Source organism: Astatotilapia calliptera, chromosome 9 (genome assembly GCF_900246225.1).
Source record: "Astatotilapia calliptera chromosome 9, fAstCal1.2, whole genome shotgun sequence".
NCBI classification, from domain to species: Eukaryota; Metazoa; Chordata; class Actinopteri; order Cichliformes; family Cichlidae; genus Astatotilapia; species Astatotilapia calliptera.
This window is the reverse complement of record NC_039310.1, coordinates 34,518,576-34,797,072: the sequence shown is the minus strand read 5'-3', so window position 1 is coordinate 34,797,072 and position 278,497 is coordinate 34,518,576. Positions and strand designations below refer to the sequence as shown.

Genomic DNA, 278,497 nt, shown 5'->3' with positions numbered 1-278,497 from the left:
GTGTCTGCACTTGTATGGTTTCTCTCCTGTGTGGACGCGTTTGTGTCTTTTAAGCTCACCTGCAGAGGTGTAGGATGACCCACACTGATCACAGAGATGCTTTTTGACCCCACTGTGAAAGAGTTCGTGTCGTTTTAAGTCACGTTTTGTGGGGAAGCCTTTCCCACATTCTTTGCAGTAGTTCATTTTGTCTCCAGTGTGTCTACGTTGATGTAGTTTTAGGGCATTTGAATGACTGAAAGTTTTTCCACAAAGGTCACAACGAAAGTCTTTCCCACCACCACAGCGACGACAGGGTTGAGAACTGGATCCATCTGTGTCGCTCTGCTTCTAAACAAAGACACAAAGACAGTGTAAGTCAGTCCTTCAACATTTTCATCCTGAACGTCGCCTGAAATAAAGAGCATCTCTGCAGACGTCCAATTACATTTTACTCCTTCAGTTAACAGTTTACTGGGCTATACAAACACACACTGTGGTACCACACCCTTGTGAGCATCAGTTGAACAGTATTGTATCTAACCAGATTCTTACTCTCGGTGGCATTACCTTGGCCTCCAGTAACACTGTGGGGAACTTTGGACTCATTTTGGACCAGGACAAATTCTGTCGCCTCTTTGGTGACATCTGCTGTTCACAATATGTAGAGCAGCTTGAATCTACAAATTATGAAGTGCTTCCTTGTAATTACCCACGCTGCAGAGCTCAGTCCCGTCGACTGAGTTTTATAGAGTGGGCAATTATAAGGAAACACTTCAGTAACTTCCAGTAACGCTGTGAGGAACCTTGGAGTCATTTTGACCAGGACATGTCCTTCAATGCACATTAAACAATTCATTATTATCAGGAAGTCCTAAAAACTCACTGAAAAGCCTTCAGTTAATCCGAAATGCTGCAGCAAGAGTCCTGACAGGGACTAGAAAGAGAGAGCATATTTCTCCTTCATTGGCTTCCCTTCATTGGCTTCCTGTTTAATCCAGAATTGAATTCAAAATCCGGTCTTGAATAATCAGGCCCAATCTTATTTTAATGACCTTGTAGTACCATATCACCCTGTTAGAGCACTTTGCTCTCGCACTGCAGCCTTACTTGTTGTTCCTACAGTATTTAAAAGTAGAATGGGAGGCAGATCGTTCGGTTTCAGGCCCCTCTTCTGTGTAACCAACTTCCAGTTTGGATTCAGGAGACAGACACAGTGTCTACTTTTAAGATTAGGCTTCAAACTTTCCTTTTTGCTAAAGCATATAGTTAGGGCTGGACCAGGTGACCCTGAATCCTCCCTTAGTTATGCTGCAATAGACATAGGCTGCCGGGGGATTCCCATGATGCATTGAGTTTTTCCTTTCCAGTCACCTTTCTCACTCACTATGTATTAACAGACCTCTCTGCATTGAATCATATCTGTTATTAACCTCTGTCTCTCTTCCACAGCATGTCTTTTATCCTGTCTTCCTTCTCTCACCCCAACCGGTCGCAGCAGATGGCCGCCCCTCCCTGAGCCTGGTTCTGCCGGAGGTTTCTTCCTGTTAAAAGGGAGTTTTTCCTTCCCACAGTCGTCAAAGTGCTTGCACATAGAGGGTCATATGATTGTTGGGCTTTTCTCTGTATGTACTATTGTAGGGCAGGGGTCGGCAACCGTAGGCACGTGTGCCACAGTTGGCACACGAAGGGTTAACTGATGGCACGACCAATGCTGGACTGGCCATCGGGCATTTGCTCGGTGGCCCGGTGACTTTTTTTCCCCTTTGTAACGGTATAAACAATGAAAGGTGGTGGATTGGCCAGATGCTGTAAAAATAACTCAGTTGTTTGGTGGTGGCTGTGGCGGAGCTTCCTCAGATTCAGTAAAATTAGCAAGTGGTGGAGGCCAGCGGGTGGATGAGGGAAAGGGGAGGCAGGAGGAGGAGACACCCGAGGCGGCCGCCGGTCCGAGTGTCAGGTGACCTGAACTTCAGGTAAGAAGTTATGACCTGCAGTCTATCTGGGTCAGATATAAACCAAGTTTAGGTGGAGTTTATTTTCGTTGTGCTGACTTTTTACAGTCAGTTACAATAACTCGTACTGCGTGCTAGCTAGCATGACGGAGTTCCTATACAGCTGGGTGGGTGCTTTGATGTTAGTGATACCATAGTGAACTGTATTTTATTCATAAGGTTAGTTAGTAGAGTTGCCTGTAAAAAGACGAATCGTCCCTCATTCAGAGAAATTATTACGCGTTTCGTATTAAGGTGAAAAGGAACAGAGTTTGTCCCGAACTTCAGCTAGAAAGAAAAAAAGACACAAAGATTGATTTATTCTGTCTTTACGCTGCACAGCTGCCTCTTCTTCTCTCATTCTCTCCCTCCCTCTCCTGTTGCTACTGATCAATGATCAGCTGATCAGCTTTCCTCTCTTGTTTGTTTATCGCCCACTTTGCGCCAGAGAGGGGAAACCAGCGGATGTCGCGCTAAACAACAGCAGCACGTTTAAGCTCGATCAGCTGTTGTTAGAATTTATTTAATATTACTTTCTAGTATCAGCTAATGTTTGCAGGAGCCACAGCTGTAAAAGCTGCTGGTCATGATGTCGGTTTGGATATGTGGTGAGAGGGAAACATGAAGATGAAACCAGGAGATGTCCTTACTGAATCATCAGAGCTGAACAGGTGATGGAGAAACAGGTTTACCTTTTAGGTGACATGAATGAGTTGAAGTTATGAACTGTTTCTGAGAGACAAATAACACCAGGATCCTTTTCTAAGTAACTGACAGCTGGTAACTGTGCAGGGGCGGGTCTAGCAAAGTTTTGCCAGGGGGGCCAGGTGGGGCATTAACAGGGAAAGGGGGGCACAAAGAAATATTTTCTTATTCTCATTTAAAATGTCTGGCTGTTATTAAATAATTATCTGAAGCTTACAACCAAAGTTTTTATCTGACATGAAATGTATAGAAGCAGCTGGAATCCATAGATGTGCGTGTTCACGGAGCTTGCATTGTCACCTGCTGGACACTACCTGACAAGTTTAACTGTCTTCAGAACATTGCAGAGGCCTTGTTGACAGTATTTGGTTCTACATATCTGTGTGAGCAGATTTTCTCTCACATGAAGAGTGTCCTCACGTAGCCGTCTGAATGCTGGACACTGGGAGACCTGTGTCTCCGAGTGGGAGACCAGAGATCACATTAGCATGTGTATCTCTGTATTAACAAACATGCCATATTGGCCCAGTTTATTTTTCTTATCATTGTTGTGAGGAGACCATAAATAGCATTTGTATTTTCTGTATTTGCTGTTGTGGAGTTCTTGTTATGGATAAAAAGTGTCTTTTTTTTTGTTTCAAAATAGCTGCTAACTATTCGCTGATAGCTGTCAACATCTGTGAACAAATATAATTCTATAAAGTTGTTCTATGTAGTGTGTAACTGTTAATATAGAGCGTTATTAAATTTATTGCTAATACAATCATATGGCACACTGACTTCTGAGGAAATTTTAAATGGCACTGGCCATCAGAAAGGTTGCCTAAATCTGTTGTAGGGTCTACCTTACAATATAAAGTACCTTGAGGCAACTACTGTTGTGATTTGGCGCTATATAAATAAAACTGAATTGAATACCATGAAACTACGTGAATTTTAAATAACACCATATCAGTTTTCAGCACTTTCAGTTTAGTTTTTTAGGATCATTTAAACAAAAATGATAACTAAAATGAAAATCTGAATAATCACACAACACCGTCTCTCCATTCTGTAGAACTCTGCTTATTAAATTGTGTTAGCAACATGCTAACACGGTTTAATGAGCAGAGTTGTTCCAAACAGTCAGGCTAAAATGACACGATAAAAATATAAAAACATACCTCACAGTAACTGCACTTGTAGAGTCTCTTTCTGGTGTGGATCTGTTGGTGTAGTCTCAGGTAATGTGGAGCTTTAAAAGTCTTCTCACACAGATCACACTTATAAGGTAGTTCCTCAGAGTGGGTAAACATGTGACGTTGTAACTTTGCGTCTGTTGTAAACTCTTTGCCACACTGTTGACAGCTGTACACATCATGTCCGGTGTGAATGCGTAGGTGTGTATTTCGGCTCTGTTTCAGGCTGAAAGATTTTCCACAAATGTCACAGCTGTATGCTTTAATTCCAGAGTGGGTAACTAGATGACTCTGTAAGTGGCCACTTTGAGTAAAAGCTCTGCCACACTGATCACAGCTGTACGCTTTAACTCCACTGTGGATGACTTGGTGTTTTTTTAGACCATTCTTCCGAGAAAAAGTGTGTCCACACTCGTCACAGCTGAACGGTCTCTCTCCAGTGTGGATGACCTGATGGTTTTCTAGTGAAGCCTTCCTAAGAAAATCCTTCCCACACTCGTCACAGCTGTACGCTTTAACTCCACTGTGGACGAGTTGGTGTTTTTTTAGACTACCCTTCCAGGAAAAACTCTTTCCACACTCGTCACAGCTGTATGGTTTAACTCCACTATGGAAGAGCTGGTGTGCTTTTAAGCTTCCAAACCGGGTAAAAGACTTTCCACAGTCATCACAGCTGAACGGTCTCTCTCCAGTGTGGATGAGTTGGTGGGTTTTTAGTGAATCCTTCCTAGTAAAATCTTTCCCACACTCATCACAGCTGTACGCTTTAACTCCACTGTGGATGAGTTGGTGTTTTTTTAGACTATCCTTCCAGGAAAAAGTCTGTCCACACTCGTCACAGCTGAACGGTCTCTCTCCAGTGTGGATGAGTTGGTGGGTTTTTAGACTATCCTTCCAGGAAAAAGTGTGTCCACACTCGTCACAGCTGAACGGTCTCTCTCCAGTGTGGATGACCTGATGGTTTTCTAGTGAAGCCTTCCTAAGAAAATCCTTCCCACACTCGTCACAGCTGTACGCTTTAACTCCACTGTGGACGAGTTGGTGTTTTTTTAGACTACCCTTCCAGGAAAAACTCTTTCCACACTCGTCACAGCTGTATGGTTTAACTCCACTATGGAAGAGCTGGTGTGCTTTTAAGCTTCCAAACCGGGTAAAAGACTTTCCACAGTCATCACAGCTGAACGGTCTCTCTCCAGTGTGGATGAGTTGGTGGGTTTTTAGTGAATCCTTCCTAGTAAAATCTTTCCCACACTCATCACAGCTGTACGCTTTAACTCCACTGTGGATGAGTTGGTGTTTTTTTAGACTATCCTTCCAGGAAAAAGTCTGTCCACACTCGTCACAGCTGAACGGTCTCTCTCCAGTGTGGATGAGTTGGTGGGTTTTTAGTGAATCCTTCTTAGTAAAATCTTTCCCACACTCATCACAGGTGTATTTCTTCTCCCCCTTTGTTCTGTGAGGTTTGTCGGCCTCCTGAGAGCGCTGACTTCTCGCTCCATGTTGGTCCTGCAGTGACAGAGATACAAACACAGGCAGTGAGTGAAATGTAGGGCTGGGCATCATCACTGATTTCGATTCAGGGAAATTTTGCCTCAGACAGTCAGAAATATTAGAATTCTGATCACTATGTACTTATCAGTACATATCTGTATTTTATATTTCTAAAATGAAAGCTGACATGTGTGAGACTTCATCAGAGGTGTAAGCAGCACAGCAGATGCCTTTGTGTCAAAGTAACTGAGGATAAAACAGAAAAACATGAAGGAGAATTTTCTGGCCTGGGTTTAAAAATATTCTGCAGTGGATCAAACACGAAAGAAAACCATTAATCAACATATGAACATTACCTGATGCTGCTGAAGTGAAGCAGAGCAAAGTTACAGAGGTTTTATTACAGACACGGCTAAACGTTTTGCATAATTTAAAAAAGTTTACATTTGTTCTGTATTGAACAGCAGAAATTAGGCTTTGTTGCTCGAAGTGAAAAAACAAAAAACAGCACCCGACAGAGCGGTAAACAATGGAGAGAGAGAATTCTGCTGGTTTAATAAATTTTATTTTGGAGAGAGACAAAACCGGCAGCTTCAGAATCTAGCGCCGAAAAAGACGTAAACACAAAGAGCGGACCGGCGAACGCATCAGAATCAGTGAGCTGCCGGCTTTCAGCCCCGATGGCACGGACGTCTTTGTTTACGTCTTTGTGCAGAATCCGTGCACCTGCTCTCATTTACTGTTTTAGCCGTTTGGTGGTTGTTGAAATTTTCTGAGGTTTAACCTGAGATTGTAGCGTTTTCAGGATTTTAATCAATTGATATCATGTTATCCAAGCTACAATCAATTTTAATTGATAAAACCCTCCCCGATTGAAATGCAGTCGTGAAACAAACTGTCATTACTTGAAGCTTTTCAACAGTCCTCTTTGGTGACATCTGCTGGTCAAAATATGAAGAGCAGCTTGAATCTACAAATTATAATGAAGCGCTTCATTATGTTTAGTATCATGTGACAGTTCTGTCTGATATCAGGCTACTGTTGTGTTGCTTTGCACATGTATTTTCTGTGTGATTGAAAAGGTTTTGAAATTTCATTAATAAATAATTTTGATGAATATCCTTATTTAAACATGTGCTGTGGTGTGGTTTCTCTTTGCTTGTGACTTCTTGATGTTTGTAAACATAATAGATGTAAAATAAAAAAAAACATAGTACATAATAAAATACAACACAGTCATATAACAGGTTGGGAGGATGAGAGTTTTAGACGTGACTGATTATTTGGTGAAACTGTGATATTTTCCTCACCTCCTGTGTTGAGCTCATTGTTTCCTCTGTAGTGACTCAGCTGAACCCAGATGGCTGAAAATGTTCCTCTGCTGCTCCGTCAGACTCTTCTCCTCCTGCTGATCAGCTGGGACACAAAACAGATCTTTGTAAGGCTCCACACTGCACTGAAGAGTCAAAGTGTCTCATATGTTCATCTGACAACACAAAGTACAAATTTCACTCTGATTGCTTGTAGAAATCTTGTGAGACGTGTTGTGCTGCAAAGTGTCTCATATGTGTCCTGTTTATTTTCTGCGCTTTTGGTCACTCAGACCACATCACTTTCTCCAGAGATCAACTGCTAAACATCAGGCAGTCGCCTCACTATAGTTCTTATCCATTTTTCACAAACCCGGAAAGTTTTTTGGAGATTTTAGTTGGAGGCGCAGCAGCTCTCTGTGGCTCCTGGAGAAGATGTAGACAGGGCAGTCGCGCTGGTGCGCTGGTGAAACTACGTCGGCGAGGATTCCGCACGGCACTCCCCTCCATTCACCTCACGAATCTCCGCTCTCTTCCAAACAAAGTCGATGAACTACTGCTCTTAAAGCGGACTAACAAGGGCTTTGCACGCTCTGCTGCCCTCTGCTTCACTGAAACCTGGCTCGGTGAGCGAGTCCCAGACACTGTCTTAAATCTACCGGGCTTCCAACTTCACCGGACGGACCGCGAAACAGAGCTCTCAAGGAAAACAAAGGGTGGTGGAGTCTGCTTCTACATTAATGAAGGTTGGTGTACTGATGTCACAGTGTTACAGAAACACTGCAGCCCACACTTGGAAAGTTTTTTCATCAACTGTAAACCTTTTTATTCACCGCGGGAGTTGTCTTCCTTCATGCTGGTCGGAGTTTACATCCCTCCACAGGCCAACGCGAACAACGCACTGTGCAAGCTGGCTGACCAGATTACTACCCTGGAGAGGAAATTCCCGGATTCCTTTACAATTATTCTTGGGGATTTTAACAGAGCAAACCTAAACTACGAACTCCCTAAATACAGACAGCATACTGTATAAACTGCCCCATCAAGGACAACATCATACTGGATCACTGTTACACCACTCTAAAAGATGCCTATCGCTCTGTGCCCCGGGCAGCTTTGGGACATTCTGATCACTGCATGGTCCATTTTATTCCAGTTTATAGGCAAAAACTCAAACGTGCGAAAACTGAAGAAGTGGACTAACGCAGCAAAGCAGGAACTGCAGGACTGTTTTGACTCCACTAATTGGACTGTTTTTGAAGCTGCATCTGAGAACCTAGATAAGCTCACGGACACTGTGACATCATACATCAGTTTCTGTGAAGACGTGTGTGTGCGCCACAAAGACCTTTTGCACATACAACAACAATAAACCATGGTTCACTGCTAAACTCCAACATCTTCGTAAGGCCAAGGAGGACGCCTACAGAAGTGGTGACAGGGCCCTGTACAAGCAAGCTAGGAACACACTGACCAAGGAGATCAAAGCAGCTAAAAGGATCTACTCCCAGAAGCTGGAAGAACGGCTCTCAGTCAACGACCCAGCGTCAATGTGGAGGGGCCTGCAGGAAATCACCAGACGCCCCCCACCCACTATTGAAGGAAACAAAGACCTGGCCAACGAGTTAAATACTTTCTACTGCAGGTTTGAGACGGACAGACTCCCACGCCCCACCCTCCCCAGGGACATTGCTTCAGACATTGACCCCCAACACACCTTCCACCTCTCCCCCCCTTCACCCTCCCCAATCCAGACCCAACGACCACCCCCACCCTCCCCAATCCAGACCCAACGACCACCACCACCCTCTCCAATCCAGACTCAACCACCTCCACCACACCTCTCACCCCCCTTTCCTCCTCCCTGAAACTCAGAATACACACTCAGGATGTGAGCCGACTATTCCAGAAACAGAAGCGCAGGAAAGCCCCCGGACCAGACGGTGTCTCACCCTCCTTTCTCAAAACCTGTGCTGAACAGCTGGCTCCCATCTTTACTCGCATCTTCAACACATCCCTGGAGCTGTGTGAAGTTCCCTCCTGCTTCAAACGCTCCACCATCATCCCTGTTCCCAAGAAACCCACCATCACAGGACTGAATGACTACAGACCTGTCGCCTTGACGTCTGTGGTCATGAAATCATTTGAACGACTAGTGTTAGCCCATCTGAAAGACATTACAGACCACCAGCTGGACCCTCTGCAGTTTGCCTACCAGGCAAACAGGTTGGTGGATGATGCAGTGAACATGGGGCTGCATTACATCCTGCAACACCTCGACCACCCGGGAACTTATGCCAGGGTCCTGTTGCCAGGGTCCTGTTTGTGGACTTTAGTTCGGCTTTTAACACCATTGTGCCTGAACTTCTCTCCTCCAAACTCTCCCAGCTCAGCGTGTCTCCAGCTACCTGTCAGTGGATCACCAGCTTCCTGACAGACAGAAAGCAGCAAGTGAGGCTGGGGGAGATCACCTCTGAAACTCGGTCCCTCAGTATTGGTGCCCTCAAGGATGTGTCCTCTCACCACTACTGTTCTCCCTCTACACTAACGACTGCACCTCCAAGAACTCGGCTGTCAAACTCCTAAAGTTTGCAGATGACACCACTGTCATTGGCCTCATTCAGGATGGTGATGAGTCTGCATACCGGCAGGAAGTTGAGCGGCTGGTACTCTGGTGCAGTCAGCACAATCTGGAGCTGAACACTCTTAAAACTGTAGAGATGACAGTGGACTTCAGGAGACATCCCTCAACTCTGCTCCCCCTCACCATATCAGACAGCCCTGTGTCAACTGCGAAGATCTTCAAGTTCCTGGGTACAACCATCTCCCAGGACCTGAAGTGGGAGACCAACATCAACTCCATCCTCAAAAAGACCCAGCAGAGGATGTACTTCCTGAGACAACTGGGGAAGTACAGTCTTCCACAGGAGCTGCTGATCCAGTTCTACACTGCGGTCATTGAGTCTGTCCTGTGCTCCTCCATCACAGTCTGGTATGGAGCAGCCACTAAACAGGACAGGAGCAGACTGCAGCGGACTGTACGGGCAGCAGAAAGGATCATCAGCGCCCCCCTGCCCTCCATCCAGGATCTGTACCTCTCAAGAACCAGGAAACGGGCAGGGAAAAATCATCACAGACCCCTCACACCCTGGACACAGACTTTTTGATCTGCTGCCCTCTGGCAGACGGTACAGAAGCCTGCAGACCAGGACCACCCGACATAGGAACAGTTTCTTTCCCCTCGCCATCTCCCTCCTAAACAGTTGACCTGTCACACTGCTCCCACTGCCAGACTGCAACTGCACCTTATGTACATTCTGCAGTATTCATTCCACCTCACTTCATTTCTGTATTTTATGTATATAAGTTTAGATTAGTTATTTATAGTTTGTTTACACAGCTTTGTGTATGTATGTGTGATTTACATTGCTGTGCTTGAGAGCCTCCATCTACCGGAACCAAATTCCTTGTATGTGTCTGCACATATACTTGGCCAATAAACACGATTCTGATTCTGATGTTCATCTGACAACACAAAGTACAAATTTCACTCTGATTGGTTGTAGAAATCTTGTGAGACTAGACATGGAGAAGCTGCATTCAGCTTTTATGCTCCATATATCTGGAACAAACTCCCAGAAAGCCTCAGACCAGCTGAAACACTCAGTTTATTTAAATCCAAGTTGCAGACTCACCTGTTCTCAGCTGCATTTGAATAAAGCACCAAATCTGCACGGTTTTACTTTTAAGCTTAAATTTCAAAACCTACATTTTAACTACTGATTTTATGTACTGCCCCCCCCCCCCCCTTTTTAAATCATGCTTTTTATTTTTTTGTTTTTTAATGTCTCTGAAAAGCACTTTGAATCAACTTGCTGTTGAATGGTGCTATATAAATAAACTTGCCTTGCCTATAGAAAGAAAACTGAACAGACCATCTGAATTCACTTGATGCTAAACATTCATTTCATAGAATAGTTTTTGTTGACATCTTCTTGTGCATCACTTTACAGCAGTCAGACTCATTAAAATGAGACTTTGTAGGAGTTCACTTCCTCTCATGTGTTCATCCACAGCAGCTGGACAATAAAGTTTATTGTGACCCTGATACTGCAGCAGATCGCTCTCATCCATTTCCTGTTATCACTTCAAATAGAAATCAGGCTGTAGAGTGTCAAACTCTGGCCCGCGCGCCAAATTTGGCCCGCAGCCCAATTACATTTGGCCCGCAAAACCATAGGCTTTGGAGCGTGATGTCATGGTAGGGGGCGTGGTCATGATTTTTCGTTGAGCTGCCATCTTAGTAGGCGAAACAAATGGCTACAGGAGTGAAAGCACACGGAAACATCAGCTATGGCTTGTACTTGCTGTGTTGTCAGTTGCAATGTTAGATCCCAAGATCGGGAAGGGAATAACCTGGAAAATGGGCTCTTTTTATCGTTTCCCCTCCTGGAAGCAACGTGAGGAATCTCACGTATCTGATGTAACCAAACGAAGACATCAAGCTTGGATAGTAGTGATGGGACGTTCTGTATCGAGGCTTCGGAGCGTGTGTCGAGTAATGGAGGGGGCGTTTCCGCGAAGCGCGTATCGAGGCTTGCTTCATTTATGGGAGGAGCTGAAAATGATGACGTCCGAAGCCTCGCTGCCCGGCTGTACCACGTGACTGGTTCATGAAGCGGTTCGAACTTTGCCGCAAATAATCATTTTCCATACTGCCAGCATAAATATACACAGTATACTGCCATCACTACAATATACATGTTTTACACACTCCTTTTGTTGTTGACATTTACAGGCTGTGTGCAAAATGCCACACTCTTCAAATTCATGCCAGCTATTATTTTTACGTCCAGTAGGTGTCCTGCTAGAGCAAATGAAGCTTCATGAAGCTTCGCGTTGGGGTGAACCAATTGGATGAAAAGCTTCAGTGCTTCATGGGGCTTCATCTGCCCATCACTATTGGATAGCAGTGGTGAGACGAGCTGATATCGAGTTCTCTGCCATCGTTTTTTGTTGGTGTGCTCTCCACATTTTCATTCCGGTAATTTCTAAAGAAATTCATATTGCTCTTTATAGGCTTTTCGACGGCCCGAACACGGACACACTGTCGGAGCTTAGCGATTCTGATGTGTCGGCTCCGCTCTGTGTTTACGTCTTTTTTGCGCTGATTCTGAGCTGCAGGTTTTGTCTCTCTCCAACCAAGATTCACCGAGCCAGCAGCAAAGGAGCAGCAAACTGCGCTTCACATTTAATCAATGTCGTCATGAATTCCCTCTGACTTTTGCTGTTTTGCTTCCACCACGATAAAAATCACACTTCCTGCACAGCTCTCTCTCTGATGAAGTCTCACATGTATCAGTACTGATAAATGATCAGAATTATAATATTTCTGACTGTCTGAGGCTAAATTGAATCGAATCAAGTCTTTGAGAACCGGAATCGAATGGATTATAGAAATCAGTGATGATACCCAGCCCTAGTGAGCAGCCTAGGCCTGAGAGAAGTGGATGTAGCTGTGGGTAATAAGAAAAGATGAAAAGAACTATTGATAACTTTTTTGTTAAGTTAAGGCCTGATCCTTCTGAAATTCATAGCCAGTGCTCGGAAAAAGCACAGTGTATCCAGGAAACACATTATATGCTGCAATAAATGCACTGCCCAAGTGTCCCCTCTCCCCACTGCCTTTCAGCAGCAGACAGCAGCAAACAGGTCGTCAGAGGAGCCGAAATGATGATTAAGTTTAACATTTTCTACAATATTGACAAAGCACTTTAAGCACAAGTTTGTTAGTTAATAATTTAGAAATGAATATTGTCTGTATGGACTCCCCCCCCAAAGAAAGTGCACATGTAAAACTGCGGTGTTAAGCGATGCGGTTGAAAAATTTGAGTGCGCCTAACTTTTGTGCCGGTGTTGTGCCCAAAAGTGATTGTCTGCCAGAAAGTGATTGCCGTCCGCGGGAGCGCGCGCAGCTGCTTAAAGCTGCAGCGCCCGGATTACTTCCGTTGCCAGCTACTTCCGTGCAACTGATATAACGTGGGGGGAAAAAAAACCCCAAACACATTTATGCCTTTGTTATTAGGCAAAGGTATGCATTTATGGAGCTTTAATTTTTAAAGTTAGGCGTACCGGTGCGCCCATGTCAAAAAGTTAGTCTAGAGCCCTGCTCACAGTAAAGTTAGCTCGGTGCTTACCTTTAGATGAGCCCACAAACCGAGAGAAACTCCGTGATGAAGCTTTGGCTACGTTCACACGTACACGGGTATTTTGAAAACGGAGATTTCAAAATACTCACAGTCACAGTGTGATGCCAAAATAGGACCACACCTTTGACGCTGCGTTTTTCACGTTTTCCTCGTGCACACGTAAACACAAAAACTGACTTTTCGAAAGTATCCACCCTGGCAGGCGTTTTTCAGTGTCCGAAAACGCCGTTTACGTGTGGACGAAAGGTGCAAACTAGTGATGGGACGTTCTGTATCGAGGCTTCGGAGCGTGTGTCGAGTAATGGAGGGGGCGTTTCCGCGATGCGCGTATCGAGGCTTGCTTCATTTATGGGAGGAGCTAAAAATGATGACGTCCGAAGCCTCGCTGCCCGGCTGTACCACGTGACTGGTTCATGAAGTGGTTCGAATTTCGCCGCGAGATATGACAGCGATATAAACCCTCAGACTTCATTCAAAAATGTGGGTGTTTGATGGAGAGTTGCGGTTAGTGAGAGTTTGGAGACCGTATGGAGGTTTATGAGAGTGAGGAGAGAAAGTCAGGAGAGAATGGAGCCAGCTAAGAAGAGGAGGATGTCCTCCCCTGTGTGGGAACATTTTGATCTTATTCCTCCCAACAAGGTATGTAAATTTCTACAGAAGATGTATTTTCATGATACTGATGGTGCAATACAATTTATGTTAAGCTGTCTGTACTTTTGTACAAGGTGAATTGTTTGCTATGTGCCAGGGAGCTGGGATATAACAACACCTCATCCATGCTTAGGCACTACAGAGCTTTGCATGAGAATAAGGGGAACACCGATTATGGAGCAAGACCAGGTGAGCCATCAAATGCAATGATAATATAGGATGCAGTAATGTTACTAAATGATATAACAATATTATACAACTGTTATAAGTTACGTGTGTGATATTTATATTTGTGCTTTGTCTTTATTGTCTTTCCTCAGGAGAACAATCTCAAATAGATGAAGACCTGGTCAGCATGGTGATTGAGGACTCCCAGCCATTTAGCATTGTGGAGGACAAAGGATTTAAAAGATTTGTTAAATCATTAAATCCCAGCTATGTTCTCCCCACTAAAAAGGTCATAAAAGCAGTGAAAATTTAGTTTTTACAGAATAAAATGTGAACAGGCAGTGTGTAGCTGTCCATACCTCAACGTTACAAAAGCACAACCACTGTCCACACCCCAACCACACCTCACCTCACAGTAAATGATCACTTCCATTTCAAGCATTTCCAAATAATCATTTTCCATACTGCCAGTATAAATATACACAGTATACTGCCATCACTACAATATACATGTTTTACACACTCCTTTTGTTGTTGACATTTACAGGCTGTGTGCAAAATGCCACACTCTTCAAATTCATGCCAGCTATTATTTTTACGTCCAGTAGGTGTCCTGCTAGAGCAAATGAAGCTTCATGAAGCTTCGCGTTGGGGTGAACCAATTGGATGAAAAGCTTCAGTGCTTCATGGGGCTTCATCTGCCCATCACTAGTCTAGAGCCCTGCTCACAGTAAAGTTAGCTCGGTGCTTACCTTTAGATGAGCCCACAAACCGAGAGAAACTCCGTGATGAAGCTTTGGCTACGTCCACACGTACACGGGTATTTTGAAAACGGAGATTTCAAAATAGTCAAAACGGACTTTTCGAAAGTATCCACCCTGGCAGGCGTTTTTCAGTGTCCGAAAACGCCGTTTACGTGTGGACGAAAGGTGCAAACGCATAGAAAAATCTGCGTTTTCAAAAATACCCAGGAAACAGATGCGGGAAACGTTGGTAGTGGTATAGTTTGTAGTGATGGTCCGCTTGAAGCTGAAGTTCCGGTGCCTGTGTCAAAAAAATCAACACACTGCTTCAGAAGCTCTGTATCGAAGCTTGATTCGTTTGGCCAGAGTCACGTGATCAGTGACGTCCGAAGCTTTGTTTAGAACGTGACTGCTTCGGTGTCTCATTCAATGCTTTATAAGGAAGTGAATAATTCGCAGGATTTGTGGTGTTTTGATGGTGACAGGTAGCAAACCACTGATATTTCTACTGAGAGACATGGAGCCAGCGAGGAAGAGAGGAGGTTCTGTTGTGTGGGAGTATTTTGAGTAGATTTTGGTCATTCGGTGGGTTTTCCAGCTTTGTGTTCTGGCTGTTTGCTTTTGTTTTGTGCGTGTTTATTTTATCTGAAAACGGGAAAAACTCAAAATGTCAAAAATCTGTTTTTCATAATATAAATATCATCAAATATCTTTAGAAAAACTTCCATTTGACTCGTTACATTTAATGTTAAAATATATATTTTATTTTTCAATTAATCTTAAAATGTTAGTCGGCCAAATGTGCAGCAATTTAATGTATTTATTCTCTTTAGCTGAGTTTGTGGGGCCCAGGTAGACTGTATAACTGCATCTCTACCAGTTTCTCTGCACTCCAGCCTCTTCTGTTCCACGTGAAGGGATTTTCCTTAATGCAGGAGAAATTATCTCCACGAAAAGGAACAGTTTCAGCCATCGCACAGTGGAACAAATTCTCTTCTTAAATAAAAATGAAAAAGGGTTACCTTAAATGCATCATGTTTTTAGTTTGCAAGTTCATAAGCATTTTCCATTTCACAATCAATTCTACCCGCAGGTCAGAAATATGTCTGGGAAAATTTCCCTAATATAATATAAATACACCCGTCTTGCGATTAATTTCACAAGTGCATGGAGACAAGACCTCACAGCAGAAGCATACTCCATAATGTGTTGTACAGTATTATATGTATATTATATGTAACGTCGTGTTTTCCAATTATTGTATTTACCAACATCAAGAAGTGAAAAGCAAAGAAAGACCACACAATGGTGCGTGTTTAAACAAGGAAAATTTGCTGGTCGAAATTATTCATTACACAAATAAACCACATTTTTTAACCCCAAAAAATACACGTTCAAAGCAACACAACGGTGGCCCAATATCAGAGAAAATTCCACTCTGTAGAGTGAGTGGGCAATCATAATGAAGCAGTTGGTTTTATTTTGTGGATTCAAGCTGCTCTTCATATTTTTGGCCACCAGATGTCACCAGAGAGGACTATGTTGAAAAGCTTCGAGTAATAAACCGTTTTTCAATACAAGCTTCAGAAAGCTTCATTTGGCCATCACTAATAGTTTGTTTTGCTCCTCTGAGTTCACTACTTTACTCGCTGTGGATGAAAAATTGATATGATTATTAGTGTTAGTAGGACAGAGATTAAGAGCAGAATACGGCACAAAATGAAGGAACGCTGGCAAAAGCAATGGGAGGAAGAGAGGAAAGGGTGATGGTTTTACAAAATCCAAAGGAAAGTGGGAGACATGAGAAGTACAGGAAGAAACAGGAGACTGTTATATCTCGACTTAGATTCGGACACACTGGTTTTAATACCACATTACTTTTAATAGGAAAACACTGTACAGTGGAGTGTGACTGCAGTAGGGAACAGGAAATAATGTTTTATTGCATTGTCAGAAGTATGATATTGAAAGAAGACAACTAATCAAAATGCTGGCCGATATGAGAGTAAAACTGGACTTGATTTATTTATTTTGCATGAGCTCTATAAGTAAAAGCTACTTTTCCAGCTATCCAAAAACATGCATCTCAACTGGAAACTCAAAGTCACCCACTGAAAACTGACTTAGTTTGAAAATAAAAGAGACCATTTAAAGATTCAACCAATGCTGATATTTGAATCTATCCAAAACATGTCTAGTTAATGATAAAGGACTGAACAGGTCTCCTTTTTGTTTTTGCTTCTTGATTAAAAAAAAGGACAAATATACTTGCCTACATATGCTATTCTACATGCTTTTAAACCGTTTAAAATTACAATTCATAGTTTTATATGTGAATTATATAATGTTAAATTACTATTAAACAAATGACTGACTAAGTATTTCAGACTTTAGTTTACTTCAGCCATATATCATATAAATCAGGTATCATACAAAAGTAAAAAATAGCTTCAAATACAGTCATGACAATAAAAGAATATGACTTTAAGGACTTAACAACATTACTTCAGTTATAGTACACCAACATCAGATAGGGGGCTGGGATGTTTTATTCTAAACATGAACTACTGTTACAGCAACAGACATGGACTACATGCCCCACACAACAAACACATGCCTGCTCCTCTCGTTAGCTGAAATGAACTGCTGGCATATTTGTTTTACATCTATACTGTCCAGTCTCTCCTGGTGGACATGGCATCACATTATTCATGGTTACATACAATTTTAGACTAATGTGGACCAAGCCTAGCACCTACTTGGCAACCTTGAGACCTCAGAATTAGGGAGACATTCAAATGGGCTGGGGGGATATACATGTACATATATATACAAAAAACTTGAATCTTACAGTGTTTATTTATAAAATAAGATAAAATAAGTTAAATGTCACCGTTATTACCGGAAACAGGCCGGGGGTGTCCAAATTCAGAGGCTGCGCCCACCTGAGGACCCGGCCTTTGTGGTCTAAGTGGGCCGGGTCCTCCGAAAGCCAGGTAGACCGGAAATGAACGACTGTGAAATTGGACGGTCTAGCCTTCAGAATTACGTCACCTGCCGTCTGCTCCTTGCTGTCTAAAATATAACCAGACGCTGGCGTAGATGGTCGAATAAACTGCTGTTTTCACACAGCAGTTTATTCAGCTGTGTGAAAACCTGGGAAAAATCCTCCCGAGAGATTAATAAAGTTTTATTTAATTTAATTTAATCTAATAACTTTAATCTCAGCCAAAACGATTTACTCACCAACAAATAAAACACAACTAAAGCACTGAAAAAGGCCAAACAATAACACGTTTAAGTTATTTGACGTTTACACAGCTACATTCTCGCCTGAAAATGTGTTAAAAGTTTATTTTGCGACCCAGAAAGAGAAATAAGAGTAATATTAAAACTAAGTAGCTGCAGTAATAGTAGCCATTGTTGGAAACTGGAATTGGCGGGCCGGTCTGGGATATGGTTTTCAGTTTTGTTGTCCGGGTGAAAAATCAGGAGAAATTGGGGGGAGAATGGTCGCCCCGGGAGATTTTCGGGAGGGGCACTGAAATTCGGGATTTCTCTGAAAAATCGTGAGTGTTGGCATGTATGGCCAAGCATAGCTTGTAACGTTATTGTGACGGACACAATATATGAGTGAACTTGACTTTAAGTGACTTACAGGTTTCTTTGAAAACCCAATTTCTTATATCCAGGTTCTTCCTTTGCGCTGCCATCCTCCTCTCCTCCTGGCAGCGCAGGTTTGTTTGCCGCTGCTGAAACTAAACAGAGCTCCCTTATGAAAGGCTCATCCAATCACATTGGCCATATTTGTCACATGACGTAGGACTCCAGTAGAGAACGTAATTTAACTCTTTCTGCACCGCTCGCTGAATGAGACGCTGACAGATCTTTTTTTTTTCTTACCATCGGGTTTGTTTTTCTTTACTCGAAGAGATCAAATTATTGGTGGGGACAATTCAATAATTGCTGGTGGGGACATGTCCCTTCCGTCCATGCCAAATCTACGCCCTTGGTTCTCCATCATCAAAGTAGATGGAGCTTGGAAAGAAAGCGAATGGACTTCTTTAGGTTTCATGAAGATGTTGCATCTCTCACCCCACTGTTGGCAGTCACCCATCTCCAATGCAGTTTTGAGATGGGTGACTTTGAAAGCTCAGAGCAGGCGGCAGACCAGCATGCACAAGCGCAAACAATGTGCGGTAAATGCGGGAAGCTTGCACCAGCCTGTAGGCTGTACGGAAAGTCAGAGAGGGACATCATTCTTCTTCTGCTCTTCTGCGGCAGTTGCCAGCTTAAATTTTGGTGTTTTGTCACCACCTGCTTGTCTTCACAGCTCACAGAGTAGTTGAGCGCTCACCGTTTATTTTTTATTATTATTATTATTTTCACATCTATTCAAAAAAGGCTGAAAGTGGAGTCCTGCACAGCAAAATCTCCAGTGTTAAATTAACACTGTGTTACGGCCGAGACCGTTTTAGACGAGGGACAGGACTCAAATGCAGGACGCCGAACAGCACGTAAGTAGATTTTAAGAATAATGTTTAATGACTTCACAAATATTCATAAACAAAAGGTGAGTTAGACAAGTACGACGTTCCACCACTGAATCTAAGTAACAATCTGGTCCGGGTCAGAGGGGACAGCTATTCCGGGAACTGGACTGGAAAGCGAGTCACATTAGATCCAGGAAAAGGTCGGGGTCACTGTAACAGAGTGCAGATGTTCAGATACGGATAAGGAGACATATGAATATGTTGTTGGTTCAGAATCCTCCTTCGTACTGCGTACTTGCCACAGGTGGTCGGAGATGATGTAGAGGGGTGAGTAGTCCGGGTGTGTAATCCAAAAACTCCTGGCGTGGAGGCAGAGAGGCAGGTAGGTGATTCGAGTAATAGCCTGTGGGACTGCCAGATGGTCCAATATCCAAGTAGGAGCTCTTTGGCAGGGATTGGCAGTTAGGTGTAGCTAAGAGAGAGGCGCACAAAAAACAAACATACAGTGAGGCAAGGTGATTCACAAAATACATAGGAAATCATGGTGGTGGCCTGCACTGACTGATGTTAGCAGAGAATCTGGCGAAGAGAGCTTGAGTACGCTGGCCTTATGAGTCCCCGGCTAAATTACCCACAGGTGTAAGCGATCAGCAAAAACACTGAAGCCCCTCCCAGGGGTGGAGACGCCAGCTCGGAGGGAGACACAGTGGCACACACCCGGACCATGACACACCGGAGATTTTGCTGTGTGGCACTGCAGAAATCCCCCTGCACAAAAATATTAAAACACACACTACACACACTTGTACTTCTGTATTTTTAACTAGGGTTTCTCCTGCTTGTGCATCACCTTCCTCCCTCAAAATGCATCACTGCATTTAATCCTGCTTGTTCAAATTCAAATTCAAATTCAAATTTTATTTGTCACGTACACAGTCATACACAGTACGATATGTAGTGAAATGCTTGGACAACTGCTCGTGACCTAAAGAAAACAAAAAAGGAAAAGGCTATGAATAAGAAAGGAAATAAATATGAAACATTAAAAAGGGTAAATTTAACTAGGAAGGAATAAAATATAAATTAAGGTTAAAAATGAAATAACTGTACAACACAAATTAGAATGAAGGGTAAATTTAACTGGGAAGAATAAGATAAAATATATAAATTAAAGTTGAAAATAAAATAACTGTACAACAAAATACACAATACACAATATAGAACTATATAAGAATGTATGAAGAAATCTAAATATAAATAAATATATACACAATAACAGCAGCTGTACAAGTATTAACCGGAAATGAAGAATATAGTGACCAGTGTTGTGCAAAACCAAAGTCCAGAAAGTCCAGTGTGTGTGTAAGAACCATATGTGTGGGTCAGTACTGTGTGGTGGTGTGATTGAGAGACCGTATCGCCTGCGGGAAGAAGCTCCTCCTCAGTCTCTCTGTGTTGGTCTTCAGGGAGCGGAATCGCTTTCCTGACCTCAGCAGAGAGAACAGTCTGTTGTTGGGATGGCTGAGGTCCTTCACGATCTTCCTGGCCTTTGTCCAGTACCGCCTGCTGTAGATTGAGTGCAGGTCAGGGAGCTCGGAGCGGATGGTGCGCTCAGCTGACCGCACAACCCTCTGTAGAGCTCGTCTGTCCTGCATGGTGCTGTTCCCGAACCAGGTTAAGATGTTTCCCATCAGGATGCTCTCTATGGTGCACGAGTAAAAGTTCCTGAGCACCTTGGAGGGCAGTTGGAAGTCTCTCAAGCGTCTGAGGTGGTAGAGACGCTGTCGGGCCTTTTTCACCACGGTGTTGATGTGACAGGACCATGACAGGTCCTGCGTGATGTGAACTCCGAGGTATTTGAAGCTGTCCACTCTCTCCACTGGGCACTCGTTGATGACGGGGGTCTGGTAGTTCCTCTCCTGCTTAGTGCTGAAGTCCACTATCAGCTCCTTTGTCTTACTGACGTTTAGAAGGAGGTTGTTCCTCTGGCACCAGTTCTCCAGATTCCTAATCTCCTTCAGGTAGGCCGTCTCGTTGTTATCAGAGATCAGGCCCACCACGACGGTGTCGTCAGCAAACTTGATGATGGTGGTGGAGCTGGTAGTGGCCACACAGTGGTGTTCTGTCTTTAACTTTGAAACCACTTCCCTTTTATTTTCACAAGCCATATGATACATGGAAATCCAAACAGTTATCATGACTGACATGAGTTTTTAATAACTGCATATTGTATGCCAAAAACATTAAAGTAATCAGTTCATTAGTGATTCTATTATATATATACTGTAGGGTATTTACCTCAAGCTTTGATGTTGTAATTAAAATTAAATTGAGCACTTGATAAGAACCATATTTGACATTTATAAGATACTGAGCAGTAAGTACCAGAGTCAAAACTGCACGTAAGCTAATTTTGTGTATATTTTATTATTTATAGGATCAATAAAAACCTTTTTTTGTACTTTTATCTCCTCATGCAGCAAAACAAACTCAAATTTTAAAACAACAAAGACATTTATAGGACATTTCACATGAGTAAACTAGAACAGAAATGGCGCAGCACCGACTCCACTGACAAGAATCAGGAGGTTCTGACAGAATTCTGCTGCTATTTATTGCACAGTTTAAGTAAAATCAGAAGACCTAATACATAAATAAATAAATAACAACAATTCAAAGGAAGTCTCTGCAAATGCTGGCTGCCAGCTTCAGACAGGTGTGTTTTTTCACCTCCATTATTCAATGGGAGACATGGATATTTCAAAATCTGTTAAGTTCTGACAGGCAGTTAGCAAACACATACAACTTCAGCTCATTACAAAGATAAAAGGTTCCACCTAGTGGAGAAAATACATATTGCTGTAACAATAAAGCTTTAGCACTAATTGTTACACTTCATATCCTTTATTACAAACAACTGTTTTTAGAATACTTACAGAATTAAGCGCTGCTATATGAACATGTACATGCTGCTAAAAGGTTTTGTTAAAGCAACATTTAGACAAGCCGCAAGTTAAGTGTTCATACACAGCTAGCAAAGCTTAACTGGTTGTGCTTTTGCCAAAACCAGAGACAACAAAAATGCATGCAGTCAATTTAATCCATGAAACGAAATAAAAAGTATGTACTAGGTTAACCAACTATATCTGCTGAGGTTCTGGAATCTCAAAGGCTTTAAGCACAAATATTTAAAATTAGGTACACTAGAATAAAGATGTGAAACACCAGTTTTTTGCAGGAAAAAAGTTTCTTGTTGTTAATTTTAAGTAATGTGTAAGTAAATTCAGAGAATGCATGAGTAACTTTAAGTGTGGCATAATTTTAGGTATTTTATCAGGATGGAGACAAATTTTACTCTGAGTAATTTTGATTTCTTGGTATGTAGCTTATAAATGTATAAGGTGACTATAAACATCTGATTATGTAAAACAAAGCCTCAGATTAGCATACAGTCTACATATTCATTTCTTTGAAGCATCCAGTACAACACGGTGTAAATGCAGCTGTTATCAGGAAGTAACTAGTTTACGGGGTAAATTTCATTGTCTGTACTTCTCGATCAAATCCTCAAAGCAAACATCACATCTGTAGTCTTTTTATTTACTTGATAATCCTAACAGTCCTGGTACTTTTCTAATACTTAGCTGAATACTTTAAAAGTTTAACAATACTTGCTTGCACCAGACAGCACGTCTGAGGTCATAACTGATCTGATGGACTTTCTCGCAGTAACACTAAACAGGAGATTAAAGCTGAATTCTGTGAAGCCTGATCTTAAACTTTGAAAGTTTGACCCAATGGTCTGGCAGTTTTGTCACAGCAGTGTGTGCAGTATTCATGTGTTGGTGTGTTTTTAGAGCACACGGCACTCTGAATGTTTTTCCACAAAGGTCAGCACAATAATGCTTACATCTGCAGTTTGCATTATTATTATTCAGTTCATGTGCGGTTACGGTGTTAACGTCATTTTAACGAGATTAACGCTAACAGCACTATTTTTTACATGATAAAAACTACCAAAGAACTTTCCACTCTGAGCACAACTTAAAGGTTTAATTCCAGCTTAGATAAGCTTATGCAAATTTAAGATGCTAATCTGACCAAAGGACTTGCAACATTGATGGCAGTTGAAAGGTTTCACTCCAGCGTGGATGATCTGATGTTCTCCTCATTTGGCACAGCTACATCTTTCACCACGGCTGTCTTCCTCTGCTTATCCACCACTACTATGTACATTCACAGCATAAGAGGCCATCCAGGTGGGTCTCTTTACATTGCTTTCATGTCCTTTTACGTCAACACCTTGCAGTCTAGTGGTCATAGCCAGAACACCAACACTTCTTATTAGCCTGCACCCACGTGCACTTCTGACCTGTAGTCAGTTGACTGAAGTAGGTGCACTGAAACAGATAGTGCTCAGAGTTGGAGCGGTACGAACAATACACCTGTCACTCCTCTGACTTGCTGCTTGACGGTGAAGGGAACTCTGGTGCGATGTCGTGTTCTGGCGCATCAGAAACTGCTTGTCAAATAGAATTTACTACAGCACAGAGTAGGAGCGTCAAAGCCAGAATGTGGTGTGAAGAAAAGGGGAGGCATAGATGCTCTGTATGTTTTGTTGTTCCCTGCATGTTTGATGAAAAAAGATGTCAAAGTACCAACTCCATCTGATGTCCCTTGATTTCCTCACTGTTTACAATCCAGTACAGTACAGTGAGCTTAGTAGAAAAGTCTTACAGATCCATTTCTTGGATGGTATTTGTTTGGTGATGGTTAATCCTCCTGCACTCTGCTTTATAATCCAACTGCAAATCCTTAGTATAATCCCATCTTCCAGGTGTGTCTGCTCTGCACAGAGTTCGGAGGAAGGACGATTGAATCTTCTCAAAACACTGATTATTGGATTATCTCCATGGATCCCTATCACTCACCCTCCCTGTATGAGCAAGTCTGAACATGCCAGTATACGTGCTGTGAGACTTACACTTCTTTTCAGTATTCACCACATGTTGAATATTCAAAATCAATGCAGAATTAGTTCTCAGTCATACAATATATCTATTACAACTTAACCCCATTTCTTCAAGTGGCTTTTCCTTCTGCAAGCCACCAATGCAAATAAGAATGTGTTCTTCAGCCTAATTAAATAACGGCTACACAGGCACGCTCACTGACTCACAAGAGGTATTTCTGCAACTTTATAACACAAGTACTACTACCACCAAATATTACTGTTTTGAAGGGAAGAGACTAAAATGTAACTGGGACATTTTGGAGCATGAAGAGCTTCTAGGAAAAATACTTGTTATATATATGCTGTATATGCAGATTCTTACATTTGAACTTTATTACTCACTGCAAGCCCAGAAACACTACCTCATCAGATCTAACTGTGATATTAGCTGACACCCTTTACAGGAGATTTCATCTGAACTCTGTGGAGCCTGATCTCAAGGCTTTTAAGTCCGTCCCTGCAACCAGAAGAGGAGATTTTCATCTCTTCGGATTCACTGTGACCAAATGATGGGAGTGATTTCAGCCCTGTATGATCATGTTGATGTTTGCACAGAGCAGATAATGAAGTGAATGTTTTTGCACATTGGTCACACTGAAACTGTTTATTTACAGCGTGGGATCGTTTGTGTCTGGAGTATGAACTGAGATTCTTGAAGCTTTTGTCACACTGGTCACAGCTGTAGTTTCCTTCAGTGTGTGTCTGTTCATGAAGTATACGGCTATTTGAATGAGAGAAGCTTTTGTCACAGTATGTGCACTTGTATGGTTTCTCTCCTGTGTGGACTCGTTTATGTACTTTAAGGTAACCTGCAGTGGTGAAGGATGACCCACACTGGTCACACACGTGCTTTTTAACCCCACTGTGAATGACTTCATGTCGTTTTAATTCACTTGGTTTGGGGAAGCCTCTCCCACATTCTTTGCAGTAGTTCAACTTTTGTCCAGTATGTCCACGTTGATGTATTTTTAGATTCCTTTGATGATAGAAAGTTTTTCCACAAAGGTCACAATGAAATACTTTCCCACCACCACAGTGATGACAGGGTTGAGAACTGGATCCATCTGTGTCGCTCTGCTTCTAAACAAAGACACAAAGAGAGTGTAAGTCAGTCCTTCAACATTTTTATCCTGAATGTCACTTAAAAAAAAGAAAGAAAGAAAAGAGTCCCTACATCATTTTTATGGTTTCAATTATAACATTTAGGTTATGTTACAGATCACTACCAAAACTGGAGACTCCTCAGCTTCCTGGCACTGTTACCCTCATTCACTGGCGATGCCACCGGGGTCAACAGAACAACTGAACTTTCAAGCAAATTGCCCAATCCTATACCATGATAATAACAATATAATAATACAGTGGTACCACAACAAGTAACAGTAATTCCACAATAACATCACTCTAATACTGACACAATTCTGCAGCAATACAGCAATAAGGCCACTGTAATGAAAAGTTTAAAGTAAATCTGAGTGCAAAAATAGATCTGACTGCTGGGTCCACCTGACAAGAAGGACAGGAATATGGTACTGTTGAAATCCTACTACACATACAGACACATAAATTCAATCCATTGCATCCTTAAACAATAGTCTATATTACCGGCAACAAGTCAGACTCACTCCCGATGGGTGTTGGACTCGCTGCCCTTTGTCACAAATTCTACCAGTAGTAATAGTAGACATAACGATGACCAGTACTACAAAATGCAATTTTTATTTCAAAAAATGTAAGCAAATTCACAACTGAAACTAAATTGGATGACTCAACCAGTGTCCCATTGAAATGTAGTAGAATTACTAACATGCAAACACAATTGAATAAGCCGAGTTGTTCCAAACAGTCAGGCTAAAATGACAAGATAACAATATAAATACATACCTCACAGTAACTGCACTTGTAGAGTCTCTTTCTGGTGTGGATCTGTTGGTGTTCTTTCAGGGAATGTGGATATTTAAAAGCCTTCTCACACAGGTCACATTTATAGGATCTCTCTTCGGTGTGGGTAATTTTGTGGATTTGTAAGTTTGCATATGTTGTAAACCATTTGTCACACTGATCACAGCAGTACACATCCTCTCCAGTGTGAATGCGTTGGTGTTTATTTCGGCGTCCAAGGTTGTTAAAGGTTTTCCCACAAAAGTCACAGCTGTACGCCTTAATTCCAGAGTGGGAAACTTGATGAGTCTGTAAGGCATCGTTGCGAGTATAAGATTTACCGCACTGATCACACTTGTAAGCCTTAACTCCACTGTGGATGAGTTGGTGATTTTTTAGCCCACTCTTCTGTCTAAAAGGTTTTCCACACAAGTCACAGCTGAATGGTTTCTCTCCAGTGTGGATGAGCGTATGACTATTTAGGTTATTCTTTAGAGTAAAACACTTTCCACACAGGTTACACTTGAATGGTTTAACTCCACTGTGAATGCGTTTGTGTGTCTTTAAGGTATTCCTCAAACTAAAAGATTTTCCACACAAGTCACAGCTGAACGGTCTCTCTCCAGTGTGGATGACTTGATGTCTTCTTAGGTTAGACTTTACAGTAAAATCCTTCCCACACTCCTCACAGCTGTATGTTTTCTCTCTCTTTCTTCTGTGAGGTTTGTCGGCTTCCTGAGAGCGCTGACTTCTCGCTCCATGTTGGTCCTGCAGTGACAGAGATACAAACAGAGGCAGTGAGTGAAATGCAGTCGTGGAACAAACCGAAACTTCAAACTAGTTTTAAACCTGAAGGTTGAAACAAAATCAAGGCTGTCAAAAACAATGTTTACAGTAAGGCAAGGTTCAGTACAGATGAGAATTCAAGCAGAAATTCTGTGAACTATTTGAATATCTTTCAGAGATTGTCATGGTCATATATCAAATCAAATCAAATCACTTTTATTGTCACATCACATGTGCAGGTACACTGGTACAGTACATGTGAGTGAAATTCTTGTGTGCGAGCTTTACAAGCAACAGAGGTGTGCAAAGTACAATAAAATAAGAACAAGCAAAATATAAGAATGGCTAAATCTGAGAGTTATATGAATAAATATATGTACAATATAAGAGTGTATGCATATTACTGAATGTGTATACTAAATATGTATGTCTATGTGTGTGTATACATATTTTACAAATTAAATAGAGTAAAACAATAAAATATATAAAATATACAGTGGTTGGTAGTTGACATGTGCAAAACAAGTGGCATTTATATACAGTGTGGAGTGCATAATGTTGAAGTTCCAGTAGTGAAGGTGAGGTGTCTATGAAGTGTTCAGCAGTCTGATGGCCTGATGGAAAAAGCTGTCTCTCAGTCTGCTGGTACGGGACCGGATGCTGCAGAACCTCCTTCCTGATGGAAGCAGTCTGAACAGTTTATGGCTGGGGTGACTGGAGTCCTTGATGATCCTCCCCGCTTTCCTCAGGCAGCGCTTCCTGTAGATGTCCTGGAGGGAGGGAAGCTCACCTCCGATTATCCGTTCAGAGCACCGCACTACTCTCTGGAGAGCTTTGCGGTTGTAGGTGGTGCTGTTGTCATACCAGGTGGTGATGCATCCAGTGAGGATGCTCTCAATGTGGGCGACCATGGCTCAGGGGGTTGGGAAGCGTATCTGTCGCCGGTTCAATCCCCGGGCTCTCCGTCCTGGTCGTTGTGTCCTTGGGCAAGACACTTTACCCTACCGCCTACTGGTGTTGGCCAGAGGGGCCGATGGCGCGATATGGCAGCCTCACTTCTGTCAGTCTGCCCCAGGGCAGCTGTGGCTACAACCGTAGCTTGTGTGTGAATGTGAGAGTGAATGAATAGTGGCATTGTAAAGCGCTTTGGGTGCCTTGAAAAGCGCTATATAAATCCAGTCCATTATTAATGGCACAGTGATAGAAGGTCCTGAGGATGCGGGGGCTCATGCCGAATCTTTTCAGTCTCCTGAGAAAGAAGAGGCGCTGCTGCACCTTCTTCACTGTTTTGTTTGTGTGTACTGACCACGTAAGATCCTCAGCCAGATGTACACCAAGGAAGCAGAAGCTGCTCACTCTCTCCACAGCAGCGCCGTTGATGGTGATGGGGGTGTGTACTTCTCTGCACCTCCGGAAGTCCACTATCAACTCCTTTGTCTTTGCGACGTTGAGGGTGAGATGGTTGTCTTGACACCAGTGGGTCAGGGCGCTGACCTCCTCCCTGTAAGCCGTCTCATCACCGTTGGTGATAAGACCCACCACTGTAGTGTCGTCCGCAAACTTCACAATGATGTTGGAGTTGTTAGTGGCCGTGCAGTCGTAGGTGTAGAGTGAGTACAGGAGAGGGCTCAGTACACACCCCTGTGGTGCACCAGTGTTCAGTGTGACGGGGGATGAGTTGATGCTGCCCAGTCTGACCACTTGGCGTCTGTCAGACAGGAAGCTAAGGATCCAGCTGCAGAGGGAGCTGCTCAGTCCTAGATCCTGCAGTTTCCTGTCCAGCTTCGAGGGAACGATGGTATATCAGGATTGTGATGCATTAGATGAGCCCAGTGAAATATAGAGCATTCCCAGAGTATTTTAATTTAACAAAACACCAGCACTTGGTGTCCCTGTATCAATTTACTCACGCAGATTTGACTGCAGGTGCCATGTAACTACAGCAACAACTGTGACTGGCCTCTCTAGTACAGTTAATTCACGGTCTCAATATAAGAAATGTTAATCTCGGCATCAATAAAAGGACACATTCGTTGAGAAAAGTACTGAACACACGGGAATGTCCAAAGAAGACAAATATCGTTTCTCCTAAAAATAATGGCCACAACAAACAGGATACAGGAGGGGGATAAAACACCAGGACAGCCACAAACATAAATGCTGGCAACGACGTAGACTGCTTATGTAGAGCTTATAATTTAACATACGAAGATTGACCACATAAGTCTAAGTCAGCCAACACTCTGTCATGTTGGAAATAACTCTTTATTTTTCAGTATATTTTTCAGTAAGCAGATAGTGACAAACATGTCTGCTGCGCCCAAACTTTAAAGAGCCACTTTACATCATTTCTGCCAATAAACAACAAAGCAGTCTCTCCATGGTATTTCTCATTCAACGGACAGAGAGCACAAAGACGACTGCCACCAGCTGCAGTGAGTCTGTTGACCCACAGAAAAGTGAGATACTTTCCATGTGGAGGGGCGTGGCCTGCAGTGCCGTGCAGGGAAGGCAGACGCACCTGCACGGCATCCGTAATCACGCCCGCCGACTTAAATATTGTACTGGGTCATGTGGTTGTGGTAATGTTGAGCTGGCAGCGGAAGAGCTGCAGCTCTGTGTGCATTGTGAACAGCAACCATGTGTGTGCTAATAAAGAATGCTGTAAAGCATGGTAATGTCACCGGGTCTGCACGGCAGACCCAGGACTGGGCCAGCAGAGGGAGGGGCCGGTGCAAATGGTGGCCGACCTGGTGTCACCAGTGACTTCAACATGATCTCCTTTTATCTAAATTACATATGAGCAGAAATGCAGGACAAGAGAGCCATACTTAAAAAATGCTTTAAAAATTATTGTTTAATTGATTGATGTTTTTGTTCCCGTTTCTTAGTCTGATCTTTTTTCTTGTTTTAATTTCAGAGATTCTCTATGTGTGAATATACTGAGGTTGAGAAAGAATAACAACACTAAGCCTGATGTTACCTGAGACCGTAATAAAACCAACAGCAGCCGATAAAGTGCACATAGTTATAGCACTGTAGCTTAGCAGTGATATTGTGCTGACCTTTTGTGTTGAACTCATTGTTTCCTCTGTAGTGGCCGACCTGAGTACAGGTGGGTGAAAATGTTCTTCTGCTGCTCCGTCAGACTCTTCTCCTCCTGCTGAACAGCTGGGACACAAAACAGATCTTTGTTAGGCAACCATCCTTGAAAAAAAAAAGAACCTACGCAAATTAACATTAAGAAGATTGACTTGTTCCAGCAGCTGCAGGGTGGTTTCTGCAGGCTGAAGAACAGCAGTCACTGCAGGAATTAACATCTGCACATTGATTGTCTATTAGAGGAACAAAGTGAATGCAGACACACACAGACTCTCTCCAAACCCGCAGAATAAAAGCTGTCCAGCTCTGTGTGTCCATCAAAATGTTTTTTACAAATCCTGCTGGAATCAATGTTGTTACAGCTGCAGTCAAAGCAAGATGGAAATATTTGAGAAGGAAATGTTTAATCCAATCAAACCAAAAGTCTTAACAGGTAAACACAGAATAACTGCAGTTTGGTTCCCCATTATAGCTTCAGAATTGACGTTTGTGACAGCAGGTGCACAAACAAGCTGATCAATTTATCCCTACCAAGTTAAAACAAACTATTCTAAAATAATTAAAGAGTGAGGATGTCAAAGTTATTGAGAGAAAATAAATTTCTCTTCCCATTCCTCTTTAAGTAAAAGAAGCAAACTTCAAAAGTCATATATGAGATCTGCCCAACTGATCACACAACTGAAGTGTAATCTGGACGTGAACGAATGTGTATTTTGTGAAAACAAACCTGAAAGCCTGACTCACTCCTGGCTGCAGTCCAGTGGGATTCAGTTACCACGCTTAATGACCTCGTGAAAACCAGCCTATTATTTTACGTGTTTAGTAGCCATATACATGTAGAAACGTGTCTGTACAGCAATACCACATAACCTGTGCTATATTTTATAATCTAAGCATCTAAGTCTTTAAAAGGAATAAAAAAAAGAGATGAGAGTGTTTATGATAACACATTTCTCCTACTTGCCTCCACACAATGAGCCGTACATAACGATGTAGATGCGCAGACCTTTTTAGAGTCGACCTTTAAAAAGAGCTGCAGTGATCGCGGTCAGCGCTCCTTTTGTCTCCTCCGCTCCTCAGTTTGTTCTCCTTCAGCGTGTAAACCATAAACGGCAGGAGACCTGCAGCAGTGAGCAGCGTCCAGCTTCCGAAGCGTGGATCGGGACACCCAGGTCACGTGACCAGGACTTAAACCTTTGGCGTAATCAAGTCAAAATGATGGAGCTATATAAATATATAAATATATTTGAACGGCTACTGTCACATGACAGAAAGCGAGAGACAAAGAGTGGTGAGCTCCATTGACTCCCATCAGCAGAGAGAGGGGGAGAGAGCCACACACTGCGCTGTAAATTCATTCAAATCTCTCAATAAACGCGCCTCTGCTTTTAAACAACACAGGATGAAATCTTCAGCTCGGGCTCCATCCGCTCTTTTTTTCTACTTTCACCTGAAAAGAAATTGCCGAATCGTTTGACGTCATTGTCACGCTAACCCGTTACCCACGCGCTGCGCAGCCGTGACGATATGCGCTTCCGGTGTGAATATCTCATAAACAAATCCACAGCAGAGTGAAGTACAGGAAGGTTTCCTCGTGTTCAGAGGCTGCTGAGCAGAGGAGGATTTAAAGATGTGTCAGAATTATCTAGGCCAGCGTCTGGCTTTTATTGGCAGTGTGTAGAACAAACCCGATGACACGAACTGACAGAAAGCTAAAAGTCAACCAAACACATGCAACGTTGCAAAACCAGCTGTAAACCTGTGTGCTTATCACAGTAAACACAGCATCCTTTCTCTGTGTGTTTCGCATCATAAACTGACTTCTAAATAGATTTATTCTGAGCAACACAAACAATAAAAGATGGAATATTTTGCTGAAGCACAAAGTTTTCTGTCTTTAACCGTCTCAGTATTTTTCTTTCCTTGTTTTGCGGGATTTCTCCAAAACGTGTAGACCGCAGCTACTGACAGTCTGGTATAATAAGTAGTTTGTTGGGGTTGTGCAGGGCTCGTCTGCGTCACTCAGCAGCATCCATCAACATGTAATGGTAGCCGAAATGGCCAGTAGGTGTCAATGCGGGGATGGGTTTCTGATTATTTCAGACGGGTCGGATGTTGCAGTGTTTCACGCTTTGCACATTCAGGATCTACCCAAAACTAACCGAACTGACATTAAAGTTTGCTCAGTTCTTACCCTACAACCCACAAACCGAGAGAAGGGGTGAAGCTGGAAGCAGGGAGCAGAAACCCACGTGGTTATCTGTAGACCCATCCCATTTCCGGCGTATTCCACCGGACACGAAGCCAATAGCGCAGACAGAGGAGCACGAGAGTTGAGGGCAAGCACCCGAAAGAAGTCCCTCCTATCTCCTTTTCCTGATCACTTTACCTTAACACGGATGAAAAACGTCATGACGTGAAGGAAAGATGCGAAGATAGATAGATAGATAGATAGATAGATAGATAGATAGATAGATAGATAGATAGATAGATAGATAGATAGATAGATAGATAGATAGATAGATAGATAGATAGATAGATAGATAGATAGATAGATAGAGCCTCGCTACATGCTTCCTAACCGCGGCGGGGGATTGTCTGACCGGCTGGAGCGGCATCTAATAACCGACTCGCAAAATAAAGCAAAATAAAAACAAACCAACAAACACGAAAACACCAGACATTATGATACAGACTTATAATTTACACCGATGTTTTTTTTTAAATTCTATACACGTTAAGTGAGCGCGAGAGCCCTCGGTGCGCTTGCTTGTTGCTGAAGTCAAAGTAAACTTTATTGTCATCTCCGCTACATACAGAGAAACGAGATGACGAGGCTCCAGTTACAACAATGCAAGTAAACAAACAATAAATATAAGAAGAGTAAGAAAATAAATATACACATTAGGACTCGGGGTAAAGGATCAATAACAATTTAAAATGTATAATTTACAGTTTGATGATTTAAAGTCTCACACACAACCTGTTGAAGGGGGAGGGAGACCCGCTGCTTCCAGATAGAGTACATTTCATTCATAATGTTGTAAATGTAAGTCCATTATGTATTCATGATTTGCTCCTGGATTGTGCGAAGTCCCAGAAATAAACCTTAGACAAAGTGAATCTGTGAACTAAGGTGTAGGTCTGTTAGGTTATGTTGTGGTGATCCTCGTGTTGGGGGATTTGTGTTCATACTGGAGTGCAAAATTAAAACCAATGGAAGATGGAAAACCACCAACTTCCCACTACGATGAATCAAGGTTTGACCACATTGTTTTTGGAGCCAAATAAGGACCTCTTAATGATTGATAATTGAAGACCAAATAGTTTATTGATGATTTATATGATGATTATAAAATATTTGCTCTAATTTTAGCTAACAGACTTAAGATGGTTGTTGACTCATTATTTATGAAACACAATCTGGCTTTATGCCCAAAAGACATATAACAATATCAGATTGGTTTTAGATATTCTGGATTATTCTGACCTAATAAATAGCAGTGGTTTCATATTATTTTTAGAGTTCTACAAGGCCTTCGACACGGTGAAGCATGAATTTATATTTCAAGCTCTAGATAGATATGGTTTTGGTACTTACTTTCTACGTTGATTAAAGCATTATAACAATAACAGCAGTGTCAAATTAACAAACAGTACTTCACCCAGATTTAACATACAAAGAGGGAAAAGACGAGGCTGTCCCAAAACAGGTCCCTGTACCTGTTTTAGTTAATTGCCCAACTATTGTTTAACCATATGAAGTCAAGCAATGTAAAAGGTATATCGCTAATTGGCAAAGATTTACACATAACACAGGTAGCTGATGACACTACATTATTCCTAAAAGATGAGTATCAAATTTCTATTGCTATTGAAACAATCTCCACATTTCTTAAAGTTTCTGGATTGTACTTGAATATTCCTAAATGTGAACTTATGGCAATAAAAGAATGTTCAAAAACAGCTTTGTGTAACCTTCCAATAAAACAAGAAGTTTGTTATTTAGGTATTTGAATAACCAAAAACCAGGAAAGAAGAATTGATCAAAATTATATCTAATTCTAGTGAAACTCAAACACAGATTTACTCTGTGGCTCTTAAGAGATTTATCATTAAAAGGCAGAGTATTAAAAACTAAAGCAGATGGCATCTCTCATCCTACATACGCTGCATTGGCATTGCACCTTGATAATAAACTCATAAAAGAGGTTGGTAAGTTACTTTTCAACTTTATTTGGAAAAATAGGACACACTACATTTAAAAAAACAGTTCTTATGAACTCCTGTGTCAACGGAGGACTTAATATGTTAGATTTTAACACTCTAAATAACACATTCAAAATAAATTGGTTAAAAAAAATCTAATTACTAATCCTACATCCATTTAGATACTATATCATGTTTTCTAAGTTAGGTGGCACTGATTTTTTCCTTACTTGTAATTTTAATATTCATAAAATCCCCATAAAAACCTCTGTTTTTCATCGCCAAGCTTTTTTTTTTTTTTAACATGGACTCTTATATAGAAGCAGAACTTTAGTCCACACAGTTATTATATGTAGAATAACAAGGATATCTTATATAAAAGAAAATCTCTCTTCTTAGGGAGTTGGTTTAGGAATAATATTGTTTTAGTCGACCAATTATTCAATTCCAATGGTATGCTTTTTTCCTATAAAACATTTTGTCTATATTTAATAATTTAGCTGTAAATCGTGATGATTATACAAAAACATTTGGCTCAAAACCATCACAGGTTTGTATGCTTTTTAAGAATAAACCTAATATCACTTCATTCCACAGGCCGTTGGCATCTTTATTATAAACTTTCGTTGGAAGATGTGCTTTTCTAAGAATTCTAAAAACAACAACAAATCTATCAGATCTTTATTTCAGGATAGTATAACCACAGAACCGTATGTAATTTTTTTTCTGGAACCGGTTGCCTGTCGATATTATGTGGAACGAAGTTTGGAAGACGAAGTTTTTAATTACCAACAAAGTTAAAGACATTTATTATAAATTAATACACAGAATTTACCCATCTAAAGATTATCTTCACAGCAAATTCAAATTAGACATTGATGCAAACTGCAGATTTTGTCAAAAGTGCAAGGAATCTACTATGCAGCTTTTTTGGTTTTGTAACCTTGTGCAAGACTTTTGGCCGAGATTATGTGTTTTTATCTCAGAAAATGTATTTAAAGGATTTGTACTGTTTTGGCACTATGTATTATTTGGTCTACAAAAACACCAAAGACATTTCAACATTGACAACAACAGATGTGTGATTAACTTGTTAATCTTAATGGCTAAATGTCATATTCACAAATCCAAACGTTTTGGAAGACATCCCTCTTTTTATGTATTTTCCTATGAGCTTGTGCAATATCTTAATTCAACTGAGAACTCTACTAACCCAAAAGCTATAAAAACTATGGTTGTGTGTAAAAAAAAAAAGAAGATCCTTCGATCACTTTACTCTTTGCTTTGATCAGTTAAACTTTTCCCCCTAGCAGGTTTCCCCTGTAGGTTCTGAATAATGTTTATTTGTTTGTTTATTGTATACATTTTTTGGTAAGCATAACACCTTTAGTATAGTACTGTTTAACTCTAGTTTGTATTGTACTGATGTTTAAATAAAGGTTTGTAAAAAAAAAAGAAGAAGAAGCAGCAGGGGGAGGAGACGAAGAAGAAGGAGGAGTGTGCGTACTGTGCTCTTTGCTGTGTCTTTCCGCCGTTTTAAAAATGGGCACTTTTTGAAGAACCCGCATCAAAGTATTGTGGAGAAGCGTCGTGTTAAATCTAATTGATGAACGGCAATTTGTCAGGTATGTATCGCAGCTGCGAAGACGAACGTACGTTCTCCTGCTAGGTTACAGCTGGTAGGAAGGTGCGTTCAGTGTCTCTTTGTAATTTTAAGTTTCCATATCAAACGAGATGAAAACAGTTATTTCTGGATGCGCAATTGTTCGCTGAGTTTGGTAAAAATCTGTTTTTGTAAACCACGTGATGATTTAAGTCATTTAATCTTTACAGAACATGTGAGCGAGGCTAAAAGAGTAATTTTTTTATGTTTAGTAAACTGACGTTTCTAAATGTAACTGCTTTTATTTCATTAGTTCTGACGAGGACAGCTGAGTGATGTTGTTGGTGAGCTTGGATTAAATCATCTCTAAACAAAGAACTTGTCCTCGTGGTGACTGACTTGGGGAGTGGAGGTCAGTGAGCCCATTGTCTCTGCTGGTCCGACTCCAACTACAAAGCCGGCCCGCTCGCCCCCTCCTGAGTCTGAGAGGAGATCCAGAGTAAGTCAGTTATAACTACACTGGTTGCTTAACTTCATCATTTTCTACAGGGTCTCTCTCTCTTAGCTCACTTTGGTTTGATTTCTGCCTTCTGTTTAGCCTCTCTGTTTGTCTGCCTCAGTACTTTAATGTTTTAAGAATAAGAATAGGAATAACTTTATTTATCCCGAGGGAAATTCTTTTGTCATGTACATGCTCCAAGCAGCAGGAGAGACAGACTTACTTTTATCATTTCAGTTAAACTCTTTGTTTCCCTTCATATGAAGGTGATGTCTGTGGAGTGATCTATGTGGAGATTGTGGGAAATACACATGTTGCAGTATTTCAATAAGTGTCAATAAATCAAGAAGCAAAATAATATTTAAACTAAAAAACATTAAAAGAAGTGTTTTGCTTGTAACTGCATAAGTTCCTGCACAGGGGCGGTTAGAACAGGATGTACTCAGGATGTGGCATACACGATCACGGGCCTCATAACGAACAACAGGAAACAGCTGGGGGTGAAAGGGTCTCGAAACTGCATTCTAAGTGTTGTAAAAAGCAGATGCAGCTAACTGTCGCTGATGCATGATATGTAACTTGCTCATGCATCTCGGGTGTGTACAACCCTTTAAATAAAGAAGTTCTCGTGCTTCCTCTTTTTCTCAGGGTTCCTGGGCTGTTGACCTGGTATTTTCAGTTCTTGTTCATTGTTTATCCTCTGCATGTTCTACTTCCTGTTTTATTGTGTTAGCCTTACTCTGTGCATTATGTTCTAGCTCCCTTCCCATTTATCATTAGTTCATTATGCTCAGCTGTTCTCTCACCTGTCTCTAGTCGCTCATTTTTCAGCCTGTGTATTTATGTTCCTCAGTTCCACCAGTCCAGTGTCGTGTCATTGATGTTATGTTGTCGTTCCCGTCTGTGTTCAGTTATTTAGCCAGCCACTCAGTCTTTCAGTCAGCTAGTCAGTCTTGCCGTTGCTGCTTTGTCCATTCACTCGCACCAATAAATCCTCTTTGTTCTGCACCATGAGTCCTGCGTTTGGGTCGTCTCTTCCACGCCTCCACACATCTGTGAGATCTACCCGACTACACTGAGGGTGGTATCGTGTACGTCTCCCACATATGTGCTTAATACATAATTGTTGTGTACTGGACCTGATCTGAGTATTGGTTGTTTGTTCTCAGCCCAACATAAAACAATCGGGACAAGAGGCTCAGCATGACCTCATTAAAAATCCACTTTTCTTCTTTCATATTCTTTCTGACGTCTTTTCTTGTGTAAGCTGCTAACTCTTGTGATGGAGATTTCTTTATTTTATGTGTTGATCATATGTTTTGACAAAATGACTTTAGTAATATCTATAGTACATTTTGTGTGGCTTTGTTCTACATATAGGAAAACATCAAATATGTATTTCACAGGTTATTCCACACACAGATGGGTATTGTGAGTGAGTTGGACTGAAACTCCCAGGCACCATGAGACATTAGGCAGATAGTGAGACTCCTTCTCCTTATCTCCAGGGAGGAGGTGTTGAGATGAAAATATTTGAAGTGCCTCAATTCTATGCTGTATATGAACTAAAATGCCATATAAGCATATAGTGTAATATTAAGTGGCCCTGAAAAATAAAGACATTAGACTACGTGTCCTTGGGGGGTAGAATGCTGTAGACCAGCGGTCACCAACCTTTTTTGCACCACGGACCGGTTTATGCCCGACAATATTTTCACAGACCGGCCTTTAAGGTGTTGCAGATAAATACAACACAGTACTATTTAGATACAGAAACGTTTATATAATTATTTAGCCTTGTTGCACAAACATGCCTGCATAACTTAATAAATATAGAATTTGAAAAGTAACAAATGGTATCTAAAAAGATACACTAGCTACTAGATACATGTTCTGAAGAGTTTTGGCAAATAACCATTTGACATGTGCGTCTCACCTGCTCTTGTTCCATCTCTGTTCTGTCCTCATTCTCCTCTCCATCTCTCTCTCTGTTCCTCTCTCTCCCTCTTTGTGCTGACAATCAAGCCAAACACCAACATCATCAAATATACAGTTGAAACCAGATATTTATATACCCTTAAGATTAAAAAAAAAGATTTTTTTAATTGTAACATCAAATCAGACTAAATGTTTATTTTTATAGATCGATAAATATAAAAAAACATATTTGTTAACTTTAAGAGTAAAGAGAGAAACTATCTGTATTTCTTAATTGCAAATGGCACCAAATTGTATTCAAAATTGAGCCACACTTATGGAGCTCCACAATTATTTTCCTGGTGTTTTGGTTGACATCTCTTGATTTTCCCATGTCAAAGAAACAGGATCTGTGTTTTGCCTTATATGGATCCACAGGTGTGCCACCAATTTACTCACATGGACTCTACGAACCAATCAGAAGCTTCTTCAGCTCAGAATAGAATCGTCTGGAGTTTTCTTATTAATTAACAATAAACTTAGTGCATATGTACTCCTAAATTTGATGAAAGTGATAAAAAACAGAAAGCTCTGTCTCTCTTTATTCTGACATTTAACTAATTTAAAATATATTTCAATATTTATTTATCTAAAACAAAACAAGTTTACTCTAAATTGATTTTTAACAGTAAAAAAATGTTTTTATGTTTTCTCCCTAAAGTGTATCTAAATATCTGGCTTTAACTAGAGATGGACCGATCCGATATTACGTATCGGTATCGGTCCGATACTGACCTAAATTACTGGATCGGATATCGGAGAAAAATAAAAAATGTAATCCGATGCATTAAATATCACGAAAGCACCTCACAAAACTTGCAACACGCCGTAACTCACCTCAGAACGTTAGCACGTCGGAGCAGTATGCATCACGTGATAGAGCGGCTGTGGCATGCGGGACCTGTCGGTGGTCTGGATAGCATGTGGAGCTTAGCTAGCAACCCGGCATTTCATCTCTACGACAAAGTTATGTAAAGCAAGTGTGTAAGTCCATCTCTGAATGTTTGTAAAGCATTCCCACGTTAAGCTTAATAACCGATATATGGAGCGACTGCCTCTTCTCTCTCTCACCCTCTCTTGCTGCTACTTCAATCATGAAACTGCTTAATGATCAGCTGATCGGCTTTTCTGTCGCGAGTCCGTCTCTCTTGTTTGTTTTTGGCCCACTTTGCACCAGAAAGAGGAAACCAGCGGCTGAACAACAGCAGCACGTTTAAGCTTGATAAGCTGTTGTTAGAATTTATTTAATATTACTTTCTACACCAGGATCTTTTTCTACGTAGCTGACGCTGGTAACTGTCCAGGGGCGGATCTAGCAAAGTTTAGCCAGGGGGGCCGATAGGGCATGAACAGGGAAAAGGGGGCACAAAGACATACTTTTATTTCTGATTCTCATTTAAAATGTCTAGCTTTTAATAAATAATTATCTGACACCCAAAGTTTTATTCTGATGTAAAATATATAGAAGTCCAATACTGTATATAGTAACTATTAATTCTAATATATATACCCTAGTAAGCTATAGTGCTTTTTCCTTTGGGAAGGTACCATCTGTGCAGTCTGCAGTTCTGTTGAAGAAAGATGTTGAATCTATTTAATATTTCTTGAAAAATAATTTATTTCTGTGCATTTTTTTCACACTGCATCAAATTAAGGTTGATTACGTCGATTAAGCATCATGAGGTGGAGCGTGAGGGGTGGTTCCCTATTTTTTAATTTATTTATTTTTGTTGTTGCTGGGAGTTGGAACCCTATTAGTTAGGTTGCTTAATATTTACGCTAAGTACTCTTTAAAATACCAGAATAGGGAGGATGGTGTAGGTTTAAGTTTATTAGATTGATCAGTATTGCTGAACTATGAAATATTTTTTTTGCATACAGGTATAACAGAATAGCTTTAGTGTAGTTGTTGTTTTAAACTTGATTATGAACTTATACAAAATGCAGCAAGATATTAAAAAAACAGTTTTATTGATTAAAAAATACTATATTGGATTCATATCGGTATCGGCAGATATCCAAATTTATGATATCGGTATCGGTATCGGACATAAAAAAGTGGTATCGTGCCATCTCTAGTTTTAACTGTGAATATACTGCTGTGTATTGAAATTCCTCTTGTTTGGCATAGAATTATATTGAACAACATACACAGCATAATCAATAAGATAACATCTACCTAAGTTTTTTTCTTTGAAAGACGCCCCTTATGTCCATTGTTGTGTTCATCCGTACATAACTAAAAACGATTTAGAGTTATTTATTTAGCCGTGGAGGGTAACAACTAAAAATATGGAATAAACACACATGTAAGCTAAGACTCTCTAAAAAGAAAAACAGCATTGTTGTTCTGCTTTTCATTTTGCCATTTGTTGATTCACTCGAAGAGTGAGAAGCGTAATATGGGCCAAGTAATCAGTTTGATATCAATCTTTGGTGATACACCGTCATATTTACATTATTTGTACAATACGAGTGATTTGCTTTGGTACCTGGTTAAACTTAAGCTTTGCTCTGTCTGCAGCAAACTTGCAGGCAGCAGCTTCTCCCCCCTCGCTCACATGCGTAACTGCTGTCCTCAGCTAGTACCTGAGCTCGGGTCCTACCAAAATTAGGGGGAATTTACGACGGTGTGCAATGTGCTTCGAATGTTGTGTGTTGTTTTTGACAAGACCAAGAAAAAAGTCAGTCGAGACCAAGACCACGTAAAAGTTGTCTCAAGACGTCCAACTCTACTGGTACCTAAAAAAAAAAGAAGATTTATACATGACGCACGTGAAAAGACCTAGGAAAACCGAGTTGACAATAAAAACGATAACAAAATAATGCTGAAAACCGATAAATGAGCTCACTTCAAATATTTACCACAGCATAGCGTCCCCAGGCACCTGAGACGTTTGGCAGATGGTGAAACTGTTTATCTTTGTGAGGTAAGAGGGGGCACTTGTGGATGAGCTGAAGGTATAGACCTGATGTCACTGTTTGGGTTCTTTGTCATTACAGGAGAAAGAAGTGAAAGCAGGCCGAAACCTCAGCACATGGATGACATCAGCCAAAAACATCCAGCACCAGAAAGTAAAGATGAGCCAGCGGCGATCCCTGTGGAAAAGACTTTTCCTGCTATGAAGCAGCTCAGAAGACGCAAGTGCGCCAACAGGGAGGAGAGAAGCTTGAGCTGTGATCTGTGTGGAAAGACCTTTACTCAGATTGGTAGCTTAAAATCACATCAGCTGATCCACACCGGTGGGAAACCATTCAGCTGTGATCAGTGTGGAAAGTCTTTTACTCAGATTGGTCACTTGAAATCACATCAATTGATCCACACCGGTGTGAAACCATTTAGCTGTGAGCAGTGTGGGAAGTCTTTTACTCAAATTGGTAGCTTGAAATCACATCAGCTAATCCACACCGGTGTGAAACCATTCAGCTGTGATCAGTGTGAAAAGTCTTTTACTCAGATTGGTAGCTTAAAATCACATCAGCGGATCCACACCGGTGTGAAACCATTTAGCTGTGATCAGTGTGGAAAGTCTTTTACTCAGATTGGTAACTTGAAATCACATCAGCGGATCCACACCGGTGTGAAACCATTCAGCTGTGATCAGTGTGGAAAGACCTTTACTCAGATTTGTAACATGAAATCACATCAGTTGATCCACGCCGATGTGAAACCATTCAGCTGTCATCAGTGTGGAAAGACCTTTACTCATAGATCCAGCTTAAAAGAACATCAGGTTGTCCACAGCAAAGTTAAACCATTCAGCTGTGATCAGTGTGGGAAGACCTTTGCTCTGAGATGCATCTTAAAACAACATCAGGTCGTCCACACTGAATTTAAAGCTTTCAACTGTGATCAGTGTGGAAAGTCTTTTACTCAGATTGGTAGCTTGAAATCACATCAGCTGATCCATACCGGTGTGAAACCATTCAGCTGTGATCAGTGTGGAAAGTCTTTTACTCATATGTGTAACTTGAAATCACATCAGCTGATCCATACCGGTGTGAAACCATTTAGCTGTGATCAGTGTGGAAAGTCTTTTACACAGGTTAGTAGCTTGAAATCACATCAGCTGATCCATACCGGTGTGAAACCATTCAGCTGTGATCAGTGTGGAAAGTCTTTTACTCAGATTGGTAACTTGAAATCACATCAGCTGATCCACACGGGGGTGAAACCATTCAGCTGTGATCAGTGTGGAAAGTCTTTTACTCAGATTGGTAGCTTGAAATCACATCAGCGGATCCACACCGGTGTGAAACCATTCAGCTGTGATCAGTGTGGGAAGACCTTTACTCATAGATCCAGCTTAAAAACACATCAGGTCGTCCACACTGAATTTAAAGCTTTCAACTGTGATCAGTGTGGAAAGTCTTTTACTCAAAAAGGTCACTTAGAGAGACATTATATGATCCATGTTGGAGTTAAATCATTTATCTGTGATCAGTGTGGAAAGTCTTTTACTGGGATTGATAGGTTAAAAATGCATCAGCGCATCCACAGTGGAGAGAAACCTTTCAGCCGTGACTAGTGCGGAAAATCTTTTACTGGCATTTGTCACTTAAAATCACATCAGCTCATCCACTCTGGTACTAAAAAATTTGTATGTGGTCACTGTGGAAAGGCTTAAACTCAAAAGAAGGGCTTAAAATCACATCGGCTCATCCAGTATGGAGTTAAATCATTTGTATGTGGTCAGTGTGGAAAGTCTTTCATCCGTAACAAAAGTCTATTGAGGCATCAAAAGACCCACAAAGTGTCCTCCTGTGAGAAAAGGGGCAGACCAATGGGACATTACCCTGACAGGGTTCATTTGAACACAGTGGGAGAAACAGGAGTTTGAACAAAAGTTCTTCTGGATGCTGCGTCAAACTTAAAAAGCTTGAGATCAGGCCTCACAGAATCGCAGCTTGTGTTCCATTTTGTTTCATGCATTTAATTGACTGGTGCATCTTTGTTGTCTTATATTTTGGCAAAAGTTTAGCAAGTTAAACTTCACTGGCTGTGTCCACAAACAGCATACAGACTTAACATTATTCCCATCTTCTGATAACAAGAAAAGGCTAAATGTCAGAACAGTTCACCTTCTGGGTCAAACTATCAGATCCGTTACTGTTTATTTGGCCATTCATCGTGAGGTAATTATCAGTGTCACTGCTGTGCCACTTCTGTTGCAGCTTACCAATGTGCAATGTGTTTTCATTGGTCCCTGTTGTCTTACAGGATGTGAGTCTGTTTTGATTCATGAAGAGACAAACCATGTTTTTTTTTTTTTTATGTTGCACTGAAAATATTATTACTGTAAGTCGTAAATGTCTGTCATTTAACCAGGCAATATGTAAACACATTTACTTTATCCTATGAATAAAATGAATTAAGATGTAACGCATCTTTCTTATTGTCTGAAAAATTGCAGCCTGCGGTCCCAGCTGACTGTAACTTAGGTGTGGTGCCACCTTCTGGCAACACCATGGAGAATGTTTGTGGACCGTTTTGACCTTTTGATTCTTGTGTCTGGTCTTTTTGTGGGTCCCTATTCGCTTTAACAGCATCTCCAAGGATTTCAAACACAGATTCCTGCATCCTCAGGACATGTGGATTTGCTGAGGACACAATTTCTTTGAAGGAAGTACAGGAGATTAAAAGGATTTAATATAAAACACAGTAAAGATAAGGTTTATAGGGTATAATCAACGTAACGTTACAGGAAAAAAGTAGGCACAATTGAAAAGACAGAAATTATTATAGTATATAGAGACTAGTTGGACAATGTAGAAGAAGCAATTGAAGTGAAAGAGAAGAAGATTGTTGGGTCTGTGTTTCCACAAGCTCCACTAGTCTAGGGACTTATTCATCATGAGGAAAACAAGACAGTCAGCGATCGATCGATTTGCTTGCAAAGGAGGCCTCATCGGTATCTACCACAAAATGACCCCAAATCCGGCCTCCGCTTGCTGCCTTTTATTGCAAAAGCGCCTCCCACCGTAAACCCGCCAAATGGTTCTAAAACAAGACACTATGTGTCTGTATGTGTAAACATCTGTATGCATGTGCAAGAACGTGTGTGTGTGTGTGTGTGTGTGTGTGTGTGTGTGTGTGTGTATCCATGACTTCCTGCTCACCAAAAGGATCATAAAAGCAGGAAACAACATCACAAGGAACAGATCTTCCAGAGAGAGTGCATCTGCAATAAAACCTCCCCCAGCACAGAGTGGGTGGAGACGTGGTCAGGATCAAAGGACTGGCTTGATCCTATAGATTGAACTAAGACCTAACAAATTTAAGAAACACAATGACAACATTCAACAATTAGACTTAACAAAGATATACAGTGGGGCAAAAAAGTATTTAGTCAGCCACCGATTGTGCAAGTTCCCCCACTTAAAATGATGACAGAGGTCAGTAATTTGCACCAGAGGTACACTTCAACTGTGAGAGACAGAATGTGAAAAAAAAAATCCATGAATCCACATGGTAGGATTTGTAAAAAATTTATTCGTAAATTAGGGTGGAAAATAAGTGATTGGTGGTAATTGGTGGCAACAGTAGCAAGGCTGTTCATGCGGCCTCCCGCAGGTCCAGCAGCAGCAGCAAAACAGTTCAGGCAGCCTGCCACGGGTCCAGCAGCAGTGAAACAGTCTAGGCGGCCTGCTATGAGACCAGTGGCAGCAACGTTGCAGCTCAGGCAGTGACAACATAACGGCTCTGGTGGCTCTCAACAGCTCCTTAGCTGTTGGCCTGGAAAGTGGCCGGTGATTATGGGTCTTGGCTGATGGCTGGTGTTTTGCTGATAGACTTGGAAGCAGCGGTGCAGACCGTGCTGGATGAGGACGCGGCCAATCTCAAAGCATACTTTTCTGTCTACAGTTTTGGTGAAAGTTGTCTACTTGCAGGCCCACCTTGATTTTAACAAGATCTCGGAAAAATTCCAATATATTTTTAAATCACTAAATTGCACTGAGACTGCACTTTTAAGGATTTTTAATTATATTCTTTTAACTTTGGAATCCGGCAGCTGTCATGTATTTAATATATATTGCCCCTGTTGCCCTGGCAACAGACTTTAGAAAGGAGAAGTAAAGAAAAGAGGAAGTTCAGTGCAGAGCTGCACTGGAAATCTGACACAAAGAAAGAGGAACTGAGTAAACTGAGGGTGTGTGTGTGACATAGCCAAACTAGACACATACAGATTCATCTTGTGATTTTTTTCAGAGCTGTGGGTGCATGAGAGCGCCTAACAGCTTCCCATTCCCGGGAATGCAAAATAAAGATCACTTTTTGAGTTAGACCACTTTGAGCCCGCCAAAAGAATGCAAGGAACCAAATTTAATACAGCCCTGCTGCCCTTTTATTGTTGGTCCTGTCAGCAGCTTTTGACACGGTCAACCATGACATCCTGTAATCACAGCTAGAATTTCATCCTGGACTAAAAGGATGTGCCCTCCAGTGGTTTCTGCCCTACTTGTCAGGAAGGTCTTTTTACATTAATATTGGCCTGGGGGAGATATAGGAGAGGTGGAGGAAGATCTCAGCCTTGGTGTCTATTGTCTTGTGTAGTCTGGAAGATGAGTTGATGACAGGTTGGGTGCAGTTTTCTCTGTGGTGGGGTCAGGTGGGCTGTCCCGGACTCTGTGGGGCCGGGCGGCGCTGCTGGGCCCAGGGAGGCATCCCCCTGGTGGGTTGCAGAGTATGGTATCCATACTCTGCAACCCACCAGGGGGATGCCTACCGGGTTCAGCGGAGGTGCTGGGCCCAGGGAGGGGCCACTTGCCCCTTCCTTCACTCCCCATCTCCAGCTGCCTCCCTCTTCTCGCTCCACCACAATCACCCACACATGCAGGGCCTTGGGGTAAAGGTGTGTCACCAGGGTGCATCCCCCCCCTTCTGTCCCCTTCCGGCTGCCTGTGTCTCAATTTTATCCCACAACTTAGACATTCACATTACTCACACTCTCATAACACATACATATAGGATCTTGGGGGTGGGCACGCTACACGGCATCCAGAAGACCATCAGGGTGTACACCTCACCTCTTGCCCACCTGTCAACTTTAAATACACATAGACATTGAGGGCTATCAGGAGGGGCTATGCGCTTACCTGCTGCTCTCTGGCAGGTAGCTCAATGCCCTCCTGGGTTTAAATGCACCTTAGAACACACATGCATCAACACTACGTATGAGTGGGCAGAGAGAGATTTGGAGTCTTCTCACACCCCCGTTCTCTGCAACCTGCTGGAGCGGGGGGGCTAGGAGGATGAGTTGGCCGTCCAATTGGGGTCTGGAGTGTGGGGCCTCCCTGCAGCTGCGGAGTCGGGGCGGTCTGCTTCTCTGCTTAAACCCCAGGGAAGAGGGTGTCACCACCTGTGCCTGGGTGCAGTTTCCACCTCCAAGGCAAGAGTACCTAGACCTGGGGTATAGAGTACGCTTGGGGAGTGTGATTGTGTGTAATGTGTCTATTTATGTCTGTCTCCACGTTGGGTGAGTGTTGAGTAATCGCGTATGAGAGCATGAGGGTGGGAATGGATGTTTGTATCTGTGTGTGCCTGTATGTCTGTGTCGATATGTCAGGTCGGATATCAGATGCCACCTGTCTAGGAACATCTCAGGCCCTCCATGGTTTGGAGGCCTATCTCCCCCCACCACTTCCCCTGCCGGTGGAAGATCCCCTCAGACATCAGTGCATTGGTGGTTCTTTGTGTCCGGGGATGGGCGTCCAGGTACACACCGGCTCACTCCTGGTGGCTGCTTGTCGGGTCCTGGAGCCTGGGGCTTTTCTTTCACCCAATCATGTCTGTCCCGTGTGTAGCAAGTGAAAATAAAATAAAATAAACAATAAAAGCAAAGGTGAATCAAATACACCAATACGGCAAGGTGGGATGGTCCATTTGGTAAAGTAAATCTGTTGGGCATCTTCCTTTGCCTTTAGACAATAATTCTGATGGCAAAAGAACCAAACAGGACAGGCAGGGAAAAAAAGCAAAATATATGGGCCCCTAGCTCTAAAATAGCACCTCTTAAATATGTTGTACCTCCAGGCTCTTTTTTGGGTCCTGCCCTGTTTGCACTGTATTTGTTGTCATTGGGTTCCAACTTTTCGCGTTACAACATTTTATTCCACTGCTTTGCTGATGATTTCTAGATTTATCTGCCTTTAAAAGCAGGGTCACACCGTCCACAGCTTTTATTACGCTGCCTTGATGACATCAAACAGTGGATGTCTATAAAATTTCTACAGCTAAACCAAAACAAAACTGAAGTTATCATTGTCGGCAACATTGTCAATAATCACATCAATAGCACTCTGCCCCCTTTCCTCCAACTATAAGACACACATAAAAAACCTACCTTGTCTACCTCGATGTTTTTTTTTTAAATTGAATAAGCAGGTGAGTACAGTAGTCCAGTCCTGCTTCTTTCAGTTAAGACAGCTAGCCAAGGTAACACCGTACCTCCCCGCGAATGTCTTCGAACGTGTCATTCACCTTTTCCTTACTTGCAGATTGGACTACTGCAATTCATTGTATTTTGGTCTCAACCAGGCCTCCATTCATCGTCTTCTGATGGTCCAAAATGCAGGTACTCACCTGCTAACTGGTACCAAACAGAGAGAGCATATAAACCCACTTTTATTTTACCTACACTGGCTTCCTGTCTCCTACAGGATCCAACTAAAACTTTTACTTTTTGTTTTTAAGTCACTCAACGCCAAAGTCCCCTCTGACCTGTCTGAGCTCCTTTGTGTTTATGCTCCAGGAAAAACCATGTGTAGTCACTCAAGGTTAATGCTGCACATCCCACAGACTAATCTCAAATCTCTGCCATCTCTGTGGCAGGTCCCAGACTTTAGAATAGTCTTCTCTTAGATGTTAGATCTTCACAAACACTTGATGAATTTAAATCACTACTAAAGAAACAGTTTTATGCCCTGGCTTTTAACACACGGTCCCCCCCCCCCCCCCCCCCCCTCTTTTGGTGGTCCTCATCGGGTCCTCGTACTCTGGGGTCTCTGGATGTCTGGGGCCTGGATCTCCTCCATACCTGCTTCATGCCTTGGGGGACGGGGCTATGGCTCCCCACACTCCCTAGCAGATCGTTACATGGAGAAACCTTTGGAATACAAGCATGCTGATCCACACAGGTGTGCACACAGGTGTACACACGGGTGTTCACTAGTTTATTGTGATGGTGCTGCATTTATCATGTTGCCCTTTTTTTTTTTGTTTTCTCTTCTGTTTTTTTTTTCTCCATACAGGTGATCCAGGTGTTTTGTTTGTTTTTCTTTCTTTCTTCCCCCCCTTCTCACCATCTCTTCTCCCCTTTGGTTTTCTTTCTCTCCCTCTCTTTCTTTCATTCTTTCTCCCTGTCCTATCCCCCAGTCATGTCTGTCCCGTTTGTAGCAACCGAAAATAAAATAAATACATAATTATAATAAAGGTCAATCAAATGGACCAATATGGCAAGGCCATGATGATCCACTTGGTAAAATAAATCCGCTTGGCATCTTTCTTGGCCTTAAGACAACAATTCTGATGGGTAAAGATCCAAATGGGACAACAACAACAACAACAACAAAAAGAATCTTCTAAATAACTCATGAAAGAATAAAGTTACGTTGAAACCAAAGGAAAAAAAAGTTTATGGACATTGAGAAGAGGGTTGAGAATAATGAAATGCTTACACAGAAATGTGACGAATACATTTCTGAAGTTGAACGCTACAACCGCTTTTCCTTTTCTGCCAGCAGAAAAGGAAAAGCTTCCCAAGATCTTAGACATTGCTCATCGAGTGGGGAAACCTAAACAAAATTACCGGAAACCCTTAGGGATCATCATCCAGTTCATGGATTGAAAGCTGCCAAGAACAATCCTTTCCTTCAAAATAATCATCTGCGGTTCACTGAAAACCTGATGAGAGAGGACAAAGAAAACAGACTGAAGCTGTGGCCCATTATAAAGAAAGCACGTGAAGAAGGGAAATCTGCTTACTTTGTTCAAGCAATGTAAAAGGCATATCGCTAATAGGCAAAGATTTACTCATAACACAGTTAGCGGATGAAACTACATTATTCCTAAAAGATGAGTATCAAATTTCTATTGCTATTGAAACAATCTCAACATTTCTTAAAGTTTCTGGATTGTACTTGAATATTCCTAAATGTGAACTTATGGCAATAAAAGAATGTTCAAAAACAGCTTTGTGTAACCTTCCAATAAAACAAGAAGTTCGTTATTTAGGTATTTGAATAACCAAAAACCAGGAAAGAAGAATTGATCAAAATTCTATCTTATTCTAGTGAAACTCAAACACAGATTTACTCAGTGGCTCTTAAGAGATTTATCATTAAAAGGCAGAGTATTAAAAACTAAAGCAGATGCATCTGCTTTAGTTTGCATCTCTCGTCTTATTATGCTGCATTGGCATTTTACCTTGATAATAAAATCATAAAAGAGGTTGATAAGTTACTTTTCAACTTTACTTGGAAAAATAGGACACACTACATTAAAAAAACAGTTCTTATGAACTCCTGTGTCAATGGAGGACTTACTGTGTTAGATTCTGACACTTGTGGGATTATAATATTACCTTATGCCATGTTAGACCCCTAATTAAAGATTGTGAATTATTATGTAGCTTTAGTTTGCATTATTCTCCTGAATTAGAAGAAGCTGATAACTATTACATTTGTTAAACCGATTTGCATTACATTAGACTGCTGATTTATTGTGAATGAATGATATTGTTTTATGATGTATTATACTGCTGAGTTATAAGAAATACTGTTCGCAGAAAGTCATCGCCTTATTTGTCTGATTAGAAGAGAACAGAATATACTGGAGTTTTCTGCCCCATCTCAGCAGGAGCAGATAAACAGGGAGCCAAGGTCGTAGCTTAGGCGCTGTGTGAGAGAAAACATGTGAATGTTTAGGCTTTTATGATAAGGTGGGGGCCACTAGAGGCTATAAGAGTTTGATCAATGCTCCACCATTTTGAGATCTGATGCTGTCTGCGTACGGTGTCCATCTCCCACGCGTGTGATCATTAAAATCATCGTTTGACTCAACCCGGCCGGACCAGTGTTGTTATTTTGGTTTTCCTCTTGTATCCATCCCCAATATTTGAATCCATAACACACTCTTAATAACACATTCAAAATAAATTGGTTAAAAAAATCGAATTACTAATTCTACATCCATTTGGAATACTATATATACCTATGTACATGTTTTCTAAGTTAGGTGGCACTGATTTTTTCCTTACTTGTAATTTTAATATTCATAAAATCCCCATAAAAACCTCTGTTTTTCATCGCCAAGCTTTTTTTTTTTTTAACATGGACTCTTATATAGAAGCAGAACTTTAGTCCACACAGTTATTATATGTAGAATAACAAGGATATCTTATATAAAAGAAAATCTCTCTTCTTAGGGAGTTGGTTTAGGAATAATATTGTTTTAGTCGACCAATTATTCAATTCCAATGGTATGCTTTTTTCCTATAAAACATTTTGTCTATATTTAATAATTTAGCTGTAAATCGTGATGATTATACAAAAACATTTGGCTCAAAACCATCACAGGTTTGTATGCTTTTTAAGAATAAACCTAACATCACTTCATTCCACAGGCCGTTGGCATCTTTATTATAAACTTTCGTTGGAAGATGTGCTTTTCTAAGAATTCTAAAAACAACAACAAATCTATCAGATCTTTATTTCAGGATAGTATAACCACAGAATCGTATGTAATTTTTTTTCTGGAACCGGTTGCCTGTCGATATTATGTGGAACGAAGTTTGGAAGACGAAGTTTTTAATTACCAACAAAGGTAAAGACATTTATTATAAATTAATACACAGAATTTACCCATCTAAAGATTATCTTCACAGCAAATTCAAATTAGACATTGATGCAAACTGCAGATTTTGTCAAAAGTGCAAGGAATCTACTATGCAGCTTTTTTGGTTTTGTAACCTTGTGCAAGACTTTTGGCCGAGATTATGTGTTTTTATCTCAGAAAATGTATTTAAAGGATTTGTACTGTTTTGGAACTATGTATTATTTGGTCTACAAAAACACCAAAGACATTTCAACATTGACAACAACAGATGTGTGATTAACTTGTTAATCTTAATGGCTAAATGTCATATTCACAAATCCAAACGTTTTGGAAGACATCCCTCTTTTTATGTATTTTCCTATGAGCTTGTGCAATATCTTAATTCAATTAAGAACTCTACTAACCCAAAAGCTATAAAAACTATGGTTGTGTGTAAAAAAAATGAAGATCCTTCAATCACTTTACTCTTTGCTTTAATCAGTTAAACTTTTCCCCCTAGCAGGTTCCCCCTGTAGGTTCTGAATAATGTTTATTTGTTTGTTTATTGTATACATTTTTTGGTAAGCATAACACCTATAATATAGTACTGTTTAACTCTAGTTTGTATTGTACTGATGTTTAAATAAAGGTTTGTAAAAAAAAAGAAAAGAAGAAGAAGCAGCAGGGGGAGGAGACGAAGAAGAAGGAGGAGTGTGCGTACTGTGCTCTTTGCTGTGTCTTTCCGCCGTTTTAAAAATGGGCACTTTTTGAAGAACCCGCATCAAAGTATTGTGGAGAAGCGTCGTGTTAAATCTAATTGATGAACGGCAATTTGTCAGGTATGTATCGCAGCTGCGAAGACGAACGTACGTTCTCCTGCTAGGTTACAGCTGGTAGGAAGGTGCGTTCAGTGTGTCTTTGTAATTTTAAGTTTCCATGTCAAACGAGATGAAACAGTTATTTCTGGATGCGCACTTATTTGCTGAGATTAACAATGTGTTTTTGTAAACCACGTGATGATTTAAGTCATTTAATCTTTACAGAACATGTGAGCGAGGCTAATAGAGCAATATTTTTATGTTTAGTAAACTGACGTTTCTAAATGTAACTGCTTTTATTTTATTAGTTCTGACGAGGACAGCTGAATGATGTTGTTGGTGAGCTTGGATTAAATCATCTCTAAACAAAGAACTTGTCCTCGTGGTGACTGACTTGGGGAGTGGAGGTCAGTGAGCCCATTGTCTCTGCTGGTCCGACTCCAACTACAAAGCCGGCCCGCTCGCCCCCTCCTGAGTCTGAGAGGAGATCCAGAGTAAGTCAGTTATAACTACACTGGTTGCTTAACTTTATCGTTTTCTACAGAGTCTGTCTCTTAGCTCACTTTGGTTTGATTTCTGCCTTCTGTTTAGCCTCTCTGTTTGTCTGCCTCAGTACATTAATGTTTTATCATTTGAGTTACACTCTTTGTTTCCCTTCATATGAAGGTGATGTCTGTGGAGTGATCATGACCTCGTTAATAATCCTCTGTTTTCCTTTTCCACTTCTCTTTCATATTCTTTCTGTTCTTGTGTAAGCTGCTAACTCTTGTGATGGACATTTCTTTATTTTATGTGTTGATCATATGTTTTGACAATATCACTTTAGTAATATCTATAGTACATTTTTTGTGACTTTGTTCTACATATAGGAAAACATCAAATATGTTATTCCACACACAGATGGGTATTGTGAGTGAGTTAGACTGACACTCCCAGGCACCATGAGACATTAGGCAGATAGTGAGACTCCTTATCTCCAGGGAGGAGGTGTTGAGATGAAAATATTTGAAGTGCCTCAATTCTATGCTGTATATTAACTAAAATGCCATATAACCATATAGTGTAGTATTAAGTGGACATGGCCCTGAAAAATAAAGACATTAGACTACGTGTCCTTGGGGGGTAGAAAGCTGTAGACTCTCGCCCACGCTTGCCTGTGAAAAACTAGATAACAGGGGACCATCTTCTAGTGGAGATGCATTATAACTCACCTGTGCATTATAATAAAAGGTGTTGATTGCAGCTGACAGTGTCTGCAGACTTTGATAACTGTGACACCCTCGTGGTTAATCAGAGGCAAATCTGAGCCAGTGTGGATTTGGTTGTACAGCTCTCACACATACAACCTGAACTGCACATTGTAAGTGTGATGTTCTTCAGATTTGAACAAAGTAAAAACTAAAAAACTTTGAAGTCACACAAGCCAAAATTTTATTCACAATGTTGAACTTTTACTACTTTTATCACCAAAATGAGCTCACTTCAAATGTTTACCACAGCATAGCGTCCCCAGGCACCTGAGACGTTTGGCAGATGGTGAAACTGTTTATCTTTGTGAGGTAAGAGGGGGCACTTGTGGATGAGCTGAAGGTATAGACCTGATGTCACTGTTTGGGTTCTTTGTCATTACAGGAGAAAGAAGTGAAAGCAGGCCCAAACCTGAGCACATGGATGACATCAACCAAAAACATCCAGCACCAGAAAGTAAAGATGAGCCAGCGGCGATTCCTGTGGAAAAGACTTTTCCTGCTATGAAGCAGCTCAGAAGACGCAAGCGCGCCAACGGGGAGGACAGAAGCTTGAGCTGTGATCAGTGTGGAAAGACCTTTACTCATAGATGGAGCTTAAAAACACATCAGGTCGTCCACACTGGATTTAAAGCTTTCAACTGTGATCAGTGTGAAAAGTCTTTTACTCAGAAAGGTCACTTAAGGAGACATTATATGATCCATGTTGGAGGTAAATCATTTGTCTGTGATCAGTGTGGAAAGTCTTTTACGGATAGAGATCACTTAGAGAGACATCAGGGCATCCACAGTGAAGTTAAACCTTTCACCTGTGATCAGTGTGGAAATTCTTTTACTGAGATTGATAGGTTAAAAAGACATCAGCTCATCCACAGTGGAGAGAAACCATTCAGTTGTGATCTGTGTGGAAAGTCATTTACTCAGATAGGCAATTTAAAAGTACATCAGCTCATCCACAGTGGAGATAAACCTCTCACCTGTGATCAGTGTGGAAAGGCTTTTGCTTACGTTAGTAACTTAAAAAGACATCAGCTTATCCACAGTGGAGCTAAACCCTTCAGCTGTGAGCAGTGTGGAAAGTCTTTTACTCACATTGCTGCCTTGAAATCACATCAGCTTATCCACTCTGGTACTAAACAATTTGTATGTGGTGACTGTGGAAAGGCTTATATTGAGATCGAAAGGTTAAAAGCACATCAGCTCATCCACTCTGGAGTTACATCATTTAAATGTGGTCAATGTGGAAAGGCTTTTACTCACATGACTGGCTTAAAATCACATCAGCTGATCCACTCTGGTGCTAAACAATTTGTATGTGGTCAGTGTGGAAAGGCTTTTACTCACATGACTGGCTTAAAATCACATCAGCTGATCCACTCTGGTGCTAAACAATTTGTATGTGGTCAGTGTGGAAAGGCTTTTACTCACATGACTAGCTTAAAATCACATCAGCTCACCCACTCTGGAGTTAAATCATTTGTATGTGGTCACTGTGGAAAGTCTTTCATCCATAAAACAAATCTATTGAGGCATCAGAAAACCCACAAAGTGTCCTCCTCTGAGAAAAGTGGAAGACCAATGGGACATTACTAGGGCTGCCACAAATGATTATTTTGATAGTCGACTAGTCACCGATTATTTTTGCAATTAGTCGACTAATCAGATCATGCATCCATTGGACGTAAAATGTACAGCATGCATCTGCTCTTATATAACTATCATGAGCTTACAGCTTTAAGTGTTTAAGGTCTGTGCTAACTAAGAATAGAGACAAGGTGATAGTTTATTAAATTTTAATGAAATGTGCAGATTGTTTCGGTGAAGTTTAATAAACTCCTTGCTAGGGATGGGTACCTGTATCCGGTGCCATGACGGCACCAGTTCTGACATAAACGGTAGTAACCAGACCGAAAAGAAGCGCACATTTCGGTGCTTTATTTCGGTGCTTTTATTTTCCTGAGATGTCATACACTTTAGATTCTAGCCAATCATTTTACGTTTCTGAGGATAGTAGGCGGGTCCAGGTACGTACGTTCTTTTAGAGCAGGGCTACAGATTAAAAATGCCCAAGGCAAAGCGGTGAAAAGTCTGGCTGTACTTCACAGCAAAATATGCAAACTCAGCAGCCTGCAACAAGTGCTTTAAGGTGATACTTTGATACTGTCAAAGGAGGTAACACCTCGAATCCGATGAAACACCTGGCGACGCATAGCGTTTTTTTTTAAAGCCGAAAAATGCGCCGTATTTGAGAGCTTGCTGCGAGACCTCACACCGAGCACATCTACTGCGGGTGTGGTGCCTGTTATCAGACCCGGAGTTAGCAACATCCCCCAAAAACCCGAAGAGGGGAGTCCTGGCCCCTAGCCCTGCCAGTGTAGCAGAAATGATGACGGATGATGATGCAGCAGCAGCCGTGCTTCTCTGCATGAGTAGCTTAATGTTGTTCCTGTGTAATTTACGTTGAGTAGGCTAACCACATTATTACATTAATGCAGGTAAGGTGAACTAGCAAACATCATCATAGCTACATGCGGCTGTCTTCTTGTTTGATGGCAGATACTCCCTTCACCCTGGCCAAAAAGGCTAAAATGAACAAAGAAAAAGTGGAAAACAGTTAAACATGAGAGGTTTTTGGACCAATTTTGTGTTCTCCATTCTTTAAGCACCGGCACCGTTTCAAAAGTACCAGTTTGGCACCGGTATCGGATAAAACTTAAACGATACCCATCCCTACTCCTTGCTATCTAAAATATAACAGGACACCGGAGTATATTCTCGAGCATCTCACATTTCTGATAATCAGCTGTCTGCTTGATGTTTATTCAGCTGTGTAAAAACTATAACTTTAATCTCAGCCAAACCGATTTACTCAGGAACAAATAAAATACTGAAAAAAAGCCGAACAGTAACATTTTTAAGTTATCTAAGTGACTTATATATCATGTTTAACCTGAGTAGCAAAAGATGGCGGTGGGTTTGGAAACCATTTGCCGGGAGTCCGGTGTTCTCACCGGCTCCAGGGAGCCTGTAACCCCGGCTAGCTATCGAAGTCTCCGAAAACGTCGGAGCACTTTCAAAAAAATGTGGTGTCTTGATAAAGTGAGCAGATATTTGAAGTTTACACAGCTACATTCTCGCCTGAAAATATGTTAAACATTTACTTTGTGACCCAGAAAGAATGATAAGAATAAAACTGACTAGCTGCTGCCATTGTTGGAAACTGAGCTGGGCCACGCTATGAATTCTGGGACACAGCTTCTTCTTCTTCGGGGTTTAATGGCAGCTGTCATCCTTCTTCATGCAGTGCTGCCATCTTCTGTTTCAGTCCGTTATTACACTCTTAAATCCTACTACTTATTCCTGCGTCTTTTGGGATCTTACAAAGCTTCAAATGACGCGTTGAATATTAAATTAGTCGTTGGCGATTTTGATAGTCGACGTAATCGTGACTAGTCGACTAATCGTGGCAGACCAATGGGACATTACCCTGACGGGGTTCATTTGAACACAGTGGGAGAAACAGGGGTCTGAACAAAAGTTCTTCTGGATGCTGCGTCAAACTTAAAAAGCTTGAGATCAGGCTTCACAGAATTCAGCTTGTGTTCCAAGTTTAGCAAGTTACACTTCACTGGCTGTGTCCACAAACAGCATACAGAGCAAACATTACTCCCATCATCTGATCACAAGAAAAACAAAATGTCAGAACAGTTCACCTTCTGGGTCAAACTATCAGACCTGTTACTGTTTATTTTAGGAGTCCCCAATCCCAGTCCACGAGGGCCGGTGTCCCTGCAGGTTTTAGATCTCACTCTGGGTCAACACACCTGAATCACATGATTACTTCATTACCAGGCTTCTGGACAACGTCAAGACATGTTGAAGGGGATAATTTAACATTTTTAAATCATCTATGACGGATCAAGGACACCTCTAAACCCTGCAGGGACACCGGCCCTCGTGGACTGGGATTGGGGACCCCGTGTTTATTTGGCTATTCATCGTGAGGTAATTATCAGTGTGAGTGCACTTCTGTTGTAACTCACATGAAATGTGTTTTAAATGGGCTCTATTGTCTTACAATATTGTGTGAGTCTGTTTTGCTCCACAAAGACACAACCCCTCCTGCAATTTTTAATGTTACAGTAAAAAAAAAAAAGGTAAATTGATAAATTTGTGTCATTTTGAAACAGGCAGTATGTGGAAAACTAAATATTTTCTTACCCATGTGTAAAGTTTTCAGTGGTCTGTGTTTTCTTACAGGATGTGAGTGTGTTTTGCTCCATGAAGAGACAAACCTACATTTTTTTATGTTGCAATAAAAATATTCTTATTGTAAGTCATAAATGTGTGTCATTTATGATAAAACTGACTTGCTGTCCCTTTGTTCCCGTGTACCTAAGTAATTGTGGGTAATATCTTGATGCATGCTCAATCATCCAGGTAAGGAAATCCCAGAAGTTGATTCTGTTCATCTGGACGTAGCGTTTTCAGTGGGACAAACATTTCGTCACTCATCCCAGATACTTCTTCAGTCTCAGCTGACTGCAGGTTTCTCCAATCTTATAAACACTACATTTGCATTGCAAAGAAAAGCGTCTGGACTTCTTTAAGTTAAGTCATCAGGGGGTCCTTTTGTCCCTCTGTGGGGGGTCACTCCCACTAGGTTTATATCTGGGACTCTCCACCATTTGACCTTAGAACTGAAGAAGCTTCTCGGATGAGAGGTGAAACATCTTCAAGTAACTTAAAGAAGTCCAGACGCTTTTCTTTGCAAGCTCCTTTGACTACGATGACCTGGATGACTGAGAACCTTCACAGACACACTACATTTGCATAATGAATGAACCCCCCAGCAGGCCTGAAGGTGCCTGGTTTGGGGGGGGGGGGATTTCCAGGACAAAGGACTCAAAACAATATCAGAGCCTTAGTCCAAACAATTAAAAAACCCGGTTGCACCTCCAGCAGCAGCGGCACACAGTCCAACAAGCCAAGTTCTTGTGGCCAACTTGGTTGGTGGCAAATCCGGCAAGACCATTCAGGCGGCCTCCCATGGGTCCAGTGGCACCAAAACAGTCTAGGCGGCCTGTGATGAGACCAGTGGCAGCAGCATTGCGGCTCAGGCAGCTTGCCCCGGGTCCAGTGACAATGGTGTTACAGATCAACCGGCCTGCCCTGGGTCCAGTGGCAGTGATGACATAATGGCTCCGGTGGCTCTCAACAGCTCCTTAGCTGTTGGCCTGGAAAGTGGCCAGTGATTATTGGTCTTGGCTGATGGCTGGTGTTTCGCTGCTGGACTCGGAAGCAGCGGTGCAGTCGGTGCTGGATGAGGAAGCGGGTGTGCAGGTGTGGCAGGTATGGACAGCTCGCAGACCCCCGGTGCTCAAACCTCCGACTCAGGCAGAGTGGGACCATCCAGTGCGCAGATCCTCTGCGCTCAAACTTCCACCTCAGGTTGAGCGGGCACCTCTAGTGTGCAGACCCATGTAGCTCAAACCCCCAGATTGGGTTGAATGGCCCTCTCTGGCGCACAGACCCTCGGCCCTTAAACCTCTAGTTTGGGCTAAGCAGCCCATCTGGCACGCAGACCCCCAGAGCTCAAACCTCCAGCTCTGGCTGAGCAGACCCCTCTGGCTCGCAGACCCTTGACCCTTAAACCTCCAGCTCAGGCTGAGCGCTAATGCTAAGCTCCATTCCCAATCTGGATAGTTATCATCTGGTTATGTCTGGGGATTACAACCTGGTAATGGATTCTGTTTGGGATCGCTCTTCCCAATCTTTACTAAGACCTGTTATGTGACGGCTGTGTGCAGGCAGGAAAAAGACCCAAGGTGCAGACTCCGAAGACAGATGTGGCCCCTACTTACTGAGTGCTATTACAGACTGTAAATATGATCCAATCGTCATTTCTGATCATGCCCGGTTACAGAGGTGGGTCAAGTATCCAAAAATTGTACTCAAGTAAGAGTAGCATTACTTTGAAATATTATTACTCACGTAAAAGTGAAAAGTAGTCTTCAAAAAAGTTACTCGAGTAAGAGTAAAGTACTTGGTGAAAAGACTACTCAAGTAGCGAGTAACTGTTTGAAATGTCCAATTTATTTTATAAATGCTATCAGACAAACAAAAATAAATAAATATACAAATTTTAGTATTTCCAAAAGGAATATATGTAAAAACATCAACAAAATAAGGCACAACAATTCTAATTTCCAGATTTTCACAACATTTTTCAAACAAGCTTTTTTCACCAATACCTACAGTAAATAATATAAATATATAAACAGTGCAAACAATTTCCAGTGACAAGATTTGCTGTAAACTTTATATTCATGTTTGCTCCAAATGCCACAGCAGCCTCAGAGAAAACAGAACGAGGCATCTTCAGCATATGTACATACAAGCCAGCTCAGTTTACCATAAATTGTATGGGTGTGAATCTATTTCTGCATATTTAGCAAAAATGTGCCATTTCTTCACTCAGTGAGGTGATGGTTAAGCTTCAGCAGCAGTTTGCTCTCAAGGTTCTTTCTGTGAAGCTGTGACTGTTTAGCAGTGAACAGGAGTCCTGCATGACTGAGAAGTCCTTCACAAGCTCCTGATGCAGGAAGAGCTGTGTTGACTTTGATCGACAGCTTCTTGATGTGAGGAACGCCATGCAATAGATCCACACCTCCAGTGAATGGACATGAAAGGTACCGCTCCAGCCCTGCTTCTGGCTTTCCTGACCCCATGGATCTATCATCTTAGTCGGTTAGGCTGCTGTTTGCGCTGGCATCATCCAGCTTTGTGTCTAGGTGATGTCTGATGAAGTTGAGACCTGTGGAAAGATGTATGGTTTTCAAAAGAATTGGGTCTCTTCATTATAGTGCTGTATACACTGCAAAGCTGCGGATGTTTGGCAAGAAGATTTGATCACACTGGAGATGTTTTTTTACTAACTCTTGTAGAAAAACAAAATCTTGTCGTTCATATCCCGCACAAACAGTTTGCAGTGAATTCCAGATTAAGTTTAAAATAAGAACGCGTGCAAGGCGAAGCAGTGCTAGCCAATAGATCCTCCTGTTGGGCTGTTACTCTGGGAAAAGACGAGAAAGACGGTGATGGAAGCGTGACTGGAGCTGCGATGTAGCCTATATAATATTTATATTGTACGAACGTGATAATTCTGTATATTGTAATAATGTGATATTATATTGTTAAAAAACATGAAAGGTATATTGTTAAACAATATACTTTTCACTTTTCTTTTGCCTGGGTGGCAGCTCTACGCTTCCGTATCCGAGGCTTTTCAATGTGGCCTCACAAAGTTATCACGACTACAACAACCATGAAAAGAGTTGGATGGACATTGCTGCTCAATCACAGCTGCCTGGTCAGTGTTTTTCATTAGTAATTTAGCAAAGTTGACAGTGGTGGTGTGTGTCTGTGTGAGTGAGTGAAAGACAGAGAGGGAGAGGGAGAGATTGATTTTGTAGGATAAGCATTAGAGCTGGGCGATAGAACAATAACGAAATGTATTGCGAAATAACTTTTTCTCGATAGAAAAATTAAACTATTGCGATAGGCCTCATCTCTCTTGGACTCTTAAAAAAAAAGAGAACAGCCAATCCAAATTAAGTAGCGCAGAGAAGCGCTAATTCGTCATTTGGCTTTTGTCAGACTAAATTTTTAAAAGAACCAAGAGAGGCACTGAAAAGGATCTGCAACGGTGAGCTGTTTTGATTTGGGAGGATTTTCAAGCGGACCAACAGGGAAAGCCTCGCTTCCTTACTGCTGCAATTATTGGGTGCAGGTTCCTAGAAACTCAGTTTGGGTATTCTAGTGGGTGTTCTTCTTCGTCTAAAGGCGTAAATATGATGTGGGGAACATGAACAGAAGCAGTGACTGCAGCACTGCATGGCAGATTTTAATCCCTACAGCATGTTATGTCACCAGAAAGCAAAACCTTTCCTGTGATTTCTGGTAGATTTGGTTTTTTTGTTTGTTTGTTGGTTTTAGTACCAGGCTGATTTTGCCAGATAGGTTAGGGTTGTTTTCTTTTTGTAAGAGAAACACAGGTTTATTTTTTATATATATTTAGACATGTCCTGAACAAGGCCTAATATGTTTTGTTTGTAACGGTGCACTTAGGGGGAAAAAACCTGCCAGGTATCATCCCTCTGGGGGTGATATTTTGTGTGTTGATGATGTAAAAGCAGGCCTGCAAGATCGGGAGTAAAAGTGTTATAAAATACTTTAATTGAGAGCAAATATAAGGTGAGCTTCTCTAGATTACAATGGGCTTCCTAGTTCTGATGAGTTGACTCATGGGAGAGACCACGTGTCAAACGGAGGGATTCTAGGTTTAAACAATGTTTTCTATGTTTTCCATGAGTTTTTTCATGGTGTTTTTGTCCATGGCTTTTTACCGTGATTTGTGGGATTAACCGTTCATGTACAGGTATTAAACCTCTACAGGGGGGTTAAGTCCATGTTCAGATAAGGTTTTGATGATCTATAAGTAAACTTCACTGAACTGAAAGGAAAATGTGGTTTGAAGCCTCGCTTCTGTCAGTCTGCCCATGACTGTAGCTGCCTCCACCAGTGTGTGAATGTGAGAGTGAATGAATAGTGGCATTGTAAAGCGCTTTGAGGGTCTCGAAAAGTGCTATATAAATGCAATTCATTATTATTATTATTATTATGGTTGACGTGTTTTCTAAATGGTTAGAAGTTTTTCCTCCTAGTGAAGAGATACAGGTGCAGCAGCCAGAGTATTGCTGGAAGAAATCATCCCAAGGGTGGAATCTCCTGACTGAGTCTGGGTGCTGATCAGAAGTCTTCAGAGACCCAGCAAGAACAGGGACCATTCATAACAGAGCTGACAGCCCAGGCAGTGGTTAAGGTCAAAGGTCATGCAGTTTGGGGCCCTACTAGTCATCATGAGAAGATTCCAGAACCACAGCAATAACCATAAAGCTGCGTTGGAACGAGAGGGTGAGGGCTGAAAAGAGCCCCCTCCTCCAACAAGAGCGTGCTGAGCTCCAACTCAGCGACTGCAGAGTGAGACTCTGTGGCACCCAAGAGGGATCTGCGAATGAATGCTTATCACACCTGCTTAAAACAGCCAATCAGTTTCCCTGGAAAGCTTAGTATGTTTTTAAGTTACGGAGGTTGTTGTTGTGACGTTAATAATCATTTTATAAATGATATGCATTTACATGATTCTCCGAACATCACAAACTCTGTTAGAGTCCTGAGCATGAGTAAAAGTGATTGGAGTAATTATAGCATGCAAGTTTTACAGCAACTTGTGTGCATTTTGTAGGGTAGGTAGACTGATTATCTAGCATGTCAGTTCCTGATGCGTAAGTGCATTAGGCCCTCATTGTCTGAGTAAACATAGTGTGGGATTATAATATGAGCTTATGACATGTTATACCCCTAATTAAAGATTGTGAAATCATTATGTAGTTTTAGTTTGTAGTATTCTCCTGAATTAGAAGAAGGTGATAACTATTACAGTTATTAAACTGATTTGTATTACGTTAGACTGCTGATTCAGTGTGAATGAATGATATTGTTTATGATGCATTATACTGCTGAGTTATAAGAAACACGGTTTTCAGAGAGTCAGGACCTTGCTTTTTCTCATAGTGGAGGAGACAGAGAGCACATTCCACGGGAGACTACACCCCCACCGTTGTTGAAGGCAGACAAAATACGGAGCCAAGGCCATAAGTCAGGCTCGCTAGGAGTTAGAAAGAATGTGAATGTTTAGGTTTTTATGACTAGGTGGGGGCCACTAGAGGCTATAAGAGTTTGAGTAACCCTCCACCAGTTTGAGATTTGCTGTGACCCTCTTCATGCATGTCTCCCCATCTGGATGGTTTATGCTCGTAAAGTGTTCAATTGTATGTAATAAAAGATTGTTGATTGAGCATTTGTACACCGAATATTGTCCATCCTTCAGCCCAAAGATCGAAAGAATTGGGAGAATTTAACAATAGTAACAACAGTTGTGAGTTCTTTTGACATGTGTACTCAATTTTGACACATGTGACACCGTAAAGATTGGATTTTTGGTTTATCCCATTTCATTGAGGGATTTTGATCGGCCTCAAACATGCTGGAAGCACTAAAGAAGGAAGTCGTTCTTCCAGAGTTGTGGTTGTTTTGGTTTCCCCAATCACTGATGTGGGCACAGTAAAGATAATTGTAAATGCCTTGGAGAGGGTTCACACCTTTTAAACGGGCTGATGGCCCTACAATAGTAAAGAGTACAGTACGCTGCATAGACAGAGAGGAAAGATCTATAATTCTGTTGCAAAAAATCAATCCCTAATAACACTGGGGAAGAGGGTCTTTTACAGAAACAGTTAATAAATTGGGAGATTTAATGATAAAATAGGAAATATATCACACACCTAAAAACTTCCTTATTTTAACAACGGGTTCTTATGAGAGAGCCGCTTGATGTAACTAAGACATATAACCTGTCTATTTCATACATTCGAGAACAGTGGGAGAATGATTTGGGTGCTGTGGTGGCAGATTTCTTTTCTCATGTATTTATCACACATTTAATCATATCACATTAGTTATAGTAATATCACTTTCTCACTTTACCATAGTAAGAGCACTCCTGTCACTAGTTTACATGCATGTGGAAAGTTAACACAGTGAGGCCATTGTAATGGGAGACATTAAACAGATAGTGAGACTCCTTCTGCTTATCAGGGATGTAAATCCTTAGGTGACAGCCAAGCAGAAAACAAGGTCATAATTCTCTCTGTGAGGGAGGAGGTATAGCCCCCTGTGAGAGGGGCCAACATGTGAGGTTGTGGAATGTTCATTGTCTGTGTGGGCGGTGGCCACAATCCGGAGGTGGTCCTGGTGTTTCACTGGGATGCTCTCTCCACATCGCAATGTGTTTATTAAACCCACTTCAAATCAAGCTTGCTGGGTGTGTTGCAGGTTATTGTTAAATTTTCCACGACAGTGCCCAGCTGTCTGACAAAGAGTGAGATATGGCTCTTACCAGGGTCCATTCGTCTTCTATATGTTCAAGACACTCCCTAATACAATTCAAAGTGTTACACAGGTTACATTTTTCAAAAGTTAAACTAGCAAAAATATTTCCGAACATAGACATAGACCCATCGTGTGATAGATGCAAACAGACTCCAGCTACTTCCCTTCATATGTTTTGGTCCTGTCCGAAAATTGCTCTTTTCTGGTCATCATTTTTTGAAGTCATCTCTAAAGCCTATGCCTATAACATATCGCCTCCCCCTTGGTGACAATTTTTGGTTGTTTCTCTGGTATTGTGACTTCTGTTCCCCCTGCCCATTTACAGAGGGTCATTGCCTTTTTGTCATTATTAGCGAGACGCCTGATTTTATTTAAATGGAAGTCTACTACTGCTCCATCACACCACCGCTGGATAACGGATGTTATGCAAAATGTCAAACTGGAAAAAATCAGATGTACTCTGAACGGATCCATCGGCAAATTCCACACAACGTGGAACCCTCTGTTAACATACGTCAACAATTTATCCGGTCTGGAACTGGAATCTTCAGTGTTTTTGTTTGCCCTAGAACAGTCCTGTAAAAACAATAGAGAGGTGCACCCCCCCCTTTCTTTTTTTTTTGCTGTTGTTGCTGTGCTTTTTGTTTGTTTTTTTGTTTGTTTGTTTTTGCTTGTTTGTTTGTTTAGTGTTTTTGTTCCCTTTTCCTGTCTTGGTATTATCTGTATTTATGATCTGTGGGATTGTTGTTTTGTGGTTTTCTGTAAAATGATGCCCTTTATGTAAAATGATGCCCTTTAATGCCCTTCTAAAGAAGGGCATCAAAAAAGCCAAACACCATTACAAAAAGAAGGTAGAAGAACATTTCTCCAACTCCAACCCCCGACGCATGTGGCAAGGACTCCAGACCATCACAGACTACAGGACCACCAAACCTTCCCCCGCATCCACTGATGTCTCCTTCCTCAATGAGCTCAACAACTTTTATGCTCGTTTTGAGCGAGGGAACCCCACAACCACAACCAAAGCAGACATGACGCCAGATCACCAACCTCTGACTCTCTCCCCCACCGATGTAGGAGCGGTGCTGAGCAGGATCAATGTCCACAAGGCTGCAGGTCCTGATGGCATCCCCGGGCGTGTTCTCAGAGCGTGTTCTGGGGAGCTTGCAGGAGTGCTCACAGACATATTCAATCTGTCCTTGGCCCACGCTGTGGTACCGGCCTGCTTCAAATCCACCTCCATCGTCCCGATACCCAAAAACTCCAACCCATCTTGCCTCAATGACTACCGCCCAGTAGCACTCACCCCCATCATCACTAAGTGCTTAGAGCGACTGGTCCTAGCACACTTCAAATCCTGTCTCCCCCCCACCCTGGACCCCCACCAATTCGCATACCGCCAGAACAGGAGCACAGAGGATGCAGTCTCCATCGCACTGCACTCTGTCCTCTCACACCTGGACAACAACAACACCTACGCCAGAATGCTGTTTATAGACTTTAGTTCAGCGTTCAATACAATCCACCCCTCACAACTCATCAGGAAACTGACAGACCTGGGCATCAGTTCCCTCATCTGCAAATGGTTACTGGACTTCCTGACCAACCGCCCCCAACATGTCCGGCTGGATAACCGCTGCTCATCTACAATCACGATGAACACCGGTGTACCACAAGGCTGTGTGATGAGCCCTTTCCTCTACTCCCTCTTCACCCACGACTGCAGACCGGCTGATGGTTCCAACACCATCATTAAGTTTGCAGATGACACCACGGTGATTGGCCTCATCAGTGACAACGATGAGGCCGCCTACAGGGAGGAGGTGGATCGTCTGGCTGAGTGGTGCGACACAAACAACCTGCTGCTTAACACCGAGAAGACCAAGGAGCTCATCGTGGACTACAGGAGGAATGCTGACCCACATCCACCCATCCACATTAAGGAGACAGCTGTGGAGCGTGTGAGCAGCTTCAAGTTCCTGGGAGTCCACATCTCCGAGGATCTCACCTGGACGACCAACTGCTCCAAGCTGGTCAAGAAGGCTCGCCAGCGCCTCTTCTTCTTGAGGACTCTGAGGAAGAACCACCTGTCCTCAGACATCCTGGTGAACTTCTATCGCTGCACCATCGAGAGCATCCTGACCAACTGTATAACAGTCTGGTACGGGAACTGCTCTGCCTCGGACCAGAAGGCGTTGCAGAGGGTCGTGAAAACTGCCCAGCGCATCGCCGGAGCACCACTTCCTGCCATAAAAGACATCTACAGGAAGCGGTGTCTGAAAAGGGCTGGGAAAATCATCAGAGACCCCAGTCACCCATCACATGGACTCTTCACCCCCCCCCTGCCCTCTGGGAGGCGCCACAGGAGCCTTCGGACTAAGACCACCAGGTACCGGAACAGCTTCTTCCCCACAGCTGTCAGACTCCTGAACTCTGCCTCCTGACATCTGACCCACGTTAAACTCATGGACTGAACATACACAGACCCACAATGGACAACTGTACCCTCAAACACAATAATAACATGGACTGAACCACCACTCACAACCACTAGCACTTTATATAGCCTCTGTAGAAACTATCCACACCCTCACTTATCTTAACTGCACTACTGTATAGCTCTGTGTAAATAATCATTCTGTACATTCGATAATCTTTAATCCTACAACCGTTTACAACTTGCATAGTTCCCATTTCTGTATAGCTGTATATCTCAGATTCTGTAAAGTTATTTATTTCATATTCTGTATAGTTTTTCATATTTATATCCTGTTCATAGCCTGTACATAGCTTGTACTCACTACAGCCTGTACATACTTATAGTTATAGAATATTCACAACATACTTCATACCGTGTACATTATAACATACCATAATAGACCCATTTCTGTAATATACTTACATATCTATACTATTGCTAATATATATTGTAATATATCTATATCATGGCTAAAGCACTTCTGGATGGATGCAAACTGCATTTCGTTGCCCTGTACCTGTGCATGTGCAATGACAATAAAGTTGAATTGTATTCTATTCTAAAATAATAAGAATGCTATGTATGATAATTGGGAAACTACAAGTGTTAAAAAAAAGAATTACTACTACATTGAAAGCTGTTATAGTACGCCTTAAACTCATAGACATTTGGAGATTCAAATATGCTCATTCCAAAACGTTTACTTAGTGCAACAATTCTAACTCGAGACATTCAAGGATAGACTTTTGGTTAGTTTGTGTCATGGTTCTGGGTCAGTGACCCAGTGTTTTTGATTTTGTACTCTTATTTTTGATAGTATGAATGATAACTGTTTGTGTTTTTGGTTTCCCAGTGTTTATTCTGTGCTCCCTTTGTTTTCTGTCGTCCCTGCCTGTATATCCCCTCTAGTGTAGTCAGGTCTCTGCGTTAAGCCTGCGTCTCTGAGTCTGTGTCTTTGCGTGTGTGTTTCCCGTTTTATTTTGAAGGTCCGTGTCTGATCTCAGTGTGTTCAGATTACGCTTCCTTGTCTCGTCAGTTCTGATTTCTCCCAGCTGTGCCCTCCTTCTGTGTCTCACACACTTCCCAGTGTATTTAAACCCTGTGTTTCTCTGAGTCAGTGTCACGTCGTTCCTCGTGCTGTGTGGAACTCCCTGTGTCTCCCTGAGTGTTTAGTTTGTCATTTTCCAGTTCAGTTTAGTTTGCTTTTGCTTTTGTATGCTTTTCCCGGCCAGCAAATAAAGCTGTGGTTTTGAGTTCATCCCTCGTGTCTAAGAGCCTGCATTTTGGGTCCAATTCCTGTCTGCCACACAGCGATTCATGACAGAGAAAGATGATGTGAAAAAGGATCTTAAAGAACTGATCTCAAACTATTGATCTAGAGCTCGAGAAAAATTAAAGTTTGCAAATAACTGGGAATTATTAAAATTTGAAATTGACAAATATTTAAGGAAGGTTGGCAGCCTTAACATGAAATCGAAAAGATTAGAGGAAGAAAATACAATCTCTCAAATTGACACTAATTGAAGAGGATAAACTGAACCTTGCTAAATTACAAGATAAATTAGATGGCTTATACTCAGACAAAGCAAAAGGAGCTTTTATCAGATCCAGATCTTGAAGAAGGTGAGTGCAATTCCTATTATTTCTTCAGCTTAGAAAAGAAACACTCAAGCATAATATTAGCAAATTAATGATAAATGTGGTTATAACAGAGGATTACAGATTAATCTCTAAACTCTGTAGTCATTTCTATAAGGAATTTTTAGCTGTACATTTTCTCAGGAAGCTTCAGATCACCTCTTATAATTGCTGAATGTTAAATCTGTCAGCCAAGAAGATTCTATATTATGTGATCTACCCGTCTCATTAGAAGAAGTCACAGATGCAATTGGGCTATTAAAAATAATACATCTCCAGGCACAGATGATCATACTGCAGAATTATATAAAACTTTTTCTGAAGAGTTCTCTTCCTTTCTTCTTGAGGTTTTTGCTGAAAGCATATGAAACCACCAACTTCCCACTACGATGAATCAAGGTTTGACCACATTGTTTCTGAAGCAAAATAAGGACCTCTTAATGATTGATAATTGCGGACCAAATAGCTTATTAAACAATAATTAAAGAATACTTGCTCTAATTTTAGCTAACAGACTTAAGATGGTTGTTGACTCGGTTAATGATGAAAGACAATCTGGGTTTATGCCCAAAAGACATATAACAATATCAGATTGGTTTTAGATATTCTGGATTATTCTGATAAATAGCAGTGGTTTCATATTATTTTTAGAGTTCTACAAGGCCTTCAATACGGTGAAGCATGAATTTATATTTCAAGCTCTAGATAGATATGGTTTTGGTACTTACTTTCTACGGTGATTAAAACATTATAACAATAACAGCAGTATCAAATTAACAAACAGTACTTCACCCAGATTTAACATACAAAGAGGGAAAAGACGAGGCTGTCCCAAAACAGGTCCCTGTACCTGTTTTAGTTAATTGCCCAACTATTGTTCCTTCCAATAAAACAAGAAGTTCGTTATTTCGGTATTGTAATAACCAAAAACCAGGAAAGAAGAATTGATCAAATTTCTTATCTAATTCTAGTGAAACTCAAACACAGATTTACTCTGTGGCTCTTAAGAGATTTATCATTAAAAGGCAGAGTATTAAAAACTAAAGCAGAAGGTATCTCTCATCTTACATACACTGCATTGGCATTGCACCTTGATAATAAACTCATAAAAGAGGTTGATAAGTTACTTTTCAACTTTATTTGGAAAAATAGGACACACTACATTTAAAAAAACAGTTCTTATGAACTCCTGTGTCAATGGAGGACTTAATGTGTTCGATTTTAACACTCTAAATAACACATTCAAAATAAATTGGTTAAAAAATATAATTACAAATCCTACATCCATTTGGATACTATACCTATGTACATGTTTTCTAAGGAAGGTGTCCTTACTTATAATTTTAATATTGATAAAATCCCTATATAAATCTCTGCATTTCATCGCCAAGCTTTTTTAGCATGGACTCTTATTTACAAACATGGTCTACACAAACACCAAAACCACAACAGATGTGTGATTAACTTGTTAATCTTAATGGTTAAATTTCATATTCACAAATCCAAATGTTTAGGAAGACATCCCTCTTTTTATGTTTTTTTTCCCACGAGCTTGTGCAATACCTTTAATATAGTGCTGTTTAATTCTATTTTGTATAATGATGTTTAAATAAAGGTTTGTAAAAAAAAAGAAGAAGAAGAAGACAAAGAAGGAGGAGTGTGCGTACTGTGCTCTTTGCTGTGTCTTTCCGCCATTTTAAAAATGGGCACTTTTTGAAGAACCCGCATCAAAGTATTGTGGAGAAGCGTCGTGTTAAATCTAATTGATGAACGGCTTTTTGTGAGGTATGTGTTGCAGCTGCGAAGACGAACGTACGTTCTCCTGTTAGGTTACAGCTGGTAGGAAGGTGCGTTCAGTGTGTCTTTGTAATTTTAAGTTTCCATGTCAAACGAGATAAAACAGTTATTTCTGGATGCGCACTTGTTCGCTGAGTTTGGTAAAAATGTGTTTTTGTAAACCACTGACGTTTCTAAATGTTACTGCTTTTATTTCATTAGTTCTGACGAGGACAGCTGAGTGATGTTGTTGGTGAGCTTGGATTAAATCATCTCTAAAAAAAGAACTTGTCCTCGTGGTGACTGACTTGGGGAGTGGAGGTCAGTGAGCCCATTGTCTCTGCTGGTCCGACTCCAACTACAAAGCCGGCCCGCTCGCCCCCTCCTGAGTCTGAGAGGAGATCCAGAGTAAGTCAGTTATAACTACACTGGTTGCTTAACTTCATCATTTTCTACAGGGTCTCTCTCTCTTAGCTCACTTTGATTTGATTTCTGCCTTCTGTTTAGCCTCTCTGTCTGCCTCAGTACATTAATGTTTTATCATTTGAGATAAACTCTCTGTTTCCGTTCATATGAAGGTGATGTCTGTGGATATTGTGGGAAATATACATGTAGCAGTATTTCAGTAAGTGTCAGTCAGTCAAGAAGCAAAAGAATATTTAAACTAAAACACATTAAAAGAAGTGTTTTGCTTGTAACTGCATAAGTTCCTGCACAGGGGCGGTTAGAACAGGATGTACTCAGGATGTGGCATACACGATCACGGGCCTCATAACGATCAACAGGAAACAGCTGGGGGTGAAAGGGTCTCGAAACGGCATTCTAAGTGTTGTAAAAAGGAACTTACTCATGCATCTTTAGCGTGTACAACCCTATAAAATAAAGAAGTTCTTGTCCTTCCTCTATGAGATCTACCAGACTACACTGAGGGTGGTATCGTGTACGTCTCCCACATATGTGCTTAATACATAATTGTTGTGTACTGGACCTGATCTGAGTATTGGTTGTTTGTTCTCAGCCCAACATAAAACAATCGGGACAAGAGGCTCAGCATGACCTCATTAAAAATCCACTTTTCTTCTTTCATATTCTTTCTGACGTCTTTTCTTGTGTAAGCTGCTAACTCTTGTGATGGAGATTTCTTTATTTTATGTGTTGATCATATGTTTTGACAAAATGACTTTAGTAGTATCTATAGTACATTTTTTGTGACTTTGTTCTACATATAGGAAAACATCAAATATGTATTTCACAGGTTATTCCACACACAGATGGGTATTGTGAGTGAGTTGGACTGACACTCCCAGGCACCATGAGACATTAGGCAGATAGTGAGACTCCTTATCTCCAGGGAGGAGGTGTTGAGATGAAATTATTTGAAGTGCCTCAATTCTATGCTGTATATTAACTAAAATGCCATATAACCGTATAGTGTAGTATTAAGTGGACATGGCCCTGAAAAATAAAGGCATTAGACTACGTGTCCTTGGGGGGTAGAAAGCTGTAGACTCTCGCCCACGCTTGCCTGTGAAAAACTAGATAACAGGGGACCATCTTCTAGTGGAGATGCATTATAACTCACCTGTGCATTATAATAAAAGGTGTTGATTGCAGCTGACAGTGTCTGCAGACTTTGATAACTGTGACACCCTCGTGGTTAATCAGAGGGAAATCTGAGTCAGTGTGGATTTGGTTGTACAGCTCTCACACATACAACCTGAACTGCACATTGTAAGTGTGATGTTCTTCAAATTTGAACAAAGTAAAAACTAAAAAACTTTGAAGTCACACAAGCCAAAATTTTATTCACAATGTTGAACTTTTACTACTTTTATCGCCAAAATGAGCTCACTTCAAATGTTTACCACAGCATAGCGTCCCCAGGCACCTGAGACGTTTGGCAGATGGTGAAACTGTTTATCTTTGTGAGGTAAGAGGGGGCACTTGTGGATGAGCTGAAGGTATAGACCTGATGTCACTGTTTGGGTTCTTTGTCATTACAGGAGAAAGAAGTGAAAGCAGGCCCAAACCTCAGCACATGGATGACATCAACCAAAAACATCCAGCACCAGCAAGTAAAGATGAGCCAGCGGCGATCCCTGTGGAAAAGACTTTTCCTGCTATGAAGCAGCCCAGAAGACGCAAGCGCGCCAACAGGGAGGAGAGAAGCTTGAGCTGTGATCAGTGTGGAAAGGCTTTTACTCGGAGTAACGACTTAAAAACACATCAGCTCATCCACAGTGGAGAGAAACCATTCAGCTGCGATCTGTGTGAGAAGACCTTTACTAAGAGATGGAACTTAAAAACACATCAGCTGATCCACAGTGGAGAGAAACCATTCAGCTGCGATCTGTGTGAGAAGACCTTTGCTCTGAGATGGAGCTTAAAATCACATCAGCTGATCCACAGTGAAGTTAAACCATTCAGCTGTGATCAGTGTGGGAAGACCTTTACTCAGAGATGCAGCTTAAAAACACATCAGCTGATCCACACCGGTGTGAAACCATTCAGTTGTGATCAGTGTGGAAAAACCTTTACTCTAAGATGCAGCTTAAAAAAACATCAGCTAATCCACACCGGTGTGAAACCATTCAGCTGTGATCAGTGTGGAAAAACCTTTACTCAGATTTTTCACTTGAAATCACATCAGCTGAGCCACACCGGTTTGAAACCATTCAGCTGTGATCAGTGTGGAAAGACCTTTACTAAGAGATGGAACTTAAAAACACATCAGCTGATCCACAGTGGAGAGAAACCATTCAGCTGCGATCTGTGTGAGAAGACCTTTGCTCTGAGATGGAGCTTAAAACAACATCAAGTCGTCCACACGAAATTTAAAGCTTTCAACTGTGATCTGTGTGGGATGTCTTTTACTAGGAAAGCTTACTTTAAATCACATCAGCTGATCCACACCGGTGTGAAACCATTCACCTGTGGTGAGTGCGGAAAGTCTTTTATTAAGAATTACCGCTTAAAAGCACATCAGCTCATCCACAGTGAAGTTAAACCATTCAGCTGTGATCAGTGTGGAAAGACCTTTACTCAGAAAGGTGACTTAAAGAGACATTATATGATCCATGTTGGAGGTAAATCATTTGTCTGTGATCAGTGTGGAAAGTCTTTTCAGGATAGAGATCACTTAGAGAGACATCAGGGCGTCCACAGTGAAGTTAAACCTTTCAGCTCTTATCTGTGTGGAAATTCTTTTACTGGGATTAGTAGGTTAAAAATGCATCAGCTCATCCACTCTGGAGTTAAATCATTTGTATGTGGTGACTGTGGAAAGGCTTTTACTCGTATGACTGGCTTAAAATCACATCAGCGCACCCACTCTGGAGTTAAATCATTTGTATGTGGTGACTGTGGAAAGGCTTTTACTCGTATGACTGGCTTAAAATCACATCAGCGCACCCACTGTGGAGTTAAATCATTTGTATGTGATCAGTGTGGAAAGTCTTTCATCCATTACAAAAGTCTATTGAGCCATCAAAAGACCCACAAAGTGTCCTCCTGTGAGAAAAGTGGCAGACCAATGGGACATTACCCTGACGGGGTTCATTTGAACACAGTGGGAGAAACGGGGGTTCTGAACAAAAGTTCTTCTGGATGCTGCGTCAAACTTAAAAAGCTTGAGATCAGGCTTCACAGAATTCAGCTTTAATTTCCTGAGAAAGTCAGAGCTTCACTGTCTTTGTAGATCTAGTGAAAACATGAAAGGGTGCAAAAAGAGGCACTGTGGTACTGCATGATGAAGTCAGAAGTGACAGAGAAGTATGTGAGCGTGGTTCAGGACATGTTTGTGTGGTAGCAGTGACTACCACACATACTTGGGTTGAAGGTGGGGGCAGGATTACATCAATTCTGAGCCCCTTCTTCCTTTTTCAAAGAGAGGGCAATACTCAGGAAAGGATGATGACAATAGAGCTGCAAGACAGGATGGAAAGAAAAAGAGTTTAAGAGAAGATCATGAATGTTGTGAAGTGATCGAGCCGCGATTACAAAATCTTAGCTTATGGAGTTAGTTATCCCAACACAAGTTTAGCAAGTTACACTTCACTGGCTGTGTCCACAAACAGCATGCAGAGCAAACATTACTCCCATCATCTGATCACAAGAAAAGCAAAATGTCAGAAGAGTTCACCTTCTGGGTCAAACTGTCAGACCTGTTACTGTTTATTTGGCTGTTCATTGTGAGGTAATTATCAGTGTCAGTGCTGCGCCACTTCTGTTGTAACTCACAGGAAATGTGTTTTAAATGGGCTCTATTGTCTTACAATATTGTGTGAGTCTGTTTTGCTCCAGAAGGACACAACCATTCCTGCAATTTTTAATGTTACAGTAAAAAAAAGTAAATTCATAAATTTGTGTCATTTTAAACAGGCAGTATGTGGAAAATTACACGTGGGTAAGAATATATTTAATGTTTTCAGTGGTCTGTTTTCTTACAGGATGTGAGTGTGTTTTGCTCCATGAAGACACAAACCTTCATTTTTTGTTATGTTGCAGTAAAAATATTTTTATTGTAAGTCATATATTTTCGTCATTTTATCCAGGCAGTATGTAAAAGATTAACTGAATCCTATGAAAAATAAAATGTAGAAAGATGTGACGTATCTTTCAGGTTTTTTTTTCTGAATAATTACACACTGCTTAAAATTAATTGCAGTATAATTATTTGTTTATTTCTTCCTCTGTAAGAAACTGACTTGCTGTCCCTTTGTTCCCGTGTACCTAAGTAATTGTGGGTAATATCTAGATGCACGCTCAATCATCCAGGTAAGGAAATCCCAGAAGTTGATTCTGTTCATCTGGACGTAGCGTTTTCAGTGGGACAAACGTTTCGTAACTCATCCCAGAGACTTCTTCAGTCTCAGCTGACTGCAGGTTTCTCCAATCTTATAAACACTTGCATAATTTTTGCATAATGAATGAACAATGGGCTGTGAGGTCAGTTCCTTGATCATTAGCATGCAAAGTGTCATGAACACTGATCACTAAATCCACTATTGGAGTGTACATTGTCTGCTCCATTTCTAGCTGAATGCATCACATTTACTTCTTCACATTTTGTACCAGAAGACTTACCAGCCTTTAGAAGACAGTGGTCCCGAACCAGAAATGGTAAAGTCGCTGTGTATAAGAGCAAGGATATTATATAGGGTCTATCTGACAATATAAATGGTACTTGATTAAATATTAACAGCAGTACTAAGTAGCAGCCTGACCATTGATTCAGATTGAATACATAATTTTCTCTGGGAGCAGGCCTGTCGTCTGGAACATGCTTTATATTTACAGCATGGAGGGCATCCGGGTGGGTCTTTATAAATTGCTTGCAAGTAGTCTTAAGATGACACTTTGCAGATCCCAGTGCCAACACTTCTCATAAGCCTTCACCCTTGTGTACTTCTGCTCTGTGCTCACTTGAAAAGTTGTTTCAGATATCAGAATACTTTATTAATCCTGAAGGAAATTAGGGTTACAGCAGGCTAATGGCGCATGCGCACTTACAAAGGAACCTTCTGACCAACTTTACACAAACATCACATTGAGGAGACATGTCAGAAAGGTAGGCTGATAGGAAAAAAAAAACAACAAAAATACATAACATGAGGTAAGAGGAGGAGAAAAAAACTCCACTCAGACTGAGCTCCTAGTGGGAGAACAGTTTGATAACAGAAAAAACACCTCAGCACAAAAAGCACATGACTATCAATACACCATAGAAACACAAGACAAGCAACAGGGGAGGGTAAAGGGTAAGAGAGCCGCTGTAGACAGCGCATCCGATCCTGCAGTGTGTCTGCGCTGGTCCAGTCGACTGCCATCTTCCCCGGTAGGGCACAAGCATCGAAGGCATTTGGAAAGGGAGGGGGGATGAGTGTGTGCATATCAGTGTATGTGTGTGTGTGTGTGTGTGTCCAGAGTTCAGCTGAGACAGTGTCCTTCGCCCTGCCAGGCTAAGTAAACAGTCTTCCAGCCAACCCAGGTGGCCTTGCATGGAATGGGGGGAACAGTCTAAACGCAGTCGTTATCAGGGTGTTTTGTTCAGCTCCAGCCTTGAGGCTGCAGCTGGAGCCGAAGGGGTCTCCGCATGAAGTGATGGTGGTTTTTACTTTAGTGCGAACAACTCATATGAATTTCAAAGCTGTTCTAACAGTCCAACACTAGTCTCTCAATTTCCCGTTGGAGAGCCGTGAGCTTTCTATGATGTTATCCAAACTTACATTCTGTGATGTTGTCATTCTTGTGGTCAAAGAGCAAGTTCTGAGAACTAACGACCGCAGTGCACTTCCCCAAGATGTAATCGAATTTGCGCTCAAAGGTGTTGTTCGAGCTAGCCCCTCCAGATGTAATCCAGTTTTTCACTCAGAGATCTTATTCTGAGTATTGACGGCAGCCGTGTGTTCTCCAAGATCTTCTCCGTGCTGCACTCAATGAGCCCATTTTGAGAAACTCACGCCTCGTCCCATCATTTCAATCCCAGCGGGCAGCCTTGTGGGGGTTTGAACAGCCGGTTCCGCTTCCTTAATTCTTCGATAAGCCAGCTCCGATCAGCAAGAACCCTGTTATCATGGTTCCAAATAGGTAGATATCTTCAGCAGTCAGGCTCACTCGAGCCCGGACTTCTCGTTGAGAAGGGGTGTCAATTGCATTCAGAGACCAGTTGATCAAATCCATAATTCATCTTTTAGAACAGACTGTGAGAGAGTGTTCCAAGGAAAAGTAAGTAAAAACACAAGAGAAGACAAGGACATAAGAAGCTAAGCAGGGAAGATAAGGGCAGGAGAGGAGAAAAGTGCGACCGCCTTCGCTGAGAGCCAAAAGAGAGAGAAAAAAAAGCTAGTGGTCAGTCTTGGAGCAGTACAGTACAACAAAACAAACAAACAAAAAATATGCCTAGCGGACATAAGCCCAAAGATCCTGACTTTCTCTACATTTTTTAGGGCAGCATTCCCCAACCTTTTTTGCACCAGGGACAACTCAGACAATATTTTCAGGGACCGGCCTTTAAGATAAATACAACAAAATAAAACGATACAAAGACGAAAACTGTGGTATTTTGTAAATATAATAATAAACGCGAATTCAGCTGTGTAATTGTGTAACTTTATTAGCAGCGTCCTCCTGAAATGCGCCAACAACATTGAGAGTAACATCCTCCTCTCTGCTTCTTTATGCTCTCTGATCGCTATGTTAACGCTTAAATAGTTCTTTCAAAATAAGACACATGACTACAACATGGGAAAAGACCCAGGGAAACAGACTTAACGATAAAAACCCTGAAAACCATACACTTCACACCAGAGCCTTTTCTCTGAGTCTCACTTTATAAGCTAATTGTTCTAACAATAGCTTCCTCAAAAGTGCAAGTTTAGATGAAAGAACTTTGTGGTTGAATGTTTTTAACATTCAAACATATAGTTTTGTATGTTTGAATGTTAAAAACAGCATCAACACAGCCACTTTATCCAGTAAACTTTAAAATTGAAGTTCATTGAAGTCTCCCAGCAGGACAACAGAGTCTCCACAGAGCACCTTCCAGCACCCCACCCAGGGACTCTAAGAAGGCTGGGTACTCTGAACTACCACTCGGCGCACAAGCGCAGATGACAGTCAGGACCCGATCCCCAACCCTAAGGCGCAGAGAACAAACCCTCTCATCCACCGGGAAGAACCCCAACGTACAGGCAGCAAGCCAAGGGGATATTAGAATACCCACTCCAGCCCGCTGCCTTTCACCAGGGGCTACTTCAGACTGAGACAGAGTCCAGCCCCTCTCCAGGAGACTGGTTCTAGAGCCCAAGCCATCCGTAGAGGTGAGAAAAACTATATCTAGCTGGTACCTCTCAACCTCATGCACTAACTCAGGCTCTTTCTCCATGTCCCAATTGCCAGTCTTAGTAGCCAGGGATCGGTCTGCCAGGGCATCCGCTCCTGGCTGCCGCCCGGCATACAATGCGCCCTACCCCTATCGTACCACCCGCGGGATGTGCCATAGGGGTCGAGATCGCGGAAACAAGCGCCAGAAATGAGCTTCCTCCGAAGGGTGGCTTGCCTCTCCCTTAAAGATAAAGTGAGAAGTTCAGCCATCCGGGAGGGGCTCAGAGTAGACTCGCTGCTCCTCCACATCGAAAGGAGCCAGCTGAGGTGGTTCGGGCATCTGACAAGGATGCTCCTGGGCACCTCCTGGGTGAGGTGTTCCAGGCATGTCCCACCGGGAGGAGACCCCGGGGCAGACCCAGGACACGCTGGAGAGATTATCTCTCGGCTTGCCTGGGAACGTCTTGGTGTTCCCCCAGACAAGCTAAAGCAGGTGACTGGGGAGAGGAAGGTCTGGGCTTCTCTGCTTAGGCTGCTGCCACCGTGACCCGGCCCCGGATAAAGCAGAAGAAAATGGATGGAAAGCAGTTCTGTTTTTTCCCTGCATTATATACATATATACCGTATTTTCACGCCCATAAGGCGCACTTAAAAGTCTTAGATTTTCTTTAAAAAGTACGGCGCGCCCTATAGCGCAGTGCGCCCTGTGTGTTGTAAGGAGGACATAGTAGAGAACACCATGAGAACGCTAAAGGGTGAAGTGTGGGCGTTGATCGTATATACCGGACAATCGCACATACCTGTCTAAAAGGACAGGTATGTGCATTATGTGGAACATCGTTGTTTTAACAACCCTGAAAATGGCAAAGAGACACGCTTATGAAGCACAGTTTAAACTGAAGGCCATCAGCTACGCGGAGGAACATGGAAATCGAGCAGCGGCGAGAGAATTTAAGATTAACGAATCGATGGTTCGCAAATGGAGGAAGCTAGAAAACAAGCTCCGGCAGGTCAAGAAAACGCAGCTGAGTTTCCGCGGACATAAGGCGAGGTGGCCCGAGTTGGAGGAAAGACTTGAGCGTTGGATCATCGAGCAAAGAACGAGCGGGAGAGGCGTTTCGACGGTCACCATTCGGCTAAAAGCGGTTTCACTAGCTGAAGAGATGAACATTGAACATTTCCAAGGAGGTCCGTCTTGGTGCTTTCGTTTTATGAAACGGTGCCATTTTTCCATCCGGACCAGGACTACGGTAGCGCAGCAACTTCCAGCGGATTATAAGGAAAAGCTGGCCATCTTCCGCTCCTACTGCAGCAAACACATCGGCGACAAAAACATCCAGCCCAGCCACATCACTAACATGGACGAGGTCCCGCTCACTTTTGACATCCCGGTGAGTCACACTGTGGAGAAGAAGGGGACCAGCACGGTAGCGATACGCACAACGGGGTATGAAAAGTCTTCTTTCACTGTTGTGCTTGGCTGCCATGCTAATGGACAGAAACTGCCGCCTATGGTGATTTTTAAGCGAAAGACTTTGCCTAAAGAGAAGTTTCCAGCAGGAATCATCATTAAGGCAAATGAAAAGGGCTGGATGGATGAGGAAATGATGAAAAAGTGGCTGAGGGAGGTGTATGTAAGGAGACCAGGTGGTTTTTTCCACGCATCACCATCGCTCTTAATCTGTGACTCTATGCGTGCCCATCTCACAGCCGATGTGAAAAAACTAGTGAAACAAATGAACTGTGAGCTTGCTGTCATTCCGGGAGGCCTGACAAAGGAACTCCAACCGCTGTACATCGGTGTGAACCGCCCGTTCACGAGCGGCCTGGGAGCGATGGATGACCGATGGAGACCACAGTTTCACCAAGAGTGGAAGGCAGCGCCGGGCGAGTTACGCCACAATTTGCCAATGGATTGTAGATGCTTGGGCTAACATGTCTGCTGGCACTGTTGTTCGAGCTTTCACAAAAGCCGGCATCATTTCCGAGGAGCCGCACGGCACGGAAAGTGACTCTGACAGTGAAGAAAGTGAACCTGGCATGTTTGATGGAGATTTAGCGCAGCTGTTCAATTCAGACACAGAGGATGAGGACTTCGATGGGTTTGATTGATGATAAAAATGTGAGTACCAAACTTTGTTTTGCTCCTGCTTTATTTTTAAATATGCACACTTGTATGCTTGTGTGTTGTTGATGATGACGATTACTGGTAATAAAAATGTGAGTACCGAACTCAGGTTTGCTCCCGCTTTATTTTTAAATACGCACACGGTACTTGTATGCGCCCTATAATCCAGTGCGCCTTATGTGTGTGTTAAATACAGTAAGGGCACACATAACTGAGACTGCGCCTTTTAGTACAGTGCGTCTTATGGTCGTGAAAATACGGTAATAATGTAGCATATGAGGTGTTGAAATGTTCTACAAATGGAGAACTGGGCCCAATTTGATTTAGTTACTTACCTCACAGCGGCTGCAGTTGATCGCTCTCTTTCCCTACGAGAAGCCTGGGTTCGAGCCCGACTATCCTGAAGGGACATTTCCTGCCGTATACACAATAGATGGTTGGGCCAAATGCCGCGTCATGTGCCTGGTGGGACTGTCAGTTGAGGACATCTGAGATATTGACCTATAAGGAACTGTTACACCCCAGCCCAGGGGAAACTGGCGTGCAACACAAGGAAAAAATTTTAAAAAAGGAAAATGTCCCCACACTCCCTGCTCTCAAGGAAGACGAACCAAAAAACAACGGTCACGGAGTTTGCAACAACCAGTCAGTTTATTAAGTCCCAAAAGGTAGCGGGTGTCAGGATGAGCATGGCCAAAACAACAAACAACACTCTAGAAATGAAATGCAGCTGGTTTACCTACACGGGAAACCCCAAAAGAAAAGTACAGGTTTCTTACCTGCCTCCCTAACCAAAAACAGGAGAAAAGGTTCCCAAAGAAAAATGGCTTCTCACCCCTACAGCTACCGAGTCAAAAAACAAAATTGACACAGGACACAATTATGCGACCCTCTGGTGTGGCAGACCAAAAAACACATCAGAGGTGGGCAACTCCAGGCCTCGAGGGCCGGTGTCCTGCAGGTTTTAGATGTGTCCTTGATTCAACACAGCTGATTTAAATGACTAAATTACCTCCTCAACATGTCTTGAGGTTCTCCAGAGGCCTGGTAATGAACTAATCATTTTATTCAGGTGTGTTGATCCAGGGTGAGATCTACAACCTGTAGGACACTGGCCCTCGAGGCCTGGAGTTGCCCACCCCTGACCTAAACCCTTCTTGTAACGGATATTAATGTTAAAGTAAAGACCAGCTCATGAGGCGTTGGTTGCTGTTCTGCATCGGGGGGGGGTTATGGTCGGAAAATACAATGGTTGGTAGAGGATTGGACCCAAGGTACACTTCGAAATGCTGCAAGGCTAAAGCCTAATTTTCAATCGTGCTGTAATGTAGCTGGTGTTTTATACATTTTTTGAAAAGAAACAGATGGGATGGTCAACGTCATCTTCATCCTAATTGACCAAAATTAGCATTATCACACTAAAGAAAATCCCTTTGACAATTTGGCAGTACAAGTTATTGACGGACTTCTATCTGTCAATAACTTGTACTGCCTGAGATATTCATTAGAAACTTTTACTCAAGCTAACTTCCCTTTGTTTCTACTGCTCTCCATAACTGATAATCTTTGGCAAATTCTCAAATAGTTCCATACAGAAATGTAATCAGTTTTTGCCAAAGGATACAAAATTCAATCTTAATTAAGCATTCATGTGTATGAGCAGTGCATGTAGAGTGATCAAATTAATATGTTGCATACCAGCATTCACTGATACATGTAACACTGTCTACTGGACACTTAGTTACAATTAGTATTGCTTTCCCTCAAATCCCTCGTCAGCCAGAAGTGACTGGTCACAAAACACGAGCTACAGCTGATTCCCAAAGGGAGGACATGAAAATTCCTAGACACTCTGGGCTGGCTGTGTCTGCAGGTCTCGCCGCAAGAAACTGATAAGAGATTCGTCCTTTGGCAGCAATTACGGCTGATGAAAATTGCTTAAATATTACTACAAATAGCAGTGGAATTTTCTCGAAAGCTCAACATTATTCCCAACATACTGGATGTCAGTGTGGGCCTTGGGAGATGCAGGTCATTCAGATTGGCACCTTGGTGGCTGAATAAGCATTTGTCATTGTGGTATACCATATGGTGAGGCATGTACCAAACTCACCATCAGTGCGAGCAGGTGTTTCAGTTTGACCAGAAGGTAATCTGTTCTGACATTCTGCTTCTCTCTGTGATCAGATGATGGGAATAATGTTTAGTTTTTAAGATTACATGGATGTTTGCACAGAACAGATAACACCATTCATATAGTCAACATATTTTACATAATATTAACATGACAATATTAACATCCACTTTGTTCTGCGTGCATAGATTTTAACCCATGTTGCACCAGTGGCCTTTTAATTATGAGTTTTATTTAGACTTTTAGTAAATAGCCATGCAATTCATGAAACAAGAATCAGGAGGTTCTGGTAGAATTCTGTTGCTTTTTAATTGGACGGTTTGACTAAACTTAGAAAACATACAAAATTAATAACAGTTCAAAGGAAATCTTTCTACATGCTGGCTGCCAGCTTCAGACAGGCGTGTGAAATGCATATACTATTATTATATATTGTACATATATTTATTAGTTTCAGATGTAGCCATTCTTGTATTTTGTTTGTTTACATTATTGTATTTTGCACAACTCTGTTGCTTGTGAAGCTCGCACACAAGAATTTCACTCACATGTGCTGTACCAATGTACCTGCACATGTGATGTGTCAATAAAAGTGATTTGACTTGATTTTCCATGTCTTTTGTGAACATTTCAAACTGTGTAGCTCTAACAGGCGGTTGGCTAACACATACAGCACCACCTCATTACAACGATGAGAGGTTCCAGTGGAAAAAATACATACTGCAATAACAATAAAGCAACAGCACTTTTTCCAGTTGTTACACTTATATCTTTCATTACAAGCAATTCATGTTAGAATACTTACGGAATTAAGCACTGCTACTTTTAACATGGACATCATACTAAAAAGTGTTGCTTAGGTAACAAACAGGCAATTCACAGGATAAGTGTTCATATGGAGAGCCTTCAGTTTTCAGGCCCCTCTTCTGTGAAACCAGTTTCCAGTTTGAATTCAGGAGACAGACGCTATTTCTACTTTCAAGATTAGGCTTAAAACTTTCCTTTTTGCTAAAGCATATAGTTAGGGCTGGACCAAGTGACCCTGAATCCTCCCTTAGTTATGCTGCAATAGGTGTAGGCTGCCGGGGATTCCTTTCCGGGAGTTTTTCCTTTCCAGTCACCTTTCTCGCTCACTCTGTGTTAATAGACCTCTCTGCATGGAATCAAATCTGTTATTAATCTCTGTCTCTCTTCCACAGCATGTCTTTATCCTGTTTTTCTTCTTTGCCCCAACCAGATGGCCCCGCCCCTCCCTGAGCCTGGTTCTGCTGGAGGTTTCTTCCTGTGAAAAGGGAGTTTTTCCTTCCCCCTTCGCCAAAGTGCTTGTTCATAGGGGGTCATATGATTGTTGGGTTTTTTTCTGTATCTACTGTACAATATAAAGCGCCTTGAGGCAACTTTTGTTGTGATTTGGCGCTATATAAATAAAATTGAATTGAATTGAATATGCAACACTTATGAGGTCATAACTGATCTAATGGACTTCCACACAGTAACACTGAACAGGAGATTAAAGCTGAATTCTGTAAAGCCTGATTAAGATTGACCCAGCAGAAGAGCATTGGTTCAGATCCCTCGTGTTTCTAGCTGTGTTCAAATGAACTTTGTCAGGATAATGTCCCATTAGTCTGCCACTTTTGTCACAGCAGGACACTTTGTAGATTTGCTGATGCCTCAATAGGTTTGTGTTACGGATGAAAGACTTCACACTGCTCATATTTCAGTGGATTAACTTTAGTGTGGATGAGCTGATGATTTTTTAGATGATGAAACCTAGCACAAGACTTTCCACACTAAGCACAGTTGAAAGGTTTAACTCCAGTATGAATGAGCTGATGTCGTTTTAAGTTGCAACTCTGAGTAAAAGATTTTCCACATTGATTACAGATAAATGATTTAACTCCACTGTGGATGAGTTGATGTCTTTTTAAGTGACCAATAAAAGTAAAAGACTTTCCACACTGATCACAAACAAATGCTTTAACGCCACTGTGGATGAGCTCATGTTGTTTTAAGTCTCTTTTCTGATTAAAAGACTTTCCACACTGATCACAGTTGAATGCCTTGACACCAGTATGAATGACCCGATGTGCTTTTAAGTAACCAAGCCGTGCAAACGACTTTCCACAGTGATCACAGCTGAAATGTTTAGCTCCTGGGTGGATGACCTCATGGACTTTTAAGCTGTAACTGTGAGCAAAAGCCTTTCCACACTGACCACAAACAAATGGTTTAACTCCACTGTGGATAACCTGATGCGTTTTTAAGTGACCAATCAGAGTAAATGACTTTCCACACTGATCACAACTGAAAGGTTTAACTCCACTGTGGGTGAGCAGATGGACTTTTAAGCTGTAACTGTGAGCAAAAGCTTTTCCACACTGACCACAAACAAATGCTTTAACTCCACTATGGATAACCTGATGCGATTTTAAGTGACCAATCTGAGTAAAAGACTTTCCACACTGATCACAGCTGAATGCTTTGACCCCAGCATGGATGAGCTGATGTGTTTTTATGTGGCCAATCTGAGTAAAACCCTTTCCACACTGACCACAAACAAATGATTTAACTCCAGCATGGATGACTTCATGTCTTTTTAAGTGACCAATCTGAGTAAAAGCTTTTCCACACTGACCACAAACAAATGATTTAACACCAGCATGCGTGACTTCATGTCTTTTTAAGTTACCAATCTGAGTAAAAGCTTTTCCACACTGACTACAAACAAATGATTTAACACCAGCATGCGTGACTTCATGTCTTTTTAAGTACCTTTTCTGAGTAAAGGACTTTCCACACTGATTGCAGCTGAATTCTTTAACTCCACTGTGGATGAGCTGATGTGTTTTTAAGTCGCTTTTCTGAGTAAAAGACTTTCCACATTGATCACAGCTGAATGCCTTGGCACCAGTATGAATGACCTGATGTGCTTTTAAGTGATCAAGGCGATTAAAAGACTTTCCACACTGATCACAGCTGAATGCTTTGACTCCAGCATGGATGAGCTGATGTACTTTTAAGTTGCTACTCAGAGTAAAAGACTTTCCACACTGATCACAGCGGAACGCCTTGACACCAGTATGAATGAGCTGATGTCTTTTTAAGTTGCTACTCAGAGTAAAAGACTTTCCACATTGATCACAGCTGAATGCCTTAATACCAGTATGAATGAGCTGATGAGTTTTTAAGGGACCAAGTCGATTAAAAGACTTTCCACACTGATCACAGCTGAATGCTTTGACTCCAGTATGGATGAGCTGATGTACTTTTAAGCTGCTACTCCGAGTGAAAGACTTTCCACATTGATCACAGGTAAAGCTTCTGTTCCCACTATCGATGCACTGGCGTCTTCTGGGCTGCTTCATAGTGGTCAAAGGGACAACAACTGGATCTGTGCTTGCCGGCGTTGGCTGTTTTTTGCTGATGTCCTCAATGTGTTGAGGTTTTGGCCTGCTTTCCCACATCTCTCCTATAATGACAAAGAAATAAAACAGAAAACCAAATGCAGTTATGGTAAGAAGTAACCCATAAACTGTACAGATGTACACATGGCATTCTTAGAACCTTATTCAGATCAAAAGCATCCTCATAAATAAAATATCAATTTCAGAATTTTTAAAAAATATTTGTACTTCGCATTGCTTCTTAATACTTCTCCTTTAATGGTTTTTGTCTATTTCTACTACTATTTACACTGTAGATATATAGTGAAGATTAAAGATTCAAAGGGTTTATTGTCATATGTACAAGAAGAAAAAGCATTTCTCTGTGCAATGAAATTCTTTCTTTGCTGCCACACACACATGCCGGTTAAGTTAAGGGTTGAAAGAAAGTATGTATATATACACAAATGACACCACATAAAATATAAATAATACAAATAAATAAGTGAAGATAAAATTTAAATCTGAGATAGAAAATAAACCCCCACGTATAAGCTTAAAAACACTACAAAAGACCAAGGATAAAGGAGGATTAGAACTACCTAACTTTCAGCACTACTTCTTAGCCAACAGGCTTCAGTTTACCTCAGGATGGCTAAAACATACCCTCTTAGATGAACCTTTGCTAGATGTAGAACAAGCACTTTGCAATAATCTAGAGCTTATCAGCTCAAACATCCAACGACATGAATGCTTCAAAAGCGTCAACATCGGCTCTTCTCTGACAGCGTGGTGGGAGTTTCTAAAATTGACGGCGTCTTCATTAATCCCATGCAAACGTACACCTATCTGGAACAACCCTGACATATTACAAAACAATAATATGATAAACTTTTCAGATTGGAGTGATAAAGGAATCAAATATTTAGAACATATACTAGAAGGAACAGAATTTATTTCATTTGACAGACTAGTTACACAATATGGGATCAACAAGAAAAGATTTTTAGAATATCAACAAATTAAATCCATAGTAAAAAAGAAATTTAAACCAGGTCAAGTTGAACTACAAACACCACCAAGTGTGGTTCAATTTCTTACTCTTAAAACCCCCAAATTACTATCCAAAATATACAGAATGCTTTCTAAAATAGATGAATCAATATCACTTCCTATTGCAAAATGGGAAGCGGATTTATCAGTTAACTTAGACCAAAACTTCTGGTCTCAGATTTGCTTAAAAACCTTTCATCTAATTAGAAATCCCAGTCTTCAATTAATTCAATACAAAATATTACATAGAGTGCACTATACAGGTCATCGGATGTTCAAGATGGGCTTTACGTCTACCAACAACTGCTCACACTGTCAAACCAAAACACCGGACATTTATATCCACGCTCTTTGGTTCTGTCCACCAGTTCAGAAGTTTTGGTGCGAGATATGTGAAGACTTATCAAAGTGTCTGAAATGTAACATTCCAACTTCCCCCTTAGTGTGTTTGTTGGGCAGCTTAGATAATGTCACTTCAGATAAGAATATAGCCCATATGGTTTTCACTGCCCTATGCATAGCCAAGAAAACAGTCCTCATGAACTGGAAAAATAAAAATAATCTTAATTCTAACCAATATAGAAATTATCTATTAAAAATGGTAAATGGCCCGCATTTGTATAGCGCTTTAGTCAGTCCCTAAGGACCCCAAAGCGCTTTACACTACATTCAGTCATTCACCCATTCACACACTGGCAATGGCAAGCTACAGTGGGGCAAAAAAGTATTTAGTCAGCCACCGATTGTGCAAGTTCCCCCACTTAAAATGATAACAGAGGTCAGTAATTTGCACCAGAGGTACACTTCAACTGTGAGAGACAGAATGTGAAAAAAAAATCCATGAATTCACATGGTAGGATTTGTAAAGAATTTATCCGTAAATCAGGGTGGAAAATAAGTATTTGGTCACCTCAAACAAGGAAAATCTCTGGCTCTCACAGACCTGTAACGTCCTCTGTAAGAAGCTTTTCTGTCCCCCACTCGTTACCTGTATGAATGGCACCTGTTTGAACTCATCATCTGTATAAAAGACACCTGTCCACAGCCTCAAACAGTCAGACTCCAAACTCCGCCATGGCCAAGACCAAAAAGCTGTCGAAGGACACCAGGAAAAGTATTGTAGACTTGCACCAGACTTGGAAGAGTGAATCTACAATAGGCAAGCAGCTTGGTGTGAAAAAATCAACTGTGGAAGCAATCATCAGAAAATGGAAGACATACAAGACCACTGATAATCTCCCTCGATCTGGGGCTCCACGCAAGATCTCATCCCGTGGGGTCAAAATGATCATGAGAACGGTGAGCAAAGATCCCAGAACCACACGGGGGGACCTGGTGAATGACCTGCAGAGAGCTGGGACCAAAGTAACAAAGGTCACCATCAGTAACACACTACAACGGCAGGGAATCAAATCCCGCAGTGCCAGACGTGTTCCGCTGCTGAAGCCAGTGCATGTCCAGGCCCGTCTGAAGTTTGCCAGAGAGCACATGGATGATACAGCAGAGGATTGGGAGAATGTCATGTGGTCAGATGAAACCAAAGTAGAACTTTTTGGTATAAACTCAACTCGTCGTGTTTGGAGGAAGAAGAATACTGAGTTGCATCCCAAGAACACCATACCTACTGTGAAGCATGGGGGTGGAAACATCATGCTATGGGGCTGTTTTTATGCCAAGGGGACAGGACGACTGATCCGTGTTAATGACAGAATGAATGGGGCCATGTATCGTGAGATTTTGAGCCAAAACCTCCTTCCATCAGTGAGAACTTTGAAGATGAAACGAGGCTGGGTCTTCCAACATGACAATGATCCACAACACACCGCCCAGGCAACAAAGGAGTGGCTCCGTAAGAAGCATTTGAAAGTCCTGGAGTGGCCTAGCCAGTCTCCAGACCTCAACCCCATAGAAAATCTGTGGCGGGAGTTGAAAGTCCGTGTTGCTCGGCGACAGCCCCAAAACATCACTGCTCTCGAGAAGATCTGCATGGAGGAATGGGCCAAAATACCAGCTACTGTGTGTGCAAACCTGGTAAAGACCTATAGTAAACGTTTGACCTCTGTTATTGCCAACAAAGGTTATGTTACAAAGTATTGAGTTGTATTTTTGTTATTGACCAAATACTTATTTTCCACCCTGATTTACGAATAAATTCTTTACAAATCCTACCATGTGGATTCATGGATTTTTTTTTTTCCACATTCTGTCTCTCACAGTTGAAGTGTACCTCTGGTGCAAATTACTGACCTCTGTCATCATTTTAGGTGGGGGAACTTGCACAATCGGTGGCTGACTAAATATTTTTTTGCCCCACTGTACATTGTAGGCACAGCTGCCCTGGGGCGCACTGACAGAGGCGAGGCTGCCGGACACTGGCGCCACCGGGCCCTCTGACCACCACCAGTAGGCAAACAAGGTTAGTATGCAGCCAGGAGGCAGCCTGGGATCGAACCACCGACCTTCTGATTAGTGGCTGACCTGCTCTGCCACCTGAGCTACAGCCATCGAGATTACATTAGTCTCGATACAGCCTCTGCCACCACATCAGATCAATTGCTCTGGGCTCCTTTGATTAGCTCCATCACCTAGTGGGGGTGGGGGGGGGGTCATAGTTTTGTCCCACCTTCGCTGTTGTGATTGGTGTGGGGGTAGGGACACGCTTAGGGCGTCGGGGGATTCCCCAGGAGCATCTTCCTTGGGGGGGCTCAACCCGGGATAGCAGTCATGGCCTATTAGGGGCTCTGTTGGCTCTTAGGTGACTGTTTCCTCGTGGCTGCGTGCAGCGGGGCTAGGGGAGGGTCGACACTGCTGTTCTGGGCCCCGGTCCGGATGGGCCTTCTCACACCCCCGTTCTCTGCGACCTGCTGGAGCGGGGGGGCCAGGAGGAGGAGTTGGCCGTCCGACTGGGGTCTGGAGTGTGGGGCCTCCCTGCTGCTGCGGAGTCGGGGTGGTCTGCTTCTCCCCACCGCAGGGAAAAGGGTAACACCACCTGGGTCTGGGTGCAGTTTCCCCCTCCAGGGGCAAGGGTACCTAGACCCGGTTCTTAGAGTACGCTTGGGGAGTGTGATTGTGTGTACAGCGTCTCTTTATGTCTGTCTCCACGTTGGTTGAGTGTGGAGTAAGTGCATATGAGAGCATGAGGGTGGGAATGGATGTTTGCATCTGTGTGTGCCTGTATGTCTTGTCTATATGTCAGGTTGGGTATCAGACGCCACCTCTCTGAGGACATCTCAGGCCCTCAAAGGTAAGGAGGCCTATCTCCCCGCACCACTTCCCCTGCCAGTGGCAGATGCCCTCAGACATCGGTGCATTGGTGGTTCTTTGTGTCCGGGGATGGGCGCCCAGGTACACACCGACTCACTCCTTGGTGGCTGCTTATCGGGGCCTGGGGCTCGCTTGGGCCACTTTGGGGGTGGGGTGCCCTCAGCCTCTCAGCCTGGGACTCGGTTACTCTGTCTTATCAGTGCTGAGGGTGAGGTTGTTGTCCTCATACCATGACACCAGACAGGCCACCTCTCTCCTACAAGCCGTCATTCCACATATTGATTATAACGTGGAATGACGTTGAGATGTTCAATGATTTGGTGCAAATTATGGGAAAAGTAGGAGTTAAATGAGTTTAGAATAAACCTGCAATGATACTTGTCTCTGTGATGCTGAATACTTTATTACACTTATGAGTTGTAGTTGGTTGCAAATGTGAAGTTGTTTTAACCTAAAGACTTTGTCTTCTAGGATACAGGCTCTGGGTGGAGCTGGGAGTTAAACAAGCTAAACATTTAATTACTGACTAATGTTTTTACACAGGGTTACAGGTTGGAGTGAAGCTGCTCCAAGTGGGAAACCCTGGAGATTGTTGCACAGTCTCCCTAAAACATTCTTTTACATGTCTCATTGGGGAGTTGACACATGGCGAGAGCCGTGTGGCACAAGAGGAGTGTCATTTTTTTTAATTTGCATATGTCGTGAGGTGCCATGACGAGAAGGAGTGACTGAGGGGATCGTCCACAACGTGGAAGCTGAGGCCAGGAGAGAGGCTTCAGGAGGATCAGAGATCACCTTCAGCACAGCAGACATCGCGCAGAGAGCTGTGCTACTGGGCTTCTAGGAGATCATCAAGAGGAGTCTTTGCACAGCAGACAACTATAAGGAGTGGAAGAGTTTTGACGTTGAAGTTGAGGAAGACAACTAAGGTGTACGACGTGCTCTGCCTTAAATCGTCCGGGGCATTGGAACATGAGAACCTGAGGGATGAAGGGAGGGTGCCAAGCTCCAAAAGTGACAGCGCAGAGGAGGTCCAGCGATGGACTTGTGGTTCTGTGAAAAGCACAAATGCCAGGTGACTGTGAAATAACTAACAGCACTTTTTCCACAAGTGAAGCCAGTGACTTACTATCCTAAAAGATTAGACCTAGTTGCTTGTGCTTTACCTCCATGCGTGAGATCAGTATATGCAGCGGCTCAAACTGTACAATGTTCCGGGAAATAGTTTTATTTCACCCTTTGACACTGTTAGTTCCACACGAGGTGGATGTTTTACTACTGCATGCTAAAATGACCTTTCTGTAAGCTACAAGACACTTGTCTCTAATGTCACTATTACTCTCACAACCACACAATCATAAAATGGGGCACAATTCTGAATCCGTCAACCCTTTTGCCAATGAAAGAAGAGGGCACTGCTCATGAGTGTAGAGAGCACGTGGAGGAGGAGTGTAAGCCCAGGGATGACGTAATAGATGTGCCACTCGTTGAGGGAAAGGTTTGGTTTGTTGATGGTTTGAGCTTTACAACAGCAGAAGGACAGGCTAAAACAGGTTTTTACTGTAGTAGATAGTGAGAAAGTTATCTGTGCAGGACAACTAGCATGTTTCATATCTGCTTAAGCAGCAGAGATAGTAGCTTTAACGGAAGCGTGTAAAGCTGCAGAGAGACAATATACACTGATGGCCAATATGCAGTTGCTACATTACATTTCTTTGAAGTGCAGTGGGTGAGACGAGATGTGACAGCCTCTACAGGGAAGCCTGTAGAACACGCCAAACTCCTGCAAAATCTGCTGGAAGCAATAATATTGCCCAGTAGAATTGCCATTTGTAAATGTGTACACACATGTGAGGGAAAGATCCAGTTGCATTAGGGAATGCTTTTGCAGATAAGATCACAAGAGAGGCAGCTTTCGGAGCACATGGTGTTCACATTTTAGCGGTGCAACACCAACAGATGTTGCCTATTATACGAGATGTACTGGCAGACATGCAGGCCCACTCACCTACTGCAGAAAAACAGTTTGGCTCACAAAAGCAGCGAGCTTGCAGGATGGTGTTTATTGTCTATGTAATAACCCAATACTGCCTCAGAATTTGTATGACCGCTGCGATTTTGAACCATGGGCCGTGCCATGTCTCGACAGGAGGGATGATGGCAGCAGTAGAGCAACATTTTCATAATCTAGGATTTAATACTTAAAAAAAAAAAATTTAAAAAAAATTAGGGCTGAACGATATATCGCATTTGCGATAATATCGCGACATGATCAAGTGCAACTTTCTAACCGCAAAGGCTGCGATTATACTGCGATTATATTATACAATTCATGGGCTGCATCCTCCTGAGGCCGCATTTGTAGACCGATTACGTCACAGCGACGCGCCGAAGGCTGTCCAAATTACTACCATATCCCAGCATTCATAGCGCGGCCCAGCCAAACTCCAGTGTCCAGCAATGGCGGCCGCTACTAAGTTTTAAAATTACTCATACTAATCTTTCTGGGGCACAAAATAAACTTTTAACATATTTTCAGGCGAGAAAGTAGTTGTGTAAACATCGAATATCTGCTCGGTTTATCAAGATATCCCATATTTGCAAAAGTGCTTCGACGTTTTCAGAGGCGTCTGCTACCCACCAGCTCGACAGCTAGCCGGGAGCTCGAGGGTTACTGATGCGGCCGAGAACGGCACAACTCCCGGCACATCATTTTCAGATCACCGCGGAGTTTCGCTGCTCGGGTTAAACATAATATATAAGTCACTTAGACAACCTAAAAATGTTATTGTTGGGCTTTTTTCAGTGTTTTGTTTGTTCGTGAGTAAATCGGTTTGGCTGAGATTAAAGTTATTAGATTAGATAAAATAAAACTTTATTAATCCCCCGGGTGGGTTCCTCCTTGGTTTTCACACAGCTGACTAAACGTCAAACAGAAAACTTATTAAACAGAAGTATGAGACAGTCGAGAATTTACACCAGTGTCTGGTTATATTTTAGATAGCAAGAAGCAGACGGCCGAGTTTATTAAACTCCACCGAGACAGCGGTGACGCTAATCAGAACTAGCCTTCTGATTAGCTAATCAGAAGGCTAGTTCTGATTAGCTAATCAGAAGGCTAGTTCTGATTAGCTAATCAGAACTAGACCGTCCAATTTCACGCCTTTAAACTTTAAAGGCGTGTTTGTTTGTGTGTTTATACAATTGCTATTATGTTTGCACTTTATGTGTAATGTTACTGACTGCAGAGATCAGTAAGATGTTTGTAAGCTAAAAATAAACTATTGTGTATGTTCAAATATACTGTTGTGATTGAAGAAGTAAAATAAAAATGTCAGTCATCAATTCATGCATCACCTCATGTCATCATAACAGAGGTCTGTCTTCCAGGAAAGAACAGTTTAAAATTAATGTAATATAGTATTGGCCAAACTATATGATGTATTGCTTGTCTTTGTTTAATAATACAGAAGACAAAGACCTTAAAAAATAATCGCATATCGCATCGCAATCGCAATATTGGGGCAAAAAAAATCGCAATTAGATTATTTTCCATAATCGTTCAGCCCTAAAAAAAAAAAATTGCAGGTCATGTATGATATGTTGCAAGAACAATTCTCGGGGTAATTTGAGACCTAAGAGAGGGAAATTCCCCAGACCCAGTCACCCATTTCAAGTTATTCACATGGACTTTATAGAGCTGTCTAACTGTAATAACTATAAGTACTGTTTTGTGATAGTGTGCCCTTTTTCAAAGTGGGTAGAAATCGTCCCAACTAGGGAAGCAGATGCCATTTCGGTTGCCAAAGCCATATGTAAGAATATCATCCGGGACACGGGATTCCGGAGACCATTTATAGTAATAATGGTCCACACTTTGTAAATGAAGTGATTGGATTAATGGCACAGCATCTAGGGATAACACTAAAACATCATTGTTCATATCACCCACAAAGTGCAGGGTTGGTAGAGAGAACTAATGGCACAGTAAAGCTAAGACTTAGGAAAACAATGGAAGAGAAAGGCAGGACATGGTTAGACTGTATAGAATTAGTTAAGATGTACATGAGGATTACTCCAACAGAGAACGGTCTGACGCTTTGGGATTATATATGGTAGACCATTTAGAGGTTTAGTCTTCTGTAGTGATGATAGAAAAGCAGAAGAGAGAACACATTAGCAGATTGGATGCTTAAAATGTTTAAAAGTAAAGAAGTCATGAGAACAAATCATCTGCCAGATGATTCTGTTTCTCTGCAGGAGCAGAGTCTGAAGTCTGGAGATTAGATGCTCATTAAGGCCATGGAGAGGAAGTGCTGGCCCAGTCCACGGCGGGAAGGTCCCTATCAGGTGCTGCTGACGACGCCCACAGCAGTGAAGATTGCTGAGATAAACACTTGGATACATCAAGTGCACTGCAAGAAGGTAACACACTTCCTGGCCGACTCTGGGTAATGGTGAAAAGGCCAGCGGTACAAAGGGGGGAGTATATCTCTAGGACCTCTCGTCTCAATCCTGGTGAAGAAACCAATGGATCCAGAACCCAACTTAGAATGGCTAAGGAATGTGCTGTGCACCTTCTTGAGCCTGTTAGCCCTGAGTGGGTTGACAGGAGCGCACTGGGACAGAGCAAACCACACCCAGTACCCGCATGGGTTTTCAACCAACTGCTGGTGGCAGTTGAACACAACCGCTCACATAAACAACGAGACCAATGGTTATGCTTGTGATGCCACTGTCTACACATTCTTCTGGACTGTGGCCATATAGCCACAGAGAGCGAGACAGTTTGTTTGCTTGCCTTAGCAACACATCCAGGAGTAAACGTACTTGGAACACTGCCAAATTTTCAACTCCTCTGAACCTGAATGGATGGTTGATTCACCAGTAGCCGGGAAGGTGAACTGCTCTGGTAAGACAGACCTGCTGGCCTGACTCCAAGTATCTGACTCACTGCAGGACATTGAACAGCTAAACAAACTGGAAGCAGGCCAGTTACCCATGTGTATGAAGGGCAATGGATTAGTCCAAGTTGGAGATTTACCATGGAATTTGTGCAACATCACCCATTCTTTTTGTCCTCTGCAAGAAGGGGTGTAAACAGAAAAGAGTTTTGTCTACATTTACATCATGAACACTTCTCTAAGCTGGTTGAGGTTTTGAGCCAAGAAGATCAAAACAGCTTGATCTAATTTCCTTCTAAAAATCTTTTTCTGCAGAGACAACAGGAAAGGAGAAGTGTTGTAAATGCAGATAATTCACCAGTTGACTCTAACCCCCACAGGATGCCTACAGTGAGAAGATTTGGGGGGTTGATAGGAGTCATAAAAAGGAGTGTTGACCAGGCTGCAGCTTTGAAGTTAGCTGAAAGCAACATGGACCAAACAATAAAATCAACTGATGTGTGTGAATGCCTATGTCTGTATACAGTTGGATTGTAGTGACATATGATTTTTGAGAATGTTGATTCTTCTTGTTTGATTGTTGACATCCAGTTGTTTACTTGCAAGTTGTAGTTTACTGTGTATGAGATCAATGAGAAGCAGGTTAACTGCTTAAAAGAATTAAGTGTGATGTTTTGCTGCAATAGGAGGTGAATGACATGACAGAAGCCTGTGTATAAATGACGCCTGCGCTGAAAATGTCAAGCAACTGGTGCATGGCTGAGAATATACTACACAGGAATAATTTGGAGCATACAAATAACAAAACAGGAGGGAAATGTTAAAGTGAATTGTTAAATGTTGTCATTTTTATATTTACCATCTCTACATTGTTTCAACTCTGTGATGAAAGGAATAGAGATGGAAAATGTGACGTCATTCAGGGGTAAAACCGCAAAGGATTCTGGGAACTTGTGGCAAGAGGTACAAGCGCACGCAGGCTTTCAATTGAAATCAGTTACACTGTGATAAAAAGAAACACAAAAAAATGGCAAGAAGCTGCTGTATTATTAACTGCAATAGCCGGTCCCATGACAGCCACGGGAAGCCGACCGGTAAAGAGATCGGTTGTTATCGGATTACGTCGTTGAAGAGAAATTGTTCGAGCCATGTTTCCGAAGTAACAAAGAGGCGACTGGATTGCAGCCATTCAAAGACCAAATATAACGTCCCAGAACACTCCAGCTCACAGGTTAGTCTGCTATAAGCATTCCCACAAAGGTCAGTCTGCTGTTGTAGTTAATGCGTCATTTTTCATAACATAATTGGTGATATAGGTTACAAGCAAGTCTGGCGCTGAACAGAAATTGTCGCGCTATGCTCCTTTGTTTATTGTGCATAAATAGTGAATTGTCCTGACACAATATTGCGTTTCGCTTCTGTTATTACCATGGTACATTGACAAAAACATATACTTTTATTCACAGGATAAAACAGTTGTTTTCTATCACTAATTGCCCAGTACGATTACAGCATACAATATTATTGTCACTGCTACATTTCTGTGATGCGTACCAGAAATTATTTCCACTACTAATTAATTACCGTTGAGCTTAGGGCTGAACGATTATGGAAAATAATCTAATTGCGATTTTTTTGCCCCAATATTGCGATTGCGATGCGATTATTTTTTAAGGTCTTTGTCTTCTGTATTATTAAACAAAGACAAGCAATACATCATATAGTATGGCCAATACTATATTACATTAATTTTAAACTGTTCTTTCCTGGAAGACAGACCTCTGTTATGATGACATGAGGTGATGCATGAATTGATGACTGACATTTTTATTTTACTTCTTCAATCACAACAGTATATTTGAACATACACAATAGTTTATTTTTGGCTTACAAACATCTGAGCATAAAGTGCTGACAAGGAACCCTGGTGTAAACATTAAAATGAAAGTCAGTACAATGTGCAGATTGCAGAAATATACATAAAAAAAATCAGTGGCTTTACCACACTCAGTTTTTCGACATCTGTGAACTACTAGACAGTCATTCAATTAAAAAATAATATTAAATAAATAAAACTAATAAATAAAAAATACACACATCTTACTGATCTCTGCAGTCAGTAACATTACACATAAAGTGCAAACATAATAGCAATTGTATAAACACACACACAAACACGCCTTTAAAATTTAAAGGCGTGAAATTGGACGGTCTAGCCTTCTGATTAGCGTCACCGCTGTCTCGGTGGAGTTTAATAAACTCGGCCGTCTGCTTCTTGCTATCTAAAATATAACCAGACACTGGTGTAAATTCTCGACTGTCTCATACTTCTGTTTAATAAGTTTTCTGTTTGACGTTTAGTCAGCTGTGTGAAAACCAAGGAGGAACCCACCCTGGGGATTAATAAAGTTTTATTTTATCTAATCTAATAACTTTAATCTCAGCCAAACCGATTTACTCACGAACAAACAAAACACTGAAAAAAGCCCAACAATAACATTTTTAGGTTGTCTAAGTGACTTATATATTACGTTTAACCCGAGCAGCGAAACTCCGCGGTGATCTGAAAATGATGTGCCGGGAGTTGTGCCGTTCTCGGCCGCATCAGTAACCCTCGAGCTCCCGGCTAGCTGTCGAGCTGGTGGGTAGCAGACGCCTCTGAAAACGTCGAAGCACTTTTGCAAATATGGGATATCTTGATAAACGGAGCAGATATTTGATGTTTACACAACTACTTTCTCGCCTGAAAATATGTTAAAAGTTTATTTTGTGACCCAGAAAGATTAGTATGAGTAATTTTAAAACTTAGTAGCGGCCGCCATTGCTGGAAACTGGAGTTTGGCTGTGCCGCGCTATGAATTCTGGGATATGGTAGTAATTTGGACAGCCTTCGGCGCGTCGCTGTGACGTAATCGGTCTACAAATGCGGCCTCAGGAGGATGCAGCCCATGAATTTGGACATGTCCAGAGTATAATCGCAGCCTTTGCGGTTAGAAAATTTCACTTGATCATGTCGCGATATTATCGCAAATGCGATATATCGTTCAGCCCTAGTTGAGCTCAAAGGTCCCATTAATAAACTGTTAACGAATGTGTATTTATGAAGACGATTTGTGAGACTGGTAAACTTATGATATGTACGATGGTCTTTCGTTCTACACGGTGCATTTCAAGGTCCTGTACCCATCCGTCGGTAAACTGTACCTGGGCTTGTTGCAGTGACCCGAAGTTACTAAACTTCACGAGTGTATGCACTCACTCCAAGAACGTATGATTATAAATATGAGCGTGGTGAAAGTTGGGCAGCACGCTAACGTCCTTTGTCCACTCTGTGTGCTCGTACGGGTCTAACCCTTTCACTCCTTTGATTTTTTCCTCGTATCTCTTCTTTGACTTTTCATCAAGTCTGTCTTTGTACAGACCGGCATTGTTCTCCTTTGTTTTGTACATACCTTTTTGGGGGCAAAGAAAAGCCAAGAAGGTATTGGAACGGGAGAATGAACGTTTTGCGGTGCTGCAAATGCTTGCGTTTGATGTGGTACTTGGATTGTTTTGCCACGAGTTCCCAGCATGCAATGCGCGAAAGTCACGTGGTCTGTCGATCTCTATACCTATTTTTCTCTAAACAATTTGAAATTTAGGCCCTGAAATACTCTGCAAGAAACCAAGAGGGTCTCCCACTCGGCAGGCCCTATTCTCCATTTCACCGAGTTAAAACAAATATGTCGTGGGCATTTAATTAGAAGAAACAGTAATAGTGTTTCACCCAGAGTTTTGGGCTTTCACAGCAAAACCTCACAGACGTCAGTGTTGTAGTTCACTCCGACTGGAGGTCCAAATGATTTCAGTGAATCCAAACTAAGAAATAAAATCAGAACAATCACATGTGAACACCATCCACCTTCAACCCACTATGAGCCTTCATATGAGACTAAATCACATAAACTACCTCTGAAAAACCATTGGATCTATTTGTACACATGTCGTATGGAGTCGTATTCCCCTCGTGTTATCACACAGCAACTAAAGCAGCTAGCAGCATGCTAAGATAACTAGCTAAAGGCTAGCGCCAGCTTAATCACGTGTTCAGTCACATATGCTGTGATGTGATGTACCCATAAAAGTGATTTGAGATTGGTTACCTGTGCAGGAGAAAAGACCAAAGACTAGTGATGTGTCCTGTGTGTCGACGCTTCGATACCTGTGTCGGGTAATCTCGGCGAGTTTTTGTGAAACGCGTATCGAGGCTCGCTTTGATTACGTATGCAGTGACGTTCGAGGCCTCGCGGGCAGTCCGTACCATGTGACTGATTCAGGAACTGGCTCGCCGGTTCGCGCCAGATTCGAAATAAAGTGGGCAGCAAAACACAGCTGATTTCCCATCACACTGTGTTGTTGAACAGATTACGTACGTGTTACATAGTTACTTGAGCATTTATTGTTCGATGGAACCAGCAAGGAAGAGATTTTTTTTTAAATCTCATCTCTTCTAATAAAGTATGCACACAGTAATAAATATCACGAATGATTAGTACCATAATATAAATAAACAACACCACATATCCTATAATCTGATTTCTGTCTTTTTTTTAAAAAGTGAAGCGCCACACACTAGTTTGTGTCATTATCCAGATGTACATAAGCATGATTACAGTTACTAGGGGTGGGTTTTGATTATCGATTAAAATCGATACTTGGATAAAGTCATATCGATTCATTAAAATCCTGAATCATTTTTTTAAAATATAAATTCATTTTGCCCGAAATGCCAGAATCTCAGGTTAAACCTCACAAAATTTCAACAACCACCAAACAGCTAAAGCAGTAAATGAGAGCAGGAACACGGATTCTGCACAAAGACGTAAACACAAAGCACGGAGCCTCCGACGGATCTCTCTCCAAACAATATTGAGCGAACCAGCAGCAAAAGAAGATCCAAACTACGCTTCACATAAACATCGTCATGAATTCACTCTGACTTTTGCTGTTTTGTTTCCACCACAATAAAATCACACTTCATGCACAGCTCTCTCTCTCTGTGTACTTCAAGAACAGTTTCCAGTCTAAAAATCTGTTTTCTGCATTATTCGCTTATTTGTTACGCACAATTCTACCGTTGTTTACAGGCTGTCGGCCGCTACTTTTTCCTTTTACTTAATTCCGAAAAGAAAAGCTAATTTCTGCCGTTCAATACTGAAGAAATTTAAAGTTTTTAAAATTATGCAAAATTACAAAACGCTTAGTTGTGTCTCTAATCAAACCTCTGTAACTTTGCTCTGCTTCACTTCAGCTGCATCAGGTAATGTTCATGTGTTGATTAATGGTTTTCTTTTGTTTTTTATGTACTGCAGAATATATTTTTAAAATCCAGGCCAAGAAAATCGCCTTCACGTTTTTCTGTGTTTTATCCTCAATTACTTTGACACAAAGGCATCTGCTGATGCTCACACCTTTGATAAAGTCTCCAAAGTGTCAGCTTTCTTTTTATATCTATAAAAATATACAAAATGTACTGATGCATGATCTGAATTATAATATTTCTGACTGTCTGAGGCAAAATTTCCCCACACAGCCCTAACAGTTACACAATCATAGCAAAACTCTGTCCTGATAGTTTCCAGTTTCTCTTTTGTATCAGACATACTGAGACAATATTCGGGATAAATAACCACGAACACAATTTATTTATTCAGTTTAGAGGTTTACACATCATTATAATCACAGAGCCCGTTTCACTTGAATCGTCCACTTGATGGCGCAGTAGAGCAAATGAAAAGCTTCAGTTCATCACTAGGCTTCATCTCACCATCACTACCAAAGACTGAAGGGGAAGTCCGTGAAAAAGCTGGAGTCAGGCTGGCGAGGCCATGATGAGCTGGGAAGCATATTTAGCAAAGCCTACCAGCTGCAGGAGAGTGAGTTTTCAAAATAAAAGTTGCTTTCTTCTTCTCTGAGGTTTATGTCTTAACAGCGCATCGTGCCTCAGCGCCACCCACTGGAGCCATGTCGCCGTGTGATTGGCAGATTAGACAGTTGCGATTGAACAGGTGTGCCTAATGAAGTGGCCAGCCAGTGCACAGTCAGCGGGGGCCTTTCAGTCAGTTAATGACATCACCAAGCACCACGCACGTTTACACTGTGGTGAGCATGTTTCATTCTGCTTGCAGTGTGCTCATGCAACCTCTGTAGCTTTAACGTTCATACTCCAACTGTAACTGACAAACTTTGTTCTAAATATACTAAAATTAAACACGTGAATTACTTCGCATTAATCTGTAGTATTTTTTACTGTTGCCTGCGCTCATCTGTAAGATTTTTTCCTGCTCGTTTCATCTACCCAGTTTTGTTTTGACCATTACCAAACCTCATTTCTGCTTCCTTTGAACTCTGTAAAAACCTTCATTCTTCACTTTTCTGCACAAATGGAGAAAAGAAAATCTTACGCTTTTCTTTTTTGTTAATAAAAACGACAGAAGCAGCAGCTCTACAGCAAATCCTCAGTTTATTTCCTGCACATTTAAAAGCAAATAAAAGAACAAGCTCAGATCTCTGAATTACAGCCCCCATCATTTTAGAAAAACAGAAACATAACAAAAACCTGTCAGCTTGGCTGCTTGTGGATGTGGGAGCCTCAGTGAACAGCTGTCAACTTCCATATCCACAAAAAGCTTTACAGGAAATGACATCTCTGCAGACCAGGAGCCTCATCTGATGCTCAAGCCCTGCAGAATCTGATGCCCCCTAGTGGTACAGTATACAAACCCCACCCCCCTCCCCTTTAATCCCAATCTTCGTCTTGAATAAATTAGCTCGGTAAATTTGCTCTGAAATCAGCATAAGTCAGCCAGTATTTACACCAGTGCTTCAACATTTTTCTGATCTGCACAGGCTGCTTGAGGAGAGAAGCCAGAAGTGAATAAAAACGTACAAACGGAAAAGGTAGAAAACAGGCACACGTGGAGAGGACCCGAACCGTTCAGTTTGTTAGATTCTTATGAGTCTTTACCCGTCATCTTCTGAGCCAGAGCCCGAAGCGAGCGCAACAGTGCTGATGAGTCCACCTGACGAGACACTCGGGTCTCCACTCGCAGGTCTGACGTAACATCACGATGCAGATATTTCACAGGGCGAGCCGGGAGAAACATAACATCCGATTTCACAAAACCCCATGAGTTGCGTCTCATATGTTAAAATACTCATGTTAATGAGAGAAAAGAAAGTTGCTTTCATGCATTTTAATGCTTAAGGCTGTAACTAGATTATTCTTGCTATCGATGAACCTGCTGGATGATGGTTACTCCCCTCAGAGGCTCCCAGAGACCAAGTTAACCTTTTCACATGATTTAAAGAAGGATAAGCAAAACATTTTCTGCCTAATGAACTTTTTCAGATTCCTAAATGAAAACTGTTCTAAAAACAGGACTTGGACGATTTTCGTTGACAATAACAGACTTTACGCTTCACAGCACAGAAAACTCAGAAGCCTTGTCGAGAAAGAACCATGGCCAAAAATTTAAGTGGCATAAATTTTGTGTTTCGCACATTTTCTTTATGATATGGTGAAGAAAAATCATAAGAACGAAATGAGTTTAGTTCCAACTAAATCAAATTCATGCAGACTCTGTGTTTACAGCGTGAACAACATAACGTGCTGGATATCAGCTTCTGAGCCAAATGCTGATTGATGGTGATCCGTTCCTGCCTCAGAGCTCCATATTGATCCGTTTCTCCGCTTCTGTCTGTCCACCTAACAACTGGCACACTTTCTAACATGATGGAGCTTCGTGTCACCGTTTCCAGCCCATGACGCTCTCCCGGCACCATGGGCTGGAAACTCTGGATTTTAATACAATTGAAAATCTCAAAAAGTAGAAGGACAAGCAAAAAACTCAAACGGATCAACTTCACGCACAAAGTCAGCAGCACATCGTCTGCTAAAATGATTTGGCTCAGAAGCTCAAAAGTCCAGCACACCACAGAACTGCAGGAGGTTCGTCACTGTAAAACTGAAGCTTTGCATAACTTTGATTTAGTTGCCAAAAAACCCCGTGGAACATGAGCATGACTGCTCTTCACTATATCACAGTAAAGTAAAACACGCTGAGGCAGCACACAGTATGAACGTTTGCGTCACAGTGACTGTGATGATGGCGGGCAGCCGGTCACAGCCTCTGTAGCACAAGAAACTCAGCAGCTGCTGGATGTCATGTCGTCCATCTGTCTTATCAGGCAGATAATCAATATCTCCATATTCTCTCTCAATAATTAGCTGCCTGCTGAAATACACGGTTAATCAATTACATAAGGAGAAACTAGAGATTAATGCCTGGTGAGTTTCTGGAGATCTACTCGTACCACCTCCTACTGGCCGCACTGCATTACTGCGGCCGGTTTCTTTTCTGTGCTAAACCAAAACAATATTTCATCATTGTTAGACAAAGATTTGGACCTTTCCTCCCTAAATATAACATGAGCATTGAAACGTTAGCTCAAAACGTCAGTTACAGTTTAAGAAGGACGGCGCTGATAGCTGACCGACGGGATCAGACCACAAAAAAAACTGAGTATCTGCAGAAAGGAAACTGAGTGACTGTGACTAAAGGGTGAAACACAGAGGGACAGCAGACAGAAGGGAAGCAGATTAAGTCTACAAAATCCCAACAAAACCAAAAATTATGTGCAGACAAAATCAACGAACAGAGAAAATATACAAAAATGTCAAAAACAACAAAACTGCATCTGTTACTGTAGCTCCTCCACACATCAGAGCAGGGCTGCAACTAACCAGTGTTTCTACTCTGAACCAGTAACTTGAAAGAAGAGTCGAATTAGACAAAAATGATCCTGATCGTTTCAGCCCTGCGTCAGTGTGCGAGGCAAACAACACAATCAATACTGTCTCACAATGATAATGTCAGCAGTTGTACTACCAAGGCTTAAAAAAAATCTGATCTTTGAAGAAAACCCATCAACCTTCAGAGAAAACAAACGGCCAACATGCCTGTTAGAGGATGAGCCTCCCCACACCTCTCTGTGACAGCGTCAGAAAAAGTAATCGTTAAACAAAAGGGGCTGCAGTGTATGTGTGTGTGTGTGTGTGTGTGTGTGTGTTCAACAGTTTTTAAGCTGAGCCAGCCATCGCTGTGCTTGGCACTGGTTAAAGTTCCTCAGCAGAGGGCAGAGTGTGCTCACGGTGGAGCTCTCAGCCCGTCGCCTCCTCTTCCTCCACGGGTGGATGAAATTTTTGTTGAAGTGACGTTTGTCAGCCGTCACTCGTCTGAGCCGGCCGAGCGTTTCTGGTTCCTCTTGCGAGGAGATCTTTTGGGAGATGCTTTGTCTGAAGGAGGAGAAGATGTTAAGAAGGTGAATTGTAATTTTTTTTCTGAAAACAGAGCGGTGATGCCACACACCTGCAGGTTTTATGTTCTCAGAATCAGGCCAAACATGAGGTCAGAACATGCTTAAAAAAAAACCCCAAAAAACCAAATGTGTCTTCCAAAAACATTTCACTGAAGCTTTCTCACACATGTATTATTTACAGTGGAGACTCCATCAACAAGTTTGAGGTTTTTATTACATCTGACAAGCAAACTAAGGAACTTTGAAATAATTACGTGATTCCAAAGAAACTTCCTTGAAGTTATTGTTTAAGGTCCAAAGAAAACTTCAAGCAACAAAAAAAAAAAAGGATGCTCCTGCTCAACTACTTTGTTATTTCTGCTACCATCAGGCAGCGACACCTGGTTTTGACTCTCTTCCTACAAGCAGTGTGTAGGGGGAAAATGACCACACATGTAATGTGCGACTAAAAGTATTTTACACCTGCAACTCGACTGACAGATAACTTGGGTTGACTGCCTTTTGTATAAAAATGACTGAAAGTTGTAACTGAAGACTTTAGAGGATTTTATAACATCTGTAACAGTAATGAAAATATCACAGGCATGACAAAAACAAGCAACGGGATCACTAACGTCTTCACATGTTTTCCAGATACTGGAGGAGTTTGCTGGGTTAAGTAAAAATGAAAGAAGGAAAATCATTTTTATAGCCAACATCCAACCAAGCAGCTGCACCACAACCCCGCTTACTGTGACCACCACTCTCTAAGACCAACTTTCACACACAAGGAAGAATGCCAAGAACCAGATGGTCTGATCACAAAACAGGTGAATAATGTGACGTGATGTCAGTGGGAAACTGTGTTTAGTTTAACTTTCTGCAGTTTCTCACTAACAGATCAGAACATCTGGAGCACCAGGAGTGGGAGAAGAACACTAAACACTCCAACATCAGGACCAAAGTTGTGTTACAGACACACAAACACACGACATGCAGCAGACCTCACCTCTGCGACTCTGCACTGAAGACGCAGGAAAACATGAGAGCAAGGAAAGCAGAGAGAGGAGGAGAAAGAAGGTGAGTGATCCTCGTGCTCAGTCAAGGATTAAGATCATTCTGAAACAGCAGGTGAAGCAGGAAGAAAGAACAGAGCAGCAACAGCAGCAAATATCCTGAACCTGTTCATATAATAAACTCGAAAATGTTTGGGTGCGGAGAGAAACAGCAGCTCTACAGACGTCTGCCAACCTCAAGAGCTGCACAGGAAGCAGAGGTTGCAGGGACCCGTGATGAAAGCTAAGATGTTTAACCTGGAGAAATCTATGAACCTAAAAGTAGTCCAACTCCCTAAACTAAGCATGTACTAAGAAATGAAATTAAACACCATCTGTGCAAGCACTGTTGAAACCTGAAATTTCCTCCTCCTATAATCAGGTTGTATTTTAAATATCACTGAAACGTGTGGCTCACTGCAAATGATGTCCATGTGGTCCAGTGCTCGTGTTACTTCACTCTAAAACAGCCAACATGCTACTGTTCTGCAGAGTCACTTCCATATTTAAATGGTTAAAGCTCGTGTAGTCTTTTGTTTAATTAAAGGAATTAAATGTAATTTTGGTGAATGTTTTCAATGTTACAAAAGATACACCTGCACGCGTGAATCAGCTGATTCTGTGAGGAAGAAAAGCTTAAAAGGTGCTCTGAGAGGGAGTGTTCGGATGAAGCTGACAATCTCATCTGAGACTTGTGGTGTATAAACAGTTGGATTTCTGTGTCTGCAGATAATAAAGTACATAAAAAAGAAAGCTTGTGTGCGAGCTGATAAGGTCACAGGATGTGTGCGAGGAGTACGTACTGATCTGGTTCAGTGTTTCTGGGGGGATCCAGCTCAGGTCGACGTCGTTGTGGCTCGAAGTTCCCGTTTCTACCTTTGGAGCTGGACGCCTCCTCTACAAACAAACACAGAATGAGCTGTCTGCTTTTTTTTTTTTTTGCTAATGACACCAACTCAACCTCATATAGCTCATGCTTTGGCCAAAAGCTCCAAAGAGTTTAAGTCTGTGACAAACACCTGCAGATCCTGATGTAAAAAACACTAGCTAAACCATCAAAGGGTTTATTTTTCCCCTCAACTACCCATTTCTTTAAAAACAGTTTCATCTGATGGTATCTGCACCTTTCTGGACTCCAGCAGCTGGTGAAGGCCTACAACCACGAGCAGCCCAAGACCTGACAGGAAGACATACATGAAGATCCTGGCAGAGAGAGAGAGAGAGGGTGGGTTTATGGACAAATGCAGGCAAAGGGGGAGGAAAAAAGCCAGATTGGGTGTGTATATATATATATGCATGCTTACGTCTCTCCATCAAGCCCATCCTCTCTCTCAGTGATGGTGACAGTCTGGTTAAACACAGCATCCTGGAAAACGTTTCCCTGTAGGTGGGAAAAGAATGGATGAGAAATGTAAATAAAGAAACAAAACGCAATGGTGGAAAATAATGGCTACAGATCACTTTTTCCTACTTATTGTCCCAAATTTCCACACAGAATCTGATTTGTTACATCGCTGACATTAGAAGAGCTTAAACCAGTCATGCTTACACTGCTGTCCTTGTAGTTGAGGTTGATGACGAGTCCGAATGGCCGCCCACCCATTGGCTCTGCAGGGATGAAGGAGTACTCAAAGGTGGCCTGTCTGCTGGGAGGAACCACGGTGCCGAGCTGGAGAGCGGTGAAGTTCTGGATGTAGAACTGGTAATCCTGAAAGGGGACAACAGGACAAATTTAGAGAGAGATGAAGCTACAGCTATGAATATTTGTTACAGCTCATTTTCTTACCTGTGGGTAACGGAAAGAAGCATCCAGAGACTCTACGATGAAGTTCTCCGACCCTTTGTTAGTGAAGCCAAGAAGGAACTTAACGATGTCGTTGGCTGGGAAGTCTAGAGGAAGGATGGCATGAATCAAAGGGGGTTTCAATACAGGAAAATCTAGAAACTGCTGAATGAAAACAAGAGGGCGGATACACAAAGACATTCACCTTCTCCTTTGACAAACAGGATGGTTGTGTCAGCGTTGGGGGAAGCCTTCACCTCTCCAACCAACGCTTCCTCCTCTTCATCTTCTTTTTCTTCCGTCTAGATAAGCGCACAGGTTTAGGTAACGGGACGAAGAACAGGTTCACGTTTATCACGGTACAGTAAACAGCGAAAACTTGCATCATCTATGAAAACATTTCTACAGCCAATTTAATCACTTACCAGTTCTGTGTTATCATCATCTTCCACTTCTGCCTCATCATCCTCTTCGTTCACGTCGTCCACCACGTCTTCATCCACAGCCTCAGCCTCCTCATCCTCAGTCAAATCCTGGGCACTTGCCACTGGTCCTGACAGAAAGTATGGGAATTTTTACCAAGCCTATAAACAATCTTTATTTCATGTAATGGTTCAAAGATCCTGGAGCAGCTACAGAGGTCTGATATTTAAAGCACATCTTCAGTTCACCAATGAGCTCCGTGATGGTTGGAAAAAATGGATGCAAGCCTAAAATTGACCACAACACAGATATGACTTTGTACTCCATCAATGTTCTTCTGGTACCTAAGACTACATGGTTCTCAAACTTGTTGCATGGTGTGCTTAAGAACAATCCAAGCATAGCCTGGAGAACAGATCCAGACCAAGCTAAACACCGAGCTGCAGCATTCACTACAACCTAAAAACTTGGAAATTACAAAGTCTACTTTTGGTGGTTTAAAGCTTGGGATGATAGATTTTGTTAAGGTAACATCACACAATCTTTCAAAGGTAGATACAAGCATCAAAGTCTCCATGTAAATATATTATAAACAAACAAAAACAGTTCTACATTTTCCAAGACGGCCATCATCTCAGATCTAAGTCAAGTGAAGAAGGCAACTGGACTTCACTTCTCACCCAAGAGCCATCTTTAGTTCTAGAACTAAACGGTAGCGAGTCACATGTATTTAAACCTTACTGGCATTTATGGTCACCACACCGGTTCACTGGTTGTATCAAGCGCAAACTGTAACTTGAAGGCGCACGGTACTCGCCACAGTTCTCTCCTGAACTGGTCTGTATCAGTGCTGGTGTAAGTGTAGAAGTTTCTGCTGTTTCAACATCTGCTGTAATCAGGGAACCTTTGAACTGTGGTATTGATATACAACTAAAAACTTAGTTTACAAAAAACAAAAAAAACCAAGTTGATCGAACAGTTTTCTCTTCCACCCAGCTGGCTGCACATGGCACATTACAAAAGTTAAGAGAAGCATGAAAAACTGAAATGATGCCAAAGTGTGGCACATGCCAGCAGTTGTGACGTCAGTTTGGGCTTGCATCGCGCAGAGAGATGACAATGGAGAGCATAACCTAGGCTGCACCACACCTTTCGCCCCATGACAACTGGAACAGTCGTCTGTTGTCCAGTTCAGTGTGGATGGAGCCCACGCTGAACTGGATAAAGAGTTAAGAAAATTGACGAATAACACTAGCATGCAAACATTTTTGAACATTTAACATTCAGATCTGCGTGAAAGCAAATACCTTTGTTCAGCTCATCAGTGCAGTCACACCCTGTCAATTAGGGTGCAGCTATCCACTTGTTTAAATGCTTATCCAAATGAAGGCAGCATACCCCAGCTAACAGAGTCAGACACTGACACAAGATCATTTTAGAGTCACCCATTTGCCTGACATGCATCTATTTGGGCTGCAGACTTCTCCATCCAGGATGCTCCAACTCAGAACCTTCTTGCTGTTTTGCAACCATGATAACCAATGCACCACCATGCTGCCTAGTTTTATGACTCATGACAGCGACCCAATAACACAGTCAGGTTAGTCCCACTACTTCCCCTCACTCTGTCTGCATATACACAAGGCCAGGGATTAACCAACACATTAAAATGAAACTTGTTACAACATTATTAACCGTGATAATAATGATGTGCATAATATCCACACAACACCAAGTTCTTGGTTAGACTTTATGATTACAAATATCAATACCCTAATATAAAATTGCTATTGTTAAACTCTCTAAAAACGTATCCACAGGCCCGTGATGTAAAAACAGTGTTGTTTAAAAGAAATAGGAAGCCAACACGTCCGTTTCGTCATGTAAACGCCGAACTAACCCACAGCTTACAATCACAGCCAACAGGATACGATCCAGATAACTTAATCGGCCTCAAACAGCCGTTCAGCTGCACAGTGTGCAGACCAATTGAGTAAATAAGCCATACTCTTACAGACTTAATTATCTACTTACATTAATTAAGCGGGCATTTGAAGTAACAGTCCCTCTGTGATTCAGTTCTGCGGGGTTAAGCTAAGTAAGCTAGCGTAGCAACAAAAGTAACTTTACCCCGTTTTTCAGCAACTTTCACAAGTTTTGTTGATTACATCATATTATGTGTGGCAACTCCGAGGCTCCGTTTACACAGAGAGGAAATAAAGGAGCTGAAATAAAGCAGCACGTTAACTGAGCCTCTTAGCTTCCCTGCTAACAGTAAGGACACGTCAGTCTAACCAGGCGTTTAAAGTACCTTGACGTGAGCTACCTTACACTAAATTACACGAAACAACAAGAGGCATTTGCGAAAACGAAATCCACCGTGGAGATATCCCTCTAATTGTCCCACATTTACGATGAATCCCTTCATTTTTATATACACGCTTCACTTCAACCAGCACGCTTAATGGAGAGCGGCCTTCCCCTTTCCCCACAGCAGCTACTTAGCTCGACAGCTAACACTTCTTTTTCCCCTAAATCGCTGCGCTTTTCTTCGTATCTTTACAAACAGACTCACCTTTGATAAGGAGAGTCGCCGGAAAGGCTAACAACACCAGTAGCAGAAGTTTCGGCAGAAATTTCATCATTTTGAAGTCGAAATCAATGCGTTCTCATTCAGCGTCGGTCAGGCTGTCTATGAGCGTCGCTGTACTGCTTCCGTTACTCTAACTATGACGCATGCGCAGAAGTCACGGTGGAGTTTGTGGTGTGGCGTCAGCCCCCGTTCAGGTCGCAGTTGTGTTGGTATAAAAATGGTTGGACACGGTTGAGATTGTTAAGAATAATATAACTTTTACAGAGAACAGCTGACCTGAGTTGTGGACTTTCTGCTCAAGTTGGGGAAGTTTAGGAAGCACGAATGCAAAGGAAACAAAACCGGAAGTGAACACTGCCGAGAAAAAAACAGAATAAAAACGAACTTTAATTGATCAAGTGCTGAAAGAATGACCTTTATTCATAACTTACATTTCATATTTAATTCTAAGAATGAATAATAGTACTGTTTCTTGTTGCAGATATAAAGAAACTGGGAGTTTCTACGAAATGTCAGAATAAATTAGCAGATGCAGCTAGAACGAAAACTTGTTTCTGATGCTTTAAAATGAATGTCTAATCTTTTTAAACTGTTTTCTATTAATAATACCAATTCTTTATTTAAAAGGGACAGTGCAGTTTAACGTTGTTGCTGTTGTAGCCACAAATTGCGTTCAAACACGTACAATTCAGTCACGTACACATCCAAATCACAATATGCAATATATACAGATGTTTTTTTCTTTGTTTTTTCTGTCAGTGCGCACTTTTCTCCTGTTGTATGTTCAGCGTTATGTTCCACAACAGATATGAGAAAAAGAATGATAAAAGTAAAGAAAAAATATTTTTTTATGAATTAGTAATATTATTTTAAAAAAAACAACAACTGCTAATTATTTTTATTCATCATATTTTTAATGGCAAACTCTTAATCTGACTGTTTATAAGATTTATTACGTTTTAATGCCACTTATAAAAAATAATTTTATTTTTATTACAATTTATTTGAAATTCCTTGTCACTGCATGTTGTTTTGCTACTTTAGACTTTCCTCTGTTTTACTATCAGACTGTCAGTCATCTGTGCAGCACTTTGAACTTCACTAACCAGGATGAAAGGTGTTGAACAGTTAGTAAGTAAATTTTGTTTTATTTATTTCTAGATAAAAGATCACAACGTGCTTCACACAGAGATAAAGTATAAAACAAAAACAGATAAAAGTTAAAAAAACAAAAACAATACTACTACTAATACACTGTATGCATGTATATATATTCTGTAACCATTTCAAAATTTCTACATCATCTCCTGGTACTTTAACCAGAAGTGAAACTCTTGACGTCAAGATTTATTTATTTTGATTTTTTTAAGAGTGTCCTTGCATTCAACTACCTCACACATTCAATGGCAAGAAAAACCAGAGCTCTTGGATCTTTGACCTCGTGTTTTGAGTTTTGTGGTTTTCACAATTTATTGTTGGGTTTATTAGGTAGCTTACATTCAAGTGTTATATTATTTAGTCTTTTGGGTATAGCATTTCCAGTGCTTCTGACTTAGGTATTTATGTTTCTTAGCTCCTTGTTTGATGTCTCCTAGTCTCGTTTCTGTGCATCTTCTGACCCTTTTTTTTTGTGTTAGTCTTGTGTTCTGTTACTTCCTGTCTTACTTTCCTTCATGTCACATGCTTTAAGTTCTGTGTCCCCTTGTATAGTTAGATTCTGCTCACCTCTGCTTCTTTTCCCCAGATGTGTCCTCTGTCACTAATGACCTTATGTGTGTATTTAAACCCTCAGTTTGCTTCTTTGTCATGGTTTTCAAACATGCTGTATGTCCTAGTGTTTCACACCTTTGATGGCTCAGCTTTATGCTGTATTTGCTGCACTTGTGTCCACATATTTAAAGTAATTATTCGGCTGAGCTGATGTCTTATTTTATTTATTTTTGCTCCCTCCCCCCCAGATTAGATGTAACACATCTAATACATTTTAAAAATCATCATTGCACATTTTTAGAAATATTTTTGTCCATGAAAGGTGATGTGACACAACAGCTAAATATCTGCTGTTGGCATCAGTAAACGTCTCACTTTCAGAGATGCAATAACAGGATCTGAGTCATATTTCTAAATAAGATGAACTTTTCTGTTGATTGTTTATTTGTTTTTTATTTCTCCCATATGGAACACACTGCAATTATCACATGGCAAAACAGGCCGAGATTGAATGATCTATAATTTCAAATAATATGTAAATAAATTTAGTAAAATCTGTGATGATATACTGAGTAAATAAGAAAAAAAACTGTGACATTAGAAGCAAAAAAATCATCAAAGCATGAACCAAAAACAAAAGAAACAGCGTCTCTTCAAAACTTAACACAATCAACACATGAATATTCAGTAAATTATATTCTATTGCATCTATTTTTATGAAATAAAACATACAAAATGCAAAAATGGTTTCCAGCTAGAATGACAAATCATGGCTGAGTGAAGATTTATTCAGTACATGACTGGGATGCAATCCACACAGCAAGACAAGAAACCCCAAAAACACGACTTACTGGATACACACAAGAGTAAAATATAACTTTCCCAAACGTGGACAGGAGCCCGTGTATCAAAATAGTCTGCAACGTCCAGAAATCTCCAGTCCGACGTACTTAAACAGTCTCTTCAGATTTCAGGAAATATAAACTTTTACTGTGTGCAGAGATATTCAGACAGCATGACACGAGAAACAGAAAGACACAGTGTGTTAGTTAAGTCCTTTACAAACACAGAGGTTACTGCTGCTGTTTAAAACCGATGATCTGTCGGTGGTTTGTCGACAGGTTACTGTACATCAGAAGTCAAAAACAAAACCACACTCCCCTGAACATGAATTAAACCCGGGATAAATAAATGCTCAAACTCGAGGTTTCTAAACCTTGTTCCTGTTCGCCTGCCCCACTCCTTCCTTTTGGTTGCATCACTGCTAAGAAAAAAGTATTTTCTGACTTTTCATTCTTTCCTTTTCATTCTCGGGCTCACGTCTAGAGAGAAGACAGATCTAATTATTTTCATTCCCTGCTCCTCTTCTTCTTTTTCTGCATCCTTTCAAATGAAAGTCTGTTGACAATCTGTCGTTTTCTTAATGCCAACAAAACCCATAAAAAGACCAAAAACCATCAGTGTCTCAATTCATCTCTCTGTGCTTTCTGGATTCCCTTCAGATCACATAAACGTGTCAGCATGTGACCATATTTGTTTCATTAGTGGCATCGATGGCTGACAGAGCAGTATTTGGGCTCGTCCAGGTAACTTTGGTTTAATCCTGGCTTTTCAGAACCACAGACCTGCTCTGGAGCAGGTCGTGTTCGACATTAGAGATCAAGAGATATCTGGAATGTGGAAAATAGTGTCAGGGAGGTCCTGGGAGGTCCCTCAGACCTCAGTGCGCAGATAATAGGGGGTCTGTTTCATGGGTGTCGCTCCCTGATGAGCACCTGCTGACTGTAAGAGGTCTTACAGCACTTATTCTTCTATGCATCTTAATAATGGTCCTAAAACAGGACAACTCGTTGTACTTGTTGACATCATATCAAATTTGCATTACGCCAACATTTGAATTCAGTTTTCATTTGTATTCTTTATTCTGGTGGTGCCAGAGTGAAGCAGTTAAAACGATCCCCAGTTCAACTCCAGCCACAGACACAGAACCAGGAAAACCCTCCAAACAAACCCGCTACCTGCTGTGGGGAGCCTTCTGAATACGGGGGAAGCTGTAGGCAGCATTTTCCTTTTATTTTAAAGAATAAAAACTAAAACTGTCTTTCTCACATCTGAACACGAATTCAATAAGAACAGGAAATCCATCAGATCCACTCTGTAGTGAGTGAGTTTGATCAGAGCACAGGGACACCGCGTCTGATGAGAGGAAATTTGGTTGAGGGTGGAGAAACCTGCCGATGGAGCAGCCACTGTTGGACCTGCTGGACTTTTTTATTGATCTGTTTTTGTTTATCTGGGATTTTGTCTTGTGAGGGTGGAATAATCAACTTAATCTTTTTTTAGTTTGTTCTGTTATTTAAAGTCTTTTAAACTTAAAACATTTTGGAAAAAAATGCAAATTAAAAATGCAAACTGTAGAACGGAAACATTTCATAGTAGGTAAAAGTCACAAATGTAATCTGAATATTTAAAGAATGACCCGAGTAAGAACCTTTCTCAGATTTGTTTGCCTTTATGTTTAAGGAGCATCTCCTCTGCAGCGTGTCGATGTGAGCTGACTGCAGTGCCTGTTAGGATTATTTGCCAAGCAGTGACTTATATCATGAGTTATGAGTCTAATTAGCAGTTTTCAACAATGAACAAGAACTTTGATTCGGCTTATCACATGTTCATTTGAAGTATGAAACATTTATGAGTCTTTTATGTGGATGTAGTGAGATTACAGTGAATTTGTTGTGGATTAATCGACATGTGGAGCTGAAACGAGGCTTTGTGGTCTTTTCCTGGGCGTTGTTGGCAGTATTAAAAACACAGACCACACCCAGAGCTGCAGTTTAGGAGTCTTGTCTGAATTCCTGTTGTATTATAAACTAGATTAATCCTGCTCATTCCTTCTTCATTTCCTCTTCTAGTTTGTCACAGGTGATTAAAAAGTTACACGTTACTTGTTTCTAGTCTCTCTCACTGCTTCTCTTCATGCATCCTTCTGTCGTTCGCTCCTCTACTTCTATATTCTCATAAAACATGACAGCATGCTAGATTTATCCCTCCATCTGCTTTTTTCTCTTCATCCACCGCTCATCAAAAGAAAATTCCCCTTCAGGTCAATTATTACCTGATATCACCGGCTCATGATGTTCAGTGCATTGCAGCGCTCAGTGTAAAACTACAAAGGTTTATCTATCTTTTATCTATCTATTAATTTTTTTTTACACCAGACAGTTCTGCCCAATAGATTCTTAAACTTTTAATGCCTAAATTAAAAAATATATATTTCAGTGCCACCTAAAGAAGAACCATGAAGCTGCTTGTGGTTCATTTCCAGCTCAGATCCCAAACCTTTCGTTCGGCGCACTTTCACTCTGTTTCAAACCATATACAGTAACTTTGAGACGTGACCAGAGCCTCGAGGTTACTACTGATGCTGATTCTGCAGCTGCTTTCGGACGGACATGGATGAAACTCCAGGAGTTTACAGATTTGTGTTCAATGTAATAATTTAAGACCTGTGTCAAAAAAAAGTGAAATTGATTTCCATGACTTTGCACATATTTCTGGACAGTGCTTCATAATATTTTGTGTAGATTTTTTGTAAATTTCTTTTTTTTTTAACATAAATGCTAATTTTACATAACAAGAAGAATAATTTTGGAGATACTGTAGAAAAGGCCTGAATGGAGCTGAAGTAGATGTATTTTCCAATAAGCGATGGACCTGATAGACGTATCTGTGTCCATCAGATACAGGAAAGGCTTCCCCAAGCATTCAGACAGCCCTCTTTAATCATAGCGCACCCTGCTCCGCTGCACTGCATCCTGGTCAGTTTCCTTCACCTTTAAGTGCAGAAACTGCTCTTTGATTGGCTGTTGAGCAGATGTGTTTATTCTCAAAGAAGCTGCAGCTTTGTAATCCATCACGTCTAATTAAAACCCATTAAACTTATTTTTTTAAACATAATTTCCTGTTTTAAAAATTGACCAGAACAGTCTAACAATCTATCACCTGTCTTTCTCGTTTCCCATAACACTGAAAATGTAAATGAGCCCTGAAATGCAAAGAACATCACCAGCTGCTTTTATAACGCTGAAGGTGGATGTAACTGTGAATTTCAGGCCCTCTCTCTCACAAACTCGTCTTCCTCTCCGCTTTAGTTGCAACACTCCACGTAGTTTGCCGGCAGCATGCCGGACTTGCCGGTTCTCTGCACGGTGCCGTACATCCAGCCCTCGTCGATGGGCTGAGCGTTGATGATGACGTCGCCGTCCCTGAATGAGACCTCATCGTGATCTTGAGCCACGTAGTCATACAGCGCACGGTAAACACGCTGCAAAAAGACCGAGACACAGATTTCAGGGTTTCAGGGATTTTGTTCTCAGGGAAAAAAAACCTTTAAATTTAGACCAAAAAAAACTTTGTTTCAGAAGAGTGTACCATGGTGCCTGAGTGTGGAGGAGAGGTGACAGATCTGACAGATGACATGCTGGTCTGATGCATGTAGCCGTGATACTGCTGCTGCTGCTGCATCTGGACGCCCTGATGGTACGCTCCAGGGAGCACAGGAGCTGGGTGAGAGACACAGAAACACAGAGAGAGAGAGGCGTGAGAGCAAATAAGTTGAAAACTCTGTTCTGCTTTCTTGGAAAACTCTGCCTCTGTTGCTGTGAAACTCTTTGTGAAATGTTAACAATAAAACCCCCACAGTGACCTTCATGCACAATGCTGCGAGGAGACAGTGAGTTAGTTTAATCTGTGGATCAGAGACGGGAAACATAAGTCGGCCCATGCGTTCACCCTGCTGTGAGGAGGAAACAAAACCGAGGAGGAAAGATACCCGGAGTTTCAGCGCTGCTGCGGTCCCAGAGGTCAGAGGTCAGCGAGCTGACAGACTGAGCCTGGCTGAGGGTGAGCGACTGCTGGGAGTGCTGCCTGCTCAGCCTGCGGTCAGCTCGCTCTAACAGCCGGCCACCACCGGAGGGCAGCGCGGGACAGAAGTAACAACAGGAAAAACAAAGAAAACATCTCTAATAAGAACAAACACAGTGCGTAACAGCATGAGCATATCAGCTATTTCAAATTATAACTTATGGTTCTGTTAGTTTTCTTTTTTTGCTATTTTTAATTCAGTTTAGTTTCAGTTAGTTTCCAGAGGGGGGGGGTTACTTATTTCAGCATACAGTGTCAACACCGTCACATATGATTCTAGTAATAAAACGCTGCATGCAAAAAATGTTTCCTTATGTTTGTTGCGCGAACCAAATTTCACCCAAATTATATTTTCATTTGGTTTCATAAGCACACATTATTTTTCCATTTAGCTGCTTTTTAGACATGTTTTTATTTCAGTAAACTGAAATGTTTGGGTGTTAGTTGCATTTCCATCAACTATATTTACTTGGATTTTATCCACTGCATTTTGCACAACATGGCAACGGCAAAGCTTCAGTCAGGATGTTGGCTAACAGGATCAACGTGCTGGTACTAACTATAACCAGACTCTTGCTTAAATGTATTTTTTGTTTAAACTCTGGAAAGCTTGAGTTGAAGGCAGCTGGACTTACTTTTAGGTGCTTCTGTCAGGGACCTGGATCTGGGTGGCTGTGGCTACAATGTAGCTGCCATCACCAGTGTGTGAATGTGTGTGTGAACGGGTGGATGACTGCATGTGTAAAGCGCTATACAAATACAGGCCATTTTACAATTTTAAATAATTTTGTGTTGCTGAAGATGACTTCAAACTAATTTAATGTAATGTTTAGGTCTTCAGGCTACTAAAAATTATGGTAAATGAAATGATATAAATATATATACACATATTATATTGAGTACTACAAAGGCTGAATGCGCCATCTTGTGGTTCAGACTGGTATTACACAAGAGCATATTTCCAGTTAATATCTCTAAATCTTGGACTTACAGTGTGACTGTTGACAGTTTTAGTATTTTTATTTTATTTTATTTTAACGTCACAAACAAAGACATTTAAAAAAGGACCTTTATGATAATAAGGATTTTTTTTAAAGTAAAGGCAGAACTTTCAACTTGATCAATGCAAGAGTGTGAACTGAGGATCAAACTTGCACACAGCAGGCTGGAAAATAATTTGTGAACATGTTTATTAGTGTGTAAAAGGGTAATGTGACTTTAAAAATCATTAATAGTAAAACCAGGGTCATGAGGGGTCATGAGAGATGTATGCAAATATGCAAAATATTTTAGTTTGAAAACATTTCTTGAGGATCCAGAGCTACCAGACATCCTGCGGAGGCTTTTGGACTGAATGTTGTCCTCAAGAGGGTCAAAGTCAAAGATGGAGCCTGGGTCTGCCCTCCACACCTTCAGGTCTTCAGACAGGAGGGAACAAGATTTGGACAGAAGCAGTGACTGAAACAATCCAACATTATTAAGTTGATAAATATTCCATGACTTCATTTGAACTGACGTTTCTCTGACTTTGTTCTTGACCGTAACAGATATAAACTCAGAGGGCTGAAGTAAAAAAAAAAAAATTCCAAATCACAGCTCATCTGTTCACTTAAAAAACAAACTATGAAAAGAAAGTAACAAAGCGGAAAGTGGCTCCACTTTACCATAAAATAATACTTAAACCAGACTCAGCACGTCAACCACCTGGTCCAGACCTAAACCTTGCTGTTATTTCAGGGGTCTTTGGCTTCATGTGGAGGCTTTTATTGTGAAACACTATATGAATAACACATAACAGAAACTACAGGAGACAAAAGTTATTGATGAAGCATCACATTCTTTATAGGTCCAAAGTTCACAGTTAGAGCTAAGAAGAATAAAGAATTCAACAACTAAACAACATCAGATGATTGTGTCATGTGACTCTGCTGGCCAATCCCTTTCTTGGTGCAATACCACACAGCAGCCAGCAGACACACCAACCGCTGAATCCTTAACACACACAGGCTCTTTCACTAACCTACGATGATGCCTCCTGGTCGTCTGTCCATCTCTGTCACCTGGTGGTGCATGCCTTTGTTGTAGCCCGCCTCTCCCATCATCTGATTGGCTCTCTGGTAGCGCTCCATGCTGGGATCGTCCAACCCCGGCGTGAAGCCTCGACCGCGCGCCCGCTCAAAGTCCTCGTGGTACTTTGCCTGTGAAGAGCAGAGGAGTCAGTGTCAGTGACTGAGACACAGTTTAAACACAGTCTAGTGTTAGACAGCACAACACACACACACACACACACACACACACACACACACACACACACACACACACACACACACACACACACACACACACACACACAGGTCAGGATGCATGTAGTCAGTGAGCAAGTAAACAAACACACACAGGGAGTGTTTTTAAATCTTTATTTGTGGACACACACCACACTCATTAAGGTCACTTGCACACACACACACACACACACACACACACACACACACACACACACACACACTGCTCTGTCCTCCGTGCTGTCAGCTTGTTGGTGTTTGTTAGTATCCGTGCTGCGGTCCCACGCTTGGTGCCACGTCACTCATCACTTGTGTTAGCTCCTCCCACTGCACAGGTGGGAACCACAGCAACCAGGCTGCTACCATGGAGACCGAGTCCTGTGTCTTCCTGACACGTCTGTACTCAGGTGTGTCCAGCTCATTGCAGCTCCGCCCCCTCACCTCCTGCAGCCCGCGCTGGTACTTCACCTATTTAACACACACACACACACACACACACACACACACACACACACACACATTACAGATACAGATAATACTGTATTACTTACTTGTGTGTGTGTCTGAGTTTGTTGCAGATTTATGTTTCAGAACCTTCAGAGTAAAATTCCTCTCTACTTCACTCCCTGCACACTTTGGCCCGGTCATCACTTCTGCTCTTCTTTCATTCATCAGCTGTCCTCTGATTGAAGTGCGTCCTATCAAAAACCTCTGACCTCAGCGAGCAGTTGAAGAGACAATTTGAGTGTGGTGGTGGCAAATAAAACGTTTGTGTGATTCAGATCGATCACTAACACACCGTCTGCCTCCTTCCCACTACAACCAGGACGCTTCAGATAATCTACACTTTGGAGGAACTGACTGAGGGTTTGTTTTGGTTTGTGCGTGCGTGTGTGTGTGTGCGTGTGTGCGTGTGTGTGTGTGCGTGCGTGTGTGTGCGTGCGTGTGTGTGTGTGTGTGTGGCAAAGTGTTTCTGAGCGGTGTACCAGGGGCACGGAGAAAAGTCGTCGTACCATAGGCACGAGAAAAGTTGTCGTACCATAGGCACGAGGAGTGTGTGTGTGTGTGTGTGTGTGTGTGTGTGTGTCTGTGTGCGCGTGCGTGTGTGTGTGTGTGTGTCTTGCCGAGCTGATGTTCTCCTGGTTTTGCTTGACTCTCTCCAGCTCTGGAGTCACTCCAACGCTGGTGGCCTTCACTGCACTCTGCTTGTATTTGACCTGGTGGCAAAATCAGAAATGTCAGGTCAGGTGTCATCAGGTTAGCCAGATCAGGTGGTGCTAAACTATTACTGTTATTAGCTGCTTATTTAACTCAAGCAGTGGACAAGCTGTCAGTCAGCCAGCACTGACTCCAACATGTAGTTAGTGTGTTTGAGACACTCTCTGAATGTATGATTGTTCTGTTCTATTAGCTGACTCGCTCACACTCTGACTTCCTGCCCCAGAGCCACACTCGGTCCTCACACTCCTCATCCCCACATCATGACCGTGCAAACGAACCTCACGACTCGCTGACTGCTGCCCTGCTCACTTTGTGAGGCCGCTGTCTGCGTACTCACTGAGCTGATGTTCTCCTGGTTACGTCGGACTCGCTCCATCTCAGGTGTGTCCATGACTGCGGTGCCACAACCCACCTCCTCCCTGTACCGGACCTGAACAGAGCTGGAGGTGAGTCATCTGCTGCTATAAAGGCTGCTTGTTGGTGGCGGTTACTTAAACTCCACTCCCACTCAAAAACACACTTTACTTCAGTGTTCTGAAGATTGATTCTCTGAGCTTAACATTCACTCATATAAAAAAAGCAAACTGTTTTTCTGAAGCAAGTAAACAAGTTTGTTGATTCCAACCGTAAACGTACGTCACTGATCTTCTTGGCGTTCTCTCTGGCGAGGACGATCTCTGGCGTCTCTGTGACCGATGACGTCAGGTTTCTCATCATCTTTGAGTCCCAGCAGTATCGCAGCTAAAAGGAAAGAAAACGCTGCTGTAACAAGTGTGTAAATAACACTTTAGAGTTATGTCGTATAACCTTTTAGACATATCACCGCCTGTGACTGCTGACTACAATGACCCTGCAAAACTTTGCTAATAAACTTCATCCCAGTCCTGAAAACGAAGAATTGTTTTATCTCTGAAATAGCAGCAATACAGTCAATGTAGACTGAAAATGCAATGTCTGTTCCTACGTTTGCACACTTTGTTCTTGGTGTTTGTGGCAGTAGTGTAAGATTTTTATAGAAAAATACCGAAGAACAGACTTTACTGTGTACGTGCCCAAAGCCTGCAGTCTCGGATCTAAACATTTGTGCTTATGACTCATGAATTTCATTTTTAGAGAATAACATGTGCTCACCAAGTCATCATTACTAAAATGAGAAGAAAACGTTATTATGAACAACAATAAAAATAATAAAAAGTAGATTAAAAATGACAACAATCTTGTGCATTTACTACACTGTTTCATTGTCCTGAAGTTACATAAAAATCACAGGAACTAAAACTTCAAAGCTTTTAGCCGATCATAATTAACAGGAATACAGTGAACAGATGGTGGGGACACCGAGCACTCACAGAGCTGATGTGTCTCTGGTTGGCTTTGACCCTCTCCATCTCGGGGGTCTCAGAAACCAGACTGTAGCGTCCCTTCAGTCGCTCCGCCTCGTCTTTATACTTCTTCTACAGAGAGGGGGGGCGGGGGAGGTGGGGGGGTTAGATTGGAGGGATGAACTTGTCGTGTCACTTAAAGCATCTTGTTTTAACACACAGACCTGGCTGTAGACGTCTTTGAGGTAGGAGGCGTGCAGCAGCTCAGGAGTGTCTGTAACCGACCCGTATGAGTGTTCTCTGAGCTGCTCCGTCTGCTTGTACGACTTCTGCATCAGGCAGACAGAAACCATCAGCTCAATGTTCGCAGGCTGCATGTTTTATAAGAATAAGATGTCCGAGAAAGAACTTCCATTTACTTTAATCCGGTGACACAAACCTGGCTCTGGATCTGTGAGGCTCTCTTGGCTCTTTGCATCTCCAGCACATCAGCACTCAGCTCCATGCCTTTCCCCACAATCTCCCTCTCCAGATCTTTGCGGTACTCCTTCTGTGAACACCACAGTTGGAACTCCAGTTCAGATCAGGCCACTTACACCTTTCAGAAATCTGTGTGTTTTTAGTTTACCTGGTTCAGTATCTGATTGGCTTTTCTGACCCTCAGCAGCTCAGGTGTCTCTTCAAGACCAACACCAGATAAGCCCCGCCCCTTCACCTCCTGCTCCAGGTCCCTCTTGTACTCTTTCTGCAAGGAAAGGGCGAAAAAAAAAAGAGCAAAAACAGGGAAACTAAAAATGAAAACGTAAATGATTTTTTTAAAAGTAATGCTTGATTGATTAAAGCCAAATGTTTGTTCTTTTTCTTTGTGAAGTGCTTCATTTCACATAAATAGATTAAAAATGTGTTGATTTCTTTGCTTCTCTCCTTAGAATCTGCCATATATTGTTTAAATAAGCAAAATACTCTATACATTTAGCTCCTCCTCTTATTAAAACTCTTTAAAACAAATATATGTGGGTTCACTGATTTTGTCTTTCAATCGTTCAGATAATAAAAGACATGAAAAGAAAAAACCAGAAAAAGGAACAATCACCAAAATCCACAACACAAGTGCTTCACAAGCCAAAAGATGTTGGAAATCAGTGGATTATCTGCTCTTCCAGGTTTGAGCACAGCTTGATCAAACCTCTAACGTGGCTTTAAATAGTTCATCCCTCTGAGGCTACGTCACCTCGCTCAGCAGGCTGCTAGCATGGCGCGCTGTCAGGTATCCAGGCGTCTGGTCGATGTCCACCAAGGCTTTGCCCTTCATCTGCTCCTCATAGTCCTTCCGATATTCCTTCTGTAAGAGACACACAGCACAGTGAGAGAACAACGACACACAGATAGACGTGATCAGCATTAATATTTGTAGCTTTTTAAGGCACAGGTGCACGATAACCCTCATACTTGTACAACCAATAATTGTAAACCCCCACAAAAGTACGATCGCTTCATCGTGCCCGAGCTTCACTGGTGTTTCCTTCAGCAGCTGATTTGGAGTCTAACTGGTCAAACTGTGGGGCACAGATCCACAGCAGGTGGCACACACTGATCTCAGCTTCTCTAAAATACAACAGATTTGTTTTCATGTTGTTAACGATTGACAGAAAAAGAAGTGACACCACGCTGCAGCATCGTTCATGATGCGAGCAGAGCGTTAATAACCTGTGGCTGTGCTGTGAACTCTCTCTGTACGACACTCATACACTTTAAACTCTGTTTTAAACAATATGATAGCTTTCCTTGATCTAAGCCCCTTCTGGAGTCGTATTATTATATGAGTTATGATTTATTTTAGGTTTAGATTTTCTCAGCTGTGAAATCAGTGTTCAAAGTTCTATAATAGGCAGTGAAGATATATGCTCGCTGTGTTCTGTGCAAATAAAAACACTTTAATTTCTCCAAACTCATTCACTCCAGTCTGCAGGCCAAAATATTGTTTGGATTATTTGCTACATGTCACATAAAAAGTTTAAAAGTTACAACCAAAGACGCACAACACGCCAAACCTGAAGTCTTCATCTGCTGGATCCAAAGCTCAGAGTGAAACTTCTGACTGGAGTGTAAAGCTAAAGAAACACATAAAGTCTGTTTCTGTCAGAGCTGCAGAGACGTTTCACCTCGCTTTGCATCTTCTGTGCTTCCTTGGACACCTTGTAGGTCTGAGTGTCTCCGAACTCCATCAGGGAGCGACCTTTGTTCTTCTCATACTCCTCTCTGTACTTGACCTGAAGACAACAAAGCACACAAACCCATCAGACGCACTTACACAATGTAAAGTTTAGAAATTATCAGACAATGAAAGCTTTTGCTTGTGTGTGTGTGTGTGTGTGTGTGTGTGTGTGTGTGTGTGTGTGCGCGCGTGTGTGTGTGTGTGCGTGTGTGTGTGTGCGTGTGTGTGTGTGTGTGTGTGTGTGTGTGTGTGTACCTGGCTGTGCAGCACTGCGTTCTCCTTGTGGTGGAGCTGTTCAGCCGTGTGCAGAGCTGTGTGGTAATGAGCCTTCGTCTGCTCGTACTTCTTCTTATACTCTACCTGATCACATATACACAAACACACACTATTATACAAGATGACTATTTATATAAGCACAGGCTTATTCAACAAGCAGAAGGCTGGCTGAAAAAGCCCGAGTCCAGTCCAACAACGTCCTCACTCAACGAACTAAAATAAAATAAATAAAGACACACGAGCACAATGCAGGACTGTTATTGTAATTGTGTGTCGGTAGCAGATGTTAAACTCTTTATTAACTCCTGCAACATCCGCATGGGCTTTGCAGAGACTTTTATTTTGAAGGCTGCATCGTAGCACTTTAATAAAAATAATAATCTTTGTTATTATTCTATGAAACAGCTAGTTTTTCTCTGACAGTCTAACATATTGAATTATTGTCTAACAGCATGTGGCTTACATTGCTCTGAAGCTTGGTGGCGTGCAGGGCGTGCTCCAGCTGCAGGAGGTTCGGGAGGTCGGAAGAACCGTCTGGTTTCTGGTTCTGGTTGGTTTTATATTTCACCTGGAAGACAGGAAAAATGCATATCAGCACTCAAGGTTTTCCAGGGGTTTTAAAATGATTTCAGGGCACATGTGATTCCTTTAAGGAATGGCGAGGTTGGCAATCACAAAACAAAGAGATTTATTTGTTCCCGTTCACTCTGGTTTTACTCACTTATCTGTGCAGCTTTAAGTGATGCTCTGCCAGAGGTGGCAGAAGTACAGACATTCTGTACTTAAGAAGTGCAGATACTTGTGTTAAAAAACACTCTAGTAAAAGTTGAAGTACAGATGCAACGTCTTTACTCAAGTACAACTGACAAAGTGCTCTGAAATGTCAAATACAAATCTCAAAGAAAGTAAGAAGTAGCTCTTTTGAGGGTATTTCTACCAGCTACTTTTTTCACAAAGCTAACTGAACCTCGCGCTATAGAAATGTTTAAGTCTAAACATGGACGAGGTTCTTTCTGGAGAAGCAGATTAATCATCCGGAGGTCCACCATCACAGTGACTCTGCAGACCATAGTAAAGAAGCACGACGTGAAAGGCCAAGCCTCGTTTACAGCTGGTTAGCTGTAGCTCAACTATCAAAATAAGAGTAAGGGGACTGTTATTAGTCATAAATCTGCAGAAGGTGGGATAAAAAACGTTCCCAAAGATGTTTTATTGTGTAAAGGTCTCAATCCACACCTCGTTTTTTTTCTTTGAGGAGCCAGACTTTCTTGTAATGAGCTCTCCAAACGTTCAAAACAGGTTTTTTTCACTCATTTTCAGTCTTTGTATCTGACCATTTTCAGATTTTTTTTTTTAAACACTGACCTTTGAAACTCCACATTATTGAAGTAGCGAGGGAACAAAATTCAGAAATATCCAAAGAAGACAGAAAGGTGCCTCAGGCTGTGCTGAACAAGGTGGCCGAGGTGGTTTGTTAGGTGAGTACAAACTCTGGTTCCACCTTATATACCATGTTTCCATGTTTGCATATGTTTAACCCTCTCAAGGCAGGCGTTGCCGATTTGCAGCAGTTAAAAACTAACAACCTGATTACCCCACATACATATTTTCTGAGTTTTTTTTCTCAGAAGCACCACTGCAGGACTTGGTTGTGCATTAGCAACAAAAAGTTTCATTTGAGCCTGAGAGGGTTAAAAAAAATCACTGTGCCATTGTGCTCGAGAACTACTGGGGCCTTTGGTATCCAAAACGGATCCAGCATCACAGTGATTCAGAGTGACGTGTGGTGATTATGTTTCCTGGTTAAAGGTTAAAGATGAGCAGACATTTTACAGACATTAATGTCCATCAGGGTCAGTCATTGTAAAGCTCTCTTCTTTCTCTGCCAAGTAAAGATGTTCTGGCTTCAGTTCATCATCATGCTGTTCAAACAGCAAACCCAATCTCAGGGTCAGAACATCACACGAGCCACATTTTCTACCATCTGCAGAAACAGCAAAGTGTGAGAAGTATTAAAAAAACAGAAATTTCCCTTTGAGTTCCACATATAACACTTTACTTTGATGTTTTCTTCAGTTGTGTTGCCAAAATCGGTTCCAGTTTCAGCCCCCTTTTCAACAAGCTCTTCTACTAAAAACCTGCATTCAGAGATCCGCCTATGTATCATGATGCTGAGTCTCAAAGAGAGGCTTTTCTAAAAATGCAGCACTGTGTGAACGTGCAGCACTCCTGAACGCCGGGCAGCGTTCAACACAACAAGCTGTTATGTAATGCGGTGAAGTGGGGAGGCTCTTTCCTGCAGCTGTGTGGGCAGTGAGTGGACGAAAACGGCTGCCTCTGTGTGTGTGTCTATTTGTGCTTGTATGGTGCTTCTTTTCACTGTTCAGCTCTTATTTTCTCTTTTTGTTTGTTTGGAGTGAAATTTATGGTGACTTTGTAAAGACATCTGAACTCCAGGGGGCTGCCCGAGGTTCAGATGTAGTTTTAGGTTTCATGTTAGAGCTGGGCTCATATTTGGCTTAGATTTGTTTAATATTTAATAGTGATGATGGTGTTCAGAGCGAGAGAAAGAGGAATGCTTATATCAATAAATGTCCTCACAACTGCAGATAGACCAGCATGTGTGTGTGTAACCTCTTCAACTTCTCCAGCTTTCATCCCACAATCCCTCTCCATTTGCCTTAGAAAGGTTGCCATGGTTACGCCCACACAACAGACTGAATTTTTCGTGAGTGTGTGTGTGAAAGAGAACGACACACACACAGCTTTTTCCCTCTTCGACTTGATTATCTCAGTGACTAAAAGAAAAAAAATGTCTCCAGGTGATCTACGGGAAAAAATCAGATTATTCTGTAAAATATAAAAAAAGAATGAGTCATCCATCCATCCATCCATCCATCTTCATCCGCTTTGTCCGGGGCCGGGTCGCGGGGGCAGCAGCCTAAGCAAAGAGGCCCAGACCTCCCTCTCCCCAGCCACCTCCTCCAGGTTATCCGGGGGAACACCAAGGCGTTCCCAGGCCAGCCGGGAGATATAATCTCTCCAGCGTGTCCTGGGTCTGCCCCGGGGCCTCCTCCCGGTGGGACATGCCTGGAACACCTCACCCAGGAGGCGCCCAGGGGGCATCCTTGTCAGATGCCCGAACCACCTCAGCTGGCTCCTTTCGATGTGGAGCAGCAGCTGCTCTACTCTGAGCCCCTCCCGGATGGCCGAACTTCTCACCCTATCTCTAAGGGAGAGGCCAGCCACCCTTCGGAGGAAGCTCATTTCTGCCGCTTGTATCCGTGATCTCGTTCTTTCGGTCACTACCCACAGCTCGTGGCCATAGGTGAGGGTAGGGACGTAGATCGACCGGTAAATTGAGAGCTTCGCTTTTACACTCAGCTCCCTCTTCACCACGACGGACCGGTGCAGCGTCTACATTACTGCAGCCCCAATCCGTCTGTCGATCTCCGGCTCCCTTCTCCCATCACTCGCGAACAAGACCCCGAGATACTTGAACTCCTCCACTTGGGGCAGAAACTCGTCCCCGACCCGGAGTGGGCACTCCACCCTTCTCCGGCTGAGAACCATGGCCTCAGATTTGGAGGTGTTGATCCTCATTCCCGCTGCTTCACACTCGGCTGTGAACCGTTCCAGTGCGAGCTGGAGGCCATCACCCGATGAAGCCAACAGAATCACATCATCCGCAAAAATCAGAGATGAGACTCACAAAAACTCAAATACTCAGTAACTAAAAAAGTAACTAAAATGATTACATTAAAGCATAATGCTTGAACAACACCCAACTTTAATATAATGAAGCCCACAGAAGTCAAAGAGTAAAATATTGTTCCCACTCTGCACTGCTTTCCCATTAGGCATAAAATAAAAACAAAGAATTTTATAGAAAACTATGGACACACTAAACTACACAGCACACACATGCAGGCATTTTAACAGCTTTCCTTTGTGGTGCACTTTCATACTCACCCAGTTAGACTATGCTGACCTACATTCAGAAAAAAACCTGATGAACGATCATCACATGCTTTATTTGAACTTCAACCTGTGTGTGACTGATCATGTGACCACGGTTCACTCACCTGACTGGCCAGAGCAGCAGCAGCCTGCGTTTGTTTGAAGGAAACACAGTCCAGCGGGTTGTATTGAGGTTTCTGCCCCTTTAACTGTCTGTCAAAGCTCTCCTTATACTTCACCTGCAGGAGAGCGATAAACAGAGACATCAGCTGTTAAATGCAAGTGTATCTTTTCCAAGTCTTTTAACCACACATTATAGTGCTCACTTGCAAAGCGGCTACTAGTGCATGCTGGGAAGGCTATGTGTTACCTGGCTGGCCAGTTTTGAGACCTCTTTGGCGTGCTGGATGTCGGTTCTGGCCAGAAGAGACTCGTCACTGTAGACGGGCTGCTTAGTATCACTCTTATAGGTCACCTGTAGATGTCACAAACACACAAGAAACACTAAATAAAACAAATACAAAAAGATTAAAACAGCTGTGAAAAGACATTTTAGTTAAACGTAGTTATTTTACTTTCAGTTTTTAGGTAATTTGATAAATCTGTGAACTTTACAAGCATCAGGAGGCGCCGGAGCAGATATTTATTGAGACTGAGACGTCTGAGTGGGAGTAAGGAGATTTAACTGTAATATCTGTTCCAAAATCCTTACATTTTGCCCTTGGCAGCATCATCCACATAATATATATTAACAGCATCTAATACTAACAAAACCAGGTAAAAAATAAGTAAACCCAACTGAAAACAATCAGAGACAAAGCCCCTCAATACAAACTAAAAACTGCTGCAGTGTATTAGGGCCACACAATGAATAAATTAATGAATAAATAAATATATAAATAATATATTATTGATAATTTGAGAATAAAGTCAAAATTCTATTTAAATGTTGACATTATCGTACAATGTCTGCTGTATTCTCCACAAACCCTCTTGTTAGTGAACCTGGTGCATCGTTGTCTGTGTACATTTGTTAGCACTGAATTAGCTGTTACTAGTTCCTGTTTGTAAAGTACAAAGAACGCTAAGTGGATGTTATTACAGCCGAACACATACTTTCTACTTCTAAGTCCAAACCCTCAAAGAGACCCCTGAAGGTCTGTCCCAAAGAGAGGACCGGGTCAAAATGTCCCCACTTTCCAAAACAAGTCCTCACAAAGACAGAAATACAAACACACACACGTCACACTTTCCCATAAAGCTACAAAACACTCGCACATAATGACAGTTCAGTGTTAAGAGCAGAACATTTTCTATAATTAATCAGCATTTCCACTCAGAGAGAAGCAGCTGAACAGGAACGTTGTCATGGAAATGAGTGTTGGATGGAACGTGGTTACATGTTCACACACACACACACACACACACACACACACACACACACACACACACACACACACACGCTTACATCGCTGGCCAGTTTAGCTGCGTTGGTGGCGTTCACGATGTCAGGTCTGTCTGGGATGGTGTTGTAGTGATGAAGCTCCTCTTTACCTTTCCTGTAGCTGACCTGAGACCAGCAGAGGAGGTTAAGGAGAAAAGGAGGAGTTACTCTAATAAAACCAACATAAACAAAAGGGCAGTGAAGTTCAAAATTAAAAACATAAATAAAACGCAGGTGTTAAACACACTGGTCATAAAAACAGAAAAAAACAGCTGAATTCACTGAAAGCTGCTGTCGGGAAACAGAAGGTCTACACTATGAGTAAAGCCACTTAGCTAGCATGATGATCACATGCACAGCTCCACGGTGTTCACTTTTAGCACAAAAATCATATAATTAAGTCCTTTCCCAGTCGCTCCTGTGTTCCCTTGTGTGTCTCAGATCTCAGTGGGGCTTTTTCCACTTGCACTCTGATGACAACTATCTTTGTTTGTCTCTGGTAGCTTTGATTCTTTTTCCTCCACCTTTTATTCCAGTTTATTATTAGCTCTGACATAATCGTGGACTATAAATGGAAACAGAAAGCTTCTGGTACCACAAATCATGTCTCTTGCCAACATATTTATTCATGCAATCTATTTTACACATTCAACAGGTGAATATAATAATATTTTACAGTATTAACCGTTAAAGGACACTGTTGTAGAAAGACTGAAATAACAGCTAATGGTCTAATATCATAGACTGTGCATAGACTGCATTCTTTCTAATGGCCAGCAGGTGGCGCCTCCTCTGGTTGCAAAGATACTTCCAGTATCTAGAAGTTTGTTAGAGGTTTGTTGTTTCCTTGATGTACCTTACAGAACGTTTTCCTGATGACTTCTTGGGATTTCATACACTTGCTCTGGAAAAGCACAAATATTCGCCTCTAAAACTGACGGCAGCATCGTTTTAGAATTCAGAATAAAAAGATTTCATTCGTTTTCTCCAAGCGTTGTCCTTCCTTGCTTTAATAAGCTGATTGTCAGTGGTGTTTGGAGAATCTCAGCTGAGGTTTTTTGCGATGCAGCGTGAAGCCGAGTAAATTTTTGATCGACTTGTGCAAACGCTGACTCGCCTCTTTTCCCATCACCTGCTGTGAGTTTGTCTTGTTGTATTTGTATGTAATGATGCTGCACCATTGCTCAATAAAACACAATGTCCATTTTTAATTACAGTTCTCCTCGGAGTTGATAGAAGGATGGACCAGGTTACACATTCACTGGTTAACAACTCATTAATCAAACGTTGTGCTCTCAGTCGTCAGATCCAGTTTCAACACACAAATATGGTGATGGTGAAGCCACGAGTAAAATCAGTCGGCTCAGAGCTTCAGTATCAGACTTGCCTAACCAATCACAGACAGCGCAATGTTATGCAGCAGAGTACAGTAAAACATGTGAACAGTGGTTTGGCAGATGCACTGCAAAATAACTGTTACTTGTTGTGTTTTACTGTAATTTAATAGAGAAACTGTTAAGTTCTGCTGATGAGCTGCTGTCGGCACAGTTATACGAACAAACGTTACATAACAGCTGTTGTATCACTGATTCAGACGGACAGGTAAATATTTACTTCACTCTGCTTCTTGTTGACCTCCATGGCGTGCTCCACCTCAGGAAGCGTCTTCATGTTGGTGTAGCTGGACTTCCCCTTCTCCCGATTATATTTCTCCTTGTAGAGCTTCTACAGAGAGACAGAAGAGAGTCAAAAAGGACTGAGGAAGAAAAAATGATTAAATAAGTGAAGAAAAGGAGATGTGGAGGATTTGAAAAGAGAGACGCAGAGAAACAGAAGCCTGATAAATTTAGGGAGGAAAACATCAGATGACTAATTCATCCTGGTGCTGGATTGCGTCTGAAAGCGCACTCGTTCATTTGTCTAAAAATAAGACGAGCTGACTTCCAACTGTGAAAATGAGGAATTCACAGCGTGATGCACAAATGAATACAAAAACTGAGTGAAGTTAAAAGGCCTGCAGAATAAACCGGCCGCCTTCTGTTTGGATTTTGCTTTAATCGTGTTTCAAAAACCAACTGATTGCTAATGTGTCATTTCTTTATAAAGAAATAAGAGTCCTACATTTAAAAAAATGCTTAAGGTCTATGAATCTGTGAAGAAAATAATAATTACTGTAATAATAATAATTACTGCAGACTGTCAAACATTAGATATGTTGCATATAAACATAAAACAGCTGCATATCTGTAAACTTGTACTATAATATCAGGAGTACAAGGACAAACTAATGAGTGATGTATGAGTTTTAACTAGTTTGGATAAAACTGTTATTTAATTGCTTGTAAGGTCTCCTTGAGTGTCTTTACTGGTGCCTGAAAATAAAATGTAATGTTGTTGTTGTTAAATGAGGTGAATTTTTTTAGCTTCTCCTTTTCATTTTCATTTTATTTTTATTGCGGCACATGTGGCGCAGCGTGAAGAACAGACAGACTGAAGAAACTGATCTGGCTCTGTTATTGGCCGCAAACTGGACCCTTTGAGTAGGAAGGTTAATAAACTGGTTTTATAGGAAAGAGCTGATACTGGAACCAGCATACTGGACGGTATTGTCCTGGTTTGTTCCTTCAGGGTTTTACAGACACTGGGATTGTCTGGGCTGCTGATGTAAAGGCGGTCTACGTTTCGCGCTCCAGTTAGCGTCGCATTGCTCGGTCAGCAGACATGAAACCAGAGGAGGATCAGGCCCGCGTCCCAGATTACCCAAAGCTTTGATTTTCTGCCCTCGGGGCTGATTGACACCAAACAATTCCCCTCATGTGTAACATCCGTACAATAAACAGAGAATTTCGTGTTCTGCACCAGCACTTCAGACAGTTTGAGCAGAATCAGGTCACATGTAGCACATAGCTGAAAACTGTCCACTTCACACACGCTGACATGCTGGGAAAAGACAAACAAAACAAACAGACAGGGCAGAGCATCCAGGAGGTGGAACACATGACGCCCACTCTGTAGTAGTAAATGCACCGGACCGTCACCTGCTCCACTCACACTGACACCACGCCAACGATGTGTCACGCCTGTAAAAAACATCACTCATGGTTACCAGAAATGAAAAACACCACAGAGTGGATTTAACTCTTCTAGACAATCAAAATTTCACTTTTGAGCTAAAGTGAACACATTTTCCTCCCCTGACTATTTCCATACAGCTATTTCAAGTGCAAGATGCAGCAACAGTTTGCATAACAATTTAAAGTCTTTGCTCAGCTTAATGTAGAAAATAGCAAAAGCAGGTCTCTGTACAATCATGAGCAATTACAAGTTTCCTGCTACCCTGCTGGTGGAGCTGTCTGTGAGCATGTGCAAATCAGTTGGAGCAGACAGGCTGTAAACACAGCCGGGACAAAGACAGGAGAGCAGGCTGCGTCATGCATTTTGTGCCAAATGTCTTTAGACAGCTACATCAGAGCTCTCACTAAGACCATGATTGTGCATCACATCAGTCACATCCTGAAGAGAATTTGAGTTTTGCACAGCTTTCAGTGATTGCTGAAGACCTTTCTCTGCTGCAGTTTGTTCATATCTGAAATAAAACCTACTTTTTAACTGTTGATGCTCTTTGAGTCTTTAACTCCACCTACACTGGTGACGGGGCAGGAGTCTAAGCACAGATGCCCTGTTGTCCTGGGAGGTGTTCCCAAGCTTACAGAGACACAACTTTTCCAGTGTCCGGAATCTGCCCTGAGGCCTCCACCCACCAGGACAAGCCTGACACACCTCAGCTGGGACATGGACAGGCCTTTAACCACTCAGCTGCCTCCTTCTGTTTTTAATCCTGACTATCTTTTTATACTTCCTCGAGCATCTTATCCATCTTGTCACAGGTGTCAGTTTCCAGCAGTGAGTCTGTGAGAAGTGTGTGCCTGTCCCAGTTTATCAGCTTCAATCTGCCACTACTGTGTGTGTGTGTGTGTGTGTGTGTGTGTGTGTGTGTGGTGGACAGTAGGTCAGTGTCTGTGTCCTCAGGCTCTGGAGCACCCCACAGCTGCTCCCTGTTTTCACGCTTCTACAGACAAAATGATACCGACTCACAAAACACTTCCCATGAGCGTGTCTGTGTGTGTGTCTGTGTGTGTATTTGTGTGTGTGTGTAACACAGGACCGCGGGATGTTGCTGTTTAAATGCCTCCCATCTGCTCTTTAGTTAGAAATGTGAACTCCGAGTGGATTATAATTCCAGAGGTGTGACATCTGTCTAACCATGTTCACGTTTCATCGCTTTGCTGCTTAAAAACATGCAGAGAAGTTCAATATTTTTCTGTTGTTGCTCTTTCAAAAGCTCAGCTTTTATATCTCAAATTTGCTCCGTTTGCTCGTTAAACTGAGCGCGAATAGCGATTTGGTGTCTCTGACTTGATGCTGTGAAGGCGGCGTCACACTCACATCGCTCTGTGTCTTGCTCAGCTCTTTGGCAAACACTGTCTCGATGGTTTGGGGCATCTGGGCATAGAGACTACAGCCAGCTTCTTTCTTGCTCTCCTCCCTGTAAGCTTTCTGCGACACAAACACGTGAACCACATCAACAGACGCCGACCACATCAGGACGTCTTTTAAAAAAGCAGTGCAGCATTTTGCTTTGCTGTCTCACCAGCATTTATTTTAAAGTTCTGCATAATTAGAGATTTCATAATGAAATATTTATTATTATGAGGCTGATGCATTATAAATCTGCTCAAAAAATATGATCACAACAGTTGTGCGTGCTGAGGTCTAACAGAATGTAATGACGCCTGCCTGACTTACACAGTTAAGCTGATTTTAATGATTTTCATCTCTAAACTGGAAACACTGCACCGAGCTACAGACTGATTAAAAAACATCAGAAAGTGCAGCAGCACATGTGTACAGGTAAACAAATGGAAATGCCCTGTTGGTTTGCTGAACAGCAGTTGTTCCCATGTGCTGCTCCCTCGTGATCCCATCAGGCAAAAATAAAGCAAATCCTGCCTGAAAACTCAATGTTCAACCATAAAACTTTAAATAGATTTTTTCTGTTACTACACAAACATCCTTTTTATAAGAAACAACACTGTTATCATAGCAAAAAACCTTCATGCCAATGATACTGTAATGCACAGAAAATCTGAAAAGCAGGTAAATCTCACTGTTAACTTGTTCTGCATTTGTAATAAGAATCTGAAAGGTAGAGACAGTCTCCAACCAGAGCTGCACAAACATTCACAAAACGATTAAATGTGTGTTATAAATACAACATCAGCACTTCTGTATCAAGACACCGGTACTTCAAAGGAAGTGCGTCGTGATATTTGGCCCTGCCTTGTTCAAAAACAGCAAACGGGAACAATCCCGCCTGTAAAGCGAACCTGCTGCTGACTCACAACATGCTCATGAAGGTTCAGAGAGCAGTGGCTGCATGTTTAAATGTACCTCGCTGTGCAGCTGGCTCTGCTCCTTGGCATGCTGAGTTTCTTTGGTCTCGGGCAGCAGAGAGTACAGACACTTCACCATCTCCTTCTTACCCGCCTCTTTGTATTTATTCTGGGTGATGAAAACAAGACAGGAGATTAATAACTGCTCAGTGACACTGAGCACACGCCTGCACCTCACACTTCATCTGATTCTGTCTGTGTTTGAATAGATTTGGAGCTTGCACTGACAGCTTTATAACAGAAGTATGCAGCATGCAGGCCTGGAGCACGGGGAGCACAGAATATACAGCTGTTTGCAGATGACACTCAATTCTAAAACTGAAAAAGCTGACAGAAAGAAAATCCAAATTAAAGACCTCCATATTTATGATTTTTTTACAGTAAGTTCATGAAGCCAGACGTTAGTAAAATGTTACCAGCAAAAACAGCAAACACAGAAAGCTTTTTTATTCCCCACATTCACAGAGTTGTATTTGATTTATTTTTATACATGCTTAATTTTCAATGTGCAATCAAACTGTGAACACACACAGCTCCCACCTCGCTGTGTGTCTCAGCCATCTCTTTAACAAACTGAGTCTCCAGAGTTTCAGGCAGCAGCGAGTACAAAGTGTTGGGCAGATCCTCTTTGTCCTTCTTGTATTTTGACTAGAAAAGCCAGACGCACAGAGGAAAAAAACACATTGAGAGATATATTTGCTATATTTCTCAGAGAAGCAGTAAATTTACATACCATGAACAGAACAGTACTTGACATAAACATACAGGGCTGTTAGTTTCTAAACACTCCACAGTTTTGAAGCATATTTTGTCAAATTTGACCTAAATAGGTGTAAATGAGTAAATCTGGTGCATGCTGCAGCTCACCTCACTCTGAAGTTCTGAGATGTGCTTAACAAACTCCATCTCTTTGGTCTCCGGCATCTGATGGAAAACACTGCTGCCGATGTCCTGTCTGCCTTTCTGCTTGTATTTATTCTGCAGCGCACAAACATGCAGAGTCAGATGATGAAAAAGAGTCCAGAAAAAAATGAGAACAGTAAATTAGGATGTTGTAACAACATCAACACGATGAATCATTGGGATTTATTTTTTTTTAGCAATTTTATGACACAGAACAAGCTGCAGTGAAACTATTGGACCAACATGTTGTTACACGTTGCGGACGTCCGCCCACCTCACTCTGAAGCTCCGTCACTGCTTTAGCAAACTTGATCTCCTCTGTCTCAGGCAGCAGTGAGTACAGGTTGGTGCTCAGCTCCTTCTTACCTTCCCTGTATTTCACCTGGAGAGCAGAGACATACTCGGTTAATCATACACCGTAACAGAAAAAAATCTACATAAAAAAGTCAGAATTTGTTCTATCTACAGACGTTTTATATGAGCGGGAGAACGATCAAAGTCAAGCTCAATAAAAAAAAAAAAAATCGATGCAGAAAAAATGGTAGACACAGACAGAAACTACTCAAACTCAGCCGAACAAAAACGAAATCAAAAATGGACCCCGAACTTGCTGAAAAACAAACAAACAAACAAACAAACAAACAAACAAACAAACAAACACACAAACAAACAAACAAACAAACAAACAAACACACAAACACCTGACAATTTAAACCCGATACCAAAACTTCAAACACTAAATCATCACTTAAAAGTGAAATTAATTAAATACAATTGTAAACAGATAAATACTGTATTAAATGTTTTAAACAACATTATTCTACATTTAAGTCATTATTTAATATTTAATTAATTAATTCTGATTTGAAATAAAAATTGACACATTTATTTGCATTGATGTGTTTATTTAATTGCACTCATGGAGTTTTGAGGTTTTATTTTAGTACCTGGTTTTTGTGTGTGTGTGTGTGTGTGTGTGTGTGTCTGTGTGTGTGTGTCCGTGTGTGTGTGTGTGGAGGGGGTTCAACCCTTGTGCCCTCCTGAAATTTTGCACCCTTTTGACACCCTCGTGTACAAAAAAGTACACAAACAAAATCTGCCATAAAATCCTGACACAACAACATTATTTTTTAATTTTATTTCTTTTTTTCAGAAATCATTTCTCCAACTTGAGGCCTTTTCAAAACGTTTAAACATGAAATCATTTTCAGGACTTTATCCTTTAAATGTCAGTTTAAACGTCTGAACTACTGCAAAAAAAACACAATAATTATTTTCATATAAGAAACAGAATGGTGACGGGAACAAAACTGATCTGACTGCATTAATATTTTAGGTGTACAGTGATGCCAAATTTGTGCTTGTACATGAACATGTAGAAAAATGTACGTATTGACTTTCTTACTTCAGTCTTTTCCTCCTTTTTTTTGTGGAAATGTTTGTTGCCTCCTGTGGATTTTATTCCAGTCTTTTTGTTTTTCAAACCAAGTTTTCTGTTGTTTTCTTTCTTTAATAACTCTGTTTTCCTGCTGTTGTAACGAACTTTCCTCACGTGTCATTGATTGTTTTAACCTGCGTTCTTCCTGCGTCTCTTTGTGTAAGCAGTAAACGCTCCGATTCTTATATAGTGCTTTTCTACACTCCCGAGTACTCAAAGTGCACATTCATCCAATCACACAAGCACTTTCTTCTTTGCTTTTCAGTGCTTACTAACTACATTCACACACATTCACACTCCGATGGATGCATCGAGAGCAACTTGGGGTTAATATGTTGCCCGAGGATATTTGACATGCAGACTACAGGGAGCCAAGGATCAAACGACCGACCTTCTGATCAGTAGATGACCTCGTCTACCTCCTGAGCTACAGCCACCCCTCAAAGAAGCGTGTCGGCAGCCGTGTACCAGACTATCAATATTCTTGTTGAAGCGTCTTTATGTGCAGCCCTGTTTGTTGCTGTTATTCGCTCCATGTTTCTTCGTGTTTACTTCTTGGATATCTGTGTTACTTCACCTTCTGGACTTTGATAATTTTGGAACTTTTTTCTATAAACTGAAATAAAAGCTTGACTTCTGTTACTTCCATCTGCTTTGGTGTCTGTATTTGGCTCCTCACTCCAGTCCTCTCAAAACAGATGGATTATTATTTGGCAGAAACTGCAGTTTTTAAACATATAAAAACATCAAGCCCTGGGTGCCTGGAAAGGTGGATAAAATTCACAGATAAATGAGAATAACAGCACTGATATTGGTATGGAAAATATGTACTTTATAATACGTGTCAGCCTGTTGTATTCTTATGTATGTCAGGTATTTATCATGTGCCATGTGAGGGAGATTGCTATGATTTAATGATGCTTGCACAAAGTCAATAAAGAGTCGTAAATCTCTTGAATAGTTTTCTGACAGTCACGTCTCGTACCTGACTTTGTAGCTCAGTAGCCTCTTTAGCATGCTGAGTCTCCAGTGTTTCAGGCAGCTGATGGTACAGACAGCTGGTCGCCTCCTTTTTGCTCGCCTCCTTGTACTTGGCCTAAAGAAAACATCAGCCAGAATATTTGCTTGCAGGTTCAAAACAACATAACCGAACATTAAAAAGCCACATTGTTGCCATCAGTCTCATTGGCGGCTCACAGACCGTAAACATGGACACTTTTTGGACTGTGATTTACTTTTGAACCAGCGTCTGCAGGTGTAAAGATAATAACTACTGAGTCACTGATTCTTAGAAAGTTACATCCTCTGTGTTTATTGTGCAGGTAATAATAAAACACTTGGATGGATTTATGACTAAATCACTTTTAGTTTAACAGTCAAGAACAGACACAACAACTCTATGATCCTGTTAACTAAAAATGAAATGCTCTCGTTTTCCTCACCTCACTCTGCAGCTCAGACACAGTTCGTGCTAACTGAGTCTCGGCTGTTTCTGGTAGATGCGAGTAGAGACTCTGAGAGAGGCTCTTGATGCCGTTCTCCTTGTATTTACACTGCAGAGGGAAAAAGAAAGAGCTAAGGCCCAGTGACCCCCAATCCTGAACTAATTCAGACACGAGGAGGAACCAGGAGCGAAGAAGAAACCGAGGGAACAGCAGCTGAAATCTTACTTCACTCTGCATGTCGGACATCTTGGCGGCGAGCTGCGTTTCGGCCGTCTGCGGCAGCTGAGAGTACAAACTGGACGACATCGCCTTCTTCCCGCTCTGCTTGTACTTGTTCTAGAAAGCAAGGAGAGCAAAACTAAATATCAAGTAAATATTTGAGATCGTGACTTTTACTCAAACAGAACAAGAACTCTGAAGAAATAAAGTTTACATAAAAAAAATCGTAATAAAGAAATATTTCCGTCTCAGCCCAGTTTGGTGGTTATTGTTGTTTTATCTTTTATTGTGAAACTGGAAACTCTGAACGAGCTGAAAGTGAGTGAATGAATGGACCGATGTCCATGAAGCCGTTTGTAATGAGTCCAAACCACTGATGGACTTCATTAAGTGTGCCTATGCCAAAAGGCACACTTATTACTATTCGTCAGATTTATTATTCTTATTATTCTCAATCTTCTGCCTAAAATTTGGCCACGTAACTCACCCCGCAGTTTTGAGACAAGCTTCATATATGTTACCGCATTTTGTGCGGCTGGATCTGGAATGGTGTGCTATGACTTTTGGTGTTTATAACTTTTATAGTTTTTCAAATATTAATATTTTAGTGAAAATTTTCCCACGCTTATGTGCCGCACAGTTTTGAGACAAGGGTTGCATATGTTATATCATTTTGTGCGGCTGGGTCTGGACTAGTATGCTATGACTTTTGGTGTTTATGACTTTTATAGTTTTTTAAATATTTAGATTTTAGTGCAAATGACTGAAAGATTAATTGGCTCTGTTTTGAGTTTTGTTCAAAAAGGAATGACTTCATATAGGGAAAAATATATATCACATGTGCAGGACACCTTAAACTAGTTTTTTAATTAAGCAGCAAGGCAGAAAAAAGTCAGGGCTGCATCAAGACACGAGGACTAAACCCCAATTCAACCAGACCCAGAACTGATCCAGAATTAAAACAGGACTACAACAGTTCAAAATCAGGACTATTTGGGACTTGACCAAAACAGAACAAGAATCAGAACTAGATGATAGTAGCACTAAAAATCATCATAGACCTGCACTACACTTATTTTTTTAATTCTACCAAAGTCCACTATTTAGATTGAGAAAAGTTCATATAATTATTTAGCCTTGTTGTGCAAACAAGCCTGCAAAACTTAATAAATATAGAATTTGAAAAATAACAAACCTAAAAAGAAACACTAGGTACGAGATACATGAGGACCTATGATACGGTGATACTTTTGGTAAACAACCATTTGACTAACATGTGTATCTCACCTGCTCTTGTTCATCTCTGTTCTGTCCTCATTCTCCTCTCTCTACCTCTCTCTCTCTTTGTGCTGACAATCATCAAATATACATCAAATCAAAAAATAATTTCCCCCAGGGATCAATAAAGTATTCTGATTCTGATTCTGATTCTGATTATACAGATATTTACAAACTCTTCAGATCAAAACACTTTTTTAATTGTAACATCAAATCAGACTAAATGTTTATTTTTTTTAGATTGATAAATATAAAAAACATAGTTTCTCTCTTTACTCTTAAAGTTAACAAATATCTGTATTTCTTAATTGTAAATGGCACCAAATTGCATTCAAAATTGAGCCACACTTATGGAGCTCCACAATTCTTTTTCTGGTGTTTTGTTGACATCTCTTGATTTTCCCATGTCAAAGAAACAGGCTCTGTGTTTTGCCTTATATGCATCCACAGCTGTGCCACCAGTTTACTCACATGGACTCTACTAACCTATCAGAAGCTTCTTCAGCTCAGAATGGAATCGTCTGGAGTTTCTTATTAATTAACAATAAACTTAGTGCATATGTGCTCCTAAATTTGATCAAAGTGATAAAAAATAGACAGCTCTGTCTCTCTTTATTCTGACATTTAACTAATTCAAAATATATTTAAATATTTATCTAAAACAAAAGTTTACTCTAAATTGATGTTGTACAGTAAAAATGTTTTATGTTTTCTCCCTAAAGTGTATGTAAATATCTGGTTACAAATGTGAATATCCTGCTGTGTACTGAAATCCCTCTTGGGCTACATCCACACGTACACGGGTATTTTTGAAAACTGATATTTTCCGTTTTCGTTTTAAAAAATAATCCCGTCCACACGTGAAGGCAGAAATGAAGGAAAACGCTGCTATGAACATGCCAAAGCAGCAGGTGACACCATATTCCTAACCGTGCAGAAATGTTGGCCAATCAGAAGTCTAGAAGCCTCGGCAGGAAAAAGTAAACAAAGCTGGGGCATAGAAGCAGAACCGAGTAGTATGTGTGGACGGACAGTAACTGTGTGTATATGTAAGCATTTAAACACTGCAGAGAGTAGGATTAACAGTAATAGTATTGTAGAAATTCATTTCACCGAAACAATAACGTGGCGCACAGTGTGACGTCAAAAAAGGCGCACATCTTTGAGGCTGCGTTTTCTCCGTTTTTCTCGTCCACACGTAAATGCAAAAACGGAGTTTTAGAAAATATCCACCCTGCCCGGAGTTTTTAAAAATCTCCGTTTTCAGTGACCAAAAACGCCATTTATGTGTGGATGAAAGGTGCAAACGCATAGAAAAATCTGCGTTTTCAAAAATACCCGGGTAATCACTTTCCCAATTACAATATACAAACTAGAGATGGACCGATCCGATATTACGTATCGGTATCGGTCCAATACTGATCTAAATTACTGGATCGGATATCGGAGAAAAATAAAAAATGTAATCCGATCCATTAAATATCACGAAAGCACCTCACAAAACTTGCAACACGCTGTAACTCACCTCAGAACGTTAGCACGTCGGAGCAGTATGCATCACGTGATAGAGCGGCTGTGGCATGCGGGACCTGTCGGTGGTCTGGATAGCATGTGGAGCTTCGCTAGCAACCCGGCATTTCATCTCCGACAAAGTTATCCCCGAGAGAAGTAAAGCAAGTGTGTAAGTCCATCTCTGAATGTTTGTAAAGCATTCCTGCGTTAAGCTTAACAAGCGACTGCCTCTCCTGCTGCTACTTCAATCATGAAACTGCTTAACGATCAGCTGATCGGCTTTTCTGTCGCGACTCCGTCTCTCTGGTTTGTTTTTGGCCCACTTTGCACCAGAAAGAGGAAACCAGCAGCTGAACAACAGCAGCACGTTTAAGCTTGATCAGCTGTTGTTAGAATTTATTTAATATTACTTTCTACACCAGGATCTTTTTCTACGTAGCTGACGGCTGGTAACTGTGCAGGGGCGGATCTAGCAAAGTTTAGCCAGGGGGGCCGATAGGGCATGAACAGGGAAAAGGGGGCACAAAGACAGACTTTTCTTTCTTATTCTCATTTAAAATGTCTAGCTTTTAATAAATAATTTGATGTAAAAGGAATAGAAGTCCATTACTGTATATAGTGACTATTAAGTCTAATATATATACCCTAGTAAGCTATAGTCCTTTTTCCTTTGAGAAGGTACCATCTGTGCAGTCTGCAATTTTGTTGAAGAAAGATGCTGAATCTATTTAATATTTCTTGAAAAATTATTGATTTCTGTGCATTTTTTTTCACACTGCATCAAATTAAGGTTGATTACGTCGATTAAGCATCATAAGGTGGAGCGTGAGGGGTGGTTCCCTATTTTTTTATTTTTGTTGTTGCTGGGAGTTGGAACTCTATTAGTTAGGTTGCTTAATATTTCTGCTAAGTACTCTTTAAAATACCAGAATAGGGAGGATGGTGTAGGTTTAAGTTTATTAGATTGATCAGTATTGCTGAACTATGAAATATTTTTTTGCATACAGGTATAACAGAATAGCTTTAGTGTAGTTGTTGTTTTAAACTTGAGTATGAACTTCTACAAAATGCAGCAAGATATTTAAAAAAACAGTTTTGTTGATTAAAAAACACTGTATCGGATTCATATCGGTATCGGCAGATATCCAAATTTATGATATCGGTATCGGACATAAAAAAGTGGTATCGTGCCATCTCTAATACAAACTGTTATGGAACTTTACTTAACAAAGTCTTAAGACCGGGTAGTGACACTATCAATATGTCTATTTAAAGAAAAGAGAGATTTTTTTTTTTGTTTTTTTTGTTCTTGTAGTCATCTTGTCTATCAATGTATCAGAGGGTTAAAATAACAAATTGCTGGTAAACATCAGAATTATTGATTTGTTTACTGTTTGTCCATTTACGTCAGTGTAAAATCTTTTGGCTACCAATGCAGCTACCTGGTTATTTTGCTTGACTTATAATGAAAGCTCGGTCTGTTCACATGCTTTAAATGCCAACAATTGATATTCTGTTTTTATGCTGACATTCTACCAGATGCCGAGAAAAAATAAAAGATCCCAGGCACAAAAGAAGCGCTGGAAACAACTTGACCTGGTCGATCCTGCTGTCCCAATGCTCACTGGCCACAACCAAGATGAGGCAGTCAGTAGTTTTCCATCTGACCAGGTAATGAAGATATGGTAGTGATCACAAACAGTTGAACAGTTTTCGAAACACGTTTGAGACAGTTAAGAACGCCTACCCATACAGTTTAGGATTTTTTGTTACAATATCACACAACTGGCATAATAGTGCATGGTATGCAGAGCATTTAAATGAAATGAATGTGTCAGGTCACTTAATGTCTTCTATACCCTTTTTCCTGGTTTAGATGGCACCAGCCAGGTTATCCTTGGAAACACAGGATAGACCCACCTCCTTATGTTCCCCAGGTATCAAGGTAAATATCAAAAAATATTCCTCTTATTAAGAATTTACAACAGACAATTACATGTTATAGACATATTAATGGTTACATCTCACCATTATGCAAACAGCAGGGATTTTTTTTTTTATTGCTTTGTAAGTTTAGTAACCACTACTGTTTCATGTTTTCTTTAAAGTATCCAGTGTTACACTCTGTTTCAACTCTGTTAGTAGGTTTTATAATTTTGATTAACTGTATGTAACCCATTATCAGATTTCAGACACTCGTCCACCAGCAAAACGAGTCTGGGCAACTGATGATTTCCACACAGCATCAAATTCTCCACCTAAAAAGGTATGCCCACAAATGTCTATAACCAATTGGTATGCATGTGATCTTTGCTGTATAATCACCAGGGTTGATATTTAGTCTTTCACCTTACGTATGCTTGCTAACTCTTACTAAATATACATCTCAACAGTTATTTCTGTCTGTTTAGCTATTTCTATATATATTGTTCAGAAAAAACTTTTATACCATTTTATACTTAAAGCTTCAGATAAATTGACATCCACAGTGAAAAGCAGTGCAAATAAATACAAACATGGCTTTGTGACATCTTTTATCAAGATGGATGTCAGTGTATTCTGTTTGAATCACATTTAACCTGTAACTGAATTTTGTGTCATTTCTTTACAAAACGTAACACGACTATGAATTGTTTTACCATAGTTAAAAATGTTGTTACTTTACAAGAAAATCGAAATTTATACAACCCTTGCAACTTAAAAATGTCTTACATCATTGTACCAAGAGTTGCATATGTTTTTGCTCAACCTTGAAATGCATATCATTAAATACTAAACAATAACATGTCACCTTTACCATTCCTTGATCAGCCTTTCCACAACATCAATGAAGAACTACTGACAGAGGAGCTACAGAGCAACGCAGTTCAGCACTTCTGGTGTGTCAGTGCAACTCATTGTCAAAGTGATGAAAGGTACACAGAATTCTCTCGAAATCATCAGTGCACATGTAATGCCCTCACATTCCTGGCCTACCTTAATGAGGAACACCAGTTCAACACAGCCCGACTTGATAAGGTGCTTGAACAGGGAGATGCACTCTACTGTTGGATTAAAACAAATCTTCAGCAGGAGAGGTGTTATACACAAGATCATCTGACCATGGAAGACCTGCCCAAAGAAGTTCATACCGACATAAATGTCTACAGTGTGAAAATGGACAACATAAGGTATGGATACCTGAAAACACCAGACAAAACTTATCAAAGAAAAGAGTGGTGGTTGCCTCTTGCTAGTCGCCTTGTATGTCTGTCAACAGATGTGAACTATGCTTTGCTCATGGTCTCACCTCAGTGCATTGCAGTTTTCCGTGACAAATCTGGGAGGTATGGATTATTTGATTCACATTCAAGAAATGCAGCAGGTTTATCTGAGCCAAATGGAACAGCAGTCATGCTCACTTTCACTCATGTGGATGACCTGATCACCCACTTGCATAACCTTTTTCAAAATCAAGGCAAGTATGCAAAATATGAGTTTGTGCCTGTTTCTCTCAAAAGAGTCAGCACTCACAACGAACAGCCTGCACAGTCAACAGGAGCAACAGCTACATCATCACCACAAAATGATGAACCACAAATCCCACTGTGCAAGTGCCTCAACCAGAATCAGCCCAAACCTATATGACAATGTTAGAAAATACTTCAAACTCATCACAAGACAAAATGGCTTCATGTGAATATCAGCTTGAAACATCTGTCGATCCAACAAGCAACATCAGGAAAGAACAAGAAGAGAATCTTGAACTTAATAATAAAAGAGAAACAACAAGGAATGTGTGCAAATTAAATAAACAACGACGTCGGAAAGCTATTCGTCGCTCAAAAAAAATCAGAGGCAGAATGTAGAACCTAAAGATAAATCTTCATCTGATCAAGTGGCAAAGAAGACGCACAAAAAAAAGGCACGAAAGGGAACGATATGCAACTTGTCACAAATTTCGAATGAAAAAATTACAGACTTTGAAAACTCAATATGCTGTAAACTGTCATTACCACAAACAAAAACTGTTATGAAACAGAAATTATTATGCAAATCCTCAAATTCAAGGAGTAATAAAAGCCCACAAGGTGAAGAAGTACCAAAGTGATCCTCATTTTCAACAAAAGAAGAGGGACTACATTATCAGAAGATATTCTACGGATCCCAACTTTAAAATCAGACAGAAGCAATATCTGGTCCAAAGGTACAACACGGATGCTGACTTTCAAAGCAGACAGAAAAAATACATGGGCCAGAAATACAGAGAGGATCATGTCAGAGAAAGGAAGAGGGCATACATAAGAACAAAATATGCATCTGATCCAAACTACAGGCACAAACAAAAAAAATCAATTCATGCCAGGTATCACAATGACTCACAATTCAGACTGCACCATATACAGCGCTGTACCCAGTACCAGAGACACAAAATGGCTACCACTGCATCTTTCACCATTTATAAAAAGTTGTGTGCACAGAGAATAAAGAAGCCTCTATGGCTGCTGTTGCGATCCCAGTGTGCCCCCTGTAGCTCTGTGGACGGTTTTTGATTTGTTTACATCTCACCCCAACCGGTCGCGGCAGATGGCTGCCCCTCCCTGAGCCTGGTTCTGCCGGAAGTTTCTTTCTGTCAAAAGTTTTTCCTTCCCACTGTCGCCAAAGTGCTTGCTCATAGGGGGTCATGAGTGTTGGGTTTATCTATATACATTAATGCTTGTATGCTTTTCATTTATTCTTTTGCCTTACTCTTCGGTTCATAATATAAAGTTACTTGAATGGTTTCCTTTTTCCTTATTTTATGTTGCTTTGCTGTTTACCACAATCTAAATATCATGTTTAAATGGAATACATTATTGTAAATGGTATTTGTACAAAATATAATTTGAATGAGATAAGATACCTTTATTAGTCCCACAAGGGAAAATTTCAAAATTTGCATGTGGTATTTTCCCTTTTCACATTAAAATACCTTTGAAATACAAATTGAATACCGCTTAATGGACTTTTTTTTTTTCTACCAAGAAAACTTACTTTGGCTTACAATCTGTTAAACTGTTCACTTTAAACGACTCAAAACTGTAAAATCTAAATTGTAACTTCTCTTGAACACCTCAGACTTAAACATAATTTCTTTTATTTCTTTTATATCTATTAACTTCTTTTGTAATGGTGCAACTGGAGCATCTTTCTCTCATCTCTGTATGCTGCACTGCATATAGCAGAGATCACAATACAGCTTACTTTTCCTTAACTTGAAAATCAGCTGTATTCAATTTCCCTCCCCCTAGTGTTATAAATGGCAACCTGCACTAATTGCACCACATTAAAGGCAAACTACACTCATTGGCAACGGCATAGGCACACTTAAAATTTGTTCTGAAATTTTCGCTTTCTAGTTTCTTTTTATTGTTCAATGTCAGTTTTCTGTGACATGCTCGCTGGTCTCAGATTGAACAGATGAGTAACAGCAGCAGCAGCTGGTGTCTCAGTTTTATGGAAATGCTTCATTTACACAGAACTGACCTCTGCGCTGTTTGTAAAAACTGTTTCACGTCAGGTCCTACAGAGCTGCTGATGTTGGATCCTGCCTGCATCACAAACACAGCTTTATGATCCAGAGATAATAAAACAAAGGCCCTTTAATTTAAGGATGACAGCTTTATTGCTGCACAGCTCTAAACGTTACAGCGTGACTCAGGAAACTGAACTCGACTAAAATAAAATGCAACCTGTTCATTTGTTGGAAACAAAAGAAGCAGCTGTGCATTATTCAGAATCTAAATAAAACAAATAAAGTGCAGCACCAGAGGGGGGCATACTGAGTGATTCATAATGATAATATTACAATGTGTGCAATAAGATAAAGATTAAAGTCCTTTATTGGTTATGCCCATGCAGCTCTATTCACTGCAGAAAGTACATGTAGGTAAGTATCCACCTGTTGCTCTTCTTTTCTCTTTCTCGTCACTCACAGGATCTTTCCCTTCAAAGGGACTTTTTCTCTCCCACAATCACAATGTGCCTGCTCACAAGGGGTCACTTGATTGCTGGGGTTCTCTCCACAATACTGTCGGATCTTTACCTTTCAGAATAAAGTGCCCCGAGGCCAACGTTGTTGTGACTTGTTGCTGATTAAAAAAACTTCAATTAAATTATAGAAACTACTATAAAGAACGTTTCAAACTAGTGACAAATAGACAGAAAACTCCAATAACAGAAAGACAACAACATAACATGAAGTCACCTTTGCCAAAAACCTGCAGTTCCTCTAGTGACCAGCTCATCTTGTAACCGGAAGGTTGCCGGTTTGATCCTCAGCTCTGTCTATCTTGTTCGTTGTGTCCTTGGGCAAGACACTTCACCTACGACCTACTGGTGATGGCCAGAGGGGCCGATGGCGCGGTATGGCAGCCTCGCTTCTGTCAGTCTGCCCCAGAGCAGCTGTGGCTACGACTGTAGCTGCCTCCACCAGTGTGTGAATGTGAGAGTGAATGAACAGTGGAATTGTAAAGTGCTTTGAGGGTCTCGAAAAGCGCTAAATAAATGCAATCTATTATTATTATTATTATTATTATTATTAATTGAAGCTGGCTCTATAAACGAGTCAGTCATAAGAAATGTTCATTTTACAGCAGAAACAGACGCAGCTGTTGAGGGTTTTTAACTCACTTGTTTAAACTTTATGAGTACTGAAAGTTATGTCGTGTTACAGGATGCTCTGGCTGACAGATGCGTAGCTGCAAGCTGTCTATGAGCCCTCACCTCGGCTGTGTGGAATCACTGAACTGGAGCCTTTTGGGGCTTTTTCATGCAATTATCTGATAAATAATATGGATGTGGTTCAGTTTATTTGGATGTTAGCAGTAACTAGCAGGTATCTCTATCTGTGCAATGCACCTGTACGGCTAGCTTGCTAACTTTGTAGTGTCAGTTAATTACTTAGCAGCCCATCCTGCTATTTAGATATAAGCACTTTTGTTAACCAAAAAATAACACTGTGGGAGCCAAAACACTAATGCTGAGGCTTCAGTCACTGGGTGACATCATAGTGGCTCGTCGTGTTTGGAGGACGAAGAATACTGAGTTGCATCCCAAGAACACCATACCTACTGTGAAGCATGGGGGTGGAAACATCATGCTATGGGGCTGTTTTTCTGCCAAGGGGACAGGACGACTGATCCGTGTTAAGGACAGAATGAATGGGGCCATGTATCGTGAGATTTTGAGCCAAAACCTCCTTCCATCAGTGAGAACTTTGAAGATGAAACCAGGCTGGGTCTTCCAACATGACAATGATCCAAAACACACCGCCCGGGCAACAAAGGAGTGGCTCCGTAAGAAGCATTTGAAAGTCCTGGAGTGGCCTAGCCAGTCTCCAGACCTCAACCCCATAGAAAATCTGTGGCGGGAGTTGAAAGTCCGTGTTGCTCGGCGACAGCCCCAAAACATCACTGCTCTCGAGAAGATCTGCATGGAGGAATGGGCCAAAATACCAGCTACTGTGTGTGCAAACCTGGTAAAGACCTATAGTAAACGTTTGACCTCTGTTATTGCCAACAAAGGTTATGTTACAAAGTATTGAGTTGTATTTTTGTTATTGACCAAATACTTATTTTCCACCCTGATTTACGAATAAATTCTTTACAAATCCTACCATGTGGATTCATGGATTTTTTTTCACATTCTGTCTGTCACAGTTGAAGTGTACCTCTGGTGCAAATTACTGACCTCTGTCATCATTTTAGGTGGGGGAACTCGCACAATCAGTGGCTGACTAAATACTTTTTTGCCCCACTGTATGTCCATCTTTTATATACAGTCCATGATCTCATCCCAGTATGTTCTCCACTTCTATCTTAACAACCCCGGAAAAGGGGAATATCTTCTGGAAGAATCTCCTCCCTCTGTTTGACTTCCTGAGTACAAACTCTGCTCTGGCTGCAATGACACCTTCCTCTTGTTATTCCCCTTCATCAGTCACTGTCCTGCAGGACTGCACCACACCTGCACCACAGCAGTTCAAAGATTCACTCTAAAAGTTTGAAGATGGGCTTTGGCTGAGCGTCTGACTGAACTTACTTGCTATACTATGAAATGAAAACAAATTCAGCAGTGATTACAGAGATCTAACCTCCAAACCAGAGAATTAATCATAAACTCTGCTGTTTACAGACTCTCAGTTCTAACTTGTTGTTTTTCTGCTGAATATCTGAGTTTCTTTACAAAGACTTCTGTTCCTCAGTGACATCATGCAGACAAGTTCTCACTGTTACAAACAGCATTGGAAATATCCCAGACATTCAGCTGAGCGTCTTCAAAGTGCAAAATATGACTCATTTATTAAATATTTGAGGAGTAACGCTGCACTCAGTGTCTCGGCTTAAAAAATGCAAGACAGCAGCGAAGACACAACGTTCTCATAGACCTGACTTTACAGGAAAAAACGTTCACGCAGTCGTCCTTAAACACATCTTTACAGCTGCCAGCAAACAGAGACGATGGTCACACCGGCCAGCTCTGACAAACTCAAACTAAATATTAGATTTTACATGGAAAGAAGGGAATAGCTCTCTAATGTTTTGGTGCTCTAATATTCCACTTCATGAAAAGTGGATAAGTAAATGTGAATAATGGATGTGTGTACCTCGCTCTGCAGCTCAGTAACCTCTTTAACGTGCTGCGTCTCCAGAGTCTCAGGGAGCTGGTGATACAGAGAGCTGCTGGCCTCCTTCTTCCCTGCTTCTTTGTATTTAACCTGCAGGAAAATGTTACGTTCATTATCACAGTTTTTACATTCTGTCTCGGACAGCATTATGGGAGAAGATGTGCTGTTGCAAAAAGCTTTTAGTGTCACCTTTTCAGACTAATATTGTGCTTATTTTCTCTGTATGCACTGGATATGGACTAACACCAGGTAAACAGGAAGAACTGGATGTTTCTTGTGTTCTTCAAAGAGAATAAAATCAGTCTGAATATGTTGCAGCAAAGAAGGGGGAGCACAGAAAGGCACCCAGGAGCTCTGAATGTGATAACACTGATAACAAGACCAGAATAGACAACAGCAGCCAGTTTATCTGCCCTGTGTTAGCCTGATGGAGTGTCTGAGACGGGCACACATATTTTAGACTCTAAGGGCTTTGCATTGACAGTCGTACGCTCCCTGCAGGCTGATAACGTCTCAGATACGGCCACGCCTCTCTATCCTTCTGTGGGAGAATATTCAAACTCTGCAGGAACTCTCTGGGTGGTGCTAACCACTCCACCACCATGCTGCACCACAGGATTTTTTAACCTGGAATTTATACCTGTACCACAATTTTCTTTACCTGATGTTACTTTGACTGTTTGTTTAAAACCCAAATATTGTCTGTAACAACACGAAAACAGTTCCCACCTCGCTGTGCGTCTCAGCCATCTCTTTAACAAACTGAGTCTGCAGAGTTTCAGGCAGCAGCGAGTACAAAGTGTTGGGCAGATCCTCTTTGTCCTTCTTGTAGTTTGCCTTCAAACAAAAGAATGAAAAATGTTTTAATCCTACACGAAAAACTTAAAAACACTTATTTTTTACTATAATACCAATAATAGAATTAGTGCTGCAAACTGTAGATTTCTTACAGACACAGATCCTCTGAGATCTGATGAAACTATACACCTGTGTGGTGCGTTCAGGGTCCTCACCTCACTCTGTATTTCTGACATCTGTTTGGCGAACTGTGTCTCTGCCGTCTCTGGGAGCAGCGAGTACAAGTTCTTACTGATCTCCTTCTTACCCTCCTCTTTGTACTTCACCTGCACACACACACACACACACTGACTTTAAACAGTTGACACACAGCAGGGACACTTTCACATTCAGACTGTGTCTCTGTGTTTCTCACCTCACTGCAGATGTCTCTCAGCTCTTTGGCCAGCTGTGTCTCTGTGGTTGCAGGTAGCTGATGATACAGAGAGCTGCTCACCTCCTTCTTACCGTCCTGTTTATACTTCACCTACAAAGACACCAAACAACAGGCAGAATTCAAACTGCAGAGGAACATTTGCTTGTGTTTTTTCTCTTGTCTGTGATGTGAGTACCTGACTCTGCAGCTGTGCCACCTCTTTGGCGTGCTGAGTCTCCAGAGTCTCGGGCAGCTTCGAGTACAGAGAGCTGGACGCTTCCTTCTTCCCTGCTTCTTTATATTTGCTCTGCAAAACAAAGAGAGGAAAATAATAAATAAAGGCATCGAATGTAAACGCTGTGACTGAGGTTTGACCTTTAAACAGATCTTAAACACACGATGTTCCCGTACCTCACTCTGTATTTCAGATACAGCTTTGGCAAACTGCATTTCGTTGGTCTGTGGCAGCTGTGAATACACACTGACACTCTGGCTCTTCTTCCCACTTTCCTTATATTTGTTCTAGAAATGAAGACAAAGACGTGGCATCAGACGCTGGTCTCCTGTCTCTCAGCAGATATTACACCAACCAAGACAAAGCAAACGTGCAGATGAGCGGAATCAGAGGGATTTCCTACAGGATCCACTACAAAACTTATCTGAACTGTTTTCATCCTTCTGTGAGATGAACTCAGTAATTGGAGGCAGCAGTTTCCCAGAGATGGAAATGATATAAGGATCACTTTCTCTTCTCTTCACTTCCAGCTAACGCTCACAGCTGGACTCAGACACAATCCTTCAGTCCTTTATTACATATTCTGTATATGACATGTTGCATACAGACAGTCTCAGAGATCTTACGGCTCTTCAGCTTTGAAATGTTTGGAGTTGCTCACAGGCCCTGCAAACTGCCAACGCCCCTGTAATTTTCTCCAAGCACCTTGGAAGTAGGTGCAGTTATGCCAGAGACCTCTACTCAAAACATCAAGCCCCCACAGGACACCCCCAGAGGTCCCCGGAGTCCTGAACACCTATCTGGGGATCTACACAATATCAGGCAGGTGGTTTAATGCTGTTGCTCACTTGTACATGCTCTCTATTCTTTCTAATGCTTAATGGATTTTGTAGAAACAAAAAAAGTCTCTGAACATCACATTAAGAAGTCTCGTATAGAAGATTAAAGATCTGCAGCAGAACTGTACCTCGCTCAGTATTTCACTCATCTCCCGGGCAAAGTGGGTCTCTGTGGTTTCAGGGAGCTGAGCGTACAGAGGCGACATCATCTCCTTCCTCCCTTCATCTTTGTACTTTTTCTGTTGGAAACAAAGAATTCAAGTAAAGAAAAAGAAACAAAAACTTTTCATCTCTGCGAACAAGAATAAACTCCACTGAGTCCCAGCAGATAACAGCTGTTTACAGCTGTTCCAGAAATGATTGGAAAGAAAAAAAAAAACACTATCTTGACCTGCATTTAAAAGAAGCTCGTCGGGTCACCTGCTGAGTTTCTTTAGCTCGCTGTACTAACATAAAGCCAACACTTCACAGTAATAACAGAAACACTTTGGACAGTGGTGATTCGCCTCCATGCGGGACTTGATTCACTAAACTGAAACTGCAACCAGCTTTGTGTGAAAGAAGTGTTGGATGAGGTGTCGCCTGTGTGGAGAGAAGCCACACAGACAGGTCCAGATGCCTGGTGGATTTAAACCACAGATACTTTGTGCAGAGGCGTTGCACCACTGTGCAGCTAATTGTTCTCTTCTTCATTCGCAGTTTTCATTTTAATTCTGTTTTTAACATCTGTGTAACTGTTCTACCTGCTGTGTGTTTACGTGACTCTGGTTCGTTGTGTTTAGATTCCTGTACTTGATGGTATCTAATCAACTGGAGGCGCTGTAGGTCAGCTCCTGCTGCTTAGTGTTAAACACTGTACATGCACTGTTCTGTGTGTAATCACACAGTCTCACATCTCCAACCCTGAATAAATAAAAGCCAAATGAAGCGTGAGGAGCAGGAAACACACAGCAGGATTCACTCACTTCACTCTGCAGTTCAGTCACTTCTTTGACGCGTTTGGTCTCCAGAGTTTCGGGCAGTTTGGAGTAAAGAGACGACGCTGCGTGCTGCTTACCTGCCTGCTTGTACTTCACCTGTCAAACAAACACACACTTTAAATCCCCACAGAATCACACTTTCACAACTTCATCCTGCCTCAAACTGTTTCCCAGCAACTCATGACTGGAAATATCTCATCCTTCACTGAGCAGTGTTATCAGCTCTGCAGGCGACTGGTAGTTAATTTAGTAACCACTCTGTGACATCACCACCTGCTTCTATCCAATAGGATTTCAGCTTCATGCCCTGTTTGACCCTGTGCAGCTTAGACATGCCATGAATGTGGGGAATCGGACAGAGCTGATTGAATTCTGTTGGAGTTTATTTACTGTTGTAAGTTTATTTGCACCCGTGTGCTGCGGCTGGAGCTTATTAATGTAAAGCTGTTTAACAGGTTTAAGGTCAGAGTATCTGAGCTGTCCAACACGCTGCAGGACTGCGTCCACAGCAGCGCCCACTCTCGCTGCTGCCATTGAAGGACCGTATCAGTCTCTGATGTGTTTTCCAACACGCTAAAAATGTTTATTGGTCTTCTGTTGTTAATGTTTCGTGTCCTAAATTTCCAGTTTGACTTAATAAATCCAGAACAGGACGTGTTGATATGACCTTAGAAACACAGCAGAGTGCTGGAAGCATCTAAACGTAGATGTGACATCACTCCAAACTCTCGGACACGGACATATTTATCAAGACTTATGAGCTACTTTTTGGATAACACCTGTATATAGAAGTTCACTGACAACAACTGAGTGACATGTGAGCTGTGACAGACTGGAAATGCAGAACTGATCCAAAGTGCCAGGATGCACGGATGACAGAGCTGGAAAAACAGGAGCTCCGTGTTATAGAGCTGACAAAAGCAGCCTCATTTCATCAATGCTTAGATGGCCTAAAATAGAGAAAAGACCAGCTTCACGTAGAAAACAATAAACGCAGTCCATTCAGTATTTATGCGTTTGGGAATTTTCATTGTTTTGGGAATTTTGAATTATTTGAGAATATCTGAATTTGGACTTTATTCTTACTCCAAGTGTTTGAAGTTTCAGAATTCTCTCAAGGCTGTTTATTCTGGGATCTTCGAGTGTTGTCTCCCTGCTTTATAAGGTCTCTGCACAATGCAGTGCTACTTCAGTACTTGATAGTCGGACACACCCTGCAGGCTTCAAACCCAAATATTGTCTGTAACAACGCTTTGTCCAAAAATGGCAGGACAGTGATGATCACTAAAACAGTTCCCACCTCGCTGTGCGTCTCAGCCATCTCTTTAACAAACTGAGTCTGCAGAGTTTCAGGCAGCAGTGAGTACAAAGTGTTGGGCAGATCCTCTTTGTCCTTCTTGTAGTTTGCCTTCAAACAAAAGAATGAAAAATGTTTTTAATCCTACACGAAAAACTTAAAAACAGTTTTTTTTTTACTATAATACCAATAATAGAATTAGTGCTGCAAACTGTAGATTTCTTACAGACACAGATCCTCTGAGATCTGATGAAACTATACACCTGTGGTGCGTTCAGGGTCCTCACCTCACTCTGTATTTCTGACATCTGTTTGGCGAACTGTGTCTCTGCCGTCTCTGGGAGCAGCGAGTACAAGTTCTTACTGATCTCCTTCTTACCCTCCTCTTTGTACTTCACCTGCACACACACACACACACTGACTTTAAACAGCTGACACACAGCAGGGACACTTTCACATTCAGACTGTGTCTCTGTGTTTCTCACCTCACTGCAGATGTCTCTCAGCTCTTTGGCCAGCTGTGTCTCTGTGGTTGCAGGTAGCTGATGATACAGAGAGCTGCTCACCTCCTTCTTACCGTCCTGTTTATACTTCACCTACAAAGACACCAAACAACAGGCAGAATTCAAACTGCAGAGGAACATTTGCTTGTGTTTTCTCTCTTGTCTGTGATGTGAGTACCTGACTCTGCAGCTGTGCCACCTCTTTGGCGTGCTGAGTCTCCAGAGTCTCGGGCAGCTTCGAGTACAGAGAGCTGGACGCTTCCTTCTTCCCTGCTTCTTTATATTTGCTCTGAAAAACAAAGAGAGGAAAATAATAAATAAAGGCATCGAATGTAAACGCTGTGACTGAGGTTTGACCTTTAAACAGATCTTAAACACACGATGTTCCCGTACCTCACTCTGTATTTCAGATACAGCTTTGGCAAACTGGATTTCATTGGTCTGTGGCAGCTGTGAATACACACTGACACGCTGGCTCTTCTTCCCACTTTCCTTATATTTGTTCTAGAAATGAAGACAAAGACGTGGCATCAGACGCTGGTCTCCTGTCTCTCAGCAGATATTACACCAACCAAGACAAAGCAAACGTGCAGATGAGCGGAATCAGAGGGATTTCCTACAGGATCCACTACAAAACTTATCTGAACTGTTTTCATCCTTCTGTGAGATGAGCTCAGTAATTGGAGGCAGCAGTTTCACAGAGATGGAAATGATATAAGGATCACTTTTTCTTCTCTTCCAGCTAACGCTCACAGCTGGACTCAGACACAATCCTTCAGTCCTTTATTACATATTCTGTATATGACATGTTGCATACAGACAGTCTCAGAGATCTTACGGCTCTTCAGCCTTGAAATGTCGGAGTTGCTCAACCAGCAGTTGCGTTATTGCAAACAGAAATCACAGCAAACAGCTGGTATCAGTGTGACTTTCCTGGTCTTAAAAAGCAGGACTCCCTGGCATTCATGCAGATGTTACTTTGACGTGAATGTGACAAGCGCAAAGTGTAAACCTGGCCTCTAAATCCTGCAGATACAAATCCAATCCAACATCGGCGGGAACAGTAACGGGAAAATGTAATGCCACCTTCCCGTGTTTTCCTCCAAGCACCTTAAGAACAGGTGAAGTCAAAACACTGGAGGTCCCACATCCAAGCCCTGAACAGTGAAAGCTTTTGTGGGGCAAGATCAGGCAGCTGCTTTTAATGCTGTGGCCTTACTTACTACACTTTCTGTTCTTTGTAATCCTTAATGCATCATAGCAGCAGAACTGTACCTCGCTCAGTATTTCACTCATCTCCCGGGCAAAGTGGGTCTCTGTGGTTTCAGGCAGCTGAGCGTACAGAGGCGACATCATCTCCTTCCTCCCTTCATCTTTGTACTTTTTCTGTTGGAGACAAAGAATTCAAGTAAACAAGAGACACGCTGAGGTGAGCAATCGCAGGCAGCTCAGTCTGCGCAGGATTTACTTTTAAGGGAGGAGTTTTGTACTTTTTATATATTCATACAAATATATTTTCTTTATTCTCTTTAAATGTAACTTGTAAAGCAGTAAAAATAAGATTAGGGCAACAAAACAAAAGTTTACTTTGATTACACAAACATTATGTAGGTGTGAGTGATGGCTAATATTGATAACAAGTATGGAGAACCCAGAGCACTTTATACAACATGCCTCATTCATATAAACACTTTGTTTCCTTTGCTTAACTGCTTTCTATCAAACATTCACACACATTCATAATCGGATGGATGCATCGGAGCAACTTGGGGTTAATATCTTGCCCAAGGATGCAGTCAAGGATCGACTCACCGACCTTCCTATTAGTAGACCACGTGCTCTACCTGCTGAGCTTCAGCCAAAGCAAAGGCAGCAAGAAATATAGTTTAAAATAGCATTAATATCAATTTGACCTTCAGATAAATCTATCGAGCTTGAGGGAGAGGTCAGAGGTCAAATGTGACATGATATTTTAAAACAGTGCTTTCTGTATGTTGGCACATACAGCACAGCCTTTTGCTCCTCAGTTTTCTACCAATAAATCCTTCAGCTGACCTTGAAGACGTTGGTGGATTTAAGGCAAATGTTAATGGATTGTTAACATGACCCAGACAAAGTTTCCAGGAGTTCAGAAGGTTTCGTGTTCACAGACAGAACGACGTCCTCAGCAGATGTAATATAAACAAACAACAAAACACTGCAAGAAATCTTCATCTCAGGCAACAGCTGAACTCCTCACTGGCTCCCAGCAGATAACAGCTGTTTACAGCTGTGCCAGAAATGATTGGAAAGAAAAAGCATCATCTTGATTTGCATTTAAAAAGGGGCTCGCTGGGTTACCTGCCAACTTTCCTGTTTTACAACTGGCACAAACAGATCACTTCACAGCTGTTTCTGTGCTGCTTTTAAAATTCCTCTGAAAAGTCTTTAAGCATCAGTTCAGCTGCATTTTACTCTGCTGCTTACTGGAAACAGATAATAACAGAGATGACATAAGAGATACATCTCGATCCATGATTTCTTTCACAAAGCTGGTTTTCAGTTTCAGTTCATCTCTCAGAGACTATTATAAATGTTTTAGGTTCTTTCTTCTATACACATCAACCAAAAACACCATGTTCACCATTATGCTGACGACACTCAGTTTTATCTACTTGTCACATGTGACCTTCTACATTTGGGTGAAAACCCAACGTATTTGTATTAAATTATAGTGGAAATGGCAGTTTTGGAGCCTGAGCTCAAACAACATTAGCTCTGCTAAGTGTGAATAATAATAATAATAATAATGATAATACATTTTATTTAAATAGCGCCTTTCAAAGCACCCAAGGACACTGTACAACAGATATCCAGTTTGAACGATAAATGAAAACCTTACAGTTCTTGCGTACGGAGGGCAGCTTTTACCAGACTGATAAATTAAAACAGCTTTTATATCTTAAGCAAACTGTAGTTGATGCTGCTGTGACTTCCAGCCTGGAGTACATTTGGTTTGTCCGACTCTTTGGTTCAAAAGGCAGCTACTTGGCTTTTAATCGGTCCAGAGAAAAGACGACACATCACTTCAGTTTTAGCTCAGCTGCACTGGTTAGCTGTGGAATCAGGATTTATTTACATTTTATTTTTTGGATCAGCTCAGCTGTATGTTGCAGATCGAGTAACTCCACATTTTGCTGCCAGTTCACTGGAGTCATCCTCAGCAGTTTCCCTCAGTGCCCCCCCCTCTAACCTAAAAACTGAGGGTGACAGGTCTCCTCTGTTCTTGCCTCCTGGCTCTGGATTAATCTGTCATCCCACATAAAGTCAAACAGCTGACAACTTTAAATCAGTTCCTGCTTCCAGTCAAGCCTGAGGTGCCTCACGGTTTGTATCAAGTGTATGTTTTTTACTTGTAGATTTGTTTAACGTAATAATTTTCTTATTTACGATATTCCAACCATATTTATTCAGTGTTTTTTCCTTAGCTTCACTTCCACCCATCTATCCTGGAGTATCCCAGGTGTCACAGGATGGGATACACAGAGAGACAGAATCACCAACTAACCTTGACACGTCTTTGTCTATGTGAGGAACCTGGAGTACCTGATGAGATCGCACGCAGCTACACGAAGAGCATGTAAAGGCCTCAGTTGGTCTGTGGACATGAATCATGTGTATGTGGCTTTTTTATTTTGTGCTTATAATTTCCTATACTTGGACTGGTGATATATTCTCCCCTAACTGGAACACACTTTGGGTTGCTGCCTGTTGTTTTGTGCTATATATGGAACTGCACTTGATGTAATCTTACAGTGCAATAAAACGAATAAGTGTTTTTCACCCAAACTACCTCTGCAACACTTAGAAGTAACGCTTTCTCCAACCTAAACTTGAAAAGTGTGAAATAATGGAAAAGCAGACTGAGGTAGAGCGATGGTACCACACACAGCAGGATTCACTCACTTCACTCTGCAGTTCAGTCACTTCTTTGACGCGTTTGGTCTCCAGAGTTTCGGGCAGTTTGGAGTAAAGAGACGACGCCGCGTGCTGCTTACCTGCCTGCTTGTACTTCACCTGTCAAACAAACACACACTTTAAATCCCCACAGAATCACACTCTCACAACTTCATCCTGCCTCAAACTGTTTCCCAGCTACTCATGACTGGAAATATCTCATCCTTCACTGAGCAGCGTTATCAGCTCTGCAGGCGACTGGGAGGTGACGTAGCAACTACTGTGACATCACCAGCTGCATCCAATAGGATGAGCTGTTTGACCTTGTGTAGCTAAGACATGACATGAATGTGGGAAAACGGACAGAGCTGATTGAATTCTGTTGGACTTCATTTACTGTTTTCTAATTTACTTCTACTGGATGCTGATGATCGTTATTACCTGATAAATACAAAAGTTTAATGGGTTTAAACTGAGACTTATGGCTGAGCTGTCCAACACGCTGCAGGCCTGCCTCAGCTCGGACTCTGATTGCACACATACTATACTAGTCTTTGATATGTTTTTCGTACATGCTTAAAAAACTTTTTTTGCCCTATTTTCAATCCGTTGTGCCATAAATTTCTACAATGACTTAATAAATACAGCCATTAGAAAAAGATCTGCTGTTGGTATTTCCTTTTTTAGTCTGATTGTAACCATCTGTGTCTCACTTGTCTCATTTTTTAACTTCCCTGATTACTCTTTGTGTATAAATAGTCCTGTCTTCTCTTCGGTCTTTGTCTCTTTGTACTCCTGCAGTTTGATGGCTTGAGCCCAAATAAAGATTTAGTTCAACTCGTCAGCTTTGGTCTCCTGCTTTTAGACTTCAGTCAGTCTCAGCAAGGTGTGCAAATCTCATCCTTATCTCACCCTGATATTTCAGACATTCAAGAGGATTCACTCCAAGGAGAAAAATCTTTAAAGTCATGATGAGTGCTGCAGGTCAGTAAGCTCGGAGCTCCCACCTCGCTGTGTGTCTCAGCCATCTCTTTAACAAACTGAGTCTCCAGAGTTTCGGGCAGGAGCGAGTACAAAGTGTTGGGCAGATCCTCTTTGTCCTGTTTGTACTTTGCCTTCAAAGAGGAATAAACACAAATCAATGAACAGAAATAAGGGAACATTGAAATGCACAGGAGAATGGAAGATATCAGTGTGTGATGAGAGAGAACAGAGCCGCACCACGCTCTGGATCTCCGACATCTGCTTGGCAAACTGCATCTCTGGTGTTTCAGGCATGAGGTGGAAGAGTGAGGAGGACATTTCCTTCTTACAGCCCTCCTTGTATTTCACCTGCACCACAAACCAAACAAACACATCTCTGTTAATGTGCAATAAAACACTTTGCTTTCTCGAGGCTCAGCGTTGCCCCCATCCTCAATTTCATAACTCCACTTTAAGTTCAGACATTTCTGTCTTCACTTATTTTCAGCACAGCGAAAGTTTTCTTAACTTCGAGCAGTGATTAGAAGAAGTCTAGCTGAGTCAGCCTGACTAATGTCGTATTTTTGGAAAACCTTCCTCCTCCTCAGATAATAGAAGCTGCAGCAGAAACACTTTGTGACAGCTCGACAGGCACAGCATGAACTCGTGCACAGGAGGAAACCTTAAAGGTCACCAGGAACAACTGGACGTGCACTTCTATTCAGTCACATCATCAACAAGCACTGCAGGAAAATATGGACTGTATCATCTTAACGTTCACTTAGACTTTGAACTCATCTGTTATCCAGTGAGAAAGATTTCATGTTAAGTAAAATATCATTGAAATAGTTTCCCAAACTTTTTGTGCTTTTGCAGCAGCTTCAAACACCACAGTGTTTGATTCAGAGGAACTTCAGAATGAGTGTTCACACAGATCAGATTGAAGAAAAGGCCGATTGGGAAAGTTTCAGACTCGGACTTGAAAAGTTTCCTGCTGAATAAAAGCCTCTGTGTTGAGGCACAGCAGTGGCTGGATGAGTGTTTGTCACCTGACTCTGCAGCTCCGTCACGTCTTTGGCCAGCTCAGTCTGCAGGGTTTGAGGAAGGCTGGAGAACAAAGTGGACGACAGCTCCTTCTGCCCGTCCTCTTTGTACTTCACCTGCAGGGTCAACAGAACTGTTTTTATGTTCTTTTATTTTCTTTTTACTTTTATTGAAAACGTAAACTGAGTAGTGAAAAGGCATTCAGGGTTTGAGTCAGGAGAGTTGTTAGACACACAGAAGAGAGCATGTTTATGAGGAGAAAGGACTGGATCTGGCAGCAGGAGAGCACCGAGCTGCCACCATTCACATCCAGAGATGAATGATGTGGTTTGCATTAAACTATTAAAGTATTTCTTTACACTGAATAACTGTGGCCTGACTGTTTTGTTCTAGTTTTAGCTGAAAAATTGTTTCAAAATGAAAGCGATGCCAAAGTTGGAGACTTCACTGCACCATCTGCCAGCTTTGCCTCTCTTTCCATGAGGTTTGACAACTCATGGAAGGAGAGGGAGACTAAAACTGGTGACCTTTAACTCCTGAAACCTCCCATATTTAAAATCCCACTAAGCTAACAGATCCAAACACTGACTGCGTAGCAGGGTATAATGGTAATGATAGCAGGAGGCGATGGATGTGACAGTTTAGAAATTAAAGTTCACAATGCAGCACACAGCGAGACAATGACAGTTTGTATGCAGATACGAGTAAATTACACAAAGATTTTTTTTGTATTTAAAAGAACAACTTGCCAGTAACTAGTCTGCACGGAAAGAAGACGTGTGGCAGCTCAAAACCACTTAGAAACCAAATAAACTGTCAGTCAAATGTTTGGTACTTCAAAAAATGAAAGACGTTTGATTTCTTAATTGCATTCAATAATTCTCACTTTGTAAGACACGGTCTGAGTGAACTTTTATTGTACATGGACACAACTACCACAAGCATAACATATAAGACACAGATGTCCCTCATTCTTCTGTCCCTTTTCTCTTTTTTATTATTTTTTAAAGCTATTTTAAGGGTTTAAAATTGAAAAGAGTCTTGTAGGATTATAAACCTGTTTTGTGGATTTCTCAAAGTTGATTGGTTAGATTAGTGGGATATAAAATGGACAAGGAGAGCAAAAGGTCCAGAGTTTGAGTCACCGTGGGTCACATTTTGCTTGTTTTACACATTTCATTGAAGAAAGAGCAGAAGGATTCCCAGCTGCTATTCTGCAAATGGTCTCCAACATCAGCACAGCTTTCATTTTTGAACTATTTTCAGCCATCACTATGTTGATATAAATTCAAAATGTTTACAGTTTAAGCCTTTTTATGCAAATACATGTGAAAACATGAACACCAGGCTTTTATGATACAACAGTTAACTTAAAGTGTGTTGATTAAAAACTTGACGGTCCTCCGTTAGGCTTGGCAAGCCGCTGGACTTTAATAAACTGAAGGAATCTCTGGTGTGTCTTACCTCCTGACAATATGTTTCTTATCTCATAAAAACAGCAAACAGTACCTGGCTCTGTATCTGTGAGGCCTGCTTGGCGTGTTGAGTTTGCAGAGTTTCAGGCATCACAGAGTACAAACTGCTGCCGGTCTCCTGCCTCCCTGACTTCTTATACTTTGTCTGAAGATCACATAAAGAATAAGATCAGTTTCTTTACTGCTTTATTGGTTTGAGCTGTCAAACATCTAAATCTGCAGCATAAACGTTCACATTCTCAGTCCCAACGTTACTAAATTAGCTTCATCATGTTTGTCCAAATTAATTTAGGTTTTCACTGAAGAGCAGCTTTATGTAACACTTACAGCTTCTTTCTATCTTTCATCAACACATTTAAGTGTTTTTGATCATCCTCTCAAGTTTCCTTCATCTCACCTCGCTCTGCAGCTCAGACACCGTTTTAGCAAACTTTGTCTCAGCGGTTTCAGGCAGCTGAGAGTAGAAACTCTGAGACATGCTCTTCATCCCCTCCTTGTACTTTTTCTACAATCAAAACAGAAAACAGGATCTGTAACATGGGATTAAGAAAAATTGCTTTAGAAATGTATCTAAAGAAATTATTAGAAGACACATCAACTTCTGACCAATCAGAGCCTTCTTTCAGACTTCATTGCCATTTTATTCAAAATAATTTGCTTAACACTGTCAGTATTTAACTGTGCTGCTTCCGTTCTGTCCTCCTGATTACACCCTGAGGACTTGGCTGTAAAGTACGATGAGTGAAACAGCACCCCTCTAAATGCCACACAGTGAGTCCAATACTCCCACAGGTCTGCAGTGGGCCGAGTTGGCTTTCCTTGATTAAAAGAAATAAAGTAAGGTTGAAGTCATACCAGTACCACACTGGGATTAGTCAGAGTTATGCTGGGGAAGCCAATCATCACTCCACTCAAATCACAGTGTGAACGTCACTGAATAACTGTTAGTCATTTCATCCTGCAAAGCTACCAACTGAAGTGTGGATGGGGGAGTTTATTGTTTATTAAATAGTTAACTAAACTAACTAATGACTTATTTTACCATCTACTGAGCTCATCACATCAGCAGTGCTAAGCTGGATTTGTCTGCATATGTCTTCACTTAAGTAATAGTTTCATCATGATCACACACAGCGGGGACAGCAGTCACAGGGTTTGTACCTCATGTTTAATACATGCAGGTTATTGATACTTCATGACATGATGTCTGATCATGTTTTGAATTAATGCTTCTTTCAGTCGTTATTAGAGTACTATTGTGGTTAGTTAACAAGAGATGCACCAGACCTGCATGTGTAAGGCATAATTTTATGTATTATGACAGCTTTAAGAATTGAATCTGCAGGTTGGTCTAAAGCAGCCGTGTCTCTCTGCACCTACTTGGCTTTGCAGGTCGGTGACCTCTCGGGCAAACTGGGTCTCCAGAGTATCAGGGAGCAGGTGGTAAACTGGACATGACAAGTACTTCTTCACAGCGTCTTTATATGAGACCTACATGACACAGAGACAAAATATAGACATTCACAAATAAACTTTCGTGATTTTTTTGTGTGCCATTTTTAAAGTAAGCTTTACCACCACATGCTTCTTCTCAGTTTGCTAGTTTGGATCTAGCTTCACGGTTGAAAGTTCATGTTAACAAAAGTTTTTAGACTTTTGTTAACAGTTTTTAGTCATATTCCTGCATACCTGACTCTGTAGCTGGGAAGCCTCTTTAGCGTGCTGTGTCTCCAGAGTTTCAGGTAGTCGGTGGTACAGAGATGTCGATGTGTCCTTCTTACTGGCCTTTTTGTATTTTGCCTGAAAGACACAATTTGCACTGGAGATTTAAGTGCAGTTAGCACTAAAAAAATCAGTCATGTGCAGTTAACTCTACACCGAGGTTCCTACCTACCACAGAAACATAAAGACTATGAAAATGTATACAAATTATGTTTTTCTCTTCCACTTTCTTGAAGGTAGTGTTAGCCTAAATTAGAGGGCAACTGGCTGATATGGGGAGAATTCATGTGGGCGTTTGAACCTAAAAAATCTTGTGACAGTTGGGGGCTTATCCGGGATATGTTTGTAGAATTAGTTGCGTCACTGTTAATAACCAACCTGGTTTGTTAACCTGGTTTGTTAAGCAAATAATAAATAGAGCTAAATATCTATATTTATTATTTGCTTAGCATTTGCTTAAAGCTACAAATATGGCTTTTATTTGGATACAGGCTGAGATGGTTGCCAGTTTTAGACTGATTATAATAAATTCCTGTAAATTACACTGACTATTTTAATTCTCCAGATGACGGTCATAAATACCTCCTCAGTGCCTTAATGAAATACATACAATTCTGGTTCCTTCCTATATTATTATCTATAAATGTAAGAAATGCTGAAATAGGTCCCTAACATTTTGAATTGTAGTATATAAAACCAGACACTCGTGGTCTGACGTGCATTTACCTTAAAGTTGATCTATGGCTTATTTGGCCTATTTTATAGGAGCCAGACGTCATGAGAGCTCATGCATCTTGACTGAACTCAGTATTTAATTCAGCTAGAAATTGTAAATATAAAAGAAATTGTAAATATCACCACAATCTTACATTTAATCATATTTGCATAAAATCAGCATCATCTCTGGGTTATTCTATGAGACCTGACTGCACTTTGAATATTCAGAGCACTCACCTCGCTCTGCATCTCCGTCAGCTCTTTAGCGTGCTGGGTGTCGAGGGTGTCGGGGAGCAGAGAGTACAAGTTGAAACTCATCTCTTTCATATCTTCTTTGTACTTGACCTTGTAATGAAGCAAAGCAGAGCCAGCAGGATGAGAACAAAGAGTTCTTCATTCACACAGATATTTTTTATTATTACAGCAGGATCACATCATACAGACTTCTTGTCTATACAGGTCACGTTTTATTTGAAAGCTTACTGAACTGATCACATAATAAATCTGGAGACTGAATTCTCTGTTGAAGGGGAGACAAACGGACTCGCATACCAGAGCTGATCGAGGTACTTTGTTCATTGATGATGAAAAACATTTCTACCTAAGAGCAGGTAGAAATCGTACCTCACTCAGCATCTCTGTCTGCTGACGAACAAACTGTGTGTCGTTGGTTTCTGGCATCAGGTGGTAAAGGCTGGGCCCATCTTTCTTTAAAGGCTGCTTGTACTTCAGCTAGAACAGATGTAGAAGAACATTATTTACGATGTCTTTAATCGCTTTAATAAGAACATCCATATCCTTTTCTGCACAGGAATCCAGTTACTACTTAATAGTAAAAGTCCTCAAAGTTTGCACCATGTGGGAAAAGCAATTCCTCTGTTTATATATACTGGTTTGGACCCTATGACTAAATGTATTGATACCTCTGAGACATTTGGCTGATGAGTGAATTGAGGTACCTGACTCTGCAGCTCAGAAGCCTCTTTAGCGTGCTGCGTCTCCAGAGTCTCAGGTAGAGTTGAATAGAGGGCGCTTGACACGCCCTTCTTTCCTGCTTCTTTGTACTTCATCTTAACAAAAAAGAAGAATGAATAAACAAAATATAGGGCAGATTTCTCCAAATAGACATATCTCAATTTCCAAAAAAGCTCCGTCTCCATCTCTGTCCTGCGCAACTACATTTATTTTGTCATTTTAACCACTGAACCAAATGTGAATCAAATAAAAGAGTGAGTGAAACATAGAGTTTTGTTCCATCTGCATAGATGTAATACGTTATTATCTTGTAAACCACACATTTAAACATTTGGACATAATTTGCAAGGACCCCTGGGAAGATAATGCAGATAACGTTTGTAGAGACATTTACCTCGCTCTGCAGCCCAGAAACTGTTTTTGCAAACTGAGTCTCAATGGTTTCTGGGAGCTGTGAGTAAAAACTTTGAGAGAGGTTTCTCTTCATAGCCTCCTTGTACTTGTTCTGGAAAAGATGGACAAGTAATGTAAAATATCCTGAAGGGTTTTAAAAGGACTGAATGCTGCACAACCAGCCTTGAGCTATGTTGGAGAAATATCCCGCTTCCAGGTCATAGTCATGTAAACACTACTGTGATATTCTGTCATAAATCTAAGACATGTAGAATATTCTGACACTGATAAAGTTTTGTGAGCACGTATGCAGCACATTTAGAATATGTGTTTTACATGGATTTGCAACACATACGTGAAAATCCACATACTGTATACAGCCTACAGCTGCTCACAAACCAACCAGTCTGTTGTTTGCAAGAAAAGGTATTAAAAACACGTCCCACAGTCCTTTGACACCCACATATACGGTCAAGATTTTTCAGAAGGTGGTTGAAGGAATAATAAACAGGCTGTTTTTGCACAGTCGAACAAGTCTGCCAACAGTAAAAAGCAGAGAAAATGGCCCCAACACCAACACTTTTTCACATTTAAATGCGATCATGTACATGTTAGAGGATCGTTAATGGTGAAAAACTCAGTTTTATTAGCTGTGTAACTAACTTAGTGGAAATATTGACTTTTTTGAAACTGTAATAAGTGAGAGGCAAAAATGTCACTTTTATCTGAATCCTTAAAAACAAATGTTTCCCATCTTCCGTTGCTTACAGATCAGATATTGTTATTAACTCCTCTCCAGTACGTGCTGCGAACAGCCTGCGATGCTTTGATCCTGTTTCTGATGCTAATCTGCCCTCTGATGAGCGTCTAAGGTAGAAGCATCAGAGAGCGGTGAATAATCTGGGTAGTGATTATTTATAACTAATCAAAGGGCATTCTTACTGCAGCTCTCTCTGCATTTCCCTATTTTTGCTCTCAGTTCTCAGTTGAAGCACAGCCTGGATCCCTCCTGCATGTCGAAGCGCTGCTGTTTATTCGATCTCTCTCCAAAATGTCAGGCAAACAAATGACGAGACAGCATATTTGACCTAATCTCACACAAGACTTTAAGATCGGGACGTTGTTTCGGACGATGACTTTCATGTAATGATAACCTGGAAACCAGCGAACGGGCTAACCATGACGTTTAAATCTGCGCATCAAGTATATTAAAACCAGGTAACTATAGCAACAGTACTGATGTGTCACGTTTCCATCCATTATCCAAACCCATCATTGATTTTTTAGTAAAAAGTGCATTTTCAAGTGTGGAGAAATCAACATCTTGTGCTCTACAGTGAGTATTTGTGGCATGTTGGACTGAGTCACACTAAACGTTTGACATGTAACAGGAAACACGTCAGCCTGTGCAGCAGCACGCGTCACTCTCATGTTTTTAAAAGCGTTTGGTGGGGAAGCACAAAGAACATCTTCTACTCTAATTTAGTTTGTTCTCTTATTTTCAGGAAAACAGAGAAATCCTTTTTATACAAACTAACTGAGCAGTTTTGAAGTCTCACAGCTTCTTTTTAGCCAAAATGTGCAGCCGAACTCTGTTGTCGTCAGCTCTGGGCAGTAAAATGTTTGCTCTATTGCTGCAACACAAACGTTTTTATCTTGTTTCCTGTTTTGATGACTTTCCGTCATATTTCTCTTCTGAAGTGGTTTTAGATTCTGCTCTGGTCATCAACAGGTGACTGTGGGATACTTTGATGGTTTATTTACCTCGCTCAGCACGTCGCTCATCTCTCTGGCAAAGCTGGTTTCTGAAGTGTCGGGTAGAGTGGCGTACAGCGAGCTGGACATCTCCTTCTTCCCGCTCTCTTTGTATTTTACCTGCGGAGCCAAAAATGTTTATCATGCTACATACTTTTACTCTCTGACAGTTTAGCTTGAATTGCCGTGTGCTGGTCGCACTTCTTTGTACTTCTTTGTACTTCTTTGTTTCTGTCACGCTCATTCCTTCCTGCCAACTGTTCTCTTCCCTGTCTTCATGTTTGCTCATTGTCACATATGAATCTTTTATTTGCTCCTAATCATCCCTCTGTGGATGACTAGTTGTCAGGTAATACTACAAGAAAACAACACATTACCTCACTCAGCAGCTCTGCAGCTTCTTTCGCGTGCTGCGTGTCCATGGTGTGAGGCAGGAGGGAGTACAGGCAGGCGTTCGCCTCCTTTTTACCAGCCTCCTTGTACTTGGTCTGCAATTTCAAATGAACCGTTAGCATCAGTGGTGGCTTGTGCATCACTCTCTGTAGCCTGTAGTTACTGCTTTACCCCACATGGAGCTAATCTTTGCCATTCATATGCTACGCTGCTGCCCGGACAGGTTGAGTAGTTATCTTGGTGCACGTCACACACAAAGCACAACAGTTGAACATGGAAACAACAGAATTAGTTTTAATGCTGCCTGCTGTTTACCGGTGTTTTAAGACATTTGCACATTAGGAGTAGATTCTGAACAGATTGTTATTTATGGATTTTGTTGGGTTTCCCCAAAGTTTGATTCTGTTCATCTGGACGTTTTCAGTGGGAGAAACGTTTCACTCATCTAAGTGACTTCTTCTGTCTCAGCTGACTGCAGGTTGCAAAAGAGTCAACACTGGCCTGAGGGAGGGGGGTTTAAAGCTACACTGAATAATAAAATAACAACTTATTCTTGATAACAAGCAGGCACAAATTTCAAGCCTTTCCTGTTTGAGTGCCGTGTACCTCACTCTGCAGCTCAGACAGCTGTTTGGCCAGCTGTGTCTCTGTGGTCTCTGGGAGCCGATGGTACAAACTGCTCTGAATCTTCTGCTTCAGACCTTCTTTATATTTCACCTGCAGGAGATGAAGAAGAAACACATGTTTTCATTTTTTGTCCAGATTTCAATGGATTAGATTTTTTTGTATTATTTAACAAACTGAGGCCAGACGTCTGTTTCGTGGTTTACTCCACACTTCAACTCACTGGACTTCAGATCACACAAAGATCTGCAGTCTTCTATGTTCAAACATTCATTTCCCTCATTTTTTTATTTGGTGTGAAACACTTTGTAATATTTATCCTGATAAATAAAATCGCACCTTTACTTTCTTATTCCTACTTTTCTCTTTCTCATAAATTATTATGTGTACTCTTTTTTTAATTCGGAGTACTGCATACACAGGTTGTTTATCTTGACTGACGATGGAAAGAAAAAGCCATTAAAATGGGATTAAAGTACCTCACTCTGCAGGTTCGACACCTTCTTGGCGTGCTGTGTGTCGATGGTCTCGGGCAGCAGAGAGTACAGGTTGATGTTCATCTCCTTCTTACCGTCTTCTTTATATTTCACCTAGAAAAAACATTTGATTTAATCGGCAGCTTCTGCCCTTTAAAGTAATTCTTGGTTTTTTTCCTCTTCTATTTACCTCACTGAGCAGCTCGGAGACTTCTTTAGCGTGAGCCGTCTCTAACGTCTCTGGCAGGAGGTGGAAGAGGCTGCAGGAAAGAGTTTTCTTCTGGTCGGCCTTGTAGTTCAGCTGAGCACAAACAGGATCACATGCAGAGTATCAAACTGTCAGTGATGGTGAGCAAACTTCTAACATTGAACATTGTTCCTCAGGGTTCCACATCTGTCTGCCCAATGATGTGAACTATTCAAACCAGCTAACTGAACTCCTGCAACCTTTAGGATCCAACAAACACAAAATTGAACGACTATTTTATTCATTTTTATTTCATTTGAACTCATAACTGTATTTGAATTAATCAGCTGTTTTATGTATCGTGTACGCCTGCTCTGCCTCAGTGCTATTTACTGTAAATCCAAATATCTGTATGTACTGATAGATGTGTATGTATAGTCTACAATCACAGCAGTGAAGGGTTTTACCTCGCTCCGCACTTCAGAGGCTTCTTTGGCGTGCAGCGTCTCCAGAGTCTGCGGCAGGGTGGAGTACAGAGAGCTCGACATGTCTTTCTTCCCCTTTTTGTACTTCATCTGAAAATAATTTGACGAAATTACACTTTTGATTTTCTAACAGTTCAAGGAACAGACTTTGACAGTAATTCATTAAACACGACCTCAGTGGCCTTTCAGTTTCTTCTATAGTTAAACTGACTTTTTGAATCTCTGTGATCTGCATCAGTGGGTTAAGTTCAGTTTAATGTTAAATTCACAAAAATATTAAAATTTCAACATCCACAATATCAAATAAACACTCTGTATATTTCCTATAGTGGTTTCTAGGCTCATGCTGTTTAAAGTCACTTCTAATGCAACAGTTCTTCCTGCTGTTGTTTCACATTAAAAGACTTCAAATGGAAAAATACAAGATGGCTTTTATTTTGAAAGATTCATGAGGTGGACAGACAAAAATAATATTGATATTGAGAGTTGAACTTTTCTTTACTGTGTTGTCTGTTAGTGTGATTAACACAGACTGATGAGGAATTACTATAAACACAAACATTGTTTTCTCTTCTTCTGTGTTTGTGACGCTGCTTTGGGAGGAAGAATAATTGTATTTTTAACTGTGACAAAACTGAAATGTTAAAAATGTTCATTTTGCTGCTTTAGAATCTGTCGTAAATGTTTCATTTCTGCTACTTCAAGAGGAAGAAGTTGTTTTCTGCCGTGAATCAGCTGAAAACATTTCCCATAAAGACACCTGCTCCTCACCTCGCTCTGCAGCGCAGCAACATTTTTGGCAAACTGCATCTCGGCGGTCTCTGGTAGCTGACTGTAGGCACTCTTAGACAGGCTCTTCATCCCGCTCTCTTTGTATTTAATCTGTTAAAAGACAGCACATCAAAAACAGGAAGAGTTACTTCCTTCTATTCAGTGATGAACTCTTCAGATCTATTAGATATAAAGGACTCGAGCATCTGTAAGGCATACGGATTAGCCACACTTCTCTCTGTATTTATTTCTCTTTGTTGTCGTTTGCTTTTTCATCACTTGTGTTAAATGAACGCATATTTGTGCTTTCACAGATCAATAGTGACAGCGAGCCGAGCCTCGGCAGTGCAGACTGTATCTGTAATGCTAATTAAATGCAGCAGTGCAGATAAACCAACTAACGATGAGCTGACACGAGTTTCTGTGCAGTAACTGGAGACCTGATGCTGCTCCTGTTTCAGCCTCTTTACATGCCGTCCTGTTTATTTTACGATTCACTGACTGCTGCTGAGATAAGTCTTTGATAAACCTTTGACCTGTGCCCGCCGTAACGTGATCAGCTACGTCGGCCCCTGTGCTTTGATCAGAGCTGATGTTACTGTGAGTATGCCTTTTTAGATGCTTCTTTAACTTTTCCTGCATTAAATCCTATAAGTCAGTTTTTCTCAGTCGTTTTTCAACCTGATGGTTTTTATAAGATTTGCTTTAATTTCCTGCCCAGTCAGGCTCATTGTCATTAATTACAGATGATAATAGCTGTGATTACTGAAGTTAAAAACACACCATGTTTGATTAAAAACCAATTAAACTTCTAGTCTGAGCCCCTGATTTGGTAAAAACACGAGTTTTAGCTTCTTAATTATTACTCAGACTTTATTTCCTTCAGTTTTATTTCTGTGAAATCTCGTTGTGTTCTTCACTTTTGCTCTCATTGTCGGGTGTTTTCTGCAGGTACCTCCGGCGAGCTTCCTGTGACGTCTTCATTTTCTGTGTTTCTAAACGATCGGCTTTCCTCTCTCTGCTGTTTTCTCAGCAGCCTCAGCTGCAGAGTTTTCCCTCCATCACTCTCACTCTAGTGCATAGAGTGATGGGCGTCTACACTAAATGCTTTAAAGGTGTGGCCTTATTATTTAAATTATGCTGACATGTGCACTTTTATAAATAAATCTGTATTGAACTGCAATTAACTGAATGCTTCATATTTCTATGATTCACAGTTCAAAATAATACTTTTTTCTCTGATACTGGGCTTTTTGTGGGAGGCCCTCCGGAGCAAACCTCCCTCTGATTGGCTGCCCTTTGTAAACAGAGGGTTTGCACAGCAGGTGGGTGGGGCTTCTGTGCTCACAGCTGACGACACATGGGCCAAAAGATTAAAAAAAGAAAAAAACAGCCTGAAACTGGGTGTTTAGAGCTTTCTGAACTTTGACCTTTGACACACTGACCTCTCTCACCTAACTTGAACCTGTGAGCAGGCTAAGCATGAACATCCACCACTGTGCATGTGACAGAAATTCACATGAAAGCATGAAAAGTCCACGTGAACAAATCAAGCAGTTTCTGAGATTCTGCAGACAAACTGTTTGTTTTGCCACAGAGCAGAGATGTGCAGACAGCCTCCATTTGTCCGTGTGGCACATTCACACTGAGGTTTTTATTCAGAGAGAAGAACTGTCACATCACTGTTTTTGTTTTTAGGTTATTTTTCAGTGTGATGAGACTCAGGTTCATAATCAGAGTTTGTTAAAAAAGAAAAGAAGAAGAAGAAAAGCTCAACCTCCCCAAAACGACATGCTTTATCATAACTGATGGGAGACTGGAGCAGAGGTCATGACATCACATTTACCTCGCTCAGCATGTCGCTCATCTCTCTGGCGAAGCTGGTTTCTGAAGTGGCGGGCAGAGTGGAGTACAGCGAGCTGGACATCTCCTTCTTCCCACCCTCCTTATATTTAATCTGGTTAAATCCACAACAGGAAACACGAATAATCTTCACTCGTTGGATCTATTTTCTCATGTCAGAGCAACACAAACTGAAAGGCTGCTCTCACCTCACTGAGCAGCTCTGCGGCCTCTTTAGCGTGTTGTGTCTCCAGAGTTTCAGGCAGCAGAGAATACAGGCATTCGCTCGCCTTCTTCCTTCCATCTTCTTTATATTTCACCTGCAGACGTCAACAAAAACTAATAAATATCACTTCTCAGTAAACGACGGCCATCACTGTGACACTTCTCAGGATCGATGCGAATCAATCAAAGTGTCTCTGTGAAAAAGGCGACGGAGAAGAAAAAGTGGGATCAAATTAGATGTAGCTTTTTTTAATGAAACGAGAATGAGACAGTCACATAGTCACATAACCAAACCCATATGCATCATATTATTAGACAATGCCTCTCTTCTTCGCACCTCCGACAGCACTGATGGATAACTGCAGCTGATCCCGTCAGCACCGTGCGTCCTGCCGTACCACAAAACTTGCGGGAAAAGCTCCAAAGATATAAACGAGTCCACGGCGCTGGCCTCGCCTCTGGTGCCTCTGCTGGATGCATCAGAAAGCACGGGACCCAAAGGATCCAGTGCCAGTGTCCTGTGCCAGACACCACACGACACCCCAGAGATCCCGTCATCACGCTCCGGTGGGTCAGAGCTGCTTGAGCAGCACTAAACACAGAAAGCAATAACTGTCTGGTCCAGATGTCCCGTATTTACAGTCTCCTTTGGGCTTTGACCAACACATTTGATCCAGCATCTGCCTCACACGTGGCCCACAAAGTCCAGCCAAGTCGGAGACTTTGAGCCGACACGTCACTCAGACTAAACCCAGACGTGTCCTCAGTCTGGGACAGGAGCTGTTAGTGAGAGTCCTCTGAATGACTTCAACAAACAAGAGATGACATGAACTATGACTTGAATCATCAGGCCGTCAGTGATCATGTTAATAGAAACTACAGTTCGCACTCTGCTGTTGGAGCGCAAGCTTCAAACGATTGAGGAGTGAAGCAGCTCACTCTCACAATGCAGCGGTATATTTAGCACAAGCCTCTTCATTTTTTAATGAAAATTCGACTTCACGCTGCTGCGCGGCTGATGCTCACTCGCTGTTACTGCGACATCTAAAAAACGAGTGGAAAACAGATTCTTTTCAGCTCTAATTCACATTTTTACACATCAGTATCACGTCTAAGTTGCTTTTCCATTTTTCAGCTTTGATTCTCTGTCACTGAGTAAATATTGATTTAACTGAGAAATGAGATTTGAAATGATTTATTCAGTCTGTCAGGGATGTGAAAAGGTTTTTTCCTGCCACAGTTCAAGGAAAGACCCAAAGACTGAGAGCACAAGATGAAAGGATGGTTTTCATATCAAGAAAACAGGAAGTGCTGCACTGAAGTAGCAGGAAAACCAGAGTCGTCCGAATGTAAGGAGCCAGAACCGAACACAGAGGAGCGTGTCACCGAAAGTGCAGCAGCCGTGTCATGTTCTGGTGGACGTGGACGCTCATTTGGAAGTCAAGCTCAAATAGCTGACAGCCTCACTGATTAAAGGCTCCGTTTTTATTATTTTTCTTTCACTTTGAAACACTCCTCGCCCTTATTTTTGCTTCAAATCTTCTTTCTTACCTCAAACATCTTTCTTAGTCATACTTTAACAACAGTAAACATGTCATCGTGTGCCGTGTACCTCACTCTGCAGCTCAGACAGCTGTTTGGCCAGCTGTGTCTCTGTGGTCTCTGGGAGCCGATGGTACAAACTGCTCTGAATCTTCTGCTTCAGACCTTCTTTATATTTCACCTGCAGGAGACAAGACGAGGCTGAGTTCAACATTAAAGCTAACACAGTTTAAAGATGGCTGAAGAACAACACAATGATCCTTGAAAATCGTATGATGATCATATAAATGTCTTTTTTACTAATAGTCTTACTCAGGTTTAAAGTTTTTTTTAAAAAACCTGGTTGTTGGGTACCTCACTCTGCAGGTCTGACACCTGCTTGGCGTGCTGGGTGTCGATGGTCTCGGGCAGCAGAGAGTACAGGCTGATGTTCATCTCCTTTTTACCGTCTTCTTTATACTTCACCTGTGATCACAGCAAAGTTCATCCACACAGAAAATACTTCTACAAAAATCTGCACGTTTCTCCTGAAATGATCCCAAATGTTACTGAAATAACTCGAACTACAAAATATCATTTAATTAAATAAGTCCAAAAAATCTCCACCTACAGATGTAATTTATTCCAACATTTCTCTGGCTTTGTACAGTTCCTGTACCTCACTGCACAGCTCCGACACCTCCCTGGCGCGAGCCGTCTCCAGCGTTTCCGGGAGCAGAGCGTACAGAGACGAGTTCACGCCCTTCTTCCCCGACTCCTTGTAGCGCCTCTGAAAACAAAGACAAATGTTAATCCAGCGTCAGCTCATAAAAGCCTTCAAACACGAACAAACATGAAATATAAATGTGCAGTAAAAGTCCACGTCTGTGCTCACAGGTACAACCTACAAAACTGTCGGGAAGCTAACTCCAGGTATCTATGTGCAACTTTCAGAGGTCAAAAAAGACAAATACGTGTTTCTGAGTAATTAAAAAGAGAAATCCAAGAGCAACACAGGACTGTTTATTTTTTAGAAAGGTGCAAAATCAGGTGCAGAGGTCCAGCGCTTAACAAATAAATGATCCCCCCTCCTCACAGCTGACCTGAATTAACACTGTTGGTAATTTTTAATGTTTCTGTAATTGTTAATCCATCAGCATTCACAAACAATTTAATTAAAATCATATTTTTTATGTCAAAATAGAATTATTGTTGTTATCCAGGAAGTAAAGCAAGTTAGTTTAACCTCCTAGGACCTGGCGTCCACATCACATTTTGGGTTATTTAGACCAAAATACTCAATTTTGCTCTACAAGGGCCTGATATCCACTTACGAGAACATTATACTGCTACTGTTCTATCAAAGTTTTAAACGAATATCATCATATGTGGCTCTGATTTTCATAAAAACAAAAATAAGGTAAATTCTTTGTTTTTACATTCATTGGGCCCCAATCAGCCCAAATATCAAAGAGAAATTAAAAATGCTGCCGTGGAAGAGTTCAGGTCTTAAGATGAAGTGACAGTAACTCTGTATTTACTGAACAGTTTGTTTCAGTGGTTGATTGTTATGCTTGATTCATGTGTCTGACACACAGAGGTCCAGTGTGAAGACTCAGATCTGGGTCCAAAATTGAGAATTCAGTTTATTACATGTCTCATAAATAACAATATCATTTTCAGTTTTAAACAACTTTGTGACTGATTCCTAAAATATTTGTGTTTCCTCATTTTAATGACAGGTGGGCTAATAAATTGTTATCTCTGCACCAACTGATTTATGTGAAATGTTCAAATAATCTGCACCAAGAAAAAAACAGGAAAACTGAAAGAGGAAAGTGTGCGACAGTGTGGACCTTCCCACTGGTGTTTATTCCACCCATATAGACACAGAATGAGACTTTTCATATTTCAGTAAATGCCTTCTGCTTAATTTAAAGGGTGCATTGAGCAGCGTTACAGGAATAAAACTTTGCCCACAGCTTTAATGCTGGTTTCTGTAAAACCACAGCGGCACCACCTCAGGGGACAAACTGCACTCATAAACATACAATGAGGCACTTTATTTTCCCACAGTGTGCACGTGAAACAACTAATTTTCCCTTTTTATAACTAATCATGCACGAGTTGTGATTATATCTGCACACGTAGCTGTGAGGCTGGCTCACCTCGCTCTGCAGCTCAGCAACTGTTTTAGCAAACTGGGTCTCGGCGGTTTCTGGGAGCTGAGAGTAGAAACTCTGGGAGAGGCTCCTCCTGCCGCCCTCTTTGTACTTACTCTGAGGGGAGACAACACAAAATAATGCATCAGATGTTCATGGTGGACCTGTGGGGATCCTGTGAGTCACTAATGTAAAAACACAGAACAGAGTCTTGTTGTTTTTAATGTCTTATATGAATCTATCAAAGGAAACTTCTTCTTCTGCTCCTCATTCAACGCTGTGAAAACAAATGGGAACTTTCAGGTCTCGAGAATATTTCTGACATTTTGCTGCCGAGTCCGACAGCACGAGAGCTTGTGGAGAGTTTCAGCCTGTTTGCACACAGTATGTTGTAAAGGTGCGCCTGTGTCGTACCTCGCTGTGCATCTCAGTCATCTCTCTGGCAAACTGGATCTCTGTGGTGTCGGGCAGCTGCGAGTAGAGAGAGGCGGGAGCTCCTCTAACCATCGTCTTAGGGCGATAATTCACCTGGGACAGAGAGCGAGTGATGAGAGGCTGAGCTCAGGGATAAAACAGAGAAGACGACAACAGCAACAAACAGAACGATTTCAGAAAAAGAGCCATCGGTTCAAACTCTGAGCCTCTGCTGCTCGTTCAGTAACGCCCGGGATGGCTGCGAGGCCTTCCTTCTTTCCATCCTTCCTTCCTTCCTCTCTCCTTTCCTTACTGTTCCTTCTTTTGTTGCTCTGCTTTCTTTCCTCGTCTTTCCCATTCTCCTTTCCTTTCCATCTTCTCCTCGCCGTTTCCTTTCTTATGCCCTTCCTTCCTTCTTTCTTTCTCGTTCATCCTTCCTTCCTCATCTATCTTTTTCTTCCTCTCTTAATTTAGTTCTCTTTATTTTACTTTCTCACTTTCTTTCTTCTTCTCTTCCTTTCTTTCTTCTTTCCTCTCACCTGTTTCCTTCCTGTCTTTATTTCTTTTCCTTTTCTCTCTCTTTTTTCCTTTCTTCATCTCACCCTTCCTCTTTCATCCTTCCTTCCTTCTATCTCTTTCTTCCTCTTTAGTTTCAGTCCTGTCTTTATTATTTTCTTCCACTTCCTTTCTTCTTCTCTCACCTTTCTCTTTTTTTCTCTCTCTTGTCCTTTCCATTCTTCCTTCTTTCCTTCCCTCTATCTTTCCTTCATGTCTCACTGTCAACTTTGGTGTAATTTTGCTTTTTCTTTGCTGTTTCTAAAAATGTATGTTACATATTTTGTTACATTTGCATTCACTCAAATCTGAAAGACCGAAGGTAGAAATGAGTCTCGAGCAGGCGCATTTAATCTTGCACTGACAGATATTTGTAAAAGAGGATCATGGATACAGTTTGTGTGTGTGTGTGTGTGTGTGTGTGTGTGTGTGTGTGTGTGTGTGTGTACCTCACTCTGCAGCTGTGACACCTCCAGAGCGTGCTGTATTTCTGGAGTATCAGCGAGCTGGGAGTAGATGGAGATGGAGGCCTTCCTCTTCCCGTCTTCTTTGTACTTTTTCTGAAACAGAACGACATCAGAACCAATCAGAATAGACCAGGAAGTAACAAGACACAAACTAGTAGCTCTTTACAGATTAACTTTAAAGTCAGTGTGGCGGACGTCTTCCGAGCTCTACAGCTGCATGAATCTGCCACAGTCAGCGTGAGCAGCTGTGATACGGGCTCAGCTGAAACATGTTGACACAGAGCTGCTGTACAACAGCCGAGTACCTCGCTCTGGAACTCGTGGACGGTCTTGGCGAGCTGCATCTCGGTGGTTTCGGGAAGCTGAGAGTACAAACTGCTGCTCATCTCCTTCTTTCCCTCCTCCTTGTACTTGTTCTGAGGAGCAGAGAGAGTTTCAGAGGGACGAGTGGTGCTGACATAACACTTCATTCACTCATCTTCATTTATTTTCCATTTTAACATTTAGTCTCAACAATCCATCCGTCGGGTCTGACCTCGCTCAGTATCTCAGACAGCTCTTTGACAAACTGGGTCTCTGTGGTTTCTGGCAGCAGAGAATAAAGGGACGAGGAAATCTTTGTCTTCACGTTTCCTTTGTATTTAATCTGAAAAACAAACACACGCGACTGTCAGTGCTAAAGCCAATGAAACATTTTTAATGGGAAATTTAAAAAATCCTCTTTTTAAGACATCGGTCTTGTCTTCAGAGTTTCAGTCATACTTTCTATGAGAACGCTGTAAACGTGGCTCGTGTGGAGAAACTGACTAAAATCTGGCTGTGCTGAAGTTGAACTACCTCGCTCTGCAGCTCTGAAGCCTCTCTGGCGTGTTGCGTCTCGGGAGTCTCCGGCAGGATGGAGTACAGCGAAACAGCCGCCTCCTTCTTCCCCTCCTCCTTATACTTAGACTGAAACAGTCACATTTCAGCACAATGAGCAGACAACTCGATCAATGTTTAAAAGAGAGAGAACGAGTCATCGTAGGGCCAATTTTAGACCGTAAAGATGAGGAAATGTTAGACAAAGACAGCAGATCTGGCCTGGTCCTCACTTAACATTGAAGCACAAGTACGATGTGTGTCAGACCTCAGAGATCACAGCGCTGATGTTCTTGGCGTGGATGAGTTCGGCTCCGGGAACAAACAGACTCTGTCCCTTCATCTTCTCGAAGTCTTCTTTATATCTGACCTGGAGGATGAGACACGAGTGTTAACGTGTTTCTGAGCCGAACTTCTCGTGAACTTGAGCTGCGTCCCCACGAGAACCGTGTGATGTGTTTTTCAGCCGTGCAGACGTTTCATCCCTTCAGGTTGTGAGTTTCAGAATCTCTCTCTGCTGCCTACCTTTTAATTAGCATCAGAGGATTGAAATACATTAACTGCATTATGTAACTTACACTGGGGATCACTGACAGCACAAGCCGACCCCGTTACATGAACTCCAGGTGAAGTATCACTGCTACACCTTCTCCTGATTGGCTCCTGCCTGACTGAGCTCTCCTCTCTTCTGTTTGGTATTAGGTTTTATCGGGTGGGCGGGGCTTGTGTGTCTCCAGAGCTGCGTGGGCTCTCCAGAAAGCTGATTAATTGGTTGTACGTTTGGGGAATTTTGTGGGCTTTCACCATTGTTGTATACATATACGTATAAGTTTCATTATTTAATGGTTAAACAATGAAACTTATATCTACAGTTACTCTGGATGTCTCTTAATTTCTGGATTATTCTCAGTTTTATTCTCTGTTCAACTAAACAAGCTGCTTTTATTAACTTCATGATCCCAGACTGATTAAAACTATGCAAACTCTCTGTATTCTGGTGCTTTGCTAATGAAGTGACCTGCAAATAGTTCACCATATATTTTCACAATGTGCAGTTTGGTGTTTGTCTGAATCTGATTGGATGTTCGGTCCAATAACAGCCTGGCAGATTTTCTGTAGAGACTCTGGAGAAAAATGGAATTAATCCACAGACGACAATCTGTCACAGCCAATCTGTGACAGGAAGTCAGTGTGGGCAAAAAGCGACAGGTGCTTAAAGTACTAAATACAGCTTCGATGGCTTCTAACCAGGAACACGCGAGGCCGACTTCAGACTCAACACAAATAAGCAGAACAACACGTTCTCAACACCTCGACACAAACCAACGCTTGGTCAGACACCTATTCTCACCATATTTTTAATAAAGCGGCTCTCAAACAAGACAAACATAGTTCAGCCTCCAACAATTTTCTTCATTATTTATTATTAAAAATAGAAAAGGATGAAAGTTGAGTTTAAAGGAAATAAAGGTGAGCACAGTGCAGTCAGCAGACTCCTGTTTGTACACTGTTCTTACAAAACTCCCACAGCCGCTGTCCCGAGGGAAGGGGGGACCATTAATCCTGTTTCAGTTTATTTACACCTCATTTTATGGTTTTTAAAACTCGTCCTTTTGCTGTTGTTCAATCAGGTTTAGCCATTACTTAGTTAGAGTTGGGGTTACAATACACTCCTACACCATGTTAAGCTTCTCAGACACGTCCTTGGTTACCGAGGTTAACCAAAGCCCCATTGGCTACCTGAGGCTTGCTATAAAAGTGAGCCAGTCTCCATATGGGATGGCTGTGGCTCAGGGGGTACAGCAGGCTATCTACCAACTGGAAGGTTAATGGTTTGAGCCCCGCCTCCTCTAGTTTTGCCCCTGATGTGTTCACTGAAGTACAAAAGTGTGATTGTTAGTTTAAAAGTGTTTAGATGTAGAAGTTGAAGAGTAGAAAAGCATTATTAGTTCTAGTCCATTAGCCATAAACGTCAGTATTAAACTGTAAAGCAGAACATTTTGTGCTTTCTTGGGCACATTTAACCTTTCATAACATCTGCAGAGAAACTTCTTCTATTCTTAGGGCTCAGTGCGAGTGGTTGGACCTAGCAGCGGTAGCTACATCTATATTTTAGATATGGTCTGATAAATGTAGCTGTCTTCCTTCAAGTTATAGAATCAACCAAAGAAAAAAAATCTGATTTTTTCCACCATCTGTTGTGCAAATTCATTAAGATTCTGCCGAAGGATGGCAAAGTCATTAGTGTGTGTTACACCTCTTAAAAGGATGTTTGAGGGCAGGTTTTCTCCCATGTAGAGAGCGGCTGGAGGAATAAAAGTGAAAATGATTTCATCAGGTGGGTTGAGTTGCTTCCACTGTAGCTGATGACTCATTCTGCTGTTGCTAACAGCCAAGCTGCCAAGTTTGTCTCACACCAGGGAATCAATATCTCGCCCTCCCACATCCAACAGCAACATTCAGCCTCATTCAGCGTTTTACTCCAAAAGGCTGTTTTAGAAGTCAGAAAGCATTTTTTCTCCTTTGAGTATATTTTCTCTGCGTGTTGAATAAAGGGCAGCGCTGCACTTTGGTTACCAATGGCAACGCTCTTCGTGCTGGAAGAGAGGATGACACATTTCTGTCTTACGCCTCGAGAAGTTCACATTTTATTCATGAGTTACAAATCAGGCGACGCAAACAGCAGCAGGTGTTACGCACCACGTCGGACTTCACCGTGATGACATTTCAGCCCGAGAATTTAGCCGAGCTAGCAGCATGACATCAGCAGAGCCAACTGGGACCCCAACGGCTATTCTGCTGGTGTAGCCTGTCAGGCCTCTGCTGTGGGTGGTGCATATACGAGCCGAAGTTTCCACTTTTGCTTTTCTGTGACGGGAACATTTACAATTGCAGAGGCATTTAATCTTAAATCACATGATAATCATTGTCTGCATTTCTAAGCAGTCTGCTTAGAGAGATGGGAACATGATGACAACACTTTGTGTCATTATGTTCCCAACTGTCACATTGACAGCCATGAAACATTTCACAGATATTCACATGATCCTCTCTCAGAACTGAATCAATGATTTCAGAGGGCTGAAAACTGGAACATTCAGGAGCTCCCTCACTGCAGTGAACCTCATTAGTTCTGTTGAAATTAGCAGAATGATGTTGAATTAGATTTGAATATTTTGGCAACTAGTGCATGATTCTTTCTGCAAAAAGCAAAAACAGAGCAATAGCAATGGCCTCCATTTCCCCCAAAGATATTTAAAAAAAACGAATAAACAGAGTTTTTCTTTTTTAAAGATGAGGCTCAGTTGTGCTGTTGGTAATACAAAGAGTTCATGTGGGCAACAAAGTATTTCAAGGAAAGATCCTGTTGATTCGTACACTTCTCAATGTCACTGGACAGGAGCGTCGATCGGATCAACGGTGGAACGTCACCTGGTACATTTACTCAAGTACAGTTTTATTGTTCGTGTAATGTATTTGAGCATCTTTATGTTCTGCTGATTTTATTTCTAAAGCAAGTATTTGAAACTTGAAAAAAAACCTGACCCTTGAACTATATTTTAATGCAAACATTGTGCTTTCTATTCCAAAACATTAGTTTGAAAGGTTTACTTACTTCTGATTTGTACATTTTAAAATATAGATCTACTATTGTAATTATGAATTACAGATCAAACCACCAGGCAGTTTATAAGTTCATAAAATCCTCTCCAGCTGCCTAAGAAGGAGAAAATGACGACATTATAGCTGCTGCACGCCGTTAGCGTGTTAGCGCACACGTGTGTTTGTGCATGCTGCTCAAACTAACTTACAGTGCTTACACTAAGTGCAGCATCACAGAGCTGTAGACACAACTGTAGACAATAAGCATGAACGGTGACATTAAAATAATGAGGTGACACTGAATGAACTCACGTCACTGGCGAGCAGGCTGCACCTCCTGTTAAACGCCGGGTCTGGCAGCGGAGGCTTCCCGTCAGACGAGGCCTGAAAAACACGAGACGATATATAAGAATAATTCTGACATTATATAGACAGAAACCAGGAAAAAACATTATTATCCTTGGATGTAGGAAAATTCCAGCATTTACATGAGTGGCCATTAAGCCTTTAAGACCTACCATAGAACCAAGTCCGCCAGAGCTTATATTATATTTTTACATGCTGTAGTGCCATTTTTGGGAGCATTTCAAGTTGCTATACATCAATACAACTGTTATAGCCCATATTTTAATAATATGTCTGCATTAAGTCCATAGTATCTACATAAATGCAAAAAAGTGCAACAAACTACAAAAAAAAATTGGAAATCGTTTTTGTGGGGTTTTTTTTACATACATTTCTACTTAGAGAAATTTAAGAGGCTTATCCCTCAAAACCTTAAATACAAAAAAAGTTGCAAAAAATAGTTTCCAACAACAGGAAATTTATTTTGAGTGTCTTCATAGTTTTATTTTTGACATACACCAATTTTTATATACTGCAGAATAAATGAAAATAAATCCTATAATGCAAATTTGCAAAGAAACCAGCAGGTGCATCAAAATAAACTATTTAAAGCAGTGCAATCTGAGTTCTAAGCATCCCAGAAACTATTCAGAAAAGCATGAAGTCAAACATGACTTATAAAAACACCAGTATAGGCTTTTAAGGCCTATAAGTAAAAAAAACGTCATTTTCCGCGAAAATGATGTCACTTCCGGTTTCGGACAGGTAATGGCGGACATGCGGTAGTTCGCACTGACGTCTATTTCAATGTAGGAAGTGTTACAAACAGCTGATCGGATCGGCAAAGCGTGTTTCTGGAATATTATGTTTTTGTTCCTGCAAGTGCTTTTTATGCAATGTTTGCAAAGCTATATGTGGAAGGAAACCGTGACTGAGGACAAGCTGGAGGCATAAGATGTAAGTACAACTCCTCTGGTTTCATATGCAAAAAAACATTATTGCGCTAGTTTACGTGGTTCTGGTTCTACAGGGGTTTCAAAAATAGTCGGAGCGTGCCCGCCCGGCTTTAAAGGGTTAATGCTAAAACTAACAGGAAAAATGCAGGTTTGATGATTTTATTTTTAGATGAAATCAGTTTTGCATCCATTGTTTGGGAAAGATTTTAAAAGCAGACAAGCCTGAGTGAAGACCATTAAACACAGTATCCAACATTTCATTTGCTTCTCACACACCTACATGATAACATGGAAACGCTTATAAACAACATGTGGTTTCAGGACATTCGGCTTTCATGCCTTTGCTTTATTTCACTTTTTCAGATGTGACTTTATGATGTCACATGGCACGGAAAATGGTCAGAGTCAGACACACGGGTCAGCTGTCCTCATGCAACCTCACAGCACAAATGAGAGCAACATTAGGTAGAAGTCTAGTGTCCTTCATGACACCTCTGCATGTTACCAGGCTGCAGACAACATGTTGAGCATAGAGTTTATTCATGCAGGTCAAAGAGTCAAGATCAGCCACAATCATGCCAAATTAGCTGATCTCTACAATTCTAATTGCTAATGTTTTACTGCAAGCCTCTTTGCAACCCCACCATCCACTCCATGGGTATAAAACAGCAATGGAAGTCCAATGAAAAGAGCAATAAAGTCTTCCTGGCTGAAGTAGAAACTGATGGACTGACTTCACTAATGATCCAGAGCAACAGAAAGCTTTGAGTCAACCAGTGGAAACTTCCCTAATTCATGCACTGTTAATCCTTTGACTTTCTTAACAGGCTGTATTCAGCCCCCCAAAATCCCACTATCCAAGGCTAATAATGGCACATTTTCATTTGTAGTTTCACTAATCCTCTCTAAGCCTTTATAAAAACCTGCAGTGCCAGACAAAGGCCCGCGCCAAGGTCAACTGAAAGACTCCCACTCAGAGCTTAGAGGTGTGGGGGTGTGACTCCTCTTAACAAAATTTGCTGCTCTACAGACTTCATCAAAGAACGGGAAGATTCTCAAAGTGTTTGGTAGTTTGGGAACATGCTGCTGTAGTTAACAGGGAAATCAGTCAAAGAATAACCAAATAAGCACAACTTTTATGGAGATCTCCTGCTGCCTCCAGAAGCTGTTTCTCTCTGCAGAACAATTATGTTTGTTCTAATTAGACTGATGTTAAGACCATTAAGATTTGTAAAGAGATCAGATTTATCATGGAGGCTTTCTAACAATAGAAAATGGTGGGAAACTTTATTTATTTTCTCTCTTTTATGTTTGATGAGATGAGAGCTGCACAAATGTAACTCAGGGAAGCAGAATTTAGCCCTTTTTCCTGAAAAGCCTTGAAACTATTTTAAGATCCTCTTTGGTGTGAGCAGCAGGCTTCGTGTTCTCCCAAACGTTTCTGTGCTGTGATGAATTTCCTTCTGTTTTGAGTATAATTAAAGCACAAATCCAGGTTTGTAAAAGTTTCATCTCCTCATTTTGTGTTTGATGAGTTTGTTGTTTCTGATAGAGTTTATAAATCAGTCAAATTTCGAGGTTCTCACCTCTGACTCCCACGACACCAGCAACCTCTTTGCTTTTGTATCCTCATCTTCATCCTTTTCCTTTCCACCTGCCTCCACCTTTGCATCATCATCTTCCTCCTCCACTTCCTCTGCTGTATTATGACTTTCAGCCTCTTCATGCAGACCTTCAGCAGTTGTATAAGCAACCGTGCCCACAGTGGTCGCTGATGTTACCGTGGACTCCTCTTCATTTTTCTCCACTGTCACCACCTTTTTTGTCTCTGCAGCTGAAGCCTCCTCATTCTCCACCTCGGCCAGCTCTGAGGGAAAAAAGAGTTCATGTTGAACTCCAGAAGAAATAAACTTGAAATTATATTTATTTGTAAACACACAACAGGGACAAAAGGTAAAAAATGACAAAAGAAACACAAACATGATACCAAAGGTGGGGAACGACACTAAGTGACACACAAGGCAGACAGAAATAATAAACTCAATTTGTAACTCACACTGAATAAAAACCAAGTATTCAGAAAGTGAAAGTGTAAAACATCAGAGTAAGTCAAACATCTCAACAACTCCATCGTCTTCTTCTTTTGGCTGCTCCCTTTAGGAGCCACCACAGTGATCTGTCCACCACCCTGCACGCCTTCCAACAGTACATCCATCAGTCTCCTCCGTCTGAGCTCCTCCTCTTTCACTCCTGCCTGGAAGCTCCATCCAAACATCCTTCCTCTACACATGTCCAAACAGCTCAGCTTTGTCCTTGGACGTTGTCTCCAAACCGTTCGACCCGAGATGTCCGTCTGACATTTCTACTCGTCTCTGATCTTTTCCATTCTGGTCACTTAACATCTTCAGCTCAGCCTCCTGCCTGTTTATCAATGCTACTGTCTCCAAACCACACATCACCTTGTAAACCTTCCCTTTTACTCATCTCCACCCACTCAGCCCTGCCTGCACTCTGTTCTTCAATACCTCAGCTCCAGCCTCCCTTTCATTCACACACATATTCTGTCTTGCTTCTACTGACTTTCATTCCCCTTATTTCCAGTGTATACCTCCACTTCTCTCTCATCCACCTGCTCCCTGAGGAACCAAGACTTAAATAATAAGTCCAAAAATAAACCTTGACATCACTAAAATCACCCTCAAAACAAAAGGAATCCAAAACTAATAATAATCCAAAAACTTCAAGCACTGCGACGACGATCACAACCAAACTCAAACACAACAGAAAACCCTGAAACCACGACAACTTCTGTGTAACATAAAACTGTAATAACAGTAATAGTTACCACTGGGACAGAAATAAATAATAACACTAGATATAACTCAGCAGTCAATGTAGCCTGTACCCCACGATTAGAAAGTAAGTAAAGCAAAAGTATTTGATTGGACTTTATTCATCATGAACTGGCTCAAAGTAGATGACAGGCAGAGAGTTCACACAAGATGTTCATTTAAATAAAAGATAATTTAATAAACACAAACTAGCCAAAATACAACCATCACAACTGGTCTGATTCCAGGTGGAGTGGAAGAAAAACACGAGCAGCTGATCTGGGTTTGCTTTTATAGCCAGGAAGACACATCCGAGCTGCGTTGGGTCAGTCTTCCCATGTCAGCTGATAACAGGCGGCCAGCAAAGACGAGCCTCCTGTCACAGTCCTCCATGTTACAGTCGCCCTTGATCTGGTGCTAACAGCTTCCTCAAAGTCATCCTCACCCTGTGATCAAGGTCGTCTTTTGTGCTCACTGGACAACAGGTTGAACTTTGGCTTTTCAGAATAAGATTACAGTCACATTACATTATAAGTCATCTCCTAATTCTGCAGGTTACTGTGTGCTGTTACTTTCATTTTGACACCAAAGATCTCCAACTTTACGTCCTCAGACCTTCACCTCACTCGCTCGTTTTTCTCTCACCTTCAACCTGTGGCTGATTTTCCATGCTGTGCTCTTGGCTTCCTCTGCGTATGTCGGTCTTTCAGGTTTTACTCACTGCCTCTTATTAACCTTCTCCGATGTAGTGATCACTCAGTTTTGTCACTTTGTTCCAGCACTTCACTCCTCCACTCCAGGTCCTTTAAACCTTCTTTGCTGTCACACTTTGAGCTTCTTCGACACTCAGTTTCTGTAATGTCGTGTTCGCCTCTCGTTTCTCTATATATTCAGTAAAACCTGTGAGCGTCTGCACTGCCTCGTCTAGCCTCCTGCGATGGCTGAATGTCTTCTCTGACTCATGTTGATCGAGTGCCTCTTATCATTTTTAGCTTCTACATTTAGCCCGCTACTCAGAATCTTATCACCGCCATGCCCCTCATCCCAGCCACGGTGCCAGCTCTGGTACAGTGTGTGCTGCCCAGAAACAAAGACAGAGGCACCGGAGCTGTGTGACTGTGTGACTGTGTGACTGTGGTGTGTGTGTGTTCAGGGATGAAGGTGTCGTATGCTGGAAGGCATTCACCACTTACAAACAGACAAATATTAATCAGGTGCCTTGGTCCCTGCAGTAACTGATAAACTACAAGCACAGCGTTGACATATTCATTTTAAAATTTCTATATATGTTAAAGTTATTATTATTATTACCGTTTATGTTTAATGTTTTTTGAAGAGTGTAAGTCCAAGTTCATTGCTTCATTTAGCTTTGCCTTTGGTGCCCTGAGATAAAGATCCAACAGTGTTGCTGCTGAAAAGATCAAACAACCTCAACATCTCATCTCCAGCTGAGTTTTTTATTTTTCTGCTGAGCAGATGTGCAGCTTTCTGTCTGCAAACCAAAAGTAAACCCACGCAGGGTCAGGAAAGACCAAAAGATCTGAGAGTAGCTACACCACTAGTTTGTAAATCGCTTGATTAATTATGACATTCAAGTCATACATGAAAAAAATCAATATAAATCCACGATAGCAAAAATATCCATCCATCCATTCGCTTCCGCTTATCCTTTTCAGGGGTGCTGGAGCCTATCCCAGCTGTCATAGGGCGAGAGGCGGGGTACACCCTGGACAGGTCGCCAGGCTGTCGCAGGGCCAACACACAGGGACAGACAACCATTCACACCTAGTGGCAATTTGGATTATCCAATTAACCTATCCCCACAAGCTGCATGTCTTTGGACGGTGGGAGGAAGCCGGAGTACCTGGAGGGAAGCCGGAGTACCCGGAGGGAACCCACGCAAACACGGGGAGAACATGCAAAGACCCCGGCCTGATGGTGGAATTGAACATATGGTTGAATTGGAAATATAATAATGTTATATATCACTGATTCCCAAAGCGTGGACTGCGGCTAACACCAAACTCTGCTGGAACATTTAAATAAGGCCCGCGTGGCTGCAGAAGTGAACAGCTGGACAACAAGAAGTCATTTCTGATAAATCAACACCAGAAGTGAGAGCCCACGTGTTCCTGCCTCACCTGGTGTTTAATGTCAAACAACTTAATGTCTTTAAATATTCAGATCTGGTGCTTCAATAGACCTTTGACCTGTCAGGGTGTATCCGTCTACACCTGTTAAACAGGCTTTGGCTCACTGCAATGCTAAACTGGAAAGTAATTAAGAAATTAAGCTCATAGATTAATATATCTGGAAACAAAGAAAATTAATTAAAGGTATGAAATTTTAAAAAAAAAGCATATTATTCTTAATTTTCTGCTCTATTTTTGATCAACTCCATCAAGCAGCTGTTCAGAATGAATCAGTGAAAACATAAACAAATAGTTTATTTGTGGTGTTTAGGTGATGTTCAGAGTTGGGAATGGGATCTGAAGGTCACAGGATTAAGTTTGGTGTTGACTGTTATATATTATATTTACATTTGAAGTTTTAATGCTGGAACTATTTTCAAAATAAAACAATCACTTACTCCCTAAAACGTATTACTGAACTATCATCTGATATTATGCACTGATGAATTTAAATACTTTATCTGTTTATGTTTTCTTTTGTACTCACAGTGTACACAGGTGCAGAATTAAAACACCCATTTCCTTTAAATATTCCAGCATCGTTTGGTATGAATGATTTTCCGATATGAAGCCAGAGACTGCAGGTGATCTGGCTCTGGGATGTGTCAGATGGCTGTCCATGTAAACAGGACGTCGACCTTATAAAGACCGACCGCGTAGGCGCCGAGTGACCATCTGCTCCCAGACTGCACAAAGACTAATCACAGCTCAACACAACAGCAAAGGGTTCATTTATCACCATTGACACCGAATCATCCACATATAACAGCAAACTGACTCTGAATTAAGAAAATACGCATATCAAGCAAAAAATAATAAAATGTGGATAAATGATTCTGATCGTGGATAATGCTGTTGTTGTTGATTATATGAAAAAATAAGCTTCAATAATCAACTGAAAGCTCATTTTTCTCGGTTTGGGCACTTTGGAAATGCACATTGTCCTGGTTACACAACAAATCTTACAAACTGTGACATATTAAAAAAAGTTAATTAATTAAAAAGATTTTTCCAGTACCTGTTACATCCCAAACTAGTAAAAACATCTGTGGACTGGAATGTGCACGGCTCAAACCTGGAAGGCTCCACAACCAGCAAAACCCAGCTCAGCCTGTAAACTATATGACAGGCGACTGTAACCACACACACCACCCACGGCTTGTGCTCTGCTTTCTGAGGCTTTTACAGCGGTGAGCGTAAACTGGCTGCTGCATGTTAGGATTTAAGGACCGTGACTCGACACACTTCCCATTGTGCTTTATTGTTTTAATGACTTTGCACATAAACACTGTTTCCCAGGTTCGGCACAAGCGTCCACCAGCTTTCCAGCTGCCTCTGGTCTCTGACCTCACTATAAACAGGGGGAACCCTCATTACTTAGATCATGTCCACCTGTCCCTCTAACCTCGCTGGCGCTGGCCCTTGAGCTCACCGCACCACCCCTCCCCTGCAGCTGTGCCACACCTCCACCACGATTTTAAAGACAAAAGTGACCAAATTTACACGAGAAAGTGAGGAAATAAGCTTTCTGCTAACATGAGCAAGCCTGGTTTGTCGTGGTCTGGGTGGTTTTCCACAGCATCAGCTCCTCCCCAGTGGGTGGAGTCTTTGTTGTTCCTCACCTGATGGCAATCGTACCAGCAGTATTTATGACCGGCGCACTCAACTGGTCTTCGCCAGATTATCTGCCAACTTTAGTCAGTTCTCGGCCTCACGTCCGTTCCTTGGTGACTAATCGTGTGTATTAACCGTATCTCTGTTTTTCTCGTCAGCCTCTGAAACCCACCTACCAAGCTCTCCTGGATACCAGTTTGCTGCCGCCGGTAATCCCTCTCCGTTTTGGAGCTGCCATTCTCTCCTGCCTGCCTCCCTGCATTGCATGCAGCACCCACCTGGACCTCTCCTGCCTCCCCCCTCCACGCAACCCCCACCTGCAAGCTTGTAAGACAGCTCAGTGTACTATCCTTAGATTCACTCGCAACCCTCTGTGGGATTCCCCTGACTGCTCTGTCCTCTGTTTCAGTGCCCTGGCCCGCCACAGTTTCCCCTGCCCAGTACCTGCACCCAGTTATCCCTGCCATCTAGTTTTCATCACAGTATTTTTCTCTCGCCTCAGACATCTAGTTTATGTTCATTGATTCTAGTCTGCACTTTCTGTTAGCCTCTGAGCATTGTAAAATAAAATCTCTTTTCGTTACACCTCACCCCTGGCCTCCGGTTTTGAATCTGCACTTGAGTCCATCCCATGTCCACGGGCCACTGCGCCTGACATGGTTAGGAAGCCAAAGACACACATATCTGCTAATTGATGCCACCATTGATTATCTTCCACTTATTAAGAGATTTGCTCTAAGTCATACAATTGATTTCCATGTATAAATGCATTAAAACAGTAAGACAAAGACAGCTGAGAAGGTGAGGTGAGGGTGAAAACACACTGCAGTGCAGTCACATCCCTAATTTTAAACTCATAACAGTCTCCAAATCATTGAGCTGTAACAGAATTCACGCAGCTTACTGTAGTTATGATGTTGGAAAGCATCAATAGAAACCAAAATCTTTTTTTAAGCAGGCAAACAAGTTTATTTCTGCTGCAAAGATTTTAACATTAAATGTCTATGAGGACTCGCTGATGGAGCCAGCCTCTTGTGGCCACTAGAGGAACTGCAGCCTTTGGTACTTCAGCTTCTTTTTCAGCTTTGGAGGTGTCCATTTATTTATTTTGACCAATCACATTAAAAAACTTAGATTTTAAGTTTTTATTGTGATCACTGTGAAGAAAATACAACTGCAAGACTTTACTATCGGATTTCGTTAGAAATCAGGATCAGTTCCACGGACGGATTTGTTCCAAGAACAGCATTTTCCTCCCACAGTTAATTGTAAATGTAAAAAAAAAAGGAGAAATATATATAAATACATCAGTTACCATGACAACTGAATAATGTTGGCAAGAAAATGCACTGCTGACTTCTGTTACAGACCAGCATGCTTTCATAACTGGTGATACCATCGTCTTGGGGCACTTTCTCATTAATACTCATAATATTTATCCTTCTACTTGATATTTCTGTGCTCACCAGCACTCACAGAGATCCAAACCCATCAGGGGTCAAACAGTAAATCAGTGGTTCAGTGGCCTGAGAAACAGCTGAGTCCTGGCTGACTTTGGGCCTGCAGCCATCACAGCCTCACCCAGAATCACAGCAAACACGACTCTCTGGGAACGAGCTGCTTTGGTCTCTTCTTGAAGCTGAATTTGGAGTTTTTATAGGTGGTAAAAGAAAGAAAAGAAAGCCTCCTCACTGACCAGCTCTCTCTCTCTCTTTGTGTCTTTCCTCAGATCTTGTTAATGAATTCTGAAACACAAAGCTTTTCCTGGGAGAGGCCCTGTGATCTCGTCCTGATGTGAACCAGTGCTGCTGCCAGCCACAGCTCAGCCGAAACAACACATTTCGCTTCAGGTTTTCAACAGTTTATTTTTTAATGGAATACTGTACTGCACTACAGATAAACTCAGATCCTGCTGCTGTTACTGACAGTGGAAACTATGCCATACCAGCGCTTTGAAGCTGAAGCGCGTCTCATCTGCAGCTTTTTGCAGATGATGTTTTTCCTTCTAATGAGCCTGCACTGTGATGTGTGGATGACATCGCTCTTTCTCAATTAAGCAAACAGAAAACCAGCTGTGTTATTTCCGGATGCTCTGACCTCGACTCGACTGCCAAGAAGTGGTTGTTGTCGAATTCTCTTATCCTTAATGAGAAGAAAACCGAGATTATGATTTTTGGTAGTAATGCCCTTCGTGCCAAACTCCGGGATGCCTTTGGTTTTCTTAGTTGTTCTCTCTCTGATACTGTCAGGAATCTGGGTGTCTTATTTGACAGCTCCTTTTCACTTGACAAACAAGTGTCTGCTGTTGTCAGATCTAGTTTTTACCAGCTTCGTCTTATCTCTAGGGCTAGGCGCTATATCCCGCATAAAGATCTCGAAAAGCTCATCCACGCCTTTGTAACGTCGAGGCTGGACTATTGTAATTCACTTTATTGTGGTCTCCACTCTTCCCTTTTACAGAGATTACAGACAGTTCAGAATGCTGCAGCTCGCATTCTAACTAAAAGTTTGCCCACATTACTCCTGTCCTTGCCGATCTGCACTGGTTGCCTGTCAAATATCGTATTCAATTTAAAATTTTGTTGTTTACTTTTAAAATTACTAACAACACTGCACCCAGTTACCTTAAGGACCTTTTAAACCCTTATGCTCCTGCTAGGGCTTTAAGGTCATCGTCACAGTTACTGCTGGCTCAGCCCAGATCTCGACTTAAGACTAGAGGTGATCGATCGTTTGCTCTTGTCGCACCTGTGCTGTGGAACAATCTCCCGATTGGCATCCGGGCATCTGATTCTATTCATTCTTTTAAATCACAGCTTAAAACATATCTTTTTAAACTTGCCTTCTCCACCTTTTAATTGCTGGTTTGTTTGTTTGTTTGGTTGCTGTGACCTATTGACCTCTTGTATTAATTCCCTCCTATCTTTCTATTGGTGTTTTTATTATGGTGGTACAGCTTTTATCTTGCTATTACCCATGTGCTGTAGTCATTCTTATTGGTAGCTTTTATCTATGAACATAACTCGTTATTTTTATTTATCCGTTATCAATGTTTGAACCTTTTATTGTTTTATGTAAAGCACTTTGGTATGCCCAAGGCTTTTAAATGTGCTCTATAAATAAAGATTGTTGTTGTTGTTGACTCTTTAAGGATCTGTTGCTTGCAAAGAACCTGCGAGTGATCGCTGACAACACAGTGTTTAAAAAATGACTTTCGTGGACGTTAAAGCACTGATGGAGGGGAAGCTCTCATTCAGCATGCCTTGAATTCATCCCAGCTCTCCCAGTACTATTGTAATGGTCTTCATCCAGGTGCCAGTCTGCTGTCGCTCAGTTTTTTTGAAGCTGCACCGAACTCTGCTGGGACACACAAGCAAGGCCAGATGTCACCCTGGTGGCGTCTGACAGTTTCCAATGATTTCAGACTTTATAGGTGTTTCTTTTGTTCCCTCTACACTACAGAGCTGAGCTGATGCACCACAGAGGTGAAACTGCACAGCAGTTTCTCCTAAATGTTGGGATGGACGTCCCCTTTATGAACATTTTTAAATCCTTTAAAAAATATTTTCATTCTTTGGCTTTTAAACCAAACTGAATTCTGATTTTGACATTTAGAGTTTTTAACACACTTGTAAAATAAACGGACTCATCTTAACACCACTGGACTTGCTTTACAGCACGATGTTGAAGATTAAACTGAGCAATAATCAGGCTTTTTCTATCCTTCTGTATAAATAGCTGCAGATTATTAATATCACCTGTTATGTTGAACATAATAATGGCACGGAGGACAGCAGGGTCGAGGTTAATCTCTGTTCGTTACATCACTTCCACTCTCCCACGTATGTCAGTGCTGTCTCACTACTTTAGTCTAATCATCTTCTTTTACCCAGTCAGCCTCCACTCTGCACTAAATCTCACTTCCTTCATTTCAAATGAAATGCGACCCCCCCCTCCTCCCCGTCTCCGCCTCTCTCAGCGCTCTATCCAAGCCTCCATCTTTAGGGAAAGGGTTAGGAAAGCAAGTCATCAAGTCAAAGCTGATGGTTTCTTACATGTAAAAGTCACTTATTAATTTAACACAGGTCTCAGACTGAATATGAGGTGAAACCTGAAGCCGAGGGGTGGCAGTCGGGGCTGAGACGTGAACCCTGAGTGGAACATGCTGGATGTGGGAGGTGTGACGACCTGTGTGACAAACTTATGGAGCTTCTCTAAAAATGGTCAGGTGGTGATTAAAGGCTGTCAGCTGGTGGCAGGGTGCTGGAGGGGTGTGATGAAGCAGGTGATATGCAGCAGGTCAAACTCACCACTTTTAGATGTGATGATTTCCTGCTAACGCGCTGGTGCCCGATCCCACAGGGGGGAGCTGTATTTAAGCTACAGGGTGGACCAAAGGCAGGGTCATAAAGTTTCAGCTCGTCAGAACTCCAGGAGTGACAGGATCTCCATCAGGGAATGAATGAATTCCAAAACAGACGCTCGCGCCGCCTTCGATGACAATTACTCTTCGTTAGGTGACAGCAGCATCAGAGCGGGTAATAAAAACCGAGGGAAGCTGAGGAAGAATTTCAAACCTCAGCCATACGACAGACACACTTCTAAGAGCAGATTGAAGCCTGACGTGAGGAACATAAAAAGTTCTCATTTTGATCACCGCAGCTACATCGTTAACATCATCTGGATTCCCACAGCATAGCAATGAGACTCAAGGACAGACGACGAACTACGACACCCGTCAGCGTGTCCGAGCGGTTAGCATGAAACATTTTTCCTAATAAAACACGAGCTGCTGATCATATTCAACTCAAACTGCTTCTCTCCGTCTTCGTCCACCTCCTCTTCCTCACACTTATCCCCCTCATCTTTCTTTCGCCAAGTCAACCTCGAAAAGAGCTGAGTAATAAAAGGTCTGCTGTTAAAGGTCACAGCAATTGAGCGAGAGAGCCAATGTGTGCGTCCTAATTAAAGCAGAGCGAGAGAGGAGGGAGAGTTTGTGCTAACGGAGCGGAATAACGCGATCACTCGGTCAGGTAAACAGAGGCGGAGCCCAAGATCGACAGGCTGGAAATGAAGAACCCAGAAGAGACGAGGGAAAAGAAACGGCTAAATATGTCAGCGTACGATTAACTCAGTCCAACATTGTTCAATCTCATTTTTATACGACTGAACTGTTTCCCAAGTTTCTCACGTGTGCTGGATAATGTGAGGGTCACGCTGCTCACACGTGTGTTAGTCCTGTGATGGGCCGAGGGCGGGCATACCTCACCTTTACACTTCCAACACACAAACAAATTAACTATGTTTTTCTTTTCTAATAAAGTCAAATTGTTTATAACCAGTGTTGGACCTAAACCACATGCCAGGATTCATACATGGTTAAACTGGCCTGAGCCCGGGCAGATTCTACATCAGGGAATCTGCGGGGTTTTCCTCTGCACAGTGAGCAGGTTTCCCAACAGACGACACGTCTCAACCATCTACTGTCAGTCAGACAGTTGGAAACAGGTCAGAAAATGACACTGAATATAAATCAATCTGATAAGTTTTTGCACACATGTCAGTTTTTACTGAATGCTGTTTAACCTCTTAACACCTAGCAGCTCACTGGCAGCCTGCAAAGAGTAAAGTTGGGTTTTGTTACATGCAAATGTTTCTATATGTTACATTTCAAATGATTGTTTTGGGTTTTTAGTGAGTTTTTGCATTCACGTGTTTCAAACTGAGCAAATCTGCACAAAACGATGGACCCAAAAGACTCAGACTCCACAGATTCAGTAATTCGGTAATCCCACAACCCCCGATTTCCAGGATAAAACATGGAATAAATACAATGGAGTTCCAATAAATCGACCATACAAACCATCCAAGATCTAATAATATACAAACCAAAATCACAAAGGTCAGCTCTGCAAATAGAAAGTAGAGAGGAATCCCTTTTCCACATTTTCCCAATTCCTAGTTTGCTCCACTTACATGAAACCAAACAAACTCCACACTGACTTTTCCCAGTGATCCACAAAAGCACAAAAAGTTCACTTCACTACCCCACTAACGACAAAACTCAAGAAAATGTCTAGAACAACACAAAGGCAAAGAGTCCACCAGTCTTCGAAGACTATATATAATTTATATGCTAACATATATTTGAGATAAAGAGAGATGTCAAGTCAGAGTACATGTTTTATACTTTATTAAGTATAAACACATGTACTGTTTAAGCTCATATTTGAATGGTTTGAATGGTTTTGAATATTTTGAATCGGTGGAGGAGATGCAGCGTGATAAACTGTAGATGCAGCAGTGCACGATGATCTTTGCTTTTTAGGGGCAGAAGTGCATGATCCTAACTTCATGACCAATTTCTAAAATTTCTCCAAGACTGCTGGTTTTACATGTTTTATAAAAGCAGGAATACAAACGTAAAACAATCAGACTGACGTAAAAAAAGAGACAGAAAATGACTACAGGAAGGAAACAAACAGACCTCAGCATCATCCACTGAGCGTCGTCTGGTCATCAGGACACATCTGTAGAACATCTGTGCGCACAAACACACACTCTCTCTCACACACCACAAAAAGAAAACAATCACAAAAAATAAAGTTCATTAAATGTTGATTTTAAATGATTCAACATCACAACAGTTGTAACTTCTGCATTTCTGACAAACTACTTTCTGGACTGAAATCATTCGTTTAGTGTAAAAACACTCAATAGTTTTTAATCTTTACTGGTAATAAATTCAAACTTCATTCAGTTGATTCTACAACATTCAAACATCCACAAACTTCTAGCAGTAACTCTGTCCTCCCTGTTTACTAGCTTGTCTTGTTACTCGTGTATTATCGTTCTCCTCCTCTGGCCCTTCACGCTCCCCTTTGCGTCTGTTCTCTCCCAGAAACCTTTCTTCTTCTTCTTCTGTTGCCTTTCAGAAACATTCATAATGTAACCTACTTTGCCTACATTCAGTAAATAGAAGTCGTGATCACTTACACTAATGGTTGTAGAAGATGCTCCTCTTCAAACAGCTGACGTCAAAACGCTGCAGGGCTTGATGATGTAGACATTTTGTGTTTGTGTGTGTGCGTGTAAGAGACTGTGCTCACCGACCAGAGTGCATCCTCACACATACACACACACACTCTCATATACAGAGCGACAAACAGTAGCTTGGTGTGTATCGTGTGTGTGTTCATACGTTGCTGATCTGCTCCTGAGTCCTTCTGAGTCTTTGCATCTCCGGAGTGTCGGACACGATGCTGAACCCTCGACCTTTGCTCTCCTCAAAGTCCTTCTTATACTTCACCTGCAGGAGAAGCAGAGGGAACGAAACACTTCATGTCAAAGGGACAGTCACACTATGAAAGCGTCTCTGTGGCAGTGTGAGGGACACAACTCGATCTATATTTGATGTGCTGCAATATTTAGCTCGTCCACGTCTGTCACACTGTTGCACAAAGACAAACACCAGCTCGGCGTCTCCAGTCGAGTACTTCCACGCTTACACTCGCTATTTTCAGTGCACAAGCGTGTTCACACTGACAAGTGCGGCTACATGACGAGCACAGCAAGGATGAACATGAAACGCTGGAGCTACACTTCTCAGCCTCAATCGCTGACACACCGAAGAATCGTGGAAACCACTCAACTATTTTCAGCCAGCAGGAGGATTACATTAGTTTCGACTTCAGTTTTATGTGGTCAGACACCCGACAGGAAGCAAATGTCTGCAAAAACCAGCAGCTGACTCAACAATTAAACAGTTAAAAGGTGCAACACTCTGTTTTTAACTTATTTTATTCTGTGGGACAAGTTATCCCCACTTAGCTTTAAAATGTAACTTCTGTGTTTCACATTGCAAAGAACAAAACATGAAAAATATCTTAAGTTTGTGCTTTAAGGCTTTATTTAGTTAGACAAGACAGGAGAGGTGGGAGAAAGACTGGCAGTAAAGCGCCTCGGGGCAGATTCAAGCTCAGGCCTCTGCAGCCGTACAGCGTGAGACTCACCTGCTGAGCCTCATGAGCTTTACCAGCACCCTGAAAGAAAGTTTCAACAACAGACCTTATTTTACGCATCCAAGCAAAAGTCTATTCAGAAAACTGACACAAGGGAGTCACAACTCAGAACGTATTCCAACAGTCCTTTCCAATACCTGCACACTGCGTGGAAGTGCACTAACAGAAGTATCCAAACTCAGAGACAGTGTATAACATTATGCAGTAAGGCTTTGAGAAGAGCAGTGGTTCGGTTTCCTCTGGGTGAAAAGACGGATGAGGATCCGCAGACAGCTGCGATCACGATGTGGTTCAGGAACTAATTAACGACATAATTCAGCTACGGTCTCATGAAAGCAACAAAACCGTGATGACGTGTAATGATATCTGAAGGTGGGTTTCACCTTTAAGTGAGCCCACACAGCAGCAAGAAATAATTACACCACTCAGTGCTCAGATACGCCGCGGCAACAATCAACCTCACACGGTGTGAAAAGGACTTTAAATATGCTATAATTGCCCCGCGTACGTTTGGAACTCGATCTGCAGGATATGAAAAGTAAAGAAGTTTTTATTTCTGGCTTTAGAAGCTGATTTTCACTGCTCGACTGTTCTCGCTCCTCACAGAGTCCAACAGAGGCAGTTTGGTTAATGATCTGGAAAAGTTATTTCAGGCCCACACCTATAATAATGTTTATGTGACTGACTGATGGTTATTTATTGACTGAAAGCGGAGCTGCTACTTAGTAAACTTCTTTTAAAATTGCCTTGTGCTGAGACAAAGTTGCAGATGACACAATAGTGAAGATTAGGACATTATGGCTCCAAACAAGTGGAGATGACAAGATTATTATCCAGAGTGACTTCGTCACTTCATGGATCTCTTCTAAAGCCACAGCTTCCACTGAGAGGTTGATAAACAACTCATGAATGAAAGTCAGACTAACAGAGCCCAGTCTGCAAAGTGAGAGCGAGACGCTGTGAGAGCTGTAAATAAAAACAGAATGCAATGATTTTTGGGAAGAGGCAACAAGAGACTGGAAAAGTTGTGCAGAGCTAAAAAATAAAAAATCGTGCCGACACTGATGGTGTTGATTAGTAAAATGACAAAAAAGAGACTGAGACTATCAGAAGGGACGATGGGGAGGAGTTCACCTCTCTGTGACAGACGGCATGTTCAAATCGTTCAGCGATTTAACAATCAAGCTTCTGATGTAAGATTTCATCATCTGTTATCATCAAAGATCCAGAGAAGTGATGTTCAGGCCCTCAGGCAGAACTCAAACACACCTGACTCTGTGCTGGAAATCACTGCATGGGCTCAGAAACACTCCTAAAAACCACTGTCAGTGAACTCATCGCTGCATCTACACAAAGTTTGAACTCGACTGTGCAAAGATCCAAATCCAGCAACACTGTTGCCTTTTGACTCCAGTCTGACCAATCACAACAAGCCGTGGAATAAAGAGAGGTGGGACAGAGCCTGTATGACAGAATGAGGGGGCGTCGGCACACATGCACAGGGGTAGCTTGTGCATCTGTGGAGGCCTCATTAATGCTGAGCGTTTGGAGAAACATGTGCTGCCATCCAGACAACATCTTTTTCAGGAAAGGACTTGCTTATTCCACACTGACACTTTTTCCACATTTTCCAACAGCACAGCTGTTAAACCGGTCCGCCTGTCGTCCGGACCTGTCACCCAGCAGCTGAAATCGAGCAACAGGAATAAAAAATCTGGGAACTCGGGAGACCAATGCTGTAGTTTTAAAAGGCAAACACTTGCAGGGTCTTGTTAAAAGAAGAGGTGATGCAACTCAGCGGTAAACATGCTCTTAACTCAGCGTTTTTGAAGTGCGCTGCTGTCATTTCAATGAGCGGACATGTTTCAAAAGAACGATTTCTTGTGGTGTTTCTGTTTTATCCTTAGATACAGACTCTAAACGGCTCTTTTACATTTTAGTTTTGAATCATGTCGTGGGCATGTTCAGGATTCTCCACACGTTTAACACATTCACTTTGCAGGACACTATTTCTCTATGAGGGCAGACTGATCACAGATCTGTAAATGAGTCAGGGTCAGCCAAACCAGTACTGTGTCCCTGCCAAGCAGCAGGCCGAGTGGATGATTTAGAGCCCACAGACAACAACGATAACAAGCATGCGGTCATTTTTACTCCGGTCCCGCCCGCACTTCAGCTCGACCTTCAGAGGAAACACTCTGCAGCTCGTTTGGACCTAATGTCATCCTGCTGGTGCCTATCAGTCATCAGTAACAGTCCATTAGCCCTCAGAACAGCGTTGCATAAGGCTATAAAACGCAGGAGTATGACTCATAGCGTTGTGTGTTCTGTTATTCTGCTCTCACAGTGATTGCCCCCATTCTCATTACAAAGCAGATTAAATCCCCATTCATCAGTCCGAGGCTCCCTGCAGAGCTAATATGACAAGCTAATGAGCTAAACTACACACACCCTCTCTCTCACACACACTCGAGAAACTGGACAAAAGTGGACCGTGGGGGTGGGGCTTGCATGGCTGACCATTTCTGATTGGTTGAGTGCATTGGCTCATTTTCTTTTTACATTCAATTAATTTAAATTATTTGTTGATGAATTTGGTAAGACTGCCTACGTCTTCTCCACAGTTATGACTGTAGACTGTATATAATAAAACTAATGTGGCTTCTACACTGAAGTCACCGTGAAACTAACGATGAACAAAGGACGATTCGTTTGGTTTCAAAGCAAAGTGTGACTGAATAGAAATCTAAGAACAACCATCAGTTGTCATCATCAATCTGTGGACTCGGAATACTTTCCTGATGAGTTTACAGTCTCGATCGCTGGTTTCACTTTGGATAAAAAAGTCTCTGTGAGTCTCTCACCTGCGCTCTGACGTCTAACGTGAAAACACTGAGACGGCGGAAAAGCATCAATCTTTTACAGAGTTTGTGGATACGACTCAGTGATCTCATCTGCAAAGCACTAAATCACAACTGACAGCAGCACAGCTTCATGCACTGTTGATTGTCCTTTGCTGTATGTGGAGACTCTTTTTTTGTAGTCTTCAACATTACCTCCTCCTCCTAGACTGGAGTGGAACAGTTTTATAGTTTTATATGGTCGTGGTTGCTTCATCTGCTTCACTGGTTTCAGGAAGTTGCGTGGTTGAACACAGATCTCTGCGTCCTGTATGAGTCCGGTTTGAGGGGACAGGGTTTCAACTATTACTTAACTATTATAAGGAGAACTTCACTGATTGAACAATCCTCTACTTGGCAGTGAAATGAAGGAAAAAAACTTTTTTTAACAGGAAGAGAAGTCCAGGCTCAGGGAGGGGCAGTCATCTGCTTCAGCTTTCAGGGCGATGAAAGAAAGACGAGAGAGAAATGGAGCATGGAGAGACCACGAACAACAAACTGGACAAAACAAACTCCAACAGAGAGAAGACAAAAGCTGAAAACAGGGAGTGAAGATGCATCAGGGTTTGTCCCATAGCAGCCTGAACCAAAGCAGCATAACTAAAGGATGATCCAGCCCCCAAAATAAGCTTTAATCAATATTGGATGTTTTAAGGCTAATCCTTGAAGTACACAGGCTACACAAACTGGGAGCTGGTTCCACTCATCCCAGTCTACTTTTAGAAAGTCTAAGAACCACATGGAGGTGGCTGCAGCTCTGGAAGCAGAACAGCTCATGATAGGAAGCACTTACACAGAAAAAACGTAGACAAAAGTGCTTGTGTCAATGGGTGAATGAGGCATGTTGTACAAAGCACTTTGAGTGGTCGAGTAGAAAAATGCTATATAAGAACCATTTACAAGTCAGCCCGTCTGAGAGCAAAGTGCTCTATTAGGTTGAAAAGAAACTATGAGGTGTTTAAAATGTGCTGATCATTCAGGACTGTGTGAGATGGTCTGTGAGGCTGTTTAGGTTTTGATGAACGATCAGCTGGTCTGAAGGATGAAAAACTGCAGTTTCAGAGCAAATAAAATGAGAGCTGTTTATTTGATCTCACAATGACTTTTAAATAAAACCGAATGATTTTAGTTTGCAGTGAAAAATCGTTGTTTTTTATTTTGTGACTTCTCTATATGTAATCCACATGCTTGAGACAGACAGCGCCAACCATAACCAGGTCACACGATCATGTCTCATCCTTTCCTCTGTGCCTTACACAACGAGGTCAGTGCTGAACATATGCGGGGTTTCCCAGTGTGTGTAATGTAAGCACACTAATGCTACACAGTGTCACTGTCTGTTACAATCAGCTTCCTGAAGGAGAACCTGTGAGTTTCAGAGCAAATATAAACAGACTTATACATGACCTAAAGAGAGAGCAGGCGAGTGGGCAGGAAGTAACTAAAGAAGAGGAAGAAGAGGGTTTGTTTCCACCTTCTACACGGCACAAGGGAAGAAAGCCTCTTTTACAAAGACAATGCTAAAAATGACACATTAGTCATTTTACATCTTTATTGATGCTGATTTAAGTTTATTCCAGTTCTATTTCAGCTAACCTCCACACCCAAAGAGGAGAAGATGCAAACGCACCACTGTTGAAATTTTAGGGATGCACCTTCTTTATTTGAGTGGTTCCCACTCCACATCTGCCTGCCGTGTAGATGTATGATATGTTAGTGGATCTTTAACCCATTTCTGCTGATATGAATCCAGTGTACAAACCATGAAGACTATAGCACAGCTACACAGACCTGCGGGGTCTGTAAAGCTGTACAAAATAAAACATTTATTTTCCCCTCAGTCGATGTGGATCTATGTCTTTGGTCTGTTGTGGTTTTATGATATTGACAATGTTTTTGTATGTAAAAGGCCAACCAGTGCCAAGAGATGGAAAAGTGTTGATTTTGGTTTGGATGGTTTGGTTTCACATATTCTGCAGCATGCTGTTCATGTGAAAGTGTTTAGACCTAAATAATAATAATGATAAATAATAATAATAATTTAGTATTCTTATGGAAAGTGCTCACAGGATGTGCTTTATTTTGAAATAGAAGGAAGTGCCCTACTCTGTCTCTAGCTTTAGTGATGCCTGCTGCATGCAGCTGTGTGGTGTTATCCTGGATGAACAGCTATACTTCCTGTGCAGCAGCTTCATGCTCTGGACTGAACCCAAACAGCATCTATTATAATTTTGACATAATAATTACTTTTTAAAAATGTTGTTATTATTATTAAAATTGGAAGAAATAAATTAATCTTTCATTTTCATAACTTTAGGAAACAAAGACATTTTTTTATTTGAATCATAGTTTCCTAATCCTGTGGTATTACTGAGCGTTTTGTTTTTATTTATGTTTTTTTTAAGTGCTGAATTTGATTTTTTCCGTCCTGTGTTTGGTTTCATGTCCTTGTTCTGTTTGTAGTGGTCTTACTTCCCTCCGTGCTTCCCTGTTGTTCCTCCCTCTGCCTCATCTCTGAGCTTGTCTCTGCTGTCGTGTCTGTGAGTCTTGTCTCTGTTTTACTTTGAAGTTTAGCGTCATGTTTTTTATTTCGAGGTTGTTGGTTTACTTTCTGTCTTCTTCCCCCTACATGTCTGTCAGCCCACCCCTAACTGTTTCTACCTGTGTCAGTTACACTCAGCTGTACCTCCTTCCTCACCCTCTGCGTGTACATCCAGCAGCCACTGTATTAGGTAGACCGTGCTGATACTGGCTTGGACACTCTTCTGCTTTCAGAACTTCTTTAACTGGCACAGATTAAACAAACGTTCTTTGTGTTGTGTGTTCAGAGATGCTCTGTTGCATACCACGCTTGTAACGAGTGATCATTTGAGTAGCTGCCTGGTCTCTCCTCTCACCTCTGCCATCAACAAGCCATTTTTGCCCAGATCATGTCTACATGCCTCAACACGCCGAGATGCTGCCATGTGATTGGCTGATTAGATATTTGGGTGAACAATTGAGCAGGTATTCCTAATAAAGTGTCTTTTTCAGTTTCCATTATGCTTCTCCCTGTGCTACCCCGTGTGTTCACCTGTGTTTCTGGATTAGCTTAACATTTTCCACTTTGCTTACTGCCTAAATAAACATTCATCTTTGACTGGATGTCAGCCTGCTGAGTCCTGCATTCAGCTCTGACGACACCAGTGTATACTTCAAAGACTCTTATTGTGAAAGGCAGAGTAGGAAGAAGCCTTTCTCACATGTGTAGGAGAGTTTGGATCTCCTCATCAAAACAACATTGCAACAGTGATGATGTCAGTAGTCTGCACTAACAGGGCATTAAAATCCAAAAGATCACCGATGTAAAATATTTGGTTTTTACAGTTTCCTGAAATCACAGCAGAGGAAAATGAGTGAAAAGAAGAAACGGAGACGGGACAGAATACACGAATGTGTGAAACTGGTCTGTAAATGACAAATATTTACTGGCACAGAGCAGGACACAGACACACATAAGCATGCCAAACAGCATGCCCCCTCCAGCAGACTGCTGAGTGGACATCTGTCCTTTTGTACTGCCGTCTGCTGGGCTGAAACACACACACACACACACACGCACACACACACACACACACACACACACACACACACACACACTGGATGAGGACATATGGCACAGATAGCTGGCTGATTCTCTCACATGTCCATTGCATCAGTTAGTGTCAGTAAATCGGCACAGTGACTCATCTCGCCTTCGGGAAGCAGAGCTGCCAGCACAGCTTCTACCGGCTCACCTGAGCGTTGGTTTTCATCTCTGTGCCGTGCCACAGGGGAGGAGACATGAAGCTAAGAAGGTTTCAAATACATCAGGGCATCAAACAGTGTGACCTAATCTACGAGGATCTGTCATTTTAAAAACAAAAGAAGTACTTTTATTCAAGACCAAGCTACACAGCAGCCATTTGTAGAGTACAAGCTGTCCCGGCCTCTGCTGAAAGAATAACTATGTTTCTTGACTTGATGACTGAAGTGGATCTGGGCAAGCAGGCAGATTTTTTGCGGGGTTTCAGCTGCCAAGTTTCCATCCAAATGTAGCATAAATTTTAACCCATTTCCAGAAAATAGGTAAAGAAAATGTGGACCATAGGGTTTGGCACACTGAGAAAAGAAAAACTGAAGAAGTTAAAGGGGAAAAAGCTCCAGTGAAAACCTAAACTGACTGAAAGGTCACAGTATGAAGCCCTGATGTTGGTGAAACCTTCTTAGCTTCATGTCTCCTCCCCTTTGGCACAGCACAGAGATGAAAACGCTCAGGTGCACAGCTCTGCTTCCTGGAGGCAAAATGAGGAGAATGTGATGGAAGTTTGTCTATTTATACACTGCATCTGGCTTTTACATACATTTTTTTTTATCGCAGTCAAAGTACACCAGTGCGAATCAGAGCTGTGGGGAAAACAAGGAGGCTGCCTGGCATCATTCAAAAGGAAAAACCAACCAGACGAACACTACATGGCATCATCATCATCAAAGCAGGTCAGAGATGATGGCAGCGCTCCTGCATCGTACACACATCTGAGGCCTGGTGTGTGTGTGTGTGTGTGTGTTTACCTGGCTTTGCAGCTCGCTCTGCTGTCTCAGTCTCAGGTTCTCTGGAGTGTCGGCCACGATGGTGAATGACGTCTTGGGGTAATGTCTGAAATGAGACAGAGAGCGTGGTCATGCATGAAAGGTGAAAGTTCATGACAGTACAACTATGGTTTGTTTGAAATGGTTCCCAGGAGAAAGCCTCTTCTCTCTAAAAAGGATACTGAAGCACATCGTAGGTTTGCAAAGTTGCATGTGAACAAAACAGAACACTTCTGGAACTGTATCATTTGGACAAAAGAGACCAAACACACAATATCAGCAAACACCAGCTGTCTGCGAGGTGATGGTGGGGTGAGGATTTGAGCACCTTGCAGTCACTGGGTTGACCGAGAACTCCTCTGTATAACAAAGTTTTCTAGAGTCTAGTGTGAGGCTGTCTGTCTGACAGATAAAGCTGAAACTGAGTCATGCAACAGGACAATGATCCTAAGCACAGAAGGAAATCTACAACAGAATGTCTGAAAAAGGAAAGAATCGGATAAGTGACGCATGCACGTTTTAGAAATCCTTAAAAAGTTTTGAGATTGACTATAATATCTGAAGTACTCTGACAAAAGCCAGAACTACATGGCATTTAAAGGTCTTGTTAAAGGTTGTTGCCTCAACAAACAGCCATGATGCTAATACAGAAAATTCACAATAATAAATATTTGAGTGCTTAGAAGCAGCAGAAATGCTGTAAACTCCCCACTGACACATTTGCACCTGTTAATGATACATTTCTACTGAATGTGCTCGAAGCTGTTTGTTTATCACCTGTAGCTGTAACCACTCACATCTTTGTTTCTCTCACTGCGAAGAACATTTTAATACAAATGTTGAGCCCACTTTAATAATAAAGGCAATGGGCTGAAAAATGTCAGAGCCCTTTGTGTCCTGTGAGTCACCTCAATGAGTTAATGACCCACCAGGACGGTGACATTAGCAGAAACAATGACCCATTAAGAGGACGTAAAATTAAAAAGCAGCACTGTGCTATTACTCTAGTTATCTCACTTGACCTTTCCATCTCTTACTAATAGCCTTTGGTGCATTCATTTCTCCGCATCTAAGAACAGAGTTTGAATTTTAGCTTTTGTCTGCAGGAACCCACGGTGTGTAGGACAATGGATTTCAGTAACTACCGTATGAGGAGAGTGGATGGGAGACGGAGGTGGAAAACACTCCCACACACCACCTCCAACAACCTTTGAGGATATATTTTTAGTATAACTGGCGTTTAGCCCACAAAGAGAAACCCTCTGTGAGCTTTTAAGGATAGTTTTGCAAAGGAAGGACCAGTGAGCATAAATGTAGTGCTTTAAAATCTCAAATCGCCCTCAAAACCTTGAGCCTTCTCTCATCTATGGACGGAATATGTAATTTTTATTGGAAAAACTCACCAAATCCCCCCACAAAACAGAGATTTCACCCTCCTACACTTGATATCAAAAGTTTCGTGTAACAGCTTTTTCCTCAAACAAATCCTTGGACATTTTCAACCAGCAAGTTTCTCTGTAAAGGTCATCGATCATCGACCTCGTTCCTCTTATTTGAAGCAATTCATGCTTTGGCTTGAATTGATTTTTAACATTTTCTTTGCTACTGTTTCCTCATTTTGCATCTTTCATGATGAATGCACTTCTAAAAACAGGATGTTATTTTTCTATGAAACACTGAATGTTTGTTGCTTCTGGATTCAAAGTGTGATCCAATGTCCCGGGAAGAAAAATGGTAGATGCTAAAGTCACAAACACTGGTATAACAGTCTGAGAAGGAAAACTAACAAATCCAAAAGCAACAAAATGGGAGAGACTGGTGCCCAGAGCCAGCTGGGATAGGCTCTGGGTCCCCAAAACCTAGTTGGACAAGTTGTTGCCCTCACTTCTGTAACATTGGTGCTCTTTGGTGTCTGTGTTGTTCTACTTTTGGTGACATGTACAGTTCAATTTAAGAGGCTGGAGGGGAGATGGTGTCAGAATCTTTACAATGTCCTGGTTCATGTCCTGTTTCGTCCTTTAAGTTCTTGCTGATTCGCTTAGTTTGCTGGTGTAGGCACTAAAATCTGCTCGATTTTGTCATGGACCTTGAAATGTTAGTTTTTTGTTCTCATTTGTATTTCTAGTTCTCATCTCTCTATGCCTCATTGTATTTGTACTTCCTGCCTTTGCTTCCTTTCCACATTATCAGCTCCACTTTGACTGCTAAAACCTGTGACTCATTTTTCAATCCGCGTGTACCTATGTGTATAAATAACCTGGTCTGATAGGTTTTTCCCCTACAGCTTCCATCATATGTAAGGTTTTTGTTGTTGTTTGTGTTTGTGGCTTTGTCCTATCATGGTTTCAGTTAAAATATGCCCCTTCCCCTCCATGTTTTGGATCACTGATGAAACTGAGAGGAAATGCTCTGATATTAAAAGGAAGATAACTTTTGGGCAACTAATTATCAAATATATCAACCATTTTCCAGTTCAAGTTTTGTTTGATTACTACGGTACTGTTTCCAGAAAAATGGATCAAGTTTGTGGCTTGTTTGAACTTCACTGAGTGACCTCGTGCCACCTAAAAGAAACTCCATCAAAACTGTTGACTGTCAGCAAACTGTCACAGCTGTCTCGTGCTGATAGCTGCTGCTCAGCTCGAAGGCTCAGTGGTGGAGCTGCTTTTGTAACGCTGAGGCGCAGTGGGTGGAAGAAACCAAAACACGGCATGAAAAACGACACTCAGCACACAGAGAACTGAATCACGGACACGAAGGCCACTAGGCAAACATGATAGCTTTAACAGCATTTTTTAGACTTAAACACTGCGGAGGAACAACACGCCAACACAAACTAAACAATAACACAAACTCCAACTTAATCAGCACCTCTGACAGTTTTACAAAATATATTAAACTGTTAAACTGAGCGTTTGATACAAAGCCTGAGTGTCCTGAACCTGATCACACACTCGACCCGCTGTAAGAATCACAGACTGAACACTGAATAAACAAACTACGTAACAATTAGTCCTTCATAGATAACTTTGTAATTGTTGGTTGAATAAATCATTCAAGCTAACTTTTAAAACACCAGTTGAATCCTGGCATCTATTGAATATTTTGTTTTGTCTGACCAATGATCCAAATTAAAATACAATAAAAAGATTAAATAAATGTGGTCAGTGCCAGCTCACATCAGGTTTCTACAAATCCAACTTGAAAAAAATGGGTTAGCCATTTAAACTGCTTTAACCTGACTATACAAACCACTTTGCAACCCACCTTCACCACCTCATCATTTTCATTTTGTGTCTAACTTAAACTCATATTTGTGGTCATCGATGTCTTGATCTCACAATCAGCCACCAAACAGATGTTAACCGCTGCTCATGGTAATAGCAATCCTCCGCTGACAGTGGTGGTGCTGACAAACTCTTGTAGCTTTACTTGATATTTCATCATTCTGTTATTATTATTATTATTAGTTGGGGCGATCGTGGCTCAAGAGTTGGGAGTTCGCCTTGTAATCGGAAGGTTGCCAGTTCAAGCCCTAGCTTGGACAGTCTTGGTCGTTGCGTCCTTGGGCAAGACACTTCACCCGTTGCCTACCGGTGGTGGTCAGAAAGCCCGGTGGCGCCAGTGTCCGGCAGCCTCACCTCTGTCATTGTAGCCACAGCCACCCCAGGGTGGCTGTGGCTACAATGTAGCTGCCATCACAAATGTGTGGATGACTGGATGTGTAAAGTGCTTTGGGGTCCTTAGGGACTAGTACAGGCCATTTACATTTATTATTATGTATCCTTAAAGTTATTAAAATACTCTATGAAGGGAACATCATTTTATTATGATTGTATATTATTATAAAAATGAGAAATCAAATTAAACAATCTGTAAGTGCAAAGATGAGTCTAATCTATGAAATCCAATTTAGATCATAGCTACTACGAGCTCAACTTCAGCCAAGATGAATCAGATTAAAGTGTGGAACACAGATGCCTACATGTGACATGCTAACATGTTAAACCTGCTGGTTCCAGGAAGAAACAATATTTCTATTAGAGTGGTGGGGTTTTGTTAACAGTTTATGGTTATACAGACATTATATACACTGTCTATGTTTTTAGAGTGTATACAAAAAATGAACATATTTCCGGGTGAAGTGCCACGGCCTGCATTCTTTATATCAGTCAACAGAGGGCGACTCCTCAATCGAAGTCAGACTGTAGAGAAATCAAGTGGAACAGTTGAGGGGGTGCTTTAAGGTGTGGCTGCTCCTCAGTGACCAGTTTTCTCAGTCAGACCATATACAACTGGTGTCCATGCTTTATATGCAGTCTGTGGTAGAGCAATAACAACATAACGGTTGTCTCTACGTTCAGTCCAGGTTCAGGTAATGTATCTGCCGTTGACTACAGCACCCTGCGAGCAGGCTGGAAACCCCGGAGGAGCCCAGCGACCAGTCGATCTGCTGATTCAGAGAGAAGCCTCGTAACTCTCTTTGAGCGTGAGTGAATCATCGTTGCCACCAGCGTATTCAGCAGCAGAGTTTGACCACTTCAGCGAACTGTCCTTCACTCCTCTCTTCCTCCTACTTCACCTCTTTCTTCCTCCCACTCTCATTTTCTCACTCCTCTCCCACGCACTCTCTCTCATATCCAGATAGAGCGAGCCTGCTCGTGTTTTACACTCCTCACAGTTATAACAAATGTCATTTTTAATGAGTCCATCAGTAATTGAAGCACAGATAAAGTCTTGTGAATCCTTTAATGCATGTTTGCTGTTTGTTTGATATAAATTTAGTAGTTATACTAAACTGTTCAGTGATATACACATGATACGCTTATTTCCCCCTCTGTGTTTCTGCGCTGTAGTTGAACAACATGAGAAGCATGTTGTTGAGTACTGAACAGCATCACTCTGTTTCTGTGTCTCAGTTTAACCTTGTAATTACAGCATAACTGTGCTGTGGTCTGAACAGGGACATAAACAGTCATCATCTTCTTTACTTAGAGGGCTTTCTCACTGTGTTTTCTTCACACTCAGAAGTGTAGCACCTCTATGAATCTAAAAGCATTATTTCGAACCTGTCACTGCTTCTGATTCTTTCCTGTCATTTCATTTTCTTTGTCTTACTTTCTGTTTTGTCTCTTTCCTCTTAAACTTCTGTGACATTTGAAGTCTTTGGCTCCATGACGGTACTGCACAGGATTGTTGTTCATTTTCTTTTTGTTCGATTGTGTGTGTGCTTCAGAGCAACACCTCAACTGTTTCAAGAATGCATTTAGTCCTCACATCACATTGGTCCTCACATTGATCTACCAGATCCTTGGACTGGTGATTGTTTCTTTTTATACATTTTCTCTCAATTTGTTTAAAAAGTCCCAGTCTCTGAATCTATTGGCTACTCTGCTGACTTATGGGGGGGCCACACAGGAAGCAATTTACTCGTTATGCATCACTTTGTTGCTTACAGTCCGTCGCTAGTAGACATTCCAGGTTCTGGTTGCCTAGGTAACCCTATAATTTATTTACCACCGCCTCACAAATGAATCAGTGGTATTCTTCATTGTAACTGGGAGTTACAAAATTTAGTTTGGGAACCGCCCACTCCGTGTTGCAAAGAGGCTAACTACATTTGACCGTACGGCTTCCATGGTTTCTGTTCACTAGACAGGAAGTAAGAGGTTTTAAGTAACGGCTTGATTACCTCCACGTTAAAAGCCTGTGGTATACAACCCAAAATTAAAACTGAAGACTTACTTAACTGTGAGGTGTCTTTGAGTGGTTTTGTGGGAATGGGGTCTAAAAGGTATGTTGATGGTTTAGAAGAAGACATTACTGAAGTTAAATTGAGCTCAGAAAGATGTTTAAGAGAGAAAAGAGTTAATAAAGTTAATGTACTTAATGATATATCTACAGAACTGCTTGATTTTTTTCTCTAATGACTTCAGAAATTCATAAAGTCATTGTTATTTAAGATTAAATGAATACTTGGCTCAACAGAGTTTTGACCTTTTCTTTTCTTTTTGAGGAATATTGAGATGTCCTAGCTTAAAGAAGGGCAGTTAAAAAAAAGTATCAAAGTATTTTTTCAGGTCAGTGCATGTTTTTCTTATATAGATCTATTTGGATGGATATATTTCTTATATAGAGAGAAAAATGCTTTTTTTAGGGCTTAGTTTGCGAAATATACAATAAAAACTTTGGTTTTAGGATTAAGGTCTGTGTGAAGGTCAAGAACAGGATTGGAAAAGTAGCTGTAAAGATGTCTGGTAAGGCTCCAGGACATCACTGTAAGGCAAACGAATGATGCCTGAACATGGTTGTGTGTTTCACTTCTGCTTCTTTATTAATAACACACACACACACACACACATTTCGGCATTAAGTTTCACTTCACCTGCTCCCGTATCTACTGGCAACCATGAATGCTTTGTTCATTTGGCGCAACCCAATCCTTTGAGACAAAGACTGGCTCTGTGGGATATCTTACACACACACACACACACACACACACACACACACACACACACACACACACACACACACACAGCTTCTGGCTGGACAAGCAGCTCAGGACAAAAACTCTGTTTGTGTGAAGTCATTAACAGCCAGCGGACATCCAGACGCCTGCAGCAGACAAGCAGTCTGCTCTGTTCTACACATAAGCTCTGCTTTTTAGTAAAAAGTAAAAAAACAAAACAACTAAAGATACTAATAAATAAACTTCCAATTCAGTGTAAATGTTTAGAATACTAACCAGTTACGACACTCTACACCAGGGGTGTCAAACATAAGGCCCGGGGGCCAGATTCAGCCTGACAAAGAGTCCTATCCTGCCAACTGGACCTTTAATTATATATTTAAATGTTTTACAGCTTCTCCTACTCTTAAAGACCGTTCATACACAACATAACTATGTATGACCCACTATCTGAAATGACTTTGACATTACTGCTTTAATCATCCCTCACTGCACAGCTTCAAGAACACCTGTTAGATTTTGGGACCTACATCAGCTACAGATGATTTGCGATATATATGAAGTCCAGATAAGAGAATTAGAAGATAAATAAATGTGGATGCAAAACTCCAGATTTTTATTTGATTGCACTACTCACTGTTTAAAATCCTTCTTTATCTGATACTGGGGCATGATGCAGCCCCTCAGCTCATCTTCCATCTAACTCCGCCCCTTTAAACTAACTTCCTGATTGGCTGTTCCTCATAAACTGCATTTATTAGCAAGCAGGTGGGTGGAGCTTCTGAGGCTGTATCAGGGATATCCCCTGTTTTTCTCTGCAGAACTCAGTGGCAGTGATTTAGTGAAGTTTGGCAAGAACGGCCATGAGACAAAGGTGGAAATGCTGAATGAGTGGATGTGTTTCTCTCTTATTCACAGATACACAATTTTCAGGATAACAACAAACTACACGCAGTGCTAAACAAACAGTGAGGTGTTTGTGCCGCTCTCGTCTACGTGAGGACTAAAAATAATCTCTGCCACATAAGGAAACACACACACACACACACACACACACACACACACACACACACACACACACACACACACACACACACACACACACACACACACACACAGTGTCCTTTAAACTGTTTCCAATAATACCCTCAGACACATCCTGCCTTTCTGTTACTGCTCTGTTAAGATACCACATTTACAGTACACCGGAGTGTGTGTGTGTGTGTGTGTGTGTGTGTGTGTGTGTGTGTGTGTGTGTGTGTGTGTGTGTGTGTGTGTGTGTGTGTGTGTGTGTGAGAGATGCAGTGGGTGTGTTGTGGATACAGATTTAGATTTACCATTGTCTATGATGTTGCAGTGGCATTTGCCAAACGACAGTCTCCTCACTCTCCCAGCAGCAGTGACGCACACGACTCTAACTCAGCATTCAGACACAGTGTGTTTGTGCGTGTGTGTTTGTGTGCGTCTGCGTGTGTTTGAGCCCCATAAAGAAACACTACATCATGTTCTCACATTTAAACACAAGGACTGGGGGTTTATTTATTGCACACACCTTTTTTTGAAGTGTGATAGTTTCACAAGAATCGTTATTTGACGTCATCACACCGACATCGACACAAAAAGGTTTATCTTCATTTACATATAAATCTCGGTCCTTGCACCATTACATAAAACTAAATGAGTACAGTCTGTGCTCTCAGAATGATGCCCCACTTTTCCATGAATAATCTACAGACTGAGCTGAAGTGTCAGCGATCGTTATCACAGATTAGGTTGATTTCTTTTTTAACATACTCTTGATAAGTGTGATTACTCTTGAAATATGATATCTACTATTCTTTCCTTGGACTTTCATCTGTGCAACATTGCTAAAATGAGGAACATCCTGTGAAAGAGTGAGTCTGCTGTAATTCTTTTAAATCAGGTGGTTGAGTGGTACCACACCCAGGACACGAGTAACACAGCAACGTTCTCTCTCTGGACAAAACTGCTCCCCGTAGCTACTCTCGTCTGGTTCTCTGTTTAATCCAGAATTTAAAATCCTTCTCTTCACATGCAAAGTCCTGAATAATCAGGAATTATTCTTAAATAATATCTTAAAGACTTCATAGCATCATCTTATCCCAACAGAACAGAACTGCAGGCTTAGTTGACGCCTCGACCTCTGAGATTAGGGATCTCAGGATGCACTGAGCACTTCTGCTCCTCTCATCTTTTTCAGTCCTGATATTTTATTTTATTACACGATTACGTTTCGCCGTCCGTCTCCTGTAGTTTGTGTTTTTGTCCTGTTTCTCTTCTCCTAATCCCCTCCACCATCCAAATGGTTGGAGCAGATGGCTGCCTCTCCATGAACCTGGTTCTGCAGGAGATCTCTTCCTGTTGAAAGAGCGTTCTGCCTCCCTACCGTCACCAAGTGCCTGCTTACAGTTTATCATCTAATTATTGAAGTTTTCTCTCTAATATTGTCGGGTCTTTACAAACAGTGAAAAGAGAGCAGAGGACATAGCTGTTATCAAGCCTGCTGTCACTGTAGCTCATCCAGGCTTTCTGCGTGATGAGGGTGAGCCAGGGCTCCACAGTCCTCAGCTGCCCCCATCAACATCAACAACACAAACAACAAATGGACAGGTGGGCGGAGCCACGTGATCACATACTGACAGGTTAGAAAAGAGAAACTGAAGTTTCTGTCAGAACACTCTTTTTTCAGTGGAAGCGAGACAGATGAAGAGGAAGAAGACGGGGCAGGGTTGACGGCTGAATATGTGTGCACGCTCGCCGCTCAGCCTGGCCTCGGTCCACCTTCCTTTTTAGGTGTTGATGAAACTCTCAGTGTGGGCTCAGGACAGACTTGGCTGCTGCAAACCTCGCTCAGTGTCCAGCAGCATAAAATATGCACTGCAGGGAAAATACTGTGCCTGCTGTACGGTGAGTTGCTGACTGCACAAAGTGGCACAGACGGGAAATGGAGAAAGTTTGGGTTCAAAGTCAACGTTGCAGCCAACTCGTTTCCAAGGATGCAACGTTTACTTTGAAGGCAAACTGCCTCCCTTTCCAGTTTGTGCCACACTCAAGGTTTACAAGTGATCAGCTCCTTCTTTGCAAACGACTTAACCCAGCGAGAGCCACCAACCTCCACAAACCACTGCCAACCAGTAGGTGACTACTCACGTTTCCCTAGCAACCAGCAGTTGTATCACATCCAACACCGTGGACAACTCTGAGTAATGTGCGTATGATGTCACATGAGAAACCTCAAGACACAAAATATGATGGCCAGAGTACAGAGCTTCAAACGCTTCAGCTTGACAAACATTAAAGCAAGATAAAGATGTTATAAATGTATTTTCAATAATTAAAAACATTAAATCAGTAAAACAAAACCCATCAATATGAACACACGGTATATCTTACTGTCTTTCTTGTAGATTCCTGGAAAATCTTAAGTCAACATCAAACTAAATTAATGAAAATACTCTGAAAAATGCAAAACTTGGAGAGGAGGAAGCTCTCTCTCTCACTCACACACACACACACACACACACACACACACACACACACACACACACACACACACGCTCCTCTTCATTACATCCAGGTCACAGACAGGTCACAGTCTGAGGTGCTGCAGTGTCATCCTCCATAAACAGCTCCTCTCTGAGCTGGCTCGGCTCGGCTCGGCTCAGGTCTGAACGCCACAGCTCGTCTCATGTTGGGAAAACCAGCAACAGATCTACTGAAGGACTAGTCCACCGATTTCAAACTCAGATATCCACATCCATGAAGCTATGGGGGAGCTTCACCTGACTGATATTTAAATGAATACTGAATATAAATTAATCAATGTTTAACTTTAATCAATGTTAAGTTGGTATTAGACTTTTAAAAGACACCCTGCACTACAAACCTGCAGTGAGGCACTAGGACATCTTATCACTTCAACATGAACGTTTTTATAAAATTTCACCCTTTTCAATTAAAACCTCTGAATAAACTTGGAAATATCCATCAGACATGTTTCTGCCACATTATGTGCTTTGTACATATATGATGCCACCAACCAGTAATGGCGGTCTCTGGTGGTCTCTGGGGTCAAGTACATGAGAAAGTGGGCTAAAATCAACTTGAACTATTAAATGATCACAAGCAAAAGGCAGTTTTCCAAAGCTTCCCAGTTTCAGGCTGAAACAGACATGCTTTTTACTAAAGTGATGAAAAACGATGCAACATTGTTCTGCTGTTAGAGCATGTTTGAAAGCATCAGTGTCACTGACTCACTGCTGTAAGGCAGTAATTCACCGCTAATGTAGAAAGTGGAAGTAAGAATAAAGACGGGCATGGAGAGTTGCTGTATTTCAAACATCTCCCATGAGACGAGGCTGTTTTTATTTATCTGTTTTTTTTTTTGGCCTCAAAATTGTGAAACTCAAAAGTGTCAATATCAGGATGCATGAACAAAATAAAATTCATAGGAGCATGGGGGTACAGCAGTTAGCACTGTTGCCTCACAGCAAGAAGGAACTCAGGACCTTCTTGCTGTGAGGCAACCCCACCAACAGGCCGGGGTCTTTCTGTGTGGATCCCACAATCGTTTATATCTTTGTAGATCTAACAGTTAAACTGAGCACCGAACTGAATGTCAGATTATGATCGTGTGTCACAACAAGATGTATCACCTACTTCAGACATTTGAGGAGTATAGGCTGAAACTGATGCCTGGATGAAATAAGATCACAACATGCAATTTAAGACTTTTGTTCTGTGTTGAGTGTTGATTAAATGAGACAATATTCATTTAGTTAAGTATGGAGACTAAACAGCCGATATAACAGCCGTTTTTGGCTCTGAGTTGGACTTTTGGGGTGTTATGTATGATCACTAGAATAATAAAAATATCCTTTATGGTTGTGTAAATGAACCACAAAGTAAAAATCTTTAAATGGCTTTTTTTGGCATCCTGGGCAGAAATGTCTTTGGCTCTGAATAAAATCACTTTGGAAGGTTCCACAATTCTTTTATTCAGTAAAAATCTGCATAAATAAGATAATAAATTGCATAAATATGAAATTCAACTTCAAGAATATTTGGAGGATGTTTAAATGTCAGCGATGTTGGTTGGCTTTTGGGAACCAAAGGAGCATTAGGACCCAGAAACAGATAATGTTGTCACTCAAAAAACTGCCACGACCCGATGGACACATCATGTGGAAAGGTGATGGGCCAGCAGCTTTGACAAACTACCATTACTTCAACAGGCTGGCTTCATAAAGTTCCCCCATTGTGTCACTATTTAAGTAGAGTTAACCTGAATCCTCTCCTACAGCGGAGTGATAAAGCTGCTGAACCGTAGCTTCTGCCGACTTCAGTTTAATTAGTTCACCTTCATTGCCACCATTTAACCACCCCTCATGGCTTTGTGTTGGTGGCAGGCCCAGATAAAAGGCCATGAGAAATGAGGGGAATTTATTCAGGCTGCGCTTATTTAAGTAAGAGATACTATCAGTCAGAAGATTTAATAGCAGCCTGCCGGGAAGATCCACAGCTGAGATGAGCAGAAGTCTGAGTTTAACACTGAGGGCTACAGAGGAAGATGTAAAAAAGAACTAATGATGGATGATTTTAGCCTTTTCTTTCTAGGAGAAATCACATATCAACACACACCAACACCACACACACTCCCACCACCAACAAAATCACCACCAACAACATCACACACACTCCCACCACCAACACCACACACACTCCCACCACCAACAAAATCACCACCAACAACATCACACACACTCCCACCACCAACACCACACACACTCCCACCACCAACATCACACACACTCCCACCACCAACACCACACACACTCCCACCACCAACACCACACACACTTCCACCACCAACACCACACACACTCCCACCACCAACAAAATCACCACCACCAACACCACACACACTCCCACCACCAACAAAATCACCACCACCAACACCACACACACTCCCACCACCAACACCACACACACTCCCACCACCAACACCACACACACTCCCACCACCAACAAAATCACCACCACCAACACCACACACACTCCCACCACCAACACCACACACACTCCCACCACCAACACCACACACACTCCCACCACCAACAAAATCCCCAACAACATCATCACATACACTCTCATCACCAATAACATCAATGCTACCACCATCAACAAGACACACACTGCCACCACTAATAGCATTATTACCAACATCATCAATACTAACAGCACCACTACCATCACATCAATAGAATCAGAATCAGAATCAGAATCAGAAACTTTATTGTCATTGTCATGAGAACAACGAAATTAAGAATGGTCCCCGATCATTGCATCATCCCTAGCAATATCAAAATATAAATAAAACAATAAAATTCAATAAATAAAATAGATAGAATACTTAAAATACTAATAAGATATAACAGTAAAACATTCACATACATTCCCACACACATGCTTCAGACCGTGCATAGATTAACACAAGAGTGGCGTGATGGACATTTTTTTGTAGTATTCAGATGTGTTATTGCAGTTGGATAACAGCTGTGTTTGAGTCTATTAGTCCTTGCTCTGATTGCCCTGTACCGTCTGCCTGAGGGCAACAGTTCGAACAGGGAGTGGCCAGGATGTGAGGTGTCTTTTATGATGTTTTGGGCCTTTTTAAAACAGTGGGCATTGTGTAGAACTTCCAGTGTGGGGAGAGGGCAGCCAGTGATCTTTTGGGCAGTGTTAATGATCCCTTGGAGTGCTTTCCTCTGAGCCCCTGTGCAGCTAGTGTACCAGATGCATATGCAGTAAGTTAGAACACTCTCAATGGTGGCTCTGTAGAAGGACACCAGCAGTCTCTGTGTGATGTTATTCCTCCTGAGAATTCTCAGGAAGTACAGTCTCTGTTGGGCCTTTTTCAGCAGCTCGGAGGTGTTCACACTCCAGGAAAGGTTCTCCTCTATATTGACTCCCAGGAAGCGGAAGCTTGCCACCCTTTCTACACAGTCCCCATTTATGAATAGTGGTTGGATCTCTGCCTTTTTCCTTCTGAAGTCTATTATGAGTTCTTTGGTTTTTGAAGTGTTGAGGAGGAGGTTATTGGCCTTACACCATGACGTCAGCTGCTCCACCTCGTCTCTGTACGTAGACTCGTCTCCCTTGGAAATGAGCCCCACCACTGTGGTGTCATCTGCAAATTTCACAAAGATGTTGCTGTGGTGGCGAGGAGTGCAGTCGTGTGTGTAGAGAGAGTAGAGCAGTGGACTGAGCACACAGCCCTGGGGTGAGCCAGTGCTGAGACTCAGGGCTGAGGATGTGTGATGGCCAACTCTGACTCTCTGTCTACGGCCCGAGAGGAAGCTATTGATCCACATGCAGGTGCTGTCTGGAAGCCCCAGGTCTTGTAGCTTGGCCACCAGTTTGTGTGGAAGGATGGTGTTAAAAGCTGAGCAGTAATCCACGAAGAGCATCCGCACATAGCTACCATGCTCTTCCAGGTGAGTTAATGCAGCATGGAGTGCTGTGGCTACAGCGTCTTCCGTGGATCGGTTTGCTCTGTAGGCAAACTGGTGTGGATCCAGGCTGCGGGGCAGGGCTGCTGTGATGTGTCTGCGGACCAGCTTCTCAAAGCATTTCATTACCACTGGGGTGAGTGCCACCGGTCTGTAGTCATTCAGGCCGGTGATGTGGGGCTTCTTAGGCAAGGGGACTATGGTGGAGGACTTCAGGCAGAGTGGGACAGTCGCCTGTGCGAGGGATTTGTTGAAAATCCTGGTGAAGATCCCAGCCAGCTGTCCTGCACAGTACTACCGCCATTAGAAGCAACAGCAACACCACATACACTACCTCCACCACTAACATCACCAGCAACATCATCATACTAGCACTATCAATAATAATATCATCACCAACACAAACACCAGCAGCATCAACACCAAGATCAGGAACCACTGCGCTCCACAACACTCTAAATGTCTCCTTTATTGTGTGACAGTAACCTTTAATGTTTAACGTTTTACCCTTTTGAAAGCTGATGATCTCTTCTAAAACGAGTGGTTTCTGTCACATTTCAGAACAAAATGACTGGGTTTGCAACAGAAGTCAGTGAGGGTGATCTCTTTTGACTGTATGCAGCTACCCTTGGAAAAACCTGGAAACTATCTGAATGGTCTTCACACCACGTCTCTATTGATGCATACTGAAATACCAAAACTCGCCATTAAAGGGGAAAAGAGTTAAATCCTTCCAGTTCAAAGTTTCAGAGTTCATGACAGAAATAACTTTATTTTACTGTTTTATATGCAGTGTTACGTTTTTGGGCGACCGTGGCTCAGGGGGTTGGGAAGAGCATCTGTAACCGGAAGGTTGCTGGTTTGATCCCCGGGCTCTCTGTCCTGGTCGTTGTGTCCTTGGGCAAGACACTTTACCCTACCGCCTACTGGTGTTGGCCAGAGGGGCCGATGGCGCGATATGGTAGCCTGGCTTCTGTCAGTCTAGTAGCATTGTAAAGTGCTATATAAATCTAATCCATTATTATTCTGTAAGTTAAAAATTGTTTTTTTTATCATCAGCATTTAATAGAGTCTCTGATTGGAAAAGGTTGCAGTCACCAGGTGTCCTGCCATGTGTGAAACATCCGTTTTTATGTGCATGAACGTTCAGCCTGTTGTGTTACCTGCTGTCTCCAGCTAACACAAAGAAGTCTTGCTGTGTTGAACGTTCTTTGTAGTGCATCCCTCTGGTTGTTGTAGTTCACTAAAAACAAGTTGAAGCCTTTTTGCAACTAAAAGAAGTCTCAACTTTCTTTATGGTCGACCTAATGACACCTTGGAAAATCTTTTTTTAATTCACAACAAAACTCTGTCTGACTCGGGTACAACAAGGATTAAGAATAAATGCATTGGTGAGAACCTGTACCAGCTTCCTGATCGTTGATCTCTCCACCAATAAATATCATAATCTTCCAGATTAAAGTACCCACTCTAGTTTCCAGGAACATAACTCCTGCTTCTGCCTTCACCCACAGAGGAGCGATCTGTGCCACAAATTTCGGTTTAAAAGTTGCAGACGATGGCAGAAACTTAAAAAAACCCGTCGCCGTCATTAAGCGATACTGCTGTGTAGACAGGACCTTTGTCTCTGGTTCATGGAGATGAGTCTCAGTCAGCAAATGGTGGCGTTTTATATCTTTATTAAGAAGCTGACAAAAGACCACGCTGTCCTCAGTGGCTTTAACACTACATCTTTATTATGCTGAAGGAAAAGAGGAGAGGAGCAAGGGAATAAAAGAAACAGGAAGAGTAAAAAGAATGAAATGTAAAGAAGCTGGACAGCAAATGAAAAACAAAAGAACAAATCTGGGAAGATGAAGATAAATCAAAAGGAGATGGGATAAAAGGAAGAGGGAAAACACAAAGCAAAGAGTGAAGACAAAACATGTAGGTGAGGGAGGACAGGAAAAACAAACGTAATATAATAAAAACGTAAAAAAATAAGAGGGAAGATATTTACGATTTTAAAAGAGCAGAAAAAGAACGTACAGCGAGTCTAACTCAGCCTCCTGAGAGCTTTTTACTCTCTTTGTATCGTGACACAGCTTCTGATGAAAGCACAACAACAACATAAACTGCAATGCATTCAGAGCTCCATCTCATCACAAGGCTGTTTATAGAGCCGGAGCACTTCTAGCACCCGGACACTGTCTCTACTCATCTCTCTTCACTGTCCCTCGTCTTTCTGTTCACTCGTTCATGCGTGACGTTCTCAGCCAGCCTTCAATAGAGCCGTTGCTCATCCCTCTGTCTTCTCTTCCTCTGATTTTATTTCATGGCGATCACTGAGCCTCCCAGTCGCCCCCAGTAATCCTTCACATTTCTATTGATTTATTTTCTTAAAACTGTCTCTAACTCGGTCTTTGTCTCGGTATCTGCCTCTCTTCTCCTGTGCCGTTCCCCTCCTCGTCCCGTCTCGGCAGACTCTCGGGTCGAACCATGAAAGATCAGACGGAGGGTTACATAAGTTTTGTTATATCTTTTCAACAGCTTCGTCTCTCAATGAACTGCACTGACGTCTCTGTTTCTCACAGTCGGATTTATTCTCCCCACTCTCTTCTGCTTCTCTCTCCGAGCGACAGACTCGTTAGTTTGTGTCACAACACTGAGCTCTCTGCCCTGTTTTCATGTGTATTGTGAATTTGTGCAGAAACCCCAAGAGAAGCACAGAAATTGAGAAAAATATTCTAAAAATACTGTAAAAAGAAAAAAAGTATGTCCATCCTGTGTTTCGTTAGGCTGGAAAGTTTGTGTAATGATGGAGCAAACAGGAAACAGATGAACTTTCTTCCAACATCAGTGACTCCAAAGGTTCTTTGTCCAAGCTTTTATTGTGAATATAGTTCCACTAAAACCCCATTAAAGGACTTTAATATGTTAACATAACCAAATACCAAGTGAGAAAGAAACTTATAAAGTGGTTCAGTAGGTTTGAAGCCACATGCTTTCATGACCTCACCACCTCCACCTGGATTGTAAAGTGGGCCTCATCACTGTGGGAGCTGGAAGCACTTCAGGAACACTTACATGGATCATTTTAAAAAGCGCCTACCACCTGCTCACGTTTGTGACTGCAAACCATGTGTCATCCAGAGAGTGAGGCATGCATCTTCACTGTTTGATCTCAAATCCGTGGTCGTCTAGAGATCTACAAAACTACAAACAACTGTCATTGTCCAAATACCAAAGGACCAGACTGCACATGTCGTATCGTGGATGACATTAGCTCGTAAAGCAATTTGTATGAAAACGTAACCAGCCAGGTGTAAGTTACGGAGCCCCGCAGGGGACATGAGAGAAAAAAAAATTAAGACGGACTTTTGCCAGATCTCGCAAAACAAACTCGGATCTCGCAAAAGTTTTAGCAGCATTCTTCGGACGCCAGCTCGTAGCCGACCGGGAGGTCGAGGCACGATGTGCCGGGAAAGCGGTGTTCCTCCCGGCTGTAGTAGGTCTCGACCTCCCGTTAACGGAGGTCGAAGGCCGAAGAATGCGGCTAAAACTTTTGCGAGATCTCGCAAAAGTTTTGCGAGATCCCGAGTTAGTTTTGCGAGATCTCGCAAAAGTCCGCCTTAATTTTTTTTTCTCCCATGTCCCCTGCGGGGCTCCGTAGTAAGTTGACTACACTGCATGAATCGGAAAATGATTTGTTCATACAGTGAGCTGCTAAAGTAACTGTGCTTAACTTTATCCACTGAGTACAGTTTACTGCATGACACAGCTTGCAGTTTGTCCACATTAGAAGGAATTAACCAGACAATAGCCAACTTTTCATTATGTTCCAAAAAATGACACGATGCCTCCATGAGATGAATGTCCTGCTGATTTGTTTTCACGTACTGATGCAGACAAATTACTCGATACTCAACTAAACTGCTACAGCTTTTTTAACCTTATGTATAATTTTATTTTGCTTTGTTTTATTATATTGCTACTGTTATTGTACTATTGTAAGGTGACCTTGAGGGTTTTAAAGGCGCCCATGTATTATCATTATTTTTATTAGTAGCAGTATTATTATGAGTAAAATCGGCTTGCTTGTTCACAACAATCTGTTCAGGCAGTCAGTTAAAAATCTTAAATATATGATTAAAAAACATATAATCTTCAGCCTGTGTTCAGTGAGTCAGTGCGAAGCTTTTGCACAAATAACATTATTAGATGTCAGTCGTTATTTGCCCCATTCATGTGTTTTTACGCCGTTCACTCTTTTGAAAACTCCCCACTTCCAACAGTTATTTAACTCTTGTAATCTGTGGTGCACGTCTCTGCTCCTGCACTCAAATTCAAAATTAATAATGCACAAACATCTAAAAACAGAGCAGTGAAGCTTTTAATAGATCTTAAAGGAAGCATTTCCTTCTGTGACTGATTTCTGCACAAACACCTGGAGGAGATGCTCATCATCTACCTGCTTACTCTGTAAACTCGGCTGTGCTGAATAAGATGCATGAATTAAACAGAAGTTGTCTCCGTTTTACTTTCATTTCCATCGCCTCGGTGAAGCAGAGACAGAAACGAACAGTGTTTTCTCTCTGCGCTGTGAGGAGCACAATAAGACTGGAGTATGTGGGTTATGTGGGCAGTTGCATTACATAACCACACAGTCTTAACCACAATTATCTGAACTGATAAAAGACTGTTAAGATGCACACACGGAGAATAATTTGACTAATGTTTACATTAAATACATGCACAGATCAGAAACACTGATGAGAGGACGAGAGTGGATGAGAGTCGTTGGGACTTCAGTGTGATCTGTTCCATGTGTCTTCTTGTTCAAAGGAGCAGCTGGTGTGCAGTGTTACATAACCAGCTTTGATTAATACTAATTTGCATAAAGGATCATTTAATTAAACAGAAATATCTCATGCAGGAAGATTCCTCCCACAAACACAGTCAGCGGACTGTTTCTGCTGCGATGTGCAGGAAATCCTGGAAGCGCGTCACTAATTTGGTCTTTAATCAACTGCGATATAATCTGAGATTGACTCAAAACATTGAGGGTGTAAAATATATCTTCACCTGAGACAACACACACACTGCCCGACCAGAAAGGTAAATACTGAATATAACTCAGCAAACAGGTGAGAGCCAGCTGGTTGTTCTAAGTTCATTTTTTTCTGAGCCAGAAATGAATATTTGAGGCAAAGTAAAATTCAACAGTTTAACATAGAGTCTGCAGTTTTGTTCAAGCCCTATTTTTAAAATGTTCATGTTTATGGCTGCTACAGAAATGGTTTTGGTCTCTGTGGAAAGTTTCCCCTTCACAACAATAGTTCTGAACTACAGCCATTTATACTGACAGCTGGACACCAACACAGGAAGCTACAGCCAATCAAGCTGAGACCTTATAACTTCCCTGAACTCGACCGCTACATCTTAAAAGGAATATTTGGACAAATAACACAAATAAACCTTCCAAAAAGTTTGTGCTCCAATTTTAGTAAAAAGAAATTCTGATATTTTACATAGTAAGTAGTACATGTATGTGGCACTTTTCAAGAACAAAACATGCAAAATGCTATACCATATTAATGAAATGAAATTATGTGATTAAAACAGTGATGATTAGAAAGATGCACCGTGAAACTTACACCTCTATTCAGAAAAATAAGATTCATTGAGATTAAAAATAGCAGAGAGGCTTTATAAAAAATGCAAGTGGTAATTACACGATGTCCAGTAAGACGATTCAAATCAGAAGATTCATTAAAAGAATACATTTATGGTCAGAAATAAAATGTCCTAAGAGGAGAGACGGTCAATACTGAGTCTGAAAATAAGACTGTAAAAGCAATCAGGTCTCATAACAGACTTTTACTTAAACATAACAAATTACTTTGTGTTGAATTTGTTAAAAAAAAAGAAGAAAGAAAGTGTTGTGTAGTGCTAATTAGCAGGTACCTGAATTTGTGCGTTATGCTGCTACAATTTATGAATGCAACTTGTTACAGTGAGCATCAGCCTATAACTCGACACTCCATGTTCTCCATGTTTACATTGTCTCATTTAACATGATCCCAGGTCTGGTTCATGGTGGCTACGTGGGTACAGTCTCACTGACTGACTCACTCTTGCAGTCTGCCTCTAGTGGCCATTAGAGGAACTGCAGTATTTTTCCTGAAGGTTATTGCCGATACTAATAAACAAAAAAGAGCAAAAAATCTCCACATTTGAACAGAAATAAGAGAATGTGTTGTGTTTTAATTGTGCAAAAACCAAACTTTCCTCTTGTGTAATTGCTTGCTGATGTTTTTTTTAAATATCTAAAGCAAAGACGGCTATTTGAGCCAGAGCAGCAGTCATGCAAATTTAATTACCTTGCATATAAAGCTAATGATCTGTCATGTAGCGCATGTGAGAATTAAAGAGACAATTTAATCTGACAACGCTGACAAACGATGACTCTCAGGCCCTGCAGACAGTGGTCAAAGTTCGGCGTGTCAGAGCCTCGTTAATGAAACAGCTCAGAGGTCGTACGCTGTCCTGGTTCAGACACAACAGATTAAAACTCAACCCATGACCTGCCACAGGAATCCATGCGTGTGTGCCTTTGCCTGAAGAAAACACTGAGCCCTGTGTGTGAGAGGCGACAGCTTGAGGTTTCTCTGCAGCATTACTGCTTGTGAAAGCTAGTTTCTGGTTGCATTAGTCCATTAGTGACGTCAGTAGGCATTGCCTGTTAGAGTTTTGGCTCTCATGTGCCTCTGTAATCCTTGTCCCTACTTGCCCCCCTGTTCTTTTTTTTGTTGCCCCCCTCGCCTTTTGAAGTGTAGATAGGATTTTGGAAAGCACGGGACTATGGTCGTTAGATCTGCAGACCTTTAGTTTACCCCCCAAAGTGAAAAAGAGGTCAGTTGCGTCTGTCCTCACGTCTAACATAAAGAATCTTTATTTATACTCCAATAATAATTAAATATAAACGTTGTCCATGTTAAAAAGGACATATGTCATGGTCCCGAGATGTTTGTTGAAATTTGGTATTATTAATTAATATATTTGAGTTTTTGGATTCTGCATTTATATTTTTGTCTTTGTAGACATTCTTTAGATTTGAACTTTATTTATTTTATCATCAGATGCAAAAAAAAGGCTGACTTATTATTGAATGTTGTGTCCTGCACTTTGGCTCCCAGATAAGTGAACAATCAATGCCAAACAATCCACACCTGACAGTATCCCATGTGTCTGAATTAGACAGGTGAAGCAAGGATGTCAATAAAGCACATAAAATGACTCTTTTCAATAGTGCATCAATTCAAGGTTGAAGGTTAAAGAATTTTCAGCGGTGGCCTCTTTATCCCTGTGTAATACAGATTAAATGTGCATACTGTCTCACATCAGCAGCACACACATTCACATTATTATCCATTTTTCTACAAATATTTTCACATTAGCCAAACTGTCAATTCAATGTATGATGTGCGTTTTTCATGTTTGTCATGTGTATCATCATATTTGAATATCTGTAGATTTGGAAATCATGCAAAATATTCAACTCATAAAACGCTTCAACTGAATTCCACTAGATGTACATCTAATGTAAGAAACCTATTAAACCTTTACACCAAGCATCATGACATTAAAGTTAACTCAGTTCACCCACGAACTGGTGAGTTTTTGCTTGTGTTGGTGCCACTGCCAAAACCTTCGGCCACAACTGTTGTGGATTGCAGCAGTGACGATTCTGAGGAGGTGGTGACCAAAATTGGTATCAATACAGTGATTAAAATCTCAGGATCCTTGGCATTAAAGCCTTATTAGCTCACTGAAGAGTGACCATAGCACTGCTGACACACATTTCAAGTTAACAGCCTATCTGGGATTGGGTTAGTCTTGCAAAAAAGCTGCAAAACTGCATGTGGATGGAAGCTTCAGTGAGGGTGGGAAGAAAATACTTCTTTAACCTTTAAGGCTATGGAACTATTGCAGTGTTTTATAGCAATGAAGCTGATATTTAATGGAAGAAACTGTAAAATAAGTGCAAACTCAAAGAGCAGACGGGTGCTTAAAAGAAACTGTCAGGACTCCGCATTGCCACTGACGATAAATACTCTCTGTACCCACTTTAAAGTCTAAAGTTAAAAACTAGCATTTATTCCATTTCCTCCATTTAAATACTTCAATAAGGAAGTCTAGATTTAACTCATTTTAATGATCAAACCTGCTATTTTACAAAGAACATCAAGAATAAAATGAGTGATAGAAAAAAGCTAAAAATAAGAAATGAGGCCATCAATTCAGATGTTATTGTTGTCACCATAGTGTTGACTTCAGCCACAGCTCAACAATGGTGAGGGATGACACAAGCAGCCAAGAAAAACATGGCTGCCGGGCTTTTGCACAATAGACAGCAGTTATATACAGCAGCACTAAAAACAAGGCGCGTCAGAGTCGCAGCCTCACAGAGACGCTGTAATTACAGGATGCTGGTTTGTACACTGAGCGCTACATGTAACAGTGAGGTACAAAAGCAAAACTCTCACTGATGAGTAAGAACTCCCTGCAGGAAGTCTGCAGCCACTCTCTGCACAGTAAACAAACCTGACAGAGTAACAAACAGACAGAGACAGCCGGCCAGGCAGCAGTGGAAGGAACTAATCACACACAGCGACTCAAAAAACTGGCAAGAAAGGGAAATATGGCTCCTTCATCTTTTTCCACCATTAACCTCCTAGGACCTGCGCCCACATATGTGGACATCACATTTTGGCTTATTTAGACCAAAATACTAAATTTTGCTCTACAAGGGCCTGATATCCACTTACGAGGATATTATCCTGCTACTGTTCTATCAAAATTTTAAACGAATATCCTCATATGTGGCTCTTATTGTTCTTAAAAACAAAAATAAGGTAAAAAAAATCTGGTAATTCTTTGTTTTTACAGTCATCAGGCCCCAATCAGCCCAAATATCAAAGAGAAATGAAAGATGCATGCAGTGGAAGAGTTCAGGTCTTAGGAGGTTAAGACTTTTGCAGGAACTCTGTATATTTTTAGGCTGCAGTTATAAATGTTTGATTTTTCCTGCATTTAAAGACAAAATTAATACAAAAGTTGAAGTTACCATGTTTTGAGACTTTGTGCTGAAAGACGGAGCTTGTTTTTTGTGCCCCATACACCACACAGAAGCAATGGTTTTATTTACCTTGTAACAACAACCCTGGACATTACATGCTGACTGGGACTCATTGATCACTACACGAGTCTCTGTCACATGACCTGTTAATACTTAAACCTTTACACAAACAGACGCCTGGCTTTTTCTTGTAAGTTCTCTTTGACTTTTTGCTTTTTCCCTCCCATCAGGAGACAGTTGATAATAAGTTTATTAGATCTGATCACATTAAATGAAACATTAACAACAATCGTACCATATGTTAATGACAAGCCTCAAAATGAGCAATGATTTAATGCATTTAAAGCAGCTTCTTTAGTGGAACTATCTGTTGGTATCCAACATTGTTAATTTTTATGCATTTTGATTAAAACCTTGGAAACAAATGATGTACATCATTACATATGACATCAACAGAGTAAGACATTTTGCAAAAAATGAACTTAATTGAATATATCCTATAAAAAAATCATAAATTGCTTTGCTTTGGAAAACAAAAAATGCAAATCATCTCCAAAAAGAAAATACTGTTCATGGTTGTAAATGAAAACAAAATGTTCCTTTTATTGGAGGGAGGACCGTTGCTTGGAGTGCTGTGGGCATCATTTTCAAACTCTTCTAGTCATTAATCGTTTATGAAATAACAGCCGTGTGATGGACTGGCAGCGTGTCCTGACTGTCCCACCCTGATGGATGGAGATAACTATGCCACAGCAATGATTTACATCCTGTCCTTTGGACCTTCAAGTACAAATAAGGGAAAAACAGAATGTATACAGACAGATCCAACACTTGTCAGGTAATCAGTCTGCAGGCTGAAACCATTATCCAAGTAGAAGCTTAGTGATATTTGATGGTAGAATCTAAGCACAAGAATGAACAGTTATAAAGATTAAGAGAGATGTATTTGCTCAATAATCAGACTTGGACTTGGGCTACGTCCACATGGATGTGAGGTAGATAAAGCCGATAGAGTTTGATGTATGGTTGCATGTTGCTTGTAGTCTAAAGTTTCTATTACTAACTGTACATATATGGTAGATCTAAAGGTAAACATTTTACAGGTATTATGGTCTGGGTTTCTATGTCATATCAAATGTTTTAACTTGGTAAAATTACTAAAAAAATCAACTTTTCTTTCCACTTAGGCCAGAAATCATTCTCATGTGTTTGTTCCCATAGTCTGAAAGGTCCTCCCAGGCCAGGAGAGGTGAAATGTATGATTGTGAGTTAAGTTCTTTCTAATTAAAATACCAAAAGCACCGAATGTGGAACGATAACATGAAACCTCAGATATATGTACGACTTTAAAGCTGCCGTGGTAAGTGGACCAATTTAATGACTGACCTGCTGTGACTTTCTTCAGCAGAGAGCAAACACACTCTAATGTGTTTTATGGGAAAAACACACACTAAAGCGAATTAGAGTGTGTGAAAGTGGTGTGAGGGCTGACCTAAATTAACACACAATGTTACAGGCAGTGGTTAAACTCTATGCATACAAGTTATATGACACAAAACATAGACTTGGCTTTTTGTGCAGCAGAAACTTAAGAGGCAAAAACAGCTTAAAGGTGCTTGTAGAAAACAAGTGTGAGTCATTCTCATTTAGCAAGTGACACAGCATTTGTAAATCTCATTTCAGTTGATGGTGAGTAGACATGGGGGCTATCATGAGATAATGGTATACCAGGGTATTTAGAAATCCCAAGGCCATCATTTTCAGTACTGTAATAAAATAAAGACAAGGACCCTGAACTGACATTATTTACTGCATTTGACTACAGAGCAGCCTCAGCTGTGAAAGCAACAACCACTTAACTAACAAGATAAAAAACAAAAGGTGAACCAGCGAACATTTTTCTTTTGATTGGCAGATTTAGTGCCCCACTATGGGACACTATTGCTACGTCCTTGATCCCCGAGCCCAAAGGCATCAAACTCCAGGCCTCGAGGGCCGGTGTCCTGCAGGTTTTAGATGTGTGCTTCATCCAACACAGCTGATTTAAATGGCTAAATGACCTCCTCAACATGTCTTGAGGTTCTCCAGAGACCTGGTAATGAACTAAACATTTGACTCAGGTGCAGGGCTCGCAAAATCGCTAGCCCGACGTCACAGCAAGTCATGTTGTTAGTGAGTCCATTAAAATTCTCCAAAAGACACCAGCAGCACACCCACACATAACTGAGAAGGCCCTGTTTAAAGACCAGAAGCTGCCTGGGCAGGGACGCCTGTTAATCAATGCAGCCGTGTCCCTAATCCAGTTATCCAGGGGCCCAGCTGTAAAACATCCACCTGACACAGTGGTTTTGAGGGGAAACAACCCACCGAGGGCAAAACCAGAGTGTTTGTTTGACATTGTAACATGTGAGTCTACAGGAACTGATTCGTTTTAAGAGTGCACCTCAAGTGGTGCCTGCAGGAACTGCAGTTTTTGACACTTGAATTTTTAGCTCTGGGTGTTTCTCTGTACTCATGAAGTGTTTAGAAGATATTTGCATGCACAGCTTGCACACAAATGACTTTTCATGGAAGAAAATACTGCCAAACCATGCTGGTTTTACCAGATGTTGTCTGTCACACTCGTTTACAACATGGAGACGTTAGCATGGACAGAGCCTGGAGCTCCTTAACCATGCTGTTACTCAGTGTTGTACATTACTCATACAACAATAATTGGATCAGCCACCTGATATTTCTGTTTATGTGGTTATCTGATTGCACTACAACGACTTAAGTCACGAGTATCTAAGCTTTAACGTATTTTTAACACAAATGCTGTGACAGAATTGTACCACAGAGTGTCAGGAAGGGATGAGGCCATGAAAAACAGAAGGATACCACCCACCCCAAAGATGAAACACTTTCATAGAGTAAGACGTCTGAGTGAAAAAGCCACCAGTGTTATCGCTCTGAGTCCCTTTTAAGCTTAAAGTGCTGTTTGTTTACAGGAGGAAACACTGACCAGGTCAACACCAGGAAACATATTTTTAACCACAGTCAAAGGTCGATTTAATGCCTCTGACTTTAAGCCCTGTTGTGTGTTTGTGTGTGAGGCCAGTAAGTCGATGCGGTGGACAAAGTGTACTTGTTCTCTTCACAGCTGGCTGCCATTCAAAAGATAACTTTCTGATAAAGCTCCTACAAATATTCAGCTCATTTCAGAGACTTTGCTACAAACACACTGATACCTGCTTCTTGTTGTTTTCTGCTAAAAGCTTTTCTTACTAGTTTAGTAAAGTCTGCAAGGACAGTAACTAATGGTTACACTGTAATACAACAAATGAATGAGTTGGCAACATCACTCAAAATCTTCTGGACATCGTCCAAATATTTACCTGCTCTTGTACATTAATACATCTGAGGGGTTTTCTTGTTTATTCTCCTACTTGGAAACTTTTAACTTGACTGTTATTAAATTATCACGATTACAGAAAGTATTAAAATTGACAAACCTGTGGAGAGTTTTCTAGTTTTCTGCTTTAATAGATGTTAATTGTTGCAATGTGTAGTTAAAAAGACTGTATGCCAACAGCAGTGGTACCAGCGCACATCTGGCTTATTGGAAGAAAGAGAGACGCCGTGTCATCAGGTCACCACCATGACCTGTTCAAATGCATCAAAGGTCTACGGTGTAGTCTCAGGCGTGATTACACCGTAAACAATGCTCTCTGCAACAACAAACATAAAACACTTATAACAGCTGATGAGTGTGTTGAGTTTAACAGCCTGGAAGTCGAATTCAAAAAAACCTGCAGCTAACTTCAGCATTTCTGCTGGCAACATATAAGAAGCCGCACAACGTCTCTGAACCCTCGGTATGTAACCAGTAATAGTCCACTACTACTCTTTAATTCAGAAATGTGACATCCTCAGCATTTTCACTGAAAAGTTGACCTCAGAGCTTCAAGCATTAGTCCGTCCTGATTGAGGAAAGTCTCGTCTCCTTAATCTACTTTGGAATCTGTTTAACTGTCAACAGTTTAAATAAAAAAACACCAAACAGCTGCACATTTAGCAGGAAGCAGTAGACAACAGCTGAGTGAATAAATGGAGTGTTGCATTCTTATTTTACTGGTCGATGCTGTTTGTTAGAGCAATCTGCAACAAGGACAGACACTCAGATCATTGAACAACTAACAGTAACAGGGTCAAAGGTCAAAGGCACAACCTCCCAATAAGATACTACAACAAGGTCTGCAGCACAAGCTGTAATTTACTCCCATCATCCATCAAATGCAGATCCAAGTCTTGAATCCTTGGAGAGTTTGTAATCTCGTCTGTGAAGGTCTGGCAGCGCACAGTAAGTATCCTCTACTGGCAACAAACAGCAGTGTTGTGTCTCAATCGGCACAGATCATAACAAGCAGAACATGCTAACAGAAAAGTGAAATGCTCTGTGGGAGAAGCAACAGTAGTGGAGTGAAGTTGGGCTGGGCTCGCAACCAAAACCACTGAAACCAACCAAAAACTGAAACCACCGCTGCTATAAAAACCTGGAAGCATCACCACACAGATATGAGCCGCCTGCAGATAATAACACAGCAGCTACAGCCAGGCGATGCTGTTTATACTCGCACAACGTTCGTGGACGTATAATCGTCACACTTGAGTCAAGGCAAGGTTAGATAAGCACTCTGCAAACCTGTCATTATGCAGTACAACATGCAAAACGTTGGAGAGTATTTGAAGTTATTTATAATGTACAGAGAGAGAGAGAGACTCGGGACTCACGCGTTGCAGTAGGGTTTCTTATCATAGCCTTTGTAGTTCTTCATGTTCAGCGTCATCTTGCAAACTTCGCAGTGGAAACATCCTTTGTGCCAGTTCTGAAAACACACAGATTCACACTCGAATCAATAGATTCAAATGCTTCCATAGTTCAGTGATACCCTCGTGGAACCATTAAAGCCCAGTAAGCATGCTAAGATGTCATCTACAGAGATGTACAGGAAATTGGTGAACTGGAAGTATATAAATGGTAAATGGCCTGTATTTATATAGCGCTTTACTAGTCCCTAAAGACCCCAAAGCGCTTTACACAACCAGTCATCCACCCATTCACACACTGGTGATGGCAGCTACATTGTAGCCACAGCCACCCTGGGGCACATTGACAGAGGCGAGGCTGCCGGACACTGGCACCACCAGTAGGCAACGGGTGAAGTGTCTCGCCCAAGGACACAACGACCGAGACTGTCCAAGCCGGGGCTCGAACCAGCAACCTTCCGATTACAAGGCGAACTCCCAACTCTTGAGCCACGATCACCGAAGTATATCAGAATAATTACTTTATGATGATGTGGTCTGTTTGTCATTTAGTGTGTTTTCATCCCCTCAGAAGAAAAACTGAGATTTGAACTGATCTGTGTTTGTGCAGAATTAGTTTGGAGTTTGTGTCTGAAATCTCTGCGTCCTTTTCATGGAGACTTTTTCAAGCTTCATTCTGTGGTTTTCCTCATTGAACTTCCTGGTTAGTACAGTAATGGCTATGATGCATTAATGGTACAAACGATGGCTACAGCCATCACCCATTGTTTTATGAAGTCACATGAAACCTCAAACACCACATTTTGCCTGTCTTGGTATTTTGAAACTGGACGTGAAGACGCAGTTGTGGATCATGTTTCTGTCTGAAACTTGAAAATGACTAAATCAACTACATTTTTCATTCACTGTGACATGACACGAACCACCGAACCTGTAAACTCACCTGTAAAGTTGTTACAGAGGTCAGGGCATTGATTTCAGAACCACAGTTTTCACCCTCCCTGTGGGCATTAAGAGTGCAGGTCTAAGGCTCTTCCACATTGCCTTCCCTTTGTGTTAAATCCTTAAATTAGAGCACGACTGATGTTGAATTTATAGGACCAGTGCAGATATTTGGGCATTTAAAAATAAGATCTATCTACGTCTTTCAGACACACCAAACATAAAGAGATTTACATAATATTTGTTATGTGAGGTTATTTATGAGTCTTTCTGTCACAGCAAGTCATGGACGCTACTTTCCTGCCCAACTCTGTAAGGATCAGCTGGCTGTTGTGTTGGTAGCAGCCCACTCATGCATGTTTCCAGCTGGGATGTTGCACAAGCATATGCAGACAACTTCTGGTTCTCCCATCTCTTGCTTACTTTTCAATTTTAATGTATGACGTATTATAAATGTAGATACCAATATAATCGTCAGATAGCTAACATCGGCCCCACCAGTATATCGCTCAGGCTCTACTAATATCTGTGGTTAGTTGCTTGTAGGAAGTTCTGCTCATGTAATAAGACGTGGTTAAAGGCAGATGTTAGGCATGGGTAGGGATGCATTTGCCTATTTATTTGCTTATTTAAATGTGGAAATGCATATCAGCTCAGCTTGAGTGCCTGAAGTCCTTCTCGCTCACAGGTGAGCATCACACTTGAGTCACTTTGTTTCTAGATTCAGTCTGTTTTTGTAGCTCTTTACCAAATTTCTTTAAAAAAAGTTGCTATTCAACAGGCTTGGTCTCGGCTGCTAGCACTGCTCTGTTTTATCACACAGTGAGAGAGCAGCTAGTGACCACAGCTATATATAAAAGACACATGCAGCTATGATAATGTCACCCAAACATTTGCAGTGTCCAGTTTTTAAAGTCTTAAGTTGAGCATTTTGGTCATCATCAGCTTAGCTTTTTGAAACCAGTCAGTGACAGGACAGATCCACCCTAAAGCTCTCCACCCTTCTTTCTTCTGCTTTTGGATTCTGATGAAGTTTAATATACAAACTAAGCATCATAATGTATTAAATAACACTGAAAACTGAGTCCTCTGGGAAGTGTTTACTGTGGTCACGCTGGTCTTTATCATAGACTTCTATAGCCACACTTCCTTGTTGCAGCCACAGTACTGACCCCATGCTGCTCAGAACAGGTATTTGTTTTTATTTCCTATATGGTCATTTTGTCAAGTTTTGAAAAAAAATCAAGCACCTCCAACCTGCTCGGTCTCTCACTTTTGGCTGTTTAATTACTGATGAAGAACCGGAGCCTTCAAATGGTATTCGGTGCCGCCCCGTTCTCAGGCACTCAGGCGAGAAATGCCTCGGGTATGTGAGTGACTCCAGGTCACTGACTCTTGACCCCTGAAAGGTCGCTGGTTTTAGTTTGATGTTTGCATTCAGCTAATTTTGCCTTTGTTTCACCTGTGAAGGTCTCCCCACACTACAAGTCACATCTAAGATCTCACACCTCGTCTGCACAGAGTCCTTTTGCATGTGCCAAAATCTGAGAGTCCCAGTGGGAAGCTCCTGCTTCTTATGCCACCTGTTATCACAACACTATCAATGATTGATCACATGATAACAACCACCAGTCTACAAACACTCTGATTGAGCAGCTCCACCTTATGTTGCTACAAAAATCAGAAACTTTTCTACATGACGTATGAAGCTGAAAGCAAACTGATATTTGTTCAGAAGAAAATGTGACAGATATGATTCTGTTTTACTCGTTTTAATATCCAGCACAGATCGTCCTCCATCTGTCCCGCTCTGGGATTAGTCAAAGTCAAAGCCAAATTAGTTAGAAAGCGACTGCATTTTGTGTTCGAGATGTCAACATGGTCATATGACTTCCATATTAATCCTCTACTTAAGTGCAGTCAAAGAGCAGGATGTGTTGAAATGCAAATCCTCAGTGAACCTGTAACAAGTCAAACTTTTATTTTCCACTGCACAGAGCACACACTCAGTTTCAGTAAAGGAAGAACTAGAAATGGACTAATGCACACTTAGGCTGATATTTGACTCTGTGTCAAGCAATCAAATATTGTATCTGTTATCTTTACTACAATTTTTGTACTTCAAGAAGATTGGCTAAACAACAGCTGGAGCCATTTTCAAGAGGCTTTAAGGTTTTCCGTCTTTATGTTGCAGATTAGCATCCGCATGGACAGTCACACTTTCAATTCACTTCCTGTTTTATTTTGAAAGTCAGTTGCCTTCCCTTCTTAAATGGTTTTCTTTTTAAGTTCACCTGTTCCTTAGTTTCCTCCTCTTGGTGTGTATTTATGTTACAACATCATCTCTGTTCTGTTCTGTTCTTTTGTTAACTGTCCGCGTAGATTTTTTTTAATCTTTCTGTACAAAGTATTTTGTTAAAAATCAGATTAAAGTTTTTTGTTTGTTCTTCCTGCCAAGACTGTGAGCTGGGACATGCGTGATGCAACCATTTGCAGTATGTTCCCTGGGATACAATAGAAAAAAAAATGTTCAGTAAACAGAGAACTCGAAGAACCAGAGAAGCAAAGCTGCTACAGAGGTGCCTTAAACCTGCTTTCTTTGTAACAGCCACTAGGGGGCGACTCCTTTGATTTGACTGTGAATGACATTAAAGTACAGAAAAGACTTCCACACTGAGCTTATATCTTAAATTTACCTTTTTTATTTTGATTTTAGTCCTGTTAATATGCTAATAACAAAACCCAGTTCTGTAAATTTAAATTGTTGGTCACATTTATTTAATTTTTTTTTTTAATAATGTAAGTAAATCAGTGTTTAACTCAGCCCTGATGTTGCCTCACACTTCATGACTGGTTCCCAGTCTCTTCCTTAGTGAGTAATACAGCTTATATATGTATATTTAACACTGGTACTGGATCAGGATTTGATATTAACAAATGACCAAAGACGAGGTCTCAGAATCACATTGGATCTAGAAAAAGCTGCTAACTCTGAAATACTCTTCATGGCAAGAACAGGAACTGTGCGCTAAAACATTTCTGCTGTTATTTTTAATGCTGATCCTGCAGGAACTTTTAATTAAAACACAAATGATAAACAGAATCCTGGATTTCTTTTTTTATTTCTTTAGTTTTATTTTCAGACTTTGAGTCAAAAATGTAAAATGAGTGTCACCTGTGAAAACGTCTGATTAAAGGTTATTTTGTAAGGGACAGCAGGGACGTGCTTGAATAGCAAACATCTTTATGTCCCTCGACCTTCTTTTTCTCACATTCTCCTTAAACTTCTTTCTTTGCCTGCGTCCCTCTCTAAATGACTGCCTCCAACACTGCCTTTAGTTCTATTATAACCCAGACTTTCAGGTAGCATTTGGTCCAGCCTGCTCTCTCTTTATAAACCACACTCTCCTCATTGCTGAGCTCTTATAATAAAGTTGGATCCACATATTTTCTTCTTACTTCTACAATCAAAAACTGTTGATCTGCTGCTGATTCCTAAAACAAGAGTCTTTTGTGATGAAGACGAGGAGCTAATATTATGTGCGCTGCTGCCTACATGCTGTTGTGTCATCTGATCCCTCACAGGACTGACAGTGAATGCATGAGGCTGCTGAAGATATTTTAATAATTTATCACCATTATGCAAGCGACTATTACAGAGGTGTTACCAGCAAATGCACAAATTAACAATGTGGTTTTACGCCGGAATTTAAGAGCAAAGATGGTCCAAAACATTCCTGTTACAGCCATTATTCATCATATTATTGGGCCATTCGAGCACTTATTTAAAAGAAGTCTGCGCTATGTTAACAGCTGGTTGTTACAATATTTCTTGATCTGTAATTGTGACACTTTAACAATTTTACTTACAAAAATATAGAGAAAAACAACTGAAGTGAGCTGACCGATGACATTAAAAAACTGTAAACTGTGTTTATAGCAAGCTGGGTTTAATCTAAATGAACAGAAATATATTAATTTGTTTGTTTTAGATAAATTTAAATAACAGAGGAAATAAATTTGGTAAATTAAATGGCACACCCACACATTTGGTCTCTACAACGGTGTATCACAGCTTTTGTCACTAGACCATCTTAAATAACCCACACTAGCGTTGCACTCATAAGGTAGTTATATATAATGATCCAGTGTTTTTACAAGCATGAAGCTTAAAAAGGGTTTGAAAGGTGAGTTTTCCTCACTTCACCGTTCACGTGACCCACCTCCAGTTTACACGCATTTCTGTGTGTTAAACTGTTTTCATCATTTTGTTTAACACACAGAAACGTCTGATTTGTCCCCAAAGAAAAGTTCCCACCTTGTCCAGGCAGCTGACTTTCTCCGTCGGGTACACGATCTTGCCACAGCGGGCACACGGGGGGTTCATCTCCAGACCTCCGCTGCGCTCTCCTCCAAAGCTTAAATTCCGCTTGTTTACGCCGGGATGAAATGTTGTAAAACGAAGCTCCGAAGCTCCAAAAAGGCCAAAGTTCTGTCAGCGAGGCTGTAAACTCTGTGAAGAAGCTGAACGACAGAGAGCGGCTCTGCTCTTCCTCTCACAGGCGCACCGTCCGGTGTGAAGGCTGGATGCTGAGCTGGGACCGATCACTCAATCTGAGAGCGCAAGCCAGCGGCAGTCAGAGCGCACACAGGAAGCGGGTTTACGATCCTTTCAAAGTCAAAGACACCGTTATAAAAGTGAAGCCAGGGCGGAAGTGCCTAAATTTATATTCAGTTTTTTATATATTGCACTAAATTGCAAAAACAGTCGGATCGAGGCGCTTTATACTGTAAGATGTAGATTTTATGAATTTGAGAAACTGTTTTCTTCCACCACATGAATATTAATTTAAACACAACAAACATCAGCACAATGCACAGTATAATGTAAGGTAAGACTGAAATATGTTTAATAAGTCAACAAAGTAGAAGCAGAGCCAAAAATGTCTTTGTAAATGCAGCAAAAATAATAAATAAATCAAGCAAAATAAAGATGACATGACACTGAGCGGTTCACTACAACAATGCCATCCATCCATCCGTCCATCTTCTTCCGATTATCCGGGGCCAGGTCGCAGGGGCAGCAGCCCAAGCTGAGCCCCACCCGGACGGCTGAACTTCTCACCCCATCTCTAAGGGAGAGGCCAGCCACCCTTCAGAGAAAGCCCATTTCTGCTGTTTGTATCCGCGATCTCGTTCTTTCGGTCACTACCCACAGCTCGTGGCCATAGGTGTGGGTAGGGACGTAGATCAACCGGTAAATTGAGAGCTTCGCTTTTACACTCAGCTCTCTTTTCACCACCACGGACCAATGCAGCGTTCGCATCACTGTGGCCGCTGCACCAATCCGTCTGTCGATCGCCCGCTCCCTTCTTCCGTCACTGATGAACAAGACCCTGAGATACTTGAACTCCTCCACTTGGGGCAGGAACTCATCCCCAACCTGGAGCGGGCAATCCACCCTTTTCTGGCTGAGGACCATGGCCCCAGATTTGGAGGTGCCGATTCTCATTCCCACCGCTTTGAACTCGGCTTATAACCGTTCCAAGGAGAGCTGGAGGCCATCACCCAATGAAGCTCACAGAACCACATTATCTGCAAAAACGGAGATGAGATCCTGAGACCACCCCAGTGAAAGCCTTCCGCCACTTGGCTATGCCTAGAAATTCTGTCCATAAAAACTATGACCAGAATCAGTGACAAAGGGCAGCCCTGGCGGAGTCCATCACCTACCAGGAACGAGTCCGACTTACTGCCGGCTATGTGGACCAAACTCTTGCAAAGGTTGTAAATGGCCCTTAGCAATGGGCTAGACACCCCATACTCCAGCAGCACCTCCCACAGGACACAGTCATATGCCTTCTCCAAGTCCACACAACACAGGGGGAACAATGCGGCTTTCGTCCTGGTCGTGGAACACTGGACCAGCTCTTTATCATCTTGAGAATTAAGACAACCAGACTGGTTGGGAAAAACTCCCATTGTTAAATGGTAAATGGCCTGCATTTGTACAGCGCTTTACTCAGTTCCTAAGGACCCCAAAGTGCTTTACACTACATTCAGTCATTCACACACTGGTGATGGCAGCTACATTGTAGCCACAGCCACCCTGGGGCGCACTGACAGAGGCGAGGCTGCCGGACACTGGCGCCACCGGGCCCTCTGACCACCACCAGTAGGCCAACATGGGGTTAGTATCTTGCCCAAGGATATTTGGCATGCAGCCAGGAGGCAGCCTGGGATCGAACCACCGACCTTCTGATTAGTGGCTGACCTGCTCTGCCACCTGAGCTACAGCCACCCTCTCCTGTATCCGAGGTTCGACTAAGGGACGGACTCTCCTTTCCAGCACCCTGGCATAGACTTTCCCAGGGAGGCTGAGGAGTCTGATTTCCCCTATAGTAGGAACACACCCTTCAACTCTCTTCTTAAAAATGAGGACCACCACCCCGGTCTGCCAGTACAACAATCTGATGATTATTAAAGCGAATGTTGAGTGTTGTGAGCGCAAGTTGAATAAACAGTGTGATGCATCAAACTGAGTGTTTCGAAAGACGTCCTGTAGGCTGTCTGTCCTTGTGGAGATGAAACTGAATCAGTCTGTTACATTCTCAGACATCCTGGATTTAACTTATTCAGATTTATGTAATATAAGCCATTCTATAGTGGGCTAACCAGTCAAATGATATACTGACAGAAAGTGCTTGCACTTTAGGTTACTGTCGAAGTTTCATGTTAAATATTGCTTACCTTATCATGTCTCAATAAAATGAGCTAAAACAATACAAACTGCTCACCTGGAAACAATCAGAAGCTTATTTTTAAACCTTTCCTTCTGCATTTGATGCCAGCCTGTAAATACTGAGATCAAATGTTAGTTTGGTTTACTCACAATACAGCATTAATGTGGACACCAGAGTGCAGCTGTAGAATAATGTAGTATTATATTTCACACATACAGACACTAACTTAGGGTGAAATTTAGCTGTCTAAAGATGTGAGCACAGATTCTGTGATTGTCCTGCTTTTGGTTTCCTTTGTGCAGGATATCAAACCGTGGCTTCATCAGGTTTCACCTGCAGTGAGTTTAAGAGCACTCTTATTAAGCAAATGCCTCCCCCTGCTGGCTGATGAAGGTACAAACAGTTTAAAGGAAATTATCTTGTAACACACTTTCAAGTAAATTTAATTAATTTGATACCTCGTTAAAGGCCGTCTTAAAGCTAAAAATTGTTTCACTTTACTTTAAACAAGTTAAATAACCATGGGGACAAGTTATTATAGTTAATAAAGCAAACTAGAAACTGAAAATCTAAAAATAAGAGTGAGAATAAATAATGCTGAAAAACACCCTAAAGAGCAGACTAAAATCTAACTCACATTATTGCATAATTTCAAAACAAACCAGGAATTTAAAGGTAAATGTGTCTAGCTGTTTAGTTTCTGTCAGATTTGTTGAAACAGATTCAAACACACACTAAAGACACTTTAATGTTTGTTTCCCTTTATTTAAACTCAGACTAGGATGTTGAAATCACTGTCATCATTCAGCTGTCTTTACAAAAAGTGCGTATGTGGATTTTTAAATCAGAAACCTACAGAGAAATGTGTGCTTCCTGCCATAAATAACATGTGAGATCTGCAGTAAAAAACAATTTATAAACATTTTTAATTTTATAGAACTTCTTTGAAACAAATCAAAATTGATTTTAATGCAACTTTTTTTTTTAAAGAATTATCTTCACCTGTCAGATTTGGTCCACACAGTCACAACAACTGAACAGAAGAACTCTAACGTCTGTGACAAAGTGCAAAAGTGCAGAATAAAAATAAATGCAGCCGCAATATTTGATGAAAAGTTTAAATTATATGGTTTCAGAATATAAAAAAAAAAATGTCTTTCTTCACTCACTTCAGTTGTCAAAGAAAGATAAAAATGACTTTGGCGTCATTAAAGAAACACATTATGATCCATAAAATATCCATTCAGTTTAACCTGAGGTGCTGACAGAGGATGTGATCATTCTCATGGAGAAAGTGAACTCACTCCTCACAGTGTCAATAACAAAACGAGCCTTTTCCCTTTTGTCTTGCTTCGCATCTGCTGCCTCCCTCTCTGCATCAGTTATCACCTTTTTCTCCAGCAGTTTGTCGATCAGGCTGTTGAGATTAGGTTCTGATATCCCTTCAATGAAGCAGCTTCGTGTGTTTAACAGCCTCTCTGAAGGAGGACGACTCAAAGTTCCCACTGTAGGGGAGAAAAGACACAATTTTCTTTCCCAAACACAGGTGGAGCTGCTCTCATCTTTCAGACTGAGGTCAACATCTGTGAGGATTCTTAAAATCACCTGGAATGTCGTGAAGTAGCTGTCGTGGTACTCATCATCAAAATCAGCTTCTTTTGGTTGAACTTTAATCAGATCATCCTCAGGAACAGAGTGTAAACCTGCTTTGGATGCAGTTTGCAGTGAGGAGGTGTATCTATGTACCTCTCATCTCCATTTAGTTTCCTCCTGGTGCGCTGTACATCACGGATCACGATGTTCCTTGGAAGCAACAACACACTGAGGATGGATCTGGGATCAGGATCAACTGGGAGTTTGTAGAAGAGCAGAACCAAAGCTTGGACTGGGTCAGGAGGAGAGTCTTCATCCTGAGGTGAGGATTAATAAACTCGATGCCTTCGTCATTCACATGAGCGACCTGCAAGAACTGACCTCCACCTGTGGAGATGAGCTCACAGTGTGGGAGATGAAGCTGACACACAGACTGCTGCTGACATTTGATGTCAAACAGGGGTCCTGCAGGCTTCTTGTGGTGTTGGGCCAGCAGCCTCCTGTTCCAAGGGACAGTCCTGTAAACCACGTCTCCTTCTGCCTTCATTAAAAACACCAGGCCGGTCACACTGCACTGGTACAGGCAGGTTTCATCATTAAAAATCATCATTAATAACAGGTGTGAAGACCTTTAACAGCATATCAGGTGAGCTGTTTACTTGTGCGACGTTGTTTGCACAGGGTATTTTGCTCAGTGAGACCATCCTGTGAGAACAAGGGAAGAGGCAGGATGTCCTCCAGGGCCCACTGAAATTACTGGAGAAGTGAAAGAGAGGATAAGCTGAGAGTGGAGCAGATTTTCATTAAAGTTTATTTAATCATCATCCAACACACATTCCGACTCCATATTAATGCGCTTCATGACTTCTTCATAGTCAGAACTGCTACCTGCTGCTGATTCGTCAACAAAAGGTGAACAAGTGTCATTAAGACCATCTCGTGTTGCCTGAAGAGGCTGACGGATATCTGGTCTTGACCCAAGGGCATCTTGTGTCGCCTGAAGGGCATGTTCTGTTGCCCGAAGGGCATCTTGCGCTGCCTGAAGGGCATGTTGTGTTGCCCGAAGAGAATCTTGTTTCGCCTGAAGGGCATCTTGTGTTGCCTGAAGAGAATCTTGTTTCGCCTGAAGGGCCTCTTGTGTTGCCCGAAGAGAATCTTGTTTCGCCTGAAGGGCCTCTTGTGTTGCCCGAAGAGAATCTTGTTTCGCCTGAAGGGCCTCTTGTGTTGCCCGAATGGCTTCTTGTTTTGCCTGAAGGACCTGAGAGGCATGTTGTTTTGCCTCGAGGGCCCGAAGTGCATCTTGCTTTGCATGAATGGCATTTTGTTTTGCCTGAAGGGCATCTTGTTGTGCCTGAAGGGCATCTTGTTTTACCTGAAGGACCCGAAGGGCGTCTTGTTTTGCCCGAAGGTCATCTTGTGTTACCTGAAGGAGCCGAAGGTTATCTTGTGTTGCCTGAAGGACCCGAAGGTCATCTCGTTTTGCCCGAAAGGTATCTTGTGTTGCCCGAAGGGCGTCTTGTGTTGCCCGAAGTGCATCTTGTGTTGCCCGAAGTGCATCTTGTTTTACCTGAAGGGCGTCTTGTGTTGTTTGAAGGGCCTGAAGGTCATCTTGTGTTGGTCGAAGGAACCGAACGGTATCTTGTCTTGGCTGAAAAGCCCTAACGGCATCTTGTGTTCGTCGATGGGCCCGAACGGCATCTTGTGTTGGCCGAAAGAACTGTACGGTATCTTGTCTTGGCTGAAAAGCCCTAACGGCATCTTGTGTTGGTCGATGGGCCCAAACGGCATCTTGTGTTGGTGGAAGGAACCGAACAGCATCTTGTGCTGGCTGAAAGAACTGTACGGCATCTTGTGCTGGTCGAAGGGGCTGAACAGCATCTTGTGTTGGTCGAAGGGGCTGAACAGCATCTTGTGTTGGCTGAAAGAACTGTACGGCATCTTGTGTTGGTCGAAGGGCATCTTGTGCTGCCTGAACTGAAGTTAGTTCAGCTCTTGCTGTTCTATTCCGTGTTGGACTGTACATCTTGTTCTAGTGGCTGTTATGCACCCAGGTATGAACATCCAATGATATACAAGAGTTGAAAAACAAGCTTACTGAGAATTTAGGGATGAACTTCTAAAACACTGGTTTAGAGGCTGAGACACGGGTTTATTCTGGATCATTAGGTTACGATCTAACTTCGGAGTCTTCTTTTTCTCCTGTGCTTTCGCTTCCACTCGAAGTTTCACTTCTTGATTTTTTTTGTTAAGCGGTATATCCAAATTCCTCCATCAAGGGAAATTGAGCTTGCCTTTGTTTTCAATGACCACTGAAAATGTTATGAACTATTCAAAACATTTTACAGCGACTTTGGCTGTTGGAGTTTTCCCCTGGTGGAAAACACAGAATAAAATTCATTAACTAATTAAAACTCTTATAAACACAGTGCCTCACAGTGTTTATTTTAATGCGACAATGGTAAATGATTTATTAACTGTGTAACCTTAAAAAAACCCCCAAAACTTTCAATCAACAGTATAGACCAGGGGTGTCGAACTCCAGACCTCGAGGGCCGGTGTCCTGCAGGTTTTAGATAACACCAGTCAGCACACTTGAATCAAATGATTAGGTCATTACCAGGCCTCTGGAGGACTTCAAGACATGTAGAGGAGGTAATTTAGCCATTTAAATCAGCTGTGCAAGGACATATCTAAAACCCGCAGGACACTGGCCCTCGAGGCCTGTAGTTCGACACCTGTGGTATTGACCAGCGGTCCCCAACCTTTTTTGCGCCACGGACCAGTTTGTGCCCGACAGTATTTTCACGGACCGACCTTTAAGGTGTCGTGGATAAATACAACAAAATAAAACTAGTACTAGTACCGAAAAAAAGATTTATTCATAACACACGTGAAAAGACCCAGGAAAACCGAGTTAACGATAAAGACAATAACAAAATAACGCTGAAAACCGATAAAAACCCTGAAAACCAGACATTTCACACCTGAGCCTCAACTCTCGCGGCCTGGTACCAAGCGACTCACGGACCGGTACCGGTCCAAGGCACAGGGGTTGGGGACCGCTGGTATAGACAATATAAATATAACACAGCCCATAGAAAATACTACAAATACTTGAAAGTTACAGGTGAAAATGTAAATGGCATGTGCCATCTTAATACTGTTTAAACTCTGCAAGCCATGTATGCATTTTTCAAAGAAAAACATGTAGCTTTAGCTGGTTCTTGCATTTCCATGGCACAAGTCAGATGTCCGTTTTTATGCAGATTTTCTCTGGGGATGACCCATTTATGTGAATGAGGAACAGTTTTACTTTGATTTGCTTTTTGTATTTCTATATTAGTTTCAGGCTTTTTTTTTAAATTTAGCATAAAAATATATATTGTTGAATAAAGTAACATCATGTCATTTGTAGGTGCATGTTTTGTCTAACAAATATGTCCCATAGCCAATGAAATGCATTTTATTTCTTATATTTAACTGCTGTGCTCCAGTGCAATTCCTTTCCAGCCCCCTGTTTGGAAAATCCCGGACCGCAGTAACACTCGCTCCATCCATCACTTATCCCAGCTGAAGTCATTTGAAGGCAATAATAATACAAATTGATTATACAGAATATTAAACACACTTTGATAAGTTATTAGAACTCCTTGTATTTTTACTCAGTTGTATTAAGCATTTGTATTCTATTTTTACCCTATTGTATATTTTATTCTATTTATTCTACTGTATATAGTATTTTATTTTATTCTATTCTGTACAGTTGTGTACAGTGTTTTATTCTTATTGTATTCTAATTTTTGCTATATAACTTTTGCACTGTTCACTTCCTGCTGTGACAAAACAAATTTCCCACATGTGGGACTAATAAAAGGTTATCTTATCTTATCTTATATTTATGTTATTCATGCAAGGCAAGGCAAGTTTATTTATATAGCACAATTCAACAACAAGGTGATTCAAAGTGTTTTACAGAGACATTAAAAAACAAAAACAATTTAAAAAAAAGCACGATTTAAAATTGATTAAAAAAATAACAGTCGATAAAATCAGTAGTTAAAATGTAAGTTTTGAAATTTAAGCTTAAAAGTGTGGATTTGGTGCTTTATTCAAATGCAGCTGAGAACAGGTGAGTCTTCAACCTGGATTTAAATAAACTGAGTGTTTCAGCTGATCTGAGGCTTTCTGGGAGTTTGTTCCAGATACAAGGAGCATAAAAGCTGAATGCAGCTTCTCCGTGTCTGGTTCTGACTCTGGGAACTGATAAAAGACCGGATCCAGATGACCTGAGGGATCTGGAAGGTTCATACTGGGTCAGGAGGTCATTGATGTATTTTGGTCCTAAACCATTCAGAGCTTTATAGACCAGCATCAGAACTTCAAAGTCTATCCTCTGACGGACAGGCAGCCAGTGTAAAGACCTCAGAGCTGGACTGATGTGGTCCACTTTTTTGGTCTTAGTGAGGACTCGAGCAGCAGAGTTCTGAATGAGCTGTAGTTGTCTGACTGATTTTTTAGGTAGACCTGTAAAGATGCTGTTACAGTAATCAAGCCTACTAAAGATGAATGCATGGACTAGTTTTTCCAGGTCCTGTTGAGACATCAGATCTTTTATCCTTGAAATATTCTTGAGGTGATAGTAAGCTGATTTTATTATTGTCTTAATGTGTTTTTCTAAGTTTAGGTCTGCATCCATCACTACACCCAAATTTCTCGCCTGGTTGGTGGTTTTTAGGTGTATAGATTGAAGTTCTCTGGTGACCTGTAATCGTTTTTCTTTGGCACCAAAGACTATTACCTCAGTTTTGTTTTTGTTTAGCTGGAGAAAATTGTGGCACAACCAGTCATTGATTTCCTCAATGCATTTACCAAGAGCCTGTACAGGGCATGCAAAGCAACAACTGAACAAGAAGCAGAAACTAAAGACTACTGCGCATGAAACATGCTGTAAATAAAAGAATCAGACGATTTTAAACCGAAACTGAATGACTTACGGGGAGGTTATACTACTACTGTTCTATCGAAATTTTAAACGAATATCCTCATGTGTGGCTCTCGTTTTTCTTAGAAACAAAAATTAGGTAAAAAAAAATAAACAAATAAACTGCTAATTCTTTGTTTTTACATTTATCGGGTCCCAATATGCCCGAATATCAAAGGGAAATAAAAAAATGCATGCCATGGAAGAGTTCGGGTCTTAGGAGGTTACATTTCCTCGCTTTCTGTCTGTCACACCAGATCTGCTCATATTAATCAAGGCCTATGTTTCAAATAATCAGGTCTACAGGTAATCCGTGTAAACAAACCCCATCGAGACCCTTCCTTCAAAACTTTGATACATTTTAAAAGTGTAACGTTTATAGATAAATTTGCTAGAGATGCTCTCGTGTTTCCTTACCTGCTGCTGGAGCTCCCATGGTAAATCCAATCTCGCATTTCCTCCTTCGACTCAAATAATTAAATAAATAAATTAAAAAAGTGCGAGTTACTCTGTCGATGTTACTCAGGTGAAGATGTACACGTTTGTAATCTTTTCCAGTTATTCAAAAACTCCGCTAATGAATAGTCCCGCCCACCTTTTTTTCAGGTGCGTCTTCTTTTTCTTCTTCTTCTTGATATTATTTATTGATGGTTTGCAAACAGCAAAATAGTGCTTTACCGCCACCAACTGGTTGGAGTCTTGACTGAAATGTGAAAATCAATCAAATCCTCTCAAACAAATGCGTCTGCCTTAACGTTTGCTGGATCTCTATCAGGATGTCAGGTCTGCAGTCTGAGTGACTGTCTTGTAAACTGGCCAATGATGAACTCGAGTCTGAGCATAACACAGATCTCAGCGGGTTTGCATCTTCAATCCACTGGACAGCTAACAGTGTTGAAACCATTTCTCCTGTTTCGACTGAATCATCACTGATCCTTTTCCTTACTTTGATATTAAACTCATATGCCCTTGCTGTATGTGAGTTTATTTTATTCCAGATTCGATTTTTTTTAAAGTAGACCAAACACTTTATTTAAACATTATTCATTTCCCAATTTAAAAAGGAACTCCTGGCTTTAAATGGTGTGTTGATATTTTTCTTTGTTGTTTTTTCAGGTTGTTTATTAAACAAAGGATAAATTAGATTGTTGAATGAAGTAGTACCATAAGACATCTTACGTATTAACGTTTGCGGCCATGTGACCTAGAGAATATGAAACAAAGAAAAAATATGTCTGTTAAGTAATACACAATATATAGAGATATACAGTAATATAAAACAAATGTCATTTATATTCTGTTTTAAAGAGATTTTATTCATTTTCCCAAAACCACGTAGAACTATCACAGCAGTTGGGAGATCTTTGTGATGCTTGCCTGATGGGAATTACACCTACATGAAGAGAAATACTGCATCCGAAGTCTGTTTCCCAATCATAATAATTTGACTTCAACTGAGGTTAATGATGATGCTCTACAGGGTTTCATGCTGGGACCATTTCTATTTATATTATCCATGCTTCAGAAGGCATATCATACATGTTCACAAACTTTTAATGCTCATTATTATGTGCTTCTAAATTCAGATAAAACTGAGGACATCGTACTGGATGTAAAATTCTTAGTAACACTGTGACTAACAAGATCCTTACTCTGGATGGCATTGCCTTGAGCCATCAATTGTAGTTATTTGGCACATTATAAATAAAACTGAAGCACACAATCCCATCACACAACATCAACATTTATTTATATACAAAAAGAAAAAAAATGCTTTTTTAACATACAAAAATTGTTACTTAACAATTCATCACCATACGGGACCAAAAACCAATTACGTGGGTACATAGGGTAACCCATAGTGATTCAAGTGATTTCTCAGGGCCTTGGATGGGAGGCCATGCCCAGTCTATGCCATCAATGTTGGGAGAGTCGCCGAAATATTAAAAAAAAAATCTTCAAAGTAAATTAATGTAATTTAAGGTACAGTAAATACATCTTAAATTAAATAAAAAAAACCATTTCACTTTACTGTAAACAAGTTAAATAACCATGGATACAAGTTATTATATTTAATAAAGCAAGCTAGAAACTGAAAATCTAAAAATAAAAGTGAGAATAAATAAACAATACTAAAAAGTAGCCTAAAGAGCAAACTAAAACCCAATTCACAATATTGCAATACAGCTTCAAAACAAAGCAGGAATTTAAAGGTAAATGTGTTTAGCTGCTTCTTTTGGTCAGATTTGTTGAAACAGATTCACTTTATTTAAACTCAGACTGATGTTGAGTTTAAATACTGACATGATGACACTGCCATCATGTCAGTATTCAGCTGTCTTTACAAAAGGTGCGTTTGTGGATTTTTAATCAGAAACTTCCTGCCATAAATAACATGTGAGATCTGCAGTAAAACACAATTTATAAACATTTTTAATTTTATAGAACTTGTTTGAATCAAATCAAGTTTAATTTAATGCAAATTTTTTCAAAGAATTATATTCACTTGTCAGATTTGGTTCATTCCACACAGTCACAACAACTTAACAGAAGAAGTCTAACGTCTGTGACAAAGTGCAAAGTTTCAAAGCAAAAAGTCACTGAAATGACCAGTTTGACTGTGTGAAGCCTAAAATATTGGTCATGCCATTGTTAGTTATATCGTGTTACTGTAAGGTAAAATAACACAAGGAAGCGTACAAAAGCATCGGGCAATTTTAAAACAAAAAAACAACACAACTGATGGTCCCAACCCCATAAAGAAGGCAAAACATTTCACCAATGAACCCTGACAGGCACACCTGTGATGTGAAAACCATTTTAGGTGATTACATCATGAAGCTCTCTGAGAGAAGGCCAAGGGTTTACAGCGCTGTCAACAAAGCAAAGGGCTACTTTGAGGAATCTATAGTGTAAGACATCCATCCATTCGCTTCCGCTTCTCCTTTTCAGGGTCGCGGGGGGCGCTGGAGCCTATCCCAGCTGTCATAGGGCGAGAGGCGGGGTACACCCTGGACAGGTCGCCAGTCTGTCGCAGGGCCAACACACAGGGACAGACAACCATTCACACTCACACCTAGTAGCAATTTGGATTATCCAATTAACCTATCCCCACAAACTGCATGTCTTTGGACGGTGGGAGGAAGCCAGAGAGAACCCACGCAAACACGGGGAGAACATGCAAACTCCACACAGAAAGACCCCGGCCTGATGGTGGAATTGAACTCAGGACCTTCTTGCTGTGAGGCAACAGTGCTAACCACCGTGCCACCGTGCTGCCCTAGTATAAGACATATTCAGATAATTTTTTTCTTTTCTTTGCTACATGACTCCATATATTTTGCTTAATATATTTGATGTCTTCAGTATGCATCTACAATGTAGAAAGTAGTAAAACTAAAGAAAAACCTTTAAATGAGAATGTGTGTCTAAATTTTGACTGGTTGTGTATATTTAAAGTGTGTTATCAAATAATTTTCAGACCAACAAACTGTTTTTTGTTTTTACCTCTTAAAATATTTGCCACCATATGCTGACCCTACACATATGGTCTTGTAATCGGAAGGTTGCCGGTTCGAGCCCCGGCTCTGACAGTCTTAGTCGTTGTGTCCTTGGGCGAGACACTTCACCCGTTGCCTACTGGTCATGGTCAGAGGGTCCGGTGGCGCCAGTGTCCGGCAGCCTCTGTCAGTGCGCCCCAGGGTGGCTGTGGCTACAATGTAGCTGCCATCACCAGTGTGTGAATGTGTGGATGACTGGATGTGTGAAGTGCTTTGGGGTCCTTAGGGGCTAGTAAAGCGCTATATAAATACAGGCAATTTTACCATTTACACACATGCAGGTAATTGCTTCACTTTCTCCCCACAAATGCTACAAAAAAAATCTGTTCAGTTTAACCTGAGGTGCTCAAAGAGGGTTTTGTCAAGCTCACGGAGAAAGTTAATCAACTCTGAACTGGCATCATCACCTTTACTCCTCACAGTGTCGATAACAAAACGAGCCTTTTCCCCTCTGTTTTTCATCGCATCTGCTGCCTCCCTCTCTGCTTCAGTTATCACCTTTTTCTCCAGCAGTTTGTCGATCAGGCTGTTGAGATTAGGTTCTGATATCCCTTCAATGAAGCAGCTTCGTGTGTTTAACAGCCTCTCAGAAGGAGAAAGATTTATAGTTCCCACTGTAGGGGAGAAAATACATAGATCTCTTTCCCAAACACAGGTGGAGCTGCTCTTCTCTTTCAGACTCAGGCTAATATCTCTGAGGATTTTCCTTAAAATCACCTGGAAAGATGTGAAGTAACTGTTGCGGTACTCATCATCAAAATCTATCTCTTTTGGTTGAACTTTAATCAGATCATCCTCAGGAACAGTGGACAGAGTGTAAACCTGCTTTGGATGCAGTTTGCAGTGAGGAGGTGTATCTATGTACCTCTCATCTCCATTTAGTTTCCTCCTGGTGCGCTGTACATCACGGATCACGATGTTCCTTGGCAACAACAATACATTGAGGATGGATCTGGGATCAGGATCAACTGGGGGTTTGTAGAAGAGCAGAACCAAAGCTTGGACTGGGTCAGGAGGAGAGTCTTCATCCTTGACATTACCAAAACCAGAAAACTCTGTGATGTTTATAACAACGTGACTTTCCGTTATCCGCTGAGGGGTGATAAACTCGATGCCCTCCTCCTTCACATGAGCGACCTGCAAGAACTGACCTCCACCTGTGGAGATGAGCTCACAGTGTGGGAGACAAAGCTGACACACAGACTGCTGCTGACATTTGATGTCAAACAGGGGTCCTGCAGGCTTCTTGTGGTGTTGGGCCAGCAGCCTCCTGTTCCAAGGGACAGTCCTGTAAAGCACGTCTCCTTCTGCCTTCATTAAAAACACCAGGCACACTGCACTGGTACAGGCCTGGACAGGAGCACTGGAACGTGTAGTTTTCATCATCAAAATCATCAGTGATAACTGGTGTAAACTCATTTAACAGCATATCAGGTGAGCTGTTTACTTGTGTAAAGTTGTTCTTTGCACGGGGTATTTTGCTCAGTGAGACCATGCTGTGAGAACAAGGCAAGAGGCAGGATCTGCTGCACAGCCCACTAGATCCAGATGTTCCTCGAAGTTTATAATCGTATGGCATGGTTTCAGACTTCATAATACTGTGTGTCACGATTACTTCACTCTCACGACTTGCAGTGCTGCTATCTGCTGCTGATTCGTCAACAAAAGAAGTCACAGAGAGGGAGCAGGAAGGAGGATATTTAGAGTGGCTTGATTTTGGATTTTGGAGCTGATTAAATTTCAGCCCATCACCTGGAGTGTTAGAAAGGAAGCTTCCTGTTGTTTCTGTCTGTGTTTGCTTGTGTTTAACACAAGGAATTAACCAAGAACCCAACCTATTGTTTCGTATGATTATTCTTTTCCTAGATTGTAGGTCACGATGATCAAACTTTTCTTGTTCCATTGCTTCAGTGCTTGCTGTTGAAATCCCAGTGGAGGGGATCAATGGATACTTCCAAGCAAAGTTATTCATTTCTGATTCTTTTTGTTCTTTTTTTTTTAGATTGTAATCTTGATTAAACATTGGTTCTGAAAGTAAGCGTTCGGTCTTTTCTTTTTCACTTTGCTTGTTTTTACCATAAAGGATAAAATCGGAGTCTTCCAACAGACCTGTTTTGTTTGTCTTATTTCTTCTCTTTTCCTTCATTACATACTCTTGTGGACCATCTTTCTTTGACCAAGTAGTTAGAACATCAAGAGCTGAACTATTCCGTCTTTGATTGTACATGTTATACTGCTCGCTGTCATGCATCAAGGCATTGAAAGTCTCACCAATTCCCAAACCTCTAGGAGGATAGCTAAAACTTCTAGAAAGCACTCGAGGTGTACTCCGGCTCTCTGAAGGATGTATACTAACATCTGTCTCTTCTTTTTCTTTAGTGCTTTCACTCCCACTCCTGCTTTTGCTCCTTGATTTTGTGTTTAATGGTATATCCATTTTTTCAGTAACACTGCGTTTTATCTCATCTCGGTTTTTTCACTGCTTCCTGTCAGATGTTTTGAATTATTCCTTCATGACCTTTTTTTCGCTCTTGTAGTTTTCCCCTTCTGGAAAACAGAATAAAAACAAACAAACAAACAATTAAAACCCTTATAAAATAATCAGTGCTTCATGGTTTCAAACACAGTTCCTTTGTGTTTATTTTAATGTTACAATGATAAATGTTTGATTAACTGTAATCCTAAAAGAAATAAACATCAATATCAATCTGACACAATACTGCAACAATGTGACAGTTACAGCTGAGAGTCTGAATGGCATGTGCCGTCCTGCTTAAACTGCAAGCAGTTTAGCTGGTTCTTGTATTTCCACAGCACCGGTCAGTAATCAGTTTTAAATGCAGATTTCCTCTGGTGATGACTTGTTTATGTATAAGAAGAGGAACAGTTTTACTGCTAAACTTTCCTTTTGTTTTTGTATTTTAAGGTGAATTTTGGCTTATATTTGTGAGAAACACCATAAAAGTCAGTGTTAGGGCTCTAGCAGGGCCTCCTGAAACTACTGTTGTGTGGGTGTGGTGGTCTCTCTCCGCCTCCTCTCTTGCTCCACCCCTCTGTCTCTCCCTCTCGCTCTTCTCTCTCCCCAGGACACAGCTGCTGTTCATTGGCCTCATTTACCACCTGGGCCCAGTCAGCAATCACCTCTGAGGTCACATAGCTGGGGATGAACTGGATGAGGGAGGGGAATTTACTGTGTTTTAGGTGTTAAAAGAGGTCCTGCCTGTGGTGTCGAGCTGTAGGAGCAGTGGGGAGAGTAGCTGCTTCATGCGAGTAGTGTGGGCTTGTGGGTCTCAACAGCAGCAGCAGTGGGACTTGCTGCTGCTATTGACAGGGTGGGCTTGTGTGCCCCCGGAAGTTCCTCCTCGTGGTGTGGAGTTTTTTGTTTGGTTGTTGTGTTCTTTGTTGTTGCGACCTTTTTCTAGTGTTATTGGTAAAACAGCGTTGCCGGCTCTTTATGTTAAGATTATCTATAATAAAAACTGCTTTATTTGCTAAACACCTGTCTGTTTTCCTTTTATTCCGTTCTAGACCCATTTGTTACTGGTCCTCACACTCACACTTCTTCGTGGGGACGTAACAGTCAGAAAAACCTTCAAAGCTCTAGCAAGACATCTGTATGAAAAGAAGCTATACCCTGAGGCTTCAGTGTCATTTATAATGAAGTTAGGTTAAAGACAATCTTTAGCAGTGTCAGCACATTGTTTTTATTGTCAGACAGGCTGTAAAGAAACTAACAAAAGCCAACACCTTTGTTTAGGATGATTCATAAAGAATTTTTAAAAAAGGAGCGAGGCGCTGAGAAACTAAACAACCTTGCTTTAGTCTCCTGAACAATGTGACACTGGATCTTGCGGCGTTCCATTATGTCAAAGAAGGACCACAAAATGTGCATCTTAAATCACCAGAAAGTGATCCACCCCTACTGTTTGAGGTTGTTTAAATGAGAACAGCCCTGTGGGAAAAAATAAATAAATAAAAAATCTCTTCAGTACAAAGATCTATTTTAAATAAGAAACATTAGGGTCAGATTTACCAACAGTGCAGGGCCTTTTCTTGTAGCTAAAGCTGCTGGATTTACTGATGAGACTTAGGCTACGTTCACACTGCAGGCGAAAGTGCATAAATTGATTATAAAAACCCACCCCTATTAGCACATTTAAAAAAGGAATGTTTGCTCAAAGTGCTGTACAGAAACAAAGGGGTAAAACACAAGACAAAACCACTGACACTCACAAAAACACATAATACACACATAAACATATCAACTCACACCAGTCTAAGCACTATTGAAAAAATGGTGTGTTTTCAAAAGTGACTTAAAAACAGGAAGTGAAGATGCCTGTCTAATAGCAGCGTATTCCAGAGTTTGGGAGCCATAATTGAAAAAGCTCATTCTCCTAAGTTTCAGCCTAGTTTTCAGGACAACGAAAAGCAAAAGCAGCCCATCAGCTGACCTAGGGCCTGCGAAGGAATACAAGGCTGAAGTACCTCTGAAAGCTATGGTGGAGAAAGCCCATTCATGGCATTTATAAACCAGCGTTAGGACTTTGAAATTAATTCTATCATAAACAGGAAGCCAATGAAGAGCGGACAGGCATGTTTGTGCCTGTGGGTACCAGTCAAGAGGCGGGCAGCAGCATTTTGAACAAGCTGAAGATGTGCAAGAGATCCTTGACTGACTCCAACATAAAGTAGTCTACATTACCATAGTCAAAGCGAGTTGAAATAAAGGCATGTATTACTTTCTGCATGTCATGTCTTGACAAAACTGGCGTCAGTTTTGTCATTTGCCTTCACTGGAAAAAGCTTTTTTTTTGACACAGAACTAACATGTTTATTCAATTTAAAGTCCGAGTCCATAATGACTCCCAGATTTGTGACATCATGTTTGATAAATGACCCAAGCGGCAGGGGCGGATCTAGAAGGGTGGCATGGGGTGGCAAGTGCCACCCTAAAATGATCCCTTGCCACCCCAAGTGCCACCCCAGTTTTGCATATGACAGTGTTGTTTATTAAAATAAGATAGCATTAACAGTTTGAGCGTAGTTACAGTCAACAGTGAATATAAATGCTAAAACTGAATATATTGGATCGTGTTCCCCCCCTGCACCAGTAACAAATGGTTCAGCCCACAGCAGGACCGGCTTTTTTCTTGTTTTCACTAGCAAGCGATGCTTATGATTGTGCCAGAGCACATTTTGAATAACACCATGGGAATTTCAGATTTCACACAGGTGGTTGGTTGTTACACTCTGGAAATGGAAGCAAGGTGAGTGTTATTAACCCTCTGTGGTCCACGGACACGCTGCACCTCCAAATCACATGACTGATGTAAGCTGACACAGCAACAAGCTGCTGCCATGCTGAGTCTCTATTTCAGCCCATATTGAAAGTTCGGACTTCAAAGTTTTTTAATTTTAATTACAGGTCAGTAAATCCAGAGTTATGATCATATATATCAGCCACGCTTTGTTCTAAATACTGTCGTCACGTTTTTGTGTGTGTGTGAGTTTTAAGCATTTTCTAAGGACAGCGCAAAAACAGTAAAGAAAGGGAAAAAAGCTTTCCTATCGGGGGAAAAACGTACCATGTCGACCAATTTTTTTAAAAAAGGCAACACGTAGGATTTGGTTGTTTAGGAAGAGGGAGAGTTTTGGGAGCAACGGCAGCGAGACAGAGTGAGAGAGAGAGAGAGAGAGAGAGAGAGAGAGAGAGAGAGAGAGAGAGAGAGAGGGTTTTTAGATGTGGGAGATTTGTGACGTTTAGTGTGGAGTGTTTACTTAGTGTGTTGTGTTGTCTTGTGTAGTTGTTCTGTTGTGTAGTCGTTTTGTTTTGTGTGTCAGTGAGGGCACTAATGAATGTCACAAAGGCACATTTGCAATGTAAACACTGTCACTAAGTAGAAAACCAGCGGAGTGATACACCTCCTGTTGTCAGGCCTGCAGGTTTGTCCCTGTGCTCTTCTGTCTTTTGGTGGACAAACTTTTTTTTTTAATGCCACACATCATTTGTGGGGCATCTTAGTGCAACACCTGATTGTTCTCTCATTTTAGTTTTAGTAATACTTTTAAATGGTTGTACAAAATGGGAAAAAAAAACCCAGCAGGTGTATTGGCTGCATTTTTAGATAAATAGTTGTATATGTTTACAAAATGTACAATTTATATTTGCATTTCAAGTTATAAAAATTTACTCAACGTGTCTGTGTGGTTTTTTTACAGTAAAAAAAATACTACTAGGATTTTAAGTTCTTTGTGTGATTTCAGATCAGTAATACTAATGCAGTATGTCAGTGAAAAAAACAACTAAATTCAGTTGAGCTGAAAAGATACCAAACAAGGCAAGAGGAAAAAAAATAAAATGAAACAATTTGAGGGTGAAACACAAATGTAAACTGAAAAGGAGTCAAACATGGCCGGTTGTACTTCAAATCTCAGAGGGTTAATCCAACAAATCATGAAAGATTAGTTTTAAATTTTTGTTCATGACAGTGCAGATTTCTGTAATTTTGTGTAATTTAAGCTGTAACAATGTGACTGTTTTCTAACAAAAACTGTGAAACTTAAGTTAGACTTGTGTTTGTAAATGAAGCGTCCCATGTTGTGTAGCTTTCTGGATTTTATACTTATTGGGCTACATATTTATTTATCATACAGGCTATACAGTACATAATATCAAAACACACATGTTTTATGTAACTAAAGTGTGTAATTATGTGGGCTACAGACAATAATTAAGTTACAGACTATATTTATATGAAAAACGTGTGTACTTACTGCGTTTGAAACATTTTAACCATATGTAACCACCTGCATATGTGTTGGGGGGGGGGGGGGGGGGCGCTTTGATTTTGCCACCCGATTTGATTTCTTTGCCACCCTCATGCCACCCTAAGAAAATTTCTCTAGATCCGCCCCTGCCAAGCGGGTTGCATGAGATATTTTTTTTTTTAGAAGACGCCTAGGGATGCGATGGAACCGACCATAATCAACTGCAGCAGGCGCTGAAGCTTTAAGCTTCACCAGCTGACCGGCACGTTTACCCCGGCGTCTATGCTTAGGGGCAGGAGCGCACCACGTAGTAAGCAGGAAAGTCTTTCTGATTAGTGGCAAAATATGGAAGATTCAAAGGTTTTGGTCGTTCATACACCAGTCGTGAGTTGATTTTGGTGGCACAAATTGTAAGAAACAAAACAAACAATAACACAATTTACAGAGGCAAACGGCAAGCCACACACACCACACACACCGGAGCCATCTTGGACCAAAGTCAGCCTTTAGAAGCAGAAACTACAGACTATTGCGAGCCAATTTTAAACCGAAACTCTGAACATAACGACCATATTTCCAAGTCGGAAACTCTGACTTTCAGCTCGATAAGCCATTAATGGTACTTCATAGTACACCCATCGAGGTTACACTTCCTTGTTTTCTGTCTCTCACTCCAGATCTTAATGTTAGGATTAATCAAGACCGAAGTTTCAAATAATCAGGTCTACAGGTAATCCATGTAAACAAACCCCAGTTAGACCCTTCCTTCAAAACTTTGATACAATTTCTCTTGTTTCCGTACCTGCTGTTGAAGGTCCCATTTTAAATCCAATCTGGCATTTCCTTATTCGATTCAGATAATTAAATAAATAAATTTAAAAAGTCCTAGTTACTCTGTCGATACTACTCAGGTAAAGACGTACATATTTGAAACCCTTTCCAGTTATTTAAAAACTCCGGAAATGAATAGTCCCGCCTAGTGATGGCCAAATGAAGCTTTCTGAAGCTTGTATTGAAAAACGGTTCATTACTCGAAGCTTTTCAACACAGTCCTCTCAGGTGACATCTGGCGGCCAAAAATATGAAGAGCAGCTTGAATCCACAAAATAAAACCAACTGCTTCATTATGATTGCCCACTCACTCTACAGAGTGGAGTTTTGTCTGATATTGGGCCGCTGTTGTGTTGCTTTGAACGTTTATTTTTGGGGTTAAAAATGTGGTTTATTTGTGTAATAAATAATTTTGACCAGTAAACTCTCCTTGTTTAAACATGCACCATTGTGTGGTCTTTCTTTGCTTTTCACTTCTTGATGTTGGTAAATACAATAACTGGAAAACACCACGTTACATATAATATGCATATAATACTGTACAACACATTATGGAATATGCTTCTGCTGTGAGGTCATGCTTCCATTACTTATGCAATTAATCGCTAGATGGGTGTATTTATAAATAATATTATATTGGGGAAATTTTCCTATACATATTTTTGAACTGGGGGTAGAATTGATTGAGAACTGGAAAGCGATGGCTGAAACTGTTCCTTTTCGTGGAGATAATTTCTCCTGCATTAAGGAAAATCCCTTCACGTGGAACAGAAGAGGCTGGAGTGCAGAGAAACTGGTAGAGATGCAGTTATACAGTCTACCTTATACAAAATGTAGCAAGATATAAAAAAGTTTTATTGATTAAAAAACACACTATATATCAGATTCATATCGGTATCGGCAGATATCCAAATTTATGATATCGTATTTGACATTAAAAAAGTGGTATCGTGCCATCTCTAGTTACAACACAGTCATTCAAACCTGTGATTATAAGATGCAAACATAAAACCCAAAAGTTACCTGAATAAATGTCCTATTCAGGGATGAACGGTGCACAACTCTCATACGTGTCAAATAATCCTAAGGTATTATTTGACACTATTACTGATATTATTACTCCTGCTCCACCTGCTGCCATTATTTCTTCTAATAAAGACTGCGAAACATTTCTTTCTTTCTTTCTAGAAAAAATTAGTAATGTAAGGAAAAAATTGTCCCCATCAGCATCTGCATTGTCAGTTCCTATGCCAGCTCGGCCTGTCGTTTCAGAATGCTTTTTACCCGTCTCACTATCAGAGCTGGAAAAAATAGTTAATGCAACAAAAGCATCCTCCTGTTCACTCGACATTTTACCCGCATCGTTATTCAAAAATGTCTTCCACTCTATTGGTCCCTGTGTGCTCACCATAATTAACACCTCACTGGGATCTGGTAAAGTCCCTGCTTATTTTAAAACTGCTGTTATACACCCCCTGTTAAAAAAGCCTATGCTGGACCCATCTCTCACTAGCAATTACAGACCAATCTCAAAAATACAGTTAATTGCTAAGATATTAGAGAAGGTTGTGGCGAAGCAGCTTACAGCAGTTTTAGACAAAAATGATATCTTTGACAAATTTCAGTCTGGCTTTCGTGGAGCTCATTCTACTGAAACAGCCCTTCTTAGAGTTTCCAATGACATTCTGATGCAAAACAATGCAGGAAAGTGTTCTGTTCTTTTAATGTTGGATCTCACGTCAGCCTTTGACACCGTTGACCATTACATTTTGCTTGAAAGGCTGAAATACTGGGTTGGTGTATCTGGGTCTGCCACAGAGTGGTTCTCCTCATAGCTCTATGAACTATACTTTTCTGTGGCGGTCTCTAAGTACAGGTCATCTTCCACGTCCCTGTCCTATGGTGTGCCACAAGGTTCTGTGCTGGGGCCCTTATTGTTCTTAATATATCTGCTTCCTCTCCAGCATATTTTGAGCCCCTTTGAGGACATTTGCTACCACTGCTACGCAGACGACATCCAGCTATATATATCTTTTAAACCTGAAGATGTTTCTAAGCTGCAGATTCTAAATGTGTGCTTAGAAACCATCAAAGGTTGGATGGCTGACAACTTCCTCCAACTTAATGAAAAAAAGACTGAAGTCCTTGTATGTGCTCCAGACAGACATGTACCTGACATAATGAATGCTCTTGGTCCTCTTTCAACATTTGTGAAATCGTCTATCAGGAACCTCGGGGTAACCTTTGATTCTGCTCTTACCCCGGATGTCCACGTTAAATCTCTGGTTTGGTCCTGCGTCTATCATTTAAGAAACATTTCTAAATTGAGCCCCATAGTATCTCATACTGAACTGGAGATTGTTATTCATGCATTCATTTCATCACGATTGGACTACTGTAATTCACTGTTTACATGTCTAAACAAAAACTCCCTGGAGCGTCTGCAGATTGTCCAAAATGCTGCAGCAAGGCTTCTGACAAAAACATCGAAATACTCTCATGTAACACCGTTGCTTATACAGCTGCACTGGCTCTCCGTTGAATTCAGAGTCCATTTTAAGATTCTGGTTCTGACATTTAAGGCTCTTCAAGAACAAGCACCAGCGTACATCATTGAACTTTTACAGCCCTATGCCCCTAGTAGGTCCCTGAGGTCTTGTGATCAGGGCCTACTTTGTTATTCAGTATACAAGACTGAAAACCAAGGGTGACAGAGCTTTTGCTACTGTGGCTGCCAGACTGTGGAATTCTCTTCCTCAGAACTTAAGATCTGCAGACTCAGTGATTACTTTTAAAAAACAGCTAAAAACACATCTTTTTAAAATTGCATTTTGTTAACTTTTGACTGTTTTTGTTTTATACCTTGTGAAGCACTTTGTGATCTTTTATCTATAAATGTGCTATATAAATAAAATTTTACTTACTTACTTACTTACACAAGTTTCCAGAAACCTCCTGATGAACTCAAATTTCAAGTGTATTTCATCACAACTGTAAGAAGAGCAAAGCACAATGCTTACAGATTTAATATGTGTGGAGCTTAAAACTTCAACTTACACCCCACTGTGTAACTTTGTGTGGGGTGCAGCTGAATTTCAGACAGCTGTTTAGTACCACATAGTGATTCACAAGTGTTTCTAAAGGCAGACATTCGAGTCAGCTGCTTGATTTTATACAGGTGCAAAGCAAAATCAAGTAAAATCACAAAAACAAAATCAGATTATGTAAACTACACTTATCTAACTAACCTACTCTGAGTTAATGCAGATTCTGTTCTTATCTTTGGTGAGGAGAGGATGGAGAAAGGATGAGCACTACTTGACTCAAAGATGAGTTTATCATATGTTGATGATAATCACCCAACAGGAAAGCAGCTGCCATTCAGCGGAAATCAATTCACATGTTGGCCTATGGGGGGAGCCATAGGCCAACATGTGGACAAACAGTTGAAAGTTCTGCTTGAACTTTCAACTGTGAACCTCTTAGATCCAATCTTCTGAACTGCTCATCTCACAGAAGACAAAAGTGAAGAACCCAGAATCTCTTCTTTACCTCAATTTTATACCTGCTTACACTTTCGCTTCCATCACTGAAGATCACATCTAATCATTCACTGTCCACACACAACTTATCTATTTGTCTCTGTCCAACTTACAAAATTTAACACAAACTTTTAATTAAGTTCAGTACATTTTCTTTGTGATCATTTTTATTAATAGATTTGTTTATTTTTGTTTATTTTCTATATACTCAGCAGGAATGTTGAGTTGAAATCAGCAGCTGTGCACGATTCTTCAGCTCGATGTCAGCTAATTGTGTCAAGATGGCCGAGCGGTCGAAGGAGCTGCTTTCAGGTCGCAGTCTCCTCTGGAGGCGTGGGTTCATATCTCACTCCTGACATTGAGTCTTCACCTTTGCTGTCAAATTCCTGGCCTGGAGTAAGTCCACCCTTGCTGATACCAGTGAAACTGTTCCAGTACATGAAATACTTCACTTTAAGGTAAACTGGACAAGATGAAGAGTTGTTTCTGTTTGTCACATGATGTACAAAGATCAGTCTGTCTGCACAGAAAATCTGCTGGAGCTCAAAATGTACAAATGTACACGACTTAGTTTAAAGTGAGTGATTCCCTCAGGTAGACTGGAACTTAGAGTTCCCCCACGAGTCTAAGCTCAGAGCTTAAATAATGTCACTGCAATGGAGCGAGAAAGGCAGCAATGTTACATCACACATTTCTGATAGTGAATCTGATACTGAAATATCAGAACATAAGTCTACTCAAAGAGCTGTGTGCCACGTAAACTGTTTGATAACTCAGGGGTTTTATGTAAGACATATAATATGTTGTATAAACAGAAACATGATGCAGTTTTGTGTTTACGTGAAACTTTCTGAAATCTTTACATTTTTTATATAAGAATTTACATGAATTAAGTGAAATGTCAGAAAAGTGGAGAACATGAAAGCTTTTCACCAACAATATGATTATACGTAACAGCAGATGACATCGTCTTTCCTTCAGTTTCATTCATAAGTCACATGATTGTTTTTTTCACTGTGAAAATAAAAACGAAAATATATGTCAATATTGCGCTTCTTTATTTTTCTGTTATTTCCTCAAATGAAATGATAAAAGTGTCTGTAAAACTTTTATCATTTTTCAATTCATCAAGCAAAATTGTCAAACTTCAAAAACGCATCATGTTGGGCGATGATGGTGGTGGTTGTTGTTATTTTGTACACCTTTGTAGACTTATTACTGAAGACTCTCACAACCTCTCCACACTTGTTCATCAGACTTGATGTTTTTGAATAATTGCATAATTTTCTCCTAAAATATCAGAGAGAGACTGCCATGTCCCACCGGGAGGAGGCCCCGGGGCAGACCCAGGACACGCTGGAGAGATTATATCTCTCGGCTGGCCTGGGAACGCTTTGGTGTTCCCCCGGATAAGCTGGAGGAGGTGGCTGGGGAGAGGGAGGTCTGGGCTTCTCTGCCTGGGCTGCTGCCCTCGCGACCCAGGATAAGCGGAAGAAAATGGATGGATGGATTTCATTCAGGTTTTGTGAAGGGATTCTGTTCTTGTTCTATATTGGTTTTCTTCATTTCTGTATTATGTTATTTTGGCAATGTGGAGTGTCTGTTATTTGAGCGTTCATCTGATAACCAGTAGAAGGCAGCAGGTGGGAGAAGTTCATAGTTTTATTTAGGAGTTGAAGCTGAATCAAAACTGCTTTCAGGCTCCACGGGGGTTTAAGTGTTAATGGGACACTTTGAAGTCTTCTTGGCAAAGTTGAGATCACATCTAACGAGGCAGAGAAATCATTTCAGAGATGACCTGGAGCAGCGTTTAGCTGTGTGTCTGATATAAATTGTGTTATTTAACTGTTTCTTCTCGTTGTAAGTTCAGTGTTGATGCACATTTTGATTCACTTGTGCAGTGATCTGATTGATGAGATCTGTTAAGCTGGGAAAATTGAGCTTGGTTGGTGTTGGTGGCAGGCAGTTGGTGTGAACGGCTGCATGAAGAACAGACAAATAATTTTGTAAAGTTTGGAAGTAAATTTATATGTCATTTAATACACAACGGAGTGTTTATGAGGATTACAGAGCTAGTTATGTAACCATTTTATTTTTACATTTGATGGTTACATGTTTTGATATTTGCATGTTTACATATTCGAATGTTTACACCTGCACTTTCAAAGCAGTAATAAGTACGTACTGAATGCTGCAGTTACCTGAGTCTAGGATTTCCTGGCTTCTGATTGGCTAGCGAAGTCTCATGGGGGCTGCACACAGGAAGTGTTGCTTTTGTTGTGTGGAGATTAAAGGTGCTGCTAAGAAAGTTATCCATCTTCATCTTGCTGTTTCTAATAGTTCAGAGAGATTCAGAGCCACATAACGAACCGTCATGTTGCATTTTTAACACCTGAAATGTTCACATTGGTCGAGCGTGTGAAGGCCTTCAGTGTCATTGTGAGGAAACTCAGCCAAACTTCATTACATGCACAAGTAATTTATTTTCATTCTTTCTTTTTAATTACAGGGCGATCGATTCAGATAGACAATACATAGCATTTAGTACTCAAAAAAAGTTGGATTCAAGTCAAATTTACGGTGAATACTGAATCATAAAGTGAACAAATCTTTAGCAAATATAAAATATTTTAAGACTTGACAACAATAAGCAATCACATCAGATCATTTTGGGCCAACAAGATCAAATTCCTGCTGTTTGTTTTAGCCTCATTAAAAAAAAAATCCACAAATACACAACAGAGATGGATCAAATATATACAGATACATCTGGAAATTACTGCACAATAACAATTTTAGTTTATTTTTTTTAAGCTAAAACACATTAAAGTTGCAAATATGTGTTTAATATGAGGTTAAAGTGCAGACATTTACTTTTAATTTTGGGAGTTACAAAAACTAAAATAATGGATTAACTGTTGGAAATCTTTTTTATACAATCTTGTATTTCACATTAACAATTCTGATAAAAGCTGTTTCAAATTATGAAGATAAAATGTGGTTTGTGTTTGCACTTTTTTTACTCACTACATCCAGTCAAAGAAAATCTCAGATTAAACTAAAGATATTATTATTATATTTTAATTGTTGTAATCAGCCATGTAACATTAATATTAATAGCCAGTTTCAGTCTAGAGAAAAAACGAGCTCTGTCTCTTCTGTTTTGTATTACGATTGCTTCCTCCCTCTCAGCATCAGTTATCACTCTTTCCTCCAGCAGTTTGTCCATCAGACTGCTGAGAACAGGTCCTGATATCCCTTTAATAATGGAGCTCCGTACATTTAACAGCTTCTCATTTGGAGGGAGACTCAATGTTCTCACTCTGTTGGGCAAAAGACAAACCTCACTTTTCCAGACACAGCTGGAGCTGCTCTGGTGTGTCACACTCAGGTTAACATCTGTAATGACTCTGTTGAAAATCACCTGGAATGATGGAACTGAGCTGTTAAAATACTCTCCATGAAACTCTGCTTCATTTGGTTGAACTACAATCAGGTCATCATCAGGAGCAGTGGACAGAGTGTAAACCTGCTTTGGAAACAGACTACATCTTAAGGGTATGTCTATATACATCTCTTCACCATTTAATTCCCTCCTGGTACGCTTAACATGACGAATCACTACATTCCTCGGCACCAACAACACACTGAGGACAGACCTGGGATGAGGATCAACTGGAGGTTTGTAGAAGAGCAGAACCAACGCTTGGACTGGGTCAGAGAGTCTTCCTCACTAACATTACCGAAAGCAGTAAACCCTGTGATGTTTACAACAACGTGACTTTGTAACAACGTGACTTTGTAACAACGTGACTTTGTAACAACGTGACTTTGTAACAACGTGACTTTGTAACAACGTGACGCAGCTTCCTGTGTATGTAAATGTTTCTGAAAACCTTTTTATTTTTTAAATGAGAATGTAAGTGTATTAAGCAAAAAATCAGAAAAGTGGAAAACAAGAAAGCTTTTGATCAATAACATGATTTTACTCAACAGCACAACATTTTGACTTTTTATTTGTTTCGTTCATCATGAGTCACCTAAAAAATGTAGCTTTTATCTTCAGTCTTCCATTTTAAAATCGGATGTTTCTGTTCTGCTTCTTTGTTAATCTATAATCTAATCTATAATTCTTGAAATGTTGAAATAAAATGAGGAAAAATAATTTGAAATGTTGATGAATGTTTTTGGTCTTTTATTATTATTTTTCCTCTTTAAACGAAAACGAGAAACTACAAAAAGTTTGTGATGTAGATGATGTAGCACTATAGTGCATGTCTTATGGTTTCACCTCCCAAAACTCAGTTTCTACCGAGATTGGAAGTCAGATGGCTCTATCTCTATCCAGCTTACAAAACACACAAAAAAGTTCATTACATTTTCTTTGTAATCATTTTTATTACAGATAGATAGAGATAGTGCGATCTTTAGGTTTGTGTCCATCATCAGGTGTAATGCTGAAATGTGAAAATAAATTGCAGATCATATAAAAAAAAAGGAATAATCGTTTTATTTATTTATTTTTTATATACTTAATGTGGTTGAGTGGACATCAGTAGCTGTGCACGATTATTCAGCAGAAGTGTGTCAGGATGGCCAAGCGGCTTATTGTGCTGCGTTCAGGTTGCAGTTTTCCCTGGGGGTGCGGGTTCAAATCCCACTAACAACATTGAATATTTGCTCTTATTGTCAAATTCCTGGCCTGGAATAAGTCCACCCTTACCGAGAGTGAAACTGTTCCAGTACATGAAATACTTCACTTAAAGGAAAACTGGACAAGATGAACACTTGTTTCCATTTGCCACGTGATGTACAAAGATGGCAAAAAGCAGAAAAAAATTAGAAATCCTCATCAAGTAATCTGATTACTATCTGTCTGCACAGAAAATCTGCTGGAGCTCAAAATGTACACGACTTAGTTTAAAGTGAGTGATTCCCTCAGGTAGACTGGAACTAAGGCTACGTTCACACTGCAGGCGAAAGCGCATCAAATCCGATTTTTCTGACCCTATGCGACCCATATCCGATCATGCTATGACAGTGTGAACGGCGCAAATCCGATATTTTCAAATCCGATCTGGGTCACTTTCGTATGTGGTCCTGAATCCGATACATATCCGATGTTTTAGAAAGCGACTGCTGTTTGAATGGTCATGTCGCATTAAATCCGTCTTTTACGTCACTGACACAAGACAGAAGCCAATTATCAGCGCCCGATAAGACATCGCGAACGCTTCCTGGCCATCCAGTGTAGATGTCAGTGAAACTGTTGGGAAGACAACGTTGGAGAAACGTGAACATTTTATTTGTACTGTATAATCTGCAGATTCTGACAGAAATCTGCAGCTATCCTTTGAAGCACCGCTCCTCTAAAACTGCAATAAGGATCATTATTAGGTTATTTACATTATTATGTAAATAACAAAATAACTTAAAGCAAAAATTGGGAAATGTAAAGTCCGAAGTCTTTATATTAAGGGTCATCAGTCAAACACTACTGTTTGCTCTGGGTGTAAACAGAGGGCGTTGTGTGTGACGTCTTCTTTTGCGCATTCGGCCGCTTTGAGTGTTCACACTAGAGCGCGTTTGCTGTCGCATTTTATTTGTAGTGTGAACGAGCAGACAAAAAAATCGGATTTGATCAAAGAATCGGAATTGAGTATTAAGACCTGCAGTGTGAACGTAGCCTAAGGCTACGTTCACACTGCAGGCGAAAGCGCATCAAATCCGATTTTTTGACCCTATGCGACCCATATCCGATCATGCTATGACAGTGTGAACGGCGCAAATCCGATATTTTCAAATCCGATCTGGGTCACTTTCGTATGTGGTACTGAATCCGATACATATCCGATGTTTTAGAAAGCGACTGCTGTTTGAACGGTCAAGTCGCATTAAATCCGCCTTTTACGTCACCGACACAAGACTGAAGCCAATTATCAGCGCCAGAGAAGCGCCCGAGAAGACATCACGAACGCTTCCTGGCCATCCAGTGTAGATGTCAGTGAAACTGTTGGGAAGACAACGTAAACATTTTATTTGTACTGTATAATCTGCAGATTCTGACAGAAATCTGCAGCTATCCTTTGAAGCACCGCTCCTCTCTAAAACAGCAATAAGGATCATTATTAGGTTATTTACATTATTATGTAAATAACAAAATAACTTAAAGCAAAAATTGGGAAACGTGAAGACCGAAGTCTTTATATTAAGGGCCATCAGTCAAACAATACTGTTGCTCTGGGTCTAAACAGAGCGCGTTGTGTGTGACATCTTCTTTTGCGCATGCGGGCCGCTTTGAGCGTTCACACTAGAGCGCGTTTGCTGTCGCATTTTATTTGTAGTGTGAACGAGCAGACAAAAAAATCGGATTTGATCAAAAAATCGGAATTGAGCATTAAGACCTGCAGTGTGAACGTAGCCTTAGAGTTCCCCCACGAGTCTAAGCTCAGAGCTTAAATAATGTCACTGCAATGGAGCGAGAAAGGCAGCAATGTTACATCACACATTTCTCATAGTGAGTCTGATACTAAAATATCAGAACATAAGTCTTCTCAAAGAGCTGTTTACCACGCAAACTGTTTGATAACTCAGGGGTTTTATGTAAGACATATAATATTTTGTGTAAACAGAAACATGATGCAGCTTCCTGTGTACGTAAAAGTTTCTGAAATATTTATATTGTTTATATGAGAATTTAAATGAATTGAGTGAAATATCCGAAAAGTGGAGAACACGAAAGCGTTTCACCAGCAATATGATTATACGTAACAGCAGACGTCATGGTTTTTCTTTCAGTTTCATTCATACGTCACATGATTACAATTTTGTTTTCATTTTCACTGTGAAAAAAGAGGAAAATATATGTTAATATTGTGCTTCTTTATTTTCTGTTATTTTCTCAAACGAAATGATAAAAGTGTTTGTAGAACTTTTATTATTTTTTGTTTGTTCTTATTCATGGAACAAAAAAACCTGTCAAACTCCAAAAACGCATCATGTTGGCGATGATGGCGGTGGTAGGAACATAGGTTTAAGTTTACCGTAAACAGAAACTTTTCACAATAACTGACTTGTACATGGGATAAAGATGGATGATTAAAAATAACTTTTTTCCTGAAGGCCTTTATTATTATTCTTTACTATTTTCAACAAACCTTACAGAGCAAAGTTGGAGTCATAACTTGGACAAGTGCAGCTGGGAAATCAAGTCAAATTAAAGCTTTACCCAAAGCATAATTATGGAGAATTTAAAAGTATTAGCGGAGAGCAATAATTACAAATATAGTCTAAATGTTTTTAAAATAGCTTCTCAAATGTACAGTTCAAATCCTTACTTTTACATTTATTGTTTTTTTCTTTTCTCTGGTTAAAATCGGGGTTTGGGTGGTTGTCTGTGAAATGTGCTTTTCTTTACCACATCCTCTTTTTTTTGGAATTGATGGCATTAACTAGTTTTGCACAGACCGCACATGCATACATTGTGGCGCAGATGTACAGAGTACCACAACTGTCAGCAAAACTTTAAGTAACGTGACAATAACCGTCTCGTGTTGTTCACCAGTGGATTTGCATGAACCATCAACAACATTATGAATTAAATGAGAGGAACAACCCCACGCAGTTCTCAGGATTCCTCCATGCTCTTCTTTAAGCACCTATTAATTGTTTGCAGGGTCTTATAGGAGGTCTCCCTGCTTCTCCGATGACAACTTAAGTTGGCTGATGAAATAGGGTAACGGAAGAAGGTTAAAGGTGGAGGAGAGATGGAGAGACTTGAAAGAAAAAGTCAGAAAAATGCAGCATAATTTTGAAATGCCTGAAATATCGATTCCTCCGATACCAATCATTTATGTTCTAGAATCGATTCTCATATTAAAATATCGATATTTTAGTAATTTATGGTAAATTTGTAGTTTATGATTAACAGGAACACAGTGGATAGAAACTATAACATTCGGATTGTCTGCATTGGAAGGAACTACTTCCTCTTCCGCCTTTCACAGTCATGTGTGAAATATGGCTGTATTAATGTGTCAGCCCCTGGCGTGCGCACTCACAACAATGGTCTATGTGTACGTATCATAAACAAACAAAAACACAAAACAAAGAAACAAAAAACCCCAAGAGGATTCACCACAAGGTACAAATCAGATTTCAGTCTGAAGATAAAGGTCAGGATTAAACTTTGCTTAAAGATCAAAAAAAGCTGCATTAGTCCTATTTGGACAAATTAAACTAAAATCAACCTCCAACACAATGATGCATGGGCAACACTGGATCACTCGTGGTTATTAATGTTGTAGCTGAAGCCTGAAAGACTCAATCAGATCTAGGCAAACATAACAAAATTTGCCAGATACATCAAATCAAAAAAAGATTTCTGTGGAGGAAGGCGTCAAGCTCACGCAGAAACTCAATCATCTGTGAACTGGCAGCTTCACCTTTCCTTCTCACAGTGTCGATAACAAAACGAGCTCTATCGCTCCTGGTTTGCATTGCGTCTGCTTCCTCCCTGTCACCATCAACCATCAACCCTTTCTCCAGGAGTTTGTCCATCAGACTGCTGAGAACAGGTCCTGATATCCTATCAATGAATGAGCTCCTTACATTTAAAAGCCTCTTTTTTGGAGAAGCAGTCATGTCTCTAACTCTGTTGGGCAAAAGACAAACCTCTCTTTCCCAGATACAGCTGGAGCTACCCTGGTGTGTCACACTCAGGTTAATATCTGTAATGATTGTTTTTAAAATCACCTGGAAGGTTGTGATGGAGTAGTTAAGCTCCTCATCAAACTCTGCCTCATTTGGTTGAACTACAATCAGGTCATCGTCAGGAACAGTGGACAGAGTGTAAACCTGCTTTGGATACAGAATACATTTTGAGGGTACATCTATGTACATCTCTTCACCAACTAATTCCCTCCTCTTGTTTTTAACATAATGGATCACGATGTTCCTTGGCAACAACAATACATTGAGGAAGGATCTGAGATTAAGTTCTTCTGGAGGTTTGTAGAAGAGCAGAACCATCGCGTGGACTGGTTCAGCGGGAGAGTCCTCATCCTTCACATTACCGTAACGAGAAAACTCTGTGATGTTTATAACAACATGAGTTTCTGTTATCTGATGAGGGGTGATAAACTCGATATCTTCAAGGTTATCCACATGAGCGACCTGCAAGAACTGACCTCCACCTGTGGAGATGAGCTCACAGTGTGGGAGATGAAGCTGACACACAGACTGCTGCTGACATTTGATGTCAAACAGGGGTCCTGCAGGCTTCTTGTGGTGTTGGGCCAGCAGCCTCAGGTTCCAAGGGACAGTCCTGTAAACCACGTCTCCTTCTGCCTTCATGACAAACACCAGGCCGGTCACACTGCACTGGTACAGACCTGCACTGGAGCACTGGAACGTGTAGGTTTCATCTTCAGACTCATCAGCAGTGATGATAGGTGTAAACTCTTCAAAGCAGCTTTGTGGCTTCATGTCAGGTGAACAGGTTGCTTGTGTTAAATCCGTCCTTCGTTGTGTTGTGGTCAGTGACTGACGCCGACCTTTGTTCTGGATCATTGCATTATATGTAATAGCACCAGTATGTTTGATTCCTTCTAGGCTTTCCTGCCCATTAACACTCTGACTGTTAGATTGTGTGTTCATTGGTACAGAAGTCTGTCCATTAAGCTTTTTCTTCAGTGGTGCGTCTCCTGCATCAAAGCAGTGCGGATGTTTCTGTCTGCGTTTCATCCTGTCTTGTTTGCATCTGTGAAACATTAAAAATAAACTCTTCATTGCAACACTTTTCACTCTCAACTCTTATAAAACATTTTGAAACAGTGTGATCTCAGATTTGTTTTAAAAGAGATCATGACAGAAATTATTAAAAACTCTGTGTGCTGCTAGTTTGTTCTCAGCATATGTAACTTTTTTAAATAAAGGAATTTGGCAAATAATAATAATAATCACAAGATTATTACAAGTTAAACGCTTTCAGCAAAAATTAAATGCATAGTATTCACACAAGTGCAATTAATAGGTCTGTTTTCTATCTAGGCTGGAGACTAGCAGTGCTGTATTGCATTTCTAATTTGACCTTTTCTTATGAAAACTGACATCAGAATAAACTGGATAAACTATGTAAACTTATCTAGTTTTACATAAACCTACATGCATTAAAGACAGAAAAAAAAGAGATCTCACCTACCCAGTAACTTGTCCGTCGTTTTCTTATAACTGAATCTTTTAGACAGGTTGTCATGTCTTTTTATTCCAATCTGTCATGTGACTCCTTCCTCTTTCCCAGCCGACTGTGATGTCATTTAGGGGTTTCATAAGTGGCAGCCTACCACAGTGATTAAGTGTGCAAAACTAAATAACTGCCAATAAGTGCAGAGATTTTAAAATGTGATTTTCAGCTGATCAGAATCAGAATCAGAATCAGAATCGTGTTTATTGGCCAAGTATATGTGCAGACACATACAGGGAATTTGGTTCCGGTAGATGGTGGCTCTCAAGCACAGCAATGTAAATCTCACACACACACACACACACACACACACACACACACACACACACACACACACACACACACACACACACACACATATATATAGAGTGTATATATACACACAAGTGTGTATATATACACATTACACATACATACACAAAGCTGTGTAAACAAACTATAAATAACTAATCTAAACTTATATACATAAAATACAGAAATGAAGTGAGGTGGAATGAATACTACAGAATGTACATAAGGTGCAGTTGCAGTCTGGCAGTGGGAGCAGTGTGACAGGTCAACTTTTTTAGGAGGGAGATGGCGAGGGGAAAGAAACTGTTCCTATGTCGGGTGGTCCTGGTCTGCAGGCTTCTGTACCGTCTGCCAGAGGGCAGCAGATCAAAAAGTCTGTGTCCAGGGTGTGAGGGGTCTGTGATGATTTTTCTCTGCCCGTTTCCTGGTTCTTGAGAGGTACAGATCCTGGATGGAGGGCAGGGGGGCGCCGATGATCCTTTCTGCTGCCCGTACAGTCCGCTGCAGTCTGCTCCTGTCCTGTTTAGTGGCTGCTCCATACCAGACTGTGATGGAGGAGCACAGGACAGACTCAATGACCGCAGTGTAGAACTGGATCAGCAGCTCCTGTGGAAGACTGTACTTCCCCAGTTGTCTCAGGAAGTACATCCTCTGCTGGGTCTTTTTGAGGATGGAGTTGATGTTGGTCTCCCACTTCAGGTCCTGGGAGATGGTTGTACCCAGGAACTTGAAGATCTTCACAGTTGACACAGGGCTGTCTGATATGGTGAGGGGGAGAAGAGTTGAGGGATGTCTCCTGAAGTCCACTGTCATCTCTACAGTCTTAAGAGTGTTCAGCTCCAGATTGTGCTGACTGCACCAGAGTGCCAGCCGCTCAACTTCCTGCCGGTATGCAGACTCATCACCATCCTGAATGAGGCCAATGACAGTGTTTGGTGTTTAGACAATGACCAGGGGTTCGAAAGCATCTCTAACGTGACAGGTGCTTATACAATATGATGGCTAAATCCACAAAAAGCAGTAAACCTTAGAACCATCCACAGCAGGTCATCTGATCACAGTCTGTGTGCTCAGAAAACCTACTACAGCCGAGTGATTCCAGCAGCTGGAATCGAACTTGGGGTTCTCCCACGAGTCCAAGCACTCAAATAATCTACAATAATGTCCCTGTAATGGACCGATGACGGCAGCAATGTTATATTACTCATTTCTCTCATAAGGGAATCTGATATAGCTTCTCTATAATTGCTCATTAAAAACTGAAACTTTTTTTAAAGGACTTTATTATTAAGACTTTGTTAAAGATCTTACAGAGAAAGGTGTCATAGGTCATAGATAAGACAGGTGTAGCTGGTAAACTTTAAGTAGAGAATGAGTGTCTCATGTTGTTTGCATGAAACTCACTACGATCAGCATCTTTCAGCATCTGTTGATTGTTTCTGGGGCTCAAAGCTACGCGCATTGCACATGCAGGGTCCTGCAGGACGTCTTTCTGCTTCTCTGATGATTTATTTAGTTGGATGATCGAATGGAGAACACAAGAAGATTAAAGGTGGAGGAAAGAGGGAGAGACTTCAAAGGAAAACGGTGCTGCACCCTGGAAAACAATAATTTCAAATGTACAGTTCAAAAACAAAAACTTTTATTTGTATTTAGATTTTTCTTCTTTTTGATTAGCATCTGAGTTTTAAACAAACAAGTGTTTATGTTGTGGTTATTTGTGGCCTGAACATTTCTTTACTTATTTAAACCACGTCCTCTTTTTTGAGGCGATGCCATTTACCCGTTTGTGGTGCAGACAGTGTCAGCGTTTGGGAATCCCTGATGAACAGACCACACATGTATACATTGTCACGCAGAAGTACAGACTGTCACCCGCAAAACTTTAAGTAACTCGAGAATGAGCGTCTTGTGATGTTTGCGTGGAGGATGAACCAGAATAAACAGGACAATCGACTGTTGAGGGAGTAGCAGCAGCTGCTGTTTGCTTAGTTGGCACATAACATTGAATAAATGATAGCCTTAAACTTTGCTACGGTACTTTTAGAATGACATGCATTCACCGTTGCTCTTCAAAAACGCTGACTGTGGAAATCTCAGTGTTAAAGCTACATTGTTCTAACCTGCGATTCCATCAGACGAATGCTTATCTGTACGACACAAAACACAAGTCACACACAGACTTGGTCTACTACCAAACCTAATAAAAGGTCAGCTATATTGATATGTATAAACAATAACTTAATTTAAATTTGTGAGTATTATGTTGCTTCTAAGAACTGATAATTTTTCCTGATGTTTTTTGGGTGAATACAGAAACTTCTGATGCTCTTAAAAACATTAGACACCATCCACCCACTGAGGTCTGAGGGATCTTGCCTCTCACTAATCCAGGTGATGCTATTTTTTTTACAAATTCGATTGGTCCCTGGGCATTTATACGGATCTCTTATTTTGACCATAGGTTACCATGGCAATGTATCCCAGAAAAAACTGAACCACCCACATAAACATAAAACTCAGGACTGGAGCTCAAGTTAAATCAATAAGGCCTCAATACTGCTTTGTTGGACAGGGATTTAGTGAAGGTGATCAGGACTGACTGCCAGCTACCAAAACCCTGACATGTAATTCTGACCTCCAGCTCTCCTTCACAGCTTCCTGCTTCCTGATTCATTCTCACAGCCTGCCTTCACTGAGCAAAACACCAAAGAGCAACGTAACAGGAGTCTGACAGAGAATAAAACACAGAGTTTGTGAGTAAACTGAACGGAAAGAAACAAACTGGTTATCATATACGGGACATGTGGTTGGTCTGACCCATGATAAATGTGAGCTCTTGCTTCTATATTGCTGCCTTTTAGATGACATTATGGTGGCCCCAAGCAGTGAAATGGAGTACAACTTAAGAAAAAACCAGCAATGAGAAAAAAGATGCAAAAACACATAAAAGAAAATTGGAATAATTGCTGCTTACTTTCAGGGCCACCATAGCGCACAGACACTGTATGCTTGGATTAACTGCAGGGAAAAATTTGTATGGAGAGTCCTTTATTTCACTGTAATTAACCATTTACAGGAAAAATGAATTAAGCAGATAAAATGTGTGTTGATCAGTAACTGTGGTGTCTACATCTGGAGGCATTTTTTAACCCCATGCATGAACTCAAGGGAGATCATTGTGTCATTGTAGGGTCTACCTTACAATATAAAGCACCTTCAGAGCACTTTTGATTTGACGCTATACAATTTATATTGAATCGGATTGAATTTCAGTGTAATAATAATGATAGAAAACAGAGGCTAAATATTTAGAAAGGCATTCTTATCAGCTGGTGTCAGACAGTTGGGCAGACAGACACTGATGATAATGTAAAGAATGAGCAGGGCTGCAGTGAGTCAGACTGAGAACCTACAGACTCATAACCTTCATACCTTACTAACACCATGGAATGAAGCCCTGATGTGATCTGTAAGAGTCACATTGTAACTGGAATGTTTTCATTGTCTTTAGAAGTACAAGACCATTACTCATACTAGGTCAGCAACTTGACTTTGCCTTGTCTTTTGAGGGCATGTGAACTCACTGTCCTCATCACTGAATCAAGGACTGACCTCCACTACTTTCTGATTTCATAAGGAAAAACTACTTCAAACCTGAGGCCTGAACAACAAAGTGAAACTGGGAGCTCGTTAAGTTAACTTAAGTGTTAAGTTTTAGTGTTATGATGATGCTCGCCTCACACCTGGGTACATTGTTTAGTAACTTATGTTAAACAATTGATTAAACCAACACCTGCTGATCAGCCGGGTTTCTTGAGCACTGAAGACTCCTGAGACCGTGGTTCGCACACAATAGGAGTGTCAGTGTTAAAGTTTCCATTTTATATCGATTAGCAAAAAACAAATAAATTAATAAATATTGATTAATGAACAAAGCATTATTCCTTACCATCTAAAAAAGTTTGTTGCATACAGTGGAGTAGAGTAGTAATGGAGTATTACTTGTTGACCTTCAATTTACAGTTAGTTAGCTAGTTAATTAGTTTAATTTACAATTATTCTGATCCCACCTGTCACGGCCGGGCGGATCGCACACAGTAATTCGGCGTGCCCGTGTGGCGTGCTGGCTAGACCCAAGCGCGGCGAAGGCTAGCGGTGGGTTTGAAGCAGACACGCAGTTATTCTAGTAATGACCTGAGCACGAAGCGTGGCTTCGGAACGGTCGTTACAGACAGAGAGCGAGCGGAGCCGGGAAGAGAAAAAGGATTGAAAGGGATTGTAACTCACAGTTGCTGAATCAGGCGGAGACTGACGTCGGCAGAGTTTCGGAGCTCCTGACACGAGGATACTGATGTCTGAGCGGCGAACAGGTGGGTGGCGTCTCTCTTTTAACCCCGGCCCCGTGATCAGCTGATCACAGCCGATCACCGGCTGACAGGACCCCCCCCCCCGAGGACCGGCACCCGACGGGCCAGGACGGCGGCGACGGAAATCCGAGATGAGGGAAGGATCCAAGATGAAGCGGGACGGCACCCAGGAGCGCTCATCAGGGCCGTAGCCAGCCCAGTCCACCAAATACTGGACCCCCCGGCCCCGGGGACGGGAGTCCAAGATCCGACGGACAGTGTAGACAGGACCCCCATCGACGATCCTGGGCGGGGGCGGGGCCCGGGAGGGGGGCGCCAGTGGGGAAGCGACGTGCCGCTTAAGCTGCGAGACGTGGAAAACCGGGTGGACCTTCATGGCGGGCGGAAGCCGGAGACGGTAAGCCACGGGGTTGAGCCGGGCGGTGACTTCGTACGGGCCGACGAACCGGGGAGCGAGCTTCTTGGACTCGCCGCGCAGCCGTAGGTGCTTAGTGGAGAGCCAGACGCGGTCCCCCGGCCGGAAGGGGCGACCCGGGCGGTGGCGGCGACGATGCTGCCGGGTGTACAGAGCGTTGGCCCGGGAAATGGCAGCCCGCGCCTTGATCCAGGCCTGGCGACAGCGGCGGACCATCCGTTCAGCAGCCGGCACGTCGACCTCCGCTTCCTGATGGCTGAAGATAGGAGGTTGAAA

At 41.4% G+C, this 278,497-nt stretch overlaps 7 protein-coding genes, 1 long non-coding RNA gene and 2 pseudogenes across 29 annotated transcripts; 3 read left to right on the top strand and 7 right to left on the bottom strand.

The window, feature by feature from the left end:
* Positions 1–3,842: 3,842 nt before the first annotated feature.
* Positions 3,843–8,649, bottom strand: LOC113028870 (gastrula zinc finger protein XlCGF57.1-like; annotated as a pseudogene).
* A 10,301-nt stretch (positions 8,650–18,950) lies between these two features.
* Positions 18,951–19,803, bottom strand: LOC113029709 (uncharacterized). Its single transcript, XR_003273475.1, has 2 exons — positions 19,217–19,803; positions 18,951–19,131 (listed from the first exon to the last, which is right to left on the bottom strand). It is a non-coding gene; the product is annotated as an uncharacterized LOC113029709 (long non-coding RNA).
* Positions 19,804–25,828: 6,025 nt separating this feature from the next.
* LOC113029707 (gastrula zinc finger protein XlCGF49.1-like) lies at positions 25,829–30,720 on the bottom strand (the record flags this gene model as incomplete). The annotated part of the gene is made up of 3 exons (XM_026180704.1): positions 30,669–30,720; positions 29,668–29,773; positions 25,829–26,584 (listed from the first exon to the last, which is right to left on the bottom strand). Coding segments are annotated over exons 2-3 (774 nt in total), but the record flags the coding sequence as incomplete, so codon positions are not given.
* A 4,653-nt stretch (positions 30,721–35,373) lies between these two features.
* On the top strand, positions 35,374–43,375 carry LOC113029700 (gastrula zinc finger protein XlCGF26.1-like). Its single transcript, XM_026180696.1, has 3 exons — positions 35,374–35,538; positions 35,830–36,015; positions 40,996–43,375. The coding sequence occupies exon 3, from the start codon at positions 41,031–41,033 to the stop codon at positions 42,519–42,521; it is 1,491 nt and encodes a 496-aa protein (XP_026036481.1). The 5' UTR covers positions 35,374–35,538; positions 35,830–36,015; positions 40,996–41,030; the 3' UTR covers positions 42,522–43,375.
* An 8,109-nt stretch (positions 43,376–51,484) lies between these two features.
* LOC113029704 (gastrula zinc finger protein XlCGF8.2DB-like) lies at positions 51,485–54,509 on the top strand. Of its 4 annotated transcripts, XM_026180700.1 has the most exons (4): positions 51,485–51,645; positions 51,933–52,118; positions 53,124–53,183; positions 53,257–54,509. In XM_026180700.1, exon 4 carries the CDS (start codon positions 53,292–53,294, stop codon positions 54,462–54,464), a length of 1,173 nt encoding a protein of 390 aa, XP_026036485.1. In that variant the 5' UTR covers positions 51,485–51,645; positions 51,933–52,118; positions 53,124–53,183; positions 53,257–53,291; the 3' UTR covers positions 54,465–54,509. The 4 variants fall into 4 exon arrangements, with proteins under 4 accessions (XP_026036485.1, XP_026036483.1, XP_026036484.1 ...); XM_026180698.1 differs by lacking the exon at positions 53,124–53,183; XM_026180699.1 differs by lacking the exon at positions 53,124–53,183 and having other exon boundaries at positions 51,645–51,707.
* On the top strand, positions 52,492–74,156 carry LOC113029697 (gastrula zinc finger protein XlCGF26.1-like). Of its 5 annotated transcripts, none has more exons than XM_026180689.1 (4): positions 52,492–52,508; positions 71,033–71,508; positions 71,648–71,707; positions 71,781–74,156. In XM_026180689.1, exon 4 carries the CDS (start codon positions 71,816–71,818, stop codon positions 73,436–73,438), a length of 1,623 nt encoding a protein of 540 aa, XP_026036474.1. In that variant the 5' UTR covers positions 52,492–52,508; positions 71,033–71,508; positions 71,648–71,707; positions 71,781–71,815; the 3' UTR covers positions 73,439–74,156. The 5 variants fall into 5 exon arrangements, with proteins under 5 accessions (XP_026036474.1, XP_026036475.1, XP_026036473.1 ...); XM_026180690.1 differs by lacking the exons at positions 52,492–52,508; positions 71,033–71,508; positions 71,648–71,707 and adding exons at positions 69,645–69,786; positions 70,000–70,185 and having other exon boundaries at positions 71,781–72,288; positions 72,373–74,156; XM_026180688.1 differs by lacking the exons at positions 52,492–52,508; positions 71,033–71,508 and adding exons at positions 69,645–69,786; positions 70,000–70,185.
* A 9,105-nt stretch (positions 74,157–83,261) lies between these two features.
* LOC113029694 (zinc finger protein 665-like) lies at positions 83,262–98,925 on the bottom strand. The gene is made up of 2 exons (XM_026180684.1): positions 98,613–98,925; positions 83,262–85,335 (listed from the first exon to the last, which is right to left on the bottom strand). The coding sequence occupies exon 2, from the start codon at positions 85,328–85,330 to the stop codon at positions 83,657–83,659; it is 1,674 nt and encodes a 557-aa protein (XP_026036469.1). The 5' UTR covers positions 85,331–85,335; positions 98,613–98,925; the 3' UTR covers positions 83,262–83,656.
* A 2,028-nt stretch (positions 98,926–100,953) lies between these two features.
* On the bottom strand, positions 100,954–109,854 carry ssr1 (signal sequence receptor, alpha). Of its 2 annotated transcripts, XM_026180682.1 has the most exons (10): positions 109,646–109,854; positions 107,073–107,200; positions 106,853–106,949; positions 106,651–106,754; positions 106,414–106,572; positions 106,169–106,245; positions 105,989–106,067; positions 105,668–105,761; positions 104,819–104,833; positions 100,954–103,807 (listed from the first exon to the last, which is right to left on the bottom strand). In XM_026180682.1, the coding sequence occupies exons 1-10, from the start codon at positions 109,713–109,715 to the stop codon at positions 103,740–103,742; spliced, it is 891 nt and encodes a 296-aa protein (XP_026036467.1). In that variant the 5' UTR covers positions 109,716–109,854; the 3' UTR covers positions 100,954–103,739. The 2 variants fall into 2 exon arrangements, with proteins under 2 accessions (XP_026036467.1, XP_026036468.1); XM_026180683.1 differs by lacking the exon at positions 104,819–104,833 and having other exon boundaries at positions 109,646–109,853.
* Positions 109,855–111,781: 1,927 nt separating this feature from the next.
* On the bottom strand, positions 111,782–239,504 carry LOC113029692 (LIM zinc-binding domain-containing Nebulette). 14 transcript variants are annotated; one of them, XM_026180667.1, is made up of 73 exons: positions 187,319–188,300; positions 185,429–185,709; positions 182,854–182,925; positions 179,207–179,308; positions 178,918–179,028; positions 178,616–178,726; positions 178,386–178,496; positions 178,063–178,173; positions 177,059–177,172; positions 176,651–176,761; positions 175,162–175,272; positions 174,858–174,968; positions 174,574–174,684; positions 172,946–173,056; positions 172,741–172,851; positions 170,895–171,005; positions 170,106–170,213; positions 169,642–169,752; positions 169,455–169,565; positions 168,958–169,068; positions 168,336–168,446; positions 167,968–168,078; positions 166,205–166,315; positions 165,795–165,905; positions 165,460–165,567; positions 165,073–165,180; positions 164,086–164,196; positions 163,777–163,887; positions 162,794–162,901; positions 162,431–162,541; positions 160,927–161,037; positions 160,136–160,246; positions 159,922–160,029; positions 158,924–159,034; positions 156,254–156,364; positions 155,372–155,482; positions 155,157–155,267; positions 154,961–155,071; positions 154,763–154,873; positions 154,479–154,586; positions 153,164–153,274; positions 152,327–152,437; positions 151,536–151,646; positions 151,321–151,431; positions 151,125–151,235; positions 150,925–151,035; positions 150,641–150,748; positions 149,891–150,001; positions 138,481–138,591; positions 138,253–138,363; positions 137,796–137,906; positions 135,647–135,754; positions 135,337–135,447; positions 135,010–135,117; positions 134,468–134,578; positions 133,463–133,573; positions 130,631–130,741; positions 129,041–129,142; positions 127,943–128,047; positions 127,698–127,811; positions 124,076–124,180; positions 123,592–123,696; positions 123,284–123,391; positions 122,353–122,463; positions 121,750–121,866; positions 121,561–121,671; positions 121,346–121,450; positions 121,149–121,253; positions 120,436–120,540; positions 120,137–120,229; positions 119,703–119,795; positions 118,801–119,046; positions 118,435–118,494 (listed from the first exon to the last, which is right to left on the bottom strand). In XM_026180667.1, the coding sequence occupies exons 1-72, from the start codon at positions 187,341–187,343 to the stop codon at positions 118,840–118,842; spliced, it is 8,025 nt and encodes a 2,674-aa protein (XP_026036452.1). In that variant the 5' UTR covers positions 187,344–188,300; the 3' UTR covers positions 118,435–118,494; positions 118,801–118,839. The 14 variants fall into 14 exon arrangements, with proteins under 14 accessions (XP_026036465.1, XP_026036466.1, XP_026036452.1 ...); XM_026180668.1 differs by lacking the exon at positions 133,463–133,573; XM_026180670.1 differs by lacking the exons at positions 151,536–151,646; positions 152,327–152,437; positions 153,164–153,274; positions 154,479–154,586 and having other exon boundaries at positions 187,319–188,301.
* A 2,859-nt stretch (positions 239,505–242,363) lies between these two features.
* On the bottom strand, positions 242,364–248,821 carry LOC113029815 (NACHT, LRR and PYD domains-containing protein 1-like; annotated as a pseudogene).
* Between the last annotated feature and the right edge of the window lie 29,676 nt (positions 248,822–278,497).

Coding starts and splice junctions, on each gene's coding strand:
- LOC113029700 (XM_026180696.1), top strand. CDS start 41,031: ATGGATGACATCAGCCAAAAACATCCAGCACCAGAAAGTAAAGATGAG.
- LOC113029704 (XM_026180698.1), top strand. CDS start 53,292: ATGGATGACATCAACCAAAAACATCCAGCACCAGAAAGTAAAGATGAG.
- LOC113029697 (XM_026180689.1), top strand. CDS start 71,816: ATGGATGACATCAACCAAAAACATCCAGCACCAGCAAGTAAAGATGAG.
- LOC113029694 (XM_026180684.1), bottom strand. CDS start 85,330: ATGTGGGAAAGCAGGCCAAAACCTCAACACATTGAGGACATCAGCAAA.
- ssr1 (XM_026180682.1), bottom strand. CDS start 109,715: ATGATGAAATTTCTGCCGAAACTTCTGCTACTGGTGTTGTTAGCCTTT. Junction 106,950..107,072: donor ATGATGATAACACAGAACTG/GTAAGTGATTAA, acceptor GCGCTTATCTAG/ACGGAAGAAAAAGAAGATGA. Junction 106,755..106,852: donor CCTGTTTGTCAAAGGAGAAG/GTGAATGTCTTT, acceptor TCCTTCCTCTAG/ACTTCCCAGCCAACGACATC.
- LOC113029692 (XM_026180667.1), bottom strand. CDS start 187,343: ATGGAAAATCAGCCACAGGTTGAAG. Junction 153,275..154,478: donor TGGCTGAGACGCACAGCGAG/GTGGGAACTGTT, acceptor TTTGTTTGACAG/GTGAAGTACAAGCAGGCAGG. Junction 123,392..123,591: donor ACGCAGTGCTGCACAGCCAG/GTACACACACAC, acceptor TGTTGTCTTCAG/GTCAAGTACAGAGAGGAGTA.